The sequence below is a fragment of the Chiroxiphia lanceolata genome, chromosome 12 (assembly GCF_009829145.1).
Source record: "Chiroxiphia lanceolata isolate bChiLan1 chromosome 12, bChiLan1.pri, whole genome shotgun sequence".
In the NCBI taxonomy this organism is placed as follows: Eukaryota; Metazoa; Chordata; class Aves; order Passeriformes; family Pipridae; genus Chiroxiphia; species Chiroxiphia lanceolata.
Genome location: NC_045648.1, coordinates 8,798,905 through 9,065,017, shown reverse-complemented (window position 1 = coordinate 9,065,017; position 266,113 = coordinate 8,798,905). Strand labels below are relative to the sequence as shown.

Genomic DNA, 266,113 nt, shown 5'->3' with positions numbered 1-266,113 from the left:
GTAGTGGAGGGAAGAGTTTTGTCTGAGGATGGCAGAACTCAAGCTACAGCAAACAGACACAAACTAGGATCCTTTTGCTGTGTGAAAATAAGATAATAGAAAAGGAGGTGCAAATGTTATTCGTATGAGATCATTTGAGAGGGATTTATTGTTTTGAGGAAGTGAGTGGAGGCAGGAGAGAGGGGATATTTTTGAGAGGGTTTGTAAGACTCTGCTACTGCTTTGCTCTCTGGATTTATATAATGGGTCAACATTTATTTAGGTCTTTTTGTGAGGTAATTACCCTAAATAGATATTACGTAGGCTTTCCATCTTCTAGGTGCTTATAAATATTAGTTGACCACATTAGTTATAACCACAATGGGGAAAGCACAAGCAAAACAATGAGTGAGTGCCATGCTAAGTGGAAAACAGGATTAAATAAAGACATTTCCTCTGCTTTTTCTGCAATGGAGAGAATGGGGCTATGTGATAAGGCACTATTGCATAGGATGTACCACCCTGATTTCTGATACTGGCTGTGGATGCAGTCACTGTTAGAAAGAAGGGATTACAGTGGGTAACCCTTGTTCTCCTTTCTGTGTCCCAGCCATGAGTACCCCTAGCACAGCTCTGATGGGACAGTTATTCTAGCTTTGTTCATCATCCTCTCCAGATGGGCATTAGACTTAATCAAGTCCTAGTCCTAACAGCTTGTTTCAGGACCACAGCTGGAATCAGCACATCTAGACTAGCATTGATTTATTCCTGGCTCTCAGACCTGTGTGCATGCTACTATTCCATATGCTTTCTGTTAGAGAGGCAATAATGCCTTTTTACAGTGTAACTTCAGTTTCTCTTTCTTCCTCCCTTTTTTATTGTAATTAGAATTTATTTTACTTATGTGTGAAAATGTCCTGCCTCTGCTCTGGATAAGACTTCTGGAAACAAGCAAACTTCCAGATAAACAAAATAAAGTTCACAAAGGAAACAGTTAAATTTTCTGACTGCCTTCACTGTCACAAAAAGTGCTAAACACATTTGTAAGTTATATAAAACTGCGTAAGTTCATATTTTCCCCTCCTGGTTTCACAGTCCAGAACAGCAAAAGGACCTTGTGACAATCTCTAGGCTCTCAAGAGTTTAGTAATAAAAATAAAAATAATCCTCAGCAGAAAACAACACTCCACACCCTGCTACTGCTGAGCAAATGAGTTTCCCATTTTCCTCACTTATCCTCAGACTAAACAATGTTAAATTTACAATTCTGACATCTATATATAGCAAGCACTCTACTCCAAGAGCCACAGAGGTTGGTGTATGTCATTGTCCTTAATCCACAGGCCAGCTTTCAACCTGGCATGCCAACTAACTAGGAGAGAAACCTGCCTTAATTAATATCTAAGCAATGTATGCACTGAGGCACGTTATATCCCTAAGCTGGGTGGTGTGCATATGTGGGGGGGTGTTCATCTGTTGTAAATTAATCCCTGGTTTTAGCTTTTTGTGTTTGCCGTGGACAGTAATCGATAATGTTAACAGCACCATGGGCTTGTCAGGGGTCTGCAGAGGCTGGGGAAGGTCCTGCAAGAGAGTCAAATTAATGGGTGTCCAGCAGTGCTGATAATCCTGACAGCAAACACTGAGGTAACCAAGCTGGGCAGCTGTGCCTGCTGTGAGGGGAAAGTGGGCTAAACAGCCCTGTGGGGAGCACTGGGGTAACTGGTGAGACTGTGGAAGCAGCAGAGGGTAGTTTGGGGATGTAAGTGTAGGCTATGAGGGGAAGGAAGGGAATGAAAGGGAAAAGGCTTCAAGTTAGGGTGCTAGGCTGGCTTTGAGGAAGTGGGTGAAGACTGAATACATGGTGCTGGCCACAGGCATCAGCTGAACCTAAGATGGATAAGACCTGGCTCTGGGTTGCGCCCTGTAAACTGGGCTCAGGGGAGAGCAGAAAGGTTCTGTGGGGAGCTGACCCTTTCCATTTTTCTCTGGAGCAGCAAAAAACTTACATTCAGGCATTGAGCTCGAAAGAAGCTCATGCACAACCTGTAACCCACTTTTAATCCATTCACGTCAGTAGATATGACAAAATATGCTCTGCTATCCTAATTTATAAACTGAGGAGCAGAGAAGCTGTTTAGAGAAAAAAACCCTTAATTTGAAGGATATCATCATTCTGATAACCTTTAAATTTCTTTCATTTCATAGTTTATCAATGCTTCTAAATCCCATTTATTTTTTTTCCAGGTGATTCCTATTTCTTTTCACATAATGAAAGCAAATTAACCTAATCTTAAGATTAAAAATACTTAGTTGATGTATTTGATATTGTTCTTTCCAGAATTATTTTTCAATCCATCTTTAATATAGCCTGACATCTTGCTTGCTTTTTTTGACCACTACTGTGCACTGAGTAGAAGTTTCCATTAAGCTGTCCACAGTAACGCCTAGATCTTTCTCTTGAGTGATTTTGCAAACCATAAGTGTATATGAATAGTTCAAATAGTTCCCTTCAGTACACATTACCTCACACTTACCTACGCTAAATTTCAGCTGCCATCTTGTTCAGTCCCTTCTTTTATGTTTTTCTTTTGTTTTGTTTATTGCTCGGGGGTTTTTTTTAAGTTGTGGGTTTTCTAAATGATCACGTATAATTTCCCAATTATGCTGTCTCTGCTTCTGCATTCTTTCTTTCCAGAGGCGTGGTAAATAGATTAAATTAACCCCAGTTTTGGTGTAGGTCTTGGGATCTCCACTTGTTCATATCCTTCCCAGCTGAAAATAACCATTGACTAGTATTTTTATTCGGTCTTCACTACTTTCTGAGTCATAGTATATTTCTTAGTCCTCTGCTATTCTTTACCCTTTAAATGCTTTATGCCATCTAAAATAAACACCTTGGTTATACCTCTAAAATTATACTTTTATGCATTATTTTATCTTTATTAAAGAATTCAATGGCAATTGGCTGTTAAAACTCCATAGGGACAAGTACAGCCAGAGTAGCTATAGGCAAAGCTATCATTTACCTAGAGCAGCAGAATGGCAGGAGAGAGAAAATCAAAATCTCAATTTGCAAGAAGAGTCCCTTGCAGTTTCCCAAGAGCCTGGAATAATTCACTCACAGCTGAATTCAGTAAAGCAGCTCCCAGGTGTTCTTAGTCTAACCACTGAGCCCAGGCATGTTCTTCTGTGCATCAAATATCTCTTCTCCATCTTCCCCTTGCTGCTTCCTTGACCCCAGTGGAACAGACTGTGCTGGTCTCAGGCTGCTCAAGCAAAGAGAAATGACAACGGGAGGGGGGCTGGAGGATGCAACTCTTTTCTCCAGCAAGCCCCAGGCCACCCACCCTGACTGAGGCCCTGGATGCAGCCTTGAAAATGGATGCGTGTGCCAAAAAGCATCAAGGAGGAACAGGATCCTTACTACTGAATAAAGCATTAAATGAGCCACTCCGTGTCCAATTCTGGCATCCACTCTTTTTAGCACAGATGGTAACAAGGTGGGAAGAGTTCAGAAAACAATTATAAGAAGTCTGAGGAGTATGTTTTGCAGTAAGAGGCTAAAGAATTTGTTTTATTTTCTTCCAGCAGATTGTTGCAATGTGATGTCTTTGCTGACTGTGTTCATACCTCCACGAGTCCAAATTCAGAGGACTGGGATCCAAAGGCAGATGCATATGAATCAGAAATATGGTTACACGAAAGTTCATCATTAAGGTAATTAGACCTTCCTGCCCTATGCAATTTACCACAGCAGTGACATTCTGTTTTTGGCAAAGGGGCTAGTCTCATTTCAACAACTAATACTCTGATAATCAATTCTGGGAACTATGTTTCTGTTTAGCTCTTTTTTTGCAATCCTGCTCAGTCATTCATATTTTGCAATAATGTTCTGAACTGGAAGAATGCAATATAGTAATTGGCAAGATCAGGTGAAATTAGTGTACCTCACTAATGGTTTGTTTTCTTTACCTAAATGAAGTCATTAATTATAACTTACTAATGTTGTCCTGACTGTACTCAATATGCAAACATAACATAGATTAATGACATTTGAGACTTAAACCCAATAGACTTTTTATTCCATAACCAGTGTCTTTATCATAGCAGGATCTTTTTGCAGTAACAGGAATTTTATGAGAGAAACTCATTTTAACTGTGGCAAAAGTGATTTTTTTGATATCTAAAATGTTTTTTCAAGCAAACTTTTTAACTTCAATCAACAAAGGAGTAATGTATCAATACAAAATATCATAGACTGTTATTGAAGAATATAGCTATGGCTATGGTTGTCTACTAAATTGTAAAGATGGTAACTGTTTATTTCTGTGGGGGAAATAACCTATGTTCACCTGCAGAAGCTTAATATCATATTGAGTTCTCCCCAGGGACAGATAGTTTTGCAAGTTTAAATATATTTTGAAGAGCTTTATTTTTTGTTCTAATTTGTCTCAGTAATTTTGTGTTCATGAATGTGTTTTCTGAACTCTTTAAGAACTCCTTTCATTACTTATAATTTCAGTCTCAGCTTCATTGTCCCACCCTCAGGAAGCCCATCTCAGCCAAGCATGCTGTTATGTTACAGGCACAAGAACTCCAGGTGCTGAACACTCTCTTCATGACAGTTACACAAGAGGACTGTGCTCACTTAATTACACTCCTCATTTGCAAAAATTGCTGACCTACCCTAGCATGATAACAAGTTCTGTTTTGCAGAATAGCTTCAAACATGTTTGAAAAATCTTTACTGTACATTTATATCAATTCTGACATCTTTCTTTACAATATGAACCTTGTATTATTGCAGAAAACCTAAAATTGCTATAGGTTCCATGGGCTGAACAAAAAACCTTCACTGCTTGTTGGCTTACATGTAATGCTTAACTTCTAAAACCAAACAGTGAATGGTTGTGCCGTTTAACAGGCCAAATATGTGGTATAAAGTGACTTTGCCTCAATTCTTTCCATGATGAATGAACATTCTGTTCTCAGAAATAATTGCTTAGATGAAAAGGTTGCACACATCAACCATATAGTGTAAATGGTTACTCCCCAAATCCTTGTTAAGCTAATTTCATAGGAAGCAGGAATTTGTGTTGGTGTTTCTGAATGCTGTATAAAGTCCAATGTTCAGTAGAAACCATTCAGTAGTCCCAAAGTGGGGCACTGTTTAGAATCAGTTAGCACTTAGGGACAAAATTCCATAACTGCCTAACATGGTGCAATGAGTTGAAATATAGTTAGACATTAATTAGCACAGGACAGAGGAAAATGTTGGATTTGAAGTACTTCTGGCAGCACCAAAATTTTCAGTAGGCAATGCAAACAATAAGCTGTGTTGTATCAAAGGTCATATATGTAATTATTAAGACGGACACATGGACTCCTTTCAAACAAATTGCAACTTGTTAAACAGGAATGTGGAGAAAAGATAATAGATCTAGAGGATTTTTGTCTCGATAAATTGACAATAAAAATTATTGATTTGATTAATTCAAGTTGGGGAATTTGTTGAGAGCAAATACACAGAGGAAAATTTTATGGTAAATTTTAGAATGCCAACACACTTCAAAACAATGAAAAAATTTGCTTTTTAATGTTTCTTTGTTTTTCTTAGAAGCACCTCATAAACCTTCTCAATGTATTTCTTACTATCTTTATGAAAGAGCTATGCCCAGCTGGGGATGGTGATGCACATATCAAATGAGGGATGAAAGGGATGAAAGGGAACATGTTACATGTCTGAGAAAGTGCAGAATAGGATTCCATTACCTGTGTTATCCAGGGAAAGGGAAAGAGGTTTGTCTTTGTTTGAAACAGTGCAAAATGCAAACGTGAGGATTTTTGACCTGACTTTGCTTTTTACCACTGCCTACATGATCACTGTGCTCCAGTGGTGCCATAAAAACAAAAGACAGAGTTAACTACTGCTCCTTACCTGAGCTACAGCAATTTACCTTGTATATAAGAAATTAGACCACCCTCCATTTTTGTAATTATGATTTATTAGACATTCTACTTCATAATAGGGATAAACATGAGTTTGTAATGCCTTGCAGCTATGGGTGCCTGTCTCATCCCCTGAAACTTGTCTCGGTGCTCACTATAGCTGACTGCTTTCTTCAAGAACTTGCTAGGCCAGAGTTAACTGCACTGAGTCTCTAAGATTTGCAGTTTCATACTCAGACTTTCCCTTTTATCCTGACTGGCTTCCCCCCCCCAGCAAGGCAACACAGTGGGAAGCACTCTTTGGGTGCATTTCAAGCTGCCCATTCTGTTAAAGAGTTTGAATGCTGGTGGAGTCAAATATGCCTGCTTGGGACTCCCAAAAAGCATTTTACTAATACCACAGCAACCTGCTTAAATTATTAATGTTAGTTCGATTCAAGGTCTAAATATGTTTTATTGATCATAAATATTTCTTCCAGTATGGTGACTTCTGCCAGAATTCCTGGTTTGATCCAAAGGTGGTATTTCAATAAAGAAGTTCTAAAAGTAAATTTCAACTGCCCTTTTGACAGCAAATTCACAAGACACAGTAAAATAAATTAGGAGCTTATCATAGAACTTATGCCATCAAGTTTAAAAGTTTCTTTTGTTGTAATCATGAATTATTGACCACACAGTAAAGTGATCTAGGTCCTCCACTCAACGTGTTATGGAGAGAATTATCACACTGACTGGCTTAGGAGGAACCAAGAGCACAGCAAATATGTTGGTCCACCTCTAGGCAAATTTTTGATTTCTCTGTAAGACTATGAGTAGAACCAGAGGTCAGCTGGATTTGAGGGCACATTATGCAGCACTGGGGGAAGGCAGAAAGGGGAATGATGATGGATGAGAAAAAAGGGCAAATAGTGAAGCAGTAAGTATGGCTACAATGTTATTCTGAATTACCATGCGATGCCATGGAGCCATTTGTAATCAGACCTGAATATGTCCCTGACCAGGTAAGATTACACTGAAAGAAATAATTAGTTCAGGTAGTTTCAAAAGAAACCAATTGATACTTTGAGATGAGGAAAGACTGTTCTCCTGCATATGCTCAACTACTTGTTATTTCTGTATCAGCATTAAAGTTCTCAGGGTGTGTATGTGTATATAGTGACAATTCATTTATATTTCTCTATATATGTTTATTTATATGGCAAAATATGTCTCTTTTCATGGTCAGTTGAATTCACTGGTTATTTGTGAGACTATAATACATCTTGGGTGTTCTGGCTAAGCTGATGCTGCCAAAATTGTCAGCAAAAAGACCGGAAAAGCTGATGAACCCTAAACTTTTCCCCAAACAACTGCTCCGCTGTTTTTCCAGGATATAGAAGAGGCAGAAAGCCCAAACAAGAGGAGTGGTAGGAAACTAAGGAGGAAGAACAGAAATTGCTGTCTCATTTGGATTCCACAAACTGCTGTGTTTAATCTTTTAGAGACCCTATAACAATAATCCATGCTAACTAGCATTTTAGGAGTTTAAAGAGATTTGTTCTATAAAGGAAAAATAATAAAAGCTTCAGTTCAGTGCTTTGCTTATTCAGTAGTTTCTTGCTTTCATTTTGCTTAGGCATTTAATGTCTTCATAAATTGTACAGGTAACATTTTCAGAAACAGCTAAATGCCATTTTTGAAAATTATTTTCTTAGACTAAGATCTCCAAAGGTGGGTACAAACTACCTCCTAACAGTTTTAATGTGAACAAGCTGCAGAAACAGCACTTCAATTTCTCAGGACTGGTGTCACTTTTCCAAACGGGACTTGTGCTAAGAGCTGGCTGGTATTTTTAACTAGTATGCCATATAATTAAATAACTAAGTATATGTATAAAAATAAATACTGCCATGGATAATTCTTATTCCCCTTTGTGGGTTTGTCAGACCCACAGGAACAGCACTGTGGTTTGTGGGCTCTTCTCCTAGCAACTCCTATTAACGTCAGAATTACTTGGGCAGCTGAATCTTCATATCCCACACCAAGAGTTTACTATTTGGCACCAGTTTATGTGTAGATTTCATATGCCCATATCTCTCTGGTTGTATGCACTAGGTTTACTTCAGTTTCTTGTCATCTTACAACCACTTTTACTAACAGCTTTATGCTATTACTTACTGACCTTCTCTGCTGCAGTTCTTTATATTTGCAGAAAAAAAAAAAAGGATGGAGATATGGTCTCTGCCCCAAGTAGCTTATAATTAAAACAAGATCAGCATTATAGAAACACGTATTTTAGATGGCTTCTAACTGGATGGTCTGTTTAGTTTTGTTTTGACGTATTGTATGAAGCAGCATTTAACAGATGTTGGGAAATTAGTTCTCTAAGCTTCTATTATAAACATACAGCAGAGATGCACGTGTATGAATTAATTTCATCATTGAATGTGGGTATTAATGTCATCAGGCATTTTTAAATGTTTGTGCCTATTCTACTGTTCCTTGAGCCCTCCTTGCCAAAAAATACAGAAACTTCTTGAAAGTGCCTCTGTTGTAGCAATGCTTTTTAGCACTGTACTGATGATTCTCTTCTGTTGAGTGAAAGATGTTGCCTTGTAAAAGCCCAGTAGTGAAAAAAAAAAGTGTTAACTGTTTTATTAAATACCTTCCATACACAGTGTTGACCAAAGAAAACCCAAAAAAACCACCAAAACTGAGGAGTCTCCCTTGGTCTTTATGCCACGTTGTCCCACTTATTATAAGTAATGCTAACTTATCATGCAAATCCTGTAGTTGATATTCTTACAGCTGCTCATATCTCTGCTGAAATAGCACACATTCAACAAGGTGACATCTTCCCACTCCTCCTCTTAGCTGGGAGAATCCAGTGTTGAGGATTAGATTCCCTTTTACAGCTTCCAGGATGAAGTCAAACCAGCTGGCAAAGCAAGGCTTGCCCCTCTCTGTGCTGTATATGGGCAAGGAAATTAGGCAGGTCAGGCAGAGAATGGAGGCAAGACCTGGGACAATGCCTAAAACAGAACAGAATTAGAAGGGAAGTGTAGCTGACAAAATTACTTAGAAATTTCATAATTGCCACTTGTATTTAATGTATTTTGCATTTCACATCTGTATCTTTTTTGTGTCCCCCTTAGTTTAGTTTTCATATATGAAAGTCTTAAGTGTTTCTAAAGCAACAGCTATGATTTTAAAAGATCATTTCACACCCACCCCACTCAAATTACAACAGCCATGCAATATTAATTTAGGGTGAGTGGGCACAGATGTTATCAAAATCACCCATTTACCTGCCAACTCCACCAAATTTTCCAGTGCTTGGATATTTTCTTCCACTGCTGTGTGGAATTTTATTGTAATGTTGTCTCTGCTTTTTCTTTTTGTGCCTTTTTTTTTCCTCAGATCTTTTATCCAGTTACTAAACCTGCATATGGCTTCCTCCTCTATCAGCTGTCTGAGCTAAACCAATACTTCATGGCAATCACTGCAAAGAAAAGCAGCCTCTGAAGATACTGATGTGATTAGGTGTGAGGCCAGAGACTTGTGCTGAGTGCTAGAAGAGCACTTTATAACCACAGTAAATCAGTAAGTTTGGGCTAGACAACATGGCAGAGGAGAAGTGATATGATGTGAAAGATGAGTTGGGGGAGAATGCAAAAGAGAGGGAAGTGAAAAGACAGATTTAAAACTGGATTTTCATTTTCTGGTGTTACCAATGTGTGAGTTAAATAATCAGCTTTTCTTTGTTGACTCTTCCTTAGTTCACTGTTGTGCAGCTAACACATCTGCACAGCAAAACACGTGCAGATGTGAGTGCTCTCTGCACCTCAGGCCTGTGAAAACCTATATTAACACAGCACTAAATCTGAACTAATGCACCCTGTCCCTCAGCAAGGACTAGCTTCATGCTAACAGCTTTTGAGCTGCCTGGAATGGAGGCAAAGTGTGCTTTATCTTCCCACAATGGACTTTGTGGAGCTATCCATATTAGGCCTAATTTGGAAGAGGCATTAAAAGTTTTCTTAACACATGACTTTGCCATATACCGACAAAAAGCAAAGTGCATTGCAAACGAGGCAAGCACCACTGCCCATATGTCATGATATGCAATAGTAGGACAGGAAAAGCTGCCCAAATGTCAGGTTTGGAGTATGGTTCAGGTCTCCATTACCCAATCCACCATATATACTGTGTCTCTAACTGGCAATTGCAGGATTGTTTAGATTCTGCACTAATATTCAATCCCAAAATTCTTTATATTAAATCCTGTGTTTATAAATAAATGTCCACAATGGGCAAATTAGAATAACTGCAGTACGTTCTACACAGCCAGATTTTTTTCCTAGTTTAAAACCTGCAAAATCAAAGCAGAATTATGTCAATCTGTTGTGAAAATGTGCATTATCTTAATTTCTGTAAGTTGGAGTAAGCAATAACAGTGCCTGTGCAAACATATGCATTGCTTGTCACATATCAAGTTTCATATCTTTACATAGAAAGTGAAAGAAAAAGCTCCTAAAGATAATTTCCTCTGAGTATGTTTTGGTTACAGATTACTTAGTGTTCCAATTAGTTTAAAGAAGTTGATTGTATGCAATACACAATGTTCTGAGGGGCTTTGTCTACCTTTATTGCTTGACTTTATTTTCCAAAAACATGATATAACATTAATGACATCTCCTAGCCCAGAATTCAAGCCTGTTTTAAGCTAGCCTGGCTAGCTTCTGTGGTGTTGTATCAGACACGTTGATTTAAATATGTCAGGTTGTTTTACACATGTAGAAATAATTGTGCTGTTTAGAAAAATGTGGTGCCATCGTGTGGACAATATTAAGAAGTGTAAAAAACAATTTTTAAAAGAAAAATTGGGAAACAGATAAATACCTGTATTCCTTATCAGTGAATCAGGTGAATTATAAATACGTATTATATGATACAAGAAGCTATGCACAAATCTGTGGGTTTAACACAACGAGTGGAATCAGGAATTATGAATTCAATCCTGTTTATTTTCCAACAGCTCAGAAAGTCCTTCCCAATGAGCACAGAGTGATCAAAACACAGATGAGAGTCTCCAAGCCACTTTTAATCAGCACCTAATTCCAACATTACCTGCTTTTGTATTCATTTCTGTATCTGTTTATCTCTCTGGTTTTCCTCTAAGACTTTACACAACTTGTTTTTGTACAGCCTGCATTGCTTTCCTTCCACACAAATACACACACAAACACTCTTATCCATGACATTAGCCAGCCAAGGCACTCTGCCCACACAGTTCTCATTCCTGCATGAGTTCACACGAAGCTGTGTTTCAGAAAGGGTTTTGGTTTAAGGCCTCTTGTTTCTTACATTTCACCCAGAGGAAAGAGACTTAGCCAGAGCTGAAATAGCTGTATCTAATACCAGTAAAAGTCCACAATGGTCAAATTAGAAACACTGCAGTGTACTTATGCAGTTACAGTTTTACTAGTTTAATGCCTACAAAATATAAGCAGATTTATGTCAGTCTGTTGTGAAAATGTGCAGAATTTTAACCTCTGAAAGTTGGAGGATTAAAAGGGCCTCTAAAGAAACATGCATTATTTGCCACACATCAGGTTACATATCTCTGCACAAAAAGGGACAGAGTAAGTTCCTAAGGCTACTTTGAGATATTTTAGATCTGTAAAGGTTTGCACACAAGGAGTGTTATTCAAAAACTGTCCTCTGCAGTACAGTGCCCCAAAGCAAACCTGCATGTCACAGCACCCTAATGTCTCCTGCTCTGAGATCCTGTATGCCAAGTGCTCATTAACTGATGCTGCAGTCTGCTGATTTTATTTAAACTGAATAAAGGCAAGAACTTTTTAAGCCTTGCCAGTGGGTTTGAAACAGACTATTTGGGAATAGATCTTGAAGATATATTTGGATCAGTCCTATCTTTTGTGAATGTTTAGTGGGTTTGTTTTGGTGAAACTTTAAAAGTTTTATTTGACCTTTATGATCACTGAAGATCTTTGGGATCTTTTGAGAATGGAGCTCTACATAGTATTTTACTCAAGTATTCACTTACTTTGTGCAGAAAGAGCCTGTTCTTGTGGTACAGTAAGAGATGAAATATGTATACATGTGAGTTAACTAAATGGATATAATGGAATGTCATACATTAAAAGAGTCTCTGTGGTGCTGCTTAAACTTCCAGATAAAGACAGGTAACTACGAAATAATGACTTCTGTTTTCCAAGTCTTTGCATCTTATGCTTGATTGATTTTGTTGTTTAAGAAAAAGGTGAGCTTCAGCTGAAATTTTTACTCTTTTAAGGCAATTTTTTTTAATGTGGATTCTCTGGTGTCAAATTAGGTAGTAACAATCTTCTTCTTACTGGATAAACTTACAGTGACTCTTCTTTGTTTTCTGCTTTGGCTTTTATTTTCATGAAACTTCTAGGTGCCTAATTTTCTTTGACAATTTTACATTGCTCTCAAACTTGTTAGAAATTATTACAGATTGAAAAATGCTGTGAGTGAGAGGCAAATGGAATACAGTGATGTATGGAAGAGGCTGTCAGAAGTCTCTAGTCTCTATCACCGTGTTCGAGTTCTTGATTACTTGATATTTAGGAATTTAGAATACATGGACAAGCATAGAAAACTCAATTTATATCCATAAATCAGAAGCCAATCTCAAGATGAAGAAATCTCACTTATGATGTAATAATTGGCAAAATTGTGCTAGACAGAGTGGGGAACAAGCTAAACAACCAGCTTTCTTTCTGATGAACTTTAAATGTCAAAGTATCCCATTAGAGCTTTGTATGTGTTTTGTTGTCAATGTTTTGGTAACTGTATGCTCACTCTTTTAAAAAGTGTGACACTTGTTTGGTTTTGGAAGAATTGGTTAAATATATCCTGAAAGCAAATAATTTCATATAAATCTATTAGATTTCCTGGATTCTGGCATTTTTTCCTATCAGTGAAAGTGGAAATGGGAAAATGAACCCTTCCTGATTCACAAATTTTTGATGAGTGGTTCGTCAAATGTTAGTAGTTTTTTGCCCACTGCATAACCTTGATGAGTTAATAAGATCATGCAATATTACTAATGGTAGACTTTCATTTCCATTTTTAAAACAAACATCTCTAAAACTAAAATCTAAACAGCAAAAAAAAAATATCAAGAATCAGAGTCTCATCAACCTCTTATTGGATGTAGTCTTGGATTTTTATATTCTCTGTTTTTTCAGGAAAGTTCTTCATTCTTATACCCATCTGGGTGAGGTTTGCGTCTATCAATCATTGTACCACCTTCTGCACCAGGGTTTCCTGTAATTATTTCCCAGTAATTCTTATATTCTTCAACTTTGTGGGAGTCCAGGTAATTGTGACAAACAACTTCACATTCTTTTCCAAAATAAGACCTGCAAAGTCAAAAAAAAAAAAAAAAAGAAAGAGGGGGGGGATAGGCACGGAGAATTAATATATATATATATATATATATATAAATTCAGAAAATCTTCATTATTTGTGAATTGTTCAGGATTTCCTCATGTTTTTCCTGTCTTGTTCAGTAATATCACCACATGCTTCCAAATATCAGACCCTTACAAGAAACACAATATCCCACTTTGTTTCCTACAAATAATTTAGGAATTTGAAATCCAAGAGAAATGCCATCTTTCTAGATTCAGAGGTAAAAGGAGCCCCATCAGTATAAGGCAGTGATGCACCAACTCAGTATGTACAAACTGTTTAGGTCTCTGTCCTCATTTCTCTCTGACTGAGGAAGACTCTGTCTACTTAATAACTGTTTCAGCCTCAAACTTTCAGACTTTGTTTCATCTTCAAATACCTGATACAAATTCTTAGTCAGGTCTTGCTCAGAAGTTAATGGGAAACATTGGTATACGCTTTAGCAGTGCTTAATCAATATTAATTTAATGTATATATATTAACTTGAATTGTTGAATTAACTTCAGTTTGTTGAGAGATTGATTCAGATGGACAGAAGCAAAACAAGTAAGTCTGAGACACTTGCCTGCAGCAACACAGTGCACACATTACAGTCCAGAAATAAAATAAGGGAAAGGAGAATGGCATTCTGCATTCTTTCCCATTTCCTCAGTGTGTTCCTAAATCACCTGTCTTGCTTCTTACAGTAATTCCTGATGTTGGCACATCATTATGCACAACCCTGCCAGATATAAATTATTCTTACCATACACAAAAGTTCCTTGGAATGGCTAAGTTCCGATTAGTATAACAATGAGTAATTAGAATTTTAGTGTTTGCCTGGAAAAAAAAACACAAGGGAAGACACTTGGCAAATATTTTTACACCAACACTGTGAAAAAACCCTGTCTTTAACAAATAGATCGCTTTGACTGTGTTTATTAGTGAGCTGATTCATGCAGATGAGTCTCAGTTCAAGGCTGTAGAGGAATATTTGTGATATTTTGCTGTACAGCCAACACTTCAGGAAGCCTAGCAGTTATCTAGTACAAGAAAGTACTGTATTAACAAAAGGTTAAAAACATTTGGAAAAACATCCACTTATTCAGATGCCTGGAGATTTTTTTTTTCTAATAATTTTAAATTTAATGTACAGGAGCTCTTATTTAATGAGAGTTCCTAATACTGGAAATGAATTTTAGTACCTCGAAGTCCTGAAAAACAGGTAAGTACTGCACCCTCACAACATGATGTCAAGGTTTGAAAATTTCTGATGAGAAAAACTGAACAAGTCAACCTCAAAATGAACACCAGAACCAAATATTTGTATGAGCAGATTCCCTAATCAAAGAGATTCTCTCTAATCAAAGAGATTCTTTCTACTGCTTCCTAGAATTAGAGGTCAGAACCGGCAAAAGGGAATATGTGAATACTTATTTTTTCTAAGTACTTCATCTACTGTTTCAATTAAATTTTCAAAACACTTCCTACAGGTTTAATTTCTTACAGGAACTGGAAATCCTTCGTATTCAAGACGCAGCTGTGGATCCAGGAAGGCAGCTTGCCAGCAAGTCAAATAGGAATCCTCACCTGTCAAAAATACCGGCTGAAGGCGAGATTTTTTAGCAAATGCTGTGAATGTTTTGTGGTCACTTCCTAGATAAAACTGTAAATAAACCCATATGTTTAGGACAGTATCAATATAAAAGAAACAAGATATGTAATTTTAAAACATATTTTTGAGCACAAAACCTTTTCTCTTGGCTCCTGACAAATCAGTCTGCCCAGCTAAAGCTATGCAGCCATAGCACAGATTCTATTCTGTTGATAAACTCATTAAGTAGCTATTCTATAGGCAGACCAGTGAATACAAATTTAAAATTGAATTTATATTTCAAATATTTTATCTCACCAAAGTGGTTGTTGAGAAGGAAAACTTTTCCAAAGTTGTGGTGATATATTTTGAGTGCATATGTAACATGTACTGCCTTCTTTGCTTTTAACTTACAGAGGGAAACAATGTTAACATTTAATAGAAATCTGCTCCCTCAGAAGGATAGAATACTACATGACTTCATATACCTACTGGATATTATCTTCACAAGAAATCAAATCTTCTCATTTTGGAGTTCTTCGAAGTGAGGGGAAAAAAAAAATCTCCCAAATGAATTCTTTCATGATTCACAAGCTAATTTTGATTTCCTTTTTTCTTTTACTTTTTAAGGTCTCCTTTATCCAGTACTTCTCGCTGACAACCCCCTTGGCCTGCACATCAGACCTCAGGCAAGTTGCATAAACTTTCAAAATAGGTATTTCTTATCTTGATATATGCATGACTCTGAATCTGTTCTGCAAAGCCAAGATGTTGAACCACTATACAGTTTTATATATCTATATTTAGAGAGTGATTCAATGCATACTATCAGTATATTCATTTGCAACTTTATTGCCTTACCATTGTGTCAGAAATCCCTCCTGTTGTCCCAAGAAGAAAGTTTTGCCCAAATCTAAGTGGTTCACCCACTTCACTTCCATCAGCACTGTTAAAATTGTAAAAATGAAAAAATATGCATTGAAATAATCAGTTTTACTATTATTGGGGGGGTTTATCTGTTTTAGTCTACAGTTAGGCCTTTTGCATTAAGTTGACCTTTTAAAATAGGTAAAATATTTTAACCTAAGGAAGAACCTTCAGCTATTGAGCAGGACCCTGTTCTTCTGTTTCTTGTCCCACAGACAATGGCAATTAAATATATATTTGAGGGAGAGAATATGCTGTTTTCTTAGGGTTTTTTAGGACAACAGAAAAATGTCCATTTCATGGAAAGCAAAAGCAATTTCTACTTCAGAGACCTTATTTGCAGGAGAGTGAATATTAATACTAAGCAATATTTGGATATGTTTTGTATTTTACAGCTGAAATATGACCATAATAAAAACAGCTGCAGAATTTACCAAATGATACAGTGAACTCAATTCTGTTTTCACATCTAAGTTGATTTAAAGGTCCTTACAATTAATCAGAGTAATATGCAGCACAGAATCAAGCTTAATGCATGACCGAAGTCAATGACTCTTCTGAAATATATTAAATTCACTCATAATTCATTCTTACATTAGCAAACTTCATTGCGTATTTCTCTGAACAGGATACCTGAAGCTGAAATAATAACTGAAAATAACTCAGGATAAAGCACCAGACCTTACGATACAGAAACTATTTCGACCCACAGGGTTCACGCTCTTGACTGCGCTCAGTCCACGTGAGACTTGCGGTGGGTCATCGGAAAACAGGGATATTTCCTCCATATCCACTGCCAAGGTCAGGTCACCACGTGTTTCATCGTCCTTCGCCTCCGGGGTTTTGGTGTCTGGGTTCATCACCATCACAGTGTCCCCAAAGTGAACCAGTCCATCAACAGACACTGATAGCTTTACCTAAATTAAAATGGACATAACATTCTGCAGAATCATCTGAACTTAATATCAGAAGTGTTTTTAGCATATAGTCCGTAGCATTCTTAATGCATTCTATAATAACAATATGCCAGTTGTTATTGAACGTGTAACAATATGAACAACAATAAAAGCTATGCCTCTCTATATGGGGTCATGGGACATAACCTTCTTTAAAAATTACCTTCTTCAAAATATTCTCTTGAAGTCTGGCTAATCTCTGCATTAAAAGCTGCCCTCGTTCTCTCCTACTGATAAAATCCCTCAGGAGCTCCTGTTGGCAAAGGAAAGAGAGGCAGACGGCGTTATCCAGCACGCAGAATCTCGGGGTTTAAACTGAATTTAAAGCGCTGGGGGGTAAGAGCGTGCGGTGTGTGTGTGTTGGGGGGTGTGTGTGCTCCGGTACCTCCTGCTCGTGCAGGTCCTCCAGCCAGTTCCCGACGCGCACCCCCCGCCCGTAGGCCGCCATGGCGGGCCCGGCCCCGCGCGTCCCGCGTCGCCATGGCGACCGCGCTGCGCGGTGATTGGCCAACGGGAGCGAGGCTGAGGCGGGGGCTGAGGGGATGCTGAGCGGGAGGATGCGGGGGGATCGTTGGGGTGGGGAAGGAGCTTTCGGATCATCCGGTCCAACCGCGTGTCTTGCACTGCCAGGTCTACGCTAAACCATGTTCCCAAGCGCCACGTCTGCACGTCTTTTAAACGCTTCCAGGGGTGGTGACTCCACCGCTGCCCTGGGCATCGTGCGCCAGCGCTTGGCAACCCTTTCGCTGGACAAATGCTCCCTGATATCCAGTCTGAACCTCAGCAGGCGCAACCTGAGGCTGTTTTCTCTTCTCCCATCACTTACTACTCGCGAGAAGAGACCGAAACGTTAACCATCTCTGGTCAGCCGAGCTCGGACAAGTAGCCTTTTGCGCTCTGTGCATCAGCTTAACACAAGGGAGTTCAGTGCGTTATCACTACACTGTTGGTGAATCCCGTGAATCAGAGAATAGTTTGAGTTGGAAGGGACCCTTAAAGATCATCTCTTTCCACCCTTCCTCTGCCGTGGGCAGGGACACCTTCCACTAGTCCAGATTGCTCAGAGCCCTGTCCACTCTGACCTTGAACGTTTTTAGGGATGGGGCATCCACAACTTCTCTGGGCAACTTGCGCCAGTGTTTTACCACCCTCATTGTAAAAAACTTCTTCCTTCTCTCTAGTGTGAGAGAATGCATTAGGTGAATATTTTGCTTCCAAATGGTTTTGGTTTGTTATTATTTTAGCTTGAAATCTACGATGGCAAGTTAAGATAAGTGACTGTGCCATGTGTTTACTTTCCAGATATCTTAAGCCAAATATCTTCGGAGAATTCTTGCATAGCACATTTAATCCCGTTACAACTGTCATTACAAGCTGTAATATTTCAATGCTGGGCAACTTAGAAAGCTTAAAAGAAAATAGTTTTCGTATGGATGACTGGGCTACATGTTATCATCAGGTGATTTCAACAGCAGTTCACATGAAACCTGGCTCTTTTATGTTGTTTCTTTGTTTTGATTTGGTTTTTATTTTAAAGCAAAGTTATTACCCAAAAAGTTGTTTAACACATCCCAAACTCTTTTTTAAGGACCAAATACAATCCATTTTTGTTCAAATAGCACCACTCTGTGTTCAGTTCTGGTAAGTGATGCTTTCCTACACCTAGCTGTGCTGGCAGCAATGATGAAATGTTTAATTAAACAAAGGAAGAAACTTTATTCATCATAGCCAAATATCAAATACCAAAAAAAATGTTCTTGTTTCAGAACTAAGCCACTTAAATCAATATTCATTAATAAATCATTGTTAAAAAACTATCATACTTAACCATGTTAAGAACACATGCACTGTCTTTCTGTGCATGTAGCTAATACATAGAATTCACAGCAAAATTCCATAGTTTTGTAGCCTTATGCACCATCTGTACTTAGATATTTATAGCTTCTGATGCAGATATTACATAGAGAGAGATATTTTTACTAAAATGAATTTGCATACAGAAATATCTCCATACGTCTCTTAGCAGGATTATGCAGTCACTATCTTTGACACTTGGAAGGATTTAATTTCTGGTTACATGGTATTCCCTGAAAACAAACAAAAATAGCTCTCTATAAACATATTTGCAAATTGAATATCTTTCCTGCAGGAAAGGTTACAGGTCTATTCAAGTCAGTTCAGTTTCCTTTTGAGCAGATAAAATCTGTGTTTAACTGTTGATTGCATTATTAAATGGTGTAAAGAAAAGCTGTACTTGTGAAAGAATTGATCTATGTTTTGTGTGTTAGCTTATGCCAGCATACAAATCGACCAGAATTAAGGGTGTATGTCATATTCTGAAAACAGTAGGATTTTTTTTCTTTTTAAGCCATTGTTAAGTAAAATTATAGTCAGGATACTTTCAGAGACTCTTCCCTTACTATCTGGAGTTACAGCTCTTTTACCCCTTTTATTTTGTCTTTTTGTTTTTTTAATGAAAGGGAACTAGATGGTTTAAAAGATCCCAAATAGCACATAGAGCTCTCTAAACCATTAGTTTATGTAAAAGGCTGGACTGGTTGGGCTTTTAAATTGCCTTAAGCTTGTCAGTAATGTGTGGGCTAGAGGATTTTAATACCAAGGCATTTTAAATACTTTAAATTATAAATGCCTTGGTATTTATCAGGAGTACAAATTATATTATTCAGTCAAATCTGGCTAAAAGGACAAGGTCTGCATGGGTGTGAACATATATCATGTCCATGAAAGATGTATGCCATTTTATGTAGAGGAAGTAGCAGAGAAAAAATACTGAAAGTAAGTCACGGAATCATATGCAAGTTGGATAGGAATGTTTTTAATATCTGGCTTTACTGCCTTGAGAGTGTATCTATGTTTTTTTCCTGTTTTCTTTTCTTTTTCCTCTTGAAAATTATGAATATGCCAGATTTGATTAACAATACAGACTAAACAATACTGCGCAGGAGTGAAATGCTCTCTAGGACGATTTGTCTCCTTTCATTTTATTATTTCACAGTAGCATTATTCTGACATATGCTATGAATCATTTTTCTTTGCTCTTATAAGGTTTCTGGCTATTAAAGTGATTAACCTGCTTGTTAATAATATAGCTACAGTTTCTTATTCTGGCTTATTCCCCAAACACTCATCTGTTCAGAGAACAAAACGAATTAAGTAGTTTAGCAAGAAGATGTAAGGATTGTTCTTTTGCCAGACACCTGTGGGGATGTCTCCCATTTTGGCTGTGAATTCAGTGTGAAGGTTTCCTGTAATGCTTGTTGCTGAGGAGCAGTGAACCTGTTCATGGTACCTTATTTTCTGAACTGTAGTGATCCATTAAACAGACCTTTCAGTCTACTGTTTGCAAGAAAGGGGAGCAGGATGTTTGTGTGTCGTATTGGGAGAATGTAAAGGTAGACTAGTGTAAAGTTTCACGATATTAGATATTGTTAAAGACATCCACAATTTCTATTATTGCTCATTTTGGTGTTTTATAACCAAAAGTTTCTGCTGAAGAAAGAGGGAAGGGGGAAGGAATCATTTACAATGTGTCTAAGACCACCAAATATTTACCAATTTGGATTGAGTCATCCACATCTCCATGGTATTTTCATTCTACTGGTCTCTAATTTAGTCTTGTACAGATCATTCTCTTTTGAGCAATTATATAATGGAATATTTTCTCTTCAAATTGAGCTGTTCCATCATGACTGATCCTGCCAGCTATTTGAAGATTTCCTCCTCTGCTTGGCTGAATTTCATTCAGGAGATGGGCTTGAAAAACCACTAGAGCTCTGTATCTCTCAGAAAAATATTGTCATTTCAGGAGCAGTAATTTATGAAAAGAATACAGAAATATTAAAGTATGTCTCCAAGTAATAACATTGTATTTCTCAGAGAGATCCATATTAACTCTGAATAAGCTAAAACACTTTCATCAGCAAGAAATAGTTCAGCTCAGAACTCTGGTGTTTATGAGTGCAAGCAGAAACACCATTAACAAAGCTCAATTGCTTCTTATGTTTATGTTTTCACAGGAGAGTGTACGATGTATGCCTACCCTCAGGCAATTTAAAAATTCTTATTTTTAAATACTGTGGAGTATTTGTCCAAGGTATCACGACCAGAACAGTGAGACTGTCCATGTCATTGGCTAAGGAAAAGTCTCAGCTGACCTCTTTTAAGTACTACTTGCCAGGGACCTACTTGAAGAGACTTTGTTAAATGATGTACTACCCTACTTCCAATATACTGAGTGCACTGCCTGTGCTGAACTACAGAGTTCTGTCAGCAGCCACAGGCACTGACACAAAATCATTGTGAGTGAGGCGTGGTCCTATTTATAACGGGTGGAAATCAGGTCACTGTCTCTCTTGGTTACCAATCTGTTTAAACTTTGGTTTCCATGAATACTCATGCTTGAGATTTTGAAATTTGCATTTTGCTAGCAATTTTGTACGTAAAAAGCAATAGCACAATTGTCTGCAGGGAAAAACATAGCCCTAAACTCCATGACTTCAGCTGACTTTGACTGTGGGGGTTGTTCAGGCATAAAGTCCTGCCAATGTGAACCTACTGCTCCTGAAACTGGGAGGCAGCATTTCTGCATGACCTCCTGTGAACCCAGATCCTTCTGTTTCTTCCCGCTTTAGGGCTATCTATAGATAGTGCTTAGGGTTGCCTTTGTTTCCCTTTTTAGCTTTGCCTGCTGCATAATCCTTCTCCTTTATTGTGAATTGCCTATTGGATCAATCATTCCCTGGTGATGTCACTTCTCTCCTTTTGGATTTTACTGTCCTGTGATGATAGTGTTAAAATAGAAAACAGTCTGTTCCCTTAATTTTCCATGGTGGAAATATCTGCTTCAGTGTCTTGAAGCAAAGTAATGATGTATGCTTGAGAGATGCATGTCAGTACATCTTCAAACCTTTGCTAAATTTGTTGTTTAGAAATACATCCCACTGAGAAACCAATCAGAAACTCATTTGTGGTAGTTAAGATGTGGAGATAAAGAAATTATAGAGATCAGAATACTTTGGTTCAAATGAATCTGTGTGTTACATAAAATGAACTGTCCAGAAACAGGAACAGAAACTGATTTATATATTCCTACCACTAAACATGAATCAGTTAAGTATTTCTGGCACAGCAAAAAGGAACGTGATGAGAATCTTTTGTCCTAAGGGGGAAAGAACATGTGTATTGTAATTGTTTTTAACATTTTCTGCCACCATTCTACTATTTATGGGTTTGAGTTGGCTGACCCCACTCTGGCAGTGTATTTATGTCAGACATCACGGCCTACAGAAAGTATTTTATATGTCTGAAGACCCTGGCAACTGTTCTAATTTGAGACTCGGAACATTTTGGTATTTCTATGTCACAATAGGTTAGTAAATTAGGACTTCTCAGCTGGTGGCTTTTCTTTGAGCTGTGGGAGAGCAATGGTATTGCAATATAATTCTGAGGACTCAACAAATGGAGCACAAATAATGTGATAAATAGCAAAATTGCTAAAATGGTCATTGCAACATACAGTGTATTTGCTAGTCCAGACTGAAAAGCTAGCCCATTCATTCCATGAACACCTGTTCTGGGGAGAAGTAACTTTCTTGCTGAAATAACTTTTAAGTATTGAAAAGTGTCCTCTTGTTTGCATTTGTCAGTGGAATGGAATCATATGGAATTGGCTATTTTTTCTCCAGATTTTGCCAGAAGCCTGCTAAACAAACAAACAAACAAATGGATTAGTGTAAAAGTGAGGGTTGTGGCTCTATAGGAAGGAATCAGAATACCTGCTCTTCCTACAGGAGTAGTATTTTGTGCTATGAGCTGAGAGTCTTGCTGTCTTGGGGTCTGTATTCTCACCCAGAACACTGGGCAGCTTCCACAGGGGTGGTCTGTGCTCCCTTCTTAGTCAAGGGAGCTCCTGGAAGCAGCCCTGAATTGCACTGGTGTCTCATTAGGTATAGGGAACTCTTGGTTAAGGTTCACTTCAGAATAAAATGTGTTTAAAATGTGTTATTTATGCTCATTGAGGAAATCAAAGAGCAGCTTTCCCTTCTCTTCCAGCAAAGCCTCTGAGAGAAGAAAGATATTTTCAATAAGATATGCAGAACTATTTAGAAGGTAAGGAAGCATTATGAAGATCAGCAGGTCATAACCATTGCCATTTTCTAAACTTCTGAGAATCCATCCTGGAGGGAGGAAGCAGATACAGAAAAGAATGTTTAAATCATCCTAATCCATACAAACTGTTCATATCTGACACGGTCCCTAAGAAAATTTGTTTAATCTTAGTAGGAGTTACTGAGGAGTAAGTATCAAATAAATGCAGAAATTTCAAGGCTGTTTAGCTTTTTGACTAGTGTTTCCACATTAAAAGTGAAACTCCAATTATATTTGAGCAACCTTAAGCAGTAGTAGCTATGTTAAACAGGAAATGAAAAACAAAAATTAGTGATACAAAAACTAATGATTTATATTCAATAAGAGAAAAGATAATAGATTTTGTTCTTGTTGCAGGGTACACCACTGATGTAAATGGACTGATATTTGCATAAGATGATAATCAAAGAGGAAATGCATTTGCATTTATCTCCATATTGTGTAGTCTTTTGGCATTAAGAACTGCTCTCTCTCTTAAAAAAATCATGTGGGGATGGAGTTCTCTATGGAGAACAATCTCTAAATCCACAAAGAACTTTTTAATCTCTGTTGATCCTGGCAGCCGTTTTTGGCAAAACTTAAAGCAGCAATGGTGTCTTAGAGAATACTTGCACGATTTCCCATGATGTAAGAGGGTATGTAAATGATTCAGTAGAGTCAGCTTTGAGATAAAAAAATTCTGAATAGATATGGTTGTGCAGGAATGCAAGTTCCAAGGCTCAAGAGTACAAATATGCAATTAGGGCAATGATGCGGGCTTTTATGTCAAAATATTAGTGAATATGCAAAATAAGAAACATCAGAAAACTGGTTACATTAGCAAAGAAGTTTCATGTGGTAATCTAGGCCACTTGCATATGATATGACTTTGGAAAACTGAGAATAAATTTAGAAAGGAGAAATATGAATTAACCTTGGCAGACCAGTTAGATCTGTACACTGGCTGTAAATAGAAAAGTTTGCCTCTTAGTGACTGGATGAAAGAGTAAGTGGCATTTTCTTGATTCTTTCAGTCTTGGAGCATGAAGAAAGAATCAAATCTGACCATGGGGTCCTGATTGATAAAGAATGCAATAGTGACATCATGACAGAGAGGGAATCATAGAATCACAGAATATGCTGAGCTGGAAGGGACCCATCACGATCTTTGAGCCCAACTTCTGGCCCTGCACGGGACCATCCCCAAGAGTCACATCATGTCCCTGAAACCATTGTCCAAACACTTCTTGAACTCTGTCAGGCTTGGTGCTGAGGAGCCTGTTCTGGTGTCCAACCACCCTCTGGGTGAAGAACCTTTTCCTGATATCCAACCTAAACCTCTCCTGACTCAGCTTCATGCCATTCCCTCATTCCCTTGGGTCCTGTCACTGGTCACCAGAGAGGAGAGATCAGTGCCTGCCCCTCTGCTTTCCCTTGTGAGGCAGTTGTAGACAACTACATTCTAAAAGAAGCTTCAGAATAAACATATTTTTTTTCCTCCTCCTGTTCTCTTTTTTCCCATGGTTCTGCTCCTCTCAAATTCCATCTACTTTTGCTACCTCTCAAGTTGTTTTCTCCATTCATTTTGGTTTTTTACTTAATCCTCTATTTCACAGAATCTATCAGAGCTGCTTAATCCTTTGTGAGTTCATAGACACTTCTGATGAGACTCTACTGTTACAGGTATTTTTGCTGATATGAGTTACTACAGGTACTTACTGAGTATCATATATATTCTTGTTATCCTATCCATTATTTTTTTAAGTACTTCTCTCTTTCCTTCACTTCTTGTGCTTATTTTTTTATACCCTATCTAAAATGCAGACCACAATATAATTGAAGGGCAGTGCCTTAATCTGTTCTGAAAGTTGTTTGAAAATCCTGTGTTTTCTTACATATTTTTTATAAGCATATCCTATTTGGGAGTGTATTTATAAAGCTATTCCTGTAGCAAGTTGGCTGCATTTTAGATATTATGGAGTTTTAAAGGGACTAAAAGCAACAATGATTTGTGGAAATTAGATGTGACCTTTTCCAAGATGCAGGTACATCCATCCCATGGTTGGGTGAAATTTTCATAACAAGATTATATGCTTTCCTACTATCAGTAAAAGTCTTTCTGTTATGCATTCTGCACTGACTTATAATAATGATTTTTAAATCTGTTTTTCTTCCTCGAAAATGTTTGTGAAGTCTTGCCAAGGAAAAAAAAAAAAAAAGAAGAAAAGGAAGAAAGCAAACAAACTGCATAAACATGTATCTGAAAGAAGAAATGGTTGCAACATAAAGTGTGCCTGATTCTTCTCTCTGTTTATACCTAGGAAACGACACATCAAGTCTTGCAAAAAAGGTTGTTAGGAATGGCCATTGCAAACTTACAGCAGAAGCTGATCAAAGTAATGAGCTTCGGTCTGTAAAATCACGAGAGATGATTCTGTTCTCAACAGCAAGAAAATATGCTGGAAGCCTGGCAGTATCTGTTACTTCTTAATTTTTTTTTGTATGACGTATTTTGTGCTATTAGGAATCCTGCACTATTCTAGTGAAATTTGGAAAGCTGGGGGACAGCTTTGTTGTTTTAATAACTTCTGCTGCTCCTGTAAGAGGCTTGTATTTGCATACCAATTTAGCATGCTTAATTTACCACTAAGGTTCACTGTTCTCATTGTTTCACATATCCTGACATGAACCAGTCACTCATTCAATTTATTCTTTTGTTAGCCTGTGTCCAGCTGGTGAACTGCTAATCCTAACAAAGTCTATCAAATGTGCCAAAAATTAAACCAGATTTTTTTTTCAAGAAGCATTAAGGAAGATATTTAACTACTCTATGATAGCCTTCTCACTTTAATGAAAGATAAATGTAACCATAATCTGCTTAGCTGTGTTTACTTCAAGGAACTGAAATTAAAACCCACCATCCTTATGGTGATTTCTGTTGTCCAGTGCCTGTAATTTCTGTTGTCCACACTGTATCTGTACCAAGCTCCAATGAGTGTTCTCTTAGTGTTCTTATTGCTAGAAGCAGCTGGCTGGTAGCGGATAGAATCTGGTGGTCTCACCATTCTTTTCAGCAACAAGTTGTTCTCTTGTGTTTCTCTGTTGTCCTAATCTCCAGGCTTTGCCATGGTAGTATCCAGAATAATATATTTGTATATTTTCTTTGAAAAGTACTGAGGTGCAGTTTTTACCTCAGCTGTCTAGGCAGCACAAAGAGCTAGAGTCAAAGCAGGTACTGGAGGTGAAGTTGTGTGGACATGAAGGGTAAAGACAGAAAATTTGGGGAGGGAAGTTGAAACATGTAGATGAGATTCAAGGATGGAATGACATATGATGAGTGTCAGGAAAAGCAAATGATAATTCCAGCAACAACTGTGGATAAAGTGGAGAACAAGGCAGGGATTTCAGGAAGGAAGAGGAGGCAGTGAGACAGAATGACTTTTCTCAATGTGGTCAAGAGCAAATAATGCCTTGGTGGTTTTTTTTTTTTAACAGCAGATATTCCAAAGCACTCTGATCCTTGGAAATTGATTTCTGCTGCTTGTTACATGATTATTTCTAGAAATTTGCTGAAAGTAGGAATAGGAAAATATTTTTTAGTGGCAGTCAGTCCTGCAAATAAGTGTTATAGCACAACAATGTAATTAAAGCCAAATATGTCATCATGCCTTAGTCACTGAAAGGAATTTAGGATGGATGCCTGTTTTCTTAGTGAATAAAATACCATTTCACCCTAATTAGGCTCATTTTTTACTGAGGACAGTGATCAAATTATATTAACAGTACCTCCCCCTTCAATATTGTGACAAAGAGAACAGAGCATATAACAAATTCTACACAAAAAAAAGAAGCTACCATCTGCAGTGATTTTAATTTTTTATTGTACAATCAAGGGAAAAATATGTTATGTGGATAACTGGCAATGCATGTATGGAGTATGTATTGTCTTCCATGGATCACTGGGAGTTCTGCTCAGCAATCATTATGGCAAATGCTTCCCATCATTGTTCATACCAGGGCAGTTCCTCACAGAAGGTCCACTGTAGATAAAGCTCCTCTGCCTGTGAATATTTTGGACCCTCTGTAAGCTGATGAAACATGTGCATTTGCACAGCTCCTCACACTTTGCACCGACTTTGGCTTCATTGAGCCTGGCAAGATGGGTAATGAAAATATCTAAGGTATGTGGAAGTTTTTGTTTTCTATCTCAGATGAGTCTGATGTGGTAACACCATCTTTAGAATAAAATTGTAAGCCTATATATTGATCCTGTATCCCTCCAAATTTTTCTCCCTCAAAAGTTATAACTCATTCATTGCAGTCAACAATTCTTAGAAATTGAGGCTATGGGTTATCAACATGTTATGTTTTCTTTAGTATGTGTATGACTTCAAATGTGACATTTTATTTTGTGAAAGTACCGAGAGCCTTAGACTGTATTGAAGCTGTCAGTGAGCTCACGAGCTCAGTGAAGGAATACCAGCCAAACAAGAAGTGAGCATACAAATCTTTATAGCTTTTAGCCTTGCAAATTTATGGAATAAACATTTCTTTCAAGTCCTAAAAAGCAGAACTGAGCTCGTTCATGCAATTTTTATGTGTACTTTTCAGTTCATTTATCTTCATATCTGTTGACACAGAACTTGTGTGTTAGGCTAAGTTGCATTTTATGTAGAGTTTGTTTTCTTGTACTCATGAGTACAGCATCCTCACTCTTTTCTTCTTGCCGAAAAAGGTGTCCTTTTGTGAGACCTGAGCAGCAGTCAGCTGGTTTTAGTGATAATAAGTTTAGTGAAAGCAATATCTTCTGTTAAATTTTTCAAGTACATTACTGTAGGTATTTTGTCTACTGCTTTTTTATTGTGTAGAGGAATGCAATATACTTCATCTGCTGGTGCATGTCTGTTGACCAGTTCCTGTCTTACATGTATTTTCTATATTTTTCTTCCAGCTTTTGGAATAAAGTTGCTGTAGACTAATTTGTGAGCTAGACAGTAGGCCTATTATCTTGCTGGTGTTTGTAATTAAACAGATTCCAGTTGACACAGGTGTAAGAGTGATAGTTGGGCCAGCAAATTGTGCTATGTGACCATATCTAAAACCAAAGGGATTTATAGGATTGACTGCAGACTACATGGTTCCGATATCAATCCCATGTGCCATTCAGTTCCTTATGATTTTTTCATAGTTTTTTCATGGTCATTAGTTCAGATTTGGGTCTCATCCAAAGACACAATTTGGGCTGATACTGTGTTAATTTGTGGCCCTTGTAAAACAAGGAAGACTGCAACAAACACTATCAGTCCCTGCATTTCAGATGATGGTCTCTGTGAAGAGGGAGAGAATGGATTGGGAGGTACTCCCAATTCCATTGAGATTGGACTGTCACACAACAGTGTTTTTGATACAGTTTTTGAATAAAATTAAATGTTTGGAAACCACCTTTAGATGATGAGAGTTATCTACCCTAGCATTCTGCTTTGAAGGCATGGCATGTTTTGGGGCAAATCCCAGTGTATTGGATCAGATTGCAGAACAGCTTTGACAATTGTGAGCTAGACTGTTCTTGGAGAAAATTAAACAAGAAAATTTAAATTTCAACTCATTTGCTCCAAGCCCTGATGGGGACATTGCAGTCTGTACCAGTGACTGATCCTTTGGCTGATGTAAAACTATACGTGTGGGAGACATTTAATCTGGGGACAGGACTAAATCTAGTCCAAAGAGAAACCCTATAAAAGCGCATTGTGTAAGCATAAAGGCCTCACAGTAAATTGTTTTGATGTACTGATCCATTCCTATTGTGCCCAAATTACTTGCTAATGCAGACATAATATATGTTGACAAACTGGAAATTATTCAATCCTATTTTTATCTTTTATTCTGAGAATTAATCCAAACCTCTGCTTTAGTGCTTTCTGGTAGAAAAGCAACAGCTACATCTGTTTCTACAAACTGGATTTGCTCTTTAGCAGAAAGTCTCCAGCAGAAATATTTCTGAATACCCCACCCAAACATAGATTCAGGAAAGGACATACCAAACCTGCCCTAATATCCTGGACTTAAATATTTTGCAACCTTACAGCTGGTAAGATTTACACTGCATAGGCACAATGGAACTGTGTCATCCTTGAGATTCCCATACACATCACTCAGTCCCCTGCTCTTCATTTTCCCTCACATTTTGTGGTGTAAAGGTGATTCATTTACACAGACACAAGAGAACAAAATACCACTAGGCAGAAATCAATCTGTCTGCACAGAAGCTATTTTTAATGCTGTTTAGAATAGCACACACTTTTTCCTGAAATGTGTTCAAAGATCATCATTCATATGACAGAATTGTATGTGTGCTCTTGTTTAGTTTGGATTTCAGAGAAAAGAGGAGCTGCTTGAGAGCAAAGAATTGCTAAAATGATCAGCATGCTCCATTTGAACTCTTGAAAATGCCCCTAAAAATTGACATGTCAGTAGTGGATTAACATTAAAAACTCTGATATGCAACAGGAAATGAGGTTTAAATCTGGGAAAAACAATAGGCGGTAAGAGCCTTTGTATCTGGGAAGGATTTCCTTGTTTTATATTTGCTTGTAAACATGGCATGAATTCTACTGAAACATGTGGGGCAGTTTTAGTGATTTACATGTTTGAGAACTTTCCCTGGTGACAAAAATAGCAGGAATTTTATTTTTAAAACTTAAATAAAATGCTACTTAATCTGATCACGGGGGACATAGAAAATTCTACTTCTACCCAGTGCATTCAGAGCTATTAAACTGTAATATTCCCAACCAGCTGTGTAGCAATGCTTCTGGTTTTCAAAGCCAGTGAATCATACAGAGATGGCACACCAACCAGGTCTCATTCTTTTTATTTCTAAAGAAAATTAATGATTATTTTAAGACTTATTCCCAAAATTAATCTGGGTGTGTAACTTGTCAGAACTAAAGCAGTGTCATGAGTGAAGTTCTATTTGTTAAATCTTAGTTCCCTGTTTTTCTGCTTGCCATATTTGTAAAAAGAAAATTGACCTGGTCTTTTAAATTTTTCAGAATTTATCTTTTGTTACTCAGTGGCACAAGTACTTCTAGCCTTTTAAATCTGTTTTGTGGTTTTAAATTAGTTTCGAGAAGAAAGTGATTTACTTATTGATGATTGAAGACATTTAATAATGCAGGATTTCTTTGAGTTTTGCCAGGTTGGATCCTATCACCTCATACATCAAGATGTTTTATAATATCAAGAAATAATTCTTGCAAGAAGTGCTTGAAGTGAATTAGTACTCTGAATTTCAAGGTCAATGGTACTTGTGCCAAGATGCCTGCTGTTGCTTGGCACTGCTGGTCTCTGCAGGCCAGAATATGGGTTTAAGACAGCAAGCTAAAAAACCTAACCATTGCTCAATGGCAAACACGTGGTGACTGAAGACATGGTGCTACTTGGAAATTAATCAGTTCCTTTAGTCCTCTCATAACTAGGTTTATGACCTTTAGGGAAGAGCTATGGTTAGGAAGATAGAGGACAAATGTTTCTAGAAGGAGGGGGGGGGGGGAAGCCAACCTTGAAACTCTTTCAAACATACAGACAAATCAAAACCAGCCATCATTTTATCAGCTGAATTAATACCTAAATCTAAATGCCAACCTGGCCTCTCTCTGCAGTTTAAATACTCACTTCAGAGCATTTTTTCTGCTGAAAAGAGGTGGAGGCCATTGAGGCAGCTGCTATACAGATATTTTCATGCCATTATTTCCTAGTGAGTGTTAGTTTGCCCAACAGAACCCTAGAGGCCCGAAAAAAAGGCCTACTTCCATTTTATGCTTTCACAAGGAAGTCAAAAATCTCAGAAAAAAAATCACGTCAGAATGTCCAATTTACATGCCTAAAGCTGGACATAAAATTAGGAGAGACGTGGTGGATTTGTTACGTAGATTCCTCTTCCCACAGACCAGTTTCAGAGGGTTTGTTCCAGCTGAGGAAAGACTGATTAGCTCAGGATGCACCGTGGAATAGCGTGATTTGCCTTGTTCCAGCAGACCAGGTCAGCAGCCTTGCAAGCCTGCCAGACAGTATTTTCTTTTCCCAAATTAGAAGTTGAGTGTGCCAATAGTGGGTTTCCTGGTTAATTCTGAACTGTAAATTGAGGGAGAGCCAGGTGCCCTGGCCTCACTCAGAGTCAAGATAGAGCTAATCAGTGAGTCCATAGTATCTCACTGCCTTCAAATCCAGCAGGAGCTGTGAGCTCCTGGTTGTCATGCAAGGGGTATTTTGACCAGTCATTGGTGACAGTACTCTAGAAGGCAACTCCTCTATTACAGCACCTGAGTATAAAGAGAAAGCTTTGATTTTCAAAAATTTAGCTGATTTAAAAGAAAAAGGAAAACCAAACCAGTGCTGTGGGGATGTGCAGTATCAAGACAGGAAAATCTATGCTATAGTTATAAGTACTTTCTCACCTTGAGACCTTCTTTCAGTTATGAAAAGAAACAAATTAATTCTGACACTCTTCTACTATTGGACTGAAACATCAGTAAAGTTTCTTTTTGGGTTCTTGGTAGTCTTTCAGTGTTCATGTGGCAGATGTCCTCAGCCCAATCACTACCAGACACTCATTTGCTTTGTATGTGCATAGAATAATGGTTGACAACATCTGGGGGTATGAAATGAGTGTTACGTGTTGCATTGGTGCAGTCTGCTGCTAATGTTAGAACAGAATGAAAGCTCACTTCCTGAAGGCATCAGCAAGCTTTATTTGCAAATTTTTTTCCAGTGTTATCAGACATGTGGAATAAATTATCATAAATTGCTTGTGATTAAATGTAAAGTACCAGGAGGATTTACAATAGTTAATCCCTTTATTTCTGGGGTCTGTGAAGAGCAAATTAAGCTGAAGACTGATACATAACTGGTTTCCATTAAAACTAATGTTCTTATATTATTGTTTGGTTTAATTATAGAACGTAATTTTAGAAATTATAAGCTTCAGAATAAGGCAGTCACCAATGTGTACTGGCCTATAACTGTTGTTATTCTGCATAAACCACAAGTTTATACTGTGATACTTATAAAGTGACATTAGAGACATTAAGACTTGCTCCAACATTTCATAATAAACTAAATCTTACTTTGTAATAGTACATTACATGGCTATTGCCAAAAGCAGAATTTTCTCCTAAAATCTCCTGGAAGATAATCTTCTATTTCCATATATTTTGATTTCAATACAGTTTTGAGAAAGAGTTTTGCTTTCCCTTTAACTAAAATAGATGAATTTCTGACATCTGAAAGGATTTTAGGTAAATATCAGTCTATGTTAAAAAATCCCAAAACATAAAACACCTCAACACAAAATGAAGTAAAATTTTATTAGCATTCAAAAGAAATTAGTTTCTCTTCTGGGAAGCTGTGTGAACAAAACAGAAAGCAAGCAGAGAAGGGTAAATGCACTTAGTTTCTCACTTGGTTCCTTCTTTCTTTCTCCTTCTTCTCCTTTTAGTTATCTACCAAAGGAGCAGACCCCCCCGAAGTTTGTGATGTAAATACAGTCATGTCTGGAGCTCTGGACAAGAGGTGCTATGAAGATGGTGTACTCCTCCTTCAGTGGCAGAAAAGGGAGTTCTGGATTTCTGGTGAGTTCTCTGGGTTCACAGAGCAGTACAATCCTGTTGGCTAAGCACATTCTTGTTCTTTCCCCACAGTCCCTGTAAAGACTCTGGGCTAAGTGTGGCTCCAGGCATCGAGGTAAAACCTCTAAGCTTGTGGTTTCATGAGGCAAGGTGAGCTGATCTAGTAGTTTACCACTGCTGAAAGGATAATCTTGTTCCTTTGCTCCCAGCTAACCCCACCTGACACTTACTGTGTGTCTTGTCTGGCCCTTGACAGAATCCTCTCTGAGCCACTTCAACCTGTTCACCCAGCAACAAAAGGGCAGGATTTTCTGGAGTTAATAAACTGAATTGTTTCATGCAAATATTTGATTAGTGCCATGGCTGGTGCACAGAGCAAGGGTGGGACCACAGCAAAGAAGGGAAGAGTGGCATAAAAGAGAATGGAAACAAGACCTTATCTCCTTTTTTTGTTTGTTTGTTTTGCTCAGATTGTTGTAAAACTGCGCCATGAAACACAGCTCTGATTTATTTGAGGGGGTAAATAGAAGCATTAATTCAGTTAACTGGAAAATACTTTGTTGTTAAAGGGAAAGCAAAAGGTAGTGGAAGAGCATGGGGTGGTGCTTTGGGTTAGTTTGGGAAGGTGCTTTGGTTAGTTTGTGTGCCTCTTGTTTGCCCTATTTTTAGCAGACGTTATATTTGAATAGCTAATTAGGCAAGGTCTTTTCTTCAACTCAATGGCATTTTTTTGTGTGTCATACCTTTGAAACACTGACTTCTGTATTGAAGGATCAGAAGACTGACATAGAAAAAGGGGAGACTGTGTGCTGACATCCTTCTTGACAAGAGAGAGCACTGGGATTGCAAAGAATCTCTGAATTAGGGTCTGTTTGGTCTGATTTCCCTGTGCGTGTCTTCTTTTTCCATCTGGAAATTTGTTTCTTGGAGGAATTTGAGCCTTTCCTACATTTGTCCAGGATTTATGGATGTTCAGTAGATTAGGCAGAGACACTGTGCAGCTTTGAGATTCCAGATATGTTCATGTCACATTTTCAGAACAGACACAGAGTGCATTTGCAGTAAGTCAGATGGTTTTTGGGCAGTATCACAGAAACCTGCTGTGGAGCTCGATAATTCCAACGTGAACCAGAAGCACTGGACTGAAGTATTTTATAATAAACATGTAGTTTTCACTGTCCATGAAATCTTGCGAAATACAGCAGCCAAACCCTGCTGGAGAGAGTTGTGGGAGTGGGACATTCAGGAACAGGAAAGAGTGGAAACAAAAGTGTAGTATCAGTATGTGCAGTGACCCAGGACAAAACACAAAACATGCCACCTTTTGTAAGTAGAACTTGCCAGGGCTATGTTGAAGGCTGTGAACATCAATTCACATAACGCAACTTTTCCTTGAGGATCGGATTTTTTTTTCTGCTTTTCAGCAAATTTTGCCTAATTGGCTGTCCCCTCTGTTCAGCAGGTGCACCACATTCTCAAGCACTGACATGCAGCTCAGTGTTCCTAAACCCTGGGGAACAATACTGCTTAAAGTTTTTGCTGCAGGGTTTCTGTTCCATGGCTCTTCACACATCCTTCCCCCCAGGCCCCACCCTGACTTGCTGTTGAAGGTGGTACACAATCAGTAGCAGTCTCCTTCAGTCAGACGGGTGTGCTAATAAGCTAAAGACAACAGGCAAAGGAAATACTATTCAGAGGTCTTGAGGTCCCCAGGGCTATGACTCAGATTTGGGCCAGGGTGCAAGGAATTACTTTATTTGGTATCTGTTGCCTTCTCCAGTGCAGTGTCATTGTTAAAAGCGAAAGACTCGTGTACTCAACGCTTTTCTCCTTGTTTATAAGGGCGAGGTATGTGGATCATACTCCTGTTAAACAAACAGTCACACAAGGTTTTCCATGTTCTAGATGTAACTTGGCAAAGGCTGAGGAATCCAGAGTTCTGCTGTTCCAGACGTAATTAGCTCGGTGCCATTACGTGTGATACAGCTATGCAGCTCCACATGGGCCATGCTGTGCCTACCCAGCTCTGTGGAACTGGCTCAGAATACTTGTCCAAGTGTTCTGATGTAGCATGGGACTGTGTAAATACCTCACTACCTCTGAAAAATTTCTAAGAATGTGGCGTTTACAAGATAACAAGGTACAAGTGGGTGCCTCAGCTGCAACTGTAGCAGTAATTACCAGCGTAATGTGGCATGAGAGGAATAATCATAGTAAAATGATAATTATAATCCTCTGACCTGGCACAGATTTGCGGAAGTATTGTGGCTGTAGTTTCTGAATGCTTGGCAGAGAATTCTGAGCATCCTAAAACCATTCCTTCAATCAGATACCACATGCTTTAAGTTTTAGGTTATTTAAAAGACTTCTTTATATTGATTCAGCCTTGGGTTAATTTTATAATGAAGGAGACAAGAGTTCATTAACAAAAAAAGCAAAGATTTTTGTACTCTGTAGTTTTCCAGGTAGTGGCTCTTATGCAAGAGTGTGAATGCACTAATATCCACCATAGAGTTTGTAACCCACAGCAAGTTTTTGTACTAAATAAATTTTAACTTTATTCTGACTGCAGTCAGGACTGAAGTTTGCTCATGTCAGCAACCACATGGGTTGCTGCACTGCTAGTAATTGTGAGGAGTTACTGAACAAATCTCGAGGCAGGGACACCACATTCAGTTTCTTATACTGCTCACATGTACTAATGATAAAAATGGAATGCTGGGAATACCACATTCAAACCGAGTCTGATAGGAAGGATTAACTGGCACAAGCACTGATTTGAACTTGACTGTGACTATTTCTGAAACATACAAGTAAGAAAAGATAAATATTTAACATCAGGGACATCCTGATCCTTTTATCTGAGCTCACTACATAGTAGGGAGGGAGAGAAGTTACTTTTACTTTTTGTGAATGCCTAAGGATCTGAGCATGCTCTGTCGAGCAGGATACAAAGCAGACTGCAGCTCTGTTCTGTGTCTGTTAAGGAAATGAGCCCCACCTCTGCTAAAATGGGCAAAACATCCTTGGTAAACACAGCATTGGGCAGAGCTTACACAATTAGCAATTACTCTCTGAAACCCAGGCTGGCCACTGCCCAACTTCAACTGAACTTTTATCCTCCTACAACATTTAGTTTAGAAACTATTTTTATATTTAAACAATATTACTCTCTAGCAACACCCATCCTGGAGGACATCAACTGCTCTGACAGCCATCCCAACTCCTGCTTGAATTGGGAAAGCAGATGCCATCTCTTTTAACAGAATTTATGAAAAATCAGTGACTAGTACTTCATGTCCTATACATCTTCATTAATGAAAAGGAAACAAATTGCTCTCACAATGCTGTATTGTTAAACTCAGTCCTGCACAAAGGGTTCCTTACAGTCATTGTGACAATGTGTTCTTCATGAGGGAAAGTGAATATGTTGGAAAGCTGTCAGTCAGGGAACAGGCTGAAGCCCCTTGGATTAGATTCAAACTCTGCCAGAGACAAAGAGTGTTTTGCTGATTCCAGTTTATGTGAGCAATATTATGCCTTAGTTCCCTTTCAACAATCAATCTCATTTTGTAATTTGACAAAAATGTTGAATCTTTAGTCCTCTGCTACTACCAGTAACGGCTTAGGGCAGCTCCTGGTGAGTGTTAGCGAAATAACTGCTTGTTCTATGATAGTTTTGGAGTTCAAAGTAGATGGGTACTTGCCCAGAGTTACTTGAAACAGTATTAACCACTGATGGTTTTCCAAATCAAGCATCTCCTACCTTTCCTACCAGCATATTCAGCTCTTCACAGCCCACAGGGTTCCCAGAACTACTAACTGGCTGGTTACACTGTTAATATGGTTATATTGCAGCCATGGCCTCCCCTTTATGAAAACAGAATCGAAAGCATCACATGTGAAGAGGAAGTGATGTAGGGAAAACAGGAGCATAGAATTTACTTTTGTTTCATAATCCAATTACTTTGGATACACTGAATCAATGGGGCTATTCCAGCTCTGAGAATAAGGTCTGCTCATGTGAATACGTGCTTGGAATCCCAAGCTCTGCCAATTCATGCTGGCATGACTAAAGAGATTCCTGCTTCCAGTTCTCTGCCTGTTCTCCTGCTAGATGCTGTCGGGCCAGTGGGAGGGGTGGCAGCCGAGCAGTGTTCCTGTCCTGAGCTGCCACAGTCTGGGGGAGCAGAGCAAGCTGCCATAAAGTTCAGTTTTTACTTTCCCTTGAGCAGACATTGCTGAGGGCTCCAATTCACAGTCCTTAATGGATTTTGACTTAAGCAGCTGAAAAGGTTACTGTCCTGCTAGCACTCCTAACTCCGTGAATGTAATCGGAGCCTCCAACCAAATCACAGGGGGTTAAACCCTGTTCTTCAGAGCTGTCGCCAGGATGGATCTGTCAAAATCATTGCTTACCTCCAAGGTCAGTGAAGTCAACTGGCCAATGTGTATTTATATGCATATACACACATGCTTTTAAACACATTGCTGCCCGTTAACTATGACCTCCCAGTGAGGGTTTGATTCCTGTATGGTTCTAAAATTAATTTGGTTTTGTCAGCAGTTTGTCAAATCATATACTGACAGTTTTTCACACCAAGAGGAGTAGAAGCAGAGCAGCACTGTGGGAAAAGTGATTTATTGCACACATGTTGTAAAGGAAGTTGCTCTGAAGAATATTTATATTTGTGATTTAAATGAGATCATCTAGGGATTTTTCTCAAGAATGGAATAATAAGAAAATTTTGAATGGATGTAGCTCTGTGTTGGTGCAAGCAGTGACTATGATTTTTTAGTGGGAACATATGAAAAAAAAAACCCAAAACTATTGCTCTGATTTAGAAAAATAGTTTAAGATCTATTTTGGGAATATAGCCTTCAAATTCCTACCCGTTGGGTGTAAAGCAGGCAAATGTCTGGATTTTCAGAATAAAAAGTGATGCCAGTAGATAAATGTTTGGAATTATTTTGACTGTAGCCAGCAAATATATCTCATCACTATGGTTGCAAAAACAAACACCCACCAAAGAACTGTATTTGACACAGAGAAAATAATTAAGGGAAATGGAACAATTTGCAGCCTGCATTAAATTCTTTGCATTCCCTCACACAAATGAGTAGTTAAAGGGGTGAACTCTGACCTCGATGTGAATATTCTGTTTGAGTTTTTGCCATTCTGACAGTAGCAAATAGGGCAAACATTATTTAAAAATAGAAAGGAACTTTCAGATGTATCTTCCTACTCAGAACCATTTTCCATCCCACTTTTTTGATGATGGATGTGAATTCAGGAGTATAGTCTTGCTTTTGAGTCCAAATAATTTTGGTTTTTACCTCTGGTTTGGATGCAGTTAGCAATACTTCCAAAAAGTACCTTACTTTTAGTAGTTCTTAATTGAAAATAACAACAATAAAAGGAAGAAAAGAAAGGATTACGTATCCAGGGTTAGATAGCCATAAAAGAAATATAAAAGCACAGATTTTAGCATGAGTATCACAGCTCACATTGGAATGGCTGGTGTCCTTCCTTGATATGTGGTGCAGCTCCTGAACCATCTCCCTTAGAAGCCAGAGTAAGAAACAGTGCAGCTGTCCCAAAGGTGTAGGTGGTACCACTTCCCCCCTCAAAAAAACCCAACAAACAAACAAGAAAACCCACTCTAAAACTGGCTGTGTGGGTAAGAACCTTAGTCCCCCATTCTCCTATCTATAGTTTTCTGCTCAGACTGAGTTCAGTGAATCACTGTTCCCTTTGCCATGAGATTCTATGAAGACAAGCTATACTAGCAGTGGTAATGTCCTTCCTCCTCCTCTTCCTCTGGAAAGATCCAGTTTATCATAATAGTTCTGAAAGACAGTGTATGTCCATGGGACATGCATCCCATTCTCTGCTAAGAAGATGCAATTATGAAATAATGTATATCAAGCTTCAAAATACTGTGTAAATTCTTCCTTTGATAAAATGTGAGTATTTATTTGCCACACCCCATCATTTATTTGGAGAAACTGAATTAACAAGGTTGAAAGACATGTGAATCCCTATCAGTAAAAGAGTGAACTCTAATAAATTCCTGATGATGTGCTTATTATTCCAGACTATCCAACACAAAGAGAAACACTTATCTTACAGATAGTGTAAACAGAGTTTACAGTGAAACCAAATGATATGTGCATAGTTAAAAAGGTACTGTAGAATTAAGTAACACAATGATGTACTTTCAAAATCTTTTTAATGTCAGCTTATTTAAGATTAGAGTTCCATATTTAAATTGCAGTTCATGGATACCCACAAACTTTACAGGAAATAATTCTGTCTAGGAAAGGAGTAAGGATGTAGTTCTACCTTACCTTTTCTAATGTATCTTGCACTAGAAAATAGGTTGAAATATACTGAAATTAAGAATTTTCGAATAGTTTGTGTATTTTGCCTATAAGTTTTAGAAAAGTAAGTCATAAATCCATTCACCCCCTCAGTCAGCAGTAGGGGTGACATCATATAAAGGGAATGTACACAATGCTGAAAGTGTCCTGCTGGTTTTTATTAGCTTCCCTGATCAGGCACATCCTGTGTAGTACCAGTTAAGCTTTACCAGTTTGAAAATAGACAGATAGTCTATGGGAACAAAGAGTGAATCAAGAGTTCACTCTGAAGAGAAGCTTCCCTGCACACAGCAAAGAGAGAGCAAAGCTGTTAGGAACATTTCAAAGGTGGATGCACAGTCATTCCTCTTCAGACACAGAACACTCTCCATACAAATTTAACACCTCCTCCTCCTCCTCCAAAATAGTAACACAATAAAGAGCAGGATGGGTGATAAAAGAGGTGAAAGTTTTTATAAATAGTCTTTCTAAATGACTCCTTTCATCCAGACAAATGTTGATATGTTTCCTGAAACAGATGGAGAAACTAACCTGGGAACTAAGGAGAAAGTGAGTCCCTAGACAAGGAAAGGAAAATAAATGCTGTTGTGTGTTTAGAACAAATGATGGGCCACATTCAGGCCTGATAGCAGAGACTGCTCACAAGGTTTGATTTTGTGGGACTTGGATGGGGGTTCTCTGCAGCTACTGTTACACTAATGTGAGCAATAAAACCACCTATATCTTGTTATTAGTTGGAAAAGTTTCATTTTGTGAGGATGGATTTGAAAACCTCTGTGCTGAGAAGGGAGCGTTGGGTGTCGTTTCTTCCCTCGATACAAATTCAGCTTCTGATATTGTTAGTAACAGCTGCATGTGTAACTGTGGAGCTGCCACAGATGAAATGAAAGGCAACTGAAATGTTTTCCTTCCTGAGTCCAGCACCTATACAATCCCTTCTGTCTACCCATTCTATGTGTGTGTGAAATATATGTATGCTACAATAGTAGCTAACTTACTTTTATTTTCATCTTATGAGATACTTCTTGACTTAATGCTGGACACAGCCAAAAGATGTTTCTATTGCCCTTACAGAATCCTTTCTTGAATCCTTTGATAGATTAACTGTTTGAAAACAAAATCTTATCCTTAATGTATAATTCTTTTGGCAAAAACTTGAGCAACACAGTGTTTGTGTGTCTATGGGTGATGAAGGCAACAGCAGTTTAATAGTAACTCATCTAGTGTGTGTGCTACTTATATCTCTACAATAGGCAGCTAAAATCGTGATGTGCAGCTACTGGTGATAATAAAAGTGGTTGTGTAGTTTATCAAAGGGTGCTTTGAAAATTAGCACCTAAGGTCCTAAGGCAGAGTGGAGAACAGGAAAAAAACCCCGAACTTGTATTTGAATGGGTATTTACTGAAAGATCTTACCCCACTAGCAGGAGGTATATTGAGCAGATGGGTTGGCAGAGACACACAGACAGCTGGTTTTGTCTGGCATACAGGTGTTTAACTTGGCTGACTGCAAGTTAGCTACTAAATGCCAGGTTTTTTGAGGGGATCATCTTGTTTAAGAAAAAGTGGCTCTTGTACATTCCCATATAACTTCAGTGAATGAGGCTGTGTGGCTGTTTTCACATCCCCCCTACCTGCCTCTTTGACACAGTCCTAAAACCCCATTCACCTTCTGCCAGACTTGGATTTAAATGGGAGAGAAAACAGGCTTTGCAGGTACAGTAGCATAATTTTGTCTTTTCTTGTGATAGAAACAGAAGATGTAACAAAACCAGATGTTACTGATATTCAGTATTCAAACTATTGTTAACGTTTTGTCATTCTTCAGAGAATTCTTTTTTGTTTGATTTTGATAGACTGACAAACGTTAGCTGAGCTCTGTGTGCCTTTATTTGAAATAATGTTTTTCAGTAGTTCCCAGATGAGCTAGTACTTGACTGTAAGTATTTTGGGATTCAGTGCTGTGAAAGTTTTGGGGTTTGTCCAAGAGTTAAACTGCAGAAATAGCTGTATAACATCAGCAAAGGCAGTTTGCTCTTTTCCAAGTTGTAGTGAGCCATAAAGTAAATGTACTTCATGCACTGGTAATGGATGTCAGCTAAGAATCCTCACAAATGGTGTCAGATACACGATTAATATGCAGTCTGTTAGAACACTGAGTGTCAAATGCAGACTTGGTATAAGAAGGTTAAACAAATTTGCCCTGAGCATAATATTGTCATTGGTGTAATTTGCTGCTGCTGCTAAGTGTGATTGCAGCCTGACTGATCTGAGACTGCTGTTGAAGGCAAAGTTCTCCTGTTGCATTTTTGTTTCATATTCCAAACTGACTGCCCTGTCAAGAGCAATCATTTGATTCCTTTTGCAACTTATGTCCCTCCTGTATGGAATCAGATCTGTAAGAGTCTGGGCAACCTTACTTAAATTCAGACATAAATTTCTGACCCTTGTAAAAGGATAATAGTCAAATGTTAATCTGACTTTTTTATTTGTAGTCAAAAAATATGAAAATATGTAAAGTATAATATTTTGTTCTTTCTCCACAACAAAGGCTGCCCTTCATTATTTTAACTTATAAACCCTCAAAATGCTATTAAAAAGCTCTAATACTGTTCTTTATGAATACAGGTTATGCAGTCAACTTCTTGAACAGTGCTCTGAAAATGTAATTCCAACCATCAGAATATACTTGGTCTGAAGAGGTTGTTGCAAGCACCCATATTTTGTGTTAAAGAAAGCTGTGTGAAGACTCTAAGCTTGTCAACTCAATTTTTTAACAATAATTTTTGTTGGCACTAGACTGAATGTAGCAGTAGCTATATTCAGTTAACAGGTAGCTCCTAATACATGTATGTATTTGTGTGTGTATGATTAAACAAACACATGAATGACCATTCTGTATATACAGAGACAGTTAATTTTGTTGTAAAGTTGTCAGACATTAAAATAAAGGTACTGGACTACAAAGACAGCTCCTCTTGAGTACTCTATTTCTATATGTATGATTGGTTTTTCAAGGCTTTTTTTTTCCAGAAAAGAGGGAGTTATCAAATAACTGTAGAAAAAGGAATGTGTTTATGTTTGAGATGAGCAATTCTGTTATGCTATTTCCAAGCCTCCTTTAATGCAGCATGTTTTCATTATGTTTCAGAGAGATTAAAAAAAAAAAAAAGGAAAAAAGATCAGTGAAATTGAAGACAGAGCCAAGTAAGAGGAAAATAAAAAGTGAATCAAGAGAAACCTGTGTGTAAAGAAGCAAAGAGGGAAAATGAAAATTTTAATGCAAATAAGTACCTGTGCCAGTCTACTTCTTAGAGACTGTTCTGTTTCAATGGAAGTTCAGTTAGTAGAAAACCAGGATTATTAAAACTAAGAAAAAGGAATCATTCTTTGAAAGTAATATGAGTTTAACTGATGGAAGAAACAGATCCAGGAACTGTAGCAAGCTTTATGAACACTAAATATACTTTGAGAAGCTTGAATTGGTCTTTTAAATATCTTGGTTTCTACTGTATACTTGTAAATCATGACACTTCTCTGGTTATGAAATGTGTAACTCAGTGGATTTCTCCTAAAACTGCAGTGCTAATTTTTTTAAAGTCTTCTGCATATTCATATTCCTTCTCGTGTGATATGATTAAAACCTTACACTTCATAATGTGTCTCAAGAAATATTGTGGCATCTCTTGACCTATTATGCAACAGTCCAATACTGTTAGCTTATTTATCCAGGACATATCTGAGGTATTTCAGCATCTGCCTTTAAAATGTGGACGTGGTTGTAATGGAAATATGATGTTTGGGTTGCATTTTAGTCATCCAGAGTGCTTTTTCTTATATAACCAGTCTGCTTATACAACATGCTTAGTTACAGCCATGTTACTGTTCTTCACAGGTGTGAAGATGTGAAGCCATTAGGACACAGCCTACAAATCCAGACCAGTCACTGGAATACCATGTGGAACCTGGAGAGAGTGGTGAAGGTATTATAGTGGGTGAAGTGAAATTTAGAAAATAGTGCTGTGGGTCTGAACAAATGACCTCCTACATGGGCAGTGCTGTTGTTAGGACAGTGACCTGCCCTCAGCCTAAATGGGTGGGTACAGGTGCCCAGAGTCAGCAAACCAAGGGCTCCGAAGAATCAAAGGGCAATTACAATTTGAAAGGCAGATTGTAAAACGATTGGCACCTTCTTTTCGTAGCTGGCACTGGAGACTTATCCCATTGAAACCCCTCAGAAGAGTGGTGTGCTGGAAAAAGTAGAGTTCTGGGAGAGGGAAAGAAGAACCAGCTTCTCACCACAGTCCAGCCCTGGAGGAATTTGAAGAGTCAATCACAGCAGGAGTTTGTACTCTCAGCCTGAGGTAAACCATGAAAGTTTGCTTCTGAACACTCATTTTGCTGAGTGCCTCTAAATCAGTTCTTGCAGTCATGCCAGATAGCAGGCTGACAGTCAATCAGCTTAACTTAAAACAGAGTGTGCAAGCCTTGCTGTCCTCAATCCTGTGAGGCTGTTCTGGAAGAGATGATGTCTGCTCTACCCTCCCTCCCTGGGGTACTGCAGCTCCCCAGGGACTCTGATGGCTGAATGGTACAAGTTACACCTCTGAACATGTCATTACTGTTGTTTTACTGTAGTGACTGTTTTATTATACAAGTCTGTGGTTGCACTGTAATCAAAAATCTATATGGCTTGAGGAATAAAGGATAGGGTAACCATCATTAGTGTAGGGGCGGTTTGAACCCCTAGGTGTTGAGTTGTCACCAAAAATATTTGACTTCCCTTTAATATACTACACAGTAGACTGCCTTCTTATTCTAAGCAAAAAACTGATATTGAATTAAAAGACCTTGTTGTATATGAAGGAAACTCAAAATACTTAAAAGAGGGGAACAAAAGGGCCGTAATATAGAATATGATACCTGAAACAAGAGCCAAGTTAAAAATTATTAGCTGTTTACTGGCCAAAGAAAACAAGACTCTGTTAGACCTAACATGCTTAATCCTCTTCTAAGGCTCATATAGCAACACATGGGAGCTCTACAGTGGAAATGTACATTTTCTTCTGTTTTGTTTTACTTGGTGATTGTATTCCTCCACCCTTATTGATTTCAGCATTCAATATTTTGATACTGCATCTCAATAAAAGATACCTAAAAGCACAGTCAGTCAGTCCTGCAAAATAACACAAATAACACTTCCATTTAATGACATGTGTAATTCTTCCCAATGAGAGACTGATGAGAAGAAAGGGGGCCAGAACTGCACATAGTACTATAGGGTGTAGATAAGTCAGGTATTTACATGGTGGCAAAAAGATATTTCTTATTTTGTTCTCTATTCGTTCCTGATTCCTCTTTCTTAGGCTTTTCTATGTGAATTTATTCTAAGAAATGTTATTTGACTTGGAAAAAAAAAAATTGAGAAATATGGTGAGTATTGTGGACCTACTTTGAAAAGCTTGGAGCACAGTAAGATTTAGATACCCTTATTATCCATGTATTCATCAGAAACCACATAGATTTCTTTCTAGAGTATATAATTTACTTAGAATGGTGGGTCCAGTGTTCAGACAGGCATCTGTATTTCAATTAATGTATTTCCAAGGGCTGTTCATTGATACATACAAATCTTTTAAGAAAATGCTATTCACTTTCAGCTGAATTAGTTTCTCCCTTAAAGAAATGCCATATACATTTTAAACCTCTGGCATTAAGTAGATATTTCATGTAGACTGCAAACAATATATTTGGAAAACCTGTGTACATAATGTTGGCTTACACATGGCTTATGCAGCTCTTTTAACTCCTTCATGTAACAGAAAGAAAAAAAAAGGCAATTTTTTCTTTTAGCATGTTCTTTACATTCCACAGGCTTTTTGGTGATAGAAAAATTCTAATCAATTCTGCATGTTTTCTTCTGTAATCTGTTTACTACTACTGAATTTTCTTGGTGAAATCATGTCTATTACCACTTCCTATGTCTTTTTTGATCTTTTTTCTTGTGCCTGTTTCTCTCAGACAAAACTAATCATGTTATAATGTCTTCTTATAATCATGTCTTCGTTGCAGTCACTGCTTCAGAGCATAAACAATTAAACTAGGTTTACCCAGTTAACTTATTTAAGAGTAGTAGTTCAGAGAATGAGTAAGGAGTTTGCCAGGCTAATTTACTAAATTTCCACAGCAAATCAGAGCTTTCACTAGTCCTTGACCAGTCCTTATCATGCAAATTTAGGAATGGTGTGAGATATGTCTACGTAATGCTGTGAATGTATGTTTGGATAGGTTTTCCATAGTTCTTTGTAAGTCTGGCTTCTGTTTTATAAAGTTTGTGTTTTTTTCAGTTGTGAAATCAGAAGAAAGTGATCTCATACTTACCTTGCTCCTTCACATGCCAAACATCTCAAATTGAAATATTTTCTATATTGTAATGACTCATTCTGTCAGAGAAACTTAATGTACTTTACTTGCGTGAACATTTTCACCATTGTAATACTTTTGTGAACTAGTTAAGTCCTATTAACCAACCCCATTTTACAGCTGAAAAACATGGAGATAAAGAGGGACAAGAAACCACGCTTTCAAAAATAACCTTTGAAAAACATAAGGGCAAAAATTCAGGAGCCTCTTTTGAATGCAGATCGTCAGCCATTTCACCAGTGTCACCTTGGAAATTTAACAATTTTGGCAAGGTGTCTTCTGAACCTTGCTTTCCAATTTTATTTGCGCTTTAACCATATTGTTTCGAAATGGAAATAAATGTGTGCTTTATTCACTAGCTGACAGATCTACTAAGAGTAAATAACACAACACTGACTTCATCGTGCTGGTGAGTGCTGCGCTCCAGCAGTTTATTTAGCAGTGATGTTATTTATAGAAAGCTCCTTCATGTGATGGTGTTGCCAGTAACACAGATGTCCCTTGAATGCACTCTATTTTAAATAAAGGTGAAAGGCTAAGGAAACCATAAAAGAACCCACCTTTAATATTTCAATTTAACAATAACAAGCAGGGTGTGGCCACCCTGAAACTGCAGCTTGTCGAATGCTTGGGAGAAGGGAAGGGTGGGAAAGCTCTCTGCTTACCAGTTCCACAGTCTCGTTAGTAAAAACACATCTGACACCAGTGATTGTGGCCTGAAAGATACAGTGAGAATGGGTGGTGCTTTCAGTTATTGATATGAATAAACTGTCTTTCTAGTATTTGGAATGTAGTGTGGAATAAGCAGTTTTATGGACGTTAATATACTTCATGTTTGAGAAGCTGTGAATGAAAACTCAAGAATTGTTGCCTGTATGTTTAAAAAAAACCAAAACAGTTACTTCTTTAGACTGCTTTTTTTTTTCCCTCCAAGGACACTGTGAGGCTCTTCACATAAAGCTTATCCTGAAAGTTTCTCCTTCATGCTCAATTTGTTGTACTTAAACTGGACACTGTGATATTTTCAGTGTTTAAAATGAGACTTACCGGCTGCTGGTTACAGAAAATGCTGTTGCTCCCATTTGACAGTGGTTTGACAGCAAACGAAATTCACAGGAATGTGGGTAAGTCAGAGATAGAAAAAAATGCACATTTTACGCATGGATAATCCTCCCTGGAATAACATGAGCTTCTTATTAATTTGGGGTTTTTTTGGGGTGGTGGCGGTGGTGGTGTTGTTTGGTGTTGTTTTTTCATTGTGTGTTTGTGGTTTGGGTTTTGTTTGTTTGTTTTTAATTAGAGAGCAACAATCTGAAGCTTCTGTGAACTGAAACTTTCAGGCTTAAATAATATGTGTTTACCTGAAATCAGCTTTTTAGAAGCTAGGCTAGCTTCATCTTAGCCCTTGAGGAAAGAAAAAATCACATATATTTCCAGCCAGAATAGACTTCCAGTAACCCACAGTCACCCAGAACTCTCCAACATATGAGGTCACCTGGAACACGCACTTGATTTTTTGAATTCTCTTTTTATTGGGGTTTATTCATTTAGTTCTGATCAAGATGAGTTAGAAACAAAGAAAAATATATGAGTGCTGTATAAAATCACAGACAATGTGCTGTGCTATTCCAGAAGACTCTACCAAATAACGTTCAGTCTGTTTTATCTAGCTATCAAGAATTTTATTCGGGGAAAAGGGAGTATTTTTCAGAGTATGTAGCATGGTTGAGTGTCTGCCATAAAATAGACTGTTCACTCCTCCAAAAATGCTACAAGCAGGTTGTAGTGAGCCCAGGATCTAGACAGATTTTGTCTGGGTTCATTCGACACATGGAAAAAAATATTTCATTTCGTTTCTTCACAGACTGACACCACAAAGCCATTTCATTTATTTTTCCTCACATGTTGTTGTGTTGTTCAATACTGTGTGTAGTCTCCCCTGACTTTGGAACAAGCTGGTAGGCTCGAGCAAAACTCTTTCCTTTGCACAGTTAGAAGGAAAAATGAGATCATAAAAGAGAAAGTTAACTACTGAATAATGATCGGGCTCCTTGTATGGAAACTTCACGCACACCTGAAGTAAATGACTTTAAGAGTTGCTGGCCAGATATTGTGCAGCTATTTCTGTTGCTTTCTATACCCTAAGGCCTCCTACAATAAATTCTCACCTGGTGAGAATCTAGTGGGCTGTCAACTTGAGCAAACTAGTAATGTAGCCAATGGCAGAAATAACAGAACTTCCCCAACTGTGTTGTCTTCTAATCAAAGCAGGAAAAGATAAGCCCCTTTCCAGAGATAAGCAGCACTAAGAAACTTGGAGGGAAACAAAATATTACAGCTTTTTTTTCCCTGCAACTTCCAATAGGGTGGGGGAAGGGGAAGAAGGAAGATCTGCAGCCAGCTCAGAGAAGTCTATAGTGTTTCTGGAATGAATGGTAAGTGCAGGGATATAAAACTTATTGCTGTCTTAGACAGGAGCCAGGCTTTACTTGAACAAGGGAGACCTATTTCAGAGTTCATTATTAGTTGAACTATGAAGGTGCAAAAAGCTTGACCTACCACTATTCTTTTGTCTCTGTGGTTCTCTTCAGTCTGGTACCTGTGTTAGCAGCTGGGAAGCAAGAAAACCTTTTTTTTACACTGATCCAGCTAATGTTTGTTTAATAGTTTGCTCAAATCACGATATAAGGAGCACCTGAGAAAAGAAGTAGAGACACATCTGAACAAAAAAGTAAATCAGTGATGGGAAAGTTCAGGAAATGCAATGGTGGCAGATGATCCTGATAAAATGAAAGCAAAAAACCTGCAAGCAGAGGCAAGACCATCATAAATGTGGGACCACCAGAGCCTCCTCCTTCCAATAAAACCTACTTTGAAGGAGTTAGCAAATAATTTTTTCTAAGATGACAGTTCTTACTCTTTTCAAGGGCAAACTGCAACGTGATCACAGTTCCCCTGAATTTACAGCTAGAAAATCAAAAGTCTTTTCATATATACCTTATCAGAACTGGGACTGCTGCTTGCTTGTGGTGACTCAGATGAGTAGCATGGAATTATAGGTCTTCTCTTATCTCTTATCTTTTATCATCTTTTGTGAACCAAGATGTCTGCAGATGCTTAGGTATCTGGGCCTCAGAAGTAATTTCTGCTAATAAGAGTGCCAGTAAAATGTGACCACTTAAGTGGCCCTAGAAAATGAGAAGGGCAGAGGAGATGGGTGATCTCTCTTACCTGAAATCTAAACTATGGTTAATCAACCATGAGTTAGCTGTGAGCTAACCATGAGCCTCAGGAGATCTGAGCTTAGTTTCCTGCTCTACCACAGATTTCACTCTCTGAATCTGGTCAAGTAATTTGATCACTTTTGGCTGTCTCCAGCACAGGGGTGATCAGCTCCAGCCTTTTGCCTCGGTTGCCTCTCCAGACCAAAGGCTCCTAAAAGGTGGCAGTCTGTCACTACAGTGCCTTAGCTCTGTGCAGCCTGATTAGACATGGGGCCCCTTGCAAAGTCATCTGGCAAACACTATAACACAGTTCATAAATAATTATGTTTTACAATAGCCCTTTTCTTCAGTTCCCAAGGAGAAGACATAATACATTGTGTTAAAGGAACAACTCTCATCTGGTAATATTAAAAATGTTCTGAACTGCTCTCTAGTCACCCCAGAAGTCAGATGAAGTTGTAAAATCCCTTTCAACAAGTCGGTGTCATTTTAACATGACTTCAGGTCTGAGCTTGAAAATTCTTCCTTTGAAGAGAGTTCCTTTGAATAACTAAGGTGTGAAATGACTTCTCAAAATAATCAGGGTTTCAGGTTTTGTTCTAGTATTTATCAATGCCTTTTGGCTCACCAGAGACTTTCTAGATTGAATGCATAATTTAAGAGGGGAGGACAAATTAAGCTGTTGCATGTACCTTTAATGCAAGGTGATTTATTGCATGTGCACTGCAAAATGACAGCAATGACTGTCTGAACTGTCCAAGCACAGAGAGCTGTTTCTGTCAAATACTTATGGTATGACTGAACACATGCTCAAAGTAAAATCTTTGTTTAGTAAATATTGACTATTCCCTAGTCCTTTATATCCTGTCGTCATTTCCTTTGTACAGCTTGCAGCTGTAGTTTTAAGCCAATGTACAAAAGTCGTTGGTTAGGCAGAGTTCATAAGTGTATTTAACTATGTAGCAGAGATATTTTTGATGTTTTTCCTCTCAACAAAGTTCTTGGGGTTCTGTAGCCTGCATCCAAACCAGCCTACACCGACATCTTCTGTGTACAAGTCAGTAGATTCATTTGTTATTCATTTAAGAAGTATGAATATAATGTAATGCACATATAAACTTATAAATATATACACATATGCAGAAATATATATACAGAAGTAGGGAATTGGCTGCCATGTAGTCAGTTTGTGGTTTTGGAAAACCACAGGCTCTAGGGTGGAGATAGCCATTGTATTGCATTAGCTATTTTCTCACAGTTTAAGAAGCAGCAGCTTGAAGCACTGTGGTCCAGACAGGAAAATACCCAACAGTAAAGTAGTTCCTCCATGTAGGCCCATGTGTTTCACCCGGCCTCTGAAAAGAGGTGGGTACAAGGGGATGTTGGCAAGTTCAGGGGTGGTCACGGTGTCCTGTGTGTTGGGCAGGAAAGGGAAAAGAGGAAAATCGTGTAGTGGTGAAGCCTTGTGAGCAGGAACATACACTGAGCTGTGTGAAACACGTGGAGGGTAAGGAGGACTGTTCACCCTTGGTGTTCACAGGACTCACTTCACTGTAATGCCTGTATATGTGCTGGGTTTCAGAACAAAGAGGGAAAACACAATATTGCAGGGTTGTTTTGTCCGTTTTGAGTTGTGGGCAGAGCACACAGGTTTTGGATTGAAAACTTAATTTTATTTTCTGCCCAATTCATAATGAAATGGATTCATTTTTTGTGATTTTTTTTTTCTGTTATTTTGTCCTCCTCCTGTATGTTTCTGTTCTCTGAGTTGAATATGCAAGCGATTAAAACCAAGACAGACTTAATGAATTGAATAGTAAACATCTGTGTTAGGGCTGCTGCCTCTCTCAATTCTCACTCTCTTTTTAAGCTCTGCCAGAGGGTTTGAGCTGTATAGGGATAGACAGGAGAGGAGTTTGGATGTTAAGATCTCTAAGTTAGGAAAGGTATTGAAGCAGTAAGCACCATTCAAATATGCCACTAAACAATTCTTACAAGGTAGCATGATTGAGCTCAGTGGCCTAGAGGTGGGAGGCAAACCATTATTTTCACTTTTTCTGCCTTGTAGAATTTATATATGCTTCAAAGCCATGGGGTGAAACCTGCAAATTCTGGAAATATTTAAGCTCAGAACATCCTGAGAGTTGTTGTATAAATGATGCCAGAAAAGTCACAGAAAAAATAAGTAATAAAAAAACCCCAAACCAACCGACGAACAACTTAGATGAGGTGGAATTCATGCTCAGTTCTCTGGAAAGACTCCCAGCCTAAGCACAGCGATCCTGAGTGGGTAAGTGTTCAGCAGGCAGCATCCTATTTTCCATCCTTACCAACTCCAATTGTTGTGATTCATCCACAAATTTTTTTTCCAGTGTTAAGACAATGGAGCAACACAATCTTCCATGAATACAAGTCAGAGCCTGAGAGTCTGAAATTAAAAATATTCTTTTGACAGGGGAGCAGAAGACAGATGATAGGTAACATTATCACACCAAGGGAAAGCAATACATTTGCAGTGTCAAGGGTATCGAACCAATGATTAGCGTATCCAGTTTCAAATTAACCTCATTAGAATTTGTAACTATAAAATCTCTTTTGAAAAATTACTTCAAAGCTGAACCTTACTCCAGAGAAATAGCTGGAATTTGACCTCTCACAGCTTTAATTTTTCCCCCTTTTACTTTATTATGATGTCACCAATAAATACAATAATCTGTGTCTTCTGCCAAAATACTTCATAAAATGTTATCTGTCTTCCAGAGGGAGTGGGGAGGAGGGGAGTTATGTTTGTTTAAAAATGAAGTGAATTAAAAAAGAAAATAATTATATAGACAGTGTATTTTATGATTAAACAGTCTGAGGCTATGTTAAGAATTGTTTTATTGGCCATTGGCCTTTCATTGCCAATTAATTTACATCACTAATTATCTTGCAGAAATAAAACTGCTTCATGAAGGCTCAGATCCTGGATCACAGCCCACAGCTTCACAGTCATATCTGCTCATGGGAATTTTAGCACAATATTCCCCCAGGTGCTACAATTGGGTCAGCAGCTCTCCCAAGATCTCAGCAGTAGACAGGGAGTAGACAGGGAGTGGGAGTTGGGCAGCTTTAGCACTGCTCACAGCAGACACCAGCCAGGGTACAGGAAGGGAATATCTATTCATTTTCTCCAGGCAGATTATGGAGTAGGAGCAAACCTGTGGAGCTTTTCTGCTCCACAGTTCCCCAAGGCTGTTACTCAGCTGGAAGTAAGGGTGCATGAGTCAGCAGTCTCTCTGTCCTTAAAGTGTCCTTATCCTGCACACTATTTGGCCAATAAAGCTGTAAGATTTTTCATTCAGATTTGCATATATGGTGGTGAACATACCACTATTTCCAGAATAAAAAGTTGTCAGTCTGGCAAAGAAGGGTAGCTCTAACAGCAGACATTTTGAGGAGTAATTTTTTCTTTCTTTTCTTAAAGACTCTGGATTGAGCTCTTTTGGTGTTATTTGTCTCTCCCACCTGTTCCAGCTGCAGTAGCAGGGCTGTATTTAGTTTGCAAGATTCAAGGTTAGCTTGAGATTGGGCTCAGACCACGGTCAAGAAATGTAAACATGTGAAAGGCATGTGAACACACTTGGGAAATACCATATGGTGTTCTTCCTCCTCCCCATCCTTACTAGTGAAAGCCTACTGATATTTTTGCAGTGAATTCTCTAGGAAAGAACAAATAAGCACCTTGACAAAACTACAGCATAGCCAGGCTCAAGCTCAGATGAGAGTTTATCCCTCCTCTGAAAGACTTAATCAAGCAAAGCTTATGTGGGACTGGTGTTTGCTGACTTATTGTTTCTGCCTGTCTTTTGTGACTCATGGAAAGAAACATCACCTCAGTGCTCTCAGAGATGCATCCAGGCTGCTTTAACCTGTTTATAGTGGGTCTTGGGAGTATGTCTGCATTGCACAGTAGAGATACCTGTTGTGGCTAAAAGCAAGATTCCTCCAGAGCCAGAAGCAATACAGCTGTGTCAGTGGTGCTTTGCATAAGACTAATTATCATGTGCTGCTGTGTCTGTGTGGCCATGCTCTGGGCAGTACAGTCCTACTGCCTGGTTCAGGAGCATAGAGGTAACTCTCAAACAGTTCTGCCTCGTGGGGCACAAAGCTTTGCTGTCCTTGTACTTGCTTAGGATTTCTCCTAAATTCAGTTTCTGCAAATGCCTCAGCTAATTGTTGCCTTTTCATTTTGACAGGAGACAAACACATCCTTCCCACCAGAGACATCAGCCCTCACTGTTTCTAGCAGTGCTGAACTATGGTCATGCAATAGAAGAGTCAAGGATCTCCCAATAGCTGTTTCTGACGAAAGAGACTAACATCCCACAGTCAGGTATGATGCAATGCTCATGTTCTTGCTCTAGAGGTCCTATTCTGAGAGACCAAAAAGCCCAGAATCATGCAGGATTGCCCTGGAAGCCCCACTGCTTACTGGGAATGGCTGCTCTCAGTCCCTTTTTCCCCAGCTACCCTACTAGCCCAGAACTTTCTCCTTTCTGCCTTACCACCTTCCAGACAGCATCTGCTTTCCACCAGTAGCGTGTTGTACAGGCTCTAAAAAGGGCAAGAGGTACATCTTTCAAATCTAATAGAAGTACAACATTCAGAGGGCTATTGTTTTGTACATCTTCCACTGAATTCAGAGTTGTACTGCAGTGCCCAATTTCCATAGCTGATTTGCTGATTTAAGGGAGTCAGTTCCACAACCAAGTCTCCTATGCAACATGTGACTGGCTGGACTGTACCCTACACATGTCAGTTTTCTTTTGAAGAACTGGGCACCCATCTGTAAATTCTAAAAGTTTAAATTTAGTTGGCTATTATTTGGTTTCTCTTGTCTGAAAATTCCCCTGGTAAAAACAGCGCTTGCTCTTATCTCCTTTCCCGCTTCCTCAGCTGTAGTGGGGACACACAGGCCATTTGCTGCTCCCAGCTTTCCCCATCCCATTTGAATTGTACCTCTTGCCACCCTGGTGCATGTGGGTATAGTCACAGAGCTGACCCAAAACCACCTAAGCCAAGGTTAAAATTTCTGCTTGTACTCACATTTTCTAAGGTGAAGCTCACCCACCTCTTTTCCTTCATTCCTCTACCTGCTGCTTTTCTTTTCACACTTTCAGGCCCAGCTCTATGAGAAGCTAGTGTCAGTGTTGATGTAGACTAAAACAGTTTGCATTTGGTCTCACTCCCACTCTGCATTTCTCTGTTACTTTAGCTGTGATCCTACAACTGCATGTGGGCTTGTGTTAGAAACCGGATCACTGACGTGATACAACAGCTATACAGGTGGGAATGGGGGAAGGAAGGAAGGAAGGAAGAAAGCAGAAACTTGCTAAATTGACTTCACCGAGTTCTTTTAGAGGATGTTCTTCTCTCCATAGTTTCTTCTCTCCATGTATGGCGTTCTTCTCTTTCTCTGTCTTTGCCCACCTGAGCAGTTCTTGTTATCAGCTCTTCACATCCTGTGTGTGCAGGTGTATAATATCATGTTAATAGACCAAAGTCTTCTGTCTTTGTCTAATAAACCTTTCCACCAATACAGAGAAAAGTGTACTTGTACTACTGGGGCATGCAGCACACAGAGAACGAGCAGCACGTCAGGTCAAACCAATTACAGTTCTGAATTGCAAGGAGGATGTGTTAACGGGACTTTTCAGGCAAGTGAGTTAGCCTCTGACTGCTCACAGGGATGCTGGGTGGTATAGTGAGAGAATTTTCACATGACCAGAATTTCATTACATCATTTGTTAGTATATAGAATACCACAAGGGAGTTCTACTTTATTTAACATAGTAACAATGAACAGCTGGCTGCATTACAGTCCTCTGTGTCAGCGAGGATACAGTCAAAATATATTAGTCTAGTTTAAAACATTGAAATTACTTCTTGTAGGTTGGCCAGTATGCCCCCTGAGTGAGAAAAGCAAAGAAAAGACAACTCAATATTGGAAATAAAATGTCAAACATAATGAGAGCCTGAGCGCTAAACAAAAGAAATGTTGGCATGAAAGGTGTTAGAGGGATTTAACCTATTTAAGGGACATAGATTTTAAAAGTATCTAGTTTCCAGGACTGGTCTGTTGTCTACCAGGACTTTAAGCCAAGAGTTATATATGATACAATGTTGATATCACTATTCTGATAAAATTATGATTTTACTTGCCTGAAAATTCCAGTGTTAAAAATGTCAGCTATTAGCTCCTTTTGTACCTCTGTAAGTTTAGTAGGGACATTTGATCATTCCCAGCTACTGGCATTGCCTGGCCTATTAGGGTTGTTCTGCACCACCTCTCCTCCTTTCTCCTCCAGCTATATCACACAGCACCATTGCTGCTTCAGTGAGGGCACTAGACATCTCTGACAATTTTGATATGTACTTTATAGAGAAGTCTAGAACCTTCTGCACATTGGCTCTGTGTGATTTGTCCCAGAAGCTGGCATGTGCAGCTGCAGCCCCTACTACATTAGCTTCTTTCTCATTCACTCCTGTGCAGCCTTCATCAAGTTTCCTAATTTTTCCAAGTCTTAGCTCACCAACTAGAGAATTAGGCTTAAGCATAATTTTCTCATGTGTTTTAACAGATGGACAGAGTTCTGTGATCTATTCCACAGCGAAACAGAAATACTCTGCACAAACTCCCATTTGTGTGGGATTTTTAGTGAAGTTTGCTGAAGTATATACAGTATTATGCAAGTTAATAATAGGAAGAAGGGAACTTACATGTCATCTCTTGACAGTTTGTGGTATTACCCACAGAGCTTTTCAGAGTGCTTTGCAAATGTAGTTTTACAAGCTGAAAAGGACATTGTGTTCCCACAGTCACTATAAAAGATCTTTTTGTAATATGAAAACATGGGATTGACAGGAAGCTTTCTCTGATGATCACTCTGATTGTTTTTGATTTAACTGTGCATGTTTACACCTTGGCATTTTTATTTCTCTAACAGCCTATAGAATAACACTGTCAATTAACTTTTCTTGCCCCTAGGCACAGTTAGACACTTTCAGCGTGTCCAGTCTTACAGTAGCTGGTTTTGGACATTGGTGTTTGCATTGCTTTTCCCCCAGCTCACCTGCTACTCTGCCCCGGAGACAAACAGCCTGAACAAAGTAAGGGTTTCCAGATTTGGTCTTACAAACCACTGAATGAACAACCAGTTGGGGTTCTGTTGCACAATTAAGCGTAACTTAGTCATACTTAAATGCCCAGATGAAAGGGGACTCAAAATTGGGAAGGGAAAGAAAGAAAAGCAAAATCTAAAAATAACCTTGGGGGTATCACTTCCAAAGAATGTTTGCAACAAGATGTCCCAGTTCAAGGTTGAACAATTGGAAAAAGGAATAAATTATGTCTTACAGGGTTTTTTTCCCTACAGAAACACTTGTCTGATCTGTGAAAGACACTGAGGAGGAAACATGTTCCTCAGCCCCAATTGAAGTGAAACAAAGTTCATTTTTATGGTTCTTCTGAAACAAATATAAAGAGACTGACATTGTCTCACATCTCACAGTCACTGATGGGGAAAGTGAGCACTGAAGATGGTCAGAGTGGGTGAAATCTGCCCAGTGCATTGACTCTGCTGCTTGGATCCATAACTGACAAATACACTTCTGGAAATGGACTGGAAAACATGAAATGAAAAGGTCCTACCAGCCTTCAACAATAAAATCACATTCTTGCTTTTCAAGCAAGAGATGTAGAAGCACAAAGCTGCCCCTGAAACACAGCTCCTTGTGCAGAGGCATTAAAATGGTTTATTTAGCTCACACAAACCCGACTAGAATCTGTGTGAAGGAAGGTGCCCCTGCAGCATCCCAGCTCAGGAGACAGGCAGCAGGACATGTAGGTGATGCCTCTTAAAGGAGGGATGAAAATAGAAAGTTGACTCTCCTGGGTCTTTTGATTGAAATGAGTGGATTAGAATAAGAGATGTAGCATTTCATGTTGGCACAAACGTTTTAAATTACAGAGAGGACACAAATGTAATAAAAATTTTATTGTCTTCAGAATAATGGAGAGGTTTATTATGTTTTTTGTGTGGCAGCAAATGCTGTAATTAAGACTGCACTATAAAAACAAGTGTGACAAGAGCTATTTTAAGGTCCTCAGACTCTTTGACAAACTCTCCTTTTAAGCTTTCTTGCTTCCTGTAACAGATGATTAAAAAAAAATCATTTTCTCAAACCCTTATTAAGCTTGTAGAAAATTAAACACGTATTCTGATTCCAGTTTGCATCATTTAACAAAAATAGGTTTAAAAACACCAGAGTAGGGTTTATGGGGAAAAGTAGCTCATATGTAGCATTTTCTATTCCTATTTTTTTTATAAAGGATAGCTTAACACAGTTGTGGCCTAAAATTATGCCTCCTAAATGTTTCAGCACCAAAGAACTAATGTGTATTGCTTCATGATCCCCTTTTTACTATTTTACCTTGCCATTATAATAAGGCTTTGATGTTTGCTATCACTTTAAAAAATTTGCTCAAGTGAATGTTTTGCTATATAGGGATGAAACTAAGCATGTGCTTAATTGATGTGTTGAGTCAGTTTGTCTGCAGTATTTCTGTGAATGCAGTGCCACAATGGAAATTTCAGCTCAGGGCATTCTGGTGCTCAGCAAGAGCTGATCCCAGGTGGACTCTCCTACCTACTGGGAGGATACACAGTAATTAAGAGTTGTACTGCTAAATAGCTTGCAAGTAAAACATTTAATAAACCAGGCTGTCTTTAGCCTCTGTGTTTTCATTATAGTTATTTTCCAGACACCAAAAGTTTAGTTTATTTTTTGAAAGAGACGCCACAAGTATAAACTATAGCATAACTTTTTATTATTTGTAAATGTTACATGCTTTATTGTTGAAAAGCGGTATCAAAACTTTACACAGGATATTGAACTTAGTGCTGGTAAGGGAAAATGATCCATCCTCCCTGTGCTGAAAGCATTACGTCACGAAGGGATGGAAACAAAGAGCTCTGAGGGATTGGGATAGGCAAACTTCCCTCCTTTCACAGGAAATGGGTGAAGCCTTGCTAGAAATTATTATTCAGACGTTTTGTGCTGTGAAGGAAATGTCTCCTGATAGCACAAGCTATTGGTTTCCTGTTGTGAACTAACAGTTTTGGCATAACCAAGAATGGACAGGAAGGGCAAATGATTGGGGGTCATTGGAAGAAATTGCTTTAATGAAAAGACCAGATCGAGTAACTGGGAAGAAAACTGGCCTGAAAAAAAATTGAAATTAAAATGAGGGGAGGGGGGAGAAATGGTGATTGCTACAGTGGAAATAAATAACAACAAAGTTCCACGTGAAATGTTCACAGGGTTAGCAGAAAGCACGGGGAACACTGTTGTTGGGCAGGAAGTATCACAGGGGGAGAAAGCCCTTTGTGTCCTACCTAATTAAGAGCCTGATTCAACAAATATACATCCGGCTTCTACACTGAGGAAAGCAATTTTTGGAAGTTTTCACAGATGTGGAATTGTTGCGGTTTTTTTCAAGCAGGACCTTATAAAAGAGGCACTTTCAAATGCTATTTTTCAACCATGGTGTAAAAATAGCAGTGCCAGCAGGTTCCTGCACTGGGCCAGCTGACTGTGCACCTTCCAGCCGAGGGAAACACAGGGAAAGGGAAAAACACACGAGACATGTTCCTGCCTCGGGCCTTCTTTCCAGCCTTCCCCTTTTTTTCCTGAGGTCTTTGGGGATCTGTGCCACCTTCATGGACTTGCTAATGCCATGCCAGGACCGCATTGTTGTCTCATTCAGTTTGGTTCTTCTCTGGAGGGGACAGCACAGAACTGGTCACAGCTCCAGAGGCCGTGCAGAGCCTTCCTCCTGGAACTGGCGGCTGCTTTGCAGGGACTGGGGACTCCTTTGTTGGAGAATGGTGAGGGATGGCAGGGAGCACTCACTGACACTCTGTCCTGGGACTTACAGGACTGCATTGTCCATAAATATAAAAATCATTGCCAGTAAATATAAAATTCTGTCCAGTGTCGCAGGCTTCTTTTTAAGATGGCAGCCTACATTTCATTTTAAGCATTTTAAGGGATTAAAGACTACTTGCAAAATAACGAAACCTGCTTGGATTTTTGTGTTACATACTTTTGGGAGCAACCATTTTCACCCTTTCGAAGATTATTTTGATTGTATGGGAATTCAGGTTGTAGAAAATGGCTGCCTGCTTCAGAAAACAAAACATGAGAGGAGCCACTTTTGTGTTTGCTGATTCTTAAAAGGCTGCCTCTAAAGTGTCTTTTATGATGCCAAACCCACAAGAGTTCATAAAAATGTGCCTGAATTTGTCTTTGGATTGAATTTATATAGAGTTTTTAAACCCATATACAACATTTCTGCTTTCTCCCCTTAGAAAAATACAAACTTCAGTCACATTGGAATCGTGCTTTTTTTTTTTTAACATCTTCTTTTAAATATTTTTGTTTCCATTTAGGACTGCCAACATTACCATAGAAACCCCCAAAAATAAAGACTTTCCCAGCCTTGTGAGAGTACACCTGCAAGAGCAAGAATTCCCTGTCAAAAGTGACCTCTTCATTATGGGTGTCACCTAAGGACTTTTTGTGTGGTCAGTATAACTTGTTATCTAAAAATTTATTGAAAGTATATTCTTAGCATTGATACAATTTGGGATCTTGCCATGGACCAGTAACAAATGTCTGTTGCTATCCAATAGTGTTCTCTTTAATATACTATCTCAGTTTTCAAGAAAAATACCAGCTCTTGACAGACTGTAGAGTTGAGATTGGAAGCCCTGAAATAACAAGATGAAAAAAGCACTCAGCTCAGTGAGACAAACACATGTAAAATGAAGTCCTAATAAGCTGGTTTAATATAAATCATTCCACTGGCTTCAGAAGGACTTGGATCAGAATTACAAAGAGAATTGCAAGAATTCATCTACTGCCTCTTTGTAGAGGTGGAGCATATTTACTAGTGAGCAGTTGGCTACTATCAAAACAGATTTGCTTAGACTTTTCAACATTGCTAATTTCACACTTTTTGTTACAGAATTAAACAGTTTTATCTGATTTTTTTTAATTGCAACCAGTTCTGTGCAGTTTTCAAATTAACACCAAGAAAGAATTTAGTTAATGACAATGGTTTAACATGTATTTTTTCCGAACAGAAGGCAAGTATGGTGGTAGAACTGAATTCAGATAGTTTGGCAGTATCTATTAATAATATTTCAAGACAATGTTCTTGAATTAAAAACCCCTCAAACTGACAAGATATTTCCAATTTTTTAGTGTCTACTCTCTGTTCTTAAGTATATGAATTGTATATTCTGCTTGCTAAATTGTTAAAATTTCCAGTATACGAAGGCTTTTGATTTGTATATCTCTCTGCAGTGTAGTGGCAATTTGACAGCACGTCTGCATCAGTAATGAGCACCAGTGGGAAAATAGAGATTGTTTTTTCATTTTTTTTCTCTTTATTAAAGACTTTCCACAGATTTCCAATGAAAAACTGAACTTTAAATAGTGCTAGAAATACACCTTTGTGTTATTACCAACAAAATAGGAAAAATCATCTACATATTTTTTGTTGTTATTTAAGCATACTGGAAACTTAATTTAAATGCATTCAGGTCTCACCTAGATCTGCTTTTCACTGTTTTAATGAGCAAACTCCTTGGCAGAACTGTTTGTCATCACAGATAAACCTTAGAAATGCTAACTGCAACAACTGCATGGTATGTCTAATAGCAAATGATCCTGTTCAAATTAATAGACATCTTGGGAAATTAGATGCTATTCCATATGAACAGGAATATCAGACCTCACCTCTACAGCAGTACTGAAGTACTAGAGGAAAGCATAAGTTCAGGCCTCAAACCAAGTGTTGGCACCACAGAGCTGAGTCTAAAGAGAGTGATTCATTCAGGCAGAACATTCAGCTGTATGTGACAAATTAGTGTCATGACTGTTGTACCCTCTCTGACTACAGTCTCATCAGAATATATATATTTTTGCAGGACTGGAGCTTCCTGTTGTACACATGAAAAAGTTTCCCAAAGAGGTCTGGTGTTCGTAAGAAGAAATCTTCCCAGAAGTACACAGGTATGATCAATAGGACACTGGTCATTCCCATGTGTCCAGCTCACTCCAGCTATTAAAATCTCTGTCCTACAACAGCATTGAAGTAACTTTTGCTGAATTTACCAGCTTGAAGTACTGCACTAGCAGAGTTCTGGATATCTACAGTCAATAAGGTTTTGCTGTCACCAGAGAGATGTTTTCCCAACAAATGCTGATTCAAATGTTGTACATTCCCACTGCTTCAATTTTTGCTCTAGGCTAAGTAGATGATTATTTAGTGTTACTACAAGCTGTCATATTACTTATGCTGCTCACCAAAGAGGTGGTTGTGTTTCAGTGCTAGGCAGGGAGTATTCCTGTGTGTGCATTTGTGTTCAAAAGGACCATTTCAAAAGGTTTTTTGCCATGTGCATTAATACCCTTTAAGGTGCATTGGTGTTGCAGATAGCAGTAATAGATGAATTTTCCTGTGAAGGTGAGTAGGAGTGACAATCAGATGAAACTGGGAAAGGGTTATAAGTGCTTTAAATTCTTCAGTGGCAAATACTGTGGCAACTGCAGATACGTTAAATGCATGAGGGGTTACCATGCGGGGTTAATTCTTCAGGAGTGAAATGAAAATTAAATTAATTGTAGTGGAAGTTGTAAACTGGCATAGATTTGAGCCTAGTCATCATAAAATTATTCCTGTTCCTTTGGCTGAATGCTCTGTGCAAGATGCAGTTCCCCCTCCTACAGTGTTAAAATCGCTTATTTTCATTTGTTCATCTCTGGAATTGATGAGATTAAAACAGCATAATACCACTTCAACTCAATAGGGAATGATTGCAACTGAAAAGCATTTATTTATTTGATGTGAATCATTCTGCAGCACATCTCAGTTCCACGTTGAAAAGGAGGTTTGTTTGTCTTTTAAAGGTTTACTTAAATAGGAGAAGAAGCAAGAAGCAGTCCCTGGTATCTTTATTTTGCTAATGGAGCTGACACACACCTCACTTTATAGTGCTGATGTACTACAAAAGGATACCTAGGACAGTTTCAACTATTCTAGTATTTATTGTTACCACATCAAGTCTTTTCAGTTTTTTATGAGGATGCTGGTCAGTGTAAAGAAGAAATAATAATACAATATTAGTATCATAGAGAAAATTGCAAATTAAAAAAATGGGGTTTTATTGTAATGTCAGAGCCTGTTGGCTCCACCTCACTAGTAGTTTTTAAAATAAACTAGACATTACATAGCCACAGTTTTGTCTAAAAATAAAGCAGATGCTTTAAGAAGAAAGCTTTCTCTTAATTTTGGTTAGAGCATAATAATGCCAAGGTTATGTGCTCAATCCCCATATGGGCCATTCACTTAAGAGTTGGACTTGATGATCCTTGTGGGTCCTTTCCAACTTAGAATATTCTGTGAAGAGGACGGGTGAATTGTAGAGAGAATAACTTAATATTATGGTAACCACAGTACTTGATTTGTAACTGTATTAAAAAATACTGTTACTTTAACGACAGCTTTCTTACCCTAATGCACAGCAGCTTTGGCTTCTTCCCCCTCCCCAGCTTAGCAGTTCAGATCAGATCCCTTTATTCCAATTTACACATATATCCATCATTCCAGGATGGAACTAACAATCGTATTGTAGCAAGAGAGAAACAGAGTTTGTAGAAAAAGAAAAGACACCAAAAAATCTTTTTTAGTGGTCTAAATATAATTGGAAAGAACAGGTAGGCTTTTGGGCTCCAAGCCATTTCTCTGGGTCTGAAAAGGAGTGGCAGAATCTAAGATAGAGACAAGGTTAGGCCCAATTCCTCTTAGTTTAATAAAACTATGTTAGTTAGGCCACTTGAGAGACAAGGGTACTTTGCAAGCATAGAGCAAAGCTCCCTTCCATGTTAGAGCAACCACAGTCTGCTGGGAAAAGGTGTGTTGCAAGGTGAGCTACATATGCCTGTACATCAGTTCTCAGAGACCTCCTGGGGTCCCTAATTGCTGGCACACACCTACCAATACTGACAGAACACACAGCATTTAAGGCCAGTCACTGGAATACAGGACCTGGAGTGTCCCCAAACAATCCATGTTAACATCCCAATATAATGTTTGCACACAGGGCTCCCTGACCCTGTGGCTTCGTTGGTGGCTGTCTGACTGCTGAGGGGGTCGAGTCCTTCTCAGAGACCGAGAGGAGACCAGTGCCTGGGATTTTGGCAGCCCCTTTGGGACCACTCTTAAGTCTCTCCCTGAGCTGGTGGGTGGACAAGATTTCAATCAGGCAAATGGATGGATTAGCAACAAGTCTTGTTCCTTGGCCATCTGGGTGTACTGCTGCCACCAGGCCCATTTTTCAGTTTGATGAATGTAATGATTCTGGCAATGTTTGAGGCTGCTCCCATTCATTCTTTTAACAATTTCCATTACCCTGGCCAGTTATTTTCAGGGTCCTGGCCTTTTCTTTCAGAGCTATGTGTTTTTATATTTCGAGACCTCTGAGTAGCAATTTGTATGGTTATATCCCTTTGTGGCTGCTCCTCATCTTCTTGGAGCAATTTACGTACAGCATATGCCTTTTGAACTGGCTCGTGACAAAGTGACTCAGACAATGCTGCTCTGAGTAATCTTCCCATGGATAGTGAGTGAAAAGGAAACAAGTATCAGCTCTCCATTTTGCTGGACAGGGCATTCACACTAAGATACAGTCAGATGGAAACTAACGTGGGTTTCATAGTGGTGTCAGTAGCAGATCCCAGCTGTTCCCTACGATACAGGACACAGAGGGACTCCCCATACAGGGCTGGTTTCAGCTCCATTTGACTCTACAGTTTTGTCTATCTTTGGTATTTTGTCAGCCCCAACAGGCATCTTCTTGTGTATTTTAAGCTGAAAGAAAAGTCAGTAAACAAATACTGAGTGAGTCTATAGAAGCCCAGAAACAAAGCTGGCATTATAGGATATGCAACTGCTTTTTCTGAAGCATTGCTAAGTCTTATTCTCTCAGATCTGTACACACTGTCCAGCTCACATCTTAGACCACTGGGGGAAGAAAAAGTTCCCAAACGTGCTTGAAATACTAAACTAGTCCCAGGAGGAAAAACCTAAACAAACACTATCTCCCTTGTTGAACACACCCGATGCTTCCCTAACCTAAGCAGCCACTCTTATCACTTTTCTGCCAGCAACTCTGACTGTTTTATTCTTTGGAAGTAAGGCTTATATTGCTTGCATAGGTTTTTGCCACCTCTGTACATTGCATGCCTCAGTTCCTGAGCCAGCTGTGTGCTGCTGATTCTTAGGACTCCCATACACAGAAAGGGATTCTGTATAAAAATGCTGCTGCCCTAAGACTAGGTGGTGACTAGCGGTGACTGGTCATTAGGTCACCACCGGTGACTTGTGGTGACTGGTACCATTTATTAAACAAAGGGCCAAACAGCAGACAAAGATTTTGGCAGAATGGCTTCTGAATGCCATGCTTTCTATTATCAACATTTACCAGTGTATGTACATATCACGGTAAAACAGATCAGGCATCTCTAATTACCATTGCTAGGGTTGGCTGGTCTTAGCCTCTTGACAGAAGAAGCTATAATAAGAATCAAAGCTGCACTTGGTGAAAATCATCAGTTATCACCAGAAATAAATGCATTTCAGACACCATTTCCTTGAATACATGGTTAATAGTTTCAAATCTTAGAAAGCATGTGCCAGCCCCTCCCCACCATACAGCTGCACCGACTTCACAGTCTTTGGATTCAGTTCAAATCTTGTTTTCAGTATGACAAGAACTTTTGCTGACACTGTAGTTAAGCAACAAGAAGAATGCCACTAACAAGACAGATAAATAAAAATAGCAAGGAGGTAAGGATCTAAAGCCTTAGGAAAGGCTGGGTAAGTTTTCAGCAAAAACAGGACCATAGCAAATTAAGCATTCTTGCTTAAATTGTACCTGAGATGGCCACTCCTAGAAAGACATCTGGAGACACAACCTAACTTTTCCTTTCCAAGTGGCCCTTGCAGACAACCTGAATCCAGACTGTCTAAAAGTGCCATGTGTCCTCACTTCAGGCCATGTCAGCCCTTACTAGAGAGGCAACAGGACATCTTGTCTGTCTGGCCTCAAACATATGGCCTCATCACAAGGGCAGATGGGATGTAGGGAGGTAACAGGGACAGGTAATGCTCAGAGCCTGCCAGCACTGCAGGATAAGGGTCAGATGCTTGGAGTGAACTCAAGTTTTCTCCAAGTGTGCCAGCTAATTCATCACTTCCAAATGTGATCCTAGGACCTAATGGGGAGTTTAATTCAAAGCAGTAAATTTGTTCTTTAGGCTCTACTCAAGTCACTGAGGTTCCTTATCCACCGGATCAAGGAAACTCCAAAAAACTTACACATTAAGTATGCATAGTTTCATGGCAAATGCAAATATGCACTTTAAATGTGACATCAATGCAGTGGATTGCATTCATAACATGCTGGCAGCCTACTTAAATACTAGCATTTTCTTTTCTTAAGTGTATATGTAATTTATAATAGCCAGCTAACTTCAGGAAGTTCTTCATGCTCCAAGGCTGAAGTTCTTGTATATTATACAATATACTACCCCCAAAGACTAATAGTAAAACAAAACAGGAAAATTCACTCTCTATAGAGAAGACTCCTCTAGGCTTTAAGGACATATAACGTCCAATTAAAGCTTTAGAAAAGGGCTGATATGTGCAATGTGACTAAGGCTCAAAACCACCCCAATATATGTCTGTCTGATGATGTGCCTATGGCACGGTTGTAGCATTACAAATATGTACCAGTAAATCCACCTCTGAATGCAGTTCATCTCTCTTGGGAATGAGGTTCATCTTTCACAGTACAACATGGTCTTCTAGACAGAAGGAGAAAGAAAAAAACATTTATCATTCCTGTGCCAGGCACAGTTCAACTTGAAAGAAACCGGATGAAACGTGTATCATTCATCTAAGGAACAAATCCACACTACAGATTTGTCTGAGAGACAAGTGAATGCGATCCAAAAAAGCTATCCATTTCAGAATGGGAAGCTTGAATTCAGTCCAACCAGAAAATGCATGCTGAGTAGCATCCATTTATTCAGAGTAGTAATGGTTTCTTCTAGCAGCACATTGCCCTGATCACTTGTGTTAAACATAGTATATATACTATATAAAACCAACGAAAATTCTTTGCAAATGCAGGCTATCTGCCAGTTCCACAAAGGGATTTTTTTTTTTCTAAATAGGTACTGCACAAGGGCTGTTGCCTGCAGAGCAGGTTTTGTGTGCTCAGCCTACTGCGATCATCGGGTCTGAGTGCACAGTAAATGGAATTCACAAGCCTTTCCAAGTCACCTCCTGTGTAAAGCCCTGAACAGACAGTCCCAGAAGTGAAGTAAGGAACAACTTCCCTCTCCGCCCCTTTGGGCAGCTCACACACATGCTTTTAGCAATACCTAAAACAAGAAAAACACCTACAGCCACTTCACCAGGACTGAGGGAAACAGAGCGGAAATGAGACACTGATTAAGTGGTGAGCCAGCTTCACACGCAGGGAAACTTCCAACTTTCTTTCCTAATGACTTTTTAAAAAGGGCTTCATTTTTGCTTGTATTCCCTTAAAAAAAAAATAAAAATCTTGGCCCATGAGCTCTCAGTGCCTACACAGATGAAAGCTGTGAGAGGCCTTAAATGACTTCAGCAGGAAACTACTGGGAAGGGGAGGGGTCTGTTTTCTGACAGTCCCATTACACATTTCTAGGAAAAATCTTTTCAAGTGCTGCGGACGAAAATGAAACAGAATTACAGCACTGCCTCTCTCTTGGAGACAATTGCAACAACACTTTTCCTGCTCCCATGCTGGAGTGCTGCAAAGTAATTTCCTTCTTTTTTTTATCTCTCCTTCTCTCTTTTTGAGAATCTTGGCGTTAGGAATAGCACTTCAGATTGAAGAAATTGTCGGAATCAACGGATTTAAACTCTGCTCGAATAGGACCCATGTTTGTTTCAGGCACCCTTGATGAATACTTTGTTTTGCAGTTGCATTCATAAATCCCTCTGCCATTACCCAAACCCCTCACAAGCTGTTTAGTGAGCTCAGGAGTTTTCCAGTTAGTAGTGATGACAAAGCACTGGACGACTGCAAAACCCATGGTGGAGAAGCTGAGCAATAACAGACACCAGCCAAATAGATCACTGGGGTGGAAGGTCATCCTCCAACAGTATTTCCATTTTTCCCCCTTGGTAAATTGCTCTGGGAAAAATCCTCTTTTTTAGTGTAATGTAATGAAGAACACCACTTACACAGAGCTGCAAGTCCTGGCCGTGCTGGGAATTTTAACTGATGTCTCCACCCAAGCAGCATGTGGAACCAATGTAATGGCTAACACAATTCAGAGCTTAAAATGGAGTGATGTTGCAGCTCCAGCTGTTTTAATACGTCAGTACAAGAGATTTTTGGAAGCGTTAGAGAAGAAATAGAAAGAGAGGTGAGGAATGGCACCCAGTCTGATGATGTACACTAAGGAATATGTGAGTGACAACGCAAAAAGCAAGACAAAATAAAGCACCACTGGATCCTATCACACAGAACCAAGACAGTCACAAGAAAGTGAGGAATGTTGGGGCATTCCTCATGGGAAACAGGTGCATTATTTTTTATCTCCGTTTTTAGAAAAGGCACAGTTGTCTACACGTGGGAAGGTGGAGACACGTGGCAGCCTGGGGTGGACAATACAGCTTTCATTCTGATGAAGAGGAAAGATTCCCTGTAAGTAGATTTGGCCCAACCGCCTTTAACAGTTACTGTGACTCGCAGTGCTCTGCAAATCCCTCAGTTATCAGAGAGCTTCATCTCCCTATTGATCAGCTCATCCAAGCTACCTCTGCAAGGGCTGTTTTTCTTCCCGAGAACTGAGCTATACTTTTTGATCAAACAAGTTTCCACCTTCTTTCCTAGTCCTAACATGCAGAGACCCAAAATCCGTGTCAAGGCACAATGATGACAAACATTTACCTTATTACCAAATATATTTTCATGTACGTCCCTGCTTATAAGCAGAAGTTCTCAACTAGTTGCTAATTCTGATGCAGATTTTTAGCAATTTAATAATTACTTAGTATTTAGTAAGTATTAGATATTAATTTGGTACATCTGCTGTCCATCCAGAGATGTTACAGACAAAGAATTTAGCCAGTGAAGAGAATCACAATATAAACTCTGTCCCCGTTCAAAACAGGAGCTGATTTTCCACCAGCATCAATGGGTCATATTTGCACTGGGTACTTACTGTGTATTTAGAAAGTAAGTAAATAAACAAATTAGCAGTGGAAGTATTTGAGAAGAACTAAAGAGGGGTGACATCACCATAAAACACTTCTGAGGCTTTCATCCACGAAAACAAAATTAAAGGGTCACTTATAAAAATGTGTCTCTGAAAAATCTGATACCCTAATCTCAGGTAATGCAGTTATTAACCAGCATTACAACCACTCCTCTCCCAACATGTTAAACCTGTACATCCCAGTTTCATATCTGCAGGTAGGACTGACTCCACAAACGATCTAACTGGGGAAATTTTTGCTAAGGGCATTCTAAATGGCTGTAATTCCCAAATAACCTGGTCTGAGAGAGATAATTCTGTACTTTCTGGAACAGTGATAGAATAGTTCGAAAACATGCTTCAGGCTTGCAAGAGTCCTCAAATGCAAAAATACAGCAGCATTTAAAATTATTAGGTTGAATTTATCTGACTTAGGCAAAATGCTTGCTTTTCCCCTTAGAAATAAATTTAATATCATTTCACTCTGTCATTAACCAGGATTATTTGATTCTGAGGAAGAATTTATATAGTCAATATCACTGAAGCACATAAACAAGCTGAGCACTTTTCTAAAATAAAACTCTAGGACGTCAATGCAAATCAACGGTAAAAAGGTATTTCAGAATGCAGTAAGAACTGGAATAGCTTAGTTACACAGCATCTTAATGAGTAGGAGAAATATTGATTGTTTTGCAGTCCACTTTTGAAAACAAAAACAGACTTTCACTTCGCTTTCTCCCCACTGATTAAAAAACCCTGATACTTTTTGGTATAAAAAACCCCAATGTTTAAACTGTTATTTTTGATAAACAGACTATGAACACAGCAAAACATGAAGGAAGGCTTTCATGTATCTTGTAGATTATCAAGTTTTTTGGCAGCTGAAGTTCTTTAAATACTCTCATTAATTCAGAATTTGTATTCTTGAGGTAGAGGGGCTAGTTCAGAGTTATTGAAAGAAAGTTGTCCATCTTACAGCATTTTCCTATAGATGTACTGTGAACATTCTTTATGTTCCATTCTCTTGACAGGAGTGATTTTCCCTGGACATTAGTGATTCACGTGAATTCCAAATCACTTCAGTAAAACGCAGCCTGACAAGGAAGAACCTGCAATCTCACAGATCACAGCCTTAAAAAGGATCCAAAACCCGTCAGCAACTGCATCTTCTGTAAGTGAAACCAGTCCATCTTATAAAATCATCTCCTGGGGAGAAGACATCCAACAGTAACATTAAATGCATGTAACAACAAAACCAGGTAAAACTATGTCTAAGGCAATACTTTTGGGAAAAGCTTTAAAAAAGTACTTTGACTCTTTTTATCATGTTTCTATCAGATAAACTTACTAGTTTTTAGAAGTCTGTTTTTACTCAAGTTTCCGAGCACCGTTGTACATTTGCAAAGCATATTTATCATCCAGGGAAAGTCTTTATCCAGGGAAAGACCACCATTATTTTCAAAGGAAAAGGGAAAAATACAGCAAAGGCTTCAAAGATGTGAGTGAATTATTTCATTCAGAAGTGCAGCATGTGCTCTTTCTTCTGTAATGACACAGTACAGAAAACAACATGTAATTAATGCAATTCCTTTGCCAAATGAGTGGGATCTTATAAAGATTTGGCACATAATTCTGATTTGAGCTTTCTTGTTTTAAACAAAACCAAAACTAATTCAGAACAATATAATGTACTAACAGGGTCCTTCAACAGATTTTTCTTTTTTCCTCCAGTATAAATGACTGCAAAGTTCTGGGCCTGTAGTCAAAAGGATACTCAGTGTCCAAACCAGCATTACTGGTGCAGCCAGGCATTTCTGTCTACTGTGGTACTCCTGTGTAAGAGAATCAAAGAAGAACATTTGGCCTTTTGTTATCTTATGTACCAAGGTAGAAGAGCATGCTTCTTCCTCTCCTCCACCCAATGAACAGATGTGGCTTTAATCACATACAAAACAAAGTGCTCACAGGTTTCAGACTATGACTTTAAAATTTTGGAGTAGAATTACTTTTCAAAGAAAGTGATTTTCACCTAATTATCTTGAAACTGTCCATAAAAGGCAGATAGGTAGGAAACTGGATAAATACACCAAGTAGGGTTTGTTTTAGGGTTATTTTCTTCAGTTGGAGAGAAAATGAAGATAATTTTGGTAAACAAAGAACTTGTAGCAAGACAAATTTTAAAAGAAGCCTCGAGGTCTAACATAGAAAAGTTATAGGAGATTCATCAATAAATTAGATTTTACAGAGCGGTGTAAATTCAGATGCTGCCTATTCCTTACTGAACTGAAAGCTGCAATACACAATAGCAAACAGTATAATTAGTTAAAAGAGAGGCAGAAAATGCCACACAAAAGCCCAAATGCTACTCTTGGGGAAAGGGCACCTAGAGCTTCTATAACTTTAAGCCAGCCACTAACCTAGATCTCCTGGTATCCAGCTCTCCTGCCACCACCCCAGCTAAAATCACCCCATAAATACCTAAGTCAGATTACCCTTCTTTCTGAGCAGCATTAGAGCTCTCTGACAAACTGTGTGTGAAATGCAGTTCCAGGGAATGTGGATCGTGGGCAACTCTTCAAGACCCGTTTCAAAAGGATGTGGTGCTGAGGTGGCTGGAATTTGCATAGAGAAAGAACAGGTATGTTCCTAATGTATGATCTGAGCCTCGGTTGGCAGGAATTATCTCTGTGTACATGGCCTGGACGGGGATAACGTGCACAGAGTACAAAGGGATCTCTTTTCCACATCTGGGTGTTGCACCAGGAGCAGAGGGTGGAGGGACGGAGGTGAAACCTGTGATTCTGATGTGAAAGTGAGATGCACGACGCTGGCATCTGGCAACCACACGAGACACACGAGGTAGAGCTGGGCCTCTGGCTGCTCGCCAGCCAGGGCGCCTACAGGGATAACAAGAGCTTGTAACCCACAGGGAAAGGTCAGGATGGCAAGAAAAGAATTATAGCCCACATTGGTACTTCAGCTGCAAATTCATACCTTTATAGAATTTCAGTAAAGCTCTACCGCAACATCCCATAATTAATTTTAAAACCACAGGCATTCAAAGTTCATCACAAATGACCACGTCCACAAAACATCCAGACATAGCCCCCATTGAAAATCAATGGGAGTTAAGCCCCTAAATACTCTTACAGTTCTGACCAAATATTTTCATTTTTTCCCATTCAAAACTACAAGTTGTGCCCTTGCTTTGAAACAAATCTCTCTTGCTCACAGCTTTTTTCAGTCCTACATTTCACTGTGATTTTTACAGAGTATTACAACCTGCAGTGCCCCAGCCAGTAGCAGCTACCTCTGAAGTTTCAAAGACAGTACTCGTGTCTCTGGAGCTTGTACTGCTCACTTCTACAACTGCTCTTCAGCCTACTCAGATGCTCCCAGCTCCATTTACAGGCTGTTGAGACAAACTCCCCTAATACTCTTGTCATAAGACAAGAGAAGATAAGATTACAGGTCCTGAATGAGTCAGTCCTAAAGTCAGTATTAAGGAAATTTCATGCAGACGGTTTTGCTTACGGACTTTCTTGCAACGCCTAGGACCAATGTGAGTTTCTAAAAAGTGAGTTTTTAATTATGAGCAGAGAAACAATAGCTCACTTCAACATGAAAAAGAATACATCCACTATTTTTCCATGCTCCGTAATTTGAAAATAGGTCAACTCATTAGCTTTAAAGCTTTTAAAAATACTAAAACTGAATTATGAGGCTCAATTTCCTTTTCATTTTTTAAGCCAGACCCAGAGACTGCAAAGTTTCAGACCAGTGACTACTTTAAGATGATAAAAGGGGATAAAGTTTTGGAACTATGAATCTAATATTGCCGGAACAGATTGATTTCATAGTAAATTTTTAAAGAGAAAGTAAATTTTTTAACATTGGCTAAATTTGAGCCATTTAAATAAGACCAAAGCATTAACTGCACGCCAGTTCAGAAGCGCTACAGGGCCTGTAATTTGTCACACTGTATATACAGATTTAGCTGACTTTTCTCCCTTTTTCCCCCAGTTTGCATGTTCAGAATGCAAACAGGGCCCAAAGTACACCTGAACAGCACGCCTGGCAATTCGAGAGACTTCCTATATGTAATGAGAACCAGACAGAATCGATACATACTCAAAAAAATTGACTAGGAAAGGGCAATTTTTTACTCTGCACTTTAAAAACATAACCCTGGAGGCCAAAATTGCTCTATTGACATTTTGTAAATTGACAACAACAGAATTATGATTAGTGGGACATTGACTCCCAGTGCTTCCCAAGCAACTTCTGCATGACCTGGGGGAACACCTTGTACGCATTCAGCATGAAACAGAGGTCCCTCAGTTCATCAGCACCACGATGCCCAACAGGCACTGTGCTTTTAGGAAATATTCCTACTCAGCAGTTTGTGTGAATTTCAACCAAATGAAGCCTCACAATTGCTAAAATCCAGACAAAGCCCACCAGACCTGGCCTGGCTCTGCTGCTGGTGCTCTGTGCACTACTAACACAGACCCTGTGAACTCAGCAGGCAGAATGAGCTGAAAAGTGAAGCACCCCAAAGTTCAGGGGAATAAAACACCTCATTATGAGCCCACCCTAGCATCAATATGGGCTCCTCGTGCCCATACTATGATGGTGATGCCATGCAGGTGATGGAGAACCTGATGTCAAATCTCTCCTCCTCACTGACTCACCCAAATGCTCAGAGCAGGGAGCGAGAGGCACTGGAGCTACCGCAGAGACTGTCGGTCACCCAAAGGCTGGTTAAACTAATCCCAGGATACAGATGGCTCACAGCAGGCCAGCACAGCACAGAACCACACCCTGCCCGTGATTTCCAGCAATCCAAACAGCCACTGCAGTCTAAACCCATCTTGGGGTTTCCACCTGAGGTCCAGATCCTGCAAGAAACGCTGCTGCAGGATCCAGGGCTGTGTTCTCTGCTTCTCAGGGTTCTCCATCCTTAGACTGAAGTTCAGGTTCCTGCTGCCCAAACAAACCTGGAGAAAAACTGTTGGTTTAAAATCCTGGTAGGTAAGTCAAACTCTACCACAATCCTACTGCTCTGAGGTATCTCATACTTGCAGTCACTTCACCTAAAACTAATTTGGTTTTAAAACTGAAGTTAAGGAACTTGTTAGTAATCATTTTTCAAGTATTTATTTATTTTGTTGAGGAAGGAAGGGAGGGAGGAGAGGAAAATCAAGCTATTTAGCTTTCCAAGTATTTAACATAAAACCCAAAAGAGCTCCATCTGGCAACCAGCAGGATTTCTAAATAATATAAATAGTATCTACATAAGAACCAGGCTGTCTGTGGAGTGAGACAACTTTAACTTTTACAGCCACAAGAAGCCTTTATTAACATAAAAGGAAATTATAAAAAATTAAGTTAGAACAGGAACAAGAGCCTGGCAAGCTGACAGAAGACCCCAGGAATCTCTGCATTAATCTTGAAATGCTGCTTTTGACTTTGTTGAAATATAGCATCATACACTGTGTGGTTTTAAAAAACAAAACAAAAACACCCCCTTAAGTTCAAAGGACTCTAGTACAATAAAACCAGTTCTAGGAAAATATTCAGATTAATAAAAATCTATATGAAATGCGTTGCTTTGCCACGCAAAACAACCCTTAACATTTTAACATAGCTTGGAAAACATTAATATTTAATTACAGATTTCATTGAGTCATGGATGAGGCCCTTCATGTCCACAGATGTCTGTCTTCATTAAGAAAATGTTCCAGAATACTGCTAATTATGTTAATTAAATGTAAGTCTGAACTATTCTATATAAAAATTTTGATAATTCTAATTCCCAAGTAAATAAACATCTCTCAGAGTACACAGTATTTAATTTTCTGAGTTAGTCATATGAAGGATCTGGCCTTGCACTTCATACCTAGCCTTTCTACTTTTTGGCCCAGTTGCAAGTGATCCAAACTTGGTGGTGGTTTGGTGCCCTGTGGGAAACACTTCAATGGTTCTCAATGCCCCTGTCAAATTGCCACTGGGATTTTCTGTCATTTTCTTGGCGAAAAATCAAAGAGTGAAACAGTGGGCCCAAAAAAACATGTTATGGTAATCCAGTGAGGCTAGGGTAGCCTTGAAGCTCTGCATTTTCCGCTATCCCTGGGCTACAGGAAGAGAATTTCTATCTTTATCATTGCCCATCTGGCACCTTTCACAGGCAGCAAGAACAAAGAAGTAAAATGTACTGGCCCCTACCATCTGCTTCTGCTTGTAAAGTCTGGAAAGAGCCTGATAGGGAAGAAAGCAAAAAAAAAAAAAAAAAAGATAAAACCCAACCCCTTCGTTTCCCACCAAACTGTTCTGGCAGGTACACATTGTGCCTGTGCTTCTTACACATCTTAGGGCCACCCTAGAGACTCCTGGTTCCCCACAGCAGCACAGCTGCTCAGCTCAGAGCATCCCAAACGCTCCCAGCCCCACGTCCTCATTCACAGCCTTCCAGCAGCCCGGGAAGAAAGGTCGCGTTGTTTGAGATTTGCTTTATTGGATCAGCCTCTGTTTTATCTAGAATAGGAAAATTCCTGTGGGTTTAATAAGAGGTATTACCCTACAGATTTTCTCTGGTCCCACCTCCTTTCCCATCAGCCACATCCCCTCTCTTGCTGCAAGGCTGCATACACCATGTGTTGGCTCGACCCCTTCTGTCTCTGACAGAAGTTTGGCCAAAAAGAGCAGATTTTCTGCTACTTTGATCATTTCCTGTGGTAAAAAGTAAAGGGAATTATCTGACCCATGGTCTTTTTTTTCTTAGTTTTGAAAAATAACATGCCTTTACATTTGCAAGTTCCCTTAAATAGTGCACTTGCTTTTCAATAGCATTTTGCTGCTAGTTTACTGGTTGTCTTACAGAACTTACTTTTTTTAGAATCAGAAAACACACTGCTGTGACCTCAATCTCAGAGATTCAGCTGCTGTACTACATCAACTATGAACTTCCCTGTGCTGAAGCAGCAACCAAAAGATAGTATCAAATCCACAGACAATACAAAGGTGACAACTTCTTCCCTATTAAAAAGTTATTACATTTAAGAAGTAAGTTTAATTCTCTTTTGGTGGGGATAGTGTTGTTTTTGGCTACAAATGTGCATTGCTTAATGTCTTTAGAAATAAGTTAACCCTTTTATTAAATGCACCACTAATTTATTAGATATGTGATATAAGCACCACAAAACCTTTTTTTTTGTCAAAAATCATCAAGATTCCAGATAACGTGTTTGTTGCTTGTCTATGCCCATGGTGAAATAGTGACACTACCTGCTGACCTAAATGGTGTGTAAGCATTTGGGCAACAAGGGCCTGAAATATGATGCCAAGTGGTAATCAGTGACCTCAATGGGGCCTGTGAGTGCACCCTGAAAACTTGTCCACTTTGTATTTTTTTGTCCCAGAGAGTACAAAGTAAACAAAGATGAATATACCTACTGAAATGTCTTGTATCAGAATTAATATTCTATAGGAATAAATTCCAAATAAATTAGCACAATATACATTCTTTATATATGTGGCACTACGGCATTTAAAATAGATGTTCATATTTAATAGTGGAACTCCACTCTTTCAGCTCAGAAAATGCTACAATATGCATATGTATATATAGACATTTTCCTGTTAATCATTTAGTCAGAGTGCATAAAAAGTTGTGCTTGTTTGTATCAAAAGCCTTTTTTTTTGACCTTTGTTGTGCTAATTACATGAATAGCACAGATTCTGACAGATACTCTCTTGAGCTGAGGCCAGGGAGCAGCTCGTGGCTCCCTTTGTGTGAGTTCTACTCTTGAAAGAAATGACTGAACATTTTGAACTGTTAAAATTACTATTGTTTTAAAATGTCACAGTAAGTTACTTTGGTGAATTTACTATTTGTATGTACACATATATATATATATATATTTAAGGAGCCTGTTAACTAAAATCATGGCCTGGCTACATTTCACATTTTATTCTATAAAACTAAACCCTTCCAAAACTCACGCAGCTCAAAAGCAAAGGGAGATTTGTGTTCCTTCAGTGTTAAAGGACAAAGAAGATACGTACTTATTTATATATTTATGCATGTACCTCATTTGAAAATATAATAAGAAAGGGAGAAAGAATCTGCAATATCCTTGTTAAAACAAAAATTGCACTAAACCACTTAAAACAACATCTTACCACAACAAAGATCGGCACTATCATTGTTAATAATATATTGCCTTTCATATGCAGAGGTAATAAGGAGGCTGTACTGTGATCCATATAACCTCAATAATGTATAAATGAATCAAAAAGAACCTAATTAGTTCAGCAGCACCAAAAATTATTAAGTAGAAACATCAAAAGAGCCAGTGGGACGCCACTTTTTTCTGTCAGACGCTGCAGAGCTGCCCTTCAGAATCCTCTGGTTTATATCTGCAAGGAGGAGGCCTCACCAATGTAGGTCACAGTAACTCAAAAGACCTGGAGCTAAAGGATGCCATGTGCCCTCTCTGCACAGCACTGCCCTGCAGCTCCTCAGCACCATCCCTGCACGTCCCACACGAAGTTCTGCACCATCCAGGATCTATGCGAAGGAAGGGTGGAGCTGGTTCCTCACCTCCTGTGTGCAGCCGCAGAAGATAGTACATCCTGAAAGCATTACGTGTGCTACAGTCCCTTTTTCCTCCTTCCCCACAGAGCCACTGCGGAAAAGGAGGAAGGGTCGGTCGGTCGGGAGTCTGGGCTTCCAAGGAAACACGCTACGAGGCAAGGAGATACAAGGGACAGACAACTCCAAACACCACAGAGACACAGGACCTCCCCGTAGATGGCCTTGACCTCCTATGAATCCCTCCGGAGTCCTACAGCTGTTCCTGCCACACAGATGGGAAACCGTTTGTGCGTGCACACATGAGAGCCTCTGAGGAAATACCTGCGGAGCCATCTAAGTCAAAGTTAGAACATCGTGTGCATGAATTTATTAGTGAAAAAACAGTAAGAGTACTTTATACTTGTATACTACACCACATAGATGTGGACATCCACGCCTCTGCAGCACATACTGCTGGGCTCACAGGGCATTATTTGTTTCACTCCATTTAAGTAAAGCATCATGTGCAGGAGAAACAATAATGCTATAAATGGAAGACCTTTCACTACTCCAGGGCTGTTCCATACCCAAAACCCAAAGGTTACCATTTTCAAAGGAATAAATAGGACAGTACTTTTAACTTAAGTTTTAAGCTGTGGTAGCAACATTTTAAGGTGTGTTCTCCAACAGCTTTCAACATTGCTCAGTTTGCAGATCCATTAAAAAAACCCACAGTTATGCAATGCAGTAGGGCAGTCAAACAAAACCTCCTTGCAGAAGACTTGCTCTTCTATTTATCTTTAAGACAACATATAGAAGGCAACAGATCCCACAGGTCCACAAAGACTAGGCTGAAAAAATTCACCACTGCAACTATCTGAACTACAGCAGTATGCTATGGTCCACTAAGGTGGACTAAGGTCCACCCTCAGTTCCCAAGGAATTCAAGTGGAGGTGGACTGGGCCTCAAAAGCTGGCTATCTTTTCCTGTAATCTATAACATCAACCTCAAACTGCTTTGACAGAAATCTCTACTGAGGAGTTCCAACACAAACCTCTGAAAAATACAGAGCCCACTCCGGCAAACCTTCACAATCCCGAGCAGACACATAGAATGTGCAGGGCCATCCAGCAGGGTGAAGTCTTTCAGGAAGTAACATGGAAAGTCACAGATTTAACACACAGATGGCCCACAACATCAGCAAGAGTTAAAACACAAAACTCAAAAGATAACACTGAATGCTGATAAAGACAAACAAAGCCAGGCTGTGCCCTGCTGCAGACACCACCAGTGCTCCGCAGAGCAGTCCCAGTGCAGAGCAATCCCAATGCCAAGCGATCCAAGTGTACGCAGCACTGCCCAGCTGTCCACAAATACAACTGGAGTAGCTCTGTCAGAGGCTCCTGAGGAGGAGGGGTAGTACTGGGGGAGGGACAGTTTTTATAAAAATAAAAGAACTGAATTGAAGCCTGTATGCTGCTGTCCACAACTCCAGTTACGTTTGTACCACCCATTCCCTGGGGGAAATGACATACAATGCAAACAGGCCTAGTTGTTCAATTATTCAAGTATTAAGAGATTCACAGAAAGGCATCTGAGAAACATAACATTTTAATAGATGAAATAAATACTCCAGTACATGCAAGATAAAAACTGACATTGGAAAAAAATTAAAAATCACTTTTGTTATAGTGTAATTTTGTTTGTTTGTTTAAACACTCACAGTAGCTTTTCCCCCAGTTTGGAAATCAACACATGGAAAACATAATCACAACCTCCAGTCCTTCCACTCCTACACACCAAATGCACTTCTAACCTAACACTTGATGCAAAATAAAAAAAGTCATACAAAACAAAAACAAACAAAATAGTAGCTACATCCATCATCTATGTGTTGTTGGGTTTTTCATTTTTTTAAATGAGTGAGAACTGAGGTAACCTTTTTCCTGCACAACCGAACAGCAAAATTTAGAAGGGAAATTCGGAAGACAAGACAAGACAAACTTTAAAAACCGCACCCAGCGCGATTAAAGCTCTTTTTTTTCTCCTTTTTTTTAAGATACCCCCACCTCCCCAAATATAAAAACTTCGAAACAGTTATTACCATTTGTGTGAAGACCTTGTTGAATAAAGAAAAATTTATCTGCAGATACTTGCTTAACTTTAAAGTAAAATAAAAAGAAGCCAAAACTGGCTACCTTTATTAGTACATATAGTTTGAATATGTTCTGCTTCTTCACCACACGAAATCAAAGGATTGGGCTCATCCAAGCAAATTCTTTGGTATACAAAAAAAGGGTGAGGAGGTGGGATATTATTTTCCTTTAGCAATGACTGGGATCTAAACAGAAGATGTGGGGGTTAATTCACAGAATTGGAGTTCACTGGCGGTAAAGTCCTGGGTGAAGATCTTTCTCTTAGTGCCTGAGATAGCAGGTTGCAACCATCCGAGACGGCGCAAGCTGAGTTCCTCAACCTTTCCCTGTAATCGCTCATTTTGGTGCTACTTTCGGGGTGTTGGGCTATATCCCTGAGGCATTGGGTCAGGAGCACACAAGCAGATACCACACTCATGGCTCCTCCTAGGATGGCAGTTTGCACAGCTTTGCCCTCTGGATTAATGGTGGCAGCTTTACCCAAAAACTGGGGCTCAGTGGCAAAGCCCACCAGAGCATAGACAGACTGCACCAAAGGTCCACTGAACAAGACGCACCGGTTCCTGGTCAGCTCGCTGGGCGAGGTCTTGACCTCCTTGACACACGCCAAGAGGGCAGAGGCGCTCGTGCTCATACATTTGACACTGAGTTTGAACTGCTCCTTAGCAAATTTATCCTTGGATTTCTCACTGGCCAGCACACAGGCATCTGTCAGGAATTTCAAGTTCTTGGACATGTTCTGAGAAACCTCCAGCAGGAGCTGAGGGCTCATATCTGCCAAAGGGGTGGTCTTCAAGACCCCGCAGCCGTGCTCCACCTCATGCCTACATCGGGTCACCTTGTAGCGATCCACCAAGCCAGGCATAGCAGGCTGGGCCCCCGGAGTCTCCACTGCAGCCAGGTAGGCAGCGTGGGCAGAGCATTCGGTCAGGGAGACCACCAGCTCCCCCATCTCCATCAGGCTTTCCCCCACCTCCCCGAAGCGTCCCATGTTGAGCTGGCTCTGGACGTCATGGGTCAAGATGGAAAGTCCTTTGGTCCTGGCAATGATCGTGTCCCTGCACTTCTCAAAGGACTCACCGAAGACAGACAGACTCTCGGTGTTCACCGGCCTGGTCTCGCTCGACAGCAGAAGCAGATCGGCCACCAGTTGCATCTTGATCTTGCAGTGGTCGCAGATAGAGATGAGCTTCTTCCTCTGCAGGGAGCTGCTGCTGGGGATGCCGCCGCCGGAGACCTCGCTGCTGGACTTGCCGGAGCCACCGCTAGCCATAGCGCCGGGGGGGCACTCGCATGCCGCTCGCTACCCCGCTGCCGCCGCCTCCGCCGCCCGCGCAGTCCCGACTGAGCCCGGCAGGATCGCTCTGCCTTTTCCGCAACATCATTCCATTAATCGCCGGGAGGCAAGAAAAGGCTCTGAGCGCCGGGGCTGCCGCTGCTGCGGGGAGCGAGCTCGGCCGGGGCGCCCGCCCCGCTCCAGCCTCCGCTCCTACGGCGCTCCCGCGGCGGGGCGGCGCTCGCCGGGCGCCCTCGGGCCCCGGTCCGGCATCCTTTAGTTACAAATATCTATTTCTTCCTTTCCTTTTCTCACGCTGGCTCGCCTTCCCTTCCCAGCACCCCGTCCGTGCTCGCCGGCCGCGGGGATCCTGCACGAAGTTCCCTCCAGCAGCCGGAATCCCTCAGGGACGCGCCGCCGCCGAGCGGAGTTGGGGCAGGGGCGCAGCCCTCCAAGTTGCTACCGCGGCCCCGGCGCCTCCGGTCGGGGAGCGCCCGCCGGGCGCAGCTCGCAGGGGCCGGAGGGGCGGCGGCTGCGCACCATGTGCCGCCCCCGGCGCCCGCCGCGGCCCCGGCTCGCAGGAAGCGCCGCGGAGGGTGTGGCCCGCCCGCCCCGCACGGCCCCGCCGCGCACCCGCGGGGAGCCGGGCCGGGAGGGGAGAGGGGCACGGCGGGGAGCCGGGACACGGGGGACGGCGGGGGGGGGGGGGGAAGGGAAAAAAAACAGAAGAGAGGAGGGTAAAAAAAATAAAAATGAAAAGCTCCACCGGATCCGGGTGCTGGGGCGGGCGGGCGGATCCGTTCCCCTTCCTTTGCCGCTGCCTCACTCCTTCCTGCCGCGATCATTCACGCGGCCGCTGCGCGCTCGGTCCCCGCCGCCGCGGTCCATCCCCTGCGCCCCTGGGCCCTCCTCGCCGGCTCCCGCCGTGGCCGCCGCCGCACCAACTTAGGCTCTTCCCGCAAACAAGGGTGGTGGCCGCGGGCTGCAGCCGCGGATGCTGCGACCCGCCCGGCCTGACGCTCCTCCTGCCATCTTCCCCGGCTGAGCCGCCAACTCCCAGGGAAAAAAAAAAAAAATTAAAAAAAAAAAAAAAAGATAAAAAGAAGAAGGGGAGGAAATCTTCGTTTAAATTCCCTTTCTCAGGCTTTCAGACAAACTACTGGGAAGCGGCGGCTGCGACGCCGCTGCCAGCCAGACGCTGCACGGCACTGGGGGAGCTCCCCCGCCCCGCTGCCTTTGCTGTAACCTCACTTGAGCCTATCGAAATCTTTTGTGCGGTGTCACCGCCCTTCGTTTAAATCCTGCCCTCCCCCCGCCGCCGCTCCGCGCCCGCCGCCGCTCGCTCCTCCCAGGCGGAGGGGGCAGCAGCGCCGGCACCGCCCGCCCGCCCGCCGCGGGCGCTGCCCCGGCCCCGCCGAGCGGGGGATTGCGGGGGCTCGCTGAGCAAATAAACAACCGGGGGTGCTGGAGGGAGAGGCCGGTGGGAGAAATGCGAGAGGCAGCCGGAGAGCGCCTGCCGGGTGGGCGGTGGCGCGTCCTGCGCTCGGATGTCGGACACGGAGGAGATGCTGCGGGGGGAACGGAGGAGCCGCCCCCGCTCCAGCCACCGGGGCTAAGACGCCCCGGGTGCCTCTCCCTGCCCGGCCCCTGCCCCGGGCAGCCCGCCAGGTAAGTGCGGCGTTCCGGTCGGAGCTCCCGTCCCTGTCCCCGGCGCGCCGGGGAGCGCCCGTGTCGGGATGTCCCGGCCCAGGTAGAAGAAGCCGTTGCGTGTGTCAACCTGGGCGGGTCAGAGCCCGTGTCACAGCGGACCCGCCGCACCGCACCCCGCGGGGCTCCGGCTGCCCCAGGTACCCAGCTGGCTGTCGTGGGTGCTGTACACACGGGAGGGGGTATTGCTGCATCTTTATTTACACAGAAATAGTGCCCTCAGCACTGGCCTTGACCCAGTTTTTAAACCAATGAAGATGAATTTGGTTCGTTCCTCTCGTGTCTCTGTCATCGTTTTCGAGCACTGGTTACTGTTTGTTAGACTTTAGCAGGGAAAATGTAAACCTACTGACACTGCTGTGTACAGAAAGACTTTCTCTGGCCTGTTTCCATTCTGCAGCACATCAAGAACTTTATTAGACGGTTCTTGTCAAAGATGTTAACACACAGTAAATCTGAGGCATTCATGTAAATGCCATTAAATAGTAATAAAATTAAAATTACTAATTGGGCTGGAACAAGTTACAAGAAGATGGGTTTAATGCTGCCTGGGATGCTTCCAAAGAGAATGTATAGTTTGGTAAATGATGATGATGAGAACATTTATGTCCCACGCATCAGATTCCGTCCTGTTATGCAGTATCTCTATCAACAAAATCCTGAACCCCATCAAATCAACACCAAATTAAAGTCCACGTTGAAGTCACATCTTAGGTTTGCTACGTATTTTGCTGCAGCTTAAGCTGCAGCTAAATAATATTTTTCTCCTTTCAATCAGAATTCCCTTTTTAAGTCAGGCTTCTAATTCTAGGCATTTAGAATGCATTTAGCAGCCTACAGAAATCCAGAAATTCATTTGCCCCGATTCACAGTTAACATCCTGCTACAGTCATACTACTGCAAGGGTATAAGTGACCTTGAAATAAGTGGAAATTGGACCAAACTCCTTGCTTGCAGTTGCAGGCCAGATCCAGCGATGTTGTGGCACAAACCCAGCCCACCTAATGGATTCCATACATTTAAAGAGCTTCAGACAATTTTATTTGTGTATATTTTCAGTCATTAGCTAGGGGAACCCTTGACTGCCTGCTGGTAGAGTGGGCCGTGAGCAGGATGAACACAGATGTCAAAGTGGAGGGTTAACAGGATATACACATTTGGCAGATGGGAGAAGCTCTTGCCATAGAGCCAGGCTTGAGGAAAGGGGCAGATACTGGTCTATGGGTGTGTCGAAAACAGGGCAGTTCTCCACCCATCCCTCCTCACAAAAACAGTGTGAGGGAAATTTTGTTTACTTGAGTCAGATTATAGCAGTTGAAAGGAAGGTCATGATTTGGGCCTAAACAATTTTGGCTTACTGCCAGTAACTTGTTTTCAAAAGTATAAATAGGAATGATTTCAGAATACTCTGAAAAATAAAAATCAATGGGCAGAAGAATCCAGCTAAACTATTTCAAAAAGATTCCAGATATGTCCTTAAGTGAGGTGAGATAGTATACAGCACAAGAAATGCTTCTCATAAATATTAACCTAGTTTATCTTTAATGAGGATTGACTACATTTAATTAGGGTTTGAAAGACTTCATTTTAGAGAACGTAGGTCTCACCCCTGGTTAGAAGAGGTGTTACATGACCTAATAATCTTTTCCATTTTTAGATGCTGCTGCCTGCCATGATGATCTGTGTGATTTGTGCCATTCCCCAAGGACAAAGCGGAGAGATCCTTGGTTTGGACAGGTCCTGCTTGGCTCCTCCACCAGCCTTCTTCCACAAGAACACAGCTGGGCCTTAGCCATGGCCATTCCTATCAGCTGACAGGGCCACCAGAGCTCATAGTAACTTCTATAGTATGAAGCAAATATTCTTTGAGCTCCTTGAATCCATCCACAAGACTGATCCAGTGCTTATCAGCCTCAGTATTAGGAAGGGGGAAAACAGGTAATTATTGTCCTGTGTTGCATGTGGACAGCCTCCAAGGCACTCTTGCCAAATGCCATTCTCCTCCCATAGTAGCTCTGGGTGTTCAGCTCTCCTACATGAGTAACCTGACCTTTGCTGTTTGAAAAAATAATGTAGAAAATACCACCTTATTTGGTCATTTTTACCATGGAAGTGGCATTTCCTGGAGCAGCTGCCTGTTAGATCCTTCCTACAGACTGCAGCCTGGCTGGATACAAAATCACTCATAGTCTGGGTTTACCATGAACACAAAGTCTTATTCCAAAAGGCAGTCTTGGAGGCAGATTCTCTTGGGCTGGTAATCTGAGCAGAATTGAGGATCAGCTAGTTACATGCTTTAAAGTGCCAGTACGTGTATCTGTGTGATTTAGGAGGAAACTTTTACTCAGTCACGTTTGGGGTGGGTATTTCCTTCATAAGTGTTCTGCACATCTCTTTCAAGGAGAATGTGTGCATACCCATTTATTTCATGGCTGCTGGGTGCAAAGGTGATCCACAGGACTTGAGCGGCTCGCTGAATTGGTAGAAAGACCTGGAAGACATGAAAATCAGGTGGCCATGCTTGGCTTTAAAAAGATTTCAGTGACAGAGTCTAAATGAAATAACTCTCTGGGGTTCAAACCAGCAGGCATTGTCAGATACAAGGGATTAAAAGGCTTTTTAGTGTGGCTTAGCGGTGTACAGAAGATTGGCTTACTTGTATGAGCTCTTCTTTTGTCACATTGATCTTTATTTTGCATTGTGCTTAGTACAACAGAAACTGGAGGCTGAAGTCTTCTTTCCTGAATCATCTGACATGACTTGACCCTTTTATTGCTTAGTAAAATATTTTTTTGTGAAGGAAGAATTGATTTTTTCCAGTGTAGCCACTGTTGAGTAATAGCTGAAGAATACCAAGTTGTAATAATTTTATGAACACTGTATGTGGCCAGGTTGGTGAGAGGAAGTTACTATACAGTGGGTTATGCTACTTTATATTACTTTCCTCTATGGATGTATTGATCTAACTTAATAGGGAGCTAGCTGATGAAGGAATAAAAGGCAATTCAGTGGTTCCCCTGTGTCAGCTATATGTGACTAAACCCATGAGGTGGTAATTACAGGAATGATAGCTCCAGTTCTGAGGGATGCAGCTGGTTTGTCTGGCTGCTCTAAAAATCAAAGGAGGATAGTCGGCAGAGACAGATGGAAGAAATAGTTTAACACAGAGTCAGACTTTGCAGAAGAGGCTGGAAGAAGCTGGGCCTTCCTTTCTGCAGCAAGGTAAGTCATACAGAAAGAAAGGCAAATGTGTTAACTGGATTATTGTTCTTAGGATCTATTTTGTCTTAAATGTTTTGGAGCTAAGTAAGTGTTTTGTGGTCAGTACTTAGAGCCAGTACTTCGTGAGAGGCTAAAACTGTGAGGTTTGGGTCTGTCTCAAGTCTGCAGAGGTAGCCATGGTTGATACACTGGGGATGCAACCCAAGAACTTGGTCTGTGTGTAGCAAAAAAAGACAGCTAGAGATCTGGAGGAACATTTAACTGGACACTTGGAACAGCAAACAGCCACAAGTTTTGTTTCTTCTGTTGTCTATAAATAAATGGCTTTTAGAAAAATGGGTGGGCTTTTGCATACAGGTTTAACCTTGGTGGTCTGATGTGGCATTTTGTTTTTTTTAATATGACATAGTCAAAAACACAGTATCAAAGGTAAGAACAAGTTCATTACATAGACACCACTAACATAAATATCCCAGTTGTGTCAGAATACTGGTTGGCTCCTGCTTCTCAGCTGAAAGATAGCAACAGAGGTTTTTGTTTTGTTGTCCTTTTCTTCATCATTTATTGCTCTGTTGTTTTCACCACTTGCCGTATATAATCGATTGGTTGTCCCCTGCTGTTACCATGGATATTTAATACATCGACATGGAAAAGAGACACATTTTTATGAAAAGGAAAATGCAACTACAAAACTCCTCTTGTGCCTGTGTCATATTTTATGTGGATACAGCTAATAATGGCTTTCTGCTTCATGTTCTTATCTACCATCTGTACATGTGGATATCCATCCTGCACCTCCTGCGTTGTGAGGCTGGTGCCTGGGAGAGCATTAGGTGTGAAGTAGCTCCTTGTGTCCATTCTCCCTCCCCGGAGCAGGTGAGAAGGGCCAGGTGCAGGTTTGTAGGTCAGTTGCTTTGAAACGCAGAAGCACTTCATGGAAGAGTGGTAAAAGCTGCTGATTCCAGTGGTCCAGCATAAACAAGAATCCAAGGCTCTGCCTTCAGACTCTTAGGTCTGGGTTTTTTGAGATCAAAGGAGAATGCAGTATTTTGAACAAAATGTGTAAGGGCCCACCCTTCCTGAATTGCACTTTTGGTGGTATGTTCTGTCCTCCAGCTGTAATACACTACAGAAGGGTTTGGGTTTCTCCCCTTCCTGTCCTCCTTGACTATATATCATGAGAGAAATTTAATAGATGTTTTTACAGGAGTCTCTGATCCTACACTGCTCTCATTGTGCCTGATTGTTCAGTGAGGAGAGCTGTTGATCATTAACAGTTTAAGCCTAGCACCTCTAATTCATCAGAAGTTCATGTAATGTATTACTTACATTAGATGTAGGTGCCAAAACTGACCTGTAAACCTAAAATTAAATTGGGACTACAAAATTAATTTCATTTAGATTGTGAAAACTAGACTATAAATGGAATTCCTGTGGGAACTGTGCAAACCTTCTTTGACATTGATTTAATGTAATTCTTTTCTTAATTGGGTAACTTTAAATTGTGTAAGTGGTACATAGTTTTAACCAGCACAGATTTGTAGCAAGTCTTGCAGTAAGATGAGTATTAACAGGAACATTCTGTGGTGTTTCTGAATTTAAGGATCGCAGTGTACAGCTCTATTGCAGATGACTAGACAGTCAGGGGTCATGCTCCCTCCCCAAACCTGATCAGGCAGGTATTGATACGAAGCTATCATGTCGTTTGTCGAACATCTCCATCCAGTCAATACATTTTAATTTATAAAATGTGCATGCACAGGATAACACCAATTCAGGGTAAAGACTTCTGGTAAAAACTGAATTCAGAATCTGAATTTCAAGGTTATACCTGAATCAGAATTCCATATCCAAATCATAATCGTTAACACCTAATTTGGGAAAATTTTGAATTAAAGACTTAATTTTTCAAATTGGACCCAGGAATTCAAGGTCTGAGTAGCTCTGGAACAAAAATTCACATTCTCGTAATAGATGGCAAGTGTGTGTGCTTGTTTTATGCATGAAATTAAATTGAGGACTGAAATTATTCTGTATCATTCAAAGGTTCATGCTCTGGATGACAGCATATTCTGCTTGATGTGCTGCTAGTAACAGTATTAAATTTTCCTTTTTTTCTTTAGATTTAGCCATATTCTTGTTGGTTTTAAAGATAACATGTTCAAGTCTTGATTCTTCAAGTTTTACTCTGCCTGTGAGTAAATTCAGAGGGCTGCATTAACGCATGCACTGTCTGTGTACGAGAGCTCGGGCATTAGATTCTCTCTGCAGGGGAACATTTAGGGTACTTGAGGTAATTTGACCTACAAAAACACTGATTTTGAATGTTTTACTGAAAATAACTCATAATATCCTGACACTCTGTAAAATGTATGACAGTGCTTTTAAGCAGGGAAGAATATGCTGAGTGCTGGGTCATCTCAAAACTTGCTTGAAGTTTTCTGGCGTCTGTTAGTAAGTATTGTTTAGCACAGTATTGTCATGGTCCTTCTCTAGTAGGTGCAAAAGCAGTTGTAGTGTCGGTCAGGCTGTGAAGAGCACAGCTGCACACCAGACCTCAATCATTTTAGATTTCCAAAATAATCACTAAAAGGCTGCCTTGCGCAACACCTAATTCATCTGGGCACTATTAAACATCCTTTTGTATCAGTAGAGTTCTTAAAATGAATTAATCCTTCCAGACACAGCATGTGCTCATAGCAGGCTGCCCTTGCATGTTCATTCTCCCTTTGGCATGCTTGGGTCTGGTCTTCTCATCTTGTAGGTTTAATGTCTTAATTGTCTATATATGTCCTTCCAAGAGGGCACTGCCCTTTCCTTGATGAAGTCAAGTTTTTTTTCTTTCTAAGGTTTCATTCCAAATGTCAAGGAACAAGCTTTTAAGACCCTGCTGTACTGTATTTGCAAAGAAAAGTAAAATGTGACAAATAGGAATACACTTTAAAATGGAAAATTGTACCACCAGCAAAGACTTGAGAGAGCTTTTGGCAGCTAAAAATATATGCACGTTCTTTTCCCAGCTCATAAGAAATAATGGTATGGGAAATTTGCACAAATACAGTTCCAAAAAGGAAAAAGAAAAAGAGAATCCTTCATTAACAGAAATTTAGAACATCCCGAATCCTCTCATGTTACAGCTTGACCCAACCCTATTCAATAATGAAAACAGTTTACGTCAAGAGGGAGAGGTAGATTCGCCTTTCTGATAAGGTGTAACTTTGTAATTGAAGGTACTACTGATAAAATGTGTGTGTTGCAGAAGCAAAAATGACAGTCACAGCTTGAGACCTTCCCTGGCTTGACTAGATGGGACTTTAAGCTACAAGATAAAGCATTATACACATTACTTTTGCAATCTACAATGAAAGTAGCCATCTATTATTGGATATGTTCTGTATTGCAATCATAATAGTGTTAGCTGCTAGGACCATAAAAACTGTTAAGGGATATGAAAACGCTTAAGCTATAAAAAGCATATTTGTATGATTCCGTAGATGCTCTGATCAAAACACAATGTGCTTCAATAAAAAGAAAATGCAATTTAATTTTCTCCTGTCAGTGATAACATGTTCCATGGCTTTTGTTTCCTGCATGGGAAAGAGGAACAGCAGAGAACAGAGGCTGAACAGGTGTTTGTCCTGCAGCTGAACCCACGATGGGCAGACTTTGAACAAGTCTTCCTGGGCACAGAATTTTGCCTGAACAGAGAGAGTTGCAAGGTCAGAGTCAAGCATGGAAAATATTTCCCTTTCAAATTAAAGCTTTTATGTGCACAACAAGGAAACGTATAGTGTTGTTCGGTGCAGTGCTGGATATTCCTAACAACTTGTTCACCTACCAAAGCAAAGTGGATTACTTTGGAGATCCATATCTGAATGTAGTATCAGATATTAAAGAAAGTAAGTTGGGTTGGTTTGTTCTAATAAGAAAAACAGAATGGGAGAAAGTATTTCCTAGTAGAAATGCACTGAAAGTATTTTATGTGGTAAGTCCAGCATTCCAAGATTGAATCTTTAGTCTTTATTTTTTTCCAGTGAACGTACACATGATCCAGTAATAACAAAAGTTAGCAGAAACATATTTTAGTAAAACCTCATTAATCAAGGCAATCTGATATAGTATACCTGATATTCATTATATTTAATGAGAAGTCACCGAGCAAATGTGCTCATTAGTGCCTTAGGTATTGGACAGCTCTGTGAGAGGTCCTTGTCTAAGCCCCGTTTTAGTTACTGTACATTTAACAAGCTCCACGAATAGCTCTGGGCTAACTGCTTCCTGTTCCTCGGGCACTGGCAGTGTGAAATGTTATAAAATGCGGGGAGGCTGCAGACCAGGCTGGTTGTTTATGGGGGTGCTGAAATCTTGGATCCCACATCCTCCTGTGCTGTTTCTCATGCTATGTGTGCTCTTGGCAAGTGCTGCTTCATGGGCCATGTCTCCCTGGCGTTCACAAGCCGTGTGGCACTTCAGTGTCTGATCACTTCAACAGTTAGTCCAGGCTTTGGAAAGCCTCCTCAAACTCACACCCGTGCCTACTGACTGCTTTTATTTTGTATTTGCACATTGTGCCCATAAGGGCAGTGGGCTCCTGATTCACGGTAGAGTTGAAACTAGATGATCTGGGGTTGAAACTAAACGATCTCCAAAGCCCCTTCCATCCCAAACCATTCTATGATTACAGGACTATATACAGTAACAGAATTGGGGTTGAACTGTTCACTCAGTAGAATTAGTTCCTCTGCTCTGAACCTGATCCACCTTGGATGATGGAATGGAAGAGCAGTCTGTTCACTTAATCAGCCTGATTGTATTAATTGTAGTCAGTAACTGTACCAGTAGCAGTAACAGTGATGGTTCCTTGAATTCCCAGGTTTAAACTTCTCGGAGTCAAGGTGAAAGCCTGAAGAGAAGATGGTGCTATTTGTAATTAAAACAGTTCCCATGTGGGGAAAAAAAAGTAGACTGAAGATTGAAACAAGGCTATGTGGACATCCATCTGTGTAATTTGGTTGAGATAATGGAAAAATAATCTGTACAAAGAAAAACCCTTTTTTTTTGGTGGTGGTCAGATGTTCTGAAGTTGTAAAACAGCTTTAAATTTAATAATTTTCTAAACTTAGTATTGCTGAGACACGAGTCGAAATCAGAGGATGCGATGGGCTCGGTTCCTATCACATCGATTAGCCAACACGATACTTTTCGTCCTGCTCTAAAAAAAAAAAAAAAAAAGAAGGCAACAAGAAACAATCACGAGCTTAGATCCCAGGAGCTGGGCCATCATTTTTTTACTCGTTTTAAAACCCGACAATGCCCAGCGTTCGCTCCCTGCAGGGCCGCGCCCGGGGGCGGCACCGCCGGCAGCGGCGCTTTGTGCCGGGACAGCGGCACCCGGGGCAGGCGGGGGGAGTGCCCGCTGTCCGCCTCAGCACCGGGGAGCCGCCCTCGCTGCGGGGCAGCCGCTGCCTCCTCCTATCCCGAGCCCCTGCCCCCGTCCCGGCCGTGCCCGCCTCGCTCTTCGCCTTCCCCGCTCCTCCTCCCGGCCCGGCCGCGCTGCCCCCGCCCATAAGGCGGCCGGGGCCGCCTTCCCGACAGCGGCAGAAGATGGCGGCGGCCGCGGGCTGGGCGCTGCTGGCCCTGGTGCTGTGTGTGAGCGCGGCGGCCGCGGCCGGAGGGCCCGAGGGGAAGCGGCGGGCGGGGCCGCCCAAGAAGAAGGACATTCGGGACTACAACGACGCGGACATGGCCCGGCTGCTGGAGCAGTGGGAGGTGCGGGCGGGGCCGGGACCGGCGGCGGGACCACGCGGAGGGAGCCCCGCGGCTGCCGAGGAGCGGGGCCGGCCCCGCGCTGGAGCGGCCGCGCTGCCCGGCCCCGCAGGGGTTGCCGGCCCTGGGCCTGGTGGTGACCGGGAGGGCGGGAGGGAGGGATCCCCGAGCCCGGTGCAGGGTGGCAGGTGGCGGTCTGCTCCCTCCGAGCTTCTGGGTCCGTGGGGGGGAGTTGCAAAGTCCGGGCGAGGGCCACAGGCGCGTCTCCTGGGGGAGCTGCCCTCAGCCTGCCCTGCCGCCCTGTCCCGCTACCCGGCGCTCGGTGCACGCCAGCAGCCTGGGCATCTTAAAAATCAGGTTGTTTTAGAGTATTGAGGGTTATTCATTTTGTGACCGAGGGGGGGATACCAGGAGGAATATTCATTTCACGTTTACGTGATTAGATATGTAGGGGTATTGGTTTGTGTTGGTTTCCTTATCGCTCCTCATAGTAAAGGCTTCTCATTCCAGCTCTCTTCCTCCTCCTTCACCCCCATCATCCTGCTACTTTAACTTTCCTTGGTTTCCCATCACTCTCTTCTCCATGTGGTTGTCATGCTACTGTTCAGTTCCTTTCACTATTTTGTCTTCCATCATCTGTTAAATACCAGAGCACTCATCACTGTCATTTTCTCTTTCCCATGAGGTTTTTTCATGGAATATGTTGCACAAAAACTGAAGGAAATAATGGAGTGAAAACTTCTGTTTCCAATAACACCAGTTACAGCTGTAAGTCAAGGTGGAGAAGTTGGTTTTGAATGTGAAATACAGTTGAAGTAACTTCCGTGAGAAGTAAGGATGCTTGCCTTGGTCCTGGTTTGAAGGTTGGGGACTTGTTCATCCCATGGACTGTTACTGTATATCTGCCTTTAGGAAGGGAGGTTCTTAGAAAATTGAGTTAAAATTTGAAATAAAATCAGAAAAAACCTCAAAGTTTGCCTTTCTGTTACTGGGATCAGCCAAGGACCCGGTAGTCCTAGCTGCTAAAAAATCAGGGCTTAATGATAATATTGCCCAACTTCAACCAAATTTGGCATTGGAGGAAACAGTCTTACAAGATGAGCATCTCTGAGTTTGAGCGAGATGCCTGGATGAAAGGGAGGCTCAGGTTAACGCTGTTGTGAGACTGATTGTACTTTTATCTGTGCCCTGTGGCATGCAGGTAAGGAGGCTGTTGAGGGTTTTTCCTCCTCAGCTGGAGCAGGTCTCTGATCCAGGCCACCACGTGCAGCACAAATGCTTGTGGCCACGTTGTGTGCAGATGTGGCAGAGCGGCTGTGGAGTTGCTGCTCAGGCTGGTGTTGCCTCTGAGGAGAGACACAGAGAGCAGAGCCCCAAAAGAACAGAGTTATTACTGAGGCAGGGCTCAACAATTAAGGGCTGTTTGGTCTCTGGGATGGTCAGCTGCATGGCATTTTGCCTGGTGGGAGTCAGGATGCACAGGGACCATGAAAGACTTGGGGGGGTGGTGGCTGGAGGACAGAGGAGAAAAAAGGGCATGAGTGCACTTGATGGAGTGGGATGAGAAACAAAGGGGCCATTGTGAATTTGGATAAGAGCAGGAATTATGCTCAGGAGTGAGGGGCACAGGGCATGGAACTGAACAGAATCAATTCAGTAGAGTGAGATGACTTCTAATATTTTTTATTTCTCAGGCAATTAATCTAAAACCACTGGAGGATGGTGGCTATAACATGCCTGGGTTTGGCCATGAGCCTGGTGAGGCTGAGGCTGTGTCTCCAGCAGCCTTCCCAGCAGGAGCATCCACCTCTCTGTGCCGGCTCCCGTGCTGCCCCTTGCACCATGTGCATGACTGCCTGGTGATCCAGGAGAGTGATCTAGTGGAAAACGAGCATAGGGAACAGGGGAAAAAGGCAGAGGCACTTCAGCAGCTCAGTTGCACAACTAGAGCTTGAAGGAAGGCACTGAGGGATTTCCCTCATGGAAGGGGACTCTCCAGAAGCCTTGAGTCCTGGGGAGCTGGAAACAGAACTGAGAATCTGGTCTGGAGGTCTCTCTGTTACTGAAAGGTCATGTGCTTTAAATAGTTCATTGTTGTTATAAGCTCAGGGTTTCTCAGGCTTGACTCTGAGCTAAGGTCATTGGATAGGTGGAGGAATTAAGTGACATGTTGCTGATGTTTTTAAATATAAAAATCTAGGGCATTTATGAGAAATGCATGAGAATGGGGAGCTGAGGGGAGGAGCAAGGGAAGGCATATGTAATTATTACTGTGTCTGTAATGCTTTCCCTCTGGAACCTCATGCTACTGTTAAAGTGAATGAGTCTGCTAGACTTTTCAAAGGAAAAGCTTACACTTCCAGGTTTTTACTTTGTAAATAGCTTTATAAACACTAAACTGCATGATAGTTGGTACAAGATCAAGAAAAGAATTGTCATGTAAGGGAGCTTTTGACAGCTTCTGATAATAGTTCCAATCAAACGGTAATAATACAGCTTTAGGAGCATTTAGTTGAATAGTTCAGGGAAAAGTAGGTGGTATATGTTAGTGGGTTGTGTTGTCACTAAATCCAAAGTCAGTTTCTGTATTGTGTAAGGAGTATTTGGAAACATTTCTTTCTGCCTTTCTCTTTCAAAACTGTGAAATAAGCAGGCTTTGCACTAGCCAAACCAGACTAAATTAAGGATCAGTTTGCTTTTAATTCTGAAGAACGTTTTTCATTCAATCATGTAAGATTTTATATTTTTAGTGTACTTCACCAATCTCAGCATTTTCCAGCTTCCTCCAAGATAAGTAATGTTCCCACTTACTGAGAGCAGTGGGACTTTCCTGGGGCTCTCCTTTCCTCCCTGTTCACTTAATATGAAAATTTCAAAGGCATGTGAACTAGTTGAAGGCATTTCAGACTTGCAAAATTGAAACAGATATTTAGTAAGGAAAGAAAGGATAAAATCTAAGGCTTCTACAACTTTTGTTCGGTGGTACCTAAACTTTAGACACTCCTGTCAGGAAGACAACAAACTCTATGGAAATGAGGTGGGGAAAGAATGTAAGTCACTTGTATAAAACTTTAACCTTTAAAGGCTATGGGATGCTCCATGGGTGTTGTAGGAGGATGATGTTGGGTTTGTGTACATGCCTGCGCAGAGATGTGAGCGTAATGCATACTAAGTCCTAAAAATCAAGCTTGGCTCCTGACCTTTGAGGCCTCTGAAGGGGATATCTTTAGATATTGCTGCAGTTCATGTTCCTAACAGTCGTGTGTATTTGAAGTCATGACAACACCTAAAATATCTGCCTTAATTCCTACTTATTTACTAGTGCTTGGGTGGATGCCAGTGTAAGACATGGGTTTTTCTGTTCTATTTTTTGCTTTTTAATTCTATGATACAAACACTGTCTAAGAAATCAAGTTCTGGCTTAATGTAAGTTGTCACTATATTCACTTCTCTGTTGTGAGCTGTTTCAAGGGGCAGCAGTTTGAATTGTGCCTTTCTAAATATTTAAATGCCTGTCAGCCTCAGCAGAGTCATCAAGAGGGGTTTCTTTTCTTTTTTTGTAAGAGTGATTTATTCTTGGTGATTATGTTGTCAGACTGTGAGCTGCATCTGTGCATTAGAAAAGTCATGAAACCTTTAATAAAATCTTCCTGTGGCATGAACATTGAAAATCTGAATTCCTCTGGTTTTATTTGTTTAAAGAAACAAAGAAAGGAAAATTAAATTCTCAAGCAATTGCATGATTCCCAGAGGTGAGTTTTGACCTCTGAAAGCAAAATGCAGATGAATGATTTTTTGTTTATGTGTGTATGAGGGGTTTTTATTGTGACTTTCTTATTTCATCTCGTGTACTTAATACATTTTTGTGAAACTGTGAAGAAAAAAAAAAGTGTTATTTTATGAATTTCCTAGGTGGAATTGTATTGAATTAGCCTTGAGGCTGAAATATTTCTCAGTACATGGTAAAATGAAATTCTACCTGTCAATACAAAAATGTGTATCATTTTGAGGGGAGGGTTATAAATGGAAAGAGCACTCCTGGTGAAGTTCCTCAAACAAAAGTCACTGTTTCTTTTGGTTCCAAAATCTCCACCATTAAACTAAAAAATATTTTGTCAAAAAAGAGTTATTCTGTAAACAAAGAAATTTCAAAAAAAAAAAAAAGAGCATCCTTTTGGAACAACTTAATTTAAAGCCTCCTTGTCCTTTTCAAAACAGAAAGATGATGACATTGAAGAGGGAGATCTCCCCGAACACAAGAGGCCTCCAGCACCAATAGATTTCTCAAAAATTGATCCAGGCAAGCCTGAAAGCATCCTGAAGCTGACAAAAAAGGGGAAGACTTTGATGATGTTTGTCACAGTGTCAGGAAATCCCACAGAAAAGGAGACAGAAGAAATCACCAGCTTGTGGCAGGGCGGCCTCTTCAATGCCAACTACGACGTGCAAAGGTAAACTGTGATACACAAGGATAAAGTTCCTGCCTTTGCAGAACTCTTGTTTCTTTCTTCCTGAAAACCTTTTGAACTGTTCATCCTGTGTCATTCCCCACCTCCCTAATCCCTTACTATTTATTTGTTTCTGTATCACTTTATATTCCAGTTTGTTTCAAGTCAGGCTACAAGACCACTGGTGTGGTACACAAATCTTTTCAGTGCTCACACATGGTGTGTGTATATATAGCCTGGATTCTTTTTTTCTCATTACTTTTCAGCTATTTATCAATTTTAGCTGCTGTAATTTGCCTTTATGTGCGTAGTGGAAAACATCACACTTGGAAGACTTGTCACCACAAAAGGCCTTTTGTTCCCCTGGCTAAAAAATGTGATTTTTTTTTTTTTTCTCTCAGACAGAGGGGATCATTTTGAAACAGGAGAATGTTGTGCTCTTGTATTGAGGCTGAGAAGGGTTGCAGAAAGTGTATAAAGCAAATTCAGTGCTCATTAGCAGATTTTACATAGTCCCAAGTTAGTTCTTTTCTTCATATTCTTGCCTCCTTATAAACTAATACAATTCATTCTTAAACATCCTAGGAGATTGTTCTCTTGTCCCCATCCCCAGGCAACAACAAGACCAGCATCTTTCTCTTAAATGTGTGCCTCAGTTGTGGGGGTGCTCTGAATTAAGCAAATGCTGTAGTATTTGACAAGCACAGAGTTAACTGAAAAAGATCTGGGTCTTTCCTTTAGGTTTATTGTCGGCTCCAATCGGGCCATCTTTATGCTCCGTGATGGTGGCTATGCCTGGGAGATCAAAGACTTCCTGATAAATCAAGAAAGGTGTGCGGATGTCACTCTGGAAGGTCAAGTTTATCCTGGCAAAGGAGCAGATGAAAATGAGAAAGGGAAAAACAAAACGAAACCTGAAAAAGCAAAGAAGAAAAAAGATGCTGAGAAGAAATCCAATAGCGTTAAAGAGGACAACCGAGCGACCAAACAGAGAGAGGAGCTATGACGGACGCGTTACCCAGACTGAACCCTGCTCTGCTGCTCCTTGAAGGGAATCTCCTTATGAGTCCTGGGTTTTGGGGGGTGGAGGGGAGGAAGCAGAGACTACTGAGGTTTAAATTTTTGTGTTGAAATTCACCAGTTTACTCCTTACTGTTGGCCATTTGTTTAGTTACGGGAAAGATGACACTTCGTACCGGCAGTTGACTACTTTAGTTTGTAATTTTTTTATGCTTTTGTAGTTGTTTAAAATTAACATACAAATCTGTGTGTCTAACATCAAACTTAATTTAAGTGAAAAAGAAGAATTATGGTCTCAGAATACACTGATGTTCATCTGTAGATATCCATCTTGGATGTGCAAGTTGGTCATTGATTCGCAGCTGCTGTCAGACAGCCAAGTGCAGTGCGAAAGGATTCTCTTGGAAGCCAGTTTGACAGACTCAGCTGGTGCAAAACTCCCAAAGTTGCAAAGAACAGTGTTACAGTGGCCAAAGATGCCTGAAATTACAGGGTTTAGGACGTGTCTGGTTAGACTGCTTGTTTATTTAAAATAAACTTTAACCTGTTCTGTCCCAAGAAATCCTTGGAAGTGCTAAGGAGCATGGTAGAAGCTAGGCAGGTACTCAGCTAATGCACTCCAAATCCCTGCAGAAAGGAGATTCTGTGCCCTTCAGAAGTTAATGGAATTACAGCACCTGCATGAGCAGTATTGGGGTGAAAGGAAAAGCCAAATTCAGGGCATTCAGAACTGTGCCTGTGGAAGCAAATGTTTTGTGTGCCCTGTTACCCAGATGGTGAGTGAAAAGAAATAGCTTTAACTCTGAAGTTAATTGGGTTTATTGATTTAACGGTTTGTTTAAATATTTGAAAAAGCACTAGTCACAATGCAGAGTTAAACTTTTAGTTAGACATATCACTTACTGATGGTTAATAACCAGATTTGGGTTTGGGGGTTTTTTTTTGGGTACAAATTCCTGACTGATGTGATCGATTGTAAATGACCACTTGATTTGAATACTACGAAGTTTGATGTATGGGAGCAAATACTTTATATAATTGGGAAGGTTATGTTGTTAGTCAGAATGTATTCAGTCAAAAGCATTGCTCAGAATTGTTTCCCTTCTGCCTTACTCTCTGTTAGGGACTAAATGCACCTAGTAGTATGGTCCACATAATTTTTCAGAGGATGAGCACAGTATTAACTGTCTTCATTCAATGCTAGTAAGATGTTACTTTTTATTTAAGGTGCTAAAATCCAAGTGTTTTGGATAAAAGGTCCTACTTGAACCATAATGGTTGACCTTGTGGAATACTTCAGTATCAAAAGTACGAAACTGTGTTTGTTCTAAAATAAAAGATGTCACTAAACTTATTGTTTCACAGAGTAGTAAACCTTTTAAATAATTCTGCAATTGGCTAGGTATTCCAGGGGCAGACTAACTCATTTTTGGTTTCTGTATGTAAGGACTAAATGATGATGATGAAGGTTCTGGGTGACCCATTTTATTTAATTTTAATTATATTTGTGTGAATTTAGGATTAAAGAAACCTTTCCAGCTGCACTTCATTAAACAGGTCTGTGCCTGTTTGAATGGAAAAATTAAAATCATGTTTTTCTTCAGGATTAACTGTATTAATTTTTATATTCTGCTATTAATCCAGATGTGCAGCGCAGTTGAGAAGAGTCTCAGTAGACATTTGGGTGGGAGAGATGTGCAGTCCATTTCTTGTTCATAATTTGTGGCATTCAGAACATAATTTATGATTTAGTCACATGTTTTGGGTTTACACCACCCTTTTTAAACAGTATTGCTTCTTATCTCAAGAGAAGAACAGAGGTGAGATGAAACTATAAAAATTAAATATTAATGAGTTTTTTTCTTTTTACAACTTAAATCTGTAGTATAGAGATGACAATTCAGATTTTGATCAAAAACACTGAAAATGCAGTTTTTGTAGTTCTCATGTTATGAAACATAAACATGATTTTTTTTTTTTTTTGACAAATTGGGTTTGAGAATGTTTGAGAAACAATTACTGCACTAAAGCTATAGCCTAGCTTTTGAGAATAGATACTTTAGTCATTCATAAATCTACATTTACAGTAGGTTGGGGTTTTCCCCTTTGTAGTTAAAAGGAGCTTTGTCAAAATTCAACCAGGCACTTGACCAGGTTTTTTTGTTTGATTGTTTCTGAGTCATTAAGTTGCTTATGCCAAATGCAGGTACATCTTGTGCCCCATAGCTTATTAAAATTTCAAAGTGTTTAGGTTTGTTTGGGGTTTTGTTTGTTTGTTTGTTTTTTTAGGTTTTTAATAGGTATGATGACTTGGCAGTTGCTTTTTGATATAAAATACAAAATGCTGCCTTCAGGTAGGTTTTTTTGTCTTCCATTTTTCTTCTCTCTTTTTCATGCTTTATACTCAACACATACTGAAATACACTATTAAGTATAATGTGGCAGTGTGGCAGGAACTGCTTTACCAGCCAGTCTTTCTCTGATATCCCAGTTCATTACTCCAAAACAACTTAGATTGCCTTTTGAAACTGGCAAAGTCTTTGAGACCCTTGTACTTGTCCTGGTACAGTGTTACATAAGCAAATTTTATTTGGTGATGATTTAAGAAGCCCAAACGCTATCACGCACATAAATATATGTATATATAAAAATAAATGTCTTCAAAAAGTTACTTAAGGTCACCAACGTTCTATAAGTACCTCAGAAGATGGATTCTTCATTGGAGTCTTATCAGGCTTTCAGTAACATATTTTTTTGGTTCTACATCCAGGGCATTCAGATACCTCCTTTAGAACTAATTTCAACAGGTAGGGTGGTACTTATAGCTCTTAGTATTTCCTTTTTATTTCAGTTCTATACAGAGGTACATGGAAAATCACCTGTTTTCATGACAGCTAAGTGTCTGCTGGCTTTCTCCCCCCATCTTATTGGTTTGTCTGTTTAGTGTCATAACTAACTTTTCTAAGTTACTGTTATATTTTTAACACAACTGTCCTTCTCAGAAAAAAACCCAGTAGTTTGTCAATGATACTACACAAGATGTGGTTGCACTTTGTGAAAAATTTCCAATGGACAATCAACTTTTTATGTAATAAAATACTGGAAAAAATATTCTGGCTTTTTTTTTTTTGGGGGGGAGGTTTGTGGTGTTTTGTTGTGGCTTTTTTGTTGTTTAAGATAAGGCACACAGTATATATTAGCATTATCTGTTTTACTAAGAAAAAAAATCAATTTACAGTCTGACCTACAAGATTACAGGTGCATCCACTGTTCTTGAGGGCTTAACTTCATCAGCAAGTAGGGAATTTGATGTTTAAGTTGCCAGGACCAGGGCTCAGAAGACCCAAGGCAAGTTCAGGGTGCAGTGAGTGAATGAATGCTGGCAATTGAATTTATAACAAATTGTAGAATCATTTAGGTTGGAAAAGATCTTTAAGATCAAGTCCACCAACTACTAAATCCTACTAATTAGGAGATGCAAACAGTGTCCACAGTCATTTAAGAAGGACAGGAATTGCAAGTGCTGTTGTTACAACATTTGTAAGATTTATCCGTGATGGTTCAGTGATGTTCCCTCTAACTGGCTGTTGCCAGCCTTCCCTCTATCTCCTGCACATCCTGTCTCCTCATACACATCACTTGCCAGCGGGGAAGTTTGTGATTCCCATTTCTTTTTCAGCTTCTCATAGTTTGCCTTTAGCTTTGTTACTGTATTTATTATTAGGTGATCTCCCAATTTCTGAAATTCTATCTTTAAGCCTGTTACGACACTTGGGACAGGATTTCTGATCTTTACGTAGGGTGGTCAAAGCATTTCTCTGAACAGTCAGGTCAGCCTTGACTTCCAGGAGACTCAGTGTTCCTAAACTCTTTCAATTTTCTCCTGAAAAGGAAATCATAAATTAATACACCAGTTTGCTAGGATACAGAACAACCTACTTTTGTCTGATACTTGGCTGCTGTTCTCAAGGGGTTTATGGTAAGGTTTGGAAATTATTTCCAGTCTTTATCTGTGGCTCATTTCCTTTTCTATTCAAGGAGTAGCACCATTTGCCTTTTCCAGAAGGTTTTTTTTTTTTTTTATTGCACTGGACATTTATAGAAATTTAAAGAACCTGTGCCTGAATACTGGGAGGCCCCGTTTTTAAAATGCCTGTTTCATTGGTACTCTCATGTTTCTCGTTACTAAGATAAAATTAACTATTTTTGCATATCAATATTTTCTATATTTCATACTGTGCCATTTTAACAGGACAAAACCCGCTGAATTCAGGTAAAATATCAAATTGCCAGGAAGGCTAGAGCTGCTTGGATTCAAGAAGGAAAAACACTCCACTTGGATTTTTGGATGATGGTGTCTTTTCTCCTCCAGCAGAGAAGTCAGGTGGTGTAGGGGGTTGGAGTTCTCTGCAGTGCAGGTTTTGATCAGCATTTAAAAAGCTGATGTAACATTGCAATCAAGCATGACACAGTGTGCCAGCCTTTACCAAGGACAGCTGGTAAATGCTTTGTTTCTTTCCCATGTATTATATTTTCACTGCTGATACTGGTGTTGCCTGGGTTATCAGTGACATTATATCATTGTTTCTCTAATATGAAAACCAGATCTGTTAACAACCATTTAAATTAACAGTAATAATTGGTCTTAAAAAAAAATTGGGCTATATATATTAATTTTTTATTATTATTACATAGACATTGGTATTGTGAGAGGAAGAAACAGGACAGTTAAAGGAGCTCTGAAGGAGCAGCACAAAGGTGACCTGTATCAGAGTTCTGAGTATTCAGGTGGCTCAGTGACTGCTGGGGCTGTGACAATAATCCTATTGGTAACATCCTTGGCCTGGACATGGCATAAAATGGGAAAGAATGTGTTGATTCTTGACGCTTCTCAGAAACAGAAACTTTTTTCTTTCTTAGCCCACAATTGCTGTGTCTCTTCTTTGTTGCCGTTGGACAGAAGAGACCCTAGTTTTTTACAGAATAGGGACTAAAATGATCGAATTCATGAGGTTTGTAACCAAAACTTTTTTTTTTCCCCTTAGGTAATTTAGTGGTACTTCCAAAAAAACTGGGTCCATCTTTACTGCCTATAGCATCTGCTGTTTTTAAAGGTAATTATTAGCTATGTCTGAACAAAGGCTGGACTTCTGCATTGGTGCCATGCTCACTAATTCTGTGGGGAGCACTGACCAGAGCATTGAGCACTCGTTAAATCATTAATATTTAAATCCATTTGGGTGCCTTCACTGACAGCAGAGTTACATGTCAACAAGGCTCTGTGTGTGCTGGAAAGAGCAAGGCCTTGGAATTTACTTGCAAGGTGCAAGCATTGAACAGCACCATGAGGTGACCTGGATCTTGCTGTAACTTATGTAAAGTTTTCTTTGTAATGAGGAAGACTGAATTATACAGGAATAATTGTACTGCAAGGGTGTATCGGAAAAAAAATAGTGTGGTTGAGCACATGATGAGTCAATGAAGAAACAGAGGTTTAATATGTGTATTTATGTGATAATTGCTTATTATTTCCCAGATCCTTGCCCACAGGCCGTCCTGCATATTTGGTTGGGTTTTAGTTTTTTCAACTTGTCCTCAGTGCAACTTTATTCCATTCAACTTCTTTTGCAAAAAATAAAAATAAGTCAGTTTTCATCCCCCTCATCTAAACTGATATTTCGTATCAATTAAGTGCATATCTTAAATTACACAATACTTTTGTATGGATATTTTATTATTCATCCTGTCAGTTGTAACCACAGCCATACCCCTGTGATTTGATAGTCAGCTGTTGATTTCCAGGTGCTGTAAACCATGTTAATAACTGTGTGGACTTTAGATAATTGCAGTTATAACAGGATGGAGTTGCCAGGGAGATTAATGGGAGCCCAGACATGCAAGTGCTTTGGCATTTAAGGCAGCAGTTGAGCAGGAGATTTTGAAAAACTCAACTTTCTTTGCTTTGATGTGGCTGCCAGGTGGTTTGTTGTGAACTAATGAGCTGTGTAACCTAACAAGGGAAGGGCCACTTTCCATCTTATCACTGATCCTCCCAAGCCCCGTTTCCACATAGCACCACCATTTAAGCCATGTTGGTGAGTTCTCAGATAACTCCAGTGAGGCCTGAAATATATTTCAGCCATATTGTTATTTTCAGCAGTAGTGATAAGCCAGGACAGTTTCTCTTTCTAGGATGAGAAAATCAACTTTAGATTTGTAACAGGGCAGACCATGCTCAAGAGACATCCAAATGCTGAAGTGGTACCAGTTGAATACTGGAACTGGACTACTGGAAAGCAGAAATAGAAGTCAAATTGGCTGCAGTTATTTTCTGGGGTATTGCTATCAACTGACAGACCCTTGGGTTTCAGGTGAGGTATCTGTGCTTTAAGAAACATTATCCTGTACTACTCATCCAACACTAACAATAGGAGAGGAGATGAGGTTACGGTGGAGCTGGGAATTTCATTTGATCTCACATTACACCCTTGGGCAAGGGAGGAGAAATAGTTATTTTTAAGTGGCTTCCTCCAGAGCAATTTCCCATTGAGTTCTGTCACTGCTCCCTTATCAAAGGCCCCTTTCCATGTCCTGGTACCACTCCTGACTGTTGAGATACTCCATCTGAGACTTACACTCAGAAACTGCAAATCATTCTGTTTTTGCAAAGTGATGGGTTTTGTTTTTAAGTTTATACAGTGAGTGTAAGTGTTGGGTTCATTTCCATGGCCAAGGGATCACCACAGGGAGGAGCTTCTGGAGGTGTGTTTGGTGAAGAAGCCATGCAAGAGGAAGGGTGTAGCTGCAGTGGTGGTTTCTACACATCCCTCCCCCATCCTTTGGTCAGAAAGAAAGTGGGGGGAAGGAACAGCCTCTGGGACAGCTGCTGAGATGCCCTTTGGGGTGCAAAAAGCCCGGACACATCACAGTGGCTCCGGCTTCTGGTGGAGGTGAGGCATTGGCTGGTCTGAATGTCTGCAAGGGTTGCATAAAAAGCACTTTGGGGACTTGGTAAAACATTTCTTATGGTCCAGCAGATTTGGAAGAATCAAAGCTCTGTGAAGCACCGCAGGGAGCATGCCTACCTCCTGTAGCTGCCAGCAGAAGCTGTGAGAGCTCAGTTAGGCGCTTGTTGCCGAGAAGAGACTGACAAGGAGTGTGACGCTCAGCTGGGACATCACTGTCATGTGGGATAGGGAAGCGCTGGGAGAGCCGGGAACGGAGCCACACGGGGCACGGCGGGAGCTGCGCCCAGCGCGGCCACGAGAGGGAGCCCGCGGACAGGGAACGGCTGCGCCGGCAATTACCGATAAATGATATATAATTAATATAGTATAACATATATATCAGTAATTCGAATTGTACACAAATGGGCAGGGTGCATTTCCAGTTTCCTGACCTGTCATCTCCTCTAATGCACTAGCTCCTATTTTGATACTTGGTTAAAAAATATATGTGTTTGGACGTTAGAAATGCTGACTGCTCCATAAAAAAAAATCCCATTCCGGTTTCGGACCCTACAAAAGGTTTATAGTAGAGTCTGCCCAGCTGGCACCATCTCAGGGTGAAAATTTTACAGTCAAAGCCTTACTTGATGTGACAGTGAGATTCTCATAAGCCTTGATAGTCGCCCACTACAAAAACTTTATACACGTTTTATATATTATTGCCATGTATATATTTACTCCATGTTCACCCTATTCAATGAAAAAATAAGTTTTGTGAGCAAGGGAACAAGATTTTTGTTTTAATCTACTAACAGTCCCCCACCTGCCCCAAATACAGGCCTTTCCAGTGGCTGCCCACTATAATATCCCCCTTCCTATTTCCATTTCCTTCCTTTCCCATCTTCCTCTCTCAGATCTTACACGTGTGTAATGGGGCAGGCAGTGAAATGTGCTGAGGTCTATGCAGACCGGTCAGCAAATGCACACAGGGGGTTGTTTGGCCCCCTGGGTTTTGTCTTTTGAAATAAGTAGGGAGTCAAAAATAAAATAAGAAATTTGCACTCGATATTTATTTTGATAAACAATTGTGTACTCCAAACACCTACATGTTATTTCATTTGTAAGCCACAATCTGTTGGAACCAACGTCCCAAGAGCTCTTGTCATCATAAACCCGACAGTCAATGCATTACCACGGTCTGTGGACACAGAGAGCTTCCAAGTGCAAAGCAGATTATCAGAAAAGACATATTGCTGACCTCCTTAACAACCTGGACAATGCTCAACTCCAGTAAAAATGCTTCATATGTCTGCAATTTAGTTGTCTTAGTGCCATTGTAATAAATTAATAGAAAATATATCTTTTTTCATTGGAAAGTCTATAAGAAAATGTACAAACATCTAACTCCGAAAAAGGACCAGCTGTTTCGGCGACAGGTAAAACAAGCATTCAAACAGAGGCAAAAAAAACCCCAAACATCCAAACAAACAAAGAGACAAACAAACAAAATGCAATCAAAAACCCCCACTCTACCAATGGCAACTGCATAGGCAAACATGGAAACATCTGCAGTAATAAAACATTAAAAGAGGGTCACTGCAGCTTGTGCAGCGACTGTACAGGATGAACAAGGAACAAGCAGTCAGGTAATTCACTAGTCAGAATGTGCATGTGCAGTTTCTAGAACAGTCAAAGATTAAACAGTAATCGTATGGCACAAAGCTCTTGCTGACTGGTGATGGTATCAGGCTTCATTCTGTCTTCAGAGCAACACACTGACTCCACCCATGGAGGTCAACGGGAGCCCTTTGCATTTCACTGGCATGGCTGTCCCGGTACACGGCCACAATGCTCTGCTATCCCTCGGGATTACAGACTGCAGTGATTCCCTACTCCATATTCACAGCGTGAGACCCACCCGAGCTCCAAAACAGGCCCCATGTGACAAGCTCTGCATGATAGAACAAGCTACTTAAAAGTTTTCTTCTCTTAATAAGAGGAGATTTTTAGGAAAGAAAAAAAAGTTTTTTTCCTAGAGCCAAGTCTTATGATTTCACCCTGAGAATTCCCAAAACAGTAAAATCAGAAGCTACACTTCAGCATAAAGGCAGCTGCTCGTAGAAGCTGAACAAACCTGTCAGGGGATAGACCCACCTGGTGTGATCCTCCTGGCCATGTATACACTCACAGGGAGCAGGAGAGGGGAAATGGTTGTGGCCAGTGAAGCACCACAGAGGGCAACCCCTGCCCTGGGGGTCGTACAAAGCCAGATCCCACTCCAGGCACATTCCAAGCCCAGTATTCCTGCCCACCATCTGTTAAGTGCTCAGAAATACTCCTGCTTTGGTCCATCTCTTGAAAGCAAGTGTGTTCCACCAACACTGGTGCAATGGCATCAATGCCATTGGCTCAGGGCAGTGAAGAGGTTTAGATAACCCAGACTGATGGACTCAAGGGAATTCTTGTCAGTTTGTTCCCTTGACTTCATGGATATGGCTCCATTTTGGCCATCTGAGAACATCAGATAAACAATGTTTGTGCGATCATGGTTGAACCACCAGTGAGACTGACTCTTTCATGTTTGGAATGGTTTGTTAAATCCCCAAACCATCATAAGAATTTGGGGAAAAAAACCCAATCCACCTTACTTGCCTTTTACAAGTGTTGGCCATTCATTCTGGAAACAGCACAAATGCCTGAAGAACATTCGTTAACAGATTTGTTGGGAAGCAGGGAGGGAACACTTGGCTCTTCCTTCTTCTTTTTTTTTTTTTCAAATACACATGACATTCCATGAATTCAAAACAATTATATAATAAGACTGAAAAGAACATTTCCAGTTTCAAAACCCAGGAGAGGCTTGAGAGGAATGTAACTTACAGGATTACCTAAATTTTACTCATGGTTGCTTTGACTTTCAGAGTGACTGATCTAAACCAGGCTTATAGAGTACAGCACCTGCCCAGCCTTTGGAATGACACACAAAATCCTTGCTTTTCAGTCTAGCTGCAAGGTAGCATTTTGGATACTGTGGGGGAAAAGCAATTTAATTACATAAATTTTACTTAAGACAGAGCAAAATGAAGTAGCCATCAGCAACTATAATAATCTATGTGGCAACAGAACAGGTAGGGATAAAGTGGGGAAACAAACCCAAGTATTATTGGCAAAATTGTCATTCTATGCACTTTAAAAGGCTCATCATCCTGTCTTTTACACTTCCCCCCTGCCCTCAGATTTCTTAGAACAGCCTCCAGAGACACCTTCATGGCATTTCTGAGCAACACACAGAAATATTATTAAACACTAGAAGTGCTTTCAGTGTTTTACAAGGTAGTGTTTACTTTCCCAGCTTCAAGAGATGCCCCTGTAGAATCCTGATTCACACTAATCTGCCTTCATTACCCAGGTATTGTTTCAAGCAGGGGGACAGGAGGTACGAGACATCCAATTAGTGCATGGGCATTCCCACTTTAATTCTTCAGCTGCCTGGTAAGACCTCTGTCACCTTTCATGCAGGTCTCATGTAACTCTTCCAGGAGGACTAAGACAATAATATCCTTAAGCCTGAGGACAGGATTAGAAAGCAACACACAGCAGAGCAGTCTGATTCTGTTCCCTCTGATGTCCTGGGAAAGGCGAGGACATTATTTGATGTCAAATAAGGTAAGTCTCAGTATTCCTAGCTAAAAACTGGAAGCCCTGAAAGGGATGGCTTTAACTGGCAACCATAAACCCTCCAGACTGATCCTGAACACTATTTATAGAGGGGAAAGGTTGTAAGGGAAAGGTTGAGAAAATACATGTGCTAATTGGCATTGCTCTCCTTCTAGCAGAAATATGTGGTTTCATCAGTCTCCACTGGCATGTTTTGTCTGCTCCTTTTCTCATCTCTTCCCCAACTATGTGCCTTGGGTTGCATGTACAAAACACAACCCAAAGAGCTTGATCAAACCTCACAGAAGCTTTAGGATAAATGCCTACTGTCCAGTCACATTTCCCAGCATCTAGGTAATCGTTCTAATATATACTCTTTCTGCCTCAGATTGTCAACCAGCCTTTGAACTGACATTCCACGTGTATGTGAGCAGCTGGTTACACTATGAAAAAAAAAAAAAGTGTTTAGACAACTCAGAGGCTGGTAAAAGCAACAATCCTTGGTGGCCTTTAGACCTAGATCTCTCCCTTGGAGAGGCAGCACGTAGGTTAGTCTGTCACACGGGCGCTGATAAAACCAGCACCTGGTATAAGAACAGGTCAAACCTCGCTTAGTAACACGAGAGTCGACGCGGCATCGGCGTGCGAGCCCAGCCGGGTGGGGCTGGCGATCACAGGACACACGCTGGTCACAGAGGAAGGCTTTTCTGTCACATGTGGCCACTCTAGCTACTTACAGTAAGATTTCTTTTTGAACAGCAACGACAACAACAAAATGCTACACCTGGTGTGCAGGCTGGCGAGGCGCCTGCGGCGAGCGGTCAGTAGTCCGTCCCATGGGGCAGTGCTGGCAGCCAGGAGGCACAGCAGGGTGTCCTCACAACTTCATTTTCTTCACCACAGGGATTGGCAGTGCTTGGTAGATTTTAGCTGAGTCCTCGTTAGTGACCAGCTTCACCCAGACAGGGCGGAAGCTGCCTTTGAAGCCGACAAAAGCCATTTTTTCTGCAAATCAGAGCAAATATATCAGGAGTGCATCAAGGCTGAGCCAGAAAACCACCTGTGTGCACAGCTATGCCCCGTGGCTGGATGGGTGCAGGTTCACAAGAGCACCCTCGTGCACACAAACTTTGGCAACATGCATTCTCCAGGTACTAAAGCAATATTTTCCTAATTTAGCCTAATTAAAATTTTATTTACATTTTGTATGCTTCCATTAAGTAACAGGAGAAAGTGAGAAGAAGAAAAGCCTTTGTAGCAGGCAGCTTCAGCTGTCTGTTGAAGCTCTTATTATTTGCATGGTGGTTATATTCAAACTTCTTTCCTGCTTGGGGAAGGCAGGGGGATGATCATAGAATCCCAGAATTGTTTGGTTGGAAGTGACCTTAAAGATCATCTAGTTCAACTCTCCTGCCATGGGCATGGACACCTTCCACTAGACCAGGCTGAGACCCATCCAACCCAGCCTTGAACACTTCAAGGAATGGGGCATCCACAACCTCTCTGGCAACCTGTGCCAGGGCCTCACCAACCTCACAGGAAAGAATTTCGGGACAATAGACAAGACCCACATTAGTGAGTATAACATACACACAACACCAGAAGAAAGTATGCCAAAAGTTCACAGAGCTGACTGGAGAAACGTGCATATAGAGCAGTATTCTACTGCAGTATGTGATGCTCTGAAATCAGTATACTTTGTGCCATAAAGTTGGAATTGTTTCAAGAGAAAATCAGATAAAAATAAGTTCAGACAAGTAAAAAATCCTGGTTTCAGGCACTTAGCATGGAAAAAGGTCCAGTATTCCTATTGTTAAAATGTCTTTTTATTTAAAATTAATCTGGAAAAGCAGACCCCCTAAATTACCTACTTTTAGGAACAACTGCCAGAATCCTTTTTCCATCTACAGTTTTAAACTGAGTGCTGTTATCCAAAGCTGCAGTGGATACAACCTTACAGAATAAATAAATTATTGGTCCCAGGATGTTTGAGCACATGCTGATGGAAACGAGCAAGGCAAAGTTTAGAAGCAGAGAAAAGGTCCCTTTGCTGGAATCCTGGGAAGGAAATAGATCAAAAGGGGTTAGAACCGAGTTTTTAAAGAGAAGTTACCTTTTAACCTAAGCCCCTCTTCTGCTCCAAGTTTCTCCAGTACTTTAGTCCATGGTCCTCTTGAAATGAATCTTCCTTTAGATGTCACCAGCACTATGGAGCTGAAGGAAACAAAGACATGGATAAACTGATGAAGAGTCAGAACACATTCTTTGCTTTTTTGCCCTGAGGACTGGTGACTCCTGCCTGTGTGACTCAGACACCCACAAACTACAGTGGCTTCAGCTTTAATGGCTTTTACCAGTGCTTTCCAACAGTTTAGTCATATATTATTTTTCCAGTCAGGCAAAACCCATTAGAAAGCAGACAGAAGTCACTTTTTTTAAAAAACAACAATGTTTTCTAGGATGGTTCCAATGTTTCCAACCTGTAGTTCCATCCTGCATTGCTCAGAAAGACACATGCTCTCCCTGGGATGCTCTTAGCAAGTTTCAAGTAATTTCTTGTTCTTCCATTAGCAGATTAAACCAGAAGAAATTCACTTCTCTGAGACTTTTGTTGGCTGATGCTTTTCCTTTCAGTGCACTTCTGCTTAAAAAGTGCATTATTATTATTATTATTATTACCATCACTATCACTATCACTATCACTATCACTGACTTACTTGCATGTGCTCTATTTCAACTCAAAATTCTTCAGGTGCTCTACAAATGCCAAGTGATAAACAAAAGACGTCAGGTAAGTGTGCTGAACTAACACAAATCTGTGGTTGCTTGGGTAAAATTTGATAACTGGTTAGGCTTAATTCTAGATGGATAGAATAAAAACTCAAATCAAACATGAAGAAATATCATGTAGTCAGACTTTTCTGGGGAGAAGCACTGGACGCTTGGTGAAGTTAAGCTCATTACATCCTACAAGACCCACAGACACCTCCAATGGTCATCTCAAAGCCGACTGAGGAAGAGGTTTCTCCATCCACTGAGTTCCATGGAAGTTTTGCTATTATGTTTTGTGGGGCTGGGATGTTGTCTTTGTTCACGTCCTGATTAAAGCTGCATGACATGAATTGAGCAAACACTTGCTTAGATGAAATTATTTCATTCCACCTTGCGGGGTTTCCGTGAGTGTAACTTCCCTGACTCAAATGGCATTTTCAGTCTTGCAGAACGAGAGCTGTGCTGGGTCTGTTTTACGGCATCATCGTGGACACAAGTCACTAAAATTAATTAGGCAGCAGCTCCTGTGGAGCTCAAGCCCTGAGCTCCTGAGGGCAGCAGTTTTATCTTAACACCTCAGCTGGAACTGGAACTGTTCAGGGGAAAATAGCAATGGGTGGTAGCAGAGGAGCAAGAGGAGCAAAAGAGTTATCAGGACCTAGAATAAATGTGAGGTGTTAAAATGCCCCAGTGCTTACAAGGTTGGATTGAGCTGGCAGGCTGGTTTTGACGATTTTGTGAATGCTGAATCACCTCTTTTTTCTTCCTTCAATTCACTAACATCATTACTTTTTATTAAGCATTTCCTGCTACATAAGTTTAAAGTAAATTCACCAGATGTTTTGTTTTCTTATCCCTGGGAAAGTCATCAGAAAAATAATTTAAAAAAAAAAAGGCATTTGGCCCGCAGAGAGTTGCTTAAATGAATGGAAGGGCTTATCCTTGCTAGGAACACCTCTTCTCACAGCCCTAAATCCACGAACCTCGGAGTTGTTTGAGCAATCTCCTCACGAGCGATGGGCGAGGCTGGTGTGGCCCCGACCCCTCCACGGGCACCGTCTCTCTGTGCAGCCCCTGCCCTGCCCCACAGCAGGGAGGGGGGACCAGGAGCTGCCCCTACATGGCCCCATTGCCTGCACGGTTCCCACAGCTCAATCTGAGCAACAAACACTGTCATCCAGCTGAGGGGTTCCATGGCCACAGCTGAAGCCTGTGCCCGACCAAATCGGGAAGGCTGCAGGAGTTGGGCTGGGAAAACTTTTGTGAAAGGACAATGATTTTGGGGTTCAATTCTTGCAAACACATAGCTGAGTGAGACCTGAGAGATGCTGACCGCTCAACTTCCGGTCCTAATCCTAATCCTAAACCTAATCCTAATCCTATTCCAACACTAATCTGGTTTTGAGAAGACAATGAGGCTCATAAAGACTTAAATACATCTAAAGTCTAATATGATTCAATCTTCCAAAATAAGAAAGAATCCAGGAGCTGGATACAGCCAGGATTGAGACTGGATTTTTTGTAAAGCAGGATGATGGCCTCTCTGAAAAGAGAAAATTCTTATTTTTTTATGAAAGAAAAGTGAGCAGCTACCATGTTTCTCTGAAGTAACTACTGTATGTGACTTTTGCAACCTCCAGAATTATTTAAGACAACAGAAACACATCTGATTCCACCTGCATGGCACTCTGCTGAAACTTCCCCCAAGTCTCTAGAGTAAGTGCCAGAACAATATCTTGTCAATCTGCCCACAACTATTTCAGATGATTCATCAACAAAGCACTCATATTTGTAATAAATGTTACATATCAGATTTCAAATCCAAACAGATTTAATAACAATGAAATATAATTTACTTCCCAGGAGCACTCCACAAGCTAATATGGGAATAACCCCTTTGGTTAACAGGTTTCTGATGTTGTCCAACCCTCCTTCCAGCAGACGAAGCCTCTGTTCTCCAGGATGCAGGAACATGTGTTGGCTACTTATCACTCATTTGCAAAACTCTGCATTTCTAGCTGCCCATACTTAAAGTATTAAAGCATCCAGCCCTTAGGTCTGGACAGGGAAATGTACAAAGGGGAATGTATTTTATTAGTGGAATTTTCTGCTATTTGAGAGAACATGCAGGAAGCAGAAAAATGCAAACTGTGCACATCTGCACTGACCAGTGCTTTGTGAATTTAAGTCTGCAGTTTGTCTGTAACTCACAACATAAATGTAGCTCTGCAGTTTATCTGGGTCTCAATCAGTCTCTAAATCACAGAGCCTGCATCCTGCTGCTGCCTGCACACCCTGCACACATTTGGGCTCTGTTGGAGTCATCAGGCACAAAAACACATTGCTGGGTGTCTGGCCCAAGTTGGGTGACAAAATCCAGGAAAAAGATGAGTGTTATACACCATTCTTGTACATTGCACCTTAGTGACGCCAGATTATTTACTCACTGATCTTTGATGTTGTTGACATAATTTTCTATCTGTGCTGGGATTCCTTGTAGAATGGAGTTTTTTAATGTTACTCGATCAACAACTTTTCCATGATGTCCATCAATCACAACCAGCTGGATACCCTCATCAGTGAGGAAAAATCTGACACCGTCAACCTGTGCAGGGGGAAAAGTACTCTTGATCTATCATAGTAACACAATTGCAAATAATTACCTGTAAGAAGCACTGATAGACCTGAGTCATGGGACTGACCTTTCTATCAAAGGGCAGAATTCCAAGTCTCTGAGGTCAAGCTGTCCTGCATTTTTACTAGTAGGGAAAGTTACAGCCTTTTTTCCTTTTTTTTTTTTCAAAATACAAATCAGAATTGACCTGAATCTGACTACCCATGGTGACTTTGTAAGCAAGTTTTCCATAAAGATGAAGCAAGTGTCTTAGAAATTCATCCCATTAAGTTGACTGAGAGGATCTGCTCACCTCTATGTATGCAAAGTCATCCTTTAGGTGGAAATACTGTTTCTTATAAGTTTCTATTTTCACTTCTGTTAGGTGGTCCTTGGTCTTCTGTTTGGAGGAAAAAAAAAAAAGATAAACAAGAAGAGAAAAGAGTTTTTCTAGTGAAAGTGCCCATTACCTGAATGCTGCATTTTCCAAAAACATTTTAAACCTTGAAATTCAATCAACAGGAAAGCTACATAATAAGCACTGACTTGCCAAATTACATTGCTAATGAAACTGGGCACAATGGTAACCTGCCCGCTTATCCTGTCACTATTTAAATTGTTTCACCAAATGGCAGAGTGATTCTCACTTTACAGAACTGACACATAATTCTCTGAAGGTTTGCTCTGCATTCCTGTTCCAAGGGTGATGAGTGAAAAAAACCAAATAGCAGATAAATATCCCACCTCCCTCCCCTGAACCAGACTGGATACAGGAGACAGTGTTGTGCATTATATGAATGAGACACTCAGCTATGCAGTCCCCTCTCTGACACTGTTGTTCTTACAGCCTGGAGGAACTGAAGGCCAGACGAGGAACCTACTGTCTCTCCAGAGCCACATTCCTTGGACTAACCTGTCTTCCAGCTCATCACTTTTCACTCTGTGCTTTTAAGCACAGCACATCACATCAGACCCCGAAAAGGCCAAGCATCCAACTTCAACCCAAGTCTTGTGTGGCTCTGCCCTTTGAGGACCTGTGCTCTCTTCATGTGCAAGAATCTGTTTCCTATTATTTCATACACCTGAACCATTTCAGAAAATCAGGATATTCTGAACCTGGCACAAAGCTTTTCTATGTCTGTGCGCACAATATGTGCCAGAACTACAGATTTACACGAGCAATGGTTCTGTGATAAGGAACCAACTGCTTTACCAGTTGTGCACTGGAGAGCTTCTTCGGCATTGGCACTTCCACTATTGGTGTCTCGATGTACTTGGGATAGGCCATGGCTTCACAGTCACTGACACCAGCTGTCTCTGGGATCACAGCTTTGATCCTTATTCGTTCACAGCCCTTTACAGAGCAGAAAGCAAACTTCTCTTTCTCATTTTGAGCTTTGAGTTTCAGAAACAGCAGCCTGTGGGCAGGAGGAAAAAAGCAAATAGCATCCTTCAAACTCTTGGGAAAAAAAACCCCACTCCCAGTCTTGGTGGACTCCTTCCTACGTTTTGCAGTGATGTGCATTGAAACCCTTGACACTGACGTCTGCATTTTATAGCGCCCAACACACCACATGCAAATAAAAGGGGACACAAGTCTCAGAAATGGTTTAGAGAGCTCAGGTAACTTAAAACAGAGAATTAAGATGGCACTTAAACTCCCTTTGAACTCTATTCTATAATTATATACATATATGTAGAAATAGATGCTTTGTATTTTAGGTCTTTCCCATTATTTTAATCCTTTAAAAGGAAAATAACAGACTTTACACTCAGTTCCTGTGCACCCCTGTCAGAGTGTTTACAAATGGTTCAAAACAAGGGTTGCGTGTGTCTTAAGCTTCATGGTCTGCACTTTGCTTTTGTCTTTGATTTTTTTTTTTCTAATTTGTATTCACTTGGCAAAGCACTTCCCAGAGTACTTGGCAGTGCAGCAGAGGCTGTGAAGGACTGGCTGCCATGGAAGTCCCAGGAAAATTAAACACTGGTCAGATTCCCAGAAAACCTTCCTGGTTTTGTTGTGATCCTCACTAGCGGCATTAGCCAAGTGGCTCATGATTCCAGCAGCATTCCCAAAGCAGTGTCCAAATCAGCAAGGTCTGCTTTCTTACCCAGTGTGCTCATCCCAGTAGTAGTATCCTTTGGTAGGGTATCTGTGCTCCAGTTTCTCCATTTGAGAGGTTCTGTAGAAGGTTCCAGTTTTGTATGTTTTCTTCAAGAGACGGTTGTGGATGTCTGAGAGAATGGAAAATGTCGTCCCTTTAGGATAGCAAAACCCTACTTGGATCCAGTCGTTCCTAAAAATAGCAAAGACCCACATTGTAACAAGTCAACTATTATTTTACTGGACATGCTAGAAGCCAAACTAAATAATCCACTATGAAAAATGTAAGTTAATTTTTTCCTGGACAGTTAAAATTTTCATGGTTTGGGATGAATCAATGCAACGTAAATTAGACATAACAACCATGGGTTAGTTAAGCAACGTAGGTCAGATCTGCTCCTGACTTCTACACCTGTGACTTCCACATGCCAGGAATGAATTAGCTCTAAACTTCCAAAAATGAACCATGTTATCTTGCAGGGCTTCCCAGGGGAGGAAACAGGAATCTGAGATGTCTAATGAAAAGATGGTGAACTGAACGGACTTCCTGGAACAAGCATGTTCGTTCTGGAAGAGCTCATGAGGTGATGACCTCACCCATTAAAAATGTGTGGTTTACATTATTGGGCTGGAATGTTGGAATTTGGATCACTCACTTGTTGAAGTTGATGAGCCATATGGCCAGCTCTTCAGGGGCTGTCTTGTCCCAGTGGATGGTGTAGCCTTTCCTCAGAGTTATAACTGGCTGATACTGCTGGTAATGAGTGCTTTTGCTTAAAGCCCCTTCCAAGTAGAGTGGGTGATTGTGGTAGTCATTTTTTATTATTTTCATTTTCAGATTGGCTGGCTTGTAGGCTTGGATGTATATCTAGGTGAAAAAAAAAAAAAAAGATCACAAAGGGTTTAATGAACTACAGTAAAACATTAAAGGCCCAGATACTCAGTAGAGGTGAGCTGGTGTGAGCCCCGTGACCACAGAAGAGACCTGCATGCCTTTCATTTATCATTAATTTCTTAGGCTTCCTTTTCAACAAAACAAACCAAAAAAAGAAGGCTCATTTCCTCATCCACGGAGTTCAAGTGCATGTGCCAGAGAAGGCTTCAGACAGGCTGCAGCAGGGCTGAGGTGTTCCACAGTGTTAATGGCAGCACTCAGCAGCAGGGCAGTATCTAACTCAGACATCTGACTTCTGCTGAACAAGGATCCTTCTGTCTGGATTTCAGAAGCATGAAACCCAGCTCAGTGGTTAGAAATTGGCTGTAGTGACATTACACTGAAAAAACCCAACAGTTGCAACACCCAAGATAAAACCAGGCACTCTCAGCAGAGGAAAGTGAGGACTCTCGTGGCAGCAGCACTCAAAGCTCCTGTGGTGGGAAGAATGGTTTGGTGGTCACACACAGGATGAAAGAAAATGAGAGCTGAAGTCTAATTTCGACTGCTCAGCACATTTCCCATAACACTGTGGGCAATACTTCCCTCCATAAATCAAGCAAAAATAACTAGCCAACAGCCCATGGATTTATGAATATTAATGTGTTAATGCCCATGGAGCTCTCAGGAGACTTCAAGCAGAAGTTGTTGGAGCTGTCAGCAGCCAAGGCCCAAGTATTTGAAAATGTACCACAATATTCCTCATGTTCAAAACCACCTGTGCAGACATGCTGATAAATACACACTGAGCACCCTGAGGAAAGTCCATTTCTAAAGGTCAAGTTTTATAGAGCCAAGGAATTTAAAATAAAATAGAGTGATAATGATACTGCAAAGTAAGCAGCTTTACCTGTGCAAAGTGTCCACTGCAGATGGAACCTCTCCAATCGGGCACGTCGATGCAGTCAGGGTGCTTGATTAACCAGTTATCTTCTTTGATCAGGTATGAGCCTGGATATTCTGACACAGAACCATCTATGTCATGAAAAACTGATGTTTTATCACCATCCATATCCAGATCATTGAACCAGGGGCCAGGTTCTCCAAAGAAGACTCTTGAGGTAATCTAAACAAAACAGTGAAACATATTTTACATCTCCAGAAAGGAATTCATCACTTAAGAGTACAAAGCAAAGGATGCCTAGGGTCACTACAATGCCTCAAATTACCCACTTTCTGACTTTATTTGGCACTGAAAGTAGTTTGGACAAGAAATAGTTTTGGGTTTGTGGGTCAACTTCTGCTTGAAGAAATCTATATGCACTAACATCACCATTCTTTAAATGGCCACAGATTTTGGCTGCTCAGCTTGAGACATCATAGGCTTAATGTTCAATGGTTCTGAGGCCCCATGGCTCAGGTGAAGACTGCAGGTCCTCTGAGATCATCAAGCTGTAGTTGATGTGGTAATAAAACTTATGCAGTAATAAAACTGTGTGCTCCTGAAACCAATCATCCAAAGATGGGAGCACCAAAGTCATTTTCAGCTGAACTGGTTTTATAAAAGGTAGGAACATCACCACCATTTGGTACAGGCACATTAGGGTTGGCTCTGCCTGCACATTCCCTCTTCATTAAGCCTGAAGTCAGCACAGAGCTGGGTCACACACTTAAAAGGTGTGTTTGGTTTGTCAGGCAGAGCAGACACACATTTCCCTGCTGACCACAGGGAAAAGGCTAAAACAACTTGAATTTTAGCCTCAGTGGTGGGAAATTTGTTTTAAAATTCTGGAGGAAGGTTCAAGAGATGAGGCAATTTTACTACAGCCACTTCACTCATTGTTTGCTAATATAGTTTTAAGGTTCCAAAGCCATATGAAGTCATACTGATGTGGGGAACAGTCAGCAACCTCCCTTGGGAAATGGCTGCTGAGGCAACTTCTGACTGATATTTTTATCCAGCATAAATAAATGTCATGTCACCAGTCTGCCCCATGCAATGTGAGAGCACGACTGACCAACACTTTTAGGGGAATTTTGCCTTTCCCATCACATTTGGCAGTAGTCAGCACTTTTCCTGACCTGTGAGTGAGTCTGCTAATTTTTTGAAAATTAAGCAACCCAAATAATTTCAGTCCAACCACTTTATTTATTTATTTGTTTGCAATGTTTGGCAGTTGGATTTAACAGCTGCTAGAGGTGAACCTCAGCAAACCAATTAGAACGTATTTGTGCAGGCAAATATAAAAATAACTCAAAAGCACAGGCCCCAGCATGGGTTCAGACCAGCACCCAGAAGTTCATACTGTAATTCAAAGTTTGGCAAATCCTTTTTGGCTGGGCTTTGCTCTCAATTATGTCTGCAGGACTGGAGTCCATGGAATTACCCCAGTGTGCAGGACTGCAGAATTACCCTGCAGCAGCTCAGTTTCACTGGCTGTTCCCCAAAATCAGTATTTTCTGCTCCTAGGTCAGTTAGACTTTTCACAAAACAGACTTCCTTCTGTTGTCGCTTTAATATTATACTGCTGTTGAAAAAAAAAGGAGCAGATTCTTCTGCCTTTTTCAGTTTCCGAAACAAACAGAAATGGAAATAATTTTCACTTCAATGTCACTAATTTTATTTATTTTTTTTTTGGAGCTGATACCTGCTTCTGGTTTGCTGCAAACCTGACAGAGAATTGGATTTTCTTGTTACTGTACCCATCCAATTTTCTTTCTCTTAGCTGCCGACCTTTTTGTTAAACTTCTGGTAAACACAGTAGGCAACCCCTTGACGATCTCATGTTTTCTCCTTTTTGCCCACAACCCCATTTCCAAACCAAAGAGGCTTTTCTGAGAAGAATAACTCACAGGGACATCTTCAAAGTGGATGTCGGTGACGTTGTTGTTGGGGCAGCTCTGCCAGGCGTTGTTGAGCCGGAAGGCCAAGGCGCTCGTGTGCCGACCATCCAGGGCCGCGAACTTGCGGAAGGTGCAGTTCTGGACGTTGATGGGTCCATCGTAGAACTGAATCCCTCGAATTGGAAAATCCCTAAAATACATTTGGAGGAGACAGAGAGACTTGGTCATGACACATTAGCATCAGGATGAGCTGTATGCTAGATATGAACAGTCCCACAGCACTTGTTTCTCAGCTGCTTTCATTTTTCACGGCCCACAGGATGACTCCTGAGTTCAAGTTTTGGAAGAGAAGGGATTTCACTCCTTTTTAGGTCTGTGAAGTCCTTTTATCCCTGCAAGTTCAGTTCAAGTTCCTCCGTATTGAACAGATCATCTTTATTTAGTCTGTGCTCCTCCAGGGAATGAACTTATACCAATGCCAAAGCATTGACCCAAAGATGAATAAATTCGTGTTTGCCATCAGAAATGAGTTCTGCAGCAGTGAAACCTGAAACTCAACAGAGCTATGCAGACTCCTTGGGTTGAGTAATGGCTGGGCTAAAAGAAGTCCCACCGCATCTTTCAAAGGAACCTGGAGAGAAACATTGAAAATCAACTGCAATAAAAAAAAGGATTTGAAAACAAGGAAAGGTCCTACAATCTGTAGGGCTGAGGATATGTGAAGGGGTAGATTAATGAACCTTTAACAGCCTTTTCTGATATTATCTGCAAGGTAAAGAAGACATCGTTTTTCACACAGATTAAGTGAATGAGTTGCTTAAGCTCTTTAAGAGGCTGAGATAAGATGTTTCAAATTTCGTTTCTAACAAATAAATTTGATGCCTTCCTCATATGAATGGTTTCCCTTAGAGAAGACTTGCCTGCTCCAGTGCATTTGTTCTGTCTCTCTGACTTTCTGCACACAACACCCAAAATGAGATATGCCCACATATATATGCATAAAGGATATTGGGAGAGTCATAGAAGATTGGGTTTTCATTATTGCTAGAGTTAGTAATAAGCCTTCTGTATTGCTACTGACAGCAAAGTTGAGGCCCATAACAGCTAAGGTATTTGTTCATTGTGAGGCTACTGTTAGGATAACCATATTTTTAGGAATCACAGCAAAACAAGAGGCCACACACAAAGTTTACTGCCCATCTCAAAACTATTTAACAAAGGCATCAAATTTCTTTGTAGCAGCAACAGTAACAGTAGTGCTGAGGACATCCATGACCACATTTAGGCTCCTAGGAGCCTTCCTCACAGCTGCCCCGGATGGAGACTGTCACATTGCTCAGCCACTGCTGGCCACATATACAGAAATGCCCTGCTAGCACACAGTCCTGTTGCTGTCCTCCCAACTCCACTTCCAAAGTGGAGGGGGAAGGGAAGAGGAGCTTGATGCTGTCTTGGCAGCCTGCAAGGATGTACCTGCCAGCAGCAGCTGCACAGTGAGGACTCTGGGATCGGGAGACGTGAAATCAAATCCTTTCTGTACAATGGTTATTAAACTGAACAGCACTGAAGAAACCACATTGGGCTGGAGCTTGTACTGGGAGCAGAAACAGTGAGTGCTTTGATGTGCTGAGCTCAACTTACTGGCTAATGGGTAGGGTCCTTCCTCTGTGATCCAGACCTCCAGGTCCCCAGATCTCATTGTCCATTGTCTCAGTGCCCAGGTTTCCACTCTCACCAACAAACAGGCTGTTCTTGATCTCTTGCTTTGAACCATCATCATGAGGGAAGGTCCCACCACTAAGAGGGAAGGGCTGGAGGTGAAAGGGCTGCTCACACCCAGTCCCACTCCCTGTGCCCCAGGCTGCCACACAACCTGAGCCACACTTACCTCGCCAAGGTCAGTCCAATGCCATTGTCAGCAAACCTGCAAAGAGGACAGAGATTCTTCAGAAGAGATTTGATTTTGCTTTGGTTTATCATCACTATAACAAGCAAACCAAAGAGGTGGAGGACAGCAGGGATTAATTGCTATACAGTGCTTAGGCAGAACTTGGATTTTTCCAGGTTTGTTCCCTGTCCAGTTTTGGAAGATCTCTTTTGGCACATCTTGCAGTATATGCAGATCACATGAAGCAGCAGACGTGCACCTGACTGCTCCAAGCTGAGCTTCAGACAGTGATTACTAGGCATAGTTTATTTGTCTGATAAAGCTTTATCCCTTTGTCTAATGACCACACTCTTTTCACTGTTAGATTAAAAAAATCATGCTTAACTTCCATTCCAACTAGCATTTATTATTTAGTAGTGCTTTGCCTTATGCACACTTCTGTGCTCCTCTGTCTTCATGTATCACATACTGCTTCCATGAAAGAGCTTTGCAAGGGGAACTGTGATAAAAAGAGAGAAGCTTGGCTTCTCTTTCATCAAGAGGAAAACAGAGATCAGAGCTTCCTTATTAAAAATAAAAACAAAAATTAGAATAACTTTCTATTTTGCTGAAATTTCAAGCTTTCAGATGAGATAAATCGCAACTGTTGGTCCATGACTACTTCTTATAGAAAGGCTACAATGCATTGATAGAGCGAGTCAGTTTTGATGGTGTCTTCACACCAGTGTCACTCCTCACATGTCTATCTCCGATCTCGGCAGTAACACGAGAGCAGAGCCCAGCGCCGTGCTGCTGTCTGTAGGTGGCAGCCCTTCCCACCCTATCGCCTTCTCGCTTTCCTGTGTGCCACATGAACGTTTGCGTTGTTAATGCGATACATAAGTCTTTCTGCAGCAATAGAAATGGAAATGACTGTGGCTATAAAGACAATTACAGTTTGATGGCTGCTTCCTCCAATTCGCATACAGCCAGAGATTTGCTGCTGAAAGCTCATAAAGCACTTGGTCTTTTAGCACCCTCCATACGCTGCATTTCCTCCATAAGAAACGTGATGTCCCAGTGACCTGAGTGGGACCTGCGAGGACAACTCCTGCTGGCCACGGAGTGGGCTGGATACTCCTGGGTCATAAGAAACAAAAACTGCATTGCTCAATATGACATTTCTGACTGTTCTGCTACAGCCCCATTCTCACCAAGACGACTGGTTGCTTTAGGAGGTTTGGGTCACTCAAAGATAAGGCAGCTCTGGCCAGGAACTGGACATCAGATATCAGCTATTCCCACCAGGGTTATCACAATATGCCTTGTAAAGCGCCTTCTTCCTTTTTCTCCTCTTTCTTCATTGAGATTGATATCAGGAGCCTGGCTGAGCAGAAGAAACTGCAGCAGATCATCTGTTTTCAAGTGCAAGACAAATATCTGCTCTGAGCAGGGCAGGAAATGGCCTTCAAAGAGCACAGCACGTACTTGCCCAGTCTCTCTCCCTTGCTGCTGTGATGCCTAGTTTTATGTCTGCTTTGGCAGTACCTGCTTATTCAGCATAACAGTGAACCACATAAAACTGATCTGTGACCAGGCTGAGCCAGGGAAGGTGATGCATTTTGCTGTTTTCTTTTCAAAGCACCTCATTTTTCATGTAAAAAATTAGTTATTATTTTTAGTTATTTGCACCTGTGTGCCTGCGTGTTTGCATTGTGACCATTTGTGAGCGCTGGTCAACATCACAGCGAGAAACAATCTAAGGGATCTTCAGCTCAGACAGAGCAGGTTTTGTTTGTATAAAACAATGTCTGTGGTTTAACATTAACATTTCATCTTTATTTCAACCTTGGCCATATGGAAGGTGCAAAGCGATATAAATAGTCTGAACCACAGCTATGCTCGCCATAAACACCAGGCTGAACTCTTTAAGAGTTGAAATAAGGCAAAACTCACTGGCAGTTGTCCAGCCACACATCTCCACCTCGCAGCCAGGCCCCGTGATCCTGATTCTTGTAGGCAATAAAGCGCTCAATTATCGCAGGTTCCCTGGGCTTCAAAGGATCAGCATCCTTGTGCGGGCTGTACCTGTAACCAGGAGAGGAGAAAGTTTGGTGAGGGAAGGTAGCCTTGCTCGCTGCATGGCCCTGCTAAACATCTGATTTGTGGTAACTCAGGAACAGCTTTGGGACAACAGTCCATCCACGTAGCGTGTCTAGTCAAGCAGCGATGGCCAGACCCAGCTGCCAAGGGAAGGAAGGTCCAGGCAAGGCAGTTGTCAAGACCCACTCCAAGTTTCCTTTCACCTTTCCAGTATTGTATTGCTGATATATTGCTGAAAGCATGGAAAGTTTATTATTGCTCCCAAAAGTCTGAGATTCTTTTTTTTAATCCTTTACTGTTATCCTTTAGCATATTCCTGTTATTTAGATAAATATCCTTTTGTTTTCCCTTTTGACCATTCTTATCTCCTAACTTTGGCTATACTGTGGCCTTGAGTACCACTGCCAAGTTTTTCTTGCTGCAGAAAGGAATTAAAACATCTTGGAGAGGGGCCGAGAGTATGTCCTTCACTATTCCCACTACACAGGACACATGTAGAAGATTTATTAACTCTGAAGGTCTCCATATGATGAAATACTGGCCTGATGTAGCAAAAAAAAAGCAGACAGAAGTGGAAACTGTGGCGACATGTGCCCTGTCAGCCACCACTCGGGCCACAGGGTCTGAGAAAGGGTCTGGCTCTCTACAGTGATGCTGAGCCCAGCTGCCATTTACCCAGTCCTGAGGCACAGCTCTCCTTTTTACTGTTGAAGGAGCATCTTCCATCATACTACACATCTTAGAAAACCTGACAGATGAGTATCCAACGCAGTGCCAGCAACGGATGGTCCAGAGATTAAAATTCATTCCTCACCAATGGATAGCGAGGCCAAGCTGTCAAATTGCTAACAGATATTCAATAGCACTTTGCTTTGCTTAATAAGCCATCATATCAATCTAAAACTGAGCATCAGGTTGATAGGGTTCCAGTAAATGAATATTGCTTTGGCAGCTTCATCACTGTGAATTTGCTTTCAGGGAGAGATTTAGTATCAGCCCTTGTGAATTCCCCAGACATTGTTAAATACAGATATTTTGAGATGGGTTCCAATTTCATTCACATCTGTGATAACCAGAGGAACACTACAGGGTACAGAATTTGACTCAGATATTTAATGCCGTAACTGAATGTAGAATAATCTCTCCAACTCTGTAACTGTCCAGCCTAGCTCACAGTTTGCCCCAGCCAGCCTAGCTATAATCATTTATTCAGTTGTTCAGTCTTGACACATGAAAAGTGGAAAATGGAATAATCTGAGCTGCAGCCTATGCCAGTGGGTAATCCCCAAGCATAACCATGACTGTATTATGACTTGTTGGCTTCCAGGGGTCATTCCTGCCCTTGTATGGCAAGGGAGAAATTGCCTTTTGTAATCACTTACTGTGCCTGTGGCAGCAGGCAGTGTCCCAAGGCTCTTGTTCAGCTCTATGGAAAAACAGCATCCCAAGAGCAGGCTGCTCTTCATAAGTTATTTTTTAACAGTTACTTTTACCATTGAATTAATCACTTCAATTAACTGAGCATTAAAATAATGTAAATAACATTCACTTTTGAACATCTTTTAGCATCAGCTGCTAGCCAGGGCTCTGGGGTGATGTGGATCACAGGATAACTGATATTTGAGCTCCTGGCTGGGCTCCCCTGGGGAGGAGGACTGATCCTACCCCTGCAGTGCTTGCCCAGTGCATGACGACAGTAGTCTGGGTAACCCACACCCCTGAGATGGAAAGGACAAAAGGATAAAGTTGTCATTCTCCCCCTGCTGAGCAGAGGTTTTCAGCAGGTTTCTCTTCCTTGCATGGTTTCTTCTGTCAAGAAACCCAGTCGTGGGGGAATGCAGGTTGGGTGCAACTGGAGGTAATTGGTCTGTCAGGAAAGAAAACTATGAAATTTGAGAATATTTAAGTCCTTTTACGTGTCTGGGGGTTGGCAACTAAGTTAAGAGCGAGACTCAACCTCTAATGAGATACAAGGGTGCAGGTGCAGTCCTTACATCAGCCTCCTTACTGGGGCCAGCTTTGCCTGGGAATTCTCAGAAGCAACCAGACCAAAGTAGGTCTGCTGATATGATACAGTCTATAGAGAAATTTCCAGTATTTCTCAATTACTCCATTACACTGCACAGAGGTTGTGCACAGCAGCAGAGACGAAAGATCGTTCTGTGTATTTAATTGTGATTATTATTGCAGTGTCAGATTTAGAACTAGACCGAAATCGGAAATCAAAGCATGAGCTCCATGACATAAGCACTCCCTGTTCAAGCAGGTTTTAAAAGAATGAATAAAATCAATATCATTCCCAGGAAATACTTCAATTTCTAATTCCTAAGAAACTCTTGCAGCAAGTTCTGCCCAGGGGGACTGCTGACCAGGCAGCAGTGCGTTTCCTTGCAAAAAATTCAAAAAGTTAGTGGAACACCCTAGAGCACATGTAACATCCATGCCAGCTCAGCTCAGAGCTAAGGAGCAAGGACAAAACCAGAAGGGTGTGGGTGTTGGGGGTCTCTTATAAAGGAAAACGTAGAGGTGAAGTTAGAAATGTCAAGCTGTGTGTAAGTGAAGACCCTCCACCCCAAAGGCATTGCAGTGATTCTCGTCAGCTTCCTTGGGGGCAATTTCATAGCTTTCAGTCAGTGCTACAGAGAAGCCTTTTCCAAACCAAACTGTGTAAAACACTTTACCTCCCAGAAATCATTGTCAGGATGGGTCTTTTGTCCTTGGCAGAGGCTGGAGTGGTTTTAACGCCGTTATCAATGATCATTCCAGCCTAAAGAAAAATAGAAATGAAATATCACAGTATATTTATAAATATTACAGTTCTTTCCATCTCCAGACTCTACCTCCAGTTGTTCTCCTAATAACAACTTCTGTTAGTAGCATGTGAAGCAGAGGGCTGCCAGGACTACCCAGATTTGCATATATCCCCCAAAATTGCTGCAAACTTCTAGAACTGCACTTTTCTCATAAATGCATGTATCCCCATACACATACACCCTCTGCTGCAGTCTAAAGCCCTCAGCAACACACAGCCCAACAGCCCAGCATGCTAAGGGGTAAATAAGCAGGGAAGGCAATTTATGTCTCCCTCTAGAAGCTGTTCAGTTAATTGCTAACACTGGCAGTTGAGGTGTATAATTAGACAAGCTGCCAATAGATGCTCCTGGAGGCACTACTTTAAGAGTGCAGAGGCAGTGAAGCAGCCTGTGCAGAGGGGAGAGCTGCTCTGGATGCCCAAGAGCCAAGCGGGAGCTGCTGCTGGCCAACTCCGAATGCTCCCACGCCAGCCTGTGAGCTGCTTTATCTGCAGACACAAACAAACTCGCAGGAACTTTCAGTGAAACACAAAGCACAGGCACTAATAGCTTGCAGACCCAAAGAGCTGGAGGGAGGTGTTTTTTCCAAGGGCAGCATTCCCATTGCGTGCAGACTCACCCGGTAGTTGGAATGCGCACGGTTGTTGGAGAATTTCCCCATCGGCACATGTTCCGAGTAGCCAGGGGAGTACATGCCTGCTGAGGGCCCTGTTGGCACGTGGTGCAGGACAAACCAAAAGCCTGTTTCCTGAGGAAGAGAATGGACACCTGAGACTTTGCTGGTCCACATTAGCCCAAGGAGATCTCAGTAAAGCCCAAGACATACTCCAGATTTCAGGAGAAATCACAGCCAGCAGCACGGACCTGCGTAAGTCTCTGCAGCAAAGAGTTTAATGCACACAAACACTCCCCCTCCCACATATTCAGGGTGCCAGAAGTGAATCTTTGACATCGATATTGAAGCTCTAAGTGAAACTTTTGAAACTTAAAAATCAAATAATTTTTATTTAGTTGCCTAAAAATGTAAAAAGGACCGCTAATCTAGGCACTCAGGTTTGGAAGCTTTGGAAAGACCACATGTTTCTGTATAAGGCTTGGTTTGCTTGTTTATTTGTCTTCATAGGACAATAAGGAATTCCTGTGGAATTAGCACTAGGGCTGACTGAAATTTCTGAGCACCATTACAGTGCTGCAATCAATGGAATCATTGCCAAAGGCTTCTCTGTAACTCTGCAGTCACATTTATTTAATTTATTCAAGCTGCACACTGGGAATTTTTGTTCAAGCCACCCAGCTCTAGAAACAGCAAGTGACAAGAATTGTGGAGCAAAAGGAAAAACATTATTTTTACTGGTAGCACCAGCCACATTATTGTATGTCTCAGTCAAGCAGTTTTAAAAATGTCTGTGTTACAGAAGCAAGTTTTATTCCAGCAAGAGCCTCCCTCAGCCTTGCAGGGTTTTAACTGGCCTGAGCTATTACCAAATAAGAAACTTGTGCACTCACCTCAGATCCAGCAGCTGCACAGTTTATAAGGTTGTTGTGTGGGTTTGCTATCCAGAAAGTGGATACAGCACTGCAGGTCGGGAAAACAAAGAATAACATGAGAATGACATTTTGAGCACACACCAGAGTCACCCATCAACTCCCCCATTACAGGCAGGGCCAATACCCCAGATAAGGGGTCCTTCCCACAGGGCAAAAGGAATGTTTTTTCTTTCTCTTCTCATTCCTTGTGTCCTCTGTGGTTTGACAGAGAGCATGGCCTTATCTCTTAAAACACCAAGTATTAAATGAGGAATTTTGACTGCAATTCCAAGCCTGCTATGAAGCTGTCAGATGTCAATCATGTTTTATGATAAAGTAAATATGTTGTTGCACAAGTCACAGAAAAGAACTTTGCCCCCAAGTAAACCCTCAGGTTCATTAGAGACTTATTTAATCAAGGGACCCAATGAATTGCCTCTTAATGGCTTTCCAAGTGTACCCCAGTACCTGTCTTTGCCAAAAGTTGCTGTTATTCATTAACTTTATTTGCTCCCACTCTCCTGAATGTTTCTTTTGGAACAGAAGGACTTCATTTGTCTAATGCACTTAAAAGACTCTTAATTGAAAGATTCCCATTAAGGAGGAAAGACCAATCCATCACTGTCCATTCTGTGACATACAGCATTCATTAACCAACAGTCATGGAAAACACTCAGCACTTACAGCCAGCAGACTGGCCCCCTAAATTGGATGGGTGAGATTCACCCTCCTGCAGGGGACGAACCTAGGGAACCCTTATGTCTATTTTAATCTTGTCATGAGGGAGTTCACAGGGGCTTCAGGCCAACTGATTCTGCTGATGGAGTTCTGTTTATGCGACTTTATCATCAAAACACAGCAAATTTTTTCTATTTTGGGCCTGTGACTGGCCCAGAAAAAACCCAAGTTTGGATTATTTATAGACTACCTCCTGCTGCATAGGCAAGGGCGAGGGCAAGGACAGAGTATTTTCACAGTGACCTGTCTTTCAGCCCAATCCTGTTCCTCACAGCCATATGCATTGGGCAGGTTATTAGGTCATTTGGCACAATCCTATTGTCTTAATTCCTGGAAGTGGCTGCCTGTCTGTGTCTTCCAAGCTGATGGAACCACAGCTGGTGCTCAGCCCCCGTCCCTGTGCTGGGTGCCTTGGCCACTGCCCCAGGGATATGTTAGTGCACTTGTGCACTTGCAAGTTGGATGAACCCCATGCAAAACAAGCTGCTTTTCTGGTCAGACCTTGAATTCTTTTATAAAGGAAGACATGTCAGATCAAAGTACCATAATACCTTTCCATTAGAATGCACATATTCATATAACAGTCTTCAAAATGGCACAAAATATATCCCTCTGACTATTAAAAGAATTGTCAGTGGAAAATGAGCACAATGGTTGATTAACCCTATTTTATGAATGGAGGCATTAAGTGTATTTTATAAACAAACACAGATGTGAAAAAGAGCATTGCATGAATTCATCTCTTTCCTTTGCCAAACTAAAAAGTTAAAAATATGTTTGTTTGGACAAAACCCCAGTTTGTTCTGAGGACAGAATGGATGATACTGATACAGTCTCAACAGATTGAGAGTATTTTCAAGTAAAAGAAATTCCCTGAAGAATTTTAGCTGTTAGGCATCAATCAGCTTCTAGCTGTCTCATTTTCAGGATGGAAGTCTGGCTTCACAGCCTTTCTCATTGACTGTTGGAGGGTCAGAAACTTGAGGGTTTTGTTAGTGTAGATCCCTTCCCCCTGCAACTACAGCAGAATAAATTTCTGGACTATAGGCAGAAGTGTTCCTATCTCCCAGCAGCTTCAGCACAGCACCAACGCTCTGTTGTCTCAAGACAAATCTTCATTGTGAAAGACCTCCCATGTTGTTGCACAGGGGTCTTGTCCACAAGATGATCCACCATCAATTTTAAACTCTTTACAGGCAAGTTTGATGTCCAGCTTCTAATAGAAAACACTCTGAAAACAATGTGGTTCCACAGATCTGCTCTAGATCTCTTGCTATGCTCCCTGCACTCCAGCTGGGGATCTGCTTGCCTAGCTGCTAAACACACAGGTTTGACTTTCAGAGCCTAGTACTCTCTTAAGAAGAGTCTGGGGCACAGGGGAAGAAAAAGAAACCTAATTGGCTACCTGTTATGCATCAAAATAAGCAGGTTCCCTAAACAGCTAGTAATTAGCAATGAAACCATATTCCCAGGTTGACCTTGATTTTGGGGCAGAAAACCCACTGGAAAACCATGGAAAGAAAGGCTAGAGTAGCCTTCAGAGGCTCAGTGAGTCCATACCCTGCCTTTTGACAAGACTAACTACAACCACATTTTTATTTGTGATGGGCATTTCTCTAACTTGTGCTTTAAAATTACTGATAATGAAGAATCCGTGAATTCCCCCAAGAAAAAATTTGAATGCTTAACTCTGTAGCCAGGTTGATTGTGTTTCTTCTGTATCTCACCTGATTTTTCACCTGACACTTCAAGGCCAAAAAACTGCAAAAAGAATTTGCAAAAACTCTTCTTATTGCAAATGTTTCTATTTGACAGATCTGCAAGGACACTTAGAGGAAAGGATCTTGTAAAAAGGGAGATGAAAGGCATTTGGCATTTTTCAAGTTTAATAGATTGTTTGTGGCAAATGAAAGTTTCCAGGAGTTCTCATGGAAACATTTTCATGAGCTCGTGTACAGAAGAGAGAGCCAAGGGATGTACACAGTCTTTGATCTTATATTGTCAACTTCCAATTTGATGCTAAACTGCATTTATTATATCACTCTGGTTTCAGGAGTTCGGGTAGACTGTGCCAAACGAGTGCATAATATCAATGCTGTACCATTAAACAGTATTCTTCACAGATAACAACTTCTGAATCAATGTGAATCTTTTCAAAATCCGCTGCCATTTGAGATGAGCACAAGTGTCAGTACACAGCCCATTCTGAGTAACTTTTGGCTGAGCCATTGGGTTCAAGACTCCATAAGACACATGGCATCACTGCATACTTTGAAAGAAAGATTTTCGGTATCTGAGGTAGGAACCATCCCAATGGACTTTATGCAAAAAAGGTTAAGTATGCTCTAGGTGTGTAGGCATCTGAATAGTACAAGGATAAAGACCTCAAGGAAACTGCTCTCCCAGCTTTGGGACATACAGCCCAGAGCCCTACAGATGATTACATAACCACATATACAATGCTATCTGCTATGGCTAAGTCCTGCAAAGAGAAGGAAGATGAAAAGGAAGGCTCCCACTCACCTACAGTCCTGCCTGGGTTTGGGGATGTACCCTGGGTAAGCTCCCTCTGTGATCAGCTTGCACATCCTGCTGTCCCTGTCGGAGGGGAGCAGGGTGCTGGGTTTAACAAGGAGTCCAAGGCAGTGATCAAACGTGTTGCGCTCTTCTGGTCCGTCCTCCGTAAAAAAGCAATGGCCCAGTGCATCATAACCCACCACATCCTTCACCTGCATGCACAAAACAAAGGTCAGTGTTTAGGCTTCATGCTTCAGCCACTGTGTAATTAAAACAAACTTTGCAGTGATGGCACATAGGAGCCCCAGTACCCTTCCGAGCTCAGGATCTACAGGTAAAATTAAAAGGAAGATCACTCTCTGCCCTTAAGAACTTATAGTCGAAGCAATAACTCCAAAACTTAACTAGAATTTGTCATCACCTAGGAAATGCTCGTTCCATTCTTTTGTTGGCATGTGAAATCAGAGACTTTCTTAGCATGAGGCTGAAAAAAACATGGGGTCAGGGAAGACATTAGATGTTGAAATCACATCTGGGCTCATTCATTTTCATGTGGAGTTGCATGAGCAGCTACGCAAAATGCAACTGAAAAATGCAGCTGAGCTGAAAGAATATTTTTTCAGGCTATCAGAGAGGCGGCAAGTTATTTTCCAGACAGGCTGGCTTGTTTTGGGTTTGACCTGATCCTTTTTTCCAAGTTGTTGACAGAAGCTTTACTTGACCCTGAGACAAATCAGCTGGTGTTAATCAGCGCTGTTCTGGGTTTGGTTTGCATGTTGTTAACATTGGGGCACCATTGGCTGGACAGAACAATACCCATCACACCACTGGAAGATCTGAGAAAACAATTTCAGGAGAAGATACGTGAATTTGAAGCCCAAGGCTGGGACTGAGTGGGAAACAACAGCCCCTGGACACACCGCAAGTGTGTCCAGCAAGTTAGTTGTTTGTGTATATGTCTGAGATATGGAAAAATTAATTTCAGATCTCCACTGACCAGGTGAAGGTCTGGATCTCCTGGGCTCTTTCCTTGCTGTTCCCATCAGTCATCACCCATCAGTCAACCTGGACTCAGGAAACTTTTCTACCTGCTTCTGATGAAACAGCAGTTGTCAAGGGGCAAAAGACAATATTAAACTAGATGGAAGACCTGTTCATCACAATGTCATTGAGAGACCTGGGTGTTCAAGTGCTTGAATTACTTTTGTAAACAGGTCTCAGACTCCTTTGTCACCTTCATGCCTCATTCTCAAGGCAAGGAGAACCAATTTCAAATAAAATCCCAGGATTAGTGTTGAAATTATTACAAATATGTTTTCACATAAGAGAAAACACTTTTCCTGCCAAGTCTATTACTAGCTTACATCCACACAGACTTCTATTATGTATCATCCGTGCTCCAGTGTAAATACTCAAATCTCTGAACACAAGTCATCACAGTAAATTAAACACAGCTAAAATGACCTGCAAAGTAGTGCATTCCTTCAAACTACCTCACTGAAATTTACTGCTAACTTCCCATATCTAATAAAATGATAGATTTTGCAAGGTTTAGGCTTCTTTATTAAGGTGTAAAACATATGTACTAAACTGTCCTTACTCGGAAGAATGAACTCTCTTAGCCATGTAATAATAAAGGTTTACAGGACAAAAGAACATTTCAGAAGAGTGAGCAATCTTTTCAGAAGTAGTTTTCCAACATTTACAGAAAGTCTTTTAACTACAGAGATGCCAGAATTCCACAGAAACTGCCACCAAATCCTATTAGCTTTCTCTCACAGAACAGTAATACTGAAAAGACACATAAGTAATGGTGTCGCAACATTTAGATGACAGCAGCAGTTTCTGTAGAGAAAGGTTTGCCCCTTTGGCCATTTATCTTTCCAGGCAGCACAGCACAGCACCAAGGCTGGGCCATGAACACCTGCAGTGACCAGACTCAGCTGGAGCAAAGTGGGAGTACCACCACAGGGGACACATCTCCCAGTAGGATGAGAGAGGGGGGAAGCAGAGAGAGGTGTGTGCACTGGCAGAGGGGCTCAGAGCCAGCAAATGCCTGCTGTTCTCCTAACTCACCCCTGGAAGTCCACAGAATAACAGGAGTTATCAGCCAGGGACCTGATCCCTCAGGTATTTTTCACCCTCTCTTTGATTAATTAATTCCCTGTATCTCGCCTTTCAGTTAGCCCTGACTTGGTTTCCTGGGCATGCTTTCATGCACAAGCCCAGTACTGAAACGTTTGGATAGCAAATGAGATGTTTGTTCCAAAATCACTTTTCTAATGTATTTAATTTTTTATTTGATTAAAACCTTGCTAATAGTCCCTAATCTTACATTAACCACAAGTAATTTAGGGCCAGATAATGCCCTTCTGTGGCAAAACATTGCTGTGAATTATAGCTGGATTAGTAAAAGCAGACACCACTGAAGCTGTTTGATGGCTCAGACTCTTAATCCATGAATTTCAGCTCTCCCCTGCATCCTGCCAGACTATTTACTGATCCCCACTGAATTTCCTTTCCCAATGGGTGTTTCTATTTTAGCTTCCACACTGGGATCCAGTGGAGAGAGTAGGAATCAGAGCAAAGTTTCGTCCCTAGGATTGCAGTGATGTAACAAGGTGGTTTTTTTGGCCAACATACTAAAGAAAACATTGGGCAATCGTTGCATTTTAAAACACTAATTATGGTGAGAAAATAATTTCTAAAGATTTATTTCCAGAAGGACCCTCTGATAATATAATATGATATGATAATATGGATTCCAGATAATATGGATTTGCAGACAAGCGCAGAATAACCCATCAATGAAGTGAGCTAATGTCGAGACAACAACTTCTAGCAGACTGTACAGACTCACAGAAAAACAGGTGTCATCAGGAATAACTGGGTACTCTTTTCTCCTAGACTTTTCAGGATGAGTATCTCTGAAATGCCATGAGAAAAGTGACAGCAAAGCAAGCAGAGAAGCCTGTATGTAAATTACTAACCTGCTTTAATGACAGTTAAAAACAACTGATGTCCCTCAGTTGTTAAAGCATTGGCACAGGTACTCTACCACACTCATGCAAGAAGCCCCTCTGAGTTCAACAGTTTAATGTGAAGGACATCATTAAGTGCTGAGATATTTGCTGAGGTTTAATGGTCCAGCTAGATTTTTTTATGGCTATTTCCAAAGTGTGGTTTGTGCACATCATTAAGGCAAATTTTCCCTCAGCAAAGAATGCTTTGGATCCACCTGATCTCAGAGGGAATGAATGTTACCTGGGGAAAGACAGAGCTCATCTCTGTTTGCACAAATGATGTTCTTGCATGTAGAAACAGGTGGTGTTGCCCAAGTAGAAAGACAATAGGCAACTAGGAAATGTATAGAATAACTATTGTAATCATCAGAGACCCATGTGCATGTCAGTGAATATATCTGGGGCAGAAGGAAGAGGAAAGGAAGGAAATGAGTCAGAAAGCAGAGGAGGAGATTGTGGTGGGATCACCTGACAAGTCAAGGCATGGAGCTGCTGATGCAGATGCCTATCTGAGCAATGAAACAACATCTAAGTGATGCAGTGTTTGGAGCACATATTCTGTGACACAACTGATCCAACTTGATCAGATTGCTTTAGTTCATTGGGGCTTTCCTTTTAGCTGTCAGCAATAATTATGAGGTTAAAATAAAAAAACAAGTAAAGTATTATAAGTAGAGTTCAGTATTCACGCATTTTGATAAACTAAAATCAATAGGGATTAAATTCTTGACTAACTAACGTCCTAAATTCTAAGATCTGTCTTGGGTGCCTTTTCATGGAGACAAAGCATGGTCATTTAGGGAATTGTGGTTGTTGAATGACAGCAAGAGAATCAAGTTGCTTTCATCAGCTACATCAGCCTGTCTAAATTTCATCATGCTATCTTGGCTGGAAAAGCCTTAGCACATGGATCCCTACACCGTGGATGCCCTATGGCATAGCTGTCACCCAGAGAAAGCACAAGAGACAAAGTTATTTCCAAATGCTTTATATGAAGCCGTCTATCTGACTGATAGGAGAATGTCTGGCTCTGGGTATTTGGTTTGGCAAGTATTAAGCAACAGGGAATGAAGATGTCACGTGAGATCCAGAAGCAGGGCTTTAGCTGGTCTGCAGCTCAGTGGCTGCTGTGCAACCTCTGTGCAGCCACAGGATGTGTTTATGGTGCCACTGGTGACAGCCCACCATGGTGTGACAAATGAGCCCCTGTAAGACCCCACAGTGCTGCCCTGCCACTCTGCACATTAATTGTATACCAAGCCCCTGTACTGGTGGCTTCAGATTGGGCAGATGCCATTTGACCCTGAATGACTTATATAATTTATGCTGTAGAATGTCTTTTTTCTTCAGAAGCTGTGTTCACTTGGTAGGTTTTCAGGATCGTGTTATAAACTCAGAAGGACAGAGGTCAAACCCAAAAACCTCAGATTCATAAATAGCAGATAAAAGCTGCTCTGCTTCTGAAGCTGTAATTTCAATGTCCTTTGTTCAACTTCTGTGCATTTTAATTACGCCTGTGACTCTCCCTTCCAATGCTGCCACTTTTAGAGGTATGAACTCCTAGTGCACAGTGACCATCCAGATTACAACTGCCAATGATATGTTTCCACTTAAAACTCTCTTAATATATAGGAACAGGGCTCTTGATGGTACAAATTCTCCTCTTCGGGGACTTTTTTCCTTTTGGAATACACTGCCATTTCACTGAATGGGTGAGAGTCCTTTGCCTACAGGAGTCCTGCACCATTAAGATTTCCTTCTTGAAGAAATCCAGCCTTCCTGGACTCCTCTGCCCTTCAGGAACTGCCACCCAAGGGATTCTGTCAAATATGCTCCTAAACAGGTCAAAGTCTGCCCTTCAAAAGTCCAAGGCAGCCGTTCTGCTGACCCCCTCCTTACTTCTTCATTAATAGAAAACTCTATAATTTTGTGATCATTATGCCCAAGAGGGCCTCTAACCATCACATCACCCACAAGTCCTTTTCTGCTCACAAACAAGATGTCCAGCATCCTTACCACAAAAACAAAGGCACCCCTACATCTGGGAAGAATCTGACCGTGTTCTTAACATCTCTGGTGTGCTGTAAGTTGTCTGGTAAACGTCAGTTATTTTATAGATTTATCCTGAAGGATTTCTTGGTTTGGAGGGCAACTCTGGCACATCAGAGCTCTGTGAGTGCTTGATGTTGTGATTGGCATTGCAAACCCAAACCTTCATTACAGCAAAGATGAGGCACACTTAGAGCTTCTGATTATCCTCTTTAAATAGCAAGCTCTGTCTACAGATAGATCCAACTACTCATTAGAGATGGGCTGGTCTGCAGACATTGCTGCACACAGAAAAATGTTCTGCCCACTCTGAGTCACACACAGCCCTCAGTGCCACACTGGCAGGTTGAAATACTCCTGGCATATCCAGAGCGGGAAGAGTCAGACATTGGCTCTAACAATAAAACACATCATCCTGTAGTAATTGAGCTGTACCCATGCTATGAGGAAATTTTTTTGCTGGTGCCTGTATCTCTAAGGTAGACAGTCAGACTTCTTACCAGTAAACCATTGGATCCATGGACTGTGACGCAGCGGGAGAAGGTATGGTGGATGGAGGTGTCCTTTACATACGTTGGAGGGTTGTAGCCTCCTTTCTCATCCACATCTCCAGCCATATGGAAATGAATTGGGTAATGTCCCATTGTCTGCTGGCCCATGTATTTCAGTTCTAGACCTTCAATATGGGTAGCCTTAAAACCTAGAGCAATCTGGAGAGTAAAACAACATCAGTCAAGAAACACAAACACCTTTTTAGGGCAAGAAGAGGGCATACAGGCATAGGAAGCGTTGCACTGTGTCTGCTGGAAAGATTTACTCTGTGGAGGGAAGGGTATGGCTGGAAGGTGAGGGAAAGAGGGTCATGGTGGCTAAGAGGTGATCTTTGATCACCTCACTGTTGTGATGGCTACATTTAACTTAATTTCAGAAGGAAAACAGGTTTTATTTAATGTTTTCTACAAATTTCAGCCAGCTGGGTGCAAATCAAACCTCCTGGGCTGAGCACTACCAAAATCTGGGGAAAACTGAGATCAGGATGTTGACACTGTATCTCAGGTGGGTTGATAACCAGCCTCATTGGCCGAGCATTGTCTGCAGGGGCATGACATGCACTTCAAATCCAAAGGACAGGCAGCAGAGGAGGGTGGATCTGCTGTACTGTGGGGAGAGTTTGTTTGCCCAATGGCTGACATGAGGAATTTTTCTCTTCCTGCATCTTGGCTTCCTTGGTATGTGAAGGTGTGGTTGGAGGGAGGAAAATGCAAGCAAAGGGCTCTAGCCCTACCTTGATGTGTCCCCCAAAGGTGTCGAAATCAAAGAAGGAGCATAGCTTGCTGCTGTACTCATAGCACTGCCCCTCCATCTCGCCCATCACCATGACGTTGCGGCTCAGCAGCCCCACCTCTGCCCGCATGTCGACGCCATCAATGACTTCCCCGATGTGGAGGTAGGTTGCTTTTCCTAAGGTAACAAGATCCAGTTTCAGGGTTACTCTGCCAATGCTGCTGGTTTCCCCTTGTGCCTCCCGTGGTGTGGTTGGCGTGAAAATGAAAGGAGTAATCAAGTCAGCAAAAAACTGTTGGCCAACACCTCAAAGGAGGGAAGGCTGGAACACAGGTGACACCCAAGTTCTTGCTGAGATATTTGCAAAAGAGGAAGTGGGATTTTTGGTCTTAAGTTGCTTCATTTAACCAGGGCGTTAAACTAACAGTCTGTTAGGCAAAACACATTTCCTACCTTCAAAAGGGACTGTGAACATTTGAGACTTTTTTATTTTGGACTACAATCAGCTCTGTATGAACATCCAATGCAAAAAAACCTGAGGATGTAGCTACTGAAAAGCCTAAACCCCCAAGGTTAGCACAGCATTTCGTACAGTAAGACACTGGGAGCTACTCAGATCCCACAACACTACTCATGGGCAAGCATCAGTCTGATCCTGGTAACATCACGCTTGTTAATGCAAGCAAGGACAGGACTGGGCAGAAAGCCTTGCAGAAGCTGTGGCTTGGGACAATTGCAACCCCTCACCAAGTTTGTGGGCTATAAAAGCTCCCACTTCCTGCCCACCCAAACCTCTCAATTTTAGATCTACCCTCACATCTCCAACTTGCTCCCAATGCTTCCTTCTCCCCTAGTATTGTTGGAGTCAATAGGATTTTCCATTTACCCCATGCCACATCTCCCTTTGCCAGGTCAAGTTACTCATAACATCCTCTACACACACACATCCCTCCATGGAGGAGTTAAAAGCATAGAGAGCTTTCCCTGTCCTGACCAGAAAGGGGTGAAGTCCAGGCAGTGTGGATATCTGGAAAGCAAAATATCTCGTTGCTGTAATTTCATTCAAACATATTCCTACTCCCTCCTTCCTTCCGCAGCTTTCTGCAGAGAAAAGCCAGTTGGGAAAAGGTTCATCTTACTGACTACGTTCTGTATTATTCCAGTAAAAATAAGTAATAAACTCTTTAAGTAAACACTGAACTTTAAGGAATGCTACACTCGCATGTATTTAATTTCCATGGAATCGTTCAAATCCTTAATTAGAAACAAATGGCAAGCCTGAAGCCTGGCTATCACTGCAAAGCACTTTATGCTTAAACAGAGGTGCCAAGTCAAGGGGAGGATTTTGAACAGTGAAATAGCATTGTTTTTAACCAAACCTTGATGCTTTGACTGCATAACAAAAATAAGCAAACACCATGCACTCCCTCTTCTCCTGCAGCTGGGAGCAGTGTGGTTTGATGGTAGTGTTGGGATGGTAGTATTGGGATTTGTGAAGGGTGAGTGCTCCACCTTGCTCCGAGACTGCTGTGTTGTGGGATGAGGTTCACACCACGACATGTGACTTCTGCCTTGGCACCTCCGCCTTCAAAATAATCTGATCATGTGAAAAAACACCCTCTGTTAACTAGAGGAGTGGTGATGACCAAACAGGGGGATGCAGCTTTTTGGCTGCAGTGGGAAGATGAAGCTCCTCTGAGCTCCGCACTCAGCTCAGAAAAGAGGGGCTGCAGATGAGTTTGCACCTCACTCACTTCTGCAGTTGCCTCCCTAGGAAGTCCTGGGCTTACCCAAGGCCCTGTTGTTGCCCTGAAGCCAGTGAGCCCCACCAGGTGTGTGGCCAAAACCAGACCCAACCCATCCAAAAAGCAGCTCTGCTTCCCTTATTCACATACATGAAAAGAGCCACTGGAGTGAGTCCCCTTCATGTGAGAATGCTCTGTGCTGGATCCTTGAGTGAATCTGTTCCTTATGAAACTGTTTTTAAGCTGTTATTTTTCAGTTTTCCTCAGAGCTGACCTTTCCTTGATTTACTGAAATGCAGGAAGAAGTTCAGATAATCATAAGAACATCCTATTTGAAGCCACATCTCCAGGATTTGTGGCAGTGAAATTAGATAGGCAGTTTTGTTATTCCTGTGCTGAGCTCTAGAATAATAAATGTCATGCTTGCATGTATTTAATTTAATTTAACACCAGTCCAGACATGCAAAACAGGGTAAGCCCTGACAGGAATGTTAAATACGGACTAACCAGTTTCTAAATATAACTTCTTGGGTGCATGTTTTTCACTTTGTGCTTTTGCTGACTTGACATGTTTGGAGATAAAGAGAGAGATGGAAAGCAATCTCATTCCAAAGTAAGAGCGGATTTTGAATAATAGCTCCTTTAACAGAGTTTTGAAAAACAAACCTCTCCTCAAGGCAGACAGAAATTCAAGCTCCCCACAGCAACGGGGCTGAAACTGCTTGTGGGAGTCAGAGCCTGGCATGGGAGCCCTTGAATGCTGTACATGCCTGCGAGGAACCAGCACTCCAACACTGGGCACCTCCCATGGGACCAGGAGTACCATGAAGTGCATTTACAGACATGTGGCACTACCAGAGACCTGCTGGGACATGTTTAGTGATGGGAATATTAAAAAAAAAAACAAACAATAAAGAGCCTGCTCTGTGCTGAGTTCAAGGAGTTCACCCAGGGACAGGAGTGTCTCACTCTGCAGAGTACAAGTTTGAAATTAGGCTGCTGCTCACAGCTGGCACACAGAGCTTCCCAGAGAGCAGCCAGGATATCTGAGACCCTGAGCACTGACCCTGGGCAAACCCAATCCTGGGGTTTGCAAACTGGCACTGAAGTGGTTTGATACTAAAAAGGCAACACTGTGCTTTGAAGGTGGGAGGAATGCGTCTGCTGCTTCAGCATCAAAGCCAATGCTGTGATTGCCCAACCACTAACAAGCCCAGAGGCCACTGATTCACCTTGTCCTTTGGGCTCGGACTTGCTGCATCCCTCATGGATAGATATTGCCCTGCCAGCAAGCCAGGCTTGTGCCATGTTATAATATAAACCAAACAAAGCCTTGTAGTGACACAGATTATGTCTCCCCACAACAGGGCTGTTTGATGGACTAGGAAAAACACCACCTTGAGTTTGCTGCCGTATCTATCATACCAGTGCCTCCAGTTAGCACAATGTAAATTCACAGGGAACAACTTCTTTAATATGTGGGCTTGCTGGTGGAAGTCTTGATTCAGCAAAATATGAGCACATTTCCATGCTTATTACTCAAGACAGTCACTATTGAAGTCGCCAGTTGTTGGCAAAGACAAGGTAATTATTAAAAGAAAGTATACATTAAAATAAACATAGATGATCCACTAATTAAGGACATGCTTATGTCAACAAAGAAATTCAAAGCACAGTCTCTCCAAACTGTACGAAGCTCAAGGAAAACCTGCCATACCTGAACCTAGCCATAAAACCTGGGTCTCAGGCCTTATCAAACCTGGGATGGGTGGGATTTTAAAGCTATTTCAGCTTTTACAGACATGGAAGAATGCTCAGATCTGGTGAGTTAGACAGATCTCTCTGAAAACCCTCCCAGGTACACTCAGGCATTCCTAAATCCCTTGGCTTTAAATGACACAAAGAGCTAAATCTCCCTTTGAGAAGTGAAACAGGCACTTGAAGGTCTGTGTATGGTGAAGATAAAGTAAAGCCAAGGTTCTCCTGGAATATTTTTCTTTTCTCTAAAGAGTCTTTTACTTTGAGCTCTCTAAGGATAAGACTGTATGTCTCATGCTCTTTTAATGTTTCCTAAACAATTTTTTGAGGGAAATGCTAAACACAATTTGTCTGCTTAACCCACATAATCCAGTCACAGTGAATCCTTCAGGGCATCTTTAAATCAGTGCAACTCATTGCAGATGCCAGCCCAGATCTGACAAATTTATCATTTTTGCCAAACACTTGTCATCACTGGTGGTAATGCCCCTATTGCTTATATTTAATAACCAACAAATGTTCACAGGGCATCCCTTCAAATCCTCATTATTCTCAATTACCTTGATGGGGTTTGCTGTTGCATCCCTAAGTCCCAAGCCTGTAAGGCAACGCAGCATGGTTTGGGTGAGCTGACCAGCTCCTTGAGTCACACAGTACAATCTGATGTCTTAACAAATAAATATTCCTCAAATTCATAACTTTTACATGGAAAATTAAATTTTCCACATCAGAAAGCATGAAACTTTATAAGTAGTTCAGAGCTAACTAAGCCTTCTTGGGACAGTTTCGTGCTGGGTAACTCATCCTGTTACAGCCCTTAATCCCCTTTCTCTTTCAAAATCCTGCCCAGTGTCCCACAAAGCTCAGAAATACACCTTCTGTTGTAGGAGTGTGTAGAGCCTTGTGTTCTCATGGATATTAAGTGTATGTTCAAATGCTGTACTGGATCAAAGCCTCGGTAGCTGTTTGGTTTCAGGGCTAAAATGAGTGCACCTTCAGACTGCAGATGGGCACGATATGAGGATTGGGGTGGACTGAGGGCAGTGCGTCAGTGCTGGCTTCAAGCAAGCACTGAGAGGTCCCTGCAAGGTGTATTAGTGTTTTATTCCAATGGCAGTGCCACTGTCTTTCCTAAGTCCACTCCTGTCCCACTTTGCACTCTCTTTCTGTAGCAGCTGCTTGGCAATCTACTGACACACTTCTGTAAATGTGAGGGTTTCCCACTCTGACCTTCCAGGTTTTTACTCTCTTTATTCTGACATGTAAGTTCTTGCAGCTGGAATGGGAAGATTAGGAAGGTTTGGTGGACAAACAGTTCAAATATTTACTAAAATCAGGCTCAAACTCAACCCTTCTGAACTGCTATGAAAACCTGAGTATTTCTCTGTCCATTCAGCTCTTAGGCAATGCCCAAAGGTAGCAGAAGGAGCTCTGAAAGGTTGTTAGAAAGGGCTATTTCACAAGATTTCCTGCCCAGCCCTCAAGCACCAGAGCTGAATTAGAAAAAGAGCTTTTGGCAAGTTGCAGACAAAATTATGCCAACTTCTAAATAGAAAACCCTAAATCTCTAGAAGTATCTGAATCTTGATAGCGGAGAAAGTTCTCCCATCCCTCCAGCACCAGATGAATGCTGACACAGTCTGTGAAGTTGTGACATAACTATGTATTAGCATTTTAATTCGAAGTTTTCTGCATGAATAAGATCACAGTAAACTCCATATCTCTCTAGTATTTGCAACCCAATAAGCATGATTTAGGAGATGTGTGCTTGTAATCATAGATTCATCAGTATGTGGGATAATTGGAGTAATTATGCCAGGCACAAATAGTTTTTTCATCCTTTATCAGGAGCATATAGGAGCACAAAAGAGCATTTCATCATTTCTGTTCCATGGTGAAACTTATCAGCATTGGTAGTAACTTCATACAGAGCAACCAAGATGCAGATAAGACTTGTTTCCCAGGGAAACTAGACAAAATACTTGATCTTTCCTACTATCCAGTTCTATCACAACAACACAACCCTTCCTTCCTTCCTTCCTCCTCCCTCCCTCTGCCCTTCACTGTCGTCCCTCCCCAAACCTTGTGAAGTTGGAAGATCAAACAGTTTTAATCTGTTCCCACAGAGAAAATAATCTAGGCACAAAAATGACAAGCAAGAAAAGTTAAACAAAGAAGAAAGTGGAGGAAAAAAGTTCCATTTCAGTGAGTGACCATTTGCCTGGGAGCAGGACCTGCAGATCTGGGTCCTCAGGCACACGACATTTACCCATGGGAACTACAGCTTTGACATTAGTGTAGTTACTCCAATAAAGGAGTGTAAAAGATCAGAACCTGGGTGCTCTCCCTCGCCTTCTACACTCAGATTTGCCAAAGTCCACAGTTAGACAACTAAACCCTACTAAACCTGATGGCAATTAAGTATTAATGCCCTTAAGTTGTTTTGAAAAGCTCTAATCAATCCATCTCTAGCAAGTAAAGAAAGTATGAGTTTCAGCAGGAAGTATCAAATACAAATAGGACATGAGCTAACTAATGAGTTTGACTTATTTGGCACAATATGCTAAATCATGTCTATTAAAATACTATTAAACGATGAGAACATAAATTATATTAAACCTTGGTATGCCAAGTACCTGCCACACCAAATTGACTGTCTACAAAGTAGAGGTTTTCTGCCTTTTAAGAGACTCAAGTAATTCATATCTGACATTTAAGTTTCATTTTTAAAAAAATAGAAAGGAAAAAAAAAAGATTAAAAGGGAAATAAACCATCATGGGTAGGAATGGTTTTTTCATTTGTCTTTCAAAGGACAGACTTCTGGAGTTCTCAGCTGCTAAACTAAACCTCTTAGGAAAATTAAGCCATTCCATTTACTACAAATGACATCCCTCTGAGACCCTGTAATATAAATGTGTGGAAGGCTTTACTCGGAAGAAGCAAAGCAATCTTGCATGTGTCCATAGCACATACAAAACATCCATGATGAATGTCTTCTGCACGCAATTACAAGCCTAACCCAGACCCACAAGGCCAGGCTGTGCTGGGACTGCTAACCTGTGCTAAGACATGGTCCTTACTCTGGCTAATTGCACGTCATGGCACAGGGCAGTGGATGAAGTTACACCATGGCTGGGCACAGAGCAACTCAGGGACCTCTTGGCTCTTAAAGACAGGGGACAGCTCAGCCTTGCCCAGGCTTTATTTCATCTAGACTGAACTTAGATTCAGGTAGATTATTTTATTTTCTAGCCTGAATGTGTTTTTGTTAAAAGAAAGTTGGATGTGATTTTTATAACTGGACTAGATTTTGCCTTGATTTATATAATCAGTGAAATCCCATTGACGTCAATGGAGTTGCCTGGATATAAGTAAGGGGAGACTTTGGCCCTGGTGTTCATGTTATTTGTGGTAATAAAAGGAATGTCCTAATTCTCCTAAAGAGTAATCGGAGACCGAGAGCACAATTACTTTAACAAGTGTTTCCACTGCTTCTTTACTTGAAATTCACATGAACTCTTTTGTTGTTTTTAACCCATTATTTATTTCCTTAAACTAACTTAGCTGTCCTTGTTGCAGAAGATAAATGTAACTACATGAATTTCACAGATCCATTAGATTATGGGAAGCCTAAGATTCCTGTGCCATCTTTATTTGTACTGGTCATCTTCCAAGACCATCTTCATGATGTGACTTGTATCCTACTAGTCTGGGCCCAATAGCTGAAAAGTTGCTCAAGAAAAATATTCTACTTGGAAATGTGTCTTCTCTGAAAGCACTAGTCATTTTAAGTCATAAGACTATGATACATTCGAACTGTGAATAACATTTTTCTTGGCTTGATGAACATCTCCAACAATGAATGGTTAGAGTTCTGTGGGAGGCAGTTGCCAAAGGAAGTATATTTGTACCTTCCAGAAGTAGTTGCATCAGAGATAATGTTGAAGTGGTTCATTTCAGAGAACTGAATGAACTCCCTGGTGCATTGGATGTTCCAAGTGCCCTCATGGTTTCTCAGAAAGATCTTACTGTAAATGCAGACAAAACCTCTGCCTAGAGCAACAGCCAGTGTATAAGCAAAAGATAATGTAACATGCATGATTTACCACTAGGCAGATGCTGCCTCTGAAACACAGCCTCAGCTACTACAGACTTTTATGTTGTAAAATAACATTTGCTTTGGTAAAGTATAAAAGTAAAAAAATCCTCATCTATTCAGAGAAGAGGCAGTTCATGTGCTATTTCCATTCTCTGCTTATCAGTGTGCCAAAACATGGTTCTAGAAAGGAAAGACTACAGACTCAAGTGGAAATGTAAACCTCCCACCCAGGATTTCACTTTTATGCTGCTTTATACTGATAATAGTCTGTGCCTCATCACAGTTACGCTACTTAATTGGACTCGGTATCTGGAGGCCACTTTACAATTACTGGACTACAATGTCTTTTCATCAAAACAATTTGTCTGCATTTGAGCCAGTCACCTTCAAGGGAAAAATGCTGTGGCTCTGCAAAGGCTCCTGCTCCTCCTGCTCAGACCAGCTCAGGCAGCACGCTGCCAACCCCCTCTCCCCAGTACTGTGGCTCAGGACAATTCCCTGGCCACCAGAAATGTTTGGTTAATACATCACCTCTAAGCAATGCTGTCTAGAGACACAGTAAACGAGAAACAGTAGCTTCAGTAGTACAAAACAGTATTTCTAAAATGTAAGATTACAGTTCTTGTTAAATAAAACTTAAGAGAACAGCCAGCTGGACATTACTTCATAGCCATACAGTCTCTCACAGTCTGCTCCTGTCTTAGATCACTCTTCACATCAGCTGTGCTCATCTCCTGCTTTCTAGGAAGTGGTATTTCAAATGCAGTTACTGAAAATTTCAAATACCTGACCTGTATCTGTCCCTCTTAAATAAATACTTCCACTCAATAGTGTGCTTGGGGACATAAAATGGAGTCAGCTGTGAAAAGAGAAGGCAGAAAGGAACCAGAATCAAATTAGATGGCTTTCAAGCATGAAGGGAGTTATGTATCCCAGCCCTCAAATTCAAGTGCCTTTCAATTCTTTGCAATTCTTTAAGGAGTCATCTCAGTGCAAACAACAGAATTTATGAACTGCAATACCAGCACAGTAAGATGAAGAGCCTTACCTGCTACCTTGACCTGGTTGGGCCTGCAGGTGCTGCATGGCAGTACTTGGAACTCCTCTGCCTGGTACATGGAGTAGTCAGTGCTTGCCACCACCAGCCTGTCTCCAGGTTTCCATGAGCTCACATCATCCACCAGATTCAGGACTGTGCTGTTCACATTGGTGTCAATGGTTACTGTGAGCTTTGGTTTCACTGAAAAGCCAAAATGGTTGGGTGGAGAATTCAGTTAATCTGATCAGAAAATTCTTGTGCCTTTTTTAAATTTATTTTTTTAATGCCTGGAATGCCCCCAAAATTATTATTTCCTTGGGGAAAGGGGGAGCAAAGTTAACTCTTCCAAACATGTTTTTTTACAAGCTTTGGCAGGGAAAGCAAGAAAACAGGAAAGTATTTTCCTTTAGTTGCAAGCAGGTGGATTTTCCACTAACCCCAGGACTAAATTTAAATGAGCCTTAGTGGCTCATTTTCACCACACCCACTTAGCAGCAGCCCTTGTGGGCACTGGGTGCTGTTGTTTACAGCAGCCAAGTGGTCTTTAATGTAATGACTGTTTTTTCCAGAAAAACAACAGTCTTCCACCCTTCTTTTCCTGCCAGCTGAGCACCGAAGAACCCTAATGACCTGTCTAATGACCAAGTTAGGGACAGTGGTGTTGGAATTAATAACTATAAAATGAAGTATTAATTTCAAAACCTGTTGTCTTCGCACATTCTGATTGACTAATACTACCTTATCCCAAAATCCTTTTGAAAAAGACAAGGAATTTACAGAAAGAAACTTGTCAAGTATTTGCCATAACCTTTCTGGGTTTTTGAAACACTGCCCTGTTACCTCTGTTAGTGCTTGGGAATTTTTCCTGAGATAAATCTTTGGCCATTTTATCTGAGTTCTTGTCAATAGCCCAGCCAAAGTTTTAGCTGGGAGAAATTGCTCGAGTTGTTCTGACACCGAACAAGAGCCAGTCATGGGAGGACAGGATTTCTGCTGTTCTCTGTTCTGGCTTTCAGGCGTGGGGCACATACCAGATCTGCCGCACAGGAACCGTACTCTGTAGTCCTGGCAGCCCTCGCCTGTCTGGCCCTTGCCGTGGCACACAAACCGGTAATCGTGGCCACTCTTGTAGAAAACCTCCGTTGTTAAATCAGCTCCATCAAGCGTCATTGCCTGGAATGAGAATGGAAATATAACACAGGTGTTACTGTGAGCTGAAGGGATTTCACCAAAACATCTATGCCATCAGAAGAGGCTTTTGCTGTGTTTTGGGTCGTGCACAACCGTTGCATAACAAAACACTGTGACTCGGCTCTCCAGCTGGTGCTCGCACACAGCTCCTCTATCCAAAGGCTGCATACATCATTGCTAGGTGCATGCCTTTCTCCTGGGTCTATATTGAGACCATGTGCTTTTTTGGGAGGAGTATTCTGAGCTTCAGTAACATCTGCCTTGGTGCCCTAGATTTTTCTCTTGACATTGGTTTAAGGGCAGATGGAAACGTTGAACACGGATGCTTGCACCCAAATGAACTCATGGTTTCCAGCTGCTGCACTGCACTCCTTTAATTGCTTGTGGCTAAGCTCTGTCTGAACCTTGCAGAAGAAAGGGGTAGGGGTCTTATTTCTTCATTACATGCATCAGTCTCTCTTAAAAAAAAATGCCAAAGCTGCTGCAATACCCATTGCTTTAAAAGGAACAAGGAGAGGTGGCTTTTCCTCACAGACAAGTACCTGCCTGTAGAGCTGCCTTAAGAAAAAAGGCTGTATCATACCAACATGCATTGAGGTATGTAACTTGTCCTGTGTTCCTGCTGAAGCAACATCACCCCTCAGGGTCATGTTAAATTTCACAGTCTATCTCTGTAGCTTGCATTTCTCTCGACCCTTTTACAAAAATGTGGTGCCTTGCTTTGAGCGATCCAAATACCACATGCATCTTAGAAAGGCACCAGGAGATAAACCATCTTTCAGTGAAGGGTCTGATCCTGAGTGTCTCACTCATGCAGACTTTCCTTAATAATGCACACACCCACTGCTGTGTATGGGATTAGCACCATCAGCTGCTGGAATGTGCCTCTGGTTGTGCAGCACTTCTGTTACTATCATCATCACATCTTCAATTTTCTTGCATGTAGCAGAGCTGGAGCAGGCCAGCTGCTATAAATCAGTGTAACTTTATGAAAGCAATGAGCAGCACCAGATTACACTACCTGAGGATTTGCCCTAAGATCTGCAGGATAAACTGAAAAACTTCTCACTTTTAATATACATGAGGGGAAAAAAACATAACTCATTTCACAGAAGAGGAAAAAAAAGGTTTGTTTCTTGAACAGAAGAATATCTTTCTTGTTTCTCTTTTAACTTGCAGGCTAGAAGGGGCTGTATCGCAACAAACATCTGACCCCTGTTTTGAACTAAGTTGTCACTTCTAATACATGTATACGGGAGCAGAAATGAATGTGAATTTGCTAAGACCTGGCATAAAATTATAGGGCAGTTTTTTCCTTTCTGGTCAAGAGAGATTCTTTATAACATCTAGCCCTGGAAACTTTCACTCATGCTGTCAGCATTCCCGTTTACTTCAATAGCTGCATTCTTGTGAATAAGGACAACACTAGTTCAGAGCATGCAGGAATCTTAGACTCAGCCTTGCACAGATATGAAGGATTTTATTGTCTTTCTAGGCAATGTTTTGCTGGAGTTGTTTTAGTAGGTAGACATATAAAGTATATGGTGAACATATTAAAAAAAAAAGAAAAACCCTTGGTTTTTGCTGCTGGTTTTTTTTTTTTTGTCCTTAAAGAGGCTTTTGCAGTCTCAGAAAAGGTGTATAACTGCTCCTTAGCATTCTGGTCTGATGGCATAATTATAATGTTTAGCTCCAAACAGAATTCAAATTTCTTTCCACAGAGACTCCAAGAAATGGCTGCAAGCTCACAAATATTCTTGACTACCTGCTACAGCTGGTAGTTTTACCATCTCATTACATTTTGTGATTAATTTTTTAGGTAGAGTCCATTCCAGGTCCATTTAAAAACTTTGAAATTTTCATGTGCTTGCTCCTTTTAATCTTCCAGTAGGGAACCACATATTTCATGATAGCATCTGTGCTGTCCATGACCCCATCTGTACTCCTTTTCATGCCAGAATTTACTGAAAGGAGCTCAATTCTATAAACTTTTGTCTCAAAATGATACATGACTGAATACCAGATCTCGTTGGTTATGTATTAGAGCGGTAAAGTAATTGGTGTCTTTTATTTAGAAACAAAAATTACTGACAAGCACAATTATTTTGGGGTTCAGTGTCAATGCAAAGAGGACTTGCCCCTCTAAAGTGAGCGGTAAGTCTGCCTACCTGGATGTCAATGGGCTGCCTACAGATTTTATCAGGATGAGCAGCTTTGAAGTCAGACAGCTTCTCCATGTCCTTAGATCTCACTTTATTAGGCTTCTCAAACCACTCTGTCCATTCTACATCTGGAGACAAGTGCAAACAAGAACAGTCATTTGAAAGTCAAGCTTAATGAGTGCAGCAAAAATGCATGAAGCATAATATGATCTCAGATATCATTCACAGGTTTCTTCACTCATGATCTGATTCCTGCCTCTTCCTGCCAGTGTGTCAGCCACTTTTAATGATGCTGTGAAGTGCAACCAGCCAAGGGAGAGCAGTTATTAAAAGCTACATAATTGGAGGGTGAAGTATGGGCATTATTAATAGATATGGGTTTTGGATCTGTGTCCTCCTTAGCTGCTTTTTCTGATCTTTCCGATCAAGTTGTGACCGGTTACTGTGTGTTGTCTGACACATGGACATGACGACTATGCAGTCAAAAGAAGTAAGAGGTTGTGTGTGATCTCTTAGATCATAGGAGATGGAATTTCATACCCCGTGCGGTAAAGGAAAAAGGATCCCAGTTATTCAGAGAGTCCTGGAGACAATTGGGGAAAGAATCTGTGAGTGTTCTTTACTTGGGTTTGTGGCGACGTAAATAGCAGCTAGCAAGTCCGCTCTTCCCAAATGGAAAAGAATTGCAATAAAAAGGATGATTCATCCTATTTGTCAGCTGTCTACCACTGAGTTAAATAGCCCTCAGACCTCTTACCTTGAACCCACTCACTCGTTGAAGAGACGTTAAAATGTTCTCCGTTCTCAGCTTTGAATAGTTTGAATACTTTGGCCACAGCTGACCCTCTGTGACCTGTTAAAAAAAACCAAAGCAAACCTTGGTACAATCACTGAATGCAATCAATAAAAGTCAGAACTGAAAAGGTAATGGTCTGTGTGCGTGTTTGAATATTTTGGCTAAAATATCCAAAATTAGCCCTGCACAACATCCGGAAAAATTTACTGATCTTGGAATGAGGCTTCAGACACTCTTATAACTGCTTGGATAATCAGGAGGAAAAATCTGCAAAAATCAAGAGAGGATAACCCCCCCAATTATTTGTATTATATTGCTATTTTTATTTGATGTTGTAGCAAGCCATATTGTTAATGTCATGAGAAGACAGACTCAGAAGTGTTCAGCTTGTAAGAAAATGGTTTCACAGGAGGATTTGAAGCTACAAATTCAGGAAACACAGATTAAATTTTCAACTGGTGTGATCTGGGTCTGTTCCATAGCTTTGTGTCTAAGGGAGGCAGTGTCTGAGCTCAACAAAGTTACATGGATTTACACTGGTGTAGAATCTCACCTCTTATCTCAGGATTTGGATAACCTAAGCTATCCCCCACTCAGCTGCTTCAGCTGCATTAGTGGAAAGAAGCAATATGTACAGAGAGTTCAATTAAATATGTCAAACCATGAATTCCTCAAAGCTTCAGTGTGATTCAGTGGCAAGTGGAAACACCATCAACCAAAATAATCTCAACCATAACTCCAGTAAGTTCCAGAGGACATGTCAAGCCAGCATTTTGTGCATTAAATACCTTGATATTCAATGTGGTCTTCAACAGAAGAGGAGGGATTTCCTTTAATGGTAATAAAACTCCATGGGTGCCTGGAAAATGAGAAATGGTTGAGTTATGTCAAGTATGAGATGCGTATTTTTCATAGCCCTGTTTTCTTCCATTTCTCAGGGACACCACATTCAAAACAGTCTGATTAGTGTCACAGGCATCTTAGTTAAAATTAAAAATATCTTAACACTCTATATTTCTTCAGTAAATATATCAAAAGAGAAGGAAGTTTGAAGACAAATCCCCGCTTAAAACACTCCTCTAACAAGTGTGTTTCTTTTTTAAATGAGTGTTTAAAGAAACTTGTGAGTAACAGACCCATGGGACACAGGCAACTCCCTGGGGAGCCTGAAAATAAATCTTTTGTGTGTGTGTATACACTAAAGAATATGAAAAGAAACCACTTCTGCTTAAATAAATTTAGCTCATGCTGAAATCTTGTATATCACAATTGTGTTTGGAATGACCCATGAGAATTTCTAATAGACAGACTGGCTGGCAAAGGACAATAAAAAATACTTAAATAGTCTCTGCATATCTAGTTTCCTTATTTTGAACACTGAACAGGGATGAAGGTTTATGACTCTGAATTGTCTATTCAAATCTGATCCCATGTCAGAAGTTGGTTCATTAGCACCTGATGGTTATTGATTGAGTGGGTTCAATAGCTATCACTGGAGAATGACCACATGGATGAGAAAGCAATTGATACAGGGAGTAAATTGCCTCCCAGCCTTGGAAATGAACCCAATTAGTAGGGGTCAGGAGGAATTTTTGTCTTCAAAATAGAATAGTTCAGGCATATCTGCTCTTAATGACTTAGAGAATAAAAAAATATGCTTTTAGGATGGTAGGGTGGAAGGGAATTTAGCAAAACCTCCCATAGATATATAGTTATAAATATCCAGTCATTTCAGTTGCATCAAGATTTACCCTTGAGTCCTGCAGGTCATCTTATATTGACCATTCGCTGGTATAAGCCAAGTTCCAAACCACTCTGGGACTCCAGGAGAAAACACATACAGGCATTGACAGAGAGCCACTAAAACACTCACAAATCACCACTGCTGTGAGCTGGGCTTTGCTGGGATTCCCAGCCCCGGGCTTGGGGAGCAGCAGGTTCTGGGTGAGCACTGGCGCACCCCGTGCTGTGCCATGGCCCCAGAAATGTGCTGGACGCGGCTGCTCAAGGAGAGGGAGTTCCAGCAGCGTGTCCTCAGCCCCAGCACAGGCTCAGTGGAAGCTGCCAGCACAACTGCCTCTGGAGCCTGCCAGCGAGCCAGATGCTCCTGCTGGAAAACTCGCCTGTGCGCCAATTGCCGAAGGCACTGATGGGCTGTGATCTCCATCCAGGGAGAGAGGGGGATGGGGGCAGGAAGGACACTTTATCACTCAGCAGTCAAGATAGATTTGTTGTTGTTGTTGTTGTTGTTTGTTGTTATTATTAATATTTTGGTACACCAAATTTGAAACATGACCAAAAAAGTGATACCACAAAAACAATCTAAAGAATAAAAGCTATTTAGTTCTGCAACTCAAGGTTTGGCCCCATTTCGTGTGTTAAAATACTTGTTTCTCCCAGTTATTTTACCACTAAAAATAGTTTTAAAGCCATTCAACCCTGACCCATAAGGACACAGGCAATCTGTTTGGGCTGTATGAAATGAAGCGACCAGCAAGTCCGGAGCCAAACTGGTGATATTTGGGTGGGATTCCAAAGAGAACACATATGTCATCAAGTGCAAAAAGGCTTTCTCTTCATTTATTAGTAGAAGGAAAAAAAAAAGGCTCACACTGAAAGAGTAAACACACTTTTTGAAAGGACAACAATAGAGGAGGAATGCAAGATTTTCCTTTCATTCCTAGTGTTCTGGACTCAGCAAACAGGCAACTGAAAAGAGATGCCAGGACCACAGAAACATTTCTGGACAAATCAGCACTGCTCATCAGCTCTGCTACAGCAAGGGGGAGTTGCACAACTTTACAATCTGGTTGAATTTGGAGCAACTGGAGATAAGAATTTTTCCCTATAACCCCCACCAACACCCTACCCAGAAAACCACACAATATACAGTATGGCTCAATAGCCTGACTCAAGTGGCACCTCACAAAATGTGAAACTGAAATTTCCTGAGCCCGGGGCTTACACTGTTATTGTCTGAGTGGTGCCCATGGCCAGCCCCAGCCACTGGCAAAGAGCTGAGAAGGTCTGACAGCCAGGATTCGGTGGGACCAGCCAGCAAACCCCAGTGCCAGGCAGTGAGTGGTGACAGGCAGGTTAGAAAGAAAAATCCATTGGCTCTCCTCAGCCAGAGCCTGCCTTGGCCACAGAGATTAAAGTCTGTACATGTGTGTGTCATTTTCTCATTCTGAGCATTGTCTTTTATAAGGTACTTCAAAAAATTTCAAAAAGTACCCACAATGTCTTAATAATTTATAGAATGAAATATTGTGGTATTTCAGATAACAGCATGGCAAGGATTAGCTTTTTGACTGCAAACAATAAAAATGCTGAAAGTCACACTTCTATGGATAAATTTCTATGTTATTTCCATTATAAGCATTGATAGCAAAGTGGTGAGAAACTTGCATTAAAACACCACAGCAGCCTAAAAACATAAAGTACTATTTACTTTTTGTAAACATATGCAAAACCCATCAAGTTCTTTCTGTTGAACAACTGGAAAAAAAAGTATTATTTTCAAAAATCATTTTCTGTTTCCCTAATTCCAGTATTTTAAAAAAACCAGCAAGCTACTGGGCTTTAATATGGGGTCTGGATATTTGAGAGCAAGAATTGCACTGATGGAGATTGCCTGAATTTGGAGACCATTTCTACAGCCTTGGTTGATTCTTTGAAATGTGTTGTCTGGTGCACAGGAGTCCATGTAGCATTCGAGACAACCTCTTCATCAACCACCCCAAATCTTACTCCATCTGTGTGTGCCCAGCTGACACATGTCTGTTTCCACAGACTGCTGTATTGAATCACTTCTCCCTACAAGGCAGATTTTGTGTGTCTGTGTGTGTGTGTGTTCTGCAGTCACCCTCTTAGTGCCTCATAAAAAAAAAAGCCTACATAAATTTAGATAAACACAAAAATTATAATGGCTACAGTTGGGTAAATAGCAAGTATTCTCAACAGTGTGTGTGCCAACAGAGACACTGTTTTGGCCACAAAAGTATTTACAGTCCACAGCATAAATCCATGCTTGCTAAATTTCTTTGCTGCCCAAGTCCCCAAATCTGTATTGGACAAGCTGAAGAATGTGTTGTATGTATGTCTAGATGTGTTTAGCCAGGGCTGCACAGCAATTATTCTACCCTCCTTAATGTTCAGCCCATCTAATCCACTGTGTGTGTATAAATATGCCTCTTAAATCCTTGAGAGATGGCTTGAAAATAAATTGGAATATGCAACTTGTGGGAACAATATCTTGAAAAACATCTTTTTTGATGTGAATCATACGCTATTCCTCAATCTGGTAGTAAAAATACCCAGTACAGACACTGAGTGCATCTGAAACTATCTAATTAACTGCTAAAATTTCAGATTGAGAAGTTTCCCTCTTTTTTTTTTTCTTTTTTTTTTTTTTTTTCCCATGTGAAAGAACTTTGTGCCTTTGAGAGAGTGGAACTATTTGGACATCTCAGAAAAATAATAAAGCCTCTGTTGCTGGGAGAACTGGCAGGACTGGCACATACCTAAACCCAAGGTGGAGGAAATGCTTGCTGCCCAGTTTGGTCATTGCTTTCCTGGCCAAGTCATCCAAGTTTCTGGATCCTTCATCGTTCACTGCGACCGAGAGGATCATGCCATTCGCAACTCTGCCCAAATACTGGGCAAGACGGACACTTTCCTCTTTTGCTCTGTAGGTATCAAACCTGAAGTGATAAAAACACCCATAAACATTTACTTCAGTGACTACCACACCTTTATGTAATGAAAAGCAACAGCTATAAAGAAATTACTCTTTTGTGTTGTTTACAGTAATGATATTATCCCATTGCAAAAGCCCTTATCTAACAGGGCACATGAGGGGGTTCTGTTAAGCCAAATTGTTTAAACTCTAGTTGACAGACTAGCAAAGTAGTACCACTACTAACTCTCTGGTTTTGGAGATTACTGATCTACAAAGAATTGAACAGACATGCAATAACACCCATCTGAACAAGATGCTAAAATGTGTGTTTCTGAGCTTGCTGAGATGCTGTCCCCAACCCATTCCCAAAGATCCTCACATCCAGACAGTCAAAAAGTCACTCACCGATCTGAATGGACAACTGCCCCTGTCTTTGGGTCAATAACATGGACAATGACACCCCGATGGCCCCAGCTCCTTTCAAAGTAATATCCACCTTCTTCCATGCCACCAGGGTGAAGAGTCTTGTTTAAGAAAGTCCAGGACAGCTTTTTCTTGCCGTGGATCTCAAGAGTGCCACCTTTACCTACTCCAAGATACTTCTGCCCAAAGTAAGGATCTGGCTGGCTGCCATCATCGGCTCTGCAGCAGGAAGGGAGCAAAGGTTTGGGTTTGTATCTGACAGTCAAGGAGCCTCTCTCCTTGTGCTGCTATGGCCCGAGGGGAGAAGTGTCATGATTTGCAGAGCATTTCTTTCAGGTACTCCAAGAATCAACAGCTGTTCACATTGTAGAGAAAATAAACTATTTTAAATAGTACTAGCAACTACTGAAGACCAACAGCAATCTGGAACACAGGTTATACATGCTATATTCATTTTACCCAGGCCAGAGGAGGCCAGGAGCCCAGACTGAGCAACACATCTGTATTTTTGAATTCTGGAGGCAGTTAGGACTCTAACCAGGAGCTAGGAGGTCTAGTGGTTGTTAAATAAGAATTTGGCATCCTCGAAATTCTAAGAGATCCTGTAGCAATCTGCAAGACATAAAGATATTATCCTCCAGCTCACCACTCTCATGCAGAAAGAAAGGATGTTTAAGGAGGGGAATTTTCAGACTAAAAGAAATCCTCACGTTTTAAGCCTATTCTGGAAAATCATCTTGAGTGGTGGGAGGGTGCATGCTGATTCTCTGGCATGACCAAGCATCCCAGTGTTCATATCCCAGTAGAAGAGTAACAAAACCAACCCAAACCTGCATCAATTTTTATGGGCCATTTAAATTGTCTAAAAAGTTACTGAATTTTCCACAGAGCGCCGATATCCAAGAAAATGTAATTTTAAGGAACATTTTTTGTCCCTTGATGTGGAGGAGAGATCCTAGAAAGTTCAAAGATAATATTTAACGTGCATACATACCGCCCATATAAGATGATATCCACATTGCCTTGGTAAGGGCACAGCTCACTGCCAATGTGTAACTCTCCATCATTTTCAATGAGTATATATCTGGTACGCAGAGTGATAGGCTGCACATCGTCTTTAATGACCAGTTTTCCTAAGTAGAAAAGGTTACAACATTTGCTTTAGCACACAGCAGCTCATCAGAGGTTGTGGTATCGTTGTGCCAAACCCAGTGCTGGGCTCTCATCTCAATTTTTGAAAAATTCTGCCTGTCCACCCAAAACGGCTCTCAATACAAATCCTGAAGACATTACACACTTTCTATTCAGTCCAGGTCTTGAAGAATGCAATTAAGATTTGTGTGGAAGAGGACTCGTTCAAAACTGAGAAAGAAATTCAGAGTTAAGATGAATAAAAGCTATTAATGGCAATAACACTGACTCTGTCCTTGAAGACTTGGAGGCACATATGCATCTGTCTGTTCTGAGGCCCTGAGAACACAACTATTGCAGTATGATGTTATCAGGCCAGTGATTTAATAAAAAAATGCTTTTGAATCAAATCACAGAAGCAGAACTGATCATTTTACTGAGCTACTTTTGTAAATTCTCCAGAAAGGACAGAAAATAGGTTGGTTATAACAGCTAAAGAGTCTCAGCATCTCAGCTGCCACCCAGCCTGGGACTGAGGTAAAGCTGTGTTTGCCCAGTAGCCACCCACTTCTCAGGGAGAAGCAGGAAGTTCTCCCAGCATGATACAGAGTGATGTAAGCAGCCACAGTGGAAAGCAGACTTCACCCAGCCTTGCCACCAGCACATTTTACCTCCATTGGTGATGTGGATAGAGTGGACAGTCGCAGAAGAGGAGAGAAGGAGCTTCCTGCCATTACTGATTTCAACATGGTTTTCTTCATTGTGACCTGGATTCCAGTTTTCTAACTCAGGATCTTTGTCAGGACATGTGACAGCTGCTTCTGCTGGGTAGAGATGCAGAGTGAAGACAATCACCATTTGCTTGGTGTGAGACAGAAAGCTCCATATCTGGACATCTTTACAGTATCATTCCCAGTACCCCCCTTTGCTGGCTCTCTGGAACACAGCAATATCTCAGTGCAGCAGAGTACATGTGGATCACAACCAAAAGAAAACAAACAGCAGCTTAAGCTGTATGGTTTTCTGTTTTCTGGAAGCATGGAAAATCCCGATGCAAAGAAGCCTTGCAAGGGATGGGATTTCTAGAAAACTATGAAGAAGGAGTTGTAACTGAGCCCTTCCTGCAGTGACATTCAGATCTGTTCATACCATCCAGACACAAAGCCTTTCACAAGCCCAGGGAAGGTGTTGATGAAAGAATAAAACAACTACTACCTTTAAAAATGCCCCCAAAGCACTTGCTTTATTTAATGCAAAGATGTTAAAATTTGGTTGCATTCTGTATTTTCACTGGAGATGGAAAGTAAAAGAGCTCAAACTAACGTGAAAACAGGAAACACCAAGGAATTACCAGTACATCCAGTAAGAGAGAGCAACAAGAATCTCACAAGAGAGTGTGTATGGGTTCGTGAGCTTTTCCAGGCAGAAACAGTAAGGATTCATTCAGTTTAGGATCACACATCACCAGTCTCCACACACTAATTTGGTGATGAGCTGCCATGACATGTTAGTCTAAACAGCTCTCATACCAAATCCAAGAGTCTCATGTTGTTAAGTATTTACTTAAGGTAAAATATTTCCCTGATATACCTAAGTCTATATGTGAGCCTCATGTCTTACTCTAATCAACAAAAGTGCAATGAGAGTCTCATGTGTGATGCATATTTTCTGAGGGTAGAACCCTTCCTAATCCTAGGGAGCTGAGGTCAGTGGAAGTTTGAACAATGAGCCCTTTGCCTTTAGAAATGGCTGGGAGTTCTCACCAGCTTTCTGACAAAAGCACCATAGAGAAAACTACAGGATCAACAAATCAGTGATGATAGACGTGGGATAAACACCTTGACCTCAGCAGGTTATGTCTCTGGCACTTAATATGGTAAAGATGGGTGGGTTTTGCCCCACAGACACTGATGCATTCACTTATTGGAAAGGACAATGATGTGAATCCATGCAAGGAAACATTCCCTGGTGCTAGTGTAGTTGACAGGCAGTTGTTTTTGTGCTGCCACTGAAACTTGAAGGACGTCTGTAATTCCACAGAAACAGAAACAAAATCTGTCCATCTGCATTCAGTTTCCTCTCACATTCCTCCACCAGCTTCATGTCTTAAGAAAACAATAGAATTGGACCAGCCATGGCCTTAATGTCTCCAGAGCCCCATTAAATACCATCTATTCAAGGTAAGCAAGGGATGTTTCATGTGGGCTACATATGCCTTGGCTCTCTGCAAACTTTTTCCATATACATTAAGAAATCAAATCAGAGAGGGCCAATAATCTACCAGGTAGCAAGTCAGATACTGATAAACATCCAGGAACTGATTTTGATACCATTTGTGCCAGCTGGAAGCTGGAAATGTATCAGTAATGTCAGGGCCACTTTTTCTGATTTACAGTAATTAAGAAAAATAAGAAGGTGTTTCTGGGTTCCTACCAGAAGACACACAGAATTAATAAAAGTGAGAAAAGATAAATATTTCAGACAGGAAACTTGGCTTAGATGTTCAAATGTAACTATAATACACACTGACAATAAAACTAAAAACAAAAAGAAAAAGACCTGTTTTTTCTCTGGGAATAAGGATAATAGAAAAATTTGCTTATGATGAGAAGTGATATAAAACCAAAAGAACCAATTCAAATGTAGAGGTATAATATATCAGTTAGATGAAGTGGACAGGACAAAAACCTTGTTCATTTTTCCATTTACTGATTATGCCAGTATCCAAAGACGGCTTGTGCCCCCAAATTCATTATTTTGAAACAGAGAGGTAGACAGTGAAGCCTAAAGGGAAATCAAGAGGAATTTATGCTGATGTTTGGGACGACAATCAGCAAAAGTCAGTGCAACCCAGAACAAAGGACCCAAATTCCCAATTTCATTAACCAATTTGTACCAGGAGCTGTGCACATCACCCACATCTGCTGCGCCAAGGACACCGTCAGGCTGAGCATCTTCTGCCAGCTGGTCCAGCTACCTTGACAGCTTGATTATTACTCTCATTGTCATTTTTTAAATAAAAGTGCAAATTCTACCCAGCATGAGGAATTAACTGAATGTTTGCTTCTTGACCAAAAGGGCCTGAGCATGACAATGGAAGGTTTCTTCATGCAGCTGCAGTGTTTGGGGCAAGACATATGGTCTCTTTGTTTTAAACAAATACAAACCTCCAAATTAGCTGCATATACAATATGTAAATCAAGCTCCCCTTTTCCCCTTCCCCTCAACTGCTTTGTAACAGGACTACTTGGAAGAGAAAAAAACCCAAGGGACAGGGATGTCCCACCCACATCCGAGCTTGGGCAACACAGCAAAATATTCGGCTTCACCTCCCTCAGCCACAGCTACTAGGACCTGAGGTTTCTTTTGTTATTTCTTTGTGGCAGTTTGTTGGATTTGGTTTAAGAATGTGTGGCAGAGTCTGAGGGATTTCTGAGGGTTCTTTCACCTGCTCAGAAATTTCAGTCTTTGCCACTCCAGCTGCCCTCAGCTGGGAATATTGGCCCATCAGAAAACTGCTTTTCTCCTGAGTTTTCTCACTCTGTCTTTGACTCTTCTTATAAAAAGAAGAGTGAAAAGCTGCTCAATCCAAACCTACTAAAAATAACATTACAAACCATGCCCTTTTTCCCCATGGCAAGAAAACTTACCTGTGCTTACTGAAGAGACTACAAACAGAAAATAAATGAACTTTCCAGCCAGGTACTGGGAGGTAGGTAGAGCCATTGTTCAGGATTTTTAGTTCTCTAGATGGATACCTGTGAAAAAAAAGAATATTAAGGAAATGTCACCTTTTTTTTGTTTTGTTTTCCAACTCTTTCACTGCAGAAAATAATAAAAAAGGAGGTTATATCCAGCTTTATGCCAGATCACTTCCACTCCCATTCAGCTTGATGGCTGAGAACACCTTTGCACTGCTCAGGGACCAGCCTGAATAGAGAGAGAAGCCATGGGCAGCTCCTAACCCTTTGTTTGGTTTAGGATAAACCCACTCAGGAATCCAAATAGACACTCAGAAGGCAGCCACCAGCTGTAACCAAAAACACCCTAGGAATGTGGTATAAACACATCCAGTGTCAGGACTCTCTAGGGCTGCATATTCACGCGTGCTAAAAAGTAATGAAACACAACAGAGGAGGCGTTTGCAGAGTGACAGATTTTAGCGAAGTAACCTTTCGGTGGCACCTCTCTCCCCCCCAGACTACCCACACATTTTTAGCAATGGTGTTTTGTGTACCCCTGAGATAAACCGTACTCACACTTCCAACCTGAAGCCTGCAGTTTCTTAGATTTCAGATCTAAGAAAATATTGTCTGTTTGGTGTGCCAGCTCAGAATTTTCTTGCAAAACCAAAAGCTGCTTTTGAAACCAGTCTACCTAATGTTGTTTTTGTTTCTTCCATAGCCAACCCCCAGCAAAAACAAACAAGCAGTGTCATGAAAGTCAAAGTTAGAATTAATGTGATTCTCTCTGGTCTCCGGTGATTGATTCTGCAGCTCTGCCTCAGGCTCATGACAATTTATTGACATGTGTATTCACAGGGAGGCAAGGACACCCACTTCTGTATTCATAAGGCACTGTTTAAAATTCACATGTAGTCCTTGGAGCCTTTAGGTTTTATCATATAAGCCAGTGTCTGAGGAATATCAAAGGCGTTTATTTGTAGCTGTCATGTCACATCCCACTGATGAAACAGGATAAATGTATGCATCACACCACTTAGTTTGACGCAAAAATAAGCATAGAAAAAAATTCCAGGGTGCCCCAATTTCTTTAGGGCAAAAAACACATGTTATTTTTCATGTCACTTGTTAATAAAAGCTAAACAAAAAAAAACATGAGAAAATTATATGGAAGAAGCAAGGATTTCGTTGAGCAGATTTTGCAGTGTATAAATGCAAAACACGTCTGTACTTTTCATAAAGGTGATACAGCTCAAAGTACAATGATGGGTTCAAACCACATGTAATTCAGCAATTGTATTAAAAATAGCGTTAGAATCAGATTTTACAGGAAATATTTCAGCAGGGAAATGTTTGTTTGCTTTGGTATAGTGTATTTAACAGCCATGAGCTCTGGAAACAGCATAGACTCAGGACTTGGTACAGTCTATCAGGTGCTGAAATGCTGCTACAGAGCAGTAGAAGAGAGGAATGCACTTAGCAACGCTATAACTTTGAATGATATACATTATCAGAGAGCAATGCTGTCGCCATGGAATTTGTGCCAGAACCAGGCTGCACGTGTCTGACATTTTAACAGCATTAACCATCAACATTTGATAAACCAGAGCCCTTTTAAAGAAACATTATTAGAGGTATGCCCAAAGTACAGCACTCACCATTAAAATGTCAAGATTTATTGGTGATTATTACACAGCCTGATCTGCAAACCCAGTCACTGGGTTCTGCTTTAACGATAGAGGAAGAACTAAACAAGAGGTAATGCCACAGGATGGTCATTGCAGATAAACAGTGTTTCTTAGAGCGTGGACACAGCTGTATGTTAGTGCTGCATAAAGCCAGATTCCAACTGGTAAGGTTTCCATCATAAAATACATTCAGATGACACAAGAGTTCACAGGAATAAAAAGAAGGGACTGATTTTTTGGCAATGATGGCATGCATTTGCTCTCCTGTTGCTTTGTAGGAAGCAAAGAAATGTAAATCTCTTTGTTCTGGCCCATTACCAGCTCAAAGGAGCACCTCTGTTCTGTCCAGCTCATGACCTTGTTTCTGACACAAACCTGTGGCAAACTGGTAGGAAACTAGTTCAAGAAATTCCTCAGTCTTTGCTTTCTTTAGAGCCAAGAACTGCACAGCACTTACCATCAGGTTGTGCAAAATGGCTTCTGGTTTTATATCCCCAGTTGCTCACCAGGGACAGCTTCCCTGATTGCATCCATCTTCATCAGCAGAGATCAAAACAAGCAATCAGACACTGGAAAGAAATGTCATTTTTGGAGGCATCGGCTGTGTGCCAAGGCTCCGATGTTTTCGCAGTGTCTGATCTGCCACAGTCCAAAGAATATCCTGCTTATTTTGTGACTGAGGTAGGGTGTTTGATTCGGCTCGCACCGAGCCCAAGTTCATTGCAATGTTAGTATTAATTGGCACTTGGGTTGGAAAGGCTGAGAGCCAAGAGGACCAAGAGGATCCGACTCCTCTGATTCAGCTCTGACTAACACATGGCCGGAAAAATGCTGCTCGGAGGATAATCTCAGGAATTTTCCTTCAAAACCTCTCAATTAAGCATGTTTCCCAAAACATTAGGCACAAGCAGTGACACGTTTGATTTTACTGTTCGGTATAAGAGCAGGAAGAGATAGTGACTCTTCTCATTACTGTCTGCTGCTGGAGCGGGCTCAGGAGCAGCTGTCTCCTGCCAGCCAGCGCTTCCTTAGCTCAGCGCTCGGAGCCGCGTGGGGATACAGCAACACGCTACATCTCGCTTGAACAGGCGCCACGTGGCTGACTCCAGCTCTGATGTAACCACCAATGTCAACAAATCTCCCTGCAGATTTGGGCACTCTGAGAGCATAAGGGCCATACAAGTGTCCGCCTAAGCCTATCATCTCCAGCATTTCTCAAATACCGTCTGGGACTTCTCTCCTGGGTGAGAAAAGCATTTATATCTAGCCATTAAAAGCTGCCTGGCAATGGCAAGTGGGACTCATATCCCTGGATCTGGCAAGGCAGACTCTCTGAAATGATTCCCAGCTGCTGAATCTTTCCAAAAAGTGAACAATAGCAGCAGACAATGCTAAAAGTAGATGCAGGAAACCATTAGTCTTAAGCTGGCTGCTACTGCAGGTGTCAGCAGTGATACTGTACTAGAAAGCACACTGCAGAGAGGAATCCCTATCCACTGCCCTCCCTGTGGTTTCAGTGCTAGAGGCAAGACACAGCAGACAATCCTGCAAACAAAATGGTGAAGAAATGCTCCAAGGGAGCTGGATTGTCACAGGCATCATGGTGGGGTCACACAGACACCCTGAATCCCAGGGTCAGAGCAGAGCTTTCTGGAACGATACCATCAGTCATTCAGAAACACACACCAGGCTCCCACTTTTGACTTACCACCTTGCACAGCTCTGGGCCAACCACCCAAGCCTAACAACAAAATTTTTAGAAGTAGCTTCCAATACTGAGTGTTTTGAAGTGCTTTTTAAGACTACCTTGACACTCTTTGGAGGATGTACCTTCAGCATCTGCTGGAGATGAGCTCCTTTCAGTATGTCAAGCAGGGAGCATTAACGATCCATAACAAACATGACAAGGACGGGAAAAAAAGCAGCAGCTGCTTAATCTTCCCTGACAAAGATATCAAACAGAAGCAAGAAACTGTGTAGCTCCTGCTGCTGCTGCTCAGCAAGAGAGACCACTGACCTGCTTGGGAGCAAAGTGGGGATCCGGTGCCATCCCCAAAGAACAGGAAAAGCTCACAGGAGAAAGGTGCCTTTTAGCCTGATGGGGAGTGAACTCTCAGCAGACACTTATTTGCACAACTACTTGAGATGCCCTGTGAGTAAAATCTGTGTGCCCCGGGATCACCTGCGCAAGGTGAAATGCTCTGGGAGACCCTGATGGGTCAGTGCCAGGGTTGTGGGGCACCCTCGTGCTCCAGGTGGCCAAACCCGGACCCTCTCACAGCCATTGCTGATGCTGAGGGTGCAGTGATTTGATAGCTAGGTCTGAAGCCTTGCTGCTTGTTTCCTCATGCATATGCAAGGATGCCAGCATCGATTTGGAAGCTGATCCTGAGAGAGGGAGGAGCTGTTTAATTAGCACCTCTGCTCCCTTTTTGCTGACATTGCATGGTCCTCCAGCCCCAGCTGGGAAGGTAGATATGAAGTGCACATTTGCCTTTCTGACCCGAGGACATGCCAGCACTTGCTACAGTGACATTTCTGTGCAGGGGGAGCTTTTGCACATCCAGCCAGAGGCACAGCTAAAACCTTCAGAAAATAAACACACGCATTTCTGGGGGTTACTAGTGAAAATGCTTTTCAGTCCCAACCTGTGGCATCAGTGTAGCTGCCTCTGCTCACATCTTGCTCTTATGCTTGCCACCCACACATCTGCTGCTCGTTTTTACTAGCAAGAAGAGGAGGATTAAACTCAGGAACAGACTTTAATTCTCAATGAATCAATACTGGAGTCAAAAGCAGCACTCTGACTGTTTCTCCAGTGAACCTTGCTTTCTTAAAAATTTATCTCATATCTTTCCCAACAAGAAAGAAGGTTCTGCTCATATATTCTGTTTATAAATATCACTGTAAATTCCTTGATTCCAGATGCCCATAAAAATAGATTCTGAATGAGAAGCAGGAGATAGAGAAAATTTTTACAATTAACATATTAAAGAAAGCTAAGGTGTTTGCTAATTTGTTGCAATATTGGCACACTATTTTGAGACAGAAATAAAAGGGGGGGAAAGTTATTTTAAAGCTATGCTTTTATTTAGAATTAACCCCCCCTTTTTTTTTTTTTTTTTAACAGAGGCTTACAGACCTTGAAAAGGAAATTTTGGCTTCACTAAAACAAAATCGTTTGCAATTCACATCACTCCACCCATCTGAGGCTGACTGACTCCCAGTTTCTCGAGCTTTCAAAGTGCTCAGAATTTCAGCATTTCACTGAATTAAACCCTCATCCACTGCATGAAGTTTTCAAAGCAGCAAAGTGTTGGGAAGCTGAGCCCTGTTTGCTGAGGTTCAGGGTGCACTGACTCTGCTATGCCTGCTGACAGGCAGTGTATAGCCAAGCTCGTGCTTCCAGGGAGTGCCAGAACTAGTGTCTTCCCACTGCAGAAATACTCTGGGGACAACCACAACAGCTGTATACCCTAAATGCCTTAGATGTGTTGAACATGCCTGGATCAGCTGCAAGTCCACGAGGACAGGCACAGTCTGTGCGGACTCCAGCACGCGAGTGGGGATCCTCCCGCTCAGGGAATCTGCAGGAGGAATACGGCAGCTTCCCACAAACACAATGCAACACTTACCCCGCAGCTTCACACACACAGGCTCCTGGTGCATGCCAAGTTAGCAGCAGCCTTTGAAAACATCGTCTTGAATGTCATGTCCCAGGGGTCCCTGGAGGAACTGTACCCTCTGCAGAGTGTCCCTGCTTTGAAGGCTTTTTTCACTCCCAGGTAAGGAAAGTGTGTGCAGTGGCTGAAGAGGATCACAGCATCCTGAATCCTCTTCAAACTGCTGCTTTTAACTACCCAAATAACTGCATCAGGATGTAAATATTTTTCTTTTTGCTTTTGTGGTACTTCACTGTTTGCATCTGGCTCGCCACGACTCCACGCCTTCCTCTCCAGGACATTTGCCATTTGCTCTCCTTCTGCGGCGGGAGGAGGAATAGAAATTTTTCAGAGGTTTAGGCACATTCCTCTCCTTCCTTCACCAGGCTCTTCCTTTGCCAATTGTTTAGTCTCAGCCTGGGGTTAGAACTCTGCAAAGTTTTATTGAGATCCAGGGTCTGGACAAGTCACAGATTATCAAATAAATCTCCAAGAAGCTAAATGCTTGCTCTGTAAGTACTTGTTCCAATGCTGGGCTTATGCTCACGAGCCAAAAACATCTTGCTTTTCTTCCCCTGTACAGCCTCAGAAATCATAACAATTAGGTACCAATAGGAGCTCAAAAGGACTTCAGGGAACTCCTTAGAGGGTCAGTCCCAGATGCTCAGGCAATTGTACCAATCCTCATCCCCGTGATGTCCTGTGCATCACGCTTTATCTTACCTTTACGGAGCAGTATCAATGATTTCCTCACACTTTCTAGCAAGCCATGACCTCTCCCCTGGCCAAACCCAAGCTGCACCTCTCCTACCTGGTGTAGGGATGGAGCCACAATCTCCTTCTCTGCCCATAAACCTTTCAGATGTCCTCTCACCTCACGTCCAAGGACCACGGGCAGTTTGTGTCTGGTGGAGTCAAGCATCCCAGCCAAGGCAGTCAGTCCCCACTCAGAGCACAATATCAGCTGGCCAGTGTGTGGATGCCAAAGCAACTAACTCACCAGGGAGCAAAAGTCTGGCCAACAAAACACTAACCTTTCCCTGTAGCAACTTGTTTGGCCGTTTCTGAAAATTCCAAAGAAACAACGGGACATTAATTACAAAGGTGTTACACCTACCTGTTTGAGTAAGCCTTGAGAAGAAGACAGGGATAGTCTGAAATCACCTGCCCCTTCACTGCTGTCACCAAGTAACGTCATGTTTAAACCAAAGTGAGTCTGTCACCATTTTGGGATAACTGTGTGCTTAACCGTAGTCCGTGAGATCATGAGTTGTTTCTCACTTTGCATATAAAGCTCTGGTTTTGTCTTGACTTCAACCAGCAGCACATAAAAAACCAAAGAGAATTAGCCACTACTGCTGGTGGTGTCTCAGTCCTCAATGGGAGCAGAAAGTCAATACAAGCATTGCCTGAAAGGAACACAAGACTTTATCCTAAGCAGCATGTACTTCATAGGTCTCTAATTAAATGTTTACATCAGTTGGACAAACATAATTTCACTAGTCATTAGCTTCAGACAGAAACACGTTTATAACTCCTTGTTGCACCCTACGCATTCAGTTCAGTTAGAAGACACTGTTGTAAGATCACTGCACACTGACCAAGCAGATGTTGTTCAGTTCATGTAAGATGCCATGGCAGATGGACACTTTGGTTTTTTTAAAAGTAGACATTAATGGAGCAAAAACAGGACTGAAGGGAGAAATTCCCTACCTCTGCTGAAGTTCATCTGTTTCCCTGGATATTGCTAGAATTTCCACACCAAATTCCATTTCCAGTCCCAGTGTTACCAGAAAGCAGGCTCTTGCCTTTAAAACTCACCTTTTGATACCAAATCACATATATAGAAACACTTCTCCCCCCACAGGCTGCTCCTGTTCTGCCCTGTGATGCACTGTGATGCATTTTCAAATAAATCTCTACCACAGAGGATGAGAATATATTTATTGATTATAAAATATACAGGTAAACACCATTGGTTTGGTACAACCTTATAAGGACAGGAGCAGGTTTTGGTGAGGGTGGTGGGCTCTGCCTGGCTGGTGCTCCCCAGCAGTGCTAACCCCGGGGTGCCACAGCCTTTGCAGGGATGTGCTCTGAGCGAATCTGAGAAAAAGCAAAGCTTAGTGACTTATCAGCATTAGCTGGACATTGATATTCTTTCAGCTTCAAAGGAACATAATGCTGTAGAGAAGCAGCTTTCTGATAACCAGCATGATTTTGGACTTTAATCCAGGAGGGTTTGGCTTGTCCTTTATAACCAAGCATGGCAAAACTCCCTGAAAAACAGACACAAAGAGAGTGACCTTCTGGGTGTGTCAGTTCATTTAGCAGCAGCACAGCATGGACTCCCTCCACACATCATGGAAACGTTTTAGTCCTTCTTTTTTTTTGCTTGGATTAATACAACGGAACATTTAGGAGAGAGAAAGGGTGATGAAAGAGGAAATGAGCCTCGCTGAAGCTGTAATCTCGCTGCATCACAAATCTGCAGATATTTCAACAGGCTAAACTAGGTACCCAGATGTCAGTTATCAGGAATATTGTTTTACTGTTTGTTTTTAAGTAACACTGGTACTTTTTTCATATTTGACTACCTGAAAATGGTTAGACACTTTGAATCCTTCTTTTATTAGTTTACATCATTTCTTCCTGTTACGCCTAAACTATCCCCCGTGTCGACTCTGCTCTGGTCCTCTGCTGTCCCAAAGTACAAAGGCATTATGTATTCTTCCATTTTAATAATAATGTCTGGTGTTTATATTATGCTTTTCATTGCAAAGATTCCCAAGGCTATTTGCAGCTGGTTGGATCAAGACTATTCCCGTAAACACTTCTAATTTAAATAAGGTTTTGCAAAACCAGGAAACAAGACCCTAAATCCTGATCCTGCTGGGGTCAAGAGGGGTTTTTTGCATTATCCCTGGCAGAAACAATGTGCACTTGGGAGAAATGCTCCAGCCTGCCCTGAAACACAGCCCACCCCCCCACTGAGGAGCAGTCCTGGAGCTGTGAAGTCAAATAGTGCACATACCTGAACCAGCAGGAGGAAGCTCATGGAGCAGAACATAATTACCCAGACTGGAAATCAGGGCAGACACATGGGTGAACACCCTTGCCCTTAGGAAAAGCAAAACAGGGGTGGCTTGTGAACAGCCAGCAGCAGCTTAGTCCCACTGCCAGTATCCCACCGAGGTGGCAGGGCAAGAACGTGGCCACCAACCAGCGTGTCCCCAGGGGGGTGCTGGCCCTGCCTGCTGCTCTTTGTGCCCTAGGAGCAGTCAGGACTGGAGGCTGAACCAAGCTCCCAAAACGGCCAAGCGAGTGGCACAGGTGGTTCAAGGGGCCAAGTTTGGCAAAACAAAGAAAAAAAGATCCCTTTTCAATAAAAAAATTCCTTTCAAAAGTATTCAGGGCTTTGATGAAAGAATGAAACAATGAAGTTTCAGGACAGAACCAAAAAAAATCCTCAAATTTTTCTTTTCAAAGGATGAAACAAGAAACAGCTTCTTGGGAATCAAAAGAGGCACCAAAGTGAAATCACTGCCGTTCTTGTAAAGATTGGCTGTCCTCCCCTGGAATGGTCAGAGCAATAAGCTTTGAAACATTGACCAGAAATTGATAGAAATTTCAGTAAAGCAATAGGGAAAAAAATCCCCATACTCCAGAGAAAAAAAAAGAAGCTGGAAATACAGCTAATTTTCCATCTGATCTCTGTGTGAAGTCCTGAAACCTGAATCAAGCTGGCTGGCTGTTTTCTTGTTCCCTTATCACTCACATTATTCGTCCAAACCCGGACTCAATAGCCCCCACTTTTCCAGGAGGAAAGCCAGCATGAATTTCCTGGACCAATGCTACCAATGGATTTCTTGCAGCAATCCAAGGTAAAATTGTAATAAGGACTTTCCCAAACTGTTGATTTCATCTTCCTTCTATCCAAAAAATAAATAGTTCCTATTTCACTGCAAGCTGTTTTCTTTTTCATCAACTTTTCAGGTTATGATATTTTTTCCTCACAAAGCAGTAGAATTCTAGAGATGGAGTCTTTATCAAAAGATTCTCTTTTTTGTTTTGTTTTGTTTTGTTAGGAAAACAAGCTCTCTTTAGGATGAGAAATTTGCAGCATGCAACTTCTGATGGATGAAGTAGGGTGAAACCCCTGAAATAACTATCCTACTTCTCACTACCCCTAAGCCAAGAGGTTTTTACTAGGTTACACTGGCATATTGTGGTAGGAAATATATTGATAAGCACTGTGTAGATGTATATACATTTTTGATTGGGAAACACCAGAATTACTGGTGTGTTTCCCAACCCAATTAAAAGCAAAACAAACGTGAAAAGCAATAAAATGCAGAAGAAACATAATGGAATAAATATATTTACCTCCCTTATGGAAAACAATAGGCTTTGCTGAACCTAACCTGGTAAAAACAGACATTTCAGAGCTGCCCACCACGTCTGTGATACTTCTAGAGCACACAAGAACGAGTGATCTGAAAAGAAGGACAGTAATTACTGCATGATTGCAAAATATTGCTTCATTAAGAATCTTTAAGACCTTTAAGCTCCAATTCAGAAAAGTACGTAAGAACATGTACTTTAAGAACATGTTTAAATCCCTTTCAATCACATGTAAGCTTTCACAAGTTTAAGCCTCCATTTAAATATTCCTAAATTAAACCTGTTCTTCACGTGGAATCAACACAAGAACAAATGACTCTGAGTGTATCCATCCCTTATGGGAGAGGGATACTCAGTTGCTGTGAGACTCAAACCATCTACACCCGGGCTCTGATTTTCAGGCAGGCTTCAGCCTGCTTTGGTCCTCGGAGATGTGCTTTCAGCCCCTGGTGAATTGTACCTGCAGTGAATTACAGGCACAACTGTTTGCATTTAGCTGAATGCCTAGGCTTGCAAAATACTCATCCTACCAGAAAAACAAACCAAATGTACAGACATCACATGGATGTATGTCCCTTCATGCACATCTGATACACGTACATACTCATGTGCATAAATACAGATGTAATAACTCAGTGGTGTTTAAATTGTTGGTCATAAACTGCTCAGAAATGTCTTGGACTGAAAGTCTGTTTTCTGGTTATTTGACCTGCTTCTACCAGCAGCCAAGAACTTATCTACCAATCTGTTGTTCCGTGTTTATGTGGCAACACATAAAACCAAAAGGAATGTGGGACAGACACAAACAGAGGGGATCCAGACCATTGCCAGGACACACACAAGGTAGGAGAGCCAGCAGGCAGGCAGGTCTAGTCACTGGCTTACCCAAGAAAAGTCCCACTGGAAAATCTGGCACACCTATGATTTTCATCTGCCACAAGAGGCAAAAACAATCAGTAAGAGTAAATAGAAATAGACTTGTTTCTGAAATGGAAAACTGAATCATTGGCTGCCAGGAAATGGCTGGGCACTGGGATGAGTGTGCAGGATTGCAAGTGTCATTGCGAGGACCTTATCTACTCCATAATGGAAAATGAATGGATTATTTAGAAGAAATTACCAGTTTTCCAGAAAACCTGTTCCTGACTGCTCTAATCTGTACAATTCTGAGAGAGAGATGCTGCTTCTCTTATTGTCTGGCTGATATTTGGGATTTGTACATGTTTAATCTGTGCCAGATTTCTCCAGAGCACAGATTTGGTTATGAAAGTAGGTCGTTTTCCTTTCTTTATCTGTCAACCACAGGTTGCTACATGAACTGGGCTCTCAGCAGTTTACTTACCTCTCTTTTATGGATGTTTGAACGTAATCAGTTATTGCACGGGCAGCGTTTTCACTGGCAACTGTGTCCAAATGCCACCTACTCATGACTGCTCCTGAACATGCATCCAGCACCAGGAAGAATATCCCACTGCTATTGAGAAGGAACACTGTGCCATTTACCTGTAATAAAAAAACAGAGGTAGGTTTTATGGAGGTAGGCTGGGGAGCCTCAGACTATGATCCTGCTCCTCCATAAGGGAATTGCAAGCAAGGCAAATATCTACATTTTAAAAATAGCTATAATTTTAAATGTATCACTAGTACAGATGAAGTGACATCAAGGATAGTTGGTCAGTGGCAGGAGGAAGAAAAACCCTTAGTTCTAAAATGGGTATAAAAACATGAGAAATGAGGTCATCAGCATCTTCTGTGGATTAGGAAGATACATTTGGGAAGCCAAGAATCCTGAGAGTAAAATGCTTAGTTCAGCCTTAATACAGTTTCCTTTCATGTGGGGGAAATTACTGTCACTTGGCAAAGTGGATTTGACCACGGAGCAGGGGAGAGGTGCTGAGACAGCAGATGGGGGAATAGAAGTAACACATACACTTTATTGTTTTCTCTGAAAATTTAAATATCAAAACCAAACTATTCCTTCTTGGTAGGGCTGTATCAATGCCTCAAAGAAGTTGTAGCAGAAATGGCTCCTACTCTTCTTCTTTCCTAAAGCAAGAGCTCCTTCCTCAAGTTACACTTCTCAAGGTGTCCTGATGGAGAGCTAATCCTGAGAGAACTCAACCTCCACCAAGGAGAGCAACAGTGTACCAAGGTCAGGCTGAACCCAGGATACACAAGGCTGCAATCCACACAGAATTCCAAAGCCCACAGGTATCAGGGAGCTCAGATGAATCCCATCAATCTGAGACATGAATGTCTTCAGGGAATATAGGGCCAGACTGAATGAGGGAGCCAAGTGTCCAAAAGTGGCTTCTGCAAGATGTCAGGGGATGCTGAATGCAACAGGGGGTCAAGGGTAAGGGAAACGAATCTCCAGGCCATGGATGGCCAGGGGGAAGTGAAGAGGAGCAAAGACAGACTAAATCTTTTGCCTGTCCTGGCTGTCTCATGCTCCTAAGCATGGGAAGTGTGACAAAGTCTGGGTGCACACACAGCAGAGAGCAGCCACCACTGCAAACAGACCCAAGTGTGAGCCTCTGCCAAAGAAACAGCTCTGATGTGTGTCCTGTCCCACATCCACGTGCTACAGACCCCCAGAGGAGCCAGCACATGGGCCCCCATGGCCCCACAGGACTGGGATGGGGCACACCGCATCTGGCTAACTCAGCCCATGGGGCAGCTTGGATCAGAAATTTAAAACAATTCTGACCTCTGCACTTCATTCAGCAAAACAAAAACAAAGCATGTACTTCTTTATTTCCAAATTCTCTGAAACCTTTTAAGATTTAGGGTGAGAATCATCCTTTAGACAGTAATCTTTACCACTTGCCTAGCCCAGCCTTTACTGCAGCTAGGAGTACATGTGTTAGAAATAAAACCTCCTTAGGAAAACAGCACTTTGCATTAAAGCCTAAGAAAAGAAGCTTTGAGGATACTACACCTGTCCCATGAGTGCTGCACACACAGAGATGCCTGTGCTTCACCATGGGTGAGGTGCTGCCTCCAGGAACACGTGCTTGCTAATGGTTTTGAATAAACTTTTGATGGTGCAGCCAATGCACTAGCAAGAAACCTTGGCTGCTCAGACTTCTTAAGGATGCTGTACCAGCTTTGCTTGGCATTTGTTAGCATTAATTATAATTCAGTAGCACACAGGTATGTAAGCCTGGACAGTGTTCTTGCAAGAATGATTCCAATCACCCTTCACTGTCTAGACAGACATATAAGGCACATGCAGGGACAACCTGACAGCTCCAAACTGCTGTGAAATATGAATAACTATAGTGAAATATAGTTATTTTTATCTTTTAGTGCAATGCCAGCAGAGAAAATCAGGAAAACAAACTTGTTTTTTCCCCCACATCCTTTGTAAACAATGACTTCTGCTTTTTCCTCCCCCTCCTCTACATTAGAACGGGGTGTTAATTCTTCTTCTGAGGTGATAAAAGGCCTTTTTTTCCCATAAAAGCTCAAATCCTCATCTGAATAGAATAGGAACTCCCAGTGACTTTAATGGAGTTAATTGTAAGGGAGAACAATGCACTTGCCTCTTCCAGGGGAACTTCCCATTTCCTTCTGCCAAGGCTCAGCAAGATTCTGCAGTAGTTTTCCTTGGAGATAAAGTTTTCTCTGTTTAACCACTACTTCAAATGCAGTAAAACACAACATACCTTAATGAATGCAGATGTCAAGTGGCTTTGTGTGTCCGCCCTGCCGAGAGATTGGATCTGGATCCTTATATACTCCACTGAGGGTGTGCTGGTGATGGCAACCTGCAATTACACCAGAGACAGAACCTTAAAAGTTGGCTTGCTAACTGGTTTTCATCAGCAAAATGACACCAGGTATCCATGCTTGTATATACATGATTGCAAAACTTAGAGTCCTTTGTTCAAATTGTGATCCTGATTCACAATTAAGTGCTCATTATTAAGACAGCATTTGTCAAAGGAGCGTGGGAATGCTGGTTGGAATAGACCTCCAATGGTGACTCTGCCACTAAGTGAGTTTAAAAGTTGAGTATGGATTTCATATATTTTGCTTGAATATAAACTCAAATGCAGGTCTGTAGGAGTCTGAAACAGTTCTACAGGATTTGGAGTGGGACAAATTTACACTAAACAAAGAAAAAAGCTGGCTCTAATTTTTCAGTTATTCCTATTAAACAGAATTACTTCCCAGTTTGAAATACAGCGGCAATGCTGTACTTCTGAATTCAAAGCTACTTCAAAATAAGCCCTCCCAAGAGTCCTTTTGTTTAAGTTTAAAAGAAAGAAAGGGGAAAAAAGGTGCCATCAATGTGCATCCACATGCTTCCAGTTGGGCACTTTCTTTGAGGCAATCTTTGAAGTACAGTACAGAAAGCTGCAGTAATTCAGAGCAAACCCCTCCCCTTTACGTAGGTTACGTGATGCTGGGCAGATTCACATGTGGGAATTCCCTACGGCTTCTCCTTGTACGCTGTCAGAACAAATTGACCACGCGTGGGTTCACATACAGTGCACAACCTCAGAGGCTGTTTCATGCATCGTGGTGGTACCTGTGGGGCTCCACATGCCCTGCACAGCCCAGCTGGGTGCTGGGACACGGGGTGCTGGGCAGCCACTGGCCTCTCAGGGAAGGGGTTTGGGTCACAGCTCCAGGAGTCCCCCGGGCTCATGTGCGCCGTGATTTTGATACGTTCGCAGCCTTGCTGAGAGCAGTAACTGTGTCCTTCCCGAGCTTCATGGGCTTGCAGGTGAACAAACAGGTACCTACAAATGGGAGCAGAGGCATCAGACAACCCCCATGGGCTTAGGGACAATAGGGACAAGCTGAGCAGAGACAGGATCTGCGCATCCATTGCCAAGTGGGTCCTGCAATGATGTAGGTCGAGCTGCCCTCTCATCCTGCAGCACTTGCAGCCCCCATGCCCAAACCTTCATCGCACAAGCAGCATGTGGGACAGACCCCCCTCCAGCCCCAAGCGCTCCTGCTGCTCCTGGGTGTGGTGGCATCCCACCAGAGAAGGAGCAGCAGCTGTGCTTAGGCTGTTGCATGGAAGGAGACAGGTTTGCTTGGAATTATGAGCATTGGCCCTTCAGTTCACTTCATGGCAGAGCTCAGCCCTAGGCATGCATGACAGAAGCTCCAAGGCAGCCAAGCCTTCTGGCCTTTGGAGTTCATTTTTATTTCTGGCTGTTCCAAGTATGTTTTCAATCCTCTCCATGCTACAATTCAAGCTGAAGAAATTACATAAACATCTCAGTTCAGCTTCAGGATCAAAAAGATACATGAGCTTTGCATGGAATTTTCATTCTCTTTCTTTTAAAAATAAATATTTGTTTCTTTTTGTCTGGAAGAAAGAATGAGTAAGCTTGGTTCCTTTCCAAGGATGTGGGGTTAAAAAAAGAAGGGGAAACATCCCACTCATTATGAAATAAAGTCTAAAAAACAACAACAGGAAAAGAAAAATGCCAATCCCATAACTTCTGTGCTCTGACAGGCTAAAAAAATCACTGCTGAACTAAACAGGGAACCAAAACGCTGATACTGCCAGAATTTAGTTAGGTTAGACCCATCAATCTGCATGTGCCAGGACCAGATGGCTGCTGGCAGCTCATGGTCTTTCCCCCACAGATCCACACGTGTGACCATTTTCCCTGCTAGTCAGTAGTAAACAACCTGTTTACAGACTTTGGGCAACTTTTTTTTTTTTTTTTTTTATTAAGGAGGATTAATTAGCGAATTGATGTTTCACAATTCCTGTGATGAGAGAGACCTGGCCATCAGCAAGGAGCCTGGTTAGCAAGGAGGGCTTTCCGGGATTCGATTGCTCATGTGTTATGGTTGAATGAATAAATATATCCCGTCTTATTTTCAAATCTGGCATTTGTGGACTGATTCCTGAAGTAGCTGCTTAGTCAGGTGAAGCATCATGGGACTCGTGGTTAAACCACAAAACACTTTTTTTCCCCCAATTTTAGCTGACTGAGAAACACAGTTTCGTAATATGTTTTTTAACCAAAGGTGTCCTAAAGCCTTTCAAAGATAGTGCAAGATTTATAGAACCATCTTCACGCCTTCCAAATAAGAGATGTGCTGTGGTGCTCTCCTTTTTTCACAAAATCTGATTTTTAGAACATGATTATTTTAGAAATCTCTCTTCAGGGGAATATGCAGAAGTCAAAACTTCCCAAACTGTCTCACTGTTGGAGCCACAGCAGTTGCAAAAGGGCTCTTTTTCATGGCCCTTTGGGGTACAATGAGTTCAAACAAATATTTACACTGTGCCCACACCTGGAGTGATCTAAGTAGCAGGGATGCACAAGGTGCTCAGTCCAGCCGAGAAATCAGCCATTCTGTGAGCAGGAATGCAAATCACTGCTTGGATGCAGACATAGACCTGCTCCAGGTACTCCAGCCTGGAAATCCATTTTGACCTGAAATCAGTGAAGAGAGCATGCAAGATGGGCAGACCTGAATCTTAACTACGAGAAAGAAGAAAGGAGGTACTGGGGCTGGTAAGAGAAAGACCCCAAGGGCTTGCTACCCACCCAGGGGCACAGCAGGGCTCACCCTGATGCTCTGTCGAAGTAGAAGAGCCGCTCACGAGTTCTGTTGAGAGCGATGGAAGGAGCAGCAAGGTAGTGCTGGACACTGTGCACTGTCCCTGTCCGGCGCTGGTAGATGTCTCCCACCACCTGGAAAACGGCTTCCCTGGGATAGCAGAGGGCGACACGCAGCCAGTCTCCTCTGTCGGCAGAAAGGGCAGGCAGGGGGAAAGGGAAAAAATGCACTTCAGGGCTTGAGCACAAGAGAGATGGTCTGCAGCCAAGAGTACAGTCTTCAGGGGAAAACAAAGAAATGTCCTTTGAGGTTCTCTTTTTCCTTTGAAAAAACACAACAAATCCTCAAAGCCAAAGAAAATCAGAATTTTTTTTGCTTTGTCTGGAAACAACGGCTGCTTATTATGAAGGTCTGATGCAGGGACCCCAGCTGACCTCAGAGGACTTTGAGACAGGTGCCAGGATGGCTTAAAATCAGATATTTTCTCTTCCTTGCCCCATAAGGCTGAGGTACAACCAGTCACATATCCCACTCACGTCTCCTGAGGCAGCCGGGGCTTGTTTCAGTCCATCCGGAGCTGCTGTGGGAGAGGGAACCAGCATCCAGCAGACATTTCACCAGGGGCACAGATTCAGGAATTAGAAAGTAATCTCTGACTTGAACCAGAGCCACGGTCTAAAGAGACCTGCTTCCTCCACTTTACAGCAAAGTTTATTATTATGGTTTCCATTAAAATCTCCATCTCTGTGGCTCTTTCTGCAATGTCAGTTTAGAGTAACTAAGGGTGAAGTTAATTCACCTTTTAACTCTTGTTTACCCCAATTTCGGCATACACATTTACAAAAAAGATTGGCCCCGTGGCTTTCCTTCATCCTGTGGTTCTGACTGCCACCCTCTTGCAGAGAAAAAACAGATCCAAATTAGAAACCTTTAGTACAAGACTTAGAATCAAAGATGCAGCTACAGTGTAATTCAGATACTGATGGGAAGGCTCTTCCACAAAAGACCCCAACACTGTTTCCTGTCTGTGAGATGCACTTGTGCTGTACAAAGCAGAAAGCCACAAGAAGTTTACACTTAAAAAGAAAAACTGAATACCAAGATAATTAGCTTTTTTTCCCCTCCTTCCTCCCCTCTGAAGTGGCTCAGCCTGTAACACCAGGACTCCTGAACCAGTACCATAGTTTGCTTTCCTTATGCCACCAAAACCATCGAGGATTTAAATGTATTTTTTTAACTTCCTGGTTAAAACGTGAAAATACAAATTTGGCTTAGAAAAAGACAAACATCACCTTCATTGTCTGTCTCTCTGCATCCTGCACACCTCAGGAAGTAAAAATTTCTCCAAAGGCTTCCCTGAAGTGACCCACCACCCGTCCCTGACTACAGAGCAATAAATGGGGGGAAACCACTTCAATTTGGTAAAATCTGGGAATCTTCATGCCTAGACCTCTACTTTGCTTTACACATGGAGAGCAATAAAACAAAGCTATTTCAGCCTTGTTCTGTTTTTTTCATTAAAACAAAACAAAGCTATCTACAGGACGGAAGAGGGGACGGGCTGTTCTAGGATAATAAATCAAAGCCACACAAAGACCCATCAGCTTAAGCCAGATACTGCCCTCTAGATTTTAACCAACTCCAGCTGTGTCATAACACAGGACAGCTTGAAAACGGATATATTTTCAGATGATCTGGTCTCTGACTAGAGGAAATGAAAGAAATGTACCAAAGCCATATTTGTGTAGTATTTTTAGGATGGAGTCCCAAGACATTTGGCTGTTTCATAAGGGTGTTTTGCACTGTGTTAGCACATTTCATCCCCTGAAGTCACCATCACAAAAAGAGCTGGTCACTCCCCCAGATGCTGGGAACCAGCTTTGGTGCTGTGCTACACTGATTACCACCTCCCCAGGGAATGAGAAAGGCATTAGAAAAGGAAACTGGAGGGTGAAAGGGGGGAAAAAAAGGCATGAAAAATCTACAGCTGTGACTGTCTTGAGTTGCTGGGGCATTTGGGAATAGGAGTGCCACAGTCTGGTGTGCACATGAGCAGGCTGAGTGAAGTACTGAAATAAATTACACAGGACTGAAAAGATCAAATGAAAAGCACCTACTTTGGAATTTGTGGAGGAAGAGATGGAAATTAGTACATTCCCACAACAGAGGGCTTGGGAGGAGATGTGAGAAGGGAAGGCATTAGAAGTTATACTCTATGTACATATAGGAAGGAATAAGGTGGTTATTTTCTCTTTAATTTAGCGGTATTATAACAGCTTCCTATTTAGTTCTGCACTTCAGACTGTTTCTTCAGCTTGTACAAAACCCACCATAAAGCCTCCAAAATACCTGGCTGTGTGGCTGAGCTGGGCTCCAGCACCTCCAGGAAATCAAAGCAAGAGATGTCAGCATAGCTGCTGTCTCTGTGCATAGCACAGTCCCTGTGACTCTGCCTTTGAGCTGGGCACTGGATGGGGGTTAGATGGCATTGCCAAAACTGAGGGAGAAATGCAGCCTCAGGCAAAGCAGTAATCAGGCATGGGACATCCTGGACGTTGAGTCCAAAGTAAAACAGATGTGTGTGTATATCTTCCTCAGCCACTGCACTGACCACCAAGGCCCTCCTGGCTAGGCTGAAGTACAGGAAACCTTCCTCTTTTTCGGGGTGGTCAATAACTGTGGGTTCTGTTTTATTTCTCTACTTCAATCTCTATATTCTATATTATTTACCAGCTGCTACTCTGGGGTGAATATTTGTAGGTAGAATGAGAAAAATTTGAGCCAGCCTAAATATGCTGTAGGTAAGTCCTGGTTTTGCTGCTCTCAGTACCAGCACATGAGCTGACAATGTCACAGATGCTCAGAGGCTTGGGGACACACACAGCACTGGCAGGGAATGAAAACGCTGAATTCATAGTAGATCCCGAATTATGAATTCAAAGTAATTTCTGCCTGAAGGCTGGGGGAGCGTGTGTAGCTTTGGGTGCTCTTGCGCTTAAAGACCAGCACAAACAAAGGGGGAAATCTCACTTGAAACACAAGGGTAGAAGTCAGACTTTGATAAACAAAATGCCAATGTAGCAATACAGAGGACTCTTTTTTTTTTGAGTCTTCAACTTTCATTCTAGGAATTTCTTGTAAGAGAAACAAATTGAAATATTCTCAGGCAGAAAGTCTGACTTTCCAGTTTAAATGAAGGTCATACTATTTTCTACACAATATGTGCAGAAAATTAACTTGAGTTATTTAGGATACTTGCACGCCAAAGCTAAGTGATTGTGTCCTCAAGCTTTTCTAGTGAAAAAGTTAATTTCATTTTATAAATAAGTAAAATTCTTCTTTCTTTTTTTATTCTTGTTCTTAATCAGGCCAACATTTTTCTTTTTTTCATGTTTTTGCGAAAAACAAAAATAAAATTGGCATTTGAAGAAGAAAAACTAAATATACACTAGTAAAAAGACCTTAGTAGGTCCTAACAGTTTCAAAGATTAGTTTTTTTGAGAATCTACCGACACTGGCATGTATAAAACCTGACACTTCTGCCCCTCTGTCACTGTCATTCAACAATCTCCACAGTGCACTTCATGCATTTTTACCAATGTCTTTAGCCTGCTTATTTTCTTTTGGAAATGGCTCTTTTTTCACCAGGATTTGGGCATTTGCAGTTCTGGCTCTTTCAGGTGAAGCAAAAACATCAGATAAAGTGCTAAAAAAGTATTCATATGTTTTGGCAATGAGCAGGCTTCCTGGGATAAGCAAAAGCATAAAAAGGACAAGGGAAAGGCAAAAAAGCAGGCAAGAGGTTTCCTGTTCTTGGACATGTGGTAGATACAGATCTGCACGTACACACACACATACCTCATTTACAACCCTCAGAACATCCCCCCCAGTTCAACCCCAAACTCTCAAAAGCAAAGACACTCAGAGAAACATGATCAAACAGGCAAAGGAGGGGAGACCTTTGTCAGTGGTGGGATATAAAGTGAGTCATGTAACTTGGAGATGAGATTTGGCTGGAGTAAACATAGAAAAAGTGCATGTCTGCGGCTCTTACTGCCTGTGAGAGGATAAATAACACTTGTTCAACACTGTGAGCAATTCACAATATTGGCTGCCCTGGATGGAGTGTGAGTCCTGGGCAAATGGGTATCATCTAGTGCTGGCGTTTCTGGTTATGCTGGATGTCAATCCTGGCTGCATTTTAGCAAAGGGAATCTCTAAGCTGATGAATATTATTCTAGAAAACAGTCCCACCATGTTTATTGACATGGTGTGTCACGTAGCTGATGACCATGGAAGTGCAAGGTCCAAATCCTGATCTCACTGATGAAAAGCTGGGGTAAGCTAATGAGGGAATGCCATAGAGTACAACTAAAAATTACATTTTTTTTTCCTTGGGTTTGAAAAAACAAGAGAGTTCTATCCAATGAGTTGGTCTCCCCCAACTGTTATTACTCCTATTTAAAAACAACCCCTCTGACATTTTGGTCAACATCTATGTGAGCTGAACTTTCAAAGGGAGTGAGAGAACTGGGAATTTAAAACTTCCCTGTTCATAATATGGGAACAAAGCAGAAATCCCCATGTACTCCTTTGGTAAGTTTGTCTCTCACAGGCTGAATTTTAAACTTCAAAGGGAAAAAAAAAGCGTAGCCACCATTGAGCCTCCAACCCATCCCAAGAATAAATCAGAGGAGGTCAATGCTCCTTGCTCTCAGTCAGGACACAACTGTTTTTTCCCTCAAAACATTTCTCCCAACCTCAGCTTCTCTTCAAGTCAAGTCCATTAAACACACCCCAACCCCCCTGCGATGACAAACGTGGCTATTGGGTGAACATCCAGCCAATTTTTTCAGGGCCTTGTTGTTAAGGATAGACTCTTCTGAAGGACTGTTGCAGGTATAGTAACAAGTTAGGTATGTGTTTAGCTAACCAAATTTGTGTGTATTGGGATTTAAATGCCTTTACTAAATGTTGCTATTTAGGAAATGCCATTAAAAATATAATATCTTAATATAAATTAAAACTTTTTGTTTTATCCACATCTCCTTGGGCAAAAAGAACGATTTTTGCTTTTGTGAAGCTCAACAAATTACAGGAGGGATCCTGCCCTGAGGTACAGTTCTGCTGATCCTCATGAAACCAGGGTCTGACTCAGACAGCATTTGGCTTGCAGACAAATGTATTCAAGTAAAAATAAAAACTTCCTGCATTTAAATACAGTACATAATCTTTTCATCTTTTTTCCCACCCTGCATGTTTTCATGGAAGAATCACATCCCAATTCAATTTCTATCTTCTTAATGTCTTCCCAAGTACTCTATCTCTGCATACTTTGTATTTTCACTGCTGTGCCTTGGATACATGTCAGGTCAGGAGAGGCTCCTTCAGGACCCCCAAGCCCCAATCCATGGGCCATGAGAAAGGTGAAAATGAGGAAAAACCCTCAGGTTTCCAATGCTGGGTTTCAAAGGGACAAGCAGCCTGGTTTGTCACAGCCATCTAAGGACTGTCTGATGCTCAGATTGCTCTAATTCATGCTGTAAAATGATCAGCTCAGGAAGGACATGTCTCCCCGTTAATCCCGGCTGCAGAGGACAGAGGGCAGCAAGGGAGCAGGTGGGGAGGCAAAGGCTTTGGGGACTTTAGCATTGCTGGAACATGGCAACATCAGCACTCGCTCCTGCCCAACTCTACTAAATGCTGCAATCTGCAACCTGGTGTTCTGGCAAATGTTTTAGCTTCTTTCCAATTAAAAAAAAAAAAAAATACCCTGTGGCTTTCATCCACGGGTTGATCTGTGGATAATTTAGGAGATTTAAATAGACAGAAGGGAATTTAAATATATCTGCTGACTTCTGTGTTGTGTGGATGATTAACTCTGAATTATAGATGTTATCAGGAGGGGCAGGCTACGAAACCCAAGTAGCACTTTACTTATTATTATTGGAAATAGTGCTGGTGTTACTTGTATTCCATCCAGATCTGGGGGGTCCAGGTCAGAACTCATGCACGTACAAGAACAAGAAAGCATTCACAGCCTTAAACAGTTAGCTCCACTTTGAAATACCAATTATGCCTTCCTGTGCATTTATCAATCTGGGAAGCAAGAGGAAAAGCTCATTTCAAGCTAATCTGAAAAAGAAACAATTTAGGAAATATCCCTAAACTGGGCAAGACTGCCACAAGCACATTCTAGCCTTGTCTTGTTATCTTTGTTTTTCTCCAGACCTTATCACCACTAAGGAATTTAATCACAAAAATGACAAGTAGCTGAAAGTATGAATCAGACTGGCATTGAATAATAAGCCATAGGAAAAAAACTACCTACACAACCTTGGCAAATACAAATATAATGAGTCCCCCAGAGTCTCAGTGCAGACTTGGGCTGTGTAAGTTTCCTTGCACTGAAATCTCCACCTTTGGATGCATTGCAGCATCCTGGAGGCTTTGTACCACTCAAGGTCAAAAGGGTACAGTATTTTTAATGAAAAATTTAGGCACAAGCTCATTCTGGGCTCTTGAATTTTCAGACAATTAAGATTATTCACTGGTGAATAAGATAACAAGCCCAAGCACAGGTCTTCAGCCTAGCAAATACAGGAGTTGAGCAGTGAACCTGTGCCCATCCCTGCACAAACACCACAGCAGGGGAAAGGCTGAACACATGCCTGGGCACACACATGGATATCTGCCATTTTGCTTGTTGTTGAAAAGAAATTTGGGCTTTCCCTGCCTTTTTTATTTTTTTGCATCAAGGCACCAAAGAACACCAATATGATGAGCCTCACTGTGCCCCTCCAGACAAAGCTCAGAGGGTACCTATGGAGAGAGCCTGAGAAATCCTGCTAAGCACTGTCTTTGGAGCCAGCATCTGGCAGGAGAGGTGCAGTCCAAAGAAAAGCCCCCTCTTGCAAGACTTTGGCAATCCACCTAAAAAACCCACCCTCTTTATACTATTAACTGCTCACATTTCCCTGAATTCTCCCTGTCAAACCATGGCAGAGAGCCCTAACAAGGGAAAACCCTTCCCTCTGAGCCTTAGCAGACCAAGTATAGAGGTATTTCTCTATCCTCAGTAAGAGCAAGGAATGCTTAATCTAGCTGCCACTGCTTTCTGGCCACTCCAACAACACAACGTATTACACTATACTTCAGATATGTGCTTTGAGGAGATTTCATTCTTATCTTTAGATGTGCTGATAGCACAAAGAAGCCTGGCTGACTTATGGAACAGCCCTGTGCCTTTGATAATAGTATTTACCTTCGCTTCTTCTGTGATTAGAAAATTTGCACAGGCACAAAGCCCGAGTCATTAAATTGAAGGACTTCATTTCTGACTTTGATTAATGTATGAAGTGACAATCTTTGTACTGTTCTCCAGCTCCTGAAAGAAGGCACTTACTTGCAACCAAATTATGTTTTCCATCCTCTTCTCCTGACTTACCAGCCTCTCCCCTGTCTTATAACAAGCTTAATGTTCTCTGTGGACCTTTGTTCTTCAGGATAATAATTTTGAGGAAAGCCCTTAACTCAGTCTTACAGACAACTCTCATACTTCTGTGAAGCAGCAAAAATACAAACAGCTCTGAGGGGGCAGAAAAGGTGAAAACCACTCCAACAAAGAGACAAAACCCATGGAGAAGTGGTCTGAAGGTTCATGAAGGTTTTGCACACACTTTCTGCCCTGAAAAACACCCTCAACAGATCTGGGCTGATTCTGGAGCACACTTCATTCCTAGTCATTAAAATTCCAGCCTGTGCTCTCCCTCTGTTCACTTGCCAGAACATTTAGAAGTTACTTGTCTTGCACTGCCTCTTTCCAGAAGCATCAATACCCATCCATGTTCTCATCCTCACAGGGAGACTCCCAGCCATTAGACAGACAACCCTGTCCATAGCATAAACAGGCATTTCTGCTGAGCCAGCAATGTTCCCCAGCAGCCTGAAAACAGAGCCTGTGGGTCTCCACCGTGGCTTTATGTTTGCCCATCAAGCCAAGGAGAGACACAGCTACCCTGACAAATGCAAACCAGTCCATCCCTCCCTGGGAACGACACCGGCAGGCGCCAAAAAGCCCCTTTGCGCCACAGGGCAGCGAGTGGAGACACAGCAATTCTGATGGTTTAGCCACATATTTTGATGGAAGCAAAGAAATTGAAGGATTACTCTAAACATGGTTTGAATCAGTGCAAGGAAGACACAAGTACTGCAGCAAGATAGAAAGAAAGAGGTTAGAAAGCACAAGAAAAAGATCTGCTGGGTGACTGCTCTAGGTGGTGTCCTCCTCTGCTGAGCAAATCCACCCGAGTGGTGCCTCTGAACTCACTGGACAAGATTTGCAGCTCACAGCTGCCAATTTCAGCTGAGTCATGTGAATTCATCCCCACCAGCTCCTGCCCACCCCAGGAATCTGGGCGTTCCAGTCTTCCAACAGACTGGCATGACTTCTATTGGGTCTTTCTACAGTGGCTCAGGGGCAGGGAAAGTGTTAATCATGCAAGTATTCAACATTAGTGCTGTGCCTGACCTGCACAGAAATCCCAATCCTGGTACACATCTCCCTGTCAAATTCCTTATTTCCCCTCTGACCTTCCTTTAGCCAACACAGAGCAAATCACTCCAGAAGCACGAGGGCTGCCTATCTGCAAAGGCAGCATCCCAGATACAGCCATCCATCATCTTACAGTGACCAGACTGAAAATAGTTTAACTGTTCACTCAGGTTTTGTCTGAAATTATTAATTCTAGAATATTGCTATTAAAGTTCATCAAACATGATTTGGTTTGCATCATATTTGGCACAGATGTTATGATATTAAGAGTTCATTTTTGGGATATTATTCAGTATTATGAATTTTAAAAAAACAAACAAAACATAAAGCCACTTGGGACAGGTAAAATAATTTCCCTGGTTTTTTTATCTCTGATTACTCTGGGTTCCACAATCCAAGATTTCTTCTACTCCAGAAATGATTAAAATACAATGCTTAGTAAAAGTCATAGACTTTTACTAAAGGCAGTAAAAGTCAAGAACTGCTTAGGCAGACACTTGTTTTCCTTCAAACTCCTAAAGCCTCTTTTTTGCTTCAATTCCTTTACTCTTCCACAGGAATCTATTTTCTCCATGTTTTTCCATGCAGTCTGGACATTTCACTGTTGCATCAGCCTGAAGTCTCACATTAGTGAGCATCCAGCATAGTTGAGGTGTAGACAGAGCAGCCACACAATTCGTTCCCAATTATTTCTTAGCAAGATGCTCTAAATGAAATGAAGTAAAACTGTGGTTTTCCTTTGTTACAGTATACTTCTTGTTTATAATTCTTCAAAACAGATACCTTGCCAACTATTTCTGGATCAGAAAACTCTACAAACCTTTGCCCAGTTCAAATAACTGGTTTCAAACAAGACAAAGGGAACCACAACCACATTGTGGTTTTCAATAGTAAAATGTAGTTAAAGTTGCTGCTTGAACAAGAGCTAAAATTCAAGCTGAGATCGACCAGAGACTCAGTGCTGCCTTCAAATTTAAATCTGTGTCTGAAGACTCTGGGCCAAAGCTTTGGTAAGTATGGATTGGCACAGTGACAGAGCAACCAGTTACTTGTCAGAAGATTTAGCTCTGTAATTGCAAGGAAATAGCTCACCATTTTAGGACAGATAATAATTGCAAAGCTCAGCTTGTCCGTGAGTGACTAATGGGTTTTCCTCTTCCTTAAAGTACACAAAGATATATTAATACAGAAAACACTGATTTAATTCTAGTAGTTCCCCTGTGACAGGAGTGTCCAAACACCAATCATCTAGAGACTCAGCTATGGCCCTGCAGCTACTACATCTTTAAATCAAGAGGACCAGCTGGATGTCACTTGCTGGAATGGGCATGTATAAAGAGGAAACACTGCCCTTCTCAGGTGCATTCCCACAGGGCTTCGTATTGGGAACTAAGGACAGTATTTTTCCCCCAGGTTTTCTCAGCTCCAAGGTTCAGAGGAACCAAATAGAACTCAAGTTTTTGCCAAAACCATCCTACGCTAAAACCGCAGCAGGGAGACTCTGCTGAAGGAGCAGCGGATGGGTGTGGGGTTTGGTGGATAATACTGGAGGGACTTGGGAACCTTCCAGGTTCACCAGCAGTACGTGCTGCTTCACGCCCTCAGTGCCTCTGCCTTCTTTCATTCCAACTATCTAAAACCTGCTTTGGAAACCCGAGCCTCTGTTGTGTGTAATCATGTAAGGTTTCATTTACAAACCTCTCTCTTTTACTGTAGTGTGTTTTTGCCAATAACCAAGGACTCACACAAACTGCAGAACCCAAGGTGATGGTCAGGCTTTCTTGTGGTGCTCATCCCTTGCAGCATCTCCTCTGTGCAGACCATGGCAATGCACGTCACTGCTAAGCTGACTGGGTTGCAGGACTCTCTCCTAACACTGGTACCAGTGCAAAGCACAAGAAATTTCACTGAAGTAAGAACAGTACTAAAAACCATAACTTAAGTTATGCAAAGTGAAACAGATTGCAAGGGACAAAAGTAGCGTCTAAAATGGATATACCCTGTCTTTATATAATGCTAGAAGAAAACATGGGAAATAAACACAGCACAGTCTGCAATTTTGCTGTGCTGAAACCTAACATTTTAAAATTTTAGTTAAAAAGAAACAGTGATTCCAACGCTGTTTGGATTACAGAAGATGTAAAGTTTTAAGCACATTCTGATATATTTCTGCACTTTATATATATGGGAGATAAATTATGTGTGCAGCAACCAGTACAAACAAATGAACCAGAGCCAGAGTTCTTCTGGAGGGATTTCAGGGACAGCAGGCCAGGACTTATTTGGATTCTATTTCAAAACTTTCTGGAAAGAGAAACATCTCTGCACATCAAAAAAAGCTGGAATAAAGTGAAAGCAGAAGCATCTCCCTGCATCAGTAAGTGCCAACCTTTAACACCTTGCTTCCACACTCTCAGAGCCTGCTGAGACCTTTGAAAGGTCACTTGTAAATAACCTGGAAAAATGATAAAGCTCCAGACCTTTTGAAAACAGCACAGGGCAGTACCTGTTGAAGTTGATGGGGTACAGGATAACGTCCTCAGGTGCTCTGCCATCCCACTGGATGACATAATCCTGCTCGAGCATGACGACAGGCTGGTACTGCTGGTACGGTGCTCCTCTGTTCACACCCTTCAGCCTCACGGGACGGGAAGGGTAGGCTGCTCTGGCAATGGACAAGGTCAGGTTCTCGGGGTGTCTGGCCTGGATATAAAGCTGAGGGTGAAAGGAAAATGACAAACACATCCATTAAACCAGCAGGCACAGCCGTAACATGTGCGTTTGATCATCGGTGCCTGTAAATGGCTTTTGCCAATGAAGAGTTCAGAGCATTTGGAAAGTCACTGAAACATTTCCAGTTCAAATAAAAAGGTACACCAGAAATAGCATCTGCAGCCATCTGTGGGGACACCATGAAGTGAGATATGAATTGTACAGTGCCATAAAAATGTTCACTATTCAAAATCTTTAGGGAGAAGGGTAATCACGGAAGTATTGCAGAGTAACTCTTTTTTATGAATTCAAATAACTGTACTTTGAAAACAGGCTTATTCCATTGAAAATACAGAAAGCTGAAATTATTTCAATGGGTTTTGGATTAGGTCCAGGTATCTAATGGAATCCACATCTTCACTCTCAAGTAGCAGACTAGGCTGAAATTCTGGGGGCTAAAAATCAGTGGCCTGACTATATGACCTTATAGATTAAATACCATATTCCACAGATTTCAGCAAAGCTCTTCTGTGCACAGACCAACAGATGCCTCTGACCTGTAGCTCAACTCTACACAACAATTACAAAACCACACTCCAGCTGCATGCTTTTTCTGCCCTGCCATCACTCAAATGAAGGCCAGTTCATGTGGCAAACATTAGTTTTAAGGCTGACGCATGATGTTCCCCTGCTTTCTGCCATGTGAAATTCCATTGCAAAAGTAGGATGCACAGCCAGTCATACAAATCTGTCTCTGCACACAAGGCTGTAGCAGGCAGCTTGTCATATTCCCTGAAGGGTTTCAGATGCACTGAGGACAGATGAGGACACCTATAATCCTGCTGCTCACTCTCCCGCAGCGTAGAATAACACTCTTTGCATCAAGAACTTAAAACATCCAACACAAAAATCCATGGTAGCTCAGGAATGTCTAAGCTTCCACATAAGCATACATCCATCAAAATTATTTTTAAACTCCATTTGTGTCTTTGAGGTAAATCTAAATGGAGGCAGTAGTTTCTTATCAGATTTTAATTCCACGAGGATACAAGCGCAGCCAAGACTAGCAGAGAGATCATGACTCCATCTATCAGGGTATCTGCCTTGCAATGCAGGGCCCTCACATCTCCACATCTGCTTCTCTTCCTCTTTTCTGCACAAACCAAAAGCTCTGCAAAACCAGACTATCTCTCACTGGTCTATATGTGGGCTTATTTTAGTTGGGGATTCTGTGGAGTTCAGCTCCCAGTTCCAGTTTCATGCTCAGAAGGACTCCGTGGTTGTGCCTGTTCCTGATGTTGAGTTTGAGCTCCTCAGGACCTCCAAAAGACAGGCCATCTTTGCCTACCCTTTGTCTCAACCCTGAATTCAGAAGCCTCATGCTGAATGCTCAAGTTAAAAATTTGGGTCTCATGTCAAAGAAGCAATCCAAAAGTGGTTGTAAATGTTTCTTGGCTGTTCAATCCATTCCTCCTTTCACACCATTACATGTTAATGATGAGAAGCAATCCTGCGTGATATCTGCAGGCCCTCAAAGATTAAAGTGGATCCCAGAATGACCTTAACATAAATTTTTCCTGATGGCTGAAAGTATTGATCAAGTAATTCACTCCAAACAAATCTCTGGGCACAGCCCATTTGTTCATTCTTGATGGATCAAGGAAGAATAAATTATTTGTACAGTCCGATAAAAGATTTTTTTTAATCTATGAGACCAAGAAGAAAAACCTATTTTGCATTCATATGCAAACCACAATTGGAAAGTCAGTAACATGCAATACAATGAACCATATTTCAATCTCATTTGGCTGCATCAGGATGAGGAAATACTGAGATCAGAGCAGGGGGTCAGATCTGAAATCCCATCAGTGTATTCATTTATCTCAATCAAAACAGCATTTTCTAACAAAGAACAGCTGGAATTAACTTACTACAAAATTAAATGGACCAATGATAGAATAAACCAAGAAAAGAATGAGGTGCATTCAATGATCCCCAAAGTTTCCTAAATTACAGACTACCAAGAACAAAAGATTCCTATGTAATTTAAGCTATTTGTGTAAAGAGGGGGGAAAAAAAAGACAACAAGGTATGCATGGCCTAAGCTGCTTGCTACTATGGTTAATGAGTCCAAAAAAGGGCAGGAAGAGTTAGCAAAATGCTTCAGTAAGATGATGAGGAAAGCATGTCACAGATTTGTTGATAACATTTTCCTCCAGAGGCCTAGGCACCAAGTCACAGGTCTGACATTAGGGTAATGGTGACAGCTGTTTTGAGAATGAAACAGTAATTACCAGAACAAGGAAAAATGTCACATATGTGTTATAGAAACATTTGTAAAGTGACTGGTCTCCTGCAGTCACCACCAGTGGCCACTGAGTGACTGCCTTCCAGCACTGCCAGCCACTGGGGGTGTGATTTCCAGTCCCATGGGGATACAACAGTGTATCTGGTGGATCTTGCAAAATGTTTCTCACTAAAGGAGGTCCCAGCAGGTAAATGCCCTGATTAATCAATCCAGATTCTGTGTGAAGAGACTGTTTTGCCCACAGGGAGCATCACTAAGTCAACAGGACCCTGGAATGAAAAATCCATCCACTTTCTAGAACGAAAATCCATCCTCCTTAGCAGCATCTCCATGATTTTCGGTTGACTCCATCAAAATCTTTAAAAGAAAGTGGGTCATAAAGAGATTTTACAATATGAGAAGTGGTGACAACTTAATGTAATAGAAGAAGAAAAGCTGGTTAAAATGTTATAAAATGTGAACCTCCTACTTGCCTAGATGGTTTAATGGACATAGTTGTTATTTTAGCTGCTTAACACTTCATGCTAAAGAGATGTGTCAGATTTCCCTGTGCTTATACGGCAATTTTCCCGAGTAGATTGTGAAACTGAGAAGATAAGTTCTTTACAATTCAGAGGAATCTGCTATTCAACTGGATACTGAGTATGGAGATAAGCAACATGCAAAGTACTGGAACTGACAGCCTTGGTTTCTGAGAAAACGTTTTCTTGCTTTCTAGTTTCTTTACCCTTGCTTTTGTTCTGTGGTGCTGTCAGTTATCAAGCTGGGGAGAAACACCTTAATAATGAGAAGCTCAAAACCAGCTCTCCTTTCTGGTTGACTGATTGTTCAAAAAAAGGTTAATTTCTTAGGGAGAAACCTTTTGTTGACAAAATTTCCAAGTAAATACTTTAAAAATTCTTTTTTGCAGAAATTAAAAAACGTAGCTTGCTTTCTCTAAGACAAGTGGGGTGTCACTGACACCAGGAAAACTACTTTGAGTTTCAATTGGTGTACATTAGAGATCAAAACTGGACATCTTTGTCCAGAAACAGATACCATAAGCTGAAAACAGACACCATCTCACAGGCTTTTCTTTCTTCACAGTCTGTGAGGTTCTGATAATCCTCAAGCACCACAGATACCCTGGGACTGTATGGACTCCTTGTGGTTAGAAAAGCCCCACTCCCTACGTTCTACATCTTTTGCTTGCTGTACATTTAGGAGCATCAGTACCAAAAGCAGCCACAGAGATACCCAGTCCACAAAACCATGGAGGTGCAGGATCAGTGCAATTGCAAACATTCACTGAAAGAACAGAGTTAACAAAAATGGAAAAATTTCTATTTCAGCCAACTGCAGTTTAGTAGTGACTAAGTGAACTGGTGCAAAATCAACAGCATTTCCTAAGGTGTTTTAGAATTGCAAGGCATCAATTTTTTGTTAATTCAAAGCTGACACTAATTTGGCTATGTGGCAGTCTCTTATGACTGTCTAACACCTTCTTAAGCTTATAAAAGAAAATAGCACATACTGCCAAAAACTCTGCTTATTTTAATAAAGAATAATACCAACAAGGAGAATTTCCACAACCTCCCCTCATGAGCTGCTGTGAAGTCTGCGGGCAAGCAGTAAGTGCACAGCTTCAACTGCCCAGTGGGAGCCAAGGCACTTGTCTTACAATTTATATAAAAATCAGAAAAGGTTCAGGAATCTCATTTACATTTTAACAAGTAATGGAGGTGCCAAGGAGTCTCCAGTTCAGTGCCACTGGAAATCTCACACACCTACATGAAGAGAACTATGAAATGAGCCTCTCCCTACATTTTCTATTACTGGCTTTTGCAACACGGAACTTGACAGAATACCAAGGACCTCAGTGCCCTGATGATGGAATCTGAGTGACTCACAAAGACTGCCAGAAGTTGTGGTGCTGACAACTCTTGGGATTTCCCTGTGAGTCTCTCTCTATTTAATGTTCCTCCTCAAAGCCTTGCTTTATTTACATTACAATATGAGAGTTTCAACTATCATAAAAGAGCAAAGGGGTTGGTCTTATCTGGACAACAGCAACCTTACAGGTTCCAGAAGCAAAAGGGAAGGACAGAAAGACCTGATAGTTCTTGCTTATGTGAATTTCATGATTTTCAGCTGGTCCCAGAACCCTTCCTTGGTAGCGTTTTTTTTAGGCTACCAAAGAAGCCTAAGCATGAGATATTATTTAGTGCTCCCTGCTCAAGGAAGGTCTTGGACACCACATGGGAAACATGGCATGATGCTGCTTGGAGACAGTGAGGAGGAAGGCCAAGAACTAACCATAAGAGGGTGGGAATGTCAGCCTGAGCTGCCAGATTAAAACACCCTCAGGAAAGCCTGTCCCCAGGATTTTTTGGAGCTAAAAACACTGCCAGAGGAATTGTTTTTCCCCAGGCGTTTCCTTTCTTGGGTAAATTACATCTAGGAGAAGAGGAGCATGAAATGGGAATAAAGAAACCAAGCAGAAAGGAATTAACTGTACTCTAGGCACTTAGTTCAGAAAGGATTTGCCTTCAATGTTAGCTGAAGGACTTGGATCTCAGTTCTCCACGCCAAGTAGCCCATCCCTAGACTGACTATCTTGGGCTCTATTCAGCAGTAACATAGGAGTCACTATTTCCTTCAGCTGAAAGGACATTTTCACCTGCTTGAACTAGGGAAGAATAAAAGTTCTTGTCTACCAGAGCTACATGAAAAGGAAAAGAAAAACAGATTTTGTAATAAAGTTGCTAAGATCAAAGCAAACCATCTTTCTCTGTAATTGGATTCACTGTTTTAGGCTTTTGATCTGAAGTATGACACTCAGAATTTAGCAAGCAAACAAATCACCACTTACTCAGGGTGCGGAGAATCAGAGTTAAGCTGAAATATTCTGACAATTATACTTTTCAAATTAATCAAACCCTGCTGCACAGGACCAATTTCTTCTACATGCTTCTTCTGCACATACATATATTTCCCTCCCCAAACCCCATAAAGTGAAGCATTTAATATGACCTTTACTCATCCTGCTGGATGCTGATGAGTTGAAAAACTCTGGTAAGTAATGGATCCCAGAGAAGCGAATGTTTACGCTTGCCTAAACCTAGCCAAGGAAATTTTCTATGGTGGAAAAACTGCCTCACCACGTAGAGTGCCATAACCAGGAGTATATTAATAGAAATAAAAGCATAAATGCCTACTTATTTGCAATTCTGAATTTAACTGTTAGGTTGCCAGAGCAGGGTTGACCATTTCTCTAGAGAAACAGAGCAAAACTAAGTGCCAAGGACAAAACCCTAATCCAATGGGTGTGTTTCAGAGGAGCCCAGTCCTGTTCTGCCTAGCCAAAGTACACCAGGGTTTTTAAGTCCAATGTTTAGATACTTAAATAGCAACTCCTGCTCTCTGCTGTGCAACTAAAGCAAATACATACAGTTTCTTTTAGCTTAAGGAGACACACATACCCTGGATATTCACTGCTGTGAAGGTTTAAGATCATCCTGACCTAAGGCTGACCATCCTTCAGTCAGTGATTTCTGGATGGGAAATAAGTGGGAGTTTGCATCTCAACCATCCATTTCACCATCCTGAACACAAGTAGGGTGTAACATCTTCCATGGATGTAGAGAAGTAACATCTTCCATTACTGAAACTTGATTCACCAGAACTATCCACTAGAACCCCACAATAGAGTGGGCAAATGCCTGGAACTAGGAAACACCAAACTTTCCTCCAACTCAATTTCAACTTGCAGCTTCTTGTGGGCAATGGGAGGAGATGGGGTTCCCTATAGCAGGCAACTGCACAACAGGAGTTTTACTGACTCCTTGGAATTAGGCAGATGACACTGAAAGGAGGAAGATTATGCCAAATTTATCATTCAGCTCTTATCTCACAGACTCTTTGAGGACACTTCACTCCATCACCCCTCACAGACTGAGGATGCCCACCCTGCACACCCCGTGGTGCTGCCAGCAGCTGCCCCCCGTTACCTGTGCGAATTTCCCTGTACACATCATCCCATTCCAGCGTGGGACAGCGAGACACCCGGGATGACGCAGCAGGTAGTTGTCTGCTCTGCCCACAAAGGTGTCTGGGTACCCTGTCACCGAGCCATCCAGGTCATGGAAGATTGACATTTTGTCACCGTCATTGTCATTGTTTCCAAACCACTGGCCTGGTCTGCCAAAAAACACCTTCAGTCCCACCTAGAGGAGAAAATAGGATGAAAAATCACAGGTCAGCTCAAAGTAAGGACTTGCGCTTGCAGCGTTCTAACAGTCAAAACAGTGGTACAGCTGGAACTGGAGAGCTCTGTTGTCTGAGCAAAGAGTTTTGTTTTACCTCTTCTATTTAGAAAAGAAATGCCAGCCATGCTGGTTTTCCTCTCATTTCTTAATCCCAGGAGATGTTTTCACAAAAACTGGGCTTTTCGTTCATTGAAATGCACCCACACAACCATGTGTTGTTAAAGTCATGCAGCAATAAATTGAGTGGTGGCAAAAGGAAGAGGAAGCCTGAAAGTGGAGGAAGTACTGGATGATTAGGAAATTTACTGAAGAATATCACAGTTTTTGATGAAGAAACAAAAATTACTGGATATTTGGGGAATTTTCTCATATATTTTCCATGTCTGTTCTTAGTGGTTCCGTGAGTGTCATTTTTTTCTAATTGTTCCTCCTATAAAACTTTTAAAAGTGACACCAATTCTCAGAACTGGCTCTTGTGCACATTCTAATATATCCCATGAAGAATTCTTTTTTTTTTTTAGGAAATAGAAATAACAGGAAGCAGCATTATCCTCATTATCTCTGTTCTCAAGATTTTTCAGTAGCTAAGTAAAAATATCTGCCCTGATATGAAAATCCAGCAAAACAAGGAAACTGCAGATGTTCAGCAAAAAAAACCAAAAAAAAACCAACCAAAAAAAAAAAAAAAAACCAAACCAAAAAAAACCAACCACGGAATATTTTAACGTCTGCAGATAAAATTATTACAATCTGTGAAGATTAAGTTCTGAAGTAATCAAGAAAATAATTACTCCAGGTCAAGCATTCCAAATGAATCCGGCAGCAGTGTGCATGAAAGCAAACAGCATAAATAGCAACTGGATCACACCGACCCAAAGGACTGTAATTTGTTCCATTTAGCCCAACTAATTTTAATTGGACTGTGCACATGAGTAAGAATTAGGGTCAGCAGGATTAGGCTGCAAGTTTACTAAAGGCTTTAAAGGCTTTATTTTAACAATAATAAACAGAAGGGCTTAGGAGAATAGGAGGGTTATTGTGATTCTGAGTTAGATGGGAAGCCCATTGCCTTAAAAAGAATGACCACTGCAGCAACAACTGCTTGCAGAATAAAAGTCTTTATTACTTTAAAATTAAATTGAAGCCTAGAACCGTTTTCCTGCCACCTTGTCTAAGTATGAATCTCATAAATAAACACCTCAAACAGTCTCCTTTAAAGGAGGTTCAAACACATGGAAATTTAATGTGTATTTTTGAGTTTGTTAGAACGTTTTCTTACTGCACTGCAGGAAGTTTTTCCCAAAAGGCTACTTGGCAAAGTAGGAGGATCCCAAAAGTTGGGGTTTTTTCTCTTGTTTTAATTTATAAAAGAGGAGATTTTAAAAAATGTAAACACTGCTGCAGCTCAAAGGTCTCTTATAAATACTTTGTGACAGTGCAGTTCTGGAGTTGAATATGAAAACAGGCACTTCACTGGGGAGGAGAACAAAGTCAGCTGCACTTCAAACCAAAGGAAGGCACAGCCAGTACAGCTTACATTTGATCAACACTCTCAGTGTTTCCATCCAGCAGCAGGCAGTTTTGGTGCTAATGCTATTCTGATCTCTAACATTCTCCTCTAAAAAGTCTGAAAGTCAGAAATTAAATAAAAATGTTAATGAGCAGTGTCACTTCCTTTATAAGCCTCAAGGTTACCTTAGTTTGGTACACTGTAGGATAGGGGTGTAACTGGGTTTGCAGTTACAGCTATGGCACTGTATATTTTTTTCTAAGTGAACACACAGGAACAAAAACTCAGCTCCTCAGGTATGTTCACATGGAGCTAGGAATGAGCTAGAAGAGAGTGCAGAGACAGGTCATGTCTAGATACCATACTGCTATTCAGACACCTAATTTTCACTAAGTGTGTATTGCCTCAGAGTGATATGGTATAAAGGTTACTTGAATTACCTGTCTGAAGCCTGACAGGGAGATCTGACAGATGATGTTTATGTGAGTATGTAATCTCTTAGGAATATGCTAACTCAGCCTGTCCAAAGGCAGGCATCTAACACACCTGCAGGGTAGACCTGACGATTGCACTCTCTAAATTAAAAAATAATAATGTACTGGAAAGTATTGTAATAACTCGCGACTTTTTCTAAAATTCAAGTGTTGGCACAAACTGCCAACAAAAGACATACCATACCACTGTGTCGCTGTTATCATTTTAAGAAAACCATTTTCATCCAGTGTTAATCTCCCTCTGTTTTACCACCCAAGGACTCTGCCCCCATGGCTTTTGCTCTGCTGGAGTGATGCAAACCCTCATCCTGCCAAGTTCCCTTTGGTCAGGCGTCTCTGTGGGGTTGGAATAATTTTTTTTCTGCCCTCATTTTTAGGAGATAACAGACTTTAACTCAGTGCCTGTTTTTCTTTTTCCCATCCTGAACTGTTCGCAAATGTGTGCTTTGACACAGAAACTCAGCGCTAAGACAACTCAGGCTAAACATAGTAAAGTCAACATTAGGAAGCGCCCATATCTTAGCCAGGCAGGACTGCAATCCCATGGGAGTCGCTATTCCATAGCCAGAAGTCAGCACTGGCCCCTGTGGGCTCTTCTGGGGACCACAACCCCTCCCAGCACAGACTGCTGGGGTTTCTTTGGCACAAATAGTTTCCGAGATGCCGTTGTGTTGGCACAGGCAGGAGTAGAATAGGCTTGAATCCACCCTGAGCTCCTGGCTGCAGGGACAAAATAACCAGAGGGACTTTTAGCAGTGGAGGTAAAAAGAGCTTGTGAGAGTCTGGGAGAGTTCGTGAGTCTCCTGCACCTGCTGAAGGTGGTCTTGTTCAGGGGAGCCCAAAAGGTCATGTACACCCTCTTACTCCTCACCTCACTCTACAGGACCTGTGCCCCACATGGATGGGGGATAAATGAGTTGCTTTTTTATGAATAAAAAGAGATCTGTCAGGTCTTCTTAAGAAATGATGCACAAGTGTTCTGTCTGGGCATGGCTCTGTTCTGGGCTGTGCCATCTTCTTCGAGCTCTCCAGCTCCTGCTGACTGACAGATCTACAGGAGATCACAACCATCAGTCATGACCTCAGCTGGGTTAAAACCAACTACTGCTTCCACTGCTTTGAAATAACTTTTTTAAAGCACTCTTTTTTAAAAGAAACAAACTCTTTTTAAAACAAAAAATGCTAGCAATGATCTTGTTCATGACAAATGCACAGATAATATGTGGGATTTAGCTTTGTCGAAGGAAAGGCAACTAGAAATACTTTTTGTGTAGTGTAATGTTTAGGTCTTCTGTTCTGCTTGACTGTTATTTTTATACTGGATTTAAACAAGACCTGACTGGCTTTATTATTTTGTTTTCTAACCAATCTTCTGATTAGCCTGATTAATTATACAATTATTCCTTCAGATGACTAATAGTTTTGTCATCACTATAAAACTTGCAGTAATGTTTAATTTCTTCTTAAAAGACTATGGTAAAATTATGTCCTTTAGGGAATTACTACTTAGCCACCCTTTAAAAAGTAATAAAGTGAACCCTGGAGATGGAAAATTAATTAAAATTGTCTACAGGCTCTATCTTAACAAGTCAAAGATATATTAACCCATATAGCAATGAACAACAATAAACTGGCTGTGGCCCTTCAAGTCTCAAATCAGATGTAGCACATCTGGGTTGAATCCAGATAAAACAGAATCAAAGTGAAAATTGGTGAGATGCAGGTGCTTACAAATATAGATGTTTTTTAAGTTGGTAAAATACCAAATTTAGAAATGGATATTTTTTGGAAATGTACACACAATAAATAATTTTTGGGATAATGTCATTAGGGTTTGGTTTTGTTTAGGTTTTTTTGTGATAGGCTTACACTCCACTACTTTAATTTGCTTTACAGAAGAGTTTAGGATGTCTTCAGGTCATTTTTGCTTTGAAAACCTTGTATCCTAAAGGCTTTGCAGTACTAAACTCCCTCTCAGACAAAAAAATGCTGGATATTTGACAGGTTCATTGGCCTCAAATGGTGTGACTGTATTAAAGAGCTGCATTTTCAGCCATTCAAGGTGTAATGTTCATAGATATCAACTGTCTGAAACCATTCTGGTGGACAGAGTCCTACAGCCATTACTGGAGGAAATTTTCCACTCTCTTCTACTCCACTGATCAGACTTTTTTCTCTAGGTTCCCCTCCCCAGTCCCAGGTTGATTTTCTCATTCATGTTCCCCATGATCATCTCATAACCATTTCCCCAAGGGAGGACATGAAGAAGGTACAGCAAATTAGCCCTTATTCCAAAGCTCCATAAAGCATCTAAGGTAACTAAGATCTCCTTACCAAAATACACTGTGTTTTCTTTAGGGGGAGCAGTCAAGTGACTGCAGTCGTCATCCTCTCATGAAATACCCTCTGGTTCTTGGTCTGAAGTGTACCAGGGAGGGGACACAAACTGTCTGCTTGTCAGAGGGAGTGGTATTGGTCGATCTCAGAGCAGTGGAAATTTTCCTCAAGATAAAGCCAAACCTCAAGCCAAAGTTACTACAGTTCATGGACATCCTAACAAGTATGGACCTTGTCTGAAAAAAATCTAAGGAGGGGTCACGACCCCTGGGAGCGAGCCAGGTGGAATCCGTCATTTCCCAAGCCAAATGTACAGGGTCGTGATCCCTGCAGGAATCCAGGACAAGGACTGGAATTGCTCAGCATCCTACAGCTCCTGCCAAGGCAGAGATACAGAGCTTCATTCTGCTGTCACAGCTCAAAGCAAGTCCCTGTTGTGCTCAACAGGAATTTCACAGCTGATCCCAGAAACTGGGTCATGGCTTTGCTTCTAAGTGCATTTGCTATTTCTGTAGAAGAACTGTATTGCAGTTCACCAGCTCCTGACATCTCATGTGTGACCCTCTCAGCCTCTGAGGCCAGGTCCTCACCAGGTCCTCAGCAGCTGGCAGTGCTGCACCAGCTAAGAATTGTGTTCTGGGTCTTCTGGTTACAGGGTGAAACCTTTCTCCAATGCAATTATTTTATGTATGTCTGCCCAGGCATAAGGTATCATCATATTTTACTTGCCTATTAAATAACCTTCATTAATTTAAAAAAAAAAAAAAAGCGTTGCAAAATAAATTGTTGGCATGTACCAATGTAACAAGCACCACAGCTTGGAAATCCTGCTGTGGGATAGATCTCTCATCAGTTCTAAAAACTTCAAAAACCTGCACATCTAACAGCACACATTTCTGTTTCTCTTACTTACACTTTTCGCCATCAGGATCTGTGACACATTGTTCTGGGGGCTGATCTGCCAGGAGTTTTTCGTGAAGAATCCAATGGCACTTGAGTGTCTGTCAACAGTTGGGGTGAACTTCTTGAAAGTGCATCTTGCCATCCTGACAGGTCCATCATAAATCTGGAATCCACGAATAGGGAATGTCCTGGGAGATTTAAATACCAACACAGTCCTGTGTTAAAAGCTTAGGAAAACTCTGAGTCTTCTGACAGCATAGAAGGATATTAACAAGCAGCTAAACTACCTTTTCTTTCCCAAAACTGGAATGTGAAGACTCCTCACACGGGAAAGATGAAACTCTGCTGAAGATCCTGTACAGGATGAGGCTCAAAAGCCAAAAACATGACTCATAAGCTTGCCTAAGGCTTGCAGGTTGGGGTAAAGCAGCTCAAAGCCCTTGCCCCCAGCCACCCAGGAGTTCATCACCACGATGAAGACCCAAAGGGCTGTATGTCAGCATTGCCATCAGGTTTCTTGTTCTGGGGCAGGCAGGTTTCTCAGGAAAACATGAGCATGACTGGAAAATGATAGCAGTCAGACTCCCTGGAGGCAAGTGTCTCCTTGGAAGCAAGTGCAGAAGGACAGATATCAGATGTTCTGTCATACCCCTTTCCAAGAGCACACTGCTTAAAAACGTGATTAGAGCTTGTCTGAACTGCAAAAGAGGGTTTTTTTCAATTTCAATAAAATCACCAATAATAACTGAGGATAGATCTGATTATTCTTACTGTCCTACAGAGATCCCATTCCTGTTATCACTTATGGCCGAGACATGTATAGCCAGGGCTGTGTGCATGGCACATCTAATGAGTACTGCCTATTACTTAATTTTATATACCTTGTGGAAGGTTTAATAATTGGTAAGCTTTACCAAAACCAAACATTAAGGTAGAATCTAGGCTTGGAGAAGCACACCTTGCTGTGAGGATAGGGGTAGGCACTGTAGTTGCTAGAGAGGAGGCTGTGCTGCTGAAAATGGAAAATAACATACAGCTGTCAAAAAAGAAAGAAGATGCTATAAAAATGATTTATCCTTTGTCAAACCAGCCATGTTTTCCCAGCTACACTTGCAAGAGGGAGGGTATCATGGTGTATGGGAGCTGCACCATCACCTCGATGCTGCGCTACTGAAGCACTACACAAAAGCCAATGGTATATCTCAGATTGTCTAATCCATTCTCCAGTGACTAATAAACTAAGGAGAAAAATAAATCAAACACATTAGCTCAGGAATGCTCTCGAGCTGTTGGCCTAAAGAGTGAGTTTATTTGGATGCTTATTATTTCTGGCCTGTACAGTAATTTAAACACCTGGTATAAATTACTCATCAGTAGTGACATTAATTCCTAAGGCTTTTCTTCTAGCTTATACTCATGCCAGGAAGAAATGGCAGAAGAATAACTCACTTGTTTCTGGGCAGTGTTCTATATTCTCCATTTGCCCCTTTTCCCCAGTAGCTGTTTTGACCTCCCTGGGAGCCAAAGTTGCTGCTTTCTCCAACAAAAATTGAGCGTGTAACCTCCAGGCTGGAGCCTTCATCTGTCGGGAAAGTCCCATCACTGCAAGCAAAGAAACACCATGTAACCATGCAGCACAGCACTACTGATTAATTAACACTTTTAATTATACCACAGAGACAGAAGGAGTTTTTCTTTATTTTGGAAGCTATAAGAAACTGCCTTGAAGTACATTTAGAAACCAGCAAGTTAGTGCCAAGGTAGCTTCATGCTTGAGCATCAGGACCTCCCGTTCAGGACCTCCCATTCAGGAGGAAATATCCAGCCATTATGATGTATTCCCCAGATATGCTGAGACAAAGAGAAAGAATAAATTGCCCCTTGTATTAATGGCTGCCCAGGGACAACTTGATGTGGTCTGAGAGGGAAATGTGAGCTTCTCTCCTGTCTAATACTAATTACCAGGGGAGTGCCTCAGCTTCCATTCTTGAGCATGTTACACTGAGGAAAAAAAATGGGAAGAAAGTCCATTTTAGGAAATTACCTTGCCAGAGTGAGTCCAATTCCATTATCTGAAAACCTGGGACAGAAGAAACACAACAGTGTAAATGATGAGGAATGTCTGCAGTGAATTTGGCCTACAGACCTATTTATGTCTGCTGTGAGGAGAATGATAGAACAGGTCATTACAGTAACTTACCCTGAGTTGCGGAAAATAATGTCACCGCCCCTGGCCCAGGCACCATGGTCATTATTTTTAAAAGCAATAAGACCATCAATCACAGCAGGAACTCGTGGTTTTTCAGGATCAGCATCTTGATGTGGGTGAAACCTGAAGCGAGAAGCTTAGTTAATACAGCACAGGAGACACAGGAATGGACCTCAGACAGAGGCAGTTGTGCCCAGCAGACCTTGTTTGGCTTCCAAATATTGGCATAGTGTACCTAAAGAGGTGATATGGTCTGGATCAGAGTCAGGCCATTAGCCTGATTTCATTTCTGTGCTTTGGTACAAAGCAGAAAACAAGAAACATTCATAAGGATTAAATTCTGGCCCCAGTGAAATGAGCAGGTGATTTCTCACTAGACTTCAGTTGGTCCACAGCTACTCCTTAGTTTGATTCAGTGTGATTTAGAGGCATAGAAAACATTTTTTCCAAGTCACTTGGGTCCTTTTGTAGATGTCCTTACAAAGGCCATTGAGAATCTCTGTGTTGGTGCTAGAAAATCAATTAGGCATGTTCAAAAATCTCATTCAGCAAAGATAACAGAGTAATTGGAGCTGCTCTCCTTGCCTGTACAGACCAGACCTCCATATGCTTCTCTGTCTGCTGAAAGAGAAGCTGTCAAAAGAAAAAAGGATTCACCCTGGGAGCTGGGTCCATCTCAATTACCCACAGACCGTTTCTTGCCATACTGGCTGTTAATGGTAGATTTGGAAAAATTGGGGAAAAAATCATTATTGCTTTATCTGAGTCTACCTTCACCTCCCATTTCTTCCAGCTGATGTACTGAGGCACATGTCTCCTCAGTGCCCGAGGGAGTGACCCTGGCAGGGAAGTCTCACAAGGGACACAGTCATCCTTTCCTTTCAGGTTTATGGGAACATCCTATGTGATATTGATAGGGCATAATGGAGGAGAAAAAAAACCAAGGCTTGACCAGGAGCAGTAGCTGATTTCTCTCACAACCTCCTCACATACACCCACAGGACTGCAGCGAGTGAGAAAATGGCCTTAATTTACCTGCTTCCACCCTGTGAAGGAAGCTCAGGGGTTTCAAAGCAGTTGACAAAAACCTTTGAGGCTACTTATTTTCTTCATTAATCCTAGACCAGTCTCAGCAGTCTCTTACATCACGTCTCAGATATAAGTTCTTCTAAGTAATTAGCAATAAATGTTAGAGTTTACAAACTCACTAATGGACTAATGAGATCTAGATCCTCTTTCACATGCTTCACTGCTTAGTCCTCATAACCCCAAGTGCATATGTGTCCTTTTTGGTCAGCAATAACACAAACAGTTCAGTGCATATCTGTGGAGTATTTTCCTCTGCACATGAGAGATAGTTTGTGTGCTTTTCTCAGACGTTCTAGCCATAACGAGGCATTAATGATCTGCTAAATGCAATGCAGAAGCCAAGAAGCAATAGGACCATCCAAAATACTCAGCCATACAGCATGTGCTTACCTGGCATTATCGACAGTGAGATACTCTCTGGGATCTTCAGCGTTGGCTCTTGTTGTCTTTACTCCTTTTCCAATAAACAAACCAGCCTGAAAATGCACATGACTCCAATTACTTTAACAGATCGCTCACCAGAGACCAGAGATCCCAGATTTTTATCAATGAACGTGGGCAGCCAGTGCGTGCAGGCACAGAGAGCGCCTGCAGCCTGGGCTTTCTCCTCCTTTTCGGTGTCACTTGGCACTGCTCAGCATGACATTAGCACAGGATGTAGCACGCTGAAGTCAGGACAGAGCCTGCCCTGCCATATGTTATGCATCAGCATCTTGGGCTGTCTTCTGACCCAAAGCAAGGCTCTGAACTCCCACTCTCTCTCTCCCTCGCAGAAAGCAATAAGGGACTCTGCCAAGCTCTTGATAACTTTTTGGAAAAAGAGTGTTGTTAAGAATTAAGGCTTCAAATAACAAGTGACAAGTCCCCTGATAGTCAAAAGAGAACATGAGCTGCTGTAGCCAACTTACAGGCTTTGGGCAAGAGCAGCAACTGCCCTAGACCAAGATGTAAAATATACAAGTCACACAGAACACCACTGATTTCAATATGGAATCCTGAGAAAGGAGTTAAAAATGCATTTTATAACTTACAGATTATGTTTTCATGTTAACACTATATTGGAGGAAAGTGCTTTTCTTGGAAATATCCTTGAATTTTTGGTCTCATTTTCCAGAGATGATGAGCAGGCCCTGGCACAAAGGACTTTTGCTCATCCCCCTATATCCTGGCACCATTGTAGCCAACAGCAGTGCTCAGTGTGCTGTCTTAAATCTCATTTAGCAGTAGATATACCTACAGCCTGAGCACATCCCCTCTAATGCAGCCATGCAACTGAAGTGCCTGGAATGAGACCTTCATTCTGCTCAGCTCCCTCTTTAACAATTAAAAAGACCATCACCCCCAAAAGTTGATTGTGTCTTGATATAGTGTTAAAAAAGAACTTTATCAAAATGTAAGACACCCACAATCAGCTGATTTCAGAGAAGCACACGCAGTCAGCCCCATGCCATACTATTATATTGATAGAAACATAAAAAACATCCACATGCCTTGAAATTGGAGTGGACTCTGTTGTTGTAAAATACTCCCAAGGGGGTATGTTCAGCCTGTCCCTCTGGATATCGCCCCTCGGAGTGTCCAGTGGGAACCCGGTGGAAGATGTACCATATCCCGACATCCTAGAAGACAAAGGGAGGTCTGAGAAATGGGACCTTGCAATTCATGAGACAGGTTATCTGGGGAATTTAGGATTTCACATTGTGCTGGCCAGATTTCTAACCTGAGCCTGCCAAACTTGGGTCCTTGGGGACACACACAAGCCCATGACTCTTACACCTCCCAGCTTATCCTTTGGCATGCACAGTGGGTCCCTGGGAGCCCACACATGGATTTAAAAAATGTATTTATTGTGGTTGAAATTCATGTGGTGTATTAGAAAACAGCCGATCTGTACAGGCATATTAAACACAAACATGGTTTGGGTAAACATAGAGGATAATACAAGGACAGTGTATATTTATACACACAAATATAAAATTTGATTGAGCATTTACCTATTAACTACTAATAAAAATCAACATTTGCTAAGAGACATCACATACCATTTCCAGTTTCAGTTGTGAGAGAAGTCAGTGGAGGAGTGTAGGCAAATACTTACAGTATCTTAAAATAACTGAAGTTCTTAACAGAGACAAAGGTTGCAAAAGTACATATCTAAATTTTACAGTTATTGCCCTCACACTAATGACACCAATAAAAGTGGAATATATGGGAACTGGAGGCAAAGCATAGCTCTGCCATTAAATGGTTACCTGAGCACCAGCTGCTGCATTCTCTATTAAATTGTTGTTTGGATTTGCAATCCAGAACGTGCTGACAGCCCTGAAAAACCAAAATCAAAATGATCCTAAGCAGTCACCAAACAGGAAGGGATACATTTTCATAGCACTGCACTGGACTTGAGCCACAACTCTCCTATTGACTTTAAAACTCCCCACAACCTTTTAATGACACTCTTAAAGGAAAAGAAACCATCTAATAATGTCAGACGTGGTCATTTATGGAACCACATGCTGAACCTATTGTAAATTATATGAGAGCATTAACACAAAATCCATGCTCTGTTCAATGCAGCTGAAGGAAACCCAGGATCTTTTTTAAGTTAAACAGCTTTGGAAGATGTCTGAAAGTGAAACTTTTGGTCTGTTTTTTGAAACTTCAGGGGCGATGGCAGGAGTTAGGGGATTCTCTATGAATTTCTGAAGCTTTTGTGGAAAACAAAACAAAACAAAACAACTCTCCTTGCAAGCTGCAAATAACCCATTAAGGAGAAGATTAAGGAGATATAATTTTTATGTCTGTCCCAATAAGGAGTTTTTCTTCAGAGGGAAGATCAGTAGTGGTACAAACAGAAGCCAATATAGCTATGAAAACATTGTCATCTGTTGTCTTACTTCATTGGATAACATCTTTGTCAGTAATAAAGACCACATGTAAAAACACTGTAAACTTTCTCTCATGACTGTACCAATTAATTTGTTCATTCTAAGCAGAGATTTTTCAAACATTTTTTATCCACCTTAACTGTTAAATAATCAAAAATCCACTAAAGAGATGCAAAATAAATCTGTAATAACCACACAAGAAACCTTAGCATTTCAGCAACAATAACTGCAATTAATTCAGTTAAGTAGAGTTTGTCCACTGCATTCTTTTACAGAAAATATGAAAATACAAATTTCCTCTGCTAAACTGTGTTGCCAGCCTATACTAGGGCTGGAGAAACTTGCATTTATCAGAAAGATTTCATGGAGCCTTTAACATCGTACTCAGAAAGAATTGAAAGGTGTTCAGAAATGAGCAAAGAGCTCTAACATATTTATGATTTAGAGAGCTGAAGCACCTCTCCTATGGAGACAGGCTGAGAGAGTTGGGGGTTGTTCAGCCTGGAGAATAGAAGGCTCCAGGGAGACCTTAGAGCACCTTTCAGTACCTGTAAGGTGGTACAAGAGACCTGAAGAGGGACTTTTGACAAGGGCTTGGAGTGATATGACGAGGGGGAATGGCCTTAAGCTGAAAGAGGGCAGGGTTAGATTAGATATTAGGAAGACATTCTTCACTGTGAGGTTGGTGAGGCCCTGGCACAGGTTTCCCAGAGAAGTTGTAGATGCCCCATCCCTGGAAGTGTCCAAGGCCAGGTTGAATGGGGTTTTGAGCAACCTGGTCTAGTGAAAGGTGTTCCTACCCATGGCAGGGGGATTGGACCTAAATAATCTTTAAGGTCCCTTCTGACCCAAGCCATTCTGTGATTTCATGATTCTCTAAAAACAGTGACAGGAATAACCACCAGCAAATATTCCTTGCCTAGGATTCATGCAAGTGTTAGTAGATACCTTAGCAAGCAAACCATGGTCAAGTTTTAAAACGAAAAATGGTAGAAAAAGCTACAATTTCTCCTTTCACATTAAATAGCACCTTTCAAGTTTCACCACACCATTCTTCAAGACCCAGCTATAAAGCACAATGTAAGTGCAAAACCTGGCTACAGCTCCTGGAGCACTTACATGCAGTCAGTGCTTGGCACAGGAGTGTAATTCCCATGGACGTGGCTGCGGATGGCGAGGCACATGAGCTCGCTGCGATCCGAAGGCAGGATCGTCCCCGGCCTCGTGAGGAGGCCCAGGTTGTGATAAAAGGTGTTCCTCTGCTCCGTCCCATCTTCCAGGAAGAAACAGTGCCCCAGGGTGTCATAGCCAATGGTGTCTTTTACCTGGGAAAAAGCATAAAGGCTACAGCAGGAGCTACAACTGGTGTGCTTTGCTTAGCAATAAATTCCCAAAATACTGATGGAGCGGGTTTGCCACCCCTCTGCACAGCGAGAGGTGCCTCCATCGGTCCCTGAGCTGACTCAAAGTACATGCAATGTGCATAGCTGTGATGTCTGATATAGCAAAACTGCTATTAAAATTACTCTGAAGAAGATCACATGCATAATTAAAGGAAAAATTCAAAGTGCCTGATTTAAAACCGCCCTCAGCTCTAAAAGAGAATATTTGAGTCAGTGTCATGGAGTGACTAGCTGCATAAAGATACGTAAATATAAGTGTGTCTCGCATGATAAACCAACAAATTAGCACGGTTAATCCAGAAATTTTCATGACTGCAACACTTCCAAAATAAAGTAAGAAATTCTTTAAAATGCATCATGTGAAGTAAATTATATTAACGAGATTTCTGCTCTTTCTCCTCCATTCTCAGAAGGTGCCTGGCCACTTCATTCCTGTAATGATCATCTTGGGTAGAGATGGTATTTTACTATTTCAGTCTATTTAATATTAATTGACATGCTCAGGGATATTGCATTAAACCCTAATTCAACCAAGAGGACTTAGCACAATCCTCCTTTGATGTACAATCTTATGAAGATAAATTCAGAAATCCTTCCTTTAAATTTAAATACTAGATCAGGCTAGTTAAAATACCAGCTATTTGTTACTAAATCTTACTGAAACCTTAACTTTGTACTCAAATGATCCCTGTCAGCATATATATATATTCTCTCTTCAGGCACACAAAATTCCTGTTGACGTCAGTTATGTCTATGTTAGACTGCAAGATTAATTAATATTAACCTACTTGGTTATTTTTGTATACAGAGGGATACTTGAAATAAATCCATTTCATAGAATCATATCCTGTAATTTCCCTTTAATGGGCTGCAACTGTACATAACATCTGGAGTCACAAACAGTATAGTCCCCATAGGTATATCTCTGCTGGATTTCATTGTTTTCCTGGCAGTCACCCCTCTGACTTGTCATCTGCTGCTCTTGTTTCTGCCTCAATGAGGTGTTCAAAAGAGAGTTAAAAATACGCCACAACACAACCAGATACCCAGCTCTACTGATGGAGTGTTGGAAATCCACTGACCCTGCACACAGGTACAGCTCCTTAGAGTGAGTTGCAGGGAGGGTGACAGAGAACCTACGTACAACAACACTGAACATGTCCCTCCCTGCCAGCCGAGTCTGGGAAATACAGATCTAGGAAATGGATTTAGACAAAAATGCAACTGTCTCTGCCAGCCTGCTAAGATCAATAAGCCTGGCTACTTCTACTCTCCCAAATGATGGGCAGAAGCTGCGCTAAGGAGGCCACGGAGGATTATTTTTGGAAAGAACACTAACAACAAACCACTCATTGTTTTAAACAGCATTTCAATTGTAGAGTTTCATTCTTCTGCATTTAGCTGCAGTTTGACTAATCTGTGCTTCAAATGGTTGCATAAAAAACCAGACTTGTATCCAAAACCAGATTTTAGCTTTAATTAATATGATTAGTCCCAGCTTCAGAATTGCATGGCAGCCCTGAAAAGTTACACACAGGACACTACAGCAATCACTCTCCTGACCAGAAATAACGTGATTGAAAGATCACTTCCATTTGCACTGGAAGATAAAGATCCTCATATCAGAACAAATCCCCAGTCAATTCCAGCATACCACCAATATAAAATACAAGCCTGGAAAGGCACCCACCTGCAGCACTGTCACAGTGGTACATTGCTGTGTGTGCCAGCATGAAACACTGTCCACAACACAGGCTGCAGCCTTGCTGCTGTGTCCAACAGCAGATGATTAAGGTGCCTCTAAACACTGAATTATATATAGTTCAGCAACACAATATAAGTGACCTTTATGCACTGCAACATCAGACATGAAAGACTGCAGCAGCCTGTACATGCCTGACGTGGGTCTGGCCACAGAGGCAGGTCACAGCCTGTTTCCAGCTTCCGTGAGGAACCCAAGCTGCCGCTGGCTTGCAAAGCAGCACCAGCCTGGCACATGGAGCAGCAGATGGGGAAGGGCCTTGCGGACGGCTCTGCATAACCCATGCACAGCAGAGTACAAACCAATGGCCCTCTAAAAAGTACGTCTTCTAAACCCTCAGGACAGGAATGGGGAAAACCACCTCTCTGGTTTACTCTGCCTCAAGGGCTGGAGTTTCATAATCTGATGCTGAAGCATCAGATGTTATTTAACTGCCCTCTATGTTATTTGACTGCCTTGCTCTGATGCACATACTCTTCTAGGGAACTGCAAATATTTTAATTCATTTTAAAGCAAGGCTTTTTATTACGTTTTAATTACTCTTTTTCTTAATGACTATATATCAAAACCACATTTCTTCCACAGAATCACATATTTTAAATCACATATTTAAAATCTGTTCACTGATTCACAGACTCAAAGCCCACAGCAATCACATGAGCAGGGCTCGATCTCACACTTTGAGTCTTGATTCACAACTATTTCATCCCACATATCCAGACAAACCTTTGATAACCTCCTTTCTGATAAAGAGCAAGACCATATGCCATTCTTTAAAGGACCATTATTAGCATAAAGCTTAATTTTTCATCCTAGGCAGGTTACTTCAATTCCAGAGGTTTAATACCCACAGGAGGAGAAAGAAATAAACTACATCCACATGTACTAGACAAATCTTCTGACAACCTAAGGGCTCTCTACAGAGAATCAGGCTCTGCAGACAGAGTAAATGATGAATATTAGAAGGCAATTAATAATTGTGAGTGATATGGACAATATAAATGAAGTTTAAAATACATGAACAGTGCTCCCAAATGGTACAGGTACAGCATCCCATTCTCATTAATGCATCCTTTCAGGGGGACTCTTTCACACACAGAGCACATGTATGTTGTGTCTTACACAGCTTTATCTCCAGGACTGAGAAAAAGTTGTCAGGAAAAACACAGGAGGTCGCGGATAACTCGGAATGTCTCTGGGTGAGCACACACCAGGTGAATGAGGAAACGCCACAGATACCAAAACACCACTCAGGGTCTTGCAGAGCAACAGCAACTGGACCTGTTGGGACTGGAGCAGGAATCTCTCTTTTCCAGCTGAGATTCTTTTGTTGTTAAAGCCTTCTTTTTTTTTTTTACGTTCCTCTTTACAATGCCCTTGTGAGGATCTAGGTCAAAGCCAAGTTCCTGAGGTCTTTTCTGGCACTGAAGCAGCCGTTTGGGTCTGTCCTGTTCATATTTCATTCCCTTTGTCATGTGAACATTTTTGGATATATTTCACATTGCCCTGACTTGAACAACCCCTGTCTTTTTTTATCACCATTGAAAATTAAAGGTCCATTGCTTCAGCCAACTCCATTTAAAGTCCATTGCTTTAATTTCAAATGAAAGTTCCTGTTATCACAAATTGTCCAGAACTACCAAGGCAAAGATTTCACTACATCTGATCACACGTTTGATAATATTAATTAGGCTATGCTAAAAACCTTACATTCATTTCAAAGAACTGCACTACCAGAGGAACAGTCCTAAATAAAGTTGAGAAGTTGGTATATTTCTTGGGTAAAAGATGCCTTATTTCAATGTTCTGATTTCTCTTTACATCACAAATGGCATGTGCTGTTTAGCACTGGCTATGCAAAGAGCTGAACTTGGTACTAATAAAATATGTCTCCTACCAGAAGGCCATGAGTTCCATGTATGGCAACACACCTAGAGAAGCAGTGGTGGATAGCCAGGTTATCGAGGTACGTTGGGTGTCTATATCCTCCTCTCTCATCCACATCCTCAGCCAAGTGAAAATGCACAGGGTAACTGCCTAGGATTTGCTGCCCCATGTTTTTTAATTCCACTCCTGACATGTGAACAGAGCTAAAATTCCTTAGGATCTGTTGAGACAAATGTAGATCCAAGTAAAGCATTACAATAGAAACATACACAAAAAGAAAAACAGGTTTGGGCTTTTTTTCTGTCATTAGGGAATATGTTTACAGAGTAAAATGGGGTCTGATCCCAGGAGGAAGTGTCAGCTCCCTATTTCCACTCACATCAGCTCAGAACCTGCAGAGCCCTGTGCCAGCAGCTGCACACCTACGGGCTCGGGGCTGCCAAGGAGCAGCTGCCAAACAGCATGTGGAGTGTTTAGCAATAGCAGTGACAGACACGGTACTCCTGCCAACTACAGAAAGGGGGAGCATTTGCTACCAGGCTCTATTTCCTGGCAGCTTTTACTCTTAAGTGATTTTTAGCCCAGACCTGTACAGCTCCCTGATTTCCACCGACTGGTGGAGGAGCAGTTTTATACAAAGCCCCCACCACAGCAAGACTCTGCACCTCCACCTAGAACATGAAGCATAACAGGGGGAGATCCAGCACTTCTCTGAGGGAGCGGGTGTGCTCTGCAGAAAGCACAATTTCTTCAGTGGTACCCTGTGAACTAACTTCACATTAACCCTACTGACAGCAATGCTGCTAAAGAATCCCCTCTAGCACAGAGAAGAGTATGTTTTTGCAGACACAGTGAAGAAAATGGAACAAACCTACAGCAAGTCCATTGCAAAACAGGCCAACACACTTCCCTCTTCTTCACAGACAGATATACCTTTTCCCCCAGACACAATGTTATTTTTGTGCATTAATCCTTTCACTTGTTTACAAAGGAAAGGAACTATCTGAAACCACCTACAAGCACATGCATTAAAAGTTACTCACTTTTATGTGTCCTCCAAATGTATCAAAAGAGAAAAACTGGCATTGGTTTTGTCCATAACAGGAGTCTTCCATTTCTCCTTGAATAAGTATATTTCTAGTGAGAAGACCAACCTCCGCCCGCATGTCGACACCATCTATGACTTCCCCCATGTGAAGATAAAGTGGGCTGCCTGTGGAAATCACAAACCTTTTAGTTCAGAGTTAGCACAGTGTATTTGTTATTGTATTGTTCTGAGTAAGTGTACATCTTTCATTTAAGAAATCACCAGTTCTGGGGATGTGCCCAGTACCTGATCCCAGAAGACATCAACACTTCCTCAGGCTTCTACAGAGGACTGCTGCCTCTGGACAAACTTCCAAATCCCAATACAGTATTAGGTCCTTCAGCTCTAATATGTGCCCATGTGTTAAAAAGGTAAGTAGAATGTAAAAGACGAAACAATGTAAATAGTTACTACAATTAGTTTGATAAAAATATTTCATACCATCAATTTTCACTTGATTACTTTGACATTCAGGACAAGGAAGGAGATTAAACTCTTCAGCCTGATGCATAGAATAGTCTGTACTGGCAATGACTATACGGTCACCAGGTAGCCAACTTGTAACCTCGTCCACCAGATGAATAATTATTCCTTTGGTCACTTCCACTTTAAATCCATTACGAGGCACCCCTGAAAAATGAAGAAATCAGTTATTTTTACAGTTGCACATGACAGAATCATGCAATTAACTGAAGAGCATATCAATTTAATTTTTATCTAGATAACTCTGTGCATGATAGAAGTGCTCCAGTCATTAACTATGCCAGTGCCATCTCTTTGTAGGCAGATAAAATGTTACTTTGAGAGAGAACCGCTGTTAGTTTGGTCACTGTCCATGCGAGCCAAAGATTATGGTATGATTATCATTTCATTGTTCAGGTTCACGGCAGCCGAAAAAAGGAAAGCAAAGCAACAGAAGACAAGCAATTTTCAGGGAAGACCGAACCTTTTATCCACCCACTGAAAGCAGTAACAGTGAAACGGGTGCCGTCGTAGGTGAGGAAATCTCTTTGGGCTATGGCCAACCCCGTTGTTCCATTCCCGTGATACTCCCGCTTGTCTTCTGCTGTGGAGAGCTGATCCCCTCCTAAGATCCCCACCAGCGCCCAGGGCTGCCTGAAGGAGACAGGGAAGGAGCAAACCAGTGACATCCCGAACCCTCCACCCCGCAGAAATCTTAGGCAGGAGGGAGCAAGCAGAGGGACACGACTTCCCTCCCTCTGGCACGGGTTGCCCGCCGCAGCTCTACCCGGGGTACCCTCCGCCCCCTGCCCGCGGGCCCTGCCGAGCCCCGCTCCGCCCCTCGGTCGGGACGAGCCCCCGGCGGAGCGCGGCCCCGCGCGGAGCTGTCCATGGTGGCTCCGCTCCCGCCCCCCTCTGCTCCCGCCCCCGCCTCACCTGTATCCCAGGCGGGCGATGAACCTGCTGCCCAGGCTGTCCCGCAGCAGCAGCCGCGTCTCTGGCGTGAGGCTGCGGGCGGCCGAGTCCCCCACGGCCGCCGCCACCACGCTGCCGGGGGGCTGCCGGGCCAGGAAGGCTCTCAGCCGCCGGCCCTCGCCCGGCCGCAGGTGGGTGTCGAAGCGCCCCGCCGCCAGCACCCGCGCCGTGCCGCCGTCCAGGACGCGGAGGTTGAGCCCGCGGCTGCCCCACCTCCTCTCGGAGGAGTAGGGGCCGTGCCGGAGCCCGCCGGGGTGCAGCGTCTTGTCCAGGAGGGTCCAGGAGCGGGGCCGCCGGCCGTGCAGCTCCAGGACGCCGCCGCGACCCACGCCCAAGAACTTCTGCCCGAAGCCCTCCACGGTCGCCCCCTCGGCGGCTCGCCCGTACAGCGAGATGGTGGCCCGCGAGCCGTAGGGGCAGCGCTCCGAGCCGATGTGCAGCTCCCCGCCGTCGTGGATGAGGATGTAGCGGGCCCGCAGGGTGATGGGCGGCCCGTGGGGGCGGTCGGCGAACACGAGCATCCCTGCGTGGCGAGGGGAGCGGATCGGGGCTGGGTGCGCACACAGCCGGGCCAGGATGTGCCCCCACGGGCGAGCATGGCTGGGCCGCCCCCCGCGGTACGAGGGCTCCGAGGCGGCGGTGGCCCCGCTTACCTCCGTCGCGGATGACGAGGGAGTGGAAGGCGGCGGAGCTCTCGAGGCGCAGGGCCGCCCCCCGGCCCACCACGGCGGCGCGGCGGGTGTCGGAGCCGGGTCGCCACGGGACGAGGTGCGGGACGGCCTCCGGGCAGGGCCCTGCAAGAGAGGGGCGGCGGCAGCGGCGGGGTCGGGAGGTGGAGGGGCGCGGAGGGGCGCGGTACCGACCTGATGCGCTGCCGCCGTTCGCTGCTCCAAGGTGCGTCCCGCGTCGGCACCAGGACCAGGACCGTCTCCGGGTCCGGCGCGAAGGGCAGGAGGAGCCACGGCTCCCCGAGGCTCCCCGCGCTCGGCACGTCCCGGGCAGTCCCGCAGCCTCTACCTGCATCCCGGGGCCGCGGGGCCGCCCCCGCCCGCAACACGTGCGCCGCGTCTGTACACGGAGCCGGCGAGTGGCACATTTTGCTTTCGATGTGTTTCGGTTTTGTTGTTTGGGGTTTTTTTCCTTTTTTTCCCCCTCCACTTAACGTCGCAAGAACGAAAGCAGAACCCCCCTTCCCGCTCCACACAACCCCGGACACGGCGAGGCACCAGAACAGCAGCGCGGACAGAAGGAGCCGGCGCGGAGCAAACCCAGCGGCGGATCGACGAGCGGCACTGGCGCGTTCCAAACTTCGCTGCAGACTCTTACCTGGAGCGTCCCGGCAGCGCCGACCGCGGACTCTGCCCGACGCCTCTCGGAGCTGCCGGCCCGGGCTGCCGGGCACCCAGCGGGGCAGGCAGGGCAAGGGCAGGCAGGCGCAGGCAGCTCCCGCTCCGCCGCTCCGGCTGCCTCCCCTCCGCCTCCCTATTTATATCCATCTCCCAACCGCTGGCGGTGCCCGCACTGTTTACAGCGGCGGAGCCGCTGGCTCCTCCCAGCCGGGGACGATCCCTCCAGCCTGGACGTATATCTGCCACCGGCGCCTTGATGCCCGGGACCGGGAGGAGCCCCGCTGCCAGCACGGAAAGGTCTTCCCCGGCTACGAGCCCCGGGGGCTGCGGGCTCCTCGCCGAGCTCCCCGGGGTGATGGGGAGTGGCCTCGGGGGGTCTGTGCAGACCCACAGAGCACCCAGCTGGGCTCAGCAGCCCTGTGCAAAGCGTGTGTCTGAGTGCCAGCTGCCTTCCCAAGGGCAGGGGGCTGAGGTGCTCCAGCCCCAGACCCTGAAGTGCTCACCAGAGCTTGGCACACCTCGGCCCTTCTTGAGGGGCAGCTGACACCTCTGGTACCTTCCCGTGGGGGTGTTTTGCCCTGTGCTGTCCTGTGTCTGGCAGATCTACGGACAACACTGTAACCCAGCAGCTGCAAAAGCTCCCCTGACAGCAGGTGAACAGAGAGGTAGGTATCTGCCACTTCACCTCCCATCATCTTCCAAATCAATCTGTAGTCAGAGTCTGCAGTGAGAAGAAAATGCTTAGAAGATGCTCTGACAAGACACAGCCTCAAAGAAAACCATATGCTTTTACCCCCCTGGCCTGGAGCTGCCTTCCTGGCTTTGCAGGCTCCAGTCTCAAAGGACATGGCACTGTCTGTCACATCATCACACCTCTCACACCTATCACTGACCATCACACACTGGTTCATTTTCCATGTACCAGAACATCACATTTTTTTATAGGCTCTAAAATACAGCACAACTGATCTTCTGGGTGGCACATAAATACAGGTCCCTGCTTTACTGCAGCCACTGCCTTCTCTCTCCCAGAGTTGTAATCCCTCATCTCCACTCCGCAACACAACATCCAGAGAGGACAAGCTGGAAGTGGGCAGGCAACTATGCCAGCCACTGCTTCTGCCCAAGGCCAAAGCCAAAGAGGTACAAAGCCACAGGTGCTGTCAGTCTCTGAGACATTTGTGTGCCATCATCTGGTCAAACTGCTCCAATCTGTCACCTCTGAAATTTATTCTGGTGCAGGATTTCTTCTGACAGAGGGCACAAAGAGGCTATAGTCATGTTAATAAGGAGCAAGTGCTGTCAGACAAAATATAGGAACAGACTGGAAGCAGGAGGGTGGGTGAGGGGCACAGCCATGCCCCACGCTCCAGACAGCAGCTCTGAAGAGGGAGCAACACTCACTTATGCTAAACAAAACCCATCCACTCTCTTACACCTGGTCCTGGGACCCAGAGAATTGTTGAATCTGAAGATAAGCATCCAGCCCAGAGAAACAAATCCTGATAACACTCCCTTGTTTCAGTACTCCATAAATACAGAGAAACGTTAGAGCTGCCACCTTTGCTACCGGCTGTTCATCTGTCATTTAGTGCTGGCACTTCTATTCCTGTCTCAAATAGCTTTTGTCATTTTCCTTCCAAAAAAGCAGCATTAGTCAGCGTTGTGCCTCCTCCTTATCTGAATATGACACATATGAATGCAGGTCATGGGAAAGCAGAGCTGCTACCAGAAATAGCAAATTTTTTTGAGAAAGATTTATCTACTGGTGGAAATTTCAGGCAATACGAGACATACAGGAGTATTTTGTCTTAAAACACACTAAATTCTCTGAATTCAATGGTTCTAGAAGTTCAAAATTTGAGGTAGAAGAGGACCCGAACCTCTATTTCACACCTGCTAGGGCCCTAGAAACCTCATACATTGCTATTTAAAATATTTACTTCACGCAAGAGGTTTCACAGGCTTGCAACCTAAATAAAAGGCAACAATGATTAATCTAACACAGTAATAGTGGAGGTAAATATAAGCCAGGCTTCGGTTAGTGCTAAGCTTTTTGCAGGCCTCATGGAACAATCAACAAAGCCAGTCACTCCTGCTTACCTGGGATTTTCCTGAACAAGAAACCAAAATGTCAGAGGTGTGAGCGCTGTTTACATAATTCAAAACCGTTTTTCCTCTGTAGCCTCAGAATCCACAGAAATAGACTGGGTTGATTCTTTTCTGAAAGAACTACTCTCAGGTGAATGATTTCAGTGCCATTTCACCCCCCATTAAGTTTTCACTGGCCTGAGGAAGAAAACTGCAGACTAAATGAGACTGGATGTATTACCCTGTTTTCTTAAGATTCCTATCTCTTTGTAAGATAAACACGGAAGCACCCATTACTATCTGTAGGTTGGTGCTTGAGAGGTAAACTCTTTTCCTTTCACTCTTTTCCAAATTTCATTTTCCACATTGATTTCTGTTTTGCAGCAGCACTGTGTTGAAGCTTATACCACAGCACTCCATTACAGGATGCATCCACAGCATGAGAACATTCCTGAACATCCTCACACCTGCAAGTGAGAAATCATGACTAATACTCACTGCCTCCAACACACGCCTGGTGTAACTCTTCCTCACAAAAATAACCAACCCAACCCCTCCTCCGAGTGCTATAGTGAGTTATAAACTGTAGTTTACCTTTCTAACAAAGAAAAATGGATCATTTTCTGTAGCGTCTTCCTTGCCAGGAACAAGACAACCTCGACTGTCCTGTGTCTTGGCACGTTTCAATGACTGTGATGCTTTGCCTACAAACACAGCTGTAACGTTCAATAACAAATATCGATGGCTGAGAACCTTCATGTTAAGGCAAGGGCAGAGAACTAAGCTGCTCTGAATGAGTCGCCTGACGGAATCGACTCCCAAGGCACAGACACCCCCGCCCAGGGACTCAGCTCTCGCACAAGAATGCGGGGAGGTTCCTTCTCTGAAAGCGGTTTTCCCGGGCACTCCAGGGAGGATGGTTCCTCCTCTGTAAGCGACTTTTTTCCCGGGCACACTCCCTCGCTGGGCAGTTTCCTGTTTCCTCCTTACTGCTCCGAGAAAGGAAGGAGAAGCGGAGGCAGCATCCCCTGAGCAACACCCCGTTCCCACGGAGCAGAGAACTGGAGGCGCCGCGGGATGAACTCCGGCCGTGGGGGGGTGCGGGGGGTGTGATGGTGTCTGTGCGCTCAGCGCCAGCTCAGCCACCAGACCTACGTGCCCGGAGCCCCCCACGGACACGGACACGGGCCCCGCTCTCCCGCGGGGCGAACACGACCTGTCCCTGCAGAGCCGCGGCCGGGCGGGAGGCGGCGCCCCTGCACAGCCGCTGCCCGCGGGCCGGGAACACCCGCCCGCAGCCCGGCAGGATCCCGCCCTCCTATCGCCCCTCCCGCCCGGGGATGAGCACCCCGCGTCCTGCCTTTTGCTCAGCCCGAGCGCCGAGTGCGCCTCTCGACATAGACCAGACCACGGGGTTGCATCCAGTGATGCCCGGCCCCGCGATTCCGCTCAGACAGCACCAGAAAGAGATACCAAACCCACATCTCCTCCTTGTGTACCTACCACTTTGCTCCTCTTCGGGCCCTGACGGCGTTTTCCTTGGTTTAATCATTTGCTTCTTGAGCAGAGAGAAGGCCTTGGACTGCTGAGCTTCAAACACCACTCCCATGTTCCCGAGGAGCCGGAGCACCCTGTGCAGCAGGAACGGCTTCACCTTGTGCTGGGCCACCTTGAGGAGGCTGATATGAATTTTGGGCAGGTTGACTTCTTGATCACAGTTATGAAACCGAAAGAGATTCCAGGCCAAGCTAGGTCTAAAGATATCCATTAAAATGTATCTGGAGAGTTTAAGGAGCATATCACAGGACAACTGCTTTTCTTGTGGCTTCTGGTTCAGATTCTGACTAAGCAAACTTCTCCTTCCATGGTAACTCAGGAGAGAGCTGCTTCTGAAGTAGCTGGAGGGTTTGTAAGAGACCATGGTCCCAGAAAGGGTTTTCTTGCTGTGCAACAGTCTTCTGTAATCCATATCCCACAAAGAACTATTGGGATTTAAGCCATGTTCTGAAATAATCATAAATACAGTAAAACCTATTAAACATAAAAAGCAAAGAATCCCAGGCAGTTCGTTGCCTCAAAATATATGCATATCTATATATCTTTATATCTGCATTTATGGATGTTCTGCTGCAGCCCTGGATACAGCACAGATCACTGCACTACTTTGACAAACACTGAATGTTTCAACAGGCCAAATCAATACATTTGAGATACTTATGTTTTTAGGTACTATAACATAATAATGATCATCTGCAATTTTTAATTTAAACTACTGTTTTCTGTAATGCTCAGGAAAACTATCTTAGTCATTCATACATACATGCCAGAGTACACAGATTCCTAAAAAAACCCTCATCACCAAAAGAGTATGTACTACTCCATATAAATTTTGCTGAAAAACATTAAGAAAAATAATGATTCTTAATAAAGACTGTAAAAGCCTTTTCCATAGTTGCCTAAGAAAGGAAACTTTTACACTCCCCCTGAGCCATTTCCATTTTGGGTCCAGCCCCAGGCTCCAGCACAGTCTCTAATTTTCTAACAGATATAGATATCTAACAGATACCTAACAGATAAAAGCTTAGTTTTGCTTTCTAGGTGCCCTCTCTGGTCTCTGCCTGCTGATTAAAGCCATTATCTCAGTGTAACAAGGTTAAGCTGTAGCTGCTCAAAGGCCCCAGTAGCTTCATCCTGCTATAAGAAGGTAGTGATAAGGGAGAATTGTCATTCTCTGAAGCTCAAACTTTCTTCTAAGGTAGCGCCCCTACCCACCTCTCCTTTCTCCAGGCTGAGCCCAAAGGTTCAATTTACACTCTGAGAATTAATCAATAAAACAATTACATGCAATATAAGTAGGTTGGGAGTTCATGATAAGTAGGGCTGCAAACACACAAGAAAGCTCTGATAATTAAAAGGGACAAGGAACCCAAAACTCAATGGCATGTTGCCAGAAGTGTTTGAAATGGTGAATGTTTTAGTGTAACAGCATCCTGCTAAAGGCTGGAGGTCATGTCCTGGGAGCCCTGGAATGTTCCTGCAGCCTTTCCTTTCATTTCCAAGCAGAGAACAGGATTTTTAAGACTGTTCTTCTATTTCTGACAGGGGGATCCCAGCCCGACATGTTTGACAAGCTTCAGGTTTGTTGATTTTTGTTTGATTTAAGATTAAAGTTATCAGCTTCAAGTAGTTGTGACTTAGGGTCCAGGGGATTGCTTGCATATTGTAATTGTATTAGTTAAGTATTCTACTATTATGTTGGAATTCCACATATCAAAATGCCCATTTATGGCTGTAATTCATCCCTGAATTTGATCCAAATGCTCTGGCTGGACAGACCGGATCATCCCTGAAATATAACATTGTATTATTTAGAAACTGTAAAATATGAGTGGTAGGACTAGATGGTAGAGGGTAACTCGGGAACATGTCATAACAAAAGCAGCATTTTGCATCTTTATGGCATCTTTCATTCAGAGCAATCGACAGGCATTCTGAGAGCCCTTTTCATAAGACCCCTGACAGATCAATGAGCTCTTCCATTTAGTTTGACGATGGGCTGATGTGAAAGGAGATGAACTGCTTGTGTGAGATCCCTGGGAGGAATTCCCAAGGAGAATGGAAGGAGGACCCAGCTCCAGGAGGACCCCAGTAAAGTGGAGTTCACATTACTCCATTCTCCCGGGCAGATGTGTTGGAGGGCCAATGGTTCATGCAGAGGAGGCTGGCAGGCACCGCTGCCATCCCACTGGTGCTGGTCTGAGCCAAAGGGAAACAGTCTGGAGGCAGATCCAAAGCATTCCTAAGTGCACCTAATGGCAACGCTGCAGCCGAGCGACTTGGAATGTAAGCAATGTTAAATCTTTAAGCAGGTCTGCAAAGCTTCCAGAGCAAACTGCTTTGCAAAACGTTATTTAGAATAAACAAAACTTTGGATCGATGTCTTGTCTTCAGAGGCAGCCCTTAAACTAAAAAAGGTCTAAGAGACTAAAGGAGGAAATAAATGAAGGACCCACTGCTTGCAGTCACCTCCAAAGCCACAGTCAAACCGAGCCACCTGTCTGTCCTGAAGTCAAAGTGGGATCCAGAGGTGTGTTGTGTCCCTTCCGTTGGTTCTCCAGACAAAGAAAGGGTCAGTTCCAGCAGCCCTGCACCTTCTCCTCTCCCGGAGCAGCCACAGCCCGGGCAGCCCGAGCTGGCAGTCGGGCCCCAGCCCCGAGGAGGGTTCTGCCCCCGGGGCTGCAGCACCGCCTCCCCCGGCAGCACCGCCCGTCCCCGGGTCGTCACTCACCGTGTCCGCTCGTCGCCTGCGTCCCGGTCCGGGCGCCCACCACCATCACCATGATCACCATCACCAGGAGCAGCAGCAGCCGGGCGGCCCTGGGGCTCCTCGGGGGTGTCCCGCAGAGCCCCCTCCCAGCCCGGCGCCCCCCGCCCGCCCCCGTACCTGGCGGCATGGCCGCGGCCACCCCGGGCAGCCCCGCGGGGAGGGACGGAGCGCAGCCCGGCTGCCCCTCGGCGCGGAGCCAGGCGGACGGAGGCTGGATTTCCCCGGAGGGATTCCCCCGCCGGACACAAGGGTCGGTTCTGTCCCGAGCCGGCGCTGGCACGGCCCAGGGGAGCGGGGATGCTCCGGCCTCCGCGAGCGAGGGAAGTGCAGCTCCGTCCCAGGCGGAGCGGGAGAGCGAACACAGCCGCGCTCAGCAGCGCCCAGGTACAGCCAGCCCAGAATTCTACTTTAGAAAGCGACGTGCTGCACCGCCGGGCCCTAAGGAAACCAAAGCACCTTTACCCGTACAGAAACCAGCAGGCAATTTATAACTGACAAACTAATGGTGTATGGGTCTTCTTGGGGGTTCTTTTCTTTTTTTTTTAAGATAGCAGGCATGTCTCCCTAACACTTTCTGCTGACTTAGTTATTGCAGAAACCCAGCTTCAAAACCAGACATCGACAGAGGCAGAGTCAAAGGAGCAGCACTTAACTCTCCCACTGCAAGGACCAGCTCCTGCTTTTTACTGTTGTGGCAAAGTTATGAGACCCAAATTCAACATCTCACTTTGAAATTCACACCCATCTGATCTAAGAACTACCACTGGACTTGGAAAGCAATACAGGCTCCGCAGGTAGTTTCTGTGCCTGACCTCATTCTCAACAGCAGAGTGCCCACCGTCAAAGAGGCCCCTTACCCTTACTCAGAGCTGGAGTACAAATGACTGCATTTGCCACACAAGAAATTTCAGAGCTGAAATAGCTGGAGAACTCCACAAAAAAGGATATAGAGAAATAAGTTAAATGGGCTTAAACCAGATCATCAGTTTGCATTCACGAGAATAGACCTAAGGGAGAAAACACTTTCCAAATCAGAACTATCAAGGTTTACGGCTGAACGAATAACCAGACGAAGCAGGTACATTGGGTCTCTATTTCTATGTTTAGCACCATTTAGAAAAAGCAAATACAATACAGAGTTTATAGAAGATGTGTACAATGCCAAGCATAAATACAGGTTTGGGTATTTAGAGCTAAAGGGCCGGTGCCCCGAGCAGAGCACAAGTTACAGGAATGACATGGAAGAACGAGGAACAAAAACGCGGCAGAGGCAACACAGGTAACAGGCCTGTGAGTACAAGTTAAATTTATAACAGTTACATAAATTTTAAAAGGATACATATCAGACTCCTTGGAAAATGCCACCTTTGAAGTTGTAACAAATATTCTTCTCTGGCTTTTTCAAAGTGCAAGCGCTAGACAACTACTGATAGCAAACAGATGTCCCAGACCTTACCTTCCTGCGAACAAGCCACACCTCATCGGTGGCTGTACTACATGAACACAAATGGTCAGTCACACAGGAAAAATGGACAGAGCATCCCCATCAAAAATAAAATGTTAGTGATCGCTCACACCCTTGGAAGACCCGTTGCATAATTTATCCAGGCACACAGAGCCAGTTTTACAGTGACACCTTGATAGCTCTAAAATATGCATAACAAGTTCTTGTAAAGGCCCATATTATACATTTAAATGACAGAGTGTTAGCAGTTTGCTGGAATAGACTATTTTTTTTTTTTAGCCCAAAATTTGTTTTTCATAACCTCACATCATCCCCTTTCCCATCATTTAAAAACTCTGTTCTAACCCTTTTTTCTTTAAAAAAAATGAGGACCTGAAATCCACTGTCATGGATAACTGCAGCTTCATGACTTGGCCACATTTATTCAACTAATAGTTCTAAGGTTGACCAGCAGTGTTCTGAAATGCCTGAAAGTGATGCTTTGATACAAATTTACAATATAAAGCAGCTCACTATCAGGATTTATTTTGTGTATAGCATATGTCAGAAAATTATAAAAAAATCAGAATTAATTTAAGAACTATTGGATGAAAACCAGGTTACAAGGAATATTATTTAAGGGACCAAACTGGTAAACAAATCACTGAATTAAAATAGTGGTAAGAAGATCCATACCAGTGGATCAATGATAGGTCATTAACATTTTAATTAAGAGCAAAACATCTGTGTTACTTAAATGCAGATTAACTTCACAAAGCAAAACAGACAATGCAGAAACCAGATTAGCGAGGCACCTCTGAGAATTAGTTAAGCAGGAATTCAGGCAAATATAAGATAGTCCAAGTGGAAATTCATGTTCATCCAGAACACTGTGAACTCAGGCTGCATGTGCAGAGACCACAGGACACATGCAATAATGCTGAATTCAGATCTGGGGCTCTCATTAACAGAGGAATGCCGACAAGATGCAAAGCAACTGCAAAGACAAGTCACAAAATGACTGCAGGTGTTGAAAAAGTAGTAATCAAAGAAATCAATTTATAGGGAAAAGGTTAAATGTACGAGTTTGTATAAGTAAAAGGGTAGCTATAAGGGGTCATAAGGACAAGAAACATTGCAGGCTAAAGTTTCAGAGCAACACAAAGTTCAACCTGGGTATGAAAAAAAACAGTGCCCAATTAGGCAAAAATCCCCCAAGTCACTACATTGACAAGCTGACTCAAAGTTACCTTGACTACCTGTACCACAGACAGCAGCTTTGTTTCCCAGGGCTATAGTCTCAGGAAGCACACACTGAAAAAAAACCCCACTGTGGATTTATGAAGGTACAATAAATATAATATAAAATCAAACATGTATCTGAAGATTAATTTAAAATACAGGAGGGAAGTGGTGAGCTTGAGGTGATGAATAGGCAAAACTTGCCAGTCTTGGCTGGAAGAGTCACCAAGACAACAGCTAGGGGCCCTGCTGCCTGGGACATTTAAAACTCCCCAACTAGACAACACAGATGCACAAATCCAGAGCCTAAGGACCCAGATGACGTGGAGCTGGATGCGTGTCCTCATTTCCCTCCACTGTAAGTGAAATTACTAGTTTTTCTCCTTTTGCAGAAATAGGGCCAAGGCAATAATCAAAGCCAATACACACTTGCAGTGCTGAAAATTAACTGCAGGCCTATTATAAGGATTCATAACAACTGTGTTCAAACATTTCTTCCAGGCAACAAATCATGATTTTTCATTACTTAAAACCAGCTGAACACCATTTAAACATAACTTCTTTTACAATTCATTTACATACCCAGGTTGCTCTATCAAGAAATCTGTATTTATACTTCCCTTGTGTATGAAAATTATGCACCAAATAAGATTCAAAACTTGAGCAAGCTCTAATCCATGCATCCTTTATTCCATTACAATCACTGTGTTGCTTTGCAGCAACAGGACACGAACTGCAATCAATCGCAATCAATTTATACAACAATCTGAGGCTTACAGTACATTTAAGGCCTTTAAATTTGGAAAAATTAGACCTATGCTAGCAGTGTAACAATTTTTAAGTGTTTTGCATTTCTGATGCATAAACTGTGCGATTCCAGTGTCAAAGAATCAAATTACTTCTAAACTAAAAAGATCAGCTCAATGAAAATTTAGTTACATAATTCATCAAAACATAAATGTGTAAATTTTTTTTTTTTTGTCCTGGAAACTTTATAAAACTTTAATAGCAAAATAATATAGGGATAAAAACATATTTTAACAAAATGTATTCAATCATATACAAACCAGAATTTTGCAGTTTATTGTAACTAGACTTAAATTAAAACTACCAATTAAGAATCTATGCACAATGTAAATTCAAATATGTACAGTACTTTTAAAAAGTCTACAGGAATGCTTTACAGAAGGAAATGTCTGTTATGGCTATTATTCAGACAATCTGAATATTAAAATGAGTTTTCTAATAGTAAATTTACACACTTATTTTTAAACAAAAGCAATTTTGTCCCTAGATCCTTTAAGAATATTCCAGTTATGCTTATACAAGTAATGGAGAGGTCGTTACAGAGTTTAGCCCCATATAGTAGTTTGTTTATTTTCAGGTAAAAGTATATTTAAATAATTTACTTGGGAAGATCAGCAAGTTAACAAAAGAACACTAGAAGGGAGGAGGGGGAACTTCATCACAATAACTTTCCAGTTACAATACCACAGCTAGAAACTTCACAGAGAAAGTACTCCCTTAGATTGAACCCATGATTGTTCAGAACAAGCTGCAGCTCATAACAGTTGTGTTCTCCACACTGAGAACACTGGGGGAAAAAAGTCTTTGTAGGACAGAATTATAAATGATCTGAAGTGAGACAGAGAAAACTGATCTTCGATTAATACAGCACTAGGTAAAAAGTGTCCCCATAAGCAGCTAGGATTCCCACTTCCTTCAGGGCAACGAAGCTAAAAATTGTTGGAATTACAGTAGTTGACCATATTTGTGTGCATTAGTAGAATCATTTCCAGATATAAAAGACAAATTTCATCAGATGTTTGATTAGAACACCCTCAAGGCAGGGCATTTCTTCATAGTATAAAGCTATTACAGCTATCCAGTTAAAGCATGTGCAAAAACAGGTAATTTCTTCCGTTCACAGTAACTGAGGTAAAATCAGGTAGGCTTCTTCAGGAGTTGGGGAGTTCGTGAGATATGAACTGTTTTAGTCTCTCTAAGTACTGTGCATAAAGCTCTATGTCATTATGCCCGGCCCCTTCCACCCAGAGGGGCTCCACCGCTCGCGGACACCGCTCGTACATGGCCAGGCCGTGCGAGAAATCGATCACCTCGTCTTCGGTACCGTGGATGACCAGCACAGGAGAGGTCACTTTAGAGATCTTGTCAATGCTGGGGGAAGGAAAAGAAAACACAGCTCAGTTCGGGGCTTTAACTTTCATACCACTGAACGATTGATACATCCAGTTACCACTGCACGTTTTCAAATGGCTGCAAATCGTCGGAGTTGTGCAAAAGTGATATGGGACAAGGCTCATTCCCAAAATACACGTGTAAACAGGAGCCTGCACTGCCATCACCACCATCCCACCAGTGCTAACAACATGAAGTTTGAATGGGCAGCATGCAAATAAGGTTTGGCACCAAAAAGCCCCCACCAAAACAGAGGGTGTATCTATTACAAAAAACACTGTGAGGCAAGTGAGATTCCATGGGACATGCTGCAAATGTGGACTCTTCGTATTACACATTATCACTGTCCAATTTAACAGCTTAGGAACTAATTAACTACATTCCAGTCATAAGATTTCATTTAAAAAAAAAAACCAACAAAGCCTTGGCTCATGAGGCTTGAACCTCTCTTTGAACCCCCAAATGAGGCAGATTCAGCTAAAGTGGGCGGAAAAATGAATATTGGTAATATTTGATTTGACAGAAGGACAAGTCTTTATCCTACCTAGTAAAAGGTGTTTGGATTTTCCTGCTGCTGAAGAACATGGAGGCATGCAATTCTGGCAGGACTGTTGATTTTACAACATGATCAAGACTGCTTAAAATTATTTAAAAAATACAGATGCCAGCATATGCTGACTTAAAAACAGGTTCAGAGAAGCTTTATGAAACTATAAAGTTACCTAAAAACTAAGATGTAAACTGAAGCACTAAGCTTCACACATACAAACCTCAGCATTCAGTATTCTAGAGAACTGCCACTGGTATTCCAGTAAACATCTGAGTGTAAACACATTTCTGTCTCAATACTTTTCAAAAAAAAAAAAAGAAAAAAAAGCAGGATTCAAGTCATTTAAGGTGCTATTTAAAATGTAGCCTATTTCACTTTTCCTGTCTGGAACTTGAGTTGTGTGCAACTATGCTACATACAGGAAAAAATTCCAACATAAGAGAAGCCTCAGAATAATGTAGATTTTCGTTTTCCCCATAATTTTCATCCCCAAATTCATATCATAGCTAAATGTAAATTGCAAATGTTTTATATTCAACATGCTATATAAACTGAAGTTTTAAGCCCATGGAAAAGGTCTATCCCAAAGTTCCACAATGTGACAGATGTATCAGCTACATACAGCTACAGAGATATTGATGCATAATTTTCATGGCTAGATACTAAGTCCTCATTTATTGTAGGAAACCCCTTTCACTTCAGTATTCAGATAATGAAACTATTTTTTTTCCACATATATTCACAGACCATTAAGCCAGATAATATTTGTATTTTGCAGAAAACTGGAAGGCGTCCCATTGCCAACTCAGCGACTCATAAAGCAGTATTTAAACTGCACATTAGCCTTACTTAGTATTCTCAGCCACACGACTCTGCAGCTAGAAAAATCTACAGAGACCAAACTCTCACAGAGTCCCAACATAAAATGCACATAATAGCAATTCACTGTAGGTGCACACAGAACTATTTTGCTTCCCACTGTGAAGACAGACAGTTGAGCTGCACACATTCATAAAGTGCACTGCTGTTTATTTTCACTGCTCCCAGTACCAGGGAAGTCAGACTGACGGCAATGAAAAGCTCAGTAGGGCAAGAACAAAATACTCAAGTGCTACAGTACATCTGTTGTCACTGTTCCCCCTTCCACTTTTTCTTTTTAAAACTGTTATTTGATTTGGCTGGTAACAGCTAATCACTGTTACTTCTGTAATCAGAGCTATTTTTAAGGCTTTGTGTTTTCCTGCTCCCGCAGAAGCATTTGTAAATATTGGATTTCAGGTTTGAGGATGATGAATGAGTTGGAGTATAAGTGCTTCAAATTCTGTCTGCACCTCCAACAATTTAATTACTTAATTAATAACCTGTTTGGAAGAATTCTAAACATGGATACTGTGAGAGCCACTATGACTTGGTCACCATTCCCTCCAGCTCTTCTGGCTAGAGATTTGTACCTACGGCCTCCTCCACCTTCTAATTTTGATCTGTTGTAACCAAAATAAAACAAACATAAGAAATGCTATAAATATCGCTTCCTACACTTACTGCAAGCATGACCTGAAGCAAAGCCAAATATTGCACAAGACTTCAGTGTCTGTTTTGTCTTCTCCCTTCCATGGACCACCAAGGTTTTTATCTGTGCCTCCCCTCCTCACCCTCAGGTCTATATGCCCTGCTACAGAGAGACTGGATTCCCCTCTCATATTCTCCCATAACTTAAACTGAGTTCTTAAAGATTCCTGGAATACCTGCTGTTCTCAGGACCTCTACTATTCCCAAATATTTGGATACTCTAATTTAGGTCTGCTGCAATTGCTTTTCCAATGAAGCACCACGCTATAAAAGCAACTGTTTTATCCTAAAACCAGCTGTATGTAGTTTTCTGCATGTAAAATATTCGAGAGCTTCTTAAAACAATCTCAAAATCTTCCAAAACAGGGACAGCAACTTACTTTGCTTTGGTCACAAACATCAGGATCTTACACGATCCCCAGCAGGGAGCAACAAATACAAGTCTTGGCATCTATTTGCATACTAGTCCCTTTTAAACACCTAAAGAGCGTGCTGAGTATAGAACAACCATCTTTGCAGCGTTTGTACGTACCTTGGAAAAGCATCAAAGCAATAGGTTTTCCTAGTGTCAGGAAAAGCTACCCGTAATCCAGACATCAAGGGAGAATGAAGGATTACTGCTGCACACTCGTACCGAGATGCCAGGTCTACTGTAGGGACAGTACCAATACTCTGACCATACAGGATGATGTTCTCAGGACTAACACCATACCTGTAGAGAAAAGAAAGATCCCTTTGAAAAAAAAAAAAAAAAAAAAGCCAAAACACAACACATTTCACATCACAGAAGCAAAAACCAAACCAAAGAAACTAAAAGAGCATCCCCCCCTTTCCTCTGTAGCTCTTTAAAATCTGTTTCTAGGAGACAAGGACTTATACATCTAAATTTTAAAGCAGTCCATTAAAGTAAATAATCAAAATATTACAAAGTTAAAGAGAACTGTCCTCAAAGAAGGAATGTCCATTTGTTCCTTAATCTTCACCTTCTTTATCAACAGCTCTTGTTTTTCACTCCACAGCACAGCAAATCAGACCTTCCCCCTATCCAGAGTCACTCTCAGAAATTTCAGTTGGATATCCAAGGTGGTAAAGACCTTTTCCACCATTAAACATGATAGTTACTCCTCTGCCCACCTTTCCTTCCATGCAGTTGGAACAAAAACTCAAAACTGCCTTGTTAGTGTAGCTGAAGACAGCAAAGACAGGTCTGTTAATTTTTCCAATTTCTGATTAGTATAAGTTATTCCTCATTTTTCTTTTCCAGTTTAAAATGTGTCAAGTTCATTTTGTAACTATAAAGATACATCATTTCATAAAATTCAGGGTTAACAGGGAGTCCTGGATGGCTCCCTGATATTCCTGTTTAGTGTGTAATACTGTCCTAGCCTGTGTGCTGTTTCATACTGCAAAAAAACTTGAGGATGAGACTAACTCAGTTTTCACTTGAAGTATGCAAAAGGAATTTGGAAGGGGCACAGGAGGAGGTGACAGTGGATAGGAAGAAGTGAAGAGCATTTGGCCACCACAACTTGTTAGAAAAGCTGCAAATCAAAGCTGTTACTCAATTATAAAATATTTACCCAGAAGATTTTTATCTGTAACTCCACTTCCTACTGCAAGCTGTATAAAGAATAATCAAGTGCAGAAGAGAATGCATTTCTAGTAGAAAACAATTTGTGCAGGACGTGTCTTTTTGCCTGTCTACACTGTCGACAGTCCTGCTGTCACTGACAATGAAAATCAAACCCTACACTTTAGGCCATACCCCCCATGTCTCTGGAAGGTTTCAATTTCCTTGCAAAGCTCCTTGCAAGGTGTATGGTCAGGCCTGGAGAGTACTCAGCTTTCAAGCATGAAATGGTTGATTTGGTATGTGCAGAAGAGAAAAATTACAATGGAAGAATAACCAATTAATAATTAAAATTACAATTACAATAGAAGAATAATGCAGTGCTAATCATGCAATTACAGGCTGTCAAGATTGCCTCGTTTTATGATAAAGTATAACTAGACTGGATTGTACCCTCTGTGAAACTGAATTTTTCTTAGTATTTCTATACTGCTGAGCATAAGAGTGCTTTTGGCATCTACCATAATATGAATAAGCAACTGTATAAAAATATCTCCCTGGAGTAAAATTTTATCCTCTTGGTAACCAAGCAGCAGCTCACACTGGTGGTCTATCACCACAGCCACGGCCTGATGCTCTTAAAGAGATCTTGTGAAGCTCTCCTAGAAGATTTTTTTCCCCTCCCTTAGTATCAGATATAGTCCAGCACATAGAGGAGCACAGTTGACTCAGTTATCAGATCTTGGAGCAAAGTCTTGTCCTCACAGGCTTCATTCCATGTGCTGGGTGGGGAGGGCTGCAGGCATTCACCTCCGAAGGCAGCACAGGCATCCAATCTGCTGATGGACCAGCTGTTGCATCGTATTAAAGACAGGCAGAAATGCATCAACATCAGGGAATACAAGAAAACAGGACTGAAACAAGATCTTCTATGTGGCACTTCAGTGGAGATGGAATGGTATATTAATGCTGGTAGGTTTTGCAATACCATCCTGAACTCCAGTGTCATGACAAGCATGAAGTTCCCTTCCTAAAAGGTTTACAGTACAAGCAGAATATGGAAACAGATGTTTGCATGGGAATTACAGGGTAACAGGACAGCATAGGGTGGCAAGAGAATTCAACAAATACAATTGCCTAAGTATAGCAATTTTCTTCAACATTCGTCTGCTTTGGACTCACTCCTTTTGATGCTATTTTGCTTGAAAAATCTCAATTTCTTAGTATGCTAGTTAAAGTCAGATACAGTCTACAGAGTCATTAAAAAACCCAGAGATCTCTAAACTTAAAGTAGCCCTTCATCATTAAATAAATGCTACAACTATTCAGTATCCAACTCCATAGAAAGTCAACATGACAACTCTGACAAATGAAATAATCATAAAAGGGATTAGGATGCTGAGTTAGTGCACTGTTAGCCTACCACTACATCAAATGTCTTTTCTATTTTTGTATTCCTTCTGACTGGCAACTAAAAGAATCTCTCGGACTGTTTTATTTAGGGACAGGCCAACTTTCCAAGACAGACAAGTTACTGTAACAGATTTATCTTTTTAAGCCCTTCACCATTAGGCCATCAATCAACAAGTGAGACACTAAGCTTACTGCAAACATCAGCAGAAACAGCTACAAGTAAAATTTATTTATTGCGAGGTCAAAGGACACAGGACAACTCATGAGTGAGGGCCATGAATAACTGACCTGTGCAAGGTCCTCAGAGCTGAGAGCCAGGGCTTGGCTCCATGATCCTCTGTGTCCTCCCAAAGGCTGCCCAGCCGGTGACTCAGCAAGCACCGCTCAGCTGGGGTACAAACCGACCTGGGGATTTTATCTTTAAAATACAACATGCTTAAAGCAAAGGCTGGGTCCCTCCCTCACTCTCTGCAAACTTCCTTGTGGTATTAGATCCTTGCACAACAGGAACAGTGATACAGAAAGTGAAAGAGAAGAGAGGAATAGCAGACATGGGCGAGAAGGCAGAAACAAAAGGATAACTGAGCGACAGAGAAAAATGGAAAGAATATGATAGAAAAAGGCAAAAGACACTCTGGAAAAAGAGGAATCTGGTTACAATCTGCCCGCCTATTAAGGAAGAAAGTCTTTCCACCAGCTAAACAGCAGCTCCTAAAAATAACTTCCTTGAAACACACAAGCTTTGGTCTCTGTGGAAACAGAGTTCCATCCGATGGAGCGGGAGAGCCAAGTTAAACTTCTGGATATGCTTGGGCACTTCTCCTGGGGAGCCCATTGGAGAGATCTAAACAAGCAGGGCAACACTGCAACATGGAAACCAGCCTTCAGCACAGTCAAAGAGGAAAATAACTCAGTTACTGTGGGCATATGCAAAACACCAATTTGAAAACAGGGAAAAAAAAAAAGAATCAGAAAAGATAGGCATGCTTTTTTCCCAGAGGGAACTCCATTACTGAGAACTGCAGCTACTGCTACATAAATGATGCAAGCACTTCTGCTCCCCCTTACCCACAAACACTTAGCAGGTGGCAAAGCTCAAAGCTCTCCAGCCTATTCCACTCTCAGTAACCCACGAGTACGTTGTGTGGCTTACAGATTACATTTATGTGTGTAGAAAAAAAAAAAAACAAACCAGCAACCTTCACAAGCAGTACAGCTGTCTGTACCTACAACTTCAGGCCAGGTCTAGGAAAGGCCCCAACACACTCTACAGTTAACAGCCACAGTAGTTATTTTCCAGCCCCCTATGTTACTGCCTCAATTTATACAAATTAGGTTTACCAGCAGTTCTGGTCTCCCCATGCCAGCATGAACTACGTGCACCAAAGCTGGTTATTAAGAATCCACACCCCAGACTCTTTACTTACTCCTGCACAGAGTAATAAGAGACCTCAGTCACGCCAGCAGGTCAGTGGGACAGAGGAGACTGGGAATATTGCTGACAGCGAGTAAAGCAAAGGAGGACGGGACACAATTACTTGTAGTTCATCTGCTTGGCCATATGGCTGTGGTTTGGGCCATGTCCCTCCTCAGTTTCCTCACACAACATGGATAATGGCATCAACTGCCACTGCACAGTACTTAATGTTTTCTGGCTGACAGCACTGTGTACAAACTATGTATTATCATAAAGCATCTTTAACTATAAGCATAAGATACCACATCCCTCCTCCCCCCCAGGGCTTCAGCTTCGAGCGATACAGATGGAAAGTTTACCACTGCTATTTTTACTCTCTCCTAACTCAGTTGAGAGTGCCAGTGGAATGCTGCTGTGGGACTACAGACATGTCACACAGCTGAAGCCCTGCAATGCTCACGGCCAAAGCTACAGCATCTGTGCCAATCCTCAAAGGTGCCAAATACATATTCAGTAATGAGGCCAGTTCTTTTTTCAGGCTTACTGAATCCGGGAAGTTAACCACACCTTATATTTTCAGTTTGAATTCTTATGGTTCTTGCTGTCCCATTATCCCTTACCTGAACTGGAAAGCATATAGAACAGCATGGATATAGCAACAGCAACAAGTTAGTTTTCAAGATCAGCCACAGAAACTATCCAGGCAGAGCATTTTGATGGCACAAAACCCATTCCATAATGCTGTTGAGACCTGCTGTTTAACTGCTACTAAACTAAGGCATCGAGTGACAGTCAAGCTCTTCCTTCCAACCCAGTACATAAATATACAAGGCCAGGACAATGAGGTAACCAGCTCCTGCATTCCTGCAAGGACTGAGTTTGAAACCGGGCACTCCCCTCTCCAGCAGAACACCAATGAAATCATTCATTTCAAAGACAAAGAAAATACAGCACACACCAAGAATGACACAAATCATGTCACATTTGGAGGAAATAGTGACTTCTAGAGTACCTTTGCTAGAACACACGTCCTCAGTTCTTCATAACCTATTCAAGTCTGCTTCTGTCTGTTTATACAAAACCATTTGTTACAACATACTGTTTATCCCCTTTTCAAAATGCATTATCTCCAAATTTAATAATCCAGAGGAATTTAGATTGCTTTTCAAGAAACACATATAGGTTCTTCTCCATCATCATGATACACTTCCGTAAAACATCCATGTACATTTTCAGAAATAAGTGGTAATTTAATCCACTATGAATCTAAAAATCTAATTTTGGGGATAGAAAGAAAAACAAAAATCCTCAATTAAGCAAAAGTCACGCATGCAGATTGTGTACCTTGAGCATGACTTTATGTTGTGAGCCTTTTATGTTAAAATAAATCAACACTAGCAGTTCAGCCAATAAAGATTATAGCAAGAAATTTACCGTATCAGAACAAAACACTGAATTTTGCATTGTGCTTCAGCAAGTACCACTCCAGCATGTCAGCCAGAATACCATAGAAATTACAGCAGACTTGCAGCCTAAATGCCAACATTAAATTGAGAGGAAGGCATTAGATTAAGTATTTTTGGAGTTAACCATAACAACAACTGTCAAATGAGAAAAATCAAATTTCAAGATTCACAGGAAACCCTGGCACACAGCTAGAGTCTCTGTGCCAGTTTCTCCAGTTTCCCTGAATTCACACAAACATAGGTCTAAAATTCCTCACTGTTTTACTGACACTGACTCTTTCAATTCTGAGATGCCTTCCTCTTCTTCTACCTCCTTCCTGTCCAAGTCTACAAGTAGTATGAGATTCCACTTCAGGTACACCACACTTTATCTTTGGTTTCACATTTTCATGTGTAAGAGCCCAAATGGTTTGTACAGTATTCTGTCTTATGAAGCTGCAAAAGAAACAGATAGATTTTTTTGGCATATATCCCAGCACACTGTCATAGGAGCAGACAAGCAATTCCACAAATGTGTTCACACTCAAAATAATTTAAATGGCTGCCAGAGAAATTTAATCAAGGAATCTGCCACACCAGAGAGCCATTTGGTTATGCTATGGAGAAACCCCAGTGCCAAACAGTATAGGCTAACTAATGCTGGAGTTACAGAATGAACCTATGACTCTTCGAAATGCCCTCTTAAAGGCTATTTTCTAAATTATCAGCAAATATCACACTATTACAGGCTTGCTGGATTTTGTGACTGGAGCACTAATCCAGTGATGTACCATCTCTTCATATAAATAAAAGGATCAAGTGGAAGCAACTTTTAGGCACTTCTTAGGATGATCCTTTGCAGTACAGCAACTAAATTATACCAAAGCATGAATCACTTCAACTGGTTCTTGATTACTGTCTTGTGACTATCAATGATCTGTTATCAAATATTGAGAACTGTGCTCAAAGTTCAACCAAGTCCTAACAAGGCTATTGAATATCACTGGTGAGCTCAAGCAACCATGACAGAAGCAGGTGATCTACACACTGCTGAGCAGTGGAGCCACTGCAAGTTTGCCCTGAACAACCAGGTAAATGATATTTCACGGCATTCTCTAGTACAAACTGTAATGAGATTACATTTTAAATTAACTGATTTACGCTAATCTGCACTGAGTAGCTTTGGGGTGACAGCTGGATGTCTTTTTTTTTTTTAATATAAAATCCAAATAATACTGGTCTGTCTAAAAAAATAGCTCCTTTTTCAAATACAGCTTTAAATTACCTTGTGTTCATCCACCTCAAACAGAGGCTCCTGAGGATGTCACGTGTCAAGGTGGGAAACACCTTCCCTAACTCAAGTAAAACTGCTCAGGACTCAGAGGAAAACCAAGTGCTCTTGAACAGTAAATCCACTTCCCTTCTTTTTTGGCCCCCTGCTTTACCACTATGAGGAAGTTCCTTTTCCCCCTTCAGCACCCATTTTGTTGGAGGACTTCATACCACACCACAGCAGCACTTCCAAGTGCTTATCTTGCACCACACATTTTTGAGCCAACTTACCACCACTGTACCACCAGCCCAGAGCAGCAACCTGCAGGTACAGATCCAGTCTGGTCTCTCTTCTGTCATTCATAAACCAGGCTCTAGCACCACAACTAGTTACAGTTCATGATGTCACAGCAGAGGTTTGTTTTTTTTTAACAACTGCAATCAAACTGCATCTATCCATTCTAAATTTTCAAGCATTTTTCAGAAATAGGAGTCAAAGGTGAAGTGAAACGTAAGAGCATTAGAAAAATTAACAGATAGCACACATCATCAGCCAGGAAAGAAAACCTCTGCAAACTTGTGTTCTGGAAGAAATCTCTTCCAAGCTACCTGAACAGTAACAAACTGTTGTGATACAGAAGGTAGAATGGGCAGAAAATTGGCAATCTGTGCTTGCAGATCTCTTTGGTATGTTTTTAAGGAGCTAAAAAGTAAAATCCATTTGTTTTCTCTTGTACTGAGAACCCAACTGTATTTATAACACAACTTTTCACCACCACAATAACCCAGGATACTCATTTTGGTGTTTGGTTTATGATAGATTGCTCATTTGTCTACCACATGAAGTATCAGTTTTATGTATAAACAACAAACAGATTTGGAACAGTTGCTTCTGCCTGACTGAGGGTTTGTTGGGTTTTTTTTTGTTTGGTTGTTTGGGTTTTTTCCCTAGATAGCAGGGAATGAGGAAACAGTTTTCATTAAACGTGGATTGAAATTTAAGCAGGAACTTGTGCCATGGGCATGATGATGTAATAGAACAGAGTGACTTTTCCTCTACAATAATTAATTCTTTCATATCAAGTCAAAGCAAGAAGGTCAATCACAAGCAAAAAAGACTCTTGTAAAACATCCAGTAAAATGATGTGGCTGAGCCATCGGTTGGAACACCTACCTTTACTATTCTGCTACTTTATAACAAAAGGTAAATAACACTCCAATACTCAGTGCATATCCATGCAATGAGAGGGAGTGAGCACCTTCCTAAACTCCCAACATTTAGAGGGGATTATTTATTTTATTTCTCTAATCATAGCAGCAAATACAAACCAAACCCACTGTAAGTTGAAATACAAGAACCTAGTAGCAGTGGAAATTGGAGCTATGTATATATACATATATATATACACATATATATATATTCAAGCTTAATTCCTATTGCCCCCAACTTTCTTTGCTTTTGCAACCTTAAAAATCAGCTGGGGTTCTGCAGCCAGCACTGGCATGAGATAATAGCTTTGAACATGCACAGAAGCTCTCCACTCTTCATAGTTTCCTGCTTCTTACAAAGTGCTTTCTTTGAGCAATCCTGATTCACACCATTTAGTCCCAAGACACAACGGGTAGATGGCATAATAAAATGTGTCTTTCACTCCAGTTATTTTAAAAATAGAGCACTGGAGTTAACTTTAACAAAGAATTTTGCATTCAATTAAGATGCTCTGTAGCAAATAAACCTGGAATACAGAGGACAGGAAACCTTTACTGGTCACTAAGAACTATCTTTCATGACCAAAGCATTAATAATTCACAAAAACTCAGTCAGCTATATTCTATTATATACTCTTTACTGTAACTGGTGTACAAAACCTATATAGTCAGTCTCTGAGGTACATTCAAATAAGCTGAGACAGCAGAGAAAATTCAGTTACTTTCACAGAGAAGCTCAGTCTATAGTATCTTCTGAAGTGAGGAATTCATTATCTTCACCTCCAGCTTCTATCTCATCTCAATCCTCCAGGGGTACTTTTACTTCAACTGCACACAGCACCTATGCTCTATAACACAGAAGAGCTAAGACAGATGAGTGTGCTCCTCTTGAACACTTAACGTGACATTAAAACTGCAACCATCCTTTTACTGTTGCAAAAAGCCTCCACTTTCACTTTGGGCATCCTACACTCAAAAGCTAAAAAATGAGTAAACCATTTCCTAGAACTGTACTTCTAATAATGGTTGTTATGAAGAACAAGAAAGATCTGATGATATACATCTACCTAAACACATTATGTTTTAATATAGAGACTTGAGTTAAAACAAGTATATGTCAACTAACACAGAAACTGATTCCCTAGGAGACATTAAGAAAACCTGAGTGCAAATATTAATGCTGGTTATGCATTCCCACAGTTTTGTGCTTTCATAGCTGTTTCTTAGATTTCAGCTACTTCCAAACTGGAGAGCCTTGCCTTATATCCGAGGCTGAAAATTCACGGTGAGCCAACGCATTTTGGCTCACCTCCCAAGCCCATCACATAACCCTCCTCACCAGCCCTGGCTCAGCACTGGGAAACTGAGGGTTTACAAGCCTGGAGGAAGCAGTCGTGCTGCTCTCCCACACTTCCCAAAGCATTTTTGTTTAGAAGCACTGTATTATTCTTTCAGTACTCCCATCTGTTTGTTGAAGCACCTCTGACACCTCCGTCTGGAGCATTGCTCTTGCCTTGACTCCTCACATCAAACACCAACCTTCTGCTGTATTCCCCTTACCCCTACACACCTACAGCACCACACTGGAGGTGAAGGCCACCCTGCTGTGGCACTAATTGCCACGAGCTGCACCTATGCCAGGCTTAAGCCTCTGACTCATGAGCTGGGATTACTTATCCAAGGAGCGCAGCAGCTTTTGACCGGAGCTGCTGCCTCCACCCACCTCTGACACTTCTACCCTTCCAGCAGGTCCAGCTCAGCTGCCACAAAGCAGGGAATAACTGCTGAAGTGCACAAACCACGACAGTCAAGATGAAAAGAAATGACACCAGTTTTCTTTCAATATATCAGGCAGTAATTTCTGAAAATACTTATCACTGTGTAAGCACACAATGAAACAGGACTAACCCTAAACTGTAATCAAACTGCAAAGCTCATCTAAAATATCACACCTGCAGGTTTGCACAGCTGGTTAGCCACACACACTGTAACTAATAAAAAAGGTATTCCTGACCTAAGGATCTTAAACCAGAAGTATATATGTAAATTCTGCTGAAGGCAGTTAGTTGTCTGGATTCTCTAGAAGAATTAAATGGTTTGTTAAACTGGGATTAATCCTTTTGAGACTAATATTTGGAAGGCTAGATGAAAAAAATTCAAAGCACACCACTCAAAAAAGTTTGATATCTATAGATCTTGGCCCTTCAACTACTCAGGGTAACTAGTCCCACCACTGTTTTAACTTAACTAACTACTTAACATTTTCTTTTATGTGGGAGGTTTCTGTTTTGTGGTTTGTCTGATTTTGTTGTTGTTTTGGGTTTTTTCCCATACTTGCCTTGCTTTTGCATCCTCTTGCATCTGTTTATTGTCATTTTATTAATGCTTCAGTCTCTAAGTAAAAGCTATTTAATCTACAGGTTTTACAAAGAACTTCACATTTTCAAAGATTAACAACATTAAATGACTTTTTGCTAGGATTCTTTGATACAACTTACAAGCCATTAAATGTGAAATATGCAGCACTGGTGCAGCATTTTCCTTACATCACTTACAGACAATTGCAACTCTATCTAAAATACAAGCTGGTAAAATATTCAAGTGTTATCACCATAGTGCTAAGAAGGGAGAACAAAGAAAAAGTTGAACCGTCTAAACAAACAGCAGGTGCTTGTATCCAAAATCCTATTACAGCTGACATTTTCACACTGCTCTTCAAAGATCCCTGTGAGTTTGAATGCAGTGTCTCCCACAGAGCACCAGAACCAGAGCCCCAGAGGATTACATGGAAGCTGGAATGGATAAGGCCTTGCAAGTATGTGAGCAGACAAGCTGGATGCAGCATTTCTTCCCATCCAGAAGCATTAGTACAGCTCTGGCAGTAATTTGAGAGTCTCTGACAGAAAAGGGATGAGAGGGCAGGCAGGCAGGATGGAGGACAGGAATGGCAGAGAGGTCCTGATACAAAAATGGTCGATGCCAATGAACTGGTCTAATGTTCCTAAAAGGCACCAACAGCAGATGAATCCATCTGTCCCCAGAATGAGTATTTTAGCAGCCAGCATTGTATGAAGATGACTCAGCTGGCACTTGGATTTCTTCCTCCTTTTATACTTACATTAATATGCTCAAATGCTGTAGAAGAACAAAGTTATTAAGTAAGAATGAGCTTCTCTCAAAGAAATGCAATATCTTATAAACACTGAAGGGCTCCATGCACAAGCCAAGCAAAGAAGTACAATGGCCTGTGTTATCCAGGAGACCATATATCCCACTTGGATAGTACTCTTCAATTCTCTAGAAACACTTCACGTTTCTTTGAGTTACTCTAACCATTTCTACAGACCTGAAGAAAGGCAGTACTTTCTTTTGATTTAGAAATCAAAACAACAGAAGCCCTGCCTCTGCACTGACACGTCTTATGAATCACAAACAGGAAGAAATCCTACTTGGATAAGTGACACTGTAACCTCTATTTTTCTCCCATCCCCAGGTAAGTGGAAAAAACACACACCAATTTACTTTACTTGTAACACACTGAGCCTTGTTACACTGAGTCTGTATACATTTAAGCATCTGCTTTCAAAAAGTGGCAAAAGCAGTCTCAGAGAAACACAACCCTCCTGATAAGTCTCCTCTGTCTCTCTCAATTATCCATTTTCAGACAGATTCATTAAATATTCTAACAAATATCAAGAGCCATAACTGCCAAATGGAAGACAGTCATTTCATGAAAGCAATCTGTTACTAGAAGAGATTCATCCAGCATCTTTCCAGAGACAAGAAAACCTCAGTGTTCTGTCTTTCTCTGTGCCATTTTTATATCAGCACTTGACTTTTAAATCAGACTCATCAATTCCTTTCATCCTGAAGTTCTTCCATTCCTGTCACTCAAAGATGGGCTGACTTGACTCTACCAGGATTAAAGACCTGTTGGTCCACAAAATCTATACTTTATCAAGCAAATATTAAAGCCTGCACTGTTTCACCCTTCATTTCCTCTTGCACATTTTTCTTTAATGAACTTTTAGCACAATCAATGTTCAACCCCCAGTAACAGTCAATATAAACCTAAGATGATTAAAAAAATATATAGCAATCACCAGGATTAACAGCACCAGATGTTCTAGAAGAGCAGACCACAGATAACTAGTTCAGAGCTTAAAAATCAAATTTCCTAGCCACAGCCTTTATCATCACAGACCTAGGGGCTAAATCCCTCCTCCCTCCTCCCAGTAAATACTACTTAGAATTGTGAAGAATAAAATTTATCACAGAGCCAAAGTTTCTTCTGTGTACTTCTGTTTGGTTGAAGTGCACATAAAAACTGCCTTGTGCTAAGAACCTGAAAAGACAGCACAAAAAAGTAATTTACTACAGAAACATATATCTGCATTTAATTACATGCAAAAAATTTAGCATCGCTAAACTTTACTTGTCTTAAAGCATCAAATGTTATTCTAAAAAAAGGGAACAGTACTTCTGCACATTCAGGAAGGTACTAACTTTTTCATAACTTTCCTAAAATCACATCAGAAAATTCAATCTTGAAACCAGGTCATATATACTTATTCAGCTTATCCAGCTGCCTTATCTGGGATCATCCGAGTGTCTACAGAGTAAAAGACATTTTGCTCAGATTGTGCAAATCAAGAGGTTTTAACAATGGTTAAACAGCACATTTGCATACTGTGTTTTCTGCCAACATACCTAGTTAACAGAGCCAATTGCTTTTGTAGTTTTTTTGGTGAAAGATTTCATGCTAGTCAACTTTTTCCCCTCAACAAACGATGTTTAACAATTAACAGCTACTCCACGAGAAGCAGAAGTACCTAGCAGTGGATCAAGGACAACTGTTAATGCAATCACTTAAGGTCATTATTTCAGCTGATGCTAAAGGTAGAAACTGACCTGTGGATGCATCTTCGAAATTTAAAAAAATGAAAATGAAAAGCAGCTTCCTGATGTTAATCACTACCCTGTTTGCTTCTATTTATGATGCAGTCCTTGTAAAGCACACAGGCTGCCTATTTGATTGCAGTATCACCACAGAACAACTGGTTATGCAGGAAAAAATGTTAACAATTCCAGTCCATGCCTCACCGGCACTTAACTGCCTCCCAATAAACCAGAACAGCATAAGGAAGTCTTGTACTGTCTGAGTTTCTATTTTTGAAATAACAGATAAGAGCACAGTGCTTGGAAAAGAAGTATATTAATGTCTACATTACTATCCAAATTGGCATTTGGCCAGGTAGGTTTTCTGCAGTTCACCATTTCACAACATGGGCACTTTTAGTTATAAACTACTGCTGTTTTCTCCCCCAACACACATTTTTCCTATTTATCTCTGCACATAGTTACATTTTACAAATGAATATAGTGTTTCCCTTCCTCCTAATATCACAAAGCTTTCAAGACAGAGGCAAAATAGAAATTTTTAAAGAGAATTTTAAAAAGAGGAAATCTGGTCAGTTCTAGAGTGAAGAGCAGGAAAGAACATAGTTCATATTAGGCTATGGCCCAGAAGTACTGGCCGTAGTGGAAGGAAGAAAAACAGAGTAAAGGATGACAAATGATGCCTGTTAAATCCTCCTCTCCCCCTCAAAATTCCAGTAATTGAATGAGCTAAGTTTAAACTAACATTTGTACCTTTATTTCAAATTAACACACAAATCACTATAATAAAAAAGAAAAAAAGAAAATTGCTGTGAAAGCCTAACCAAATAGAAGAATAATTTTTAGTGCAGTTTCTCCTGCTACTACATCCACGTAAGAAACATCCTTATGTTTTATGTTCCTTATTATGAATATTAAAGTGGACTTTTGGATGGAAAGAGTAATTTCCTGAAATAATTGGAAGGTGCCAGATCTTATTTTTATCAATACTGTCTGTTCAATGCTCTACACAAAATGATCTACAATTCTTAGATGAGCTTTGACAGAAGGACATCCAATTTGGAAGGGTGGGATACTTGGCAACAACTTCCTTAGTCTCAGGGTAGAAAAGAACTCAATAAATCAAGGAGCCTTTACAACCCTCTCTACAAAACTGCACCAATATGGAGGAATTATGACAACCTTATCTTTCAAGACTGTCATATCATTCCAGACCTATCAATAATTCAGATCCAAATTATATTCAAGTAGATTCTGTCATCCTCATTCTTGGTTAATGCAGATACAAATCAGAACCACTTCTTTTTCTAAAAGACAACTTTCTGCCTGTGTTCCTTTACAGACAGTTGTTTCTGCATTATCAGATTGATTTTTAGCACAAATTTCAAAGACAGGATAAAGGACTAATTGTACTGGGTTTATGCACAGTGGGCTTTAGAAGTGAACATCACATTACATGAATAATTAGCACAAGTTCAGGGGAGAGGGCAGAGGGTTTATCAGAGAATGCAGGCAGAGATACAGCAAAACCCAAAACCTTTCAGGGATATTGGTCAGGCTTAAGGTTGAAACCCCACTTAATACCTTAAACTACCAAACTGACTCCTGAGAGGGTGCTTTTCTTGCATCAGAAAGTGCTGCCTGCAATGCATGCTAACTCCTGGTGTACTTATTAACCAGTCTGAGGCAAAGGTTACATGTGCATAAACCAGAATGCACAAAAATAGTTGAAACACTACCCCACCTCTTCCTACCACTCTGGTACTTGTACAGTTTGTTAAGCTTGATAAGATGCTCATACTCAAACTGAAACACTAACATTTTCCATAATATCAACAAACATTAAACCCCATGCTTTACCAGGAAAAGACAAGCTTTTTGCAGTAGGGAGCAATAAAAAAATACTATTTAGAAAATGTGTAATATGCAAGCTGAGGGACATTTCAGTTTTCAGGGAAGGAGGAGATTGATTGGCTCTTGATCAGCTACCTCAAGGTAAAAACTGTCCAGGTAACACCTCCAAAATTAATATTACACAAAATTAACTACTTCATTAAAAAAAAAAGGCTCTAAAAAGACACTTAAACATACACAGGTTTCTGTGAGAAATTAATATAAAGAACAAACAGCATGTTGGAGAAGACCTTTGTAAATTTGCCCTGGAGAACATGCTTCAAAAACAAGACCATTTCCTTGAAAGGTGCCACTTTCCCCAGTCTGTCATACAGTCAGCAACTCACTTAAATAAATTCATCAGATGTTGGGGAAGACTATACAGAGCTGGGACAAGGATTCAGTTCTGCACAAACAAACTGATCTAATGCTTAAGGCAGCAAGTTCACTTCTCAAGATTTCCCTTAAAGTATAGATGGTTCCATACAACATTTTGGATGCAAAATGCTCAGCAGAAGTCCACTCATTATTACTGTTGGCTTATCTTTTATTTTGCATGTTATTGAGGCTTGCAATTTATTGTGTAGTGGAATAGTTAAGACAACGTGTCTTGTTTAATTTATTATAAAGAGCAATTAAGATTCATGGAATAATGATAAAATAATCTGAACCTTATCTCAGTTTATCTGTACACTGGAAAAAAATCATACAGCTGGTTTCACTTCTTTGCTGATACAGAACACCATTTTTCTAGTTCTATGAGGAGAGTCAAAGCAAAGCTAACTAGAAGTTCAGAGAGAGGAGGAAAGTTAGGAAAGATCCCATAATCTGAGCAAAACCCATTCTAAACAACCTTATTAAAAGAGAAACATTTCAAGCCATACTATTTAAAGGGTGCTTTCCTGAGAAATGTGTTGGAAGTTGGTCTCAGAACTTTCAGACTGTTTGGATCCCATTATCCATTACTCCAGTTGTTCATTTGCTGCACACAAAAAGAAATGGCCATGTCATGACAAAAAGCTAAATTTCACTGGTCAAACGTACTGGGATCTTAAGAAAAGTGGCAGTATCCTGAAAAATAGTAATAATGATAATGAAGAAAGAATATCTTTGAGCTACTAGCTGGCACTGCATGCCTTGAGAAGGGTTGTTTGTCAGACACTGAGCTATGCAGCTCATTTCAGCTGCATGCCTTGGCTGATAAATAAGGCTCCCATGAGTCAAAGTTCTCAAAGTAATATTTCTATATGTAAGCAGAATTTTTTAATCAGGCACAGCAACACAAATCTTCCTAAAAGCATAGCCCGAACTGTCTAATCCAACAATCAATTCCAAATCAACAGTTAAAAATGACATTTTCACCTAGAAAGAGTTTCAAGAGACTGTATCAATAAATAATATTACTGTCAGGAAAGCATACATTAAGTTTTTCTAACAAATTTGCAATACAAAACAAAAATCAGAGGCAATACTTTGAGATTACCTCTAATTTAAATTTTTCCCTCTAGACTTTGAGGCAAGTGTACTAATTTAAAACCTCATCTTCCACATCAACATCACTTTTCATTTGTGAACCCACATGGAATTCCCCTTTTTGAAAGTTGAGAGGTTCCAGATTTATTTAATGATTGTAGGGATTTTCCCAAAGACATGCATGTGCTCATCAGGAGACATGAAACCAAGGGTGGGAAGGTGGGTGGGCACTGAGCCAGATCCTGCTGTTTAGCCCAATTTTGTGCCTTTGTATTATCTGGTCTCACAGTCAGAAAATCCAACCACAATGTTTCATGCCAACAGGAGAAGCTTTGTTCTGTAAAGTTAACAGAGTGGTTAAAAAAACATAAAGATATGTATACAGATAATGCCAATATAGTACTGTCATTGTACAACTGGCCTACGCCTGCACTTTTCGGTGATTGCTTGTGGGCAGCAGAGCTTAGTGTGCAAGCAACAATAACCCATTTTTCTCAAATTAGCCTCTGGAATAAAGAATGCAAAGATGTTCCTCAGACCTTAAGCTGACACTATGCACCATTCATCCATCTCATTCTACATTCTTAGCCTTCAATTAAAAGCATCTTTATTCCTCTGTGTTCATACAGCGTTTCCTGGGTTTACAATCACACACTTCCCACTGGTCCCAAAACCTGACACACTGAAAAAACCAATGCTAACAAAACACTCAGTTGGAGTCAGGAACGAAATTCAGCTTCATCATCAGATGTCAGCTGAGCGTGCAAGACCAATATAAGTCATTCACCTAAAAACTGGAAGGTAGGGCAGTCAAGATGAAGCAGCAGCAAATGGGTCACTGCTGATTCAATTCACCAGTATTTGTCTCCAGCAACCTCAATTATCCACCACAAACTGACTCCTAGAGATACAAGAAGTTTGCCTGTGGCTTGGTTTGGTTTGGATTTTAGCCCATACAAACCCAATTTTGTAGAGTTACACAAAAAAAGAACACTTAATTAACTTCAGACATTGAAGAGCCACTAGCATTCAAAAATTGTAAAACGATGCGCTTTTCCCAGATTCCAGAAAACACAAGGAATCCCTTATCTTGCCCACAGGTAAGTGCCTTCAATTTCTCTCAAGTTCAGTGGCAACTGAAGCTGTCTCCTAATCAACAGGGAAGCATTTCTGACCTTTTCAGGGGCTAGTTGACAAAAGAAAGCCTGTATGTGCACAAGCATGTTAGGTACAACACATTTGTACCTTATTTTATGACTCATTTCAACTGCTTCCAATGCAGCCTTGTAATTGATTTATATTTGTGAGGGAGGGCAGAAAAGAGTGTTAGTTATTCATTCTATTTATTATTAGCTTTAAGAAAAAAAAAGGCTATGTTATTTGCTCATTTCCTTTACTAGTGCTGCATAATTTTGAGACTGTTGGCCTTATAGCCAACAGAGAATGCAACTGCAGAACTAATTTCTCAATATTTTGCTTAAAAGCAGTTTTGAGACATGGTTTAAAAGTTACTATCATCACACTGACCTCTCCACCAGGAACATCATATTAAAAGGAAATAGGAAATTCAGACCTATGTTCCACTTAGGCTCCAAACAGCTAACTGCTTGGCACTATCCCTTCTACTAGTCTATCTCCACACGAGGAAACATCACAGGACCAAAAAAAATCCCCAGAAAACTGAAGAGAACCCATTTTCTTCATTCAATATGGAAACAGAAATATCCATTTGTTAAATAAGTGTCAGTTTTCCCCACAAAGGCAGCTGCTGGCAGATAACCCACTTTCATAGCTTGAAATGGTCTCCATCTATCTGTACCCACAGGTATCCACAATCCTGGACAGCATTGCTAATTTTTTTCTTTTTGTTCTTTTTACTTATGCTCACAAATAACGAACTAGTGTAAGTTTAGCCCAGCACTTAGAAACGCTCCAAGGTAGCAGAGTAACGTAGGGTAAAGGTTGAATTTTGGAGGGATTTTTTGGTTTTGAGGTTGTGATGGACTGGAGACTGATCCTGGCTTCAGAGCAAAGCCACTGAGGTTTACACAGTCCAGCTCACACTCTGTCAAGACCAGCCTGAACAAATCTAACAGCTACCAGCAACATGCACAGGTCAAACAGCCACAGCATAGCAACCATCAGCTCAGTCTCAAAAGGTGACATTTCTCCACCCAGTGAGAAAGGCAAGCCTTCTCGTGCACTTCATGCAGTTTAGTGCTAAAAAGCAGACAGAAACCTTCAGTTACTTCAGTATGCAGGATTTAACAACATGTTCCTCTAGAAATCCTTATGTTCAATGCCATGATTGTGCTGAGAACCAGGTCCTACAACCCTTGTACATCAGGGTAAACCAACATCTCCAGTTCAGGCAGTTGAATTTCAGGACTATCTACACTCAGGATAAGATGTACTGTTAGCCAAAGGCTCCTTGGCAGCTCATTTTTCTTCCCAAATAATACCAGTTGCAAAATGTTCTTGTTAGTGAAAAATTTCCTTTTTTTTTTTTTTCTTTTTAAACGAGCTTTGATCTTGCAGTCCTGACAGAAATAGGGAAATATTTAACAAAACTCCTTTTACTTCAGTGAAGAGGTAACAAAGCTCAGTAAACATTTTGAATAACTTTGAACATCAGAGCACCTGTTTTAAACAGTTGTTGGTATTTGTCCCTGGGACGCTCATCATCTGAATTAATCTCTGCTCATTGCATAGACAAGAGGAGATGATTCTGTGTGCTTCTATTTTTGAATAAAGTTACGTGCAATTTTTCTTTAAATTTTGACCATAGCAGGTAGAATAAGTTAAGTTTTAGATAACAGTATCTTTGAACAATCCTTTGGAAACACTGTAACAACATTACCAAAAAACTGGTGGTGGGAAATATCCTATTGAAGTCAGTGACAGAAAAATGTATCAGATGATGGTCCATGAGCAAAGGAAACCCTATTACTCCAGGACTATCATGACTCTGCCAAGCACTGCCTTTGGTCATGTCAGGAATTTAGTTGGTAACCTTTTATCAAAACCTTTAAGTATTCAATCTAAAGAACTCAGATTAGATCATGCACAGACATACAGTGCTAGTGAAAGAAGATTCTGTGGCAAAGAAAATTAAACTAGAAATTAACTATTTTGATTCATCAAGGTTAAAAAAAAAAACAAACCACTGAAGCCATTATTCACCTGGAAAGCTGTAACCACTTCATCACATCAGCATGGAGACAAACTAAACTGACACAACCTCAGAAGATTAGTTATTACTCTAGTCTAATCCAATTAAGTGTATTTCCTGATTTTACTCAAATGAATACAGTAAGACTTCTCCACCAACTCCTGCAAAGGAAACAGCAATAATCTGCTGATAATCTGCAACACAAGTAATAAAATCTCTCTATAACAAAAGGTTTGGTGTGAATTATTTATAACATTAAATTCTGGGAAATAGTTTAAAAAAAAACTATTTAAGCTTTCTAAACTATCTGCTACCCAATGATCAAAAGCCCCTGGAATTTCCTAACCATTTCACAATTCATGCCGTATTTACCAAGAAGGATAAGGAAAAATGGAAGCAAACCAATGCTCTCCTATGGACTGAAAGACAAATTCAGATATGCACATTTTGAGAAGGAAGGATTCAAACATTACAATAACATCCATCACTTATCAAAAGCTTAAAAAAAGTGCTAGTTTGTGTGGTGCACCATGAAAAACACATTAAGCTGTATTTTGTTAAATGAAACAAAAACTGCTCTTCTAAGCTATTTATTAATTACATTTTCCTCCCCTCCTTTCGGGATACAAAAGATGGACCAACAGGTTCTCCTCTTTGATACTTTACTCCAGAAGCACAGGGAGTGGGGCAGCCAGTGCCTTCTTTCATTTGACTGGGATTTTAAAAGATTTCACCAATCTTCTCCAAATTTTTAGGGAACATACAAATTGATTTGAATATAAATAGTATGCAGTCGACAAAGCAGTGCTGGATTTGTGCTTAAGCACTGTGCCCAAACCCTACGTGTGTATCCTGTTTTTAAGGACTGTACATTGTCTTAATGTAAAAGTGTTAGAAAGTTCAACCTTCCTATGTGGTATTCAGGAAAGGGGGGAGGACGAGGACAATCAAGGCATTCTGTGCAGATGTTATACTAACACAACCAGATATCAGGATAAGAGTCACATCTGAATAAAAAGCAGGAACTTAAAACCACATGGAACATGAGAGAAGAGAGTCCAATAAACCTCCTCATTCTGGTTCTGGTTTTGAAACAAACAGAACAGAAATAAACCAATCTGCCTAAAATAAAACACTTCAAAAAAAATGTCATCTGTAGCAATAAGACAGAAAACTCTTTTTGAGTAACACTGAGATACCAGATGGAAACTTGTTAATCAAGTAGAAAAAATGTATATATAAAAGCCCGAATTAATTACTGATTAATACTTGATATCAGAACAAGAATAACCAATGGTACAGTTACGACCTCTGAAGAAAAATCCATAAAACCTCATTTAAAGGGAATAAAATTGTATGTCAACATCTCTACTGGGCTGGCAGTTCACATTCAGAATGAATAATTAGTAAAATTATCATTTGAGAGTATACTTTATTCATAAGGAGAGATACTAAATTTCGTTAAATTAAGGCAAATAAGTTTCCTTTACAAAGACTGAAAAAATGGAGAACAGTTGAGACTGATTTTGCAAAGACAGGCCGATAATTGAAACCGAACAAAAAAACTTGATGATTTTATTTTTTCATCCACTGTTTACAAGATAGTTTTAAAGTCATTCATTATGTAAGGTTTAATTCCTAAATGTGTATGTGACAGAAAGATCCTCATTTCAACACCTTGAAAAAATACAGTCAAAATGTGCAGCCATATTGGCAAACCCCAGTCAGCTCACCATCATTTCTAAAATTTGACAGCAATCTGCCTTCTCCAAGTGTAGGGTTAATTGCCACCTTACTCGAGGCAACTTTCAAAATACACTGATAAATTAATAGTTGCTAAGTATCAGTGGTACTTCAGAGGCACAATTTAAAAGGAAAAAAAAAAAAAAGAGTCTCAGACTTCCAACATTTTAATGATTCCTTTCTGCTGCCAGGTGGAACGTCTGGTGGATTCAGAAGAGCAACAGCTTCCCACGGAACTTAGCACAGATGACTAAATGCTTTTGATGGCACAGTGAACCTCTATTTTAAGACTTCACTTTTAACTTCACATTACAGTTCACTACCATATGACTAGAGGCCAAACGTTAGGAATTTGCATTAAGAATGAAAGCACACACAAACTCCTGGAGCTATCAGCGAACTGCTGCTGCAGGAATGGTATAACATCACATTTTACCTCAATGGGCAGACTTGTATTTTTTCTGCAGAACATTTCACTTAATTGTGAGCCACTTGGACTTATTAAAAGGATTAAGAAATGATCAGTCCTATAAAGTTCACACTACTCCTTTGAGAATTCATCAGCAGAAAGACTAAGGTTTCAGCTCATACCTGTTACGAAGACAGTCATCTGTTAAGAGAATCGATTAACTTCCTATTTAAACTTACATTTTACAGTAACCAATTTCTTTACTGGGCACCTAAAATACTGTAAACATAGAATTGTTAAGGTTGGAAAAGACCACTAAGATCATTGAGTCCCACCATTAACCCAGCACCACCATGTTCAGCACTAAACCATATCCTCAAGTGCCACATCCACACACCTTTTGAACACTTCCAGGGGTGGTGATGCCACCATTTCCCTGGGCAGTCAATTGCAATGGCTTTCTGGCTCCTAAATATCTAACCAGTGATAACACAACTACTCTAACAGTACTCTCAAGGTAGCACTAAAATGTGGGATTAACAAACATCACAAAGTAAAAGTTGGCAAATTTCAACCCCTCAATTTCAGGAGGAAAGCAGAGCCTAGACCTTGTATAAGCCACAGAAATGACACATATAAAACTATAAACTTGTCCAGTCACACTTTCACAGAGGCCAGATCCTCTCCTAACAAGCTGTGCATGTGTTGGCATCACCTACTGGGTGAAGCTTCTTGAAGGACTCCAGGGAAGAAATCTCTTGTTTCTGGATCTACGTAGAACTTAAACACGTACTAAATGCCTATCAGCACAGAAGAAACACTTCCAGGTAGATATGAAAGCACTTTTTCAGAGGTGTAGAAGGTTTAAATAAAAAAATATCATCAACTAAACATCAAGTGAAACAGAGAGAAAGCACAGCAACTGAAGGACAAACATTAACCAGGCTTGACTTAGACACAGCACTTTTCCTCCCTTAAACCTTATTTATATCATCCATATGTAGCAGTGGCATTTAATAACTTCTTCTGCATACAGCATATCAAAATTACTTCTTTACATAAAACCATATTATTTATACTCAAGGAAAAAAAAATAAATTTGAAAGTCCTGGAAAATGAGCCCAGAATCTGGTTTGCTCACCAAGCAGACAGAACACATGCTACAAAAGGGTAACTTCCCCCTACACCTTTCTCCCCCCTGCTCTTAGCCTGACTTGGGCAGAGCAATGTCAAAAGGTGCTTGGACTCCACGACTAACCAATCCCCGGATTCCTGCAAAGCCAATTATCTAAATTAGTAACAACTCCTGTCACTATTTCTGAAGCTGGCACGTATCCCTAAGATAGACATTAAATACGCATTTCACGCAAGCCAAGTTCGTCCACGCAACGCCAGAGCCAAGCACTGAAAAAGTTCATCGTTCTTTTCTCTTGGCCCACTGCAACAATTTAAGCTTTTTAAAGCTCTCTCTCTCAGGACATGTTCTGCGAGGTCATACTTTAAGAACCACTTATGCAACAGCAAAAGGAGCTCATGGTTTCTGTGGACAGAAGAAGCAGGAGGCCCAGAGAGGGCAATCAGTTGTAGCTCAGAGCCAGAGGCAGCAGCTCTACTCAGGATTTTCTAGAAGCCAAGGGCTCACTGTTTCCACTGGCCAGGCTGCCTTGCCAGGGCCTTCTCACTGCTGCTCTATCCCTCTGGACGCCACATACTTTGGCATCTCCTGGCAGAATCCCCAGCTCCACTTCCAACTGTCAACGCTTTTTCCTTCCACCCAGCTACCCTACCCATTGGATAACAGCTGTCTGGTTGCCAAAAGAGAAAGACATCTGTATCACACCTGAAACACCAAACACATCGCAGAACACCAGCAGTTTCTTGGTAAGCACTAGCCCAGGTTACTGCCAAATTCATTCAGAGCTTTGGCTCACCTGGGTTACCTCTAACCTTGAACAGTGGCGAGCAAGTCTTGAACAAAAGGGTTTGGGCAGTCTGCAAGCTCAAACTGCAACCAGTGCAATATGTCCTACTCAAGATGGAGATCTTCCATGGTGAAGCAATGGCTAACACATAACGGAGATGAATAATTCCCTAAATCTAGAAAACATCCAAGGATGAAGGTTTGTCCATCATTTTAGCAAATGAAGCCATCCAGCAAATCGCATTGTAGCTGTGGTGAGGATGGAACATGTGGTGTGAGGCCATCGAAGTAACTCAAACCACCTACGAACCCTTCCCCTCCTCTCAGCAGGTTAACTGTGCAGACATCAGACTTATTAGGATTAAAGGGAGATACAGAAATACCTTGTCCCCAACATCCATTTACCTTGTCCTGAGGGCCTGCCAGGCTGCATCAATGTCTGCATACAGGTTTTTCTCGGAGGGCTTGCCGGTGCTCACCCCGTAGCCGGAGTAGTCATAGGAGAAGACGTTGCAGTTGATGCGGGAGCCAAGGCCGATGTAGAAGCTGCACATCTGGCCCAGGTCCACAGCATTGCCGTGCGAGAAGAGCAGCGTGTACCGGCCGGTGGGGGCACAGCGCACGAACATGCAGCCCAGCCTGTTATCCCGGGCCGTGCGGGAGAAGAACACTTCCACGGCATCCAGTTCCCGCTGGGAATACTGCCAGTCCGCCCGCTCGCTCAGGTGCAGACTGCAGGTGCCCGAGCCCGTGGGGGTGCCCGCCCCGGCCGCCGCCCCGGCCTCCTGCTGCTGCTCGGGCTGCAGCACAGTGTAGGTGGGCTCCGGGGGCAGGAAGGCCAGCTTGGCAGCGATGCGGCTGGGGCACGGCGGGCAGCAGAACAGCCAGCACAGCTCGCCCAGAGAGAAACCGTTCATTCTGGGGCCTTGTTCTGGCATCAGAGACGCCGCGGAGGAGAGCTAAACCTATCCTGGAAAAGAAGTCACACGCACACGGAACCGGCCCCAGAGCCCTCCTCCAAACGCAACCTGCCGCCTTCCCTGCGAGGACACCGGCTGCCCTCCCAGAACGCAAACAATGGCAACCTTGGAGGAACTACAGTTCGGCAGCAGCAGTGCAGCTCTTCAAAGCCTCAAAACTGCTTATACAAACCAAAAAAACCCCAAACAACCCACAACCAACCTCACGAAACACAGATGGACTACAACCAGCCCTCAAAGCCCCCCGCAACTAACGCTACAGCAAGCGCAACTCTCTAGACCCCCCTCACGGAACATGAGCCACACGTACACATTTACAAAATGAATGCCCCGACCCCACGGCTCAGCGCGGCGCTCCAGCACCGGGGCCGGCCCCCCGCAGGGAACATGCAGGAACCCGGGAAGCACCTTCCGCACCCCCCGCACACCGCGCGGCTCCACCCGCTCCGCCCCGGCCCCCGGGACGCCCCGCACGGCAGCGAGGGGCCCCCGCAGCGCCACCGCCCCCGGCCCGGCCCCGGCAGGAAGGAGGAGGAGAAGGAGGCTGAGGAAGATGCGGAGGGTCGGAGGGAAGGGGAAGGCGAGGCGGAGGCTCAGCCGCGCGCGGCCGCGGGCAGGGCCATGCCGGCTGCGGCGCGCAGGCAGGAGCGGGCAGCGGCCATGTCCCGGCTCCCCCTCCGCGCCGCCGCAGCGCTTCCGGGTTACGGGCGCGGAGCGGCGCCGCCGCAGGTGCCGGGGCGGGCGCGGGGCAGCGCCCGGCCGTGCCCGCAGTGCCGCCCCCTGGGCGGGGCGCCGGGAGGTGCGGGAGGTGCGGGCGGCGGGTCCCGCAGCGCCGGCCGGGACGCGGGAGGAGCCGCCGGGCCCTTTAAGGGACCCCCCCCCCCCTTTCTCCGCCGGCCGCCCACCCTCGCGCGTGCGCGGCGGGGCCGGGGGCGAGGGGCGGGAGGCGCCGGGGCCATTTCGAGCCGCCCGAGGGGGCTCTGAGTGGACGCACCGGGGCCGCCCCTGAGCTGCCGCACCCTGAGGAGTCCCGGGCGCTGCTCCTCGGCCGTCGGCCCGGGTCACCCTGAGCGGTCACACCTGAGGCAGTGTCAGCCCTCAGAGCGGGCCATGGTGTGCCCCGTGTGAGGAGCAACCCCAGGGCCTTGAGCAGCGCTCCTAGAGAATTGTCCGTGTTGTGCAGAAATGCCAGTGGAGCTGCCCCTCCGCAGTGCCCAGGGCTCCGCTCCCTGGGTCCCAGGCTCAAAAGCTGTAAAGGATGTGTTAGATTTAGGTGAAACTAGCCAGTGGTTTCAAGAGGTACCGCGGAAAACTAAAAGTGGTGCAATGGCAGAAGCCTCATTTCTTTAGAAAATCAGGGTAATAACCCGTATCCCAAATAATTCATTGAATAAATTAGCTAATCACTTTGGACATATGGCAGACCCCATGGATCAGTGGTCATGGTATTGTGTCTGCATTCACCAATGCTAAGGGCAGAACACAAAAGATTGTGGGTAAATGACACATTTATGTGTCACATTCTGTTGGTAACATAGCTTATAACAGTAGCCTTAAATCAAGCACTCTGTGCTTGATGAAAAAAAAACAAACCCAACACTTAAAGTAGCCCAAGTGAAAATATGAGGAAGATTACACCTGTGCAACTCCTCTTACTGTGAAATTCATGTACATCCAAGCAGTGTCCTGACTAGAAGCGTGGCATTCATGGTGCTCTCTTAGTATGTGTCCATTACCCGACTTGCTACCTACGAGGAACAAAGTTTCAAAAAATCAAGAACTGAGGTCATTTCATTAGTGACAAGCCTGAGATGAACTTCTCTTGCAGTGCTAATATTTGCCAACTCCAGGAAAAGTCCGTTCAAAACCTACAAAAGGGTTGGTCATGTGTGATATTCCTTTGCCTTTGGAACATCAAAAATGAGACCAGCCTCCATCCACATCAATCTTTAGTTTTGCTAACAATGGGAATTTTAGAAATGCTAAATTCAGCCAGCAGTAATTGTGTCTACATTGACTGTTAAGGGAGAAAATGAAAGGGAGAAATGTGTATCTCCAATCAGCTTGAATGTGTGGCCTCTGGCATGGACAGACTGTTCTCTGGAGGACAGAGAATACCCAGTTAATTACATGTGTTCCAGGCATGTCCTGCTGGGAGGGTGAGAGGGTGAGAGATCAGGCAGGGTAATGAAACATGTCCCACCTACTGATGCTGGGTGCCTTCAGGTGGCAGAGACAGCCAACACACCCCACGTACAGGCTGTTCGAACACCTTATGAAATGAGGAAAGGGACTCCTACTCCACAGAATGCGAGAGAAAAATCTGGATAAAGAAAATACAGAATAGATAAATGAGGAACCCTGTGAAATTTCTTGGGTATCACAAATGCCCTCGAGCTCCACCTAAGCTGTTACAAGAGGCACCATAAATAATCCGCGGGAAGACTGATACAACCCTGAGAAAACCCTTAATATACCCTGAGAAGTGATTTGGCTGATGAGATCTCAGAAGAGCCTGTCTAGTGCTGCCGCTATGCGTCCCTTTCACTGCACACACACTGAAACCAAGATAAGAGCTGGAATTTGGGCATGTAGCACCAACTGAAACTAACATTTCTCAGAACCCTTTCGAAGGCTGTATGACTCGCCCAGAGCAAGACAGCAGAAGCTGTTATATCATAAGTAGATTGCTACTCCGAAGAATAGACAACTAAAAGGACAATGTTTCCCATGCTCCACCCTGGTCCTTCCTTAGCTCATGTTTGTAGTAGTGAGATTAAAGTGTCCTCTTTGAATCAAAGGGGAAGTGTTACGAATTTGCTCCTTGAGTGAACTAGGCTATGCAAACCTCATTAGTTCTCATTAGTTATTAAAGTTATTTCTTCATTGTTCACATCATGCACTCTCTAGGGTTTACATTAATCTCAGTCCATCACTCATACAGTAAAATAATTGCTGCACAGTGGGTGCCTCCTCAAGAAAGATAACATTTGTCAAAGTCTTGAAGAGCAAAATGAAGAAAGGAGCAAGAGGAAGTGGCTGGAATGGTTATCATGCTGGATGTGAAGGATGGAGAAGTAAGAAAAAGGAGTTCCCAAATTACTGCCATCATGCCAAGATGAAAACAGTGTCCACGAGTTTGATGCTCAGGAAAGTTGTAGCTCAAGGAAGTAATGCAATCAGGACTCAAAATTAGCATTTAGTGTGTATCTTGTATCCTGAGTTTTCAAAAGAAGCCTGTAATGCACAAGTGCTTAAGAGAGTGAAAATTAGGAGAATTTTTATCTATCTATTTGTGTGCTGTTCAGTGGCAGCTACATCGCTAACCTTCCAGGACCCACGGTTGTACTGCAGCTTGCAGGGCTGCAGGGGTGGCTGTGGAAAGTTGGACACAGACCAACACATCTCTCACATGCACCCTGTCCCTGGTGCTGCCCAGAGCTTGGTTTGCTCTCCTGACATTTCAGACAAGTCTCAGAGCTGTCCTAATTCCAGTAGCCCACCAAACAACCATGCTAGCTACATCCACCACCATAGAGAGCTTTGGTTCCTCATAGCATGCTTCCTCCTTCCTTCATCTTCCTCTTTTGATAAAGATCTTACTCTTTCCCATGAATGAGGATGTTTCCAGGATGTGCAAATCTTCTGATATCATTATGTTCAGGTACTCAGCTATGGTGGGCACAGAAGGACAACAGATGGGGAACGTGCCAATATTTCTCTGCTCAACATCTGAAATTGCTACTTGAAGAATGGTTGTTTGGGATTTTTCCTCTATGTGTTCCCCTGATACCACTGCTTCAATCCAGCAGTCCCTCTCATCTCAAATGTCTTTTCCCCTAACTCCTTACTTCCCTCTGCTCTTGCTTCTCCTTTTCCTTTTGCAGCCAGCAGGCATTTGCACAGTTTTCACTTGACCAAATACTGTGAAAATGCTCAAGAAAAACAAGTTTTTCTGCTTGTTCTGTTACCACAGAACTCATCTTTTTAATGATCTGTAAAGACATCCCTACTGCTCTGCCTTGTAGCTAATATGACACTAAGCCTCCATGAAGTACCCTGCTTCTTCACTAAATGTTAATATATGGTCTGTGAGGGAAGAATATGCAAGCATTTGATAATAAACAAAATGTCCAGCCCACTTAGAGAAGGGATGTATCCCACAGGAAACCATGTTATCTGTAATGTTTTTACTATCCTTTAGTTAACTAGCCTTTAGTTAATTGTTGATGGACCTAGAAAGATGCTTCAGGTGAGCAGGGAAGATCTTCAAATAGCTACCAAAAAGGCAAATATAACAAATGGAGCACACAGCGGTTGGTTATGTCTTGGTTATTTCCATGTCCTGTAGCCTCACCATGACTGTTGCAAGGGTAGAGAACTTTGCACTCCACTTCCTTTTCCTGAACACTAGATAGACAAAAGAATAGGCGAGAAGACAGTGAAACTGAAGCCAAAGAAGACACCTGGCAGCAGCTCTGTGAAAATTATATGTGTTAAACATCAACCATGTCTGACTTCCTGCTGCTGCTGGCCAACTGTGTGACTGTTACAGCTGGATAAACAGTCCACATCTAATACCTGCACACCTGCAACCATCATCCGATTGCAGGACTGGTTACAGATGCCAAACTCAGACTAGGAAGTTCCTCAGAGCATTTTTGCTCATTTCCTGGATAAACAGTGCATGAAAAGTGCAACTATTATTTCTTACTGCTGATGTAAGTTAGTAACTGTGGATCCCAGGCCTATTTTAGAAAATGTTAAAGCAGTACCAACACTGACAGGCAATGTCTCCACTAGCTGTAGCATAAGGCAATAGATCTCACTGGAATCTACCAAACTCAGGTGCAGGGGAAATAATGAAGCTCTATTAATGAGCATACTTGGCTCTGTTCTCATCAGCCGTGTCATTGTCAAGTTCTTTGCAGTTTCTGAGCAAAATGTGCTTGAAGGAAGAATTTGAAAGAGAAAAATTAATTTGCTTTGGGGAGGGAAGAAGACCCTCCCCAACACAAGAGAACCAGATGTAGTGGGAATTGGTGTGTCTGGAAAAAAATGCACGGCAACAGATCGTGGCATCAAGAACTTACTGGAGACATACATTCCTCTGGTGCTTGAGAGAAGATCAGAGAGTCAAAGAGTAATTCAGGTTGGAAAAGATCCTTAATATCACAGAGTCAAACCATTAACCCAGCACTGCCAAGTTAATCTCTAACCATATCCCTAAGTCCCACATCTACACGTCTTCTAAATACCTCCAGGCATGGTAACTCAACCACTTCCCTGGACAGCCTGTTCCAGTGCTTCACAACTCTTTCAGTGAAGAAATTAGGTTTCCTAATATCCAATCTGAACCCGCCCTGACACAACTTGAGGCCATTTCCTCTTGTCCTATTGCTTGTTGCCTGGGAGAAGAGGCCGACCCCCACCTACCAACAACCTTCTTTCAAGTAGTTGCAGAGAACAATAAGGTATCTCCTGAGACTGCTCTTCTCCAGGCCCTGGTCTCTGTATAGTCAAGACTTGAAGATATAACACCTAAATTAGTTACCCAGGGTAAGCAAGCTAAATATAACCTTCAGTAGATGGCCCACACTTACGTTTTTTTCTGTTGGGTGTATCCTTCCCTACATTGTGCCAGTGGAAAGAACTTTCGTTACTTATTTCTCTTTCTGCAGCCAAGCAAGATCGTAGCCATTTCCTGCCACTTAAACCCATGTAGCATTAAACTTACGGGTCTATATGGACAAAAGTGCATCAATTATTTTACCAAAATGAATAAAAGAAGGAAAAATAGAAAACCGATGGAGCTTGAATGATCAATTTCTTCTGAAGTATGAGCCTAAGACAAATGACACTATTCAGGGTTTAAAACAGCTTTCTCTAAGGTTTGCAGGGCTTTAATCAAGACCCAACTATCCTCAGATTTGCTGTGAATACAGAATGAGAAGAATGTGGAAAGGAAAACAAAGATGTACAAACATCAAAACTTATGGGAGGGATAGCGGGGGGGGAGGGAAGTGGCAGCTATGTGATATACAATGAGGGTTTAGAGTCTTGATTTGCAGTGACTGCATTTTATGCCTGTCACTGGCAAATTGACATTTTAAAGATATGTTCTTGACTGCTTTTTCATGTCAGTATCTTTGTTCAGGGTATATCTAGGCTGATGAAAGGAATTTCAATTAAGGATGAAATCCTTTCCGTACTGTATTGAAATGCACAGGGTGGGAGCAGAGGGAGAATGGAGCAATGAAAGCTCTATAGAGAGTTTTTTAAGGCATCTTGCTGACACAGGACAAGATAGTTTAGGAATGCCTGGGGCACTGCACTCTGTAACGTGGTTTACTGTGCCTTTACAAAGAAGCAGTGTGCATTCACCTTAGTGCCTACTGCCTGAGGCCATATATCATTCAAACAGGGGGCTAAGGGTTTAATAAATCCCAATCTAGTTTAATTCCCAAGGGAATAGCAGTCTAGAGTCAGTCAGGAGTGGCAGGGAGGATGGCCACATAACCTGGCAAGAAAAGGCTGATTTTCATCCTGTGAATGTAAGCAGCATTCTGGGAAATGAAAGGGGTTGTAAATCTGCATACTGAAAGCCTTAGGGAAAAGAAGTGTGAAAAATAGTAAGACATGGATATGAAGACAGTTCATGAGAGAGGAAAAAAAGAGAAAGACAATAGAAAACCCAGAGTGGGACAAAAGAATGAATACTAATTGTAGGAAACCACATCAAACCCACTTTATCTACTTACCTTGCAGTCACCTAATATTTGGGGTGAAAGACAAATTAGTTCCTGCCGATTACCTTCACATGGATGTATTTCTCTTTGCATGTTTGTCCTTGTCCATTACTTTTCCACCTATTCCCCAGTGAGAATTTTTAGTTTGCTGATACATCCAGGATGTTCACTGGGAGTCCTGGCTTCCAGCTGGGCTTCCAACAGCCGTGGTGACCCTCAGAAGGCAGCTGATCCACATCCACACTCCACTCCCACCCGTGCATTCAGTGTGGGTGTAACAAGTGCTCTTCAAAGACTCTTTAGGACCCTTATTTTCATTGAGTACTGAGGCACTGCTACCAAAGTCTGGACAAGGCAGAGCTCTGGGTCACTGTGGACAGACCAATAATCAAGCTATCAATTAAAAGACAGCTTGTGTATGTCTACAGCACTACAGAGTCATTAATGTGACCGAGGCATAGACATACATTTCATTCACTACAATAAATGATCTGATTTATCAGCAAGAGCTGGAATTACTGGTCATGTGGTTTACATTGGTGCAGATATTCAGGGATGAGGCTGTCATATATGAAATCCTGACCTGAGTATCAGCATAGAACTGCCATATCCCATGAATGTTATAGGAACTAAAGCGGAAAACTTCCAAATTTTCCTGCCACAATGTGGGAGCTCTGATGGTGTATCAGACTGTTCCCTGAAAAAAAATCAAAACCAAAACAAGTGTTGTTTGTGTTTCCTCATTTTCCAGAAATCATCAGAAAACATACGCTTCATTTCATCATAAACCTCCAGGGCATTTTCAAGGTCAGTGGAGATGGAGCTCAGGCTCCCATTCATGAGTACTGGTCATGTAATTAAAATAGAAAAACACATTTAGTCTTCTGCATTCTACTGTCTGTCAGAAATCAGCAATGCTTTATTGAAACATGTGGACCCTTCCAACTGTCTGTCAATCTTCACATCCAAACTCTGAATCATATTCTTCACCTGGAATAACCCTATGATAATCGGCTTGAATTTCATTTTTAAAAGACACAAGAATGGCCAAGGGTGATTTGTTTTTATAAACCATGGAGATCTATGTTTTTGCTTCTCAGCATTACTCAAACTTGATTTTCTCGAATCATACAAACCCAAAAATGCCATTAGTCTGAGACTATCCCTGGATTCCCTGACAGAGAAGTAAATTTGAAGAGCAGATCACGTTTTCACCTGGAACATGCATTTGAGGCTGGAAACCAGGCAGCCCAACTCTCAAGCATCACCTACTCCTCCCTTCCTTCTATTTAAGCTCTTATCTCCCCTATTCTCCCTAGAAAGCCTGGATGAAGCTAATTGTTCTGCTTTTATCAGTGCATGAAGAAGCAGGGAACTAAACTCTGGAATATATTCCCTCTTTGGTGGTGCTGTTGGGGGTGACTTTACCTGTCACAAGGTGCTGGTGACAGTCTTTTTGCTTCATATGGCAACAACAGCAAGACATCAAGAACTGCTGCCTGTCCCAAGCCTCATCTTTGTTTTTGCAATACTTATTTGGAATTCTCCACCCTGATGTTCTGAAAGCAAACAGGGCAAACTTTGAGTGAACAGATATCCCTGGCGCAGGGAAGAGATGAAGCTACCAAAACTGCTGAGAGAAATCTGTGTATACTCCACATGCAGCATTGGCTGAGTGGATTGGGCATGTGGGACCAGTGAAAGAACCAACTGTAGAGGCAGATGAGCAGAGATGCTCCTCTCTGTGAGAAGAGCAGTAGGAGGCAGCAGAAATGACACATTCTGGCTTTATTCCTCACCGATTCCCTATAACTGTTACCATTACTTAAAACCAAATATTGCACCTTTTAGCTCAAGGACAAATTCTGAGGAAAGAGAAGGCAGTGAGCTGAGAGTCCTCTGTGCAGTCTCAGAGTTGTTTTGCTGGCACACTCAATCCCTCCACATTGCCTTTTAGTCATTGTGGTTTCCAAAAGGTCAGACCCTGATGTTCATAGTCTAGGGGAAGTTTCCTAGAAAAGTCTTCTACATTTGATCTCTAATGTCTAAAAAAGCAATATAATTACATCCAAGCACAGAAGCACAAAAAGTAGTTCTGAGTAATCTTTTAGGAGGTCTCATAGTCCTGCTGGGAGGCAAATGTATGCCATCCGTAACTAACATTTTATCCTGTTCTTGAATACATCTAGTGAGGCAACCTCAGTCAAGCTATTCCATTCTGTTTCCATTCTTCCCACTGGTAATATTTTTGCTTGATTTCCAAGCTCTGGGTTACTACAATTTAAGCCCACCACTACTCTACGTACAATCAACATTAAGAATAATTTCTTTTCCTCTTTACAACATTTATTTCCATACTTATCATTACCTCTATTCTGTCATAAGCCACCAGCGTGCCTGTAACAAATGTGGATAGAGCCTTCCCAAATCTTTGTTCGCGAAGCCTAGCCATGATGATGATTGCAGTAGCTTCAACTTTTCTTTGCAACTTCTGTTTCTGAGTAATTCCTGTTCTTCCTCTCTCTCAAGGTGACCCACAACTGTCCTCAAGTGCACAGCTCCAGGCTGGATGAGGTAACCCAGCTGTGGCCTTACTCATGGTGAGTAGAATAGTAGGATGAGCTCACAGCTTACAGATTGCACTTTCACTGATCTATCCCAGCATGATGTTTGCCTTTTTTTAATCTTTTTTTTTTTTTTTCCTTTTAATTAAGAGCTGCATGGGACTACTGGCTCCCATCGAGCCTGGAGTCCACTCTAACCCCCCCATACCTCTTCAGCCAACTCCTGCTTGCGCTATTAGCTCTTTACCCCATTTCTTTGCAATTGGTTATTCCTACCAACACACAGAACATCACAGTTGTCTTTATCAGGTGGCAGTTATCCACTTCTAATACAATCAACACACTCAGCACCTGCAGAGTTGCAAACAAACCAGCGCTGAGTACAGGGCTGTGCTCAGGTCAGCCCAGCCTTTTCAGGAAACATTTAATATCCTTATTTTCAGACTTCTTCTTGTCTACAGATGACATGCTGCCATGGCTGTTGGCCATCGAGGATGACTGGGAGGGTCTCCCTGGAAGGCCCTTATGCTGCCATGGGTGGGCAAGTGCAGTGCTGCAGGGCAAAGTACCAGCCTTACCCCAACCCATACCCCACGAGCCAGCCTTCTGCTCCTGAGCATCAAGAAGGGACTGGCACGAGCAAGGTTCTCACATTTCACTAGAGAAGAAACATTTATCTTCTTTTTGACACATGGTACCAGAAAAAAACCCGACAACAACTTTATAAAAACTACTTACCATCTTATGAAAAAATAAGTATTTTCCCTTTTGCTGAACCAGTGATGCAACATCCGTTGTTATATATGAGGTACTTCAGGGCATATGTACTTATTCAAAAGATCGTGTTTTTTCTGAAGTATATAAAGCTTTCCACAAATTTGCCCCCAATCTTCCAAAATCTCACACTGTTTTATATATGATTATCAGACTCTACTCGTGTCAACACTGGCAAATACAGAACTAAAGCAAGCTAGCCCAGTCATTCCTCATATCTTTGTCTGACAGGGGTGTTTAAAGAGATGTGCTGCTAATCACTTTGACTCCAGGAGTCCGGGTATGTAAATACACAGACAGCAGCAGTAATGAAACCCAGTGACAGTGACATGGAGGCAAGACCCTGAAAGAAAATAATCCCAGCTACTGTGATAGCAGCTTGATGTTAAGTATACAGTTAGAGAAGGCAAAATGAATGAAAAAGGAAACAGATGTAAACCAGCTTAATAGTTATTTTGTATCTTCTTGCCAAACATATCTTATTAAAGGTCTGTTACTGCTGCTTTTAAATCTCTACTAACCAAAATGTTTCAGACACAGAGCAATGACATTTTCCATCAGGGTTACAACCTGGCTCCTCTGCCAAGCTGAACTCACTGTGATAACCTGCCAGGGTGCTAAATAGTTAATTAGGTAACAACTACTACATTTATAAGAAAGAAAAACCAGTAAATGGCCAGTTCCTTTTGGCTGAAGTCTTTAGATTTTAAAAATTAACACCAAGGTACTGATAAAGTACATGGTAATTTCCTGAGGAAAGATTAGAGGCTTGTGCAGAAGATAAAACCCAAAGGGCATGTTTGCCTTCCTGGGTTTTCACGTATTAATCCTACATATATTGATGGTGTCATTGGAACAATTCTCTGTAAGTCATGATTTGATGAGCACTATCCTATAGCTAAGCACACATTCCTTATTCTCCCATGACCACAGGAACCCGAATATCTTACTGCTCTCATTTCGTTCAATAATAAAAGGGAGTTTGGTGCTCATGTCTGTCAGCAGGTAATAAAGACTGGATTCCACAAATGCCATAAGGGATGATGCCTCACAACCCTTCAAAGCAGGGACCAGGCTGACAGATCTTTGTGCACTGGTTATCAAGAGAAGACCCCCCCCTTCCCATGGGCTCTCAGCTGGATTCACACCAGGAAGGCTTTCAGTGACTGCGTTAAAGCCGGAGCTGTGTCCTCGACCACTGCAGAGATACTCTGGAGGGAGGGCACTGGGAATTGGTGGTCCAAGAATGGCACATTGCTCTGTGTATCTGCTGGTCCAGCTCTGCTGTCTCTTTTCAGTCCGACCAAGGCCATTACCAGCTTGCAGTACAAGTATTGCAGAGTTGGCAAACAGGAGGAAGGTCTGACAAGTTTGGGAAGGTACTGGAAAACTTCCCGTGTGAAACGCAGCATTTTCCTCTTTCTGCAATTGGGTCACTCAGGGGAAACAGAAGAAAAATCCCTTTTGTCTGAGTCATTCACACTATCATAAGAAAAACACTTGCAACTGTACTCGAGGGAGTAGCATTACACTAGGATATGGCAGTGCTTGGGTGAAATCAGGCTCCTTTGTTTTACAGCAAATATCACTACCTGAATGCTGTTGTTCATTTCCAGGCATCTCAGTGATTCAGCCTGGGAGGTGTCTGTGTTCACAAATTGCAATTACTGTCTATATTTCAAAAGGGAAACTGGTACAGTGCACTGCTTTAGTTGTATTGAAACGGGATTGTATTTTTTTCTTACAGAAATTAGATGAATTTTGGGCTCTGAACCGATTAAGTACTTAATCTGGTGCTTAACTTGAAACAGTCCAAAACTCCTATTGAAATGAATAAAATTGTACACATCCACTAAGTAACTTTCCTGTTCTTCTGGACTGGGTCTTTTTAGAGCTGATCATTTAGCTTAATAAATACTACTCTAAGCATAATTTTATCCAGATCTAAAAAGAAAGTGCTTTCAAGGGTAGATCTTGTGGCTGCTGTTAATTATTTTTTTTAAGAGAAAGCTTTCTGCTTCCCCCTTTGGGCCAAAATGCAGTTTTTTTGAGGGATGGAATTCCACTCTCACGATTCAAATTTCAACAGTGAAGGTAACATTTGCAGTTTTGTTCACAATAATTTCTTACAGAAGGAATACTTCTCCCTTTTGGCTACATTTGTTTCTTGTGAGCACTTGATGCAGTGCATCCATTTGGCAATAACCCCCTCATTGGGGAGTTCAAATCTGCTGGTTTTTTTTTTTGAGTCTGAAGTTTCTCAGACAAAGTCCCAAGTTAAATTTATCTGAACAACACACGCATGGTTCGCACAGATGTTGAGTCACCAGACCCTCCTTTTCCTCGCAGCACCTCCCAGGCGTTCCTCCTACAGAAGCTGCCTGTGAAATCAAGGTGATAACGCAGCTTCACGTGTTGGCAAAAAGGCTCCTCTGTCGAGAGAGAGTCGAGGAAACCTCCCCCCGAAGGCTCGGTGTACATGATGCACAGTGACCCACTTCTCCAGCTTGGGAGGCTTGGCCAGTCTTCACAGAAATCAGTGAAACCAGGTCAATTAACCACAGCGAAAGATCTGGCCAAAGGAACAAACAGGATGGAAAAGGGATAAAGTGATAAAGGAGCTAAACAGCTTGAGCTGAAGTGTTCAGGGACTGCAATTCATGTGGCCAGAGGATAAAGGTGAAGTTCAATTACAAGGTTCCCCCAGAGCCTTTTTTTCCCCCTGTCTGTGCTGTTTACTGTGACCCAGTTCCCCTTTGGCTGTTGGCATTGGGGAGAGCATGGTCCGTTCTGATCATGATTTTATTTCTAACTCCACTGGACTAGAAGGAGGCTCCCGATTTACACTGACAAAGAAACCTGGCCCTTGGGGTTAGAGGGTGGCTTAACACCCCCCTCCTCTTCCCAGTGGTGGATAGCTCTGCAGGAAAATGGTAAAACAATTGGTTGGGCCGACAGATGTTCAGTCTGACTTCAGATGATGAAGGAAAGCCTGGATCTGCAGATGTTGATAGCTTTCTGATTGAAAATCTTCCACTGACATACAGATAGATTAAAAAATAATTCTTTAAAAGCACAGCACAGCCTTGATTTGCGTATGCACGCTCAAAAGTTGTCACCAGCTTCGATAAGTGTTTCCTTCCCCAGCATCCCACCAACTGTGCAGGGCAGAGATCCTGACTGCTCTCCACCGTCAGGGAAGTGCTGGGATCTTATTATGGCCTCTCAGGTTGGGGCACGGGGCATTGCCTGTCATGTTGTATTGCTTCAGCCCTGACAGGAACTGCACTGCTGAAACCCAAAGACGATTGAAATGTTAATTGCTTCCAGGACAGTGTCAGCAGCTGCCTTGCCTGGCAGAAAAAAAACGCCCCAAGGCATTTACCTGAAGGTGGAGGACGATCCTCCTCATGCCAGGTCAAAGCAGAGCAACTCCATTGATTTCAGCAGAGTTTGGGCTTTTTTACCCCCTGGAAAAGTGAGAGCTCAGAATCTGTTCTCTGTTCATTAGTACAGCCTGACACGGAGAAACCAACTCTGCCAAGATGGGAAGTTAGCCATGAAATAAACTGTTAATATAAGTAAGGAAGCAGTGACAGGCATCAGAATTACTGCTGCTATGCTTATTTTGTGGAAGATGCCAGAATCCCAGCAGATCATTAGCAGGGGGCAAATGAAGAAGTCCTTAGGCGAAATCTTGCCATTGCTCCCAGTAACTGCCTTTTAAGCAACCACGAGTGAGTTTTTAGGTGAAAAGTCTTGTACAACCAGAATGAGCAGTTCATGACAGTAAATTTTTCTGACTGTAAGCCAGAAGCATTGAGACCCTAAATACACAGTTTCGCTAATGCTAACAGAGCAACACAATCCTTCAGAAGCTGCTTACCTTGATTTTGTTGTATGTTGTACAGCCAATAAACATGCTAGCTTACTGCAAAGATATATTTTCTTATACACAGATGGTTTTAGAAAACATCTCTGTCTATAAAATCTGCAAATACGCAATGAACTAGCGATCTGATGCACAATAAACTACTTTTCTGTGCAATTCCCCCCACAGGAAGCGACGCATGTGCAGTGACTAAAATCAATATTATTACTTGCTTAAATAGAGCAATGCATCCTGTTGTTGTGAAGGGTAAGCTTTGCCTGGAAAGGGCTGTTATTGCAGCTTCAAATCATTCAAAACACTTTTTTTTTTTTTTAAATTAAAAAAAAAAGTTAGTTTTATTCACTTCTAAGCAGCAACTGTTGGCATATTTCCTTACAGAAGACACTGTTGTGTCCGGCTATTACTCAACCACTGCATTAAAGTTGCAGGAAACACAGTTCATCTTCTGCGTAGTTAGAAAGGAGTTGGCTTCCCAATTACCCTGGAAACTGGACTTGCTCCTGGGCAGAAAACCACAATTCACAGAGGAAAATAACAGTTGATATACGAATATCTACCTAAAGACTAATCAGCAAAACAAACAACGCACGAGGAAGATGACACACATGACGTTGTTTGGAGGAAATTATTCACCCGTATTCTTCTGCTTCCTTTTGTTTCAAATCACTGCCCCTCACAAGCTTAGCTGAGAGTGGGTTAAAATACAATCTGTTGGGAATAAGCAAACAAGCTGTTTGCA

General features: G+C 41.7%; 7 protein-coding genes across 10 annotated transcripts; 1 reads left to right on the top strand and 6 right to left on the bottom strand.

Moving 5' to 3' along the window:
* Positions 1-10,916: 10,916 nt before the first annotated feature.
* On the bottom strand, positions 10,917-17,319 carry CFAP161 (cilia and flagella associated protein 161). The gene is made up of 7 exons (XM_032700637.1): positions 17,219-17,319; positions 16,997-17,086; positions 16,559-16,794; positions 15,812-15,896; positions 14,864-15,022; positions 14,123-14,196; positions 10,917-13,325 (listed from the first exon to the last, which is right to left on the bottom strand). Exons 1-7 carry the CDS (start codon positions 17,279-17,281, stop codon positions 13,148-13,150), a joined length of 885 nt encoding a protein of 294 aa, XP_032556528.1. The 5' UTR covers positions 17,282-17,319; the 3' UTR covers positions 10,917-13,147.
* Positions 17,320-78,237: 60,918 nt separating this feature from the next.
* TLNRD1 (talin rod domain containing 1) lies at positions 78,238-80,611 on the bottom strand. Its single transcript, XM_032700346.1, has one exon. The coding sequence runs from the start codon at positions 80,071-80,073 to the stop codon at positions 79,006-79,008; it is 1,068 nt and encodes a 355-aa protein (XP_032556237.1). The 5' UTR covers positions 80,074-80,611; the 3' UTR covers positions 78,238-79,005.
* A 9,983-nt stretch (positions 80,612-90,594) lies between these two features.
* Positions 90,595-99,350, top strand: MESD (mesoderm development LRP chaperone). Its single transcript, XM_032700163.1, has 3 exons — positions 90,595-90,774; positions 94,990-95,222; positions 95,961-99,350. The coding sequence occupies exons 1-3, from the start codon at positions 90,610-90,612 to the stop codon at positions 96,223-96,225; spliced, it is 663 nt and encodes a 220-aa protein (XP_032556054.1). The 5' UTR covers positions 90,595-90,609; the 3' UTR covers positions 96,226-99,350.
* Positions 99,351-104,229: 4,879 nt separating this feature from the next.
* On the bottom strand, positions 104,230-162,745 carry CEMIP (cell migration inducing hyaluronidase 1). Of its 3 annotated transcripts, XM_032700579.1 has the most exons (29): positions 160,827-162,745; positions 158,649-158,756; positions 155,670-155,822; positions 154,862-155,000; positions 153,850-154,086; positions 153,287-153,466; positions 149,552-149,622; positions 148,725-148,820; positions 147,974-148,095; positions 145,646-145,787; positions 144,624-144,815; positions 135,974-136,149; positions 135,189-135,398; positions 129,623-129,828; positions 126,341-126,410; positions 125,454-125,582; positions 124,703-124,788; positions 121,875-122,006; positions 119,940-119,975; positions 119,693-119,848; positions 118,061-118,241; positions 116,118-116,333; positions 114,990-115,201; positions 114,341-114,526; positions 113,443-113,647; positions 112,543-112,629; positions 112,063-112,220; positions 108,957-109,057; positions 104,230-107,848 (listed from the first exon to the last, which is right to left on the bottom strand). In XM_032700579.1, exons 2-29 carry the CDS (start codon positions 158,722-158,724, stop codon positions 107,721-107,723), a joined length of 4,083 nt encoding a protein of 1,360 aa, XP_032556470.1. In that variant the 5' UTR covers positions 158,725-158,756; positions 160,827-162,745; the 3' UTR covers positions 104,230-107,720. The 3 variants fall into 3 exon arrangements, with proteins under 3 accessions (XP_032556470.1, XP_032556472.1, XP_032556471.1); XM_032700581.1 differs by having other exon boundaries at positions 112,543-112,626; positions 158,649-162,745; XM_032700580.1 differs by having other exon boundaries at positions 155,670-155,819; positions 158,649-162,745.
* Positions 162,746-165,552: 2,807 nt separating this feature from the next.
* LOC116793051 (cell surface hyaluronidase-like) lies at positions 165,553-215,839 on the bottom strand. 2 transcript variants are annotated; one of them, XM_032700602.1, is made up of 22 exons: positions 212,462-215,839; positions 211,770-212,331; positions 211,318-211,487; positions 210,813-211,001; positions 210,328-210,497; positions 209,295-209,504; positions 205,352-205,557; positions 203,600-203,669; positions 202,838-202,966; positions 201,738-201,823; positions 200,250-200,381; positions 200,094-200,129; positions 199,499-199,651; positions 198,060-198,237; positions 192,548-192,763; positions 186,045-186,253; positions 174,994-175,170; positions 172,976-173,189; positions 172,107-172,208; positions 169,778-169,938; positions 168,418-168,527; positions 165,553-166,310 (listed from the first exon to the last, which is right to left on the bottom strand). In XM_032700602.1, the coding sequence occupies exons 1-22, from the start codon at positions 212,829-212,831 to the stop codon at positions 166,090-166,092; spliced, it is 4,071 nt and encodes a 1,356-aa protein (XP_032556493.1). In that variant the 5' UTR covers positions 212,832-215,839; the 3' UTR covers positions 165,553-166,089. The 2 variants fall into 2 exon arrangements, with proteins under 2 accessions (XP_032556493.1, XP_032556495.1); XM_032700604.1 differs by having other exon boundaries at positions 166,175-166,310; positions 168,456-168,527; positions 212,462-212,523.
* A 727-nt stretch (positions 215,840-216,566) lies between these two features.
* On the bottom strand, positions 216,567-219,702 carry LOC116792946. Its single transcript, XM_032700451.1, has 2 exons — positions 219,537-219,702; positions 216,567-217,252 (listed from the first exon to the last, which is right to left on the bottom strand). The coding sequence occupies exons 1-2, from the start codon at positions 219,700-219,702 to the stop codon at positions 216,567-216,569; spliced, it is 852 nt and encodes a 283-aa protein (XP_032556342.1).
* A 3,223-nt stretch (positions 219,703-222,925) lies between these two features.
* ABHD17C (abhydrolase domain containing 17C, depalmitoylase) lies at positions 222,926-251,851 on the bottom strand. The gene is made up of 3 exons (XM_032700235.1): positions 250,821-251,851; positions 227,112-227,291; positions 222,926-224,439 (listed from the first exon to the last, which is right to left on the bottom strand). Exons 1-3 carry the CDS (start codon positions 251,351-251,353, stop codon positions 224,220-224,222), a joined length of 933 nt encoding a protein of 310 aa, XP_032556126.1. The 5' UTR covers positions 251,354-251,851; the 3' UTR covers positions 222,926-224,219.
* Between the last annotated feature and the right edge of the window lie 14,262 nt (positions 251,852-266,113).

Excerpts from the sequence above, each read along its gene's own strand:
- CFAP161 (XM_032700637.1), bottom strand. The coding sequence starts at position 17,281 with ATGGCGGCCTACGGGCGGGGGGTGCGCGTCGGGAACTGGCTGGAGGAC. Across the intron at positions 17,087-17,218 it reads AGGACCTGCACGAGCAGGAG|GAGCTCCTGAGGGATTTTAT; the intron begins GTACCGGAGCAC and ends CTTTGCCAACAG. Across the intron at positions 15,897-16,558 it reads AATAGTTTCTGTATCGTAAG|TGCTGATGGAAGTGAAGTGG; the intron begins GTCTGGTGCTTT and ends CAATTTTAACAG.
- TLNRD1 (XM_032700346.1), bottom strand. The coding sequence starts at position 80,073 with ATGGCTAGCGGTGGCTCCGGCAAGTCCAGCAGCGAGGTCTCCGGCGGC.
- MESD (XM_032700163.1), top strand. The coding sequence starts at position 90,610 with ATGGCGGCGGCCGCGGGCTGGGCGCTGCTGGCCCTGGTGCTGTGTGTG. Across the intron at positions 90,775-94,989 it reads GGCTGCTGGAGCAGTGGGAG|AAAGATGATGACATTGAAGA; the intron begins GTGCGGGCGGGG and ends TTTTCAAAACAG. Across the intron at positions 95,223-95,960 it reads GCCAACTACGACGTGCAAAG|GTTTATTGTCGGCTCCAATC; the intron begins GTAAACTGTGAT and ends TCTTTCCTTTAG.
- CEMIP (XM_032700579.1), bottom strand. The coding sequence starts at position 158,724 with ATGGCTCTACCTACCTCCCAGTACCTGGCTGGAAAGTTCATTTATTTT. Across the intron at positions 116,334-118,060 it reads TCCACTTTGAAGATGTCCCT|ATTACCTCAAGAGTCTTCTT; the intron begins GTGAGTTATTCT and ends TGTTTTGTTTAG. Across the intron at positions 107,849-108,956 it reads AGAGGGGCTTAGGTTAAAAG|AAAAAATGGCTTTTGTCGGC; the intron begins GTAACTTCTCTT and ends TCTGATTTGCAG.
- LOC116793051 (XM_032700602.1), bottom strand. The coding sequence starts at position 212,831 with ATGCAGGTAGAGGCTGCGGGACTGCCCGGGACGTGCCGAGCGCGGGGA. Across the intron at positions 211,488-211,769 it reads ATCGCCCGCCTGGGATACAG|GCAGCCCTGGGCGCTGGTGG; the intron begins GTGAGGCGGGGG and ends TGTCTCCTTCAG. Across the intron at positions 198,238-199,498 it reads AGAACACTGCCCAGAAACAA|GACATTCCCTATTCGTGGAT; the intron begins GTGAGTTATTCT and ends TAAATCTCCCAG.
- LOC116792946 (XM_032700451.1), bottom strand. The coding sequence starts at position 219,702 with ATGCCGCCAGGTACGGGGGCGGGCGGGGGGCGCCGGGCTGGGAGGGGG. Across the intron at positions 217,253-219,536 it reads GCAGGCGACGAGCGGACACG|AACATGGCTTAAATCCCAAT; the intron begins GTGAGTGACGAC and ends TGATTATTTCAG.
- ABHD17C (XM_032700235.1), bottom strand. The coding sequence starts at position 251,353 with ATGCCAGAACAAGGCCCCAGAATGAACGGTTTCTCTCTGGGCGAGCTG. Across the intron at positions 227,292-250,820 it reads TGGCAGGCCCTCAGGACAAG|GTATGGTGTTAGTCCTGAGA; the intron begins GTAAATGGATGT and ends TTTTCTCTACAG. Across the intron at positions 224,440-227,111 it reads TGCTTTGATGCTTTTCCAAG|CATTGACAAGATCTCTAAAG; the intron begins GTACGTACAAAC and ends TCCTTCCCCCAG.